We start from the raw sequence: 288358 nt of genomic DNA, 5'->3' as shown, positions 1-288358 counted from the left end.
CCTAGGCAGTAGGGAGCAAGCAGTTACAGTAGTGAAGTTTAGAAGGACGCAAAGAGAGGAGAAACCATCAGAGCTTCTGATGCTGTGGGCCACAAAATGTTCAGGGCTGAAGAGAATGAACAGTGAAGGAAAAGAAAAAGAGTGAGGAGAGATGAAAGGGAAAAGGAAAGGGAAAGGGAGAGGGAGAGAGGGAGGGAAAGGGAAGGGGAAAGGGAAGAACTCCAACTAGCTTCGTATCTATCTGATCCCAAATGAAGTGTTTGGTTACTTCTTGGGCCTCATTTTTCAAATAATAGCAATCAAAACTGTCTTTTTTCATTACCACCTTTCCTCCCACACATTCCCAGCTTCTTCTCTTGTGGTCACAATTGTTCATCCCACTGGGTGCAAATCATCCACTCTAAATTACATTTTTTCTTGTAAATGGTTTCACCAGAAAATATTCCAACTCTAGTGATTCTTATTCCACTCAGATATATGTATTTAGGTAACATTCTTTCCCACTTTACTCCCCATATAGAGTAAGCTCTATATTGCAACACACTTTAACTGCAGTTAAATTCATTGGTATCTTTATAAAAACTTCTATTTTTTAAGCCTCATTCTGATTTGGTGGAACCCAGCCGTGATTTTTAATCATACGTATTGACAGTATCGTCCAGAGGTTGGACTTTACAAAGCTGTCTTGAGAGAGCTGTCTGAGATTTGAAAGGAATTGAAAAAATGGGCTTTGACGCTGGCATCCTTTTGGGTTTGGAGCAGGTTCTGAGACTTATAGCCGAAAACCTCCAGCCTCAAAAGGAAATAGCACATGTTTTTTTCAGACAAACAATACAGACATTTCCCAGGTGCCTCCTAACACCCCATGGAATAAAAATAAAGTTGTCTGATGATGCATCACAGATATATCAGTATTTTCATTGTCAGAAAATACCTGTATTTATTTTTAAAGCATTACTAGCACCCTTACTTCTGAATTTGGGGTCTTACAGAGGCCTAAGACAATGTTATCTCAAGTAACAGCAAATCATATAACTTTATAAGAAGTTTTTAATCCTAGTAAAAATATAAGAGACTGTAAACCCACTTTTACCCTTCCTCCTTCACCTCTTGCCTGCTCAAAAGCAGGAGCAGTTTCTGGCCTCCAGATGTTAAACCCACAAGTTTTTCCCCTTTTGCTATTTTTGCCGTATGCTTTGATCTTTCGCAACTGCTGCCCAGGGAAGCAGGGGGGAGGCACAGGTTCATATGGTGGATGCCATGGGCTGCTTGGGTACAAAAGTTATCAGGGAAGAAAACTTTTGTTCCTTATATCCTATTGCTTTGAGCCTAAGTAGGCAGCAGCACAAAATGGCAAGTTCTCATCTTAAACCATACAGGTAGCTGGAAGTGCAGAAAAGAGAACTCCTTAGCCCCTCCCCAAAATACATATCTCCATCCCAAATAAATCAGTTCATCACCCCAGGTATTCCTCTTTCTCATGCATTGAGAGTTGAATGCCACAGCATTAAACATGTTATATATAGCTTGAGGTATAGATGTGACATATGAATCACTGGCTACCAGCAGGGTGTTTGACTTTCAGGCATCCCCAGCTGAGATGAGATTCCCTTTCAAAGGAAACAGACTCATATCCAGAGCAGTATGTCTATCATCATTCACTGCATGATCAATGAACTGTATCACTCCACAACACCTTAGGTTGACTAACAGCTCAAAATCCACTCTCTCTCTCAAGAAGCTTTTGCTTGTGATACTAGACTAGAAAAATAAAATTATAGTGTCAAAATAAAATTATAAGGCCAATGGGACAAAGGAAACAACAGCTGGAGAGCCAATACCCAGTTTGAGAGTTGTGAATGTGCATTTTCCTAAAGAGCAGCAAATAAATATAAGACCTGGCTGTGTCATCCCAACAAGGTCTTACTGACCTGAGTTTGAAGAGGCAACTTTGAAGTTCTATTTCAATTAAAATAAAGGCAGGAGATTGAACTTGGTTGCATGTTTTGTTCTGCTCTCCTTGAAAAGCAAGCCAAAGCCCAGCTATGACAGCTGAACCTGTGGTCTCGGTGTCTTGTAGTACAGATGCTGGCACAGGTCCTCAGCAGGTGGAACAGCTCCACCTCTGCCCCTCATTCTTCCACCAACATGCTTCCCAGCTCTCTGTCCATTCGCCTTCATTTCTCTTCTCAAGTGGGGTATGTTTTTCCCCATTGACCATGCTTGTTTCCTTGATGGATTATGGTGCTATTCCCATTGGCTACAAAAGAAGCTCAAAGACAACAACTGGTCAATGCCTCTCCAAAACCTAGCTCCATTGACTCTGTCTCACTCCCTGCCTCAGCTATCCCAACACAGTTTGATGAGTCCAGGGGTTACATGCTACTGACACTCCCCATATACCTGGTCCCTGCCGCAGATGGGAGCACATAGGTAGGAGAGCCTGACTCCGGGGTTCTCCTGAGGAAGCCACTAGTGGAGCAAGTCACATATTATTGATGCTTGATACCTTCTAGAGTAGGTATAAGCAGGCTCAGAAAGTGGGTGGTAAGGATATCAGAGACATAGCACAGCCCTTCAGAGAAACGGATGCCATCAGAGCCAGAGCAGCATGAGTAGAGTTATGAGTTGCTACACTGGAGGCAGAGAAGTCCAAAGTCCCCCCAAAAGCTCCAGGCCACCAGGCTCCCAACCAGAGCAGGGCTTTGGCCACAGAGAGCTAAGGTGATTTAGGAGGTAAAACACTTGCATTTGTGTCAAATTTCCCTCTCCTCTGTTCCCCAGGACCGAATCGGTTGCCTGTTCCCCTCCATCCCCCTCTCCTTGCTACTCGCAGCCCTCTCCCGGCGGCCGTCAGCTCGTTGCTCATAGTGGCACCCGCCGGGTGACGACAGGCTGACTTTGCGCGGCTCATGTCGGCAGCTGCGCAACGAGCGTTCGGCAGGTTAGAGCCCTCCTTGGCCACCTCCAGAGGAGCTAACCTTGATCCCCATCAGCTTCTGCTCCATCCAATCGCCACGCTGGCCGCAATGTGGAAACTCGCTCGAGCGACACATGCGCTTTGAAGCACACCAAGGCGCACAGTGCGTGCATTGTGTGCATGGCCACGGCGCTGGACGGGAGCCAGGATCCCCCTGCCCAGGCTGCAGGGACCACGCCGTGGGCAAGCTGCCCCTTCTGGAGGCTCCTGCTTCTCCCGGGCATTGCGTCGCTGCCACTGAAGTGCAAAAACTCACAGCAGTGTCAACATGGTGCAAACAGGTGTTTCCTATATGTAACTATATGTATGCATGTGAGTGCGTATATACACATACATATATCCCTGATATGGCACTGAAACTGCTTTCTATTTTCCATTGAAAACTTGCAGTTTTATCCTGAGGAACTAGTGAAAACAGGGCCATAATAGACATTACAGACAGACAGCACAGAAATCTCCTCTCCTCCAGCTGAAATGACTCCTTCCCTTGTAACATATCAAATAGAGATCAAAATTCTCTCCTTCCAAATGAATTCCTTTGTCCCCACTAGCTACATTTTTGTGGCTGTTAAGTATTCTCAATTTAGGCATTGGCAGAAACAAAGAATAAGTGAATATAAGAATACATATGCTGAGAAAAGTAGTGCTGAAGGGTATTCCACCCTTTATTTAAATAGTAGAACTAAAATATCTTTTGTTTGTGTATATACATATTCGTATATGTCATGGTACTTAAGCAAATGTTAGATGCACAGATCACTGAGCATTTGCTTCTCCTATGTCACATTTGGAAAAGTAAAAATACCTTATGGGAAATGAGGAAAAATGTAAATATTTTATTCCAAAGCAACATAGCTTACTGCTGTACTTTTCTGACTTACTCTTCTTTTGCAGTATATGCCAAGCAAATAATGTACCAAAAAACTCCCGTAATGTTGTACCAAATCTTAGTATGCCAAAAGCTTCTTACCGACTAATTCCACCCCTTTGAACCAGCATAACTGGGAGCAGGCTTTTTCCAGGTAGGTTTTTTTAACACCATGCAAATCAGCAATTCCTAATGCCTGGTGTCCTGGAAAAAAAAAAAAAAAAGAGTTGGTTGCTTAAGGAAAGCAATACCTTTAGTAGAGATTAAGCTTCCCATGCATACTCAAACTCCCATTACAAAGGAAAACCCTGGTATCAGTATAAGTTAGCGTAATGAGCCGTGGCTACAAAATATTTCCATTAAGTATCATTGCTCTCTCTCAGTGCTGGTCCCGCAGGTTGTCAGTTTAACAGATTCCTACTACATTGTGCTTTATGGGACTCTCCTGTATTATTGGATGCATTTTGGCTTGCTACAGAGAAAATGCTCTTGCCAAAGGGGTTGCTAATGCCTCCACAGCTATTCATTATAAGAGGGCACCACTGTGCAGCACCGTGCTCCGGCTGTGGAATTTTCCACTGATCCCCTGTCATAGTGAGGGAGCACAGCACTGAAATTATTGCACCGAAATTCCTCAGAGACAGTATCATATTCCTCAGTCATATCTTCACCTATCAATTTCGCTCTGTTTCTAGGGTGATTGTTTATATTACAGTTGTGCCCTAAGTGCTCAACCTCTTTGTGCCCAAAACTAGAAAAACAAAGCGATATCCCTCACTCCAAATGCCATGGGTGTAAATGGCTATACGGGGACAATAGCAGCAGCAAAGCAGCTTTGTTACTCCATTTCCCCTTTCTTTGTATGGAAAACTAAATTTAGTTAAGTGAGATATGGGAGGCTGCATGGGGAGGTGGTGGCAGTTGTGACAACAGGGCCTGCAATATCACTCTGAGGTTTAAAAGCCATGGATGTGCCACTTGAAACAGGCTCAGGGGAGGTGGGAAACATGGGTCTTTGCTGTGACAAATAGAGAAGTTCAATGCAAGCGTTTTGCGTTTTGCTCAGACCCACTTTCTCCTAGTGATTTCCATTGTCTCTAGCTGGAGACACCACCACACACTTGCCTGCTGCCTGCTTTGGAGTCAGCGTTGATGGGGAAGGGGTGGGTTTGGGTGGACAACCAGCAATCTCTGAGAATCAGTGACCTGCCCCGTGCTGTCAAGGGTTAAAATGCGTAAGGGAATATGTGCTCTGAGAATGAATTTATGAACCCTAATAAAAGTGGTGGGGGAGGAAAGATAATCAGGACAAACTGAAAAATATTTCAGCTTTTGCATTCTTCCACCTTCTGTCCTAGAGGCTGGGAGACGTTCTCCCTCATGTCCTGCCAAGAAAAGAAATGGCCATAAAACTGCTGATATCATTTTCAGTCCCTCCCCACCCCCTTTGAATCTGCAAACCTCATCCCTGCTTCCTCTCGGAGAGGAGGAAATGGTTGGGGTTAAATTAGCGTGGAAGCTAGAAAGCCTGGAATTGGAATCATTTCCCCATTGGCCTTCAATGGGCTCTAAAGGGAAAAGCCTCCAGGCAGAACTGGAGAATGAAATCTCTTGCCAGCCTCTCTCCCACTTACACGTCCCAGTGTTTTACCTTGCAGGTTCTGCTTTAACACTTAAGTGGTTTTATTGAGGTGGTGGTGGGAACTGTTTCTCTTTCCTTTGCCTTTCGCAGATGGACTGCCAGGGCAAACAAACAAAATAATTCACTGAGATAAATGCAAGAGCAAAAAAAAAAAAAAAAAAAAAAAAAAAAAAAAGAAACAAAGCTCCCTTGGCAGGTAGAAATCTTGGAAATTTCACTTTTCCCAGCGTTTTTTTTCCCCTTTTTCTAGGCACTCCTTCTTGACAGAAATACAGGCTCTGACCAGCTAGTTGGCACCCTGCAGGGTTATTGCTGAAGAGAGCAGCACTTCTTGCGCACAGCTTTAATGTTTGCATCTTTCAGGAACGGATACGCTTAAGAGTAGTCTGGGATCACCAGAGGACCAAAGAGTGCTGGGTAAAGTCATGCTTCAAAAAACAGGTGAAGGCTTCAACGAAGCAAGCACAGGGGGGATGGAGGGATGACATGAGTGGGGGGATGCTCTGGGAACTCATGTCTGAAAATTCAAGGCATTTACAGAAATGCTTGAAGGAAACTAGGTCTGTGCTATCTGTGTGAGATCAATTCCCCCAGTCACAGAGCAGCAGGAAATGGGCTGATTAAAACAGGGCAAAACAGAGCTTCATAGATGACAGGATTTTATAGGAAGGCCTGGAATAGAAAGCCACTGGAGGCTTCTGGCAGAGGTTTGCATGGCTTTTCCAGAGAAGTACCTTCATGAAGGAGCCCCCTCAAGCCTGGCGTGATAGAGATCTTTCGGCACTGAGACTCCAGCTGGGAGTTTCAGACTCAGGCTCCTCCATGCCAGGCCTTGCACAAATACACATCAAAAGCAGTCCCATGTCTGTCTCTAAATCTGTTATACATCCAGCATATCCGCCATCCACTCTCACATACTGGTATAGTTGGAAAAAAAACCCCTGTCCTGGCAGTCCCTGTAGGGTCCAGAGGAAATGATTTGTTGGGACTCTGGTGGATGCACAAAATAACTTCCACCTAAGGCAGGTGCTGTTTCAGCTTTTGCTGGCCTAAGACAGACCAAACACTTCCCAGCAATTCCCATTTTATCAGTCCTCAAGCTCAGCGGTTCCTAGCCAGATCCTTATCCTATGCTTTTGGGACATGGTTACATTCTATTTTCACGGATAATACTCCTAAAAACATCAACTATGAATGAGCAAAGGCCTGACATCAGGCATCAGGTTAGAATCCAGGATGCAGAAGCACCTCTTGAAGATGTGCAGAGGATTCGTGGCTGGACTTCTCAAGTAGCTTGACAGTCTTCCCAGCCTAGCACGGCTGCATTTGCAGACCGACAACTGGGATGTGGGCACTCTAGCTGCATTATCTGCCTAAATAAGCAACTGCACATGACCCTTAATCTCACAACTGTCTCATGACCCTTAATCTCTTGTTATGCAACATGCTTTAATGAGCCTCTGCAGATGGGCTACTCACTGATACTGGTTTCTGCCTCAGCCTAGAACAGTTGGGCTTTTGAAGAGACGAAGACATCACAGGGCTCCAGGAATGGCTGCAGAACTGGCCTCATCTCAAACTGAAGGAAAAGAGCAGATTAATCTTGGTAGCCAAAATCTTTGCACTTTGGCAAAGACCATGTACAGCCCAGAAAACAACAAAAGCACAAGGTAAATGAAAAACTCTCACCCAGACTAAGTAATGCTAATTTGCACCAGCTGACACTCTGCTAGTATTTTGATAAAGTCCTGCTTTCTCGTCAGAACAGAAACTTCACTTAGATTTTTTTGTGCTCTCCCATGCCTTCTTTTCCCTCGCCTAGTGCCATAATTCTGGCACAGTACCGCCCAGCTTCCTTCATTAAAGGGGAACATGTGAAGCAGATATAAATGCCAGATGAAAGAGGAGAAAAACAGAAGAAACTACTCAACTTCGGCAATGTATGAAAACTCAGATTGCATCCTACATCGTGCTCGCCTTCTCCCTCCATCTCCATTACGTGTGCACATTCTCACTCTCCTGCAGCCTCCCTCTGAAAACAGAAAGGGATGAAAAGCTGTACGAAAGCTTGAAGGTTCTCTGTCATGAAGCTGAGCTCATGCATTCAATTAAGAATTAAGGAACCAATTTAACTGTTCACTACATAATAGACTATGTTTATTTTTCTCCTCTCAATAGGTCATTTTCACATGATTCTCCACCTCCAGCTTCTATCTGCAAGCTGAAATGAATCCTGCATCCAGGAAGGCTATTTTCTGTAGCATTCATGTTCTGCCATGCTGTCTGAGCTCAGCCACTTTCACCCTTCCCAAATAATTTCACTGATGTTGTAATAAAATATTATCTACTGAAAGCTACACAGGAAAACTTGTTTCCAGCAAGTGACTAGAAAGCTTTAGAGAAGTTGTCAGTCTTGGTTGTCTCAAGGAACCTAATCAGCCTCCCAAGCAGACAAGACCATTTTGCCAAATCCCATGGAGGGAGGTTCCCAGGAGCATGTCAGTTGTAAGCTAATTGCACTTAGGGGAAAAGTAATAAAGAAATAATGCTGATCTCATCCAATCCTGAGCTTTTAAAAAAGTCTGCTGAAGTTTTCTCTCATATTTTCTACTTTTAAAATTGCACTTAAGACCTCAACATTGGAACTGAGAGATATTTTAGCCAAATAATGTGTGCTAAAGCAAGGCTCCAGGCACTACCCAACACTGCAGACTGTCAGAGCTCACAGAATGTGTCTGAAGATATATATGAGTCTTGGTGACAGCTATCTTCTGGAGAAGGTGGTGTCCATGTCCTTGATTGCCCTGGCAGAACATAGAATGGACTGTTGTATGTTTTCTCAGTGCTGAGTTCCATTAGCTGGTCATGGATGAAAGCTTCTGGAAGTCTACTTCTTGCATCCATTCCCATTTATCTACTTTCCTCCCACAGAGTCAGCAAGATTTGTTTCTTTTAACCTACTGTTGGAGAATAAGACAGATGTCCTCGCTGGGTCTCATTTTGAATGGATTTAAACTAGAAACAAATGTATTAGATGGGATAACAAATGCATGTTAGCATCCTGTTCCAGCATATCAGACTTATTCAGAAAGAGCAGCTGGCTCCCATTTTATTTTTGGAGGGAGCTACTTTCTAGATGGGGCAATGGAAGTACTTCAGCACAGGAGGTGATCCTCAGAGTGAAACATGACTTCTGTTGTGCTTTCATAAAGCAAACCAAAATGTAGGTGAGACAATACAGCAGAAAATATGAAAAATAAAATAAAAGTCGTGTTTCCTTGCTGTCTCTACCCTCTATCTAAGTCTCTTGAGGTGGGCTGAAGACTCTGAATAGAGTGAAAGCTTACCTCTGGAAGAGAGATACACCCTAAGATTCCTTTGAAAGACCCAGGCTGTACTTCTAATGTGAAGATCAGCACTTGAAAAAGAACAGAGATCAGAGCCACCTAGAAGGAAACAAGAAGAAGAAAACCAACAGGGTGAAGTGGAGCAGGGAAGAAAAGTAGGGCCAAGATCAAAAGAAAAGGGCAGTTCAATGAGCCATGCTACTGCCTACGATGCTTAAGAGCACGCCTGTTCTGTGGGGTTTCCTTCGCTGGTCTCTGCACACACCCTCAGCACATGTGCTGCTGTTTGGACAGCTGACCGCCACTGACCCTGCGTGGCCGGAGCGGTTGGTGGGCTCGGCCGTGCGGGTTGTTCCTGGGGGCTCTCAAGGGCAGCCCAAAGTGTGTGGTCAGGGCACCGCACTCTCTCCCCAAGCAAGGGATTACAAAGAGCACAGCTGAGAAACTGCAAATGCATCAGAAAGAAGCAAAATGGGAGCGGGGGAATTCGACATCGCAACCTCCTGGGACACCAGTATAAATCAAGAGGGTCTGTCTATTACTTTCTTTAAGCAGCCATTAGCAATGCATCTGTGTTTAATGCCTGTCCCAGAACCCTTAAAACACCCGGACCTCTTCTTGTCCAAATACACTTTCCCCAACCAAATTTCCCCAGCCCATTCTGGGCTATCAAAAGCAGGACAGAGGTAAGACAAAGGAATGAAACACTTGTCACCCTCTCTATCATCTAACGCATGGGACTCAGTGCTCTTAGACACTGACTTAGATAAATAAGACAGGATCAGGGTGGCTAGGGAGTGCTGAACCTGGGGAGCTGGGTGCACATTTTCACCCAGCTGCTGTGGGATGTGAGTGCGTCTCTTCCCACCTCTCTCCCCTGTTGGCTTTACGACTGGCTGGTCTTTTTGAATTTGTCTTCGTACCTGCTGCTTCCCATACTCAGAGGGAATACAGGCATTGCCAAAAATGGACCATAGGACTTTTACCCTTTTTCCAACAAATCAGTCAGTGCAAAGACAGAAGAAAGCTGGGCTGTAAAGAGCAATGTTAAAGTAGAAGGTTCACTGGATGGAAGATTCAGCAGAATCAAATTTTCTTCTGAAAAGACGAAAAGCAAATGAAGTGCAAGTGCAGCATCCTGTTGAGTCTTTTCCAGGGTAAGTCCTGTCTCCCTGATTGAATCCTGATGCCCTCACCTTACCCATTCTGCAGACAGGCTCCCAACTTTTGTTATCTGAAGGCTTTTTGTAGCAATGAAATTGCCACATGAGCTACTGCTGACATTAGAAGTGGGCAGAATTTAATGTTACATGCATTTTGCTGCTGTCAAATGCAGCTGATGCCGTGTCTCTTGTCACAGCAATGACTTGCTTAGTACATGGAACTGCCGTATCCATCTGGCTCTTGTGATTGCTTCCTTATCACAAACTTAAGGTGACACATTCAAAAGTACACAGCTGGCTCCTTTCCAAAGACAGCAGGCACCTCAGAGCTCAGGCACTGGTTTTAAGCCTCCTCTCTGCCTCACGCCTAGTGGGGATTTGGTGTCTAGTGATGCCTATTCCATCAAACTTTGGGCCAAAACTAAAAAATGACATGTGCCAGACATGTGCCTTTGGAGACAGACTCCCTGCAAGATGAAAGAATCCAGAACTTCCCTCACTAAGAAAACTCACTCCTCCAGAGCTGCTGGAAACATGCATCTTCAGTCAGCAATTGAATCCACCTCTTTCTGGAGCTGATTGCAATCACCTCTTGCTAGGGATTAACTTTGGTTTTGGTGTTTCTGGATAAGATTTCCAAAGCATAAGATTTCCATAATGGATATGGTGCCTGGGCAAAAGTTTTTTCAGACATGTATAATCATAAGGACTTGACACGGAAAAGGACCTTCAGTGATCGCTTGGTCATTCCTCATGTTCAGAGCATGACTAGCCCCAAAGTTAGATCAAATTACTCACTGCCTTGTCCAGTCTAATATAATTCAATACTTAGGCCATCATACAGTCAAGAGCCATCCGTTTACCAGGTCAATCAGTTATGGGCATCTTCTTTTCTCCAGCTATTGTAAAAATCTCAATCTCTTGAAGTTTACAGGTGCAAATCTCACTGTAAACTATTCATTCACTATTGCTTATTCTATTAGTAGAAACTGATGCAGCAAGCAGACAGGGCTGGAGGGCTCCAGACATTATCTGCTTGGAGGCTGGAGTTACGCTCTGACACTAATGAGTTTGAGATACAGCTGCACTCCTGGTGTCACAGTGTGACCCTGTTCAGTGACCCCAAACAAGGTCCATCCTGAAACTCCCCTCTCTCTATTTAATTTCCCTTGGAGAATTACACTGCCCTAAAAGATTTACTCCACTTGTTAAGTTTGGCATCTCTTTTGTACTGGTTTTAGCTCTTCACTTTCTTTTTGTAATTATTAATAATGCTTTTCTTTCCAGTCACTAGACTCATTCCCACATAGACTGCAATGCTTCAACACCACTCAGTCTTTAATTCATTCTTCCTCTCTTTCAGGAACATCTTCTCAGAACACTGCCCTAGTCAGTACTGCAGAGCTATCTAAAATAAAAGTCTGGAAGACTCAGGGGTTCTGACTAACTGCTTGTGAGGCACCTTAAATATATCCCCTTACATGCCTTGTGCCATAAATGCTTTCTTTACAGTGGCCTCCATCACAAGTATGTAGCTGGACAGGGTGTTTGGCATGGCCTTGGGTCTTGGCTGCCTATGCCAGATTTCCTGGTGGGCAAAAGAAAAACAAGAGAAATACCAGCATTTGGCCCTTCAGTTGTCCTAGTATCTTGTTCATTCTACATCACAGGAGAAACTCTGTGGAGCTGCATATGTGGATTTGAGGAAGATTTCAGAGCCCTCAAGACAGCCACTTGGGCTCATGCTGTCTCTCCCTTTTCCATAAAACAACAGATGTCCTGTACACATTTTTTTTTTCTGATAGGAGGATACCAGGAGAGCCTCCGAACCTCAGATGGTCTAAAAATATATTTTTTCTCCTCCGCAAGGTTAGGATTTGTGAGTCCATTGTGGTTGGGCATCACGGTTAGAGTACGAGAGATACATGCAGCTGTCCTAGTCTGCACAGGCCTCTCCTGATTTGGACAAGTCAACGATTCATCGGTCAAGCCCCAGGAATCAAGAGAAATCCCGAAATCCTAGTGGAGTAGGAGAAGAAGGGGACACGCCTACCAGAAGGCGAATAAAAGCTGGAAGAGGAAATAGTTTTTTCTGAACTTGACAAATATTCCAGATTTCTCTCCCTTGGTATTGAACAATGTTTAGTCTCCACTAAATGAAACTAAAAAAATGCTGCATGAGAAAATGTTTGTGTGGACTGCTGCATGCACACTAACTTCAGTGCAGCTCTGCCAGAAGATAACTTGGGTCAGAAACCAATATAGACGGAGTAGGGAGGACACTGCTGTCAGCCATGTATTGACAACAGGTAGGGTAGTGGAAAGACAGAAAATAAAGCTGTGCATCCAGCTGAGTAAACATTAAACTGCAGCTGTTCAAAAAACTGACACTGAGGCAGAAAGGACCTGGACAAAGGAAGGAAAGGAAAAAAGAGAGATCTCTAAAGTCAAATGCAATATTCATTTCAAAATAGCTACAAACAAATCTCTGGTTATGCTCTACCAAGACTGATCTCAGCAAGGAAATCCACAGCTAGAGAAGGTGAGAGTAAATTGTATGTGATGACAACCAAAACCATCTCTCAGTAAGTTGAAACATAAGCAGATCGGAGATATGTAAAACTATTGCAGATATAAAGGCAGGTCAGATGCCTGCAGTCAGTGCTCCAGCAGCTTTGTAACTGTTGGTGCCTCAAAAGAAATGCCTTGCAGAATTCCGACCTATAATTCCCTATCAAGAATCCAAACAAACAAAAAAGTGACAAAGTGCATGTATGCAAATAGCCACACTGTGGAGCAACGTAGCTGCCAAGATGCATATATGGTGCTGCATCAGCTAAAGGAAAGAATTGCTTTATAAATCAGACCTGTGTCTGATTCCTGTCCGTCTAGGTCTGGTCACTCATAGCTATCATAGGTCTTCTACTGCCCTTGGCCAGTTGTCTGGCTCAAGGCCTTTTCAGGAAACAGCAGGATTACGGCTTAGGTGAAAAAAAAAGGCTATCTGATAATGGCATTTGATATCCTTGTGCTACAGGATGAGGTTCATCTTACTCCCAGGCATTGCCCTTGCTTCATGGGACACCACTCTTACATGTTCTCATACTGCCCCAAGCCTAGGTGCCAAGCACCTCTCCCAGCTCCCAGGGAGAGGGGACTAGTCAGACCACCTGTGGCTTAAAACATCTTCCTGGAGATATCTCTAGATCCAGCCATGCAGGGGCACCTCTGAGCAGGATCCCTCCTAGTATGCCATACGGCTGTGGGATGAAAAATGGGGACCTCACCTTGTCTTGCAAGAAAGCAAAGGTCCCAGCTTGAGTCCTGGGGCACAGGGTGAGTGCCATGCCAATGTGGCAGAGCAGGGCGGATTTGGCATCATAAGTGGCTTCTACACTCATGCAGTACATCTGTCTCTCTAGTGAACAGAGGTCACTACCTTCTCTTCCTTCTGATGTACCTTGGGCCACTCTTCTGCAGTGGCTCAAACGGTGGCTTGTTGCTGTCCAGTATGCCATGATCCATGGAGGTCCAGCAATAAAAAGAAAGAACTGCCAGAAGTGTTAATACCATAGTATTTTAAGCACACACATATATTATATATAATGCATCTACATAAATTCCTGTCTGTATATATTTTTACACAGGAAACACCTTAAAAATGCTTTTTGAAAAAGAAAAGGAAAAAAAGGGAAACTAAGATACTTGGCAAATGGAAGAGAATCAGACAAGCAAAGTGATAAGCGTTATTCCCAACAGACATCTCTGGATGTCTTCTCTTGTCTGGAGAGAGAAGAGTGCTTAAGGGGAGGGGGAAAGGAAGGATACTATTAGAAAAGGTAGCTGACGCAGGCCCTTATAAAACCTTCCCAAGGAATCTGCCTTAGCAGCTTTTCCCACAGCATTACACAACACAGTACAATAAAAATGTCAGCAGTGAAATAACACAGCATGTCTTTGGACCCCACCTTTCCTGAATCAAGCAATATGATGATATGTTAAGGCACCGGTGAGTTTTCCAACAGTTAAACAAGGGAAACCTTCATTTTGGACACCTGGAGCCCAACAAAAATTTAGGTTGTGAGTGAAAGGAAAGTTCCTGCCTCCATATAAAGGCAGCTCTGTACAATTGGGTGAAAATTCATCCTTTTTGTGGCTACATTATGAACTTGATATTCCTGCCTGCTCTACCTAAAGGTTCCCCAGCCTTCCATAAACCTACATTGTGCAGCAAGTGAGCCCAGGTGATTTACTGCGTTGGGAGAAAATCAGTTGAAATTCAGTCATTTCCCATTTGAGCTTGAAACTAAGCAAACTTTGGCCGAGTTCTGCTTGGGATTTGCTTTGGGGTGAAGCTGAAGCACAAAGCAAAACTTGGGGGAAGAGGAAGGGGCAGACAGGGAAACCAGGTATGCTGAAACAAAAACAACTGTTTTCCTGAACTCGGGCGAACCCAAAACGCTGACCTTTACACACATCCAAGGCCCTCTCCACACCAGCCTGTAGCACATAAATCTAACACCAGGCGTGGAACTGAACTTCAACATGGTTTCAACCACACGCAATTAACCCAATTAAAGGTTTGGTTTGGGGGCCTGCTTAAGCTCTGCCCATGTTTTAAATTTTAACTGGGAAAAAAACCTGTGCTTGCAGCAGATGTTGCCATTTGTGCAGTGGGGTCTAGTTGGGGCCCACATGCTCATGAAAGTTGCGTGCTTGGGCTATTAGCAAAGGCAGGAGAAAGGTTTGTTGCAATGATAAAATGCACTAAAGAAGCTCACATGCTTTCTGATCATGCTGTGCCAGGCATAAGTAAATGTGACCAGCTGAAATTGCCTCCCAAAAATAAAAGCGGGCGGGGGTTGAGGGTAGAGGAAGACTGCTGGAACCCAGAAGTATTTCAAAAGAAAACAAAACTTGGAAACATTTGTGGAGGGGAACCAGACTTTGGTGATTATCTTGTAATTATTCATGGTTGAGGGGCCAGAAAAAACTCCAAAACTTAAATGAACTTATTTGTTTGTTTGTTTGTTTGAGTAAAATTGCTAACGGTGATGGTTAATGGAAAAAAAGGAAAAAAAATTATAACTGACATGCAACACCCCCACCTCTCCTAGATTCCAAGCCAAACAGCAAAATCCATAGGCTTATTGCTATGGTTCTTACATGAATTTTATCCATAAACTAATCTTTCAAATCCTGAGTAGCTGCCAGGAATGCATCTATTAAAAAGAAAGAGAAAAGATATCCTCAAGGACTGTGAAATGTATTTCCCTCTAAGCTATATTCCAACTTTGTTGCTGGCATGGAGGGCAAGAGAGGAGAGACAAGCACTCTTCTTTCTCATCTTTTAAATATGCACTTTTAAGAATGATGTGGGAGATGCTCTGATCTCATCTCAAGTCCTGCCTTCAATCTGAAAAGAGACCTCAGGAGTCCAAGTGTGTTTGTGAGCACAGACTTGCGTCTTGACAAACCCAAGGCAGGACACGATTTCCCTGGCTTCTCCTAGTGCTCCTTCTGCTTCCAAGGATAACTATTCTCCCAAGTCTCCACTGGGGAAAAGGTGTCACGCTGCCCTGCACATCTCTTCTGGTTGCCAGGAATAATTGCATGTGTAATTGAAATACTCTGTGAGCTCTTCCTGATTAGCAAGAATAACTCAGCTTCTTCCAAACACACAGGTCTTGAGTTTTTAGCCCAAGTATTGAGGACAAGCCAGCAGGGCTGCTTCCATAAAACATCTTCAACAATAAAATCAGTCAATAGTCCTGTTGGCCTGGGAGAAAACAGGTTTTCCTGATGTTCGTAAGTGATTTAGGAACATTAATTTCCCTGAAGAGGAAGTGATTAAAGCAGTTCCGAAGATGTCTACCTAAGCACAATTGCACAGTGCACTTGCAAGTCAAGGCCTGAGTTCCTCAGATAGTGGCCCGTGGCTGGAAGCAGATTAAGACCTTGCAAGGTTGTAGGTCTGACATCTCAGGCCTGCCCACTGCTGATGCTGCACTTCTTACCATCCATTTGGTCACTGGAAGAACATCTGCAGTCTGAATCTGTTCCTGGCAGCAAAGACAGTTCCTAACCTGGCTGGGTGACTCCTCATAAAATTACCCAGAAAGCCAGAAGTGAGAATCCTTAAGGTATAAGACCGTGTCAGAACCTCATAAATATCTTAAAATAAGATCTAAGGTATACTTCTCCATTTGCTCCTCCTCTTCTCCCTTCACTCCTAGACACCACATACCTTAATATAAGAGATTAGTTATTTAAAAAGCTATTCACCTGGCAAGACAAAGTTTCACCATCTTGGCCCTGCAGAGCAGACTGCGAGCTTCCATTTCCAGCATTCCTCAAAAGCAAAAGGCTCAGCTGCTTCCTCTCTAAAGATGGCTCAAGTCTTCCCATCAGCCTTTGCCTAGGAAGGAATGGTCAGGACAGGTTAGGGATGCCTTGGAGAAAGGAGAAATCCTGAAGGAGCCATTCCTGCTGCTACCTCACAGCGATGGCAAACACTGACCATGTCAGCCACAGCCACTTGCCCGCTATGCCCCAACTCCAGTGCAGTCGAGCGACTTAGAGCCAGCAACACATGGATCTCTCTACCCAGGGGAGTAATACTCGCCTGCAGAAAAGTCCTCAGGCCATCTGTGGCTGCTGCACCAAAGAGGCTCTGCCTGTCCAAAGATGTTCAGATCCATGTGGCAGATCTGAATGGTATGGTCAAAAACATCCCATCTGGGCAATAGCATTTCAACAACTACCTCCCTCTGACTGCCAACAGGTATTGACATTGAGCTTAAGTTTTATCTGTTGCCTGGTATTCTAATTTGTCGTTCATACAGCATAAAAACACAAGTTTTCCAGACAAAAGAAACAAAAAAAGTGATGATTGACTGTTACTGCTGCTTCTATTTTTCCACTAGACTTGTTTCTCGTGCAGTTATAACCAAATAGTAACCGAATAGACTAACAGCCAGTGGTGTTTATTCCAAAACAGTATGGGTTTCCCATTAATAATTCAAAAAACATAGGGTGTAACTTTCCTTGCTTGGCATGACGCATAGTTGCACTAGGATACAAGACCAGAGAGAATCCTGAGGAACACTGCTCTTGCCCAAAGAAAGATCAATGAGAAATAAGCTGCCTTTTGCTTTTGGTAAATGGCATATATTTTTAAAAGCATCTCCAGTCTAAGCTGCAAAATGCCTATTTGTTTCCTGAAGTATTTACTACATTCTTTACAGATAAATCCTTTTTTTATTCCCACCTTATATCAGTTTTTCTCACTGACTCCACACATATATCCCTCCATTTATACTTGAAATTAGTTTCTGAAACAAGTTCTTGTGAGCAGGAGACATGCAGGATGATGCTGATCTTTGCCTATGACACTATCTGCAAGTTGGGACTGACTCTCATCCTAGCTATGGGAAATAAAATGCAAAGCAGAAGAGAATAACTGTTTCCATCCACTGTGGAAATGAAAAGCTGCTGCTGGTGTAAGCTGCAAGAGACACCTGGGGAAACTTTCTGCTGAAAAATATCAAGCATGAGAACAAAATATAGAAGAGAGGGAGAACTTACTGCAGAGCAGGTTAAGTGCACATCCTCAAGAATTGCTTAGGTAGGGTTTGTTCTGTCTTGGAGCAAGGCCGTAGGGTTTTCTTCAAATTCTGTTCTCAGTGAACAATTTTGGGGCCTACAAAGGTCACTTCCATGTTGTATGAGAAGAAAGAGTAGCATTGCGACATGTACTGCTGACCAGGGAGTAAACCTGGGGATAGCGGAAGCATTTGGGAGTCAGGGTGGTGCAGAAGGAAAGACAAAGCCCCGCGTCTGTGCCAGGCAGAGCTCGCTGTGGGAACGCACGAGCTCGCAGAGGAACAGCGGGGTGGGATTAACTAGCAGAAGTACAGGAGCTGACGAAGAATCCACAGAAGATTTCTGCAAGAGGGAGCATACAGCGAGCCCGAGGGCAGTGCTAACACTTCCTTGAAGTCAAATCACCTTGTCGGGAATCTGAAAGATATTCCTATTGCCTGCAAAGTCACATGCCAAGTCTGGTGTTTGTTTGTGTCTGTGTTTATTTCTCGGAGAGTTTCTCTCTTCGTACCCCAGGGAACTGGCTGAACACAAGCTCCAACCTTCTCATGGAACAGTGATTAACTCCTGGATCCTGGCAGTACTGGGAACAGGCCAGCTCCTGCTGAATTTCAGTCTGACTAAAGGCCCATGAGCCAAGATGTCCAAATAGCAAATGTGTGCCTCACACCAGTCCAGAGACCCAGGTACCCTGGGTTTGTCCTCTGACTACTGACCTCTTGGTTTGATCACCTGCTGCATATTATCCAAACCCTAAATTGCAAGTTGCCTGGGCAATCTGATCTGTAGCGTTATGAAGCACAGTGTGGCTTTCAGCTTTGTTTGGGGCCCACTGTGCTCTCACTGTAGAAAAAGCCATCCAGATTACTGTGGACCTGTAAGGCCCATGATTCACAGCACTGTGCCGAATTTGAAGGTGAAGAGGAAGAGGGTGCGGGGTTCAAAAATAGAAGCAAAAGACACAGTACTGTCTCAGAAATCAAAATAAAATGGAATTTGTCTGAGCCCAGTTTTCCGGTGGGCTTTTAAATTCCTAAACTAATTGAAATCCGCTGGTACAGACTGGCTTCGCTTCTCTGACGGACCATGCTGGCTTGCACAAAACTCTGACCCGTGCTGTCCGGGGCTACCTCGGTTTTAAGAGAGCATGAGTAATGGCTGAAACACATGGCGGCTGGGGCGGCTGGGGTAGTTTCATAACAAATCCGTTCTCCTTAGCCCCGATGGGGATAAAGCAACGTCAATGCCTGGTGATTGCAGGGAAATGAATCGCCAGCCCCAGACTTCCTTCACCCCAACATCATGCGCTGTCATTCACATTCCTGCTAGCGATGAATCACAAGGCACGTACACCACACTTGCCCCCATCATTCCAGTTTGGACCTGAGAGCACTTGGACAAAGGAAAGTTGCAGGAAAAGCTTGAGTTACGGAGAAAATGAGTCCCGCATCTGGAGGTTTCCAGGCTAGTACCTACCTGCAGGACCATCATGCAGCTGAGCAGTGTGCATGTCTGAGTCACGTTAAGTCAGAGTTCATCATTCTCTTCCTTTTCCTGTTCCTGCCTTTAGAGAAGGCAAATGGACCTTTGATGTATAGCTGAAGACGAAATGCTCATGTACCAATACACAGCTAGAGCTGTCAGACAGAACATCACAAATGCCCTATTGGTCTAGGTCATGGTCTAGGAAGAAGTTGTAGTGAAGAGTGGGGCAGCTTAGGTTTGAAATGCCAACTGTTTGGTGGAGTAAGAGGAAGCAAGGAAGCCAGGGCAATTTAACCAGATCCATTTAGCAGTTTAAATCTCATTTGGAAGAGAGGTGGTCTGTGGCAGAGCACAAGATCCACTTGATTTGTAACCTAATCTTCTAATGACATTTGTGGCAAATAAACTTTTCCATGGAAACTTATCTGCAGGGTGATACGAATGCCAGATGCCTTGATTCAATTACCCCATATAATATGCTTAGCTATGTTCAAACATCTGACCCATGCTAACAAGACTGGGTACTTCAAAGCCGCGTGAATCATCCTTCATACCAAAGAAAAGGAACATCAGAAGAGCCAAACTCACAGCGGACACCCATTGATGTTCCATTTGCCAGCAAGCTTGCCATTTTCACAGACCTTGGAAATGCATCGCCACTGAAGTCATTTTTTCCAAATGGCAGGGTGGTGTTGTCCACATATTCCTGTTGGACCCAGAAGAGGGTCTATGGAGCCTCACATGCAAGAACTTCTAGCCAAGGCTGTGCAGCTAGTTTTGCGCTGGTTCAGAGTGGAATGATGCGTACTCGCAGTGTTTCTGTGACGTTTTAAATACTCTCTGCTAGGGATCAAACACAAATCCTCCAGGGTTTCAGACTGGCACAGAATTCCTTTCAGTGTTACAGAAGTCACAATGCACAAATATTCTCCAGCTACGCTGTATTTGCCTTTGGATCGTTGACGTTACAAGTGTAATGTTATAGGACTGAAATGCACCTGTCCCACCTCATTTCTTTGGGTCTCTCCTGGCACATTCATGCAAAGAGAAATGGGATTCATGTGCCAGCAATGGGAAGAGTAAAACTTCCTGGAATTGTTTGTATTGGCACAGCTGGTTTTGCTGACATCTTTGCAACATTCCCAGTCTACAATGCATGAAATATTTAGGGTCATCATGAAACAGGTTTATTAAACACAAAGCTCCCTGAACTCCCAGAAAAAAAAACAATTCTCAGCAAGATGTACCAGACTCGGCTTCAGGCTACCAAGTTAAAATAATTCTCAATTCATAAGTTTCATAAGTTTTTTTTTTTAGGCTAAAGTTCTGGTCTGCATGTTGCATGGTTTGGACAGCACGCTGTAGTATTATACCCATGAAAGCCAGGGCATTGCTGGAGCAGGTGGGGAAAGAGTAGCTGGCATGCGTGAACATGCAGGTGGCCTGACTTCAGACTGGTGGCAGTAGCTAGCTAAGGGAAAGGAGAACTTCGGCTTTGATGTTTTGCCTTTAAGGAAGTTGCAGTAATGGAGGCTGGTGATTATAGGAACTCGTATTAGGCATGGAGCTGGGATAATTGAAAACTTCTGCTTTGCTAGGTAGCATTTATAAGAAGCCTTATTTGGCTGCTTTGATGAAGGCAATGACTTGAACACCTTTACACAACGGAACGCCTTGCAGCATGTTAATGATAAAGCAAAATTCCTTTGCAGGTCAGAAAGGGGGGAGAAGTCTCTGGAACAGAGTGTCCAAATGCTAGACTGGGATGTGAGGAAGACTTCAGAACTGCATGAAATCAGAGAGCACCGTAGTCTGCTCTGTGTGAATCTTGAACTTTATCCTTCTTACTAGGACACTGATGAGCAGAGCAAGACAGCTCTCATTAAAGAAAAAGTAATAACATATTTATTTGGGCCCATATTGTACTTATTTCAGCAAAAAAGTAAAGAAGTTAGTAGCTATTATGTAGAATTGTCGGAGTTGAATTTGTTTTGTTTTGTTCTGTCTTTTCTATTGTGTTTCATCATATGGGTGGAATAATGTACTACTTGTCAAATCACTACAATTTCATTGGAGCACAAACAGAAGATTCAACAGAAAAATTGTATGTCCCAATCAAGATCAAATTGTGACTACCATTAATAATTTTAAAATAAAATAAATTAAAATAAAATAAAATAAAATAAAATAAAATAAAATAAAATAAAATAAAATAAAATAAAATAAAATAAAATATTTTTGGACCACCTAACAAAAAATTTACTAGAGACAATAAAATGTAACAGAAAAAGGTCAGAAACTGCTTTCACACTGAAAAGAAATGTTGAAATTCTGATTTTTTTCCAAAATTAAAATTTGTTGGTAAAAGCTTAGTTTTTTGGGAAATGAATGAACTATGAATCTATTATTACATTCCAGCTGCAAATAAAAACATTCTCAGAAATGTCAGAAACAATCCACCTCCCCGTGCCTCCTTAATCTTCCGTGCCTCCAAATGGTACCGCATATTGCAATGTCATAAATGATACTGGTAAATGGAGCTAACAGTACTTCATGCTTTTAAAGTGATTTCTTAATTTAACTTCCAATTTACAAAGGCATTTTACCATCCTTCAACTCTCATTTTCTCTGAGTAAATGCAGACCCTGCTTTGCAAAACATTAAATAAATGGGTGTCGCCAAATTATTCAAACTGAAGGCAAGTGCAGATTTGTCCAAGTGAGTCATGGCTGGAAACCAGCTTTCAGATCCCCTTAGCAGCTTTCAGATGATTGTGCAAAGATGCCACCAGAGAAAACACCGCACCTACAAGTGTCACCTCACCCTCTTATGTTTAGGAGGCTTGTAGAAAGCCTGTGCCATGGGGAGCAGACTGTGCACAAATCAAATACAAAAGGTGTCATGTGCAGAAAGGTATCATCCTGATACCTTTTGGTGCATGGCTGAAGCCATTAATCAAAGGATTTCCAAGAGTATCTTATCCATCATGGTCTTGATTTTCCCTCTAGACCTCCAAGTGGCAGAATTTCATCCAGTCTTGCAGTAATGGCTATTTCTTGAATGTTTCTGTGGTCCTCACCCCACACACTTAAAAAAACTTGTCCGGAAACATGCCTACCTTGGAGACACAACCTCCAGCTATCTCAGTTTGGTGGCCCTCAAAATGATAGTCATTTGTCACCTCACCACAATGAGTTGCTTCCATGTGAGGCATAAGGCTGGTTGTTAGCTTTTATTTTGGGAGCACAAATGTTTGCAGGTACTTCTAGGATCACAGGAAACTCTCTGCCTGCCACTGTTTCCTTTGGGCAGGGAGCTTTTAAACACAAGGTTACTTGGCCAGTGCAGTAATTTGCAGCCTTCACTAAACACACCTTGGAGGACAGCATGAATTTTCAGTATTTTAATGTAGCTTTTTCTCAACGTGAAACTTGTTTGGTTGCTGCATTCTAGGGTTTGGACACTGCAATACCTTTTTAGCACAAAGATCATGGCACATATGAACTCCTGGCACTGCAAACTCAAGCTGGCCTGATTTTCCATTGGAAAGGTTTGTTGTGAATTTTACAAACACCAGATGCTCAATGATGGGAAAATAAAGCATACTTTCCAGTAAACAAAAGCAGATTTCATTTGTCTCCAAAGCATAAACAAAAAAAGAAATGCAAAAAAGTGCAGAGTAGAATGGTACAAATCAGGCATGCACATGTGTGTTGCAGGGGAAAGTGCTGGAAGAAGTGGGAAATAAGCATACCTTGAGATGGATTAAAGAGCCCTGCAATGCAGTGATAGTCTCAAGGTCTGGAACTGCCTTTTTGAAAACTCTGCGCAGGGCCAGGAGCATCAGAGTGGTAAAAGCAAAAAGAACCACATTCTCGAAACATGCTGCCCCATTGGAGGTGAGCTGTAGTTCTCACCATGCAGGATTTTCAAATCAGAGGGCTAGCACAATCTCTTCTCTTCCTTACTGCTGCAGAAAAAGGAAGTCTGTGTTAGATCTTAAGATAAGATTGGTAAGTGTGAGTAATATGGAAAATGCTGTAATGCCATTATATAAACCAAGAGCAGACTCACAAATGATGTCTTCTTCCCAGTCATACAAGAAGTTCAATGACAGGTGGCCAGAAATCTCAGCCCGTTGGCTCCAGAAAGGACATGACCAAGAGGGAATAGTCTAATAACATGCAAAATAATGGCTAGAATCCAGCAGCTATTAAAACAATTCAATGTTTATTGTCCCAGCCTTTATGGGTTAAATATACAGGAGATCTCTCCCAGTTGACAGGAAATCTCTTGTTCTTTATAAGTTGTGGAATGGAGACCCATCCCCCCAACCAGAGTTATAGACACCAGGATCCCAACTTACCAGTGGGAATGAGGCCCAGCAGGAATAGGCTCTGAGCATTGCTCCATCCCACTTCTTTTTCCCTTCAGCAGTGGCTATTGCATTGGTCTCAATGGTATTTCTTGCACCGAGAGGCAAGAGCCATTTCTGTGCTAGATTATTGAGGTCAGGTATGTGTTAGCATTTCAAACTAAGGCTGCTTCATCTTTGATTTTAATCATTATAATTCAAACTGTATGATCATTTCTCTTCCAATGCAGGAGGAACTCTCTTTTTTTTTTGCCCTTAGAGGAAATTCTGGAATCAGATAGATCAGTCTGATTAACCAAGCTAAAACAACAGGGATCCTAACGCAGGGACTGGTGCCCCTGACTGAAGAGAGTACCAGGATTAAATCCTTTGGTCCCTCAAATGGTCTTCTCCTACCATGTATGCTAAGGAAGGTAATCCCCATAGCAAATTGTCTGGACAATTTGCACTACCTCTGGTAATTCCTAGGAAGAACAAAAGCAATGATCAGAAATAGTTTGGGAGGAGTTTTGCAAAGAAGTTGCTGGGAAGGGGTAAGTTATGACTCAAAATATTCTGAGGAATCCTATTAACCATCTTCAGAGCTGCTTTCGTGCCATGTTAAACTGTGAAAATGCATTTCCAGCTCTAGGAATTGCCACAGGAATGGATTAATAAGTGATTTTCAGGGCTGTCACTTGTTGGCAAGCCTTCTCTTGCAGGTAACTTCTCTGGACGTGGCATTGTTGGGTACATTAGTCACCCTCTGCCAGAGGATTGCACAATGGATGAAGAGCCACATTCAGATTATGGGTAAAGCAAATATGTTGGGCAGACCAGGATCCAGGCAGTGGTCCCTGGAGAAAGGGGATCTTCACTGTATCAAAGAAAACAAACTTCATATAAAGAAAGGGGGAATGAAAATAGGAGTCTAAAGATCCTTCTTCAGATTGCTTTGAGGAACCAGCTGGAAAGCCAGGACCATGAGGCAGCTTCAATCAACAGTAGCCGACAGCAGCCACCTTTTGCTGCCATAGGATGCCACGGCACCCTCAGCAAAGGCCAGCATTACTGGAAGGAGGTATGAACCCATGGAAGAACAGTTGAAATGTTTGTGGGGAAGAGGCTCCAGAGAGGGAGCTTCCGTGTCCTCCTCAGTGCAGCACCTCCTCCGTGGTTTGTATTTTGCGGCCACGTCCCTCCTGACGCCGTACAGGGCTGGTGGTGCAGAAGGTGGCCGTGGTGCAGGAAGCCAGGGCCCAGACTCTCCCTGCTTGCCTGCAAGGCGCTCGCAGGCAGCGTGGTTCTCCGGCCCCCTCCAGTGGCTGGAAAACAGGCTGAGAAGTCAGCTACAGCCGCGAAGCCAAAGCCCCGAGGCCAGCAGGATTCAGGCTTTTGCACATCCAGAAGTCCCCAGCCTGCCTTCTGCTGCGTAGAGCAGTATTTCCCCTTCCCGTGTTGAGGTAAATGATTAGATGGACAGGCAGGCTCTTGCACTAGAACATCTTTATTCAGCTACAAATAGACCCAAGTCTAGCACAGATACCTCCAGTCTGCTCTGAGGTTTAATCTTGCTGCTGTGCAAATTCACTCCACTCTGAGCAAAGACAACAAACCGCTGAACAGTAGCTCTGGAAACAGGTATCTTCTGCATGTCACCTCTACTGTGTCCTGGGTGGGTTCTTAGACTGGTTCCTTCACTGAAACGGGAAGGTCTAAAGAGCTGCTGCAACTCAAAGGCTGCTTTTGAGTGCAAAAGTACTTGAATTTGGGGGTGAAAAAGAAAAAAAACACTTCAGCCTCAAAAATACCATTCTTTGGCCTTTTGCAAAATTCACTCAAGTGGCAGGAAATGATAGTAGGGTATAACCAGCTATCAGCTTTTTGTGCTCTGGAAATCCCCTACAGCAACAAAAACAAGAAAGCACATGTGAAAAGACTGCTTTTGGACCTGCTTTGCTTAGGCCAAATCTATCTTGGTTCTCTAGGCGCTTTACAAATCTTGTCATCCACCATCCTGTTCCATCCACTTTTATAGCAAGGCCATTCAACATACACTTTCTGTACTATTCACACATATAATAGGGATTCTTCCTTATATGTGATGTATACTGTAGAACAGCTTAGTTTTCCAGCCATGATTTCACAATATTCATATGCTGTTCATGTTATCTGAACATATCTCATGCACAACAAGCCAGCAAAAATACATTTGCCACCTAGGAGGGACTGGTGAAATCTGAGTTAAGGCAAGAATAAATGCTGCTTATATAGCACAAAGCTATATAATACGCATATATTATTGCTCAGATATCACACTGGAAGACTATTCTTCCTCCAACTGATAAAGCAGGCAGAGGATGAAGTGCTGGTACCTACAGGACAGGATACCAAGGTCTATGAATACCATGAATTTATTTCAAGATTTAATATTTATTGTTCTGCAATGAAGATTCCAGATTTGTGTATTAAGAGTGTTTATCTGTATATTAGCAGTTAATCTGTATATTTGTCTCTGTATTAAACCACTTCACTTGGATAAGACCTACCAGTGGGACCTGCCCAGAAATTGTATCTGTACCAGCTATTGAGTCCATGCATGGATAAGAGGGAAGTCGCCTTCCCTGGCTTTTCACTGTACCTCATTCTGGGGCACTGCACCACAGAGCCAGCTCTCCCCGGAGAAGCCAACGGCCTCCATGTCCGTACGACCACCTCCTCCCAAAAGGCACTAACGCTTGATTGGTCTGCAAGATTATCTGATCAATGCAAAAACAGAGGGAAAAGGGTGGACTCAAGCTGTCGGCATGGCATCTTCTCAGGACAGTCATCTCCCTCATTTTCTGCCTCTCTATCCTGGAGCTTGAGAGCATGTTCAGCCTGTGCTCCTGCAAAACATTATGGTACTGCCAGCAAGGTGACAAGAGGCTTTACAACCTGTTTGCATCTTTTTGGCATGTTAACACTTCTATAAAGCAAGCACACAAGTCTCAGGCAACAAGCTCAGGGGCTGCCTTGGCCTCCAGCATGGTGAAAACCTAAACCATCTGCAAGCCTGAAAAGGAAAACAGTGCAATCCTGCTGCCTTGCCACCCTGAAAGAGTGCCCATAACTATGCATCCTTGCTGTTATATCCCATCTGTGGAGGATTTTGAAAGCATCTTTTGCATTGGTATCTGGGCACTGACTGTAACGAACACAGTTTAGCTTGTTCTCAACAGTGCAGTTTTCAACAGTGCAAATTTTATCACCTTAACTTAAAATCATTGTGCAGAGGCTAGCTGGACATTGGCTGCCATTCCAGCATCATGCTCCAGCCTTGCCACAGAATCAAAATAATAATTAAAATAATAATAATAATAATCAGAGACAACATTCTTCCTGTCCTTCCTCTTTCTCTGAAAGCATCTCTGAAATCTCTGCATCTTTGTTTGCAGTTGCAGCAATGCAGGCTGTCTAGAGAGAGTTTCTGATGTCTTTTTCCTTCATAATCACACAGTTTCTTTTTATAGATATTGGATCAACTAACATCCAGCACAGCAACACAAAAATTCAATCTAGTAACCCTTCTACTGTTTTTCCTGCAGAGTGAACAGGAGATGATTTTGGCTATCATTTTTCTCAAAGATACACCAGAAATCTTCCTGGTTCAATCATGGCTTCATTTGAGTACCACAGTCCTTATCCTGTCACTCAATACTCACACAGTAGCAATGGGTGACCCACAGGAACCATCACATCACCACAACGGGCTGTAGAGGCCATGTAACCATCAGCTTTCCCAGGTTAAACTACCTTTTCTTCTTCTCTCCATGTGTTTTTTCATTTGCGCTGAGGCAGTGGTTGTGAGACTCGGTCGGTTCAAGGAGGTCATGGAGAGAACTGGCCACCCCTTGCCTCATCCATCATAGTGCTGGAGGGAAAGCCAAGATGCGATGGCACATCTGGTGCTCTGTACACAGTGACTCAGACGGGATAGGATTGCATGTTCTGCTACTCTCCCATCTGCACGATGGGTTCCCTGCACGGAGAAAGCCAGGACAGCAGCTACATTGGAGCACGTAGAGACACAGACACAGTTCTCCAAGTAACACACAGCACTGGACAGGAAACTTGATGCATTTCACACCAGAAGAGGACAGAAGAAAATACACCCACTTTCACAGCAGCAATCACAGAATCCATGGGGAAGGGAAACGCTAGATATCGATGCCAAAAAGAGCACAGTGTTGTTGCAAACCTCTTACCAAGAAGAAGAGAGACTCCCTAGCACACTAGAGGAAAGTGAAAGCCCACAGCTTAAGTATGGATGCATTTCCCACACAGAAGTACCACTGAGGCCCAGGATTTTTTTTTATCATGGAGCAGCAACAGAGGTAGAGTCATAACAAACAGATAAATATTAATAGCTATAGGATATCTTGTATTTGCTCATGTAACTCACACACAGGTCTTAGTCTCATTGCCCAACCAATTGCAAAAAACAGTTACCAATTAGATAACCAATAGCTTAAGTATAGACACACACAATCACTGCACCCTAAATTCAAAGGGTGAACCCACAGGGGCAGGGAATTATGTGCGCCCCATGAGCAAGTACAATATTTGACCGTGCAGTCAGGATTGGCACCTGGTTTTGTCAGCCATTTACCAAATGAAACTGTCCTGGAAAGCAGTCGATTGCCCTTTAACTGTGTTCATGAAGTAGAAATTGTTTAATGGGGTCTGGGACTGGAAGGCTGTGGATCAGATCCAGACGACATTTGCCAAGTATTCTTCGTACAGCTATGCGGCAGAGAGACAACAGGCTCCGGGTGCGGCCTGCAAGGAAGAAAGCGGAGAGGAAATACTGAGGGATGGAGGGAGAAGGAGAGAGGCATAACAGCATGTAAATTGTGCTGCGCTCCGGACAGCACAAAGCCTCTGCTGACAGCGGAGGAGCCCGTTACCTCCTCCAAAAGCTGAGGTGATGCTCTGCACTGCAACAGAAAGGCAGTGCCGGAGAGCTGACCTTGCGCAAATCCTCCCTGCGAGGAGGCCACACTTTCTGGCAAAAAAAAATATTGGAGCAATCGCAAATGCCACACGGGCAACTAGGAAGGTCAAGGTGGAGACTGCAAGGGGTTGTTACTATACACCTGAGCCCTGCCAGCGTGGGTCCAAGACACCCCTGCCAAATCCACACCAGTGAAGTCTGAGAGAGGCTTTATGCTAATCAGATAATTTGGAAGTGATGCAGACTTTCCTTTTGTACTAAGCCATCCTCTGGGAAGCAACAGCTGTGGGGAGAAGTCTAAGCACTGGCAGCCAGCTCAGAGCTTATCCCAACTTTCCTACAAGGGCTTCTGTTGAATTCATGGAGAGCTCTGCCAACACAAGGAGAACAGTATGGTGGTATCCTTCTTGATTCAGGAATTGGACCTCCAAGACATTGCTCCATTTTCCTGACTGCTGTACCTAAGGAAAGCAAGCAGGGCTATCCCACTGCCTTCCTAAACGCAGGCTTAATGAAAACCACCTGCCCTCGTTTATTCCCATCTCTGCTTTGCAAAAGTCCAGGAGGGTTTGAAAAACAGGTATGTGCAAAGCTGATATACTTTCAGGTGGGGGATAGGCATTGCATCCCAAGTCCTGTATTCCTTTTAAATCTCTCTGGTCTGGAGTTTCAGAGGGAAACTCATCTTTTGACCCTGACGCAAAGCCCTCGCCATCAGTGCCTGAGCCTGGTGGTTTTATGAGGTGCTGCCCTTGCTGGAACAGGGGTGCACACTGAGCTGATGTTGCTTTCGCTAAAAAAGGAAAGAAATAGCAGGAGAACACAGGCGTGTTTGAGCTTGAGGCTTTGGCTTGCATCCTCTATAACTCATTTACTTCCCAGAGGATACTGAATTCAAAAAGCGAGCTTTTTTTCCCGCCATTTTACATCCCCAGATGAGCTCCCAAACCCTATTTCCCACCACTACTGTGACTGTCACTGCAGCAGCCTGCCCAAATACCACTTTACCACATTAGTCCCAAGGAATCCCTGGGAGCCACTGAGCACAGGGACACTCAAGAACAGTGAGGGCACATTTCCGTGGCTTCACCGAACTGGATCTGTGGGCTGGATGCACCACAAGTGGTGAATGAGCAAGAGAACAAAGACATAAGCGCTAGAGGCATGGAGCTCCACTGTATCCTCCCTTTGCAAGGGAGGACCAGGGAGCCACAGAGGTCAGCCCCATGTTCCTCTCCCTGACCAACACCTGCCTGGCCAGGAAAGGCTCTCTGGAGGTTTTATCAGGGCTGGTGAGCTTGGTGAGTTCAGAAACATCTCACCGAATAGCCTGTTAAGTCCTGACTATCTTTTGTGTATGTTATAATTGCTTTATACTGTTAAGTATGTCCTGCTTGCAGAATCTTTTTACACCTGGCCTGAACAAATGAACTTGAACAAAACCCACTCTTCCTAGCTGATGCTGCCTCCTCTTTTGAGGGAAGCCATTTGTGCAACATACCAATGAAGCCAACAGTGGAGAAAATAGCTGTGGTGATATTTAGGAAGAAATACTCACCAGGCATAAAACACACGGATACAAATTAATCCATGGACCCAGTACACCCTATCAAGCTAGCCACCCCTAGCTACCAAATAAAGAATCCTCCTAAATGCAGCCCAAGATAAAACCAGAGCCACTGTAGTAAGTCAAAGCTACTTACCTCTGGCTTCTTCAAACACCTGCAGAGCCTCTGGGTTGACTTTGACCCTTCCTGTGGATTCCCCTCCCAAGGCCTCTACCTTCACCAGATTCAAATTAGCTCCAAAGTCAATCAAAAGGTGGACAAATGCTGCTTCACAGCCATGCCGCAGGACAGCGTCCATCACACACACTGGCGAGCCCCGGGAAAAGCCTTGGATATTGATGGGCCCACAGCAGTTAAAATCTGGGTTGGCTCCTGCCTGGAGCAGCAACCTAAAGCACTGGAGGTTGTGGTAGGCAGCACTGATGTACAGTGGGCAGACCACGAGCGTGGTGAGGGGCCGCAAGGAAGGGCTGGGGAGCCGGGAGGCCAAGTGGTGATTCACGTCCACATCTGCACCGTACCTGGATGGGAGAGACAAGAGGCTGTTTGGAGGCTTCTCCCCTTTCATGCCCTCCTGAAGGATGTGCTGAGCATGGCCTTGGCATGAGGGACAGCTCAGCCTGAGCCAAGGGCACATAATGTTGGTCTCTAACTGGCTGGCTGGGGAATAGAGGGTGTTTCCAGGTGACTCAGTTGAAGAGAAGCAGTGGAATCAGTGAAATAACTTCCCCATCAGGATAACAAAAGGCCAAGAAGGTAGACAGGCAATGGATCTGACTATCACAAACAGCCGGAAAACGCAACAGAAATCTGCTCAAAATCTGTGTTCAACAGTGGAATATATATGACCAAATCCTGTTCCTGAAGGAGCTTGGATGGTTGAAATGCCATCAAACAGAAGCCTTTTTCCTAGTATACAGCTCAGCCACATGGATGCATTTACCAATTCTAGCCATTCCAGGAAACTGGAAAAATACTAAATAGTTGTGCTGAGCTTCCACTCTACCCATCCATTCTGCATAGCTTGGTTCACCAACTATATACTATAGTAGACACTGTACAAGAGATACTGTACAATACCTGAAGCAGAGACCTCCATGAGATGTTAGAGAAAACCTGTCAAGCCTTTCACAACCAGCTCTTGCTTCATGCTGCTCCATGGGGAGGTCAGTATCTCACATCCTGGCTACATGGTGCCACGCTGTCTGGACTACTCCAGAGTCCCCTGCGGCCACAGCAAAGGGGACTCTGCCACAGCAAGTCTCTGGCTTGTTGTGCCAGAGAGTAGGTGAGTGAGCAGGGCAGACCCCTCCTCAAATGGAAATCAGCAGAGTCACACAAGAGAAGTAGCATTCACAGCATCTAGGCTCAGTGGGATCTTTTAGGGAAGCACAGACGGCACCAAGTAGAGAATGAGGAAAAAGTAGGGTTCATTAGCTTTGGAGCTCTTGTTTTTTAAAACATTGGAGAAAGAGAAGAATGCAGCAAAGTAAATGGGTACAAAAAGACTAAGTGTCCCTTTCTGGAAAAGCATGGAATTTGAAAAATTGAAATGCTGCAGAATAAGTAACAACAGAAATAAGAATCTATCTGTGTTTGGCTTGAGGCTGGGTAACACCCAAGCAATGGTGACACTGCAGCTGCATCTATTTCACATGCAGCCTGCAGAGGAGCAAGAAGGGAGAGAACACAATCCCTGAGCGAGTAGTTGTTTTTAATTACAGAGTTACAGATCAATCAGAAGCCCTGTCCTTTCCCTGCACAGTAATAAAATGTCCCTTCACCCGCCAGTCCCTCTCTCAAACTGCAAAGCATGCATTCAGAAGACCAGGTTTCGCTGTCTTCCTAGATATCATAATATTCTTCTTTGCAGTTAATAAAACATATAAGGAAACCACCTGGGGATAAATTCTGCCTCAAGGCATGCATAGCTCTTTCTGAACCCAGTAGGGGTTGGTCCCAATCCAGCAAATACTTAACCACATGCTTTAACTCTGAGAACAGAAATAGGCTCATTTAAATTAAGCATGCACAGAACAAGGGTCAAGAAAACTTGTCTAAGAGCTGCAAACAGCACGCTATGTACACACGAGATTTCCCAAGCCAGGAACATCTATCTCAGTTAGGCTCCCAGGTGACCTATGGGGTGGAGAAATGACGCTGCAGAGTGAGAGCTGGTCTCTGCACCAGCCCACGGGGCCAACCTTCACTTCCCGGTCCAGACAGCCAGCCCACCACTGCACCCTAAGGGACATTCCCACCTTCTAGTGGCTTTCAGACTGCCTTGCTAAATGTGCTTGACTTCGCCTGCGTTGAAGCACAGAGGGCTAAATGAGATGTCTGTTCTCCATAGAAATCACAAGTTCTCTGAAGGTAAAAAAAAAGTTATCATAAAATTAGACTATCCAAACATATTGGATGGAGTCGCTTGTGTTGCTATAGGGTTTTTGTAGGGCCACTGTGACTCTATTGCCTACTGTGGCCATAGTTCTGACCAGACAGCCACATACTCTCACATTTCTATTCTTCCCTCTCCTTTTTTTCCCCTATTTTTTTACCCCATTATCATCAAAATTCCCATTGTGGATATTCCCATTTTACAGCAAAATATGAAATTCTCCTCTTTCCGTACAGTTAGTTACACATCTGAAGCACTGCTGTGATTTCTCAGCTCCCTTCTGCAGTGCTTGCAGTGAGGCAGGAGGGCTCGCTCATCCTTAGCTTGCTGGGTCACCCTCAGTTACGTTGCAAGCACAACACAGCAGTCCAGCTCACCGCAGCATGATCACATAACAAGCTGTTAGGAAAGTAATCTCTACCCTGGCAGTATAATTGTAAATATTTCCGCCAGTCTGCCTATAAAATGGATCACCATTCCGTGGCTGCGCGTGTATTTACTATTAACGGATACAGTTTCACTTATGGCTTGGTTAGCTGGTTCAGCAATTGTGAATCCTGATTGTGCAACCATATGATTAAAAAAAAAAAAAAATGAACCAGGTGATGTTTAGACACCTGCAGCAAAGTACCAGGGCAATGAATGTGCAAAGGAGGACAGCCTGACCAGGCAGACCTTTCTTCTCAGGACTCTGGAGCTATCTCAAGCTAAGTAATCCAAAATATGTCTTTATTTTTCAGTAAGAGGGGTCCTATTCATTGCATTCTCCTTGCCAAATCTTTTCGATCGACATTCTCTAAACCTTTGAGTGAGCTTTGCAACATACGGCTGCATTTTAAAGTACAAAACTCTGAATAGATCTATGAAATCTGTACTCCAAGATATTAGGAATTTTGGGCAATCTGACAATTTGGTATTAGCTTAGCAGCCTTGGGAGAGACATTGTCTAATAAAAAGATTTTGGACAACCTCCAGTTAATTTTTAATCCTGAAAGTTTTCCAAAATCTTGCTTTTAATATCGCTGGCAAGGTATCCCAAGGAGTAGACACATAAATCAATACATCAGCTCTCCGTGTGCTGAAATACCATTTGCTACATTTCATCCTGTGTTAGCGGATATATCAGGGGAGATTCTCAGGAATGCAGCTTATGAGCCTGAATCCTGTGCCAACAAGTACATGGTGATGGGGACATCCTTGTCTCCGCTTCCAGAAGAAGAAGGAGGGAAGGGGGGAACATTCTCCCCTTCTTTTTGCTTGCCAGCTTCCTTAAAGCTGCATTTCTGTGAAAAATAATTTCCCCATAAGCAAAAATGAAAGGAGAAAATCCCCAAGTATTGTGGAATTTTTGTATCTAAATCCTTTTCTGTTGTTATTTTCCAGCATTTGCAGTCACTGAGGGGATTCTTTAGAGAGTGTTTCTGTGGGAATCCAAATAAACTTTCTTTTACTATTTCTTTCTACAACCTATATTTGCCCCTTATAATCCCTTATTATTTGGCATCAACAGCCCATGTAGTTGCTCACTACAGTCCCTTATACAAAGAACTTCCAATTTAGAAGAAAGGAAATATCACAGCATGCCACAGAGGTGAAAATCCAAGTTCACAGACCATACTGCTAGTCCCCCTGTCTGCTGCTGGTGCTGCAGACAAAATTCCCTAAGGACAGAGGGTCTTTGTATTCCGGCAGCACTGCTGAACCCTGCTGCAGCTAGAGGCTGGATAAGGGATCAGATGCTCTGCAATATTTGCATGCTGGTCAACCCTGTCGCCCAGGAAAATGATTTTTGGACACTACTGCAGAATTAACCCAGTCTCTTATTGCTAGGCAAGTTGTTGGTCCACCTAGGTGGATAAAACATCCATAACTAGTGGTCCTCCAGGGACTGGCTCTGCGTTCCCAAGGATGAACTACTCTTTGGCTCAGCATCGTGCAAAAAGGAGGGCTGCTTGGATGCCCAAAAATTAGTGCTGAATACAAACAAGTGCAGCAGAGACAGTACCAGCCCTGGCCACCCGGAAAGGCTATTTTTCAGCTCCCTAAAACGATCTCTATCACTTTGCAACCAAGAGATGCCATCTCCTTCCACGGAGCTTTGGTTCAGGTCTCTGGCAAGAGAAGAAAATGAAAGGGATGCCCAGATGCTGTTCAAATGATGGGCAAATACCAGGCAGCCAAAAACAGGCGGTCCTGGTGATAGACATCTCTCTTCCCAAGGACAGAAAATGGTCATGGAGGCCAAACTCAGCAAAGATCTGTTTCTGATTTTCTGTTTTTTTTTTTTTTTTTCTTTTGACCAGCTGAGGGATCCACCTTGCTTGTAAACGCAGCCAGGTGGGACTGAACAGAGGGGTCTGGAGTCAGATGAAAGAGAGAGCCAGCAATGGGCTATTGAGATGGAGCAGGGCCATAGAGGAAAAGCAGTGGATGGTTTGCAATGCTTGGCTCTGATGGTGGGGTCAGAAATAACGTTTTTTCCTAGGAAATGAGGCATGGTGGTTTCACACATCAGTAGCATTTTTGGCCAGCTCCATCAGGTCTGTGGACTTAGCGGACACACCATGGAGAGAAGGGTAAGGTAGAGGAAGAAATGGATGCTATATGTCCCACAGGCCCCATGGGGGGAAAGAGCCTGAGGGAGGTGGAGAGACAGAGAGAAGCAGAGTCGTAACCCCTCCAGCCAGGGCCATCTGCAGCTTGGCTCTCACCTGATCAGCTCCTGAAGTATATCTGCCCGGCCCACACGTGCCGCATGGTAGACCGGGGTGCTGCGGTGGTGCCGGCTGCCGTTGGGGTCAGCCCCAGCTTCCAGGAGGATCTTGGCGCACTCGAGGTGCCCGTTGACCACAGCCACGTAGAGGGCAGTCTGTCCCTTCACGTCCACCAGGTCAATCTCAGCCCCTTTCTGGAGGAGGAAGTCGACGCAGGGGCCATGGCCGGCGGTGGCGGCGATGCGGAGGGGTGTGCAGGGCAGCCAGCCGCAGCACCACACCGACTTCTCGTTGATCCGGCTGGCACGTCACAAGAGAAGCACCGGGTCAGAGAGGGCCTCACACCACCTTGGGCCACCCTGCCTCCCCCAGCCCTGGAGAAAGATCCTGAGGAAGGTTGAATGTCCCCCTTGAAGCTTTTCCCCACTGTTTTAAGTACTTCAACCTCCTAAGAACTCTACAAATAAACTGGCACCGTTGAGCTAGGTGCTGCATGGAGCCAGACAGAGCTGGAGGCTAAAACACTGCTTTCAGTGGTTTACTCCAAGCTGCTCTGACAGGCACATAATGATGCCAAAGCAGAAGAGTAACAGAAAGAGCAGGAGGAGTGGAGGGACGCCTGGAAGTGCGAGCGTTCATCCATATCACACCACTGGCAATGTGCTCGCTTGGCCTGGCACCATAAGGATAAATGAATGCAAATCCTTCCCTAAAGCCCTGCCAGGAAGGAGGGTAGGCATGCTGCTTGGAACAACATAAACAGGTCTTTAGCATCCTTGGTAGACACCAGTACTGTCAGAAAGAACCTTGCTCAGTTTACAGAGGAGATGGCTCTGGTTTGTGGCTGCTCAGATGCCCCTCTGAAATCACCTGCGCTAATCCTCATGTTCATCCAAATCTCAGGTTAGTCCTAAAACTCTCATAAATGTCCAGCCCTTGATCACAAATTCTCTTCAAATCACTGCAGGTACCATTTCAGCAACAACATGCATAGAGGTGGGAATTTCTTTAAGGCCAAGGTAGGCAGGAGAATGTGCCCCTTTGCCAGTACAGTGGTCAATTTGCTCTTCTAGAGGCCTCCATGCAGGCCCACGTAATCTAAATAGGACAAAGCAACTTTTATATGCCATGTTTAAGGCCATTTTTCAGGAAAACAAAGCCTCCTTTTTTTTTTCTTCAACTAGGCTTTAGGAAGAAGACTAATATGAACCTCACATCAAGTCCTCAATTGTGCAGTCTTATGACTATCCTAGGAGGCTGGGGGATCTCCACTCCATACCTGCCCCCAAATTCAAAGAAGTCAGTTCTCCACTCGTTCTGATGAACCTACCTGTCCAGACCTTCTCCTACTGCCTAACTTGGCCTTTTCCCTGCAGCAAAGGATGCCTTTTCAGCTCACTCGGAGCCTTGAAGGGCCAACCGGCACTGATGCGATGTAGTTCCCACACATCATGGGACAGAAACTGGAAAAAATCTCAGGATGAGGGATTGAAGAGGCTCCACAGAGCCACCTTGGTGACCGAAGGAGAGGCTGGCTCATTCTCGTTACTGCTGAAAGGACTTTTTTTTTTTTTTTTTTTTTTTTTTAAGGCTGAGAGAGATATTTGCACTCTAAGCAGTTTTCTCCATGGCGCAGGAAAATTAATTAAGTGTCCCCCTGGTCACAGACTTAGCTATAGCCAGATTTTGTAACGGAGGGTGTTTCAAGCTTATATTTGATTTGTAATCCCTTTTATATGTTTTTTCCATCATATGTAGACTCCTCTTTTCACAGTATTATATTTCCAGCATGATCTGAGGAGCATTTACGTGTGGACACTGCCCATTTTATGAACCTCACAGGACTAGCTTGAGATTTGCCTCCTGGAGGACTAACAAGCATAATTTCAGGGGTAAGCAGAGCAATCTGCCACCAAACACATTTCCTGTAAAAGTGGAGAAAGGTATTTCTGCCAACAGGACGGGCTTCAGGAAGGAGCAGGCTACAGGGAGAAGGGGCTGAGACAGTTTGGGGCAGGAAGCCCAGAGGAAGAAAGAGTCATTAGCCAAAATTTTCAGAGCTGAGTTCAGTCAGACCTTGCATCTAATTCCTCCTTTGGTCCTGTAAGGGCCTCCAGAGCCAGTGTGAAGGTGCTAATGGAGGAAGGAGGTGCTGGCACCAGGTGGGAGACGTGGCCCTCACCTTTGGAAGCTCTCCTCTTGCAGCAGGCTCTTGAGCGTGGGTAAATCCCCCACGTAGGCCGCGTCGTGCAGCCGGGTGTCCTCACAGTGCTCGATGGGGTGGTCACAAAACTGCTCCCGCAGCCACTCCTTGAGATTACGACCTGCGCTGAAGAGAGGGGGAGCTGGGTTGAGTCCGAGCAACAGGCTGCTGGAGGAGGCGAGTGCTGAAGCGCCTTGGCACCGCTCCCAGGATCACCAGACAGAGCTAAAAATGGCATGAGGGAGACTCTGCCTTCCTGTGAGAAGACATCAGTGTAGCTACAGCTCATATTTCTCCATGTCTGAATCCAACAGACACTGACAGAAGGGAAAAGGCATGGAGCAAGGAATGGCCTACTGTCCAGTATGCAGGTGCTGGTAACGGGGCTGCTTGATGCCCCCACTGCTAAGCACAAGCAAAGACAAGATCAACAGGTATGTCCCCTCCACACCATGACTAGAGCAGATTGTGGATCGAAGTGAAAATGCCCCCTGCCTGAACTTCACAACAACTCTGCATTTCCTGGGTGCACTTGGGATGCACAGCATGCTCCCACAGGTCCAAATCTTTCCTTAGGAAACATACCAGACACTCTGGAAAAGTCTAAGGCATCTCAAGGGATCTTACTGAAATTTCCAAAGTGTGTTCAGTGCTAGCTACATCCAGGGAAAAAAAAAAAAAAAAAGGAGAAATGTGGTTGCAGCCTGAGGTCCCCGGCATGGGTATAATAATGCAAGTAAATCCTTCCTCTGCATGGGGTTCTATGTCCGTATCAGCACTTTGAGCAGACCAACGAGCACACATTGCAGTGGGGTGGCCAGAGCAGTGGGCAACTCGTGCTGCCCCACGTGCAATTCTAAATTCTAAAACACTATCTGAAACAAACCTCTTGCACTGAAAGTACTGCAAGTCGGGGAAACCAAGCAAGTGCGCACCAGGGCACTCAGCTCTGCCTGGCAAATCCCCTGTGGCTCTTTCGTGCCACCAACCTGGCGGAACATCCTTCCTTGGACACATCCAGGGAGCCCCTCGTACACCGACCCCAGCAGGCAGCGACTTCCCCTGCTTCACCTGCCCAGGTGAGGTGCAGGGATGGAGGTGGTGGAGGAGGGCTGGGCAGGTGCCTGGATCGATGGACAGCAACGAGCGCGGGAGTCCCGTTTTCACGGGCTGCACGGGAGCGTGCAGTGGCCCGGGGCTCTGCTCACGTTACCTGCGTGTCCCTCCGAGGCACCGGGGCCGATACCCAGGTTTCGGATGCTGGCGGTGTCCTGGCCATCCGGGGGCTCGGGCGGGAGGGCGCTGCCAGCCTGGCTGCCCTCGGCCATCTGCCACCGTCTTCGAGGGGACCCCCGTCCCCTCACATCGCCCCGGCCTCCCGCCCCCCTGTGCCTGGACCCCTAGCAGCACCCAGCGTCCCGGTCCGGCCTGGCGTCTCCCTGCTCCCCGCGGGCACCCGCCATCCTCGGCTGTCACCGCTGCCCGCACGGCCCTCCCTCCCGCAGCCGGGCCTGATTGGTGCCTGCCAGCGCCCAGGGCTTCCTGTTCCCATGTTAAGGTGGTTTATCCTCCCCAGCCTCCTGAGATGGCTTCTCCTTCCGCTTGGGCAGCCCGTGGAGCAGCGGCGCGATTCCTCCTTCAAAGCCGTCCGCTCCTCCCCTGCAACGCTTCCCTTCAGCGGGGAGGAGGGCCAAGGCTAGAAGCCAACAGCCCCCATGTCTCTCCTGCCTGTGTTTAAAAAAGAGACAGGGACATGTTGGAGGGAGAGGGAACAGCAGCTGTTTGCTCAGCCCTGTGCCGCTCCGCTGGAGCTTCTGGGCTCATGGAGAAAGCACAGCTCTCATAACCCCCTGCCCCTATGGTCCTCCCAGCCCCCTGGTGACCCCCTGAGTATCCTGGGACATCTCCTTGCCCATTGCAAAAGCCAGAAAGGGCATCTATGTGGACCCGTCATGCCTGGAGCTGAGAATTGCCCCCCAGTCTTGACCTATGGCCAAACCCCAGGACCCAACATATTTGCCAGCCCACCTGCCAAACAGGAGCATCTCCTGAGGGTTTGGTAGGTCATGGCCCAGGTGCACTTAGAAGCTCTCCCGTCCCAGGAAAGTCAATATGACACAGCATATCAGAGTTAATACCACACTGGTGCACAGGACCCAGAAGCTTCGTGAAACAGAGCTTGGTCTCTGAAGGGAACCCTATGGAGCTCTGATCAGGTAAAGCAATAAATTAGCAATAATCAGAGTAAGAGGTACGCAGGCTAAATACCTGATGCTCCAGAGGAAGAAGCAGCTGGAATAGTCCTCAGGAAGGCAATTCTTGTGAGGCAGGAAAGAGGCAAGATACTGTTTCTGCTAGCTCATCAGAACAGAAAACCTCAGCAGAAGACAGATTTACCTGGTCTGTTCCCCAGGAAGTTGTTGATTCAAGGTCTGGTGGCGCTAACAGTTTTCATCCTAGAAATGGGAGCAGTAAAAAAATGCAGAGCTCAGTCATTGGTAAACAGATCTGGGGGCTCTTTCCTTCAGCAATCAGCAGAGGAAAAGGTACCAAGAGAGATGCAGAAAACAATTCTTTGAAACAATCTTGCAGCCACCAGCTTCACCTCTGGGGAGATATGTCACATATGTGAAAGTTGTCTCATTACACCTGATAGATTTTTTTTTTCTAGAATTCTGTTTTTTAGTTAAAAAGACTACAGAAGTTTTTCCATAGGTAAAATGTGACAGTAAAGTTTTGTGTGCTTGCTTTTTCCTTTCCTGCCTTTTTCTTTTTCCTGTAGCATAACTCACAAGGTTTTGCAGACATAAACACCCCTGATTATCCATCAGTTTGATGCTTTGCCTAAAATGAGAAAGAAAGCAATTGTGCTTAGGATGGATAAAGCTGCAAAGACTAGGAGGGGAAAGGCAAACCAGTCATGAAAATAATGGCCAAAGAATCGAGAAAACCTGCAGGAATGGGACTGAGCAAAAAGACACTATACTGCAATAACATCACCAGGCTATTTCAAGTACAGCACCCTATGCGGCACCCTCAAAAATGAACAGAGCGCGTGTTAGGTGACCATGCAGGTACAGCACTTTGGAAATAAAAAACACAAATGGACAAGTAAGTGTGCAGGAAGATGCATGCATGCACAAAACGTCCTTGGGTCTGAGCAAGGGAAAAAGTATCACATCAAATACAACTTCTTCCCAGGGCAATTCTCACAGGCGAGCTGTCGTATCGGTTCCTTGTGCTGGCGTCCTGGCCCGGAGCCACCCTCCGAGTGTTTGAAACACACCCTCACTTCTGCATTCACGTCTGAATCCCCAGTGCCAAAGGGGAACGGTGGTAATCCATCCAGCTTTCCTGTAGCTCCGCTCCTGCTGTTCCATGGCAGGATATCAGTCCACAGACGCCTCACTCTGGCTGCAGATATGGTTTCCTATAATCGTTATTATTTGGGCTTGAGTGATTCGGAGGAAAGATGTGCAACTTGCATATCAGACCCTTTTGCCTTGCTCAGAAAAAGGTCAAGAGGGAAAGGAAATCAATAGGATTTTCAGAAGCTGTTAGCGCTGGTTAATGCTGCCCATCTTCCTCCAGTCCTTATACTGTTAGACAGGGCGGACCTGAGGCCAAGGAATATCTCCTGGAATGAATTGGCTGCCGATCTGGAAATCTGACTTAACGTCTCTTTGGCCATCCTTAGGTCAAAGGGACCAGATCTGGAAACCAGACAGCATGGCTAGATGGAGCTCCTCAGCTTTGACTGCCTGTGCTCCTCCACTTTTGTGGAAGACTCTGTAGAATCACGATGGGGTCAGGCAGGGCTTTTTGAAGCAGGCCTGCGCCAGGCCTATCCACACTTTGAGCGATGCCTTGGCTGAATTTGCACACAACCCTCATTCTCTGGGAGGATGGAGCAAACTCACAGTCCTCCAACATGAGTGAGCAGCGTGTTCCTCTCTGTATTTCTTCCCTCGATCTCTTCGCCCTCCAGCTACAGAAGCTCTGTGTGACGCAGTCTATACCTGCTGTCTTGTGGGGAAAGAAGCTCTGCTCTGGGCTTTATGGCAGTATCTGGAAGGCAGAACTACTGCCACAGTTCTGACTGGGGCTGGCAATGGACAGGTTCTGCTTGGTCTGTTTTGGTTCAAGAAAAACAGACAGGGGCTAAATCCATCTAGGATCTACATCCAGGTACCCTGCTGCCGTGCCAGACCAGAACTGCTCTCTCGCTATTGTATTGTGTGTGTCATTGCAGAGTTAATGGGACTAGATTTAATTAGCTCCTCCAACTGCAAAGCATCATGTTGGACTGCTGATTGGCAATGAAGTTTCAACCAGAAGAAAAGAGCAACTGACTCGAAAGCTGTCTTAGTGCACGGGCTCTTATACACATGGCACTGGACCAAAAGCGGTAACGTCTAGGGGCACAAGGGACAGGAATCTTTGCACTGTGGAGCCTTCCTAGTAAGAAGGCAACTAGTTTTCAAAGCTCTTAGCAACAGGCCACTCGTGCTCAGCACAACTTTGCTGTTTACTTACAGTGTTTGAATCAGCACCAACTCTTTGCTCTTCTCCCATGGGTAATGTGTAGACAGGAAAGAAAGGGGAGCAGAGGACACAGCAGCGCTTACTTGCAATATGTTGGTTGTCCCTGTGGACAAAGCAAAGCCCTAGAGAGGAACAAAGTGCCTGGTAAACAAGACAGATGAAGCTGGAACAAGCTGGATGAATGTCACTTGTGAAGCCAGGTTCATTTGTTTGTTCTTGCAATAAAGGCCTCTTGTTCAATCACTCTCTCCTTGTACACACACACAGATATATACATATACTTTTATATAATTACAGGCATGCTGCAATGAAATGCAGAAAGTTTTGAATGTATCAAATCACATTACACTCTGTAGTAAACATTTACATTTTGAACTAGGCTTTTTTTCTTTTCTTAAATGCATATGAAAAACAACCAATCTCAAACTGACATAACCATTTTTCATACAGATGTGGAAGAAAAGGAATAACTGATAGCTGTCCCAGCCTTGGAGATTATCAGCTTTTGGAAGTTATAGATAGATGTTCATGAAAAATTCCTGGGAGAAATACAAGATTATGTAAATTCATATTACTCTAAATGAGTGCAGTGGTAAAATGTGAGTTTTCAAACAGGTAGGTAGCTGACTTAGGAAATGCCTTTTCTGAGTTTTCAGAACTACTTTTCAGTCCAGTGTAACTCACCAACCGTATCATTTCTATCTGTTACAGGCTGAGTGCGTAGTCTGTGGGCAGCCCCGGATGCTGTTCCAGGCTACCAGAGCCAGAGGCGGGACAAGGTGACCTCCTGAGGTCCTCTGGAACCTGAAGTGCCTTATGATCCTAACAGCAATTCACCAACGCTTCCTGTAACAGTGCTGAAGTCAAGCAACATGATTAACCCAACCGTATAGCATGGACAGGCTTCCGTGCCCTCTCTTCCCTTGGCAGCCAGTAGTTTGCCATCTGTGGGTGGCCTTTTGCACTGCTGGACTGATCTCACCCCACCTGAAAACTGATCCACCCAGCAACCAGGGCCTGTAACTCTCAAGAATAGCTTCCAATATCTAAAAATATCCAGTAATCCAAAAGAACCAACATACCCTGACTTGCTTACTAGCCAGGACCTTTTTCTCCAGCTCCTAACACTTGAGGCAATGAAAAAGAAAAATGAAATATGTAAAGAGAACTGATTGAAAACAACAGTTTCCAGTTTTAGGGCTTTGAAATCCCCCTCATGGTCCATCTGCCCTGAATATGCCTAGATAAGAGGAGAAGAGAGGGTGCAGGAGTGAACTCCTATTATCCCTCTCTTTTAGTTCATGGAATTAAGCCAATGGTTGAATTTTCTGCCAGATGGCATCCTGCAAGAATCAGGAGATAAATGGACCTCCTTACTCTTATTTCTGGATTAACAAGAACCTCTTGAGAGTTTTGCAGCCAAACTGGGCACTCAGTTCTATGATTTAAAAGGACAATTATTTATACCTGGATCTAAAATGAGTGATTAGCCCCACCGTCACCACCTCTAATGCCCTTTCCAGAGGCACCACCTTTTAAATCCCTAAGGGTTCCTCCCAGACCTGCCAAGTAGCAGAAGAAAGCTGCTTTATGAAATACTCAGTAATTCTATCTGCTTCAGTGCCAGCCCAGCACAAGAGAAAGAACGGACTAATGAAAGCGAGAAAGAGAAAGAGAGAGAGAAAGAGAAAGAGAGAGAGAAGAGAAAGAGAGAAAGAAAGAGAGAAAGAGCGAAGGAGAGAAAGCGAGAGAAAGAGCGAAAGAGCGAGAGAGAGAGAGAAAGAGAGAGAGCAAAAGAGAGAAAGAACAAAAGAATGTCATAGCCATAACTGTTATTCACGCTTAGCTCAGTCTATAAAGCTTCTTTCTTCCTGGATCCAAGCCAAGAGTCTGAATTTTTAGTGAGCTCTGAAGTTAAGTTGCCCTGATGATAAATGCATCTTTGGGGAAAGTGGGAAAAAAAAAAAAAAAAAAAAAAACTCCCGCCCCCTCCATCTTTAGTACCAATCAGCAGCTTTCTGTAGAATTTATGTACTTTCTAAAGTAGACATGAAGATGTACATTATCAAGAAGCTCAAACAGAAAACAGGAAGGAGAGATGGGAGGAGGACTTAATCTAAGCATCTGTGATTGTCATTGGGATTCAGGCTATAAGCACAAAGAAGCCAACAATTAGGTTACTTTGAGCAAGTAAGCTCCTGGAATAAATTTATGGGAGTGTAGAAAGGCAGCAATGTTGCAAATAAGTCTTGACATGCCTTAATATGACTGTCTTCAGGGAAGAGAGGCAGGACTGATGCATCAGTTTTATTTTGATGTAGGTCTTTCCATCAGGCTCCCAGGATCCTGCTCCTTCCATCCTGAGCTTGAGAAAGCGGAGAGCACTGAGTGGTGGCTGCAGCGTAACGTCACGAAAGGCAGAGACTAGAGAAACACACTCCTCTGTCATCTTCTGCACAGCACAAAATGAGACACAGAAAGACGTGTATGGCAACTGCTGTATAGTGCTGCTCCCAGCCACCACTCCTGCAAGTGAAGAAACAGAGTTAAAAATTAAAAAGAGAAACACAGACAAAATCAGTAGTGCAGATGTGGATTACTGGCAGCTCATGAACCTCCCATCTACACAGGGGATCCCAGTCTCTGCTCAGTCCCAAATGACTGTTTCTACTGGCTTCATTATGCAGCTACATCATTAATGCAAAATGGCCAAAAAAGGGAGATGTTTCACATTGGTTTTGCCCAGAGAGTTGTGCATCAAAGGAGAAGCAGGCGCCTCCTTTACTTCAGTCAACCAACAAAGCAGCTCCTTGCAGGCAGGTTAGAAAATAACATAAAATCTGCCACCGACGAATTTCCATTGACAGTGAAGAGCTGCCCAGAAATGAGTCACGCAGAAACATATCAGTTAAACCTTTCCCACCCCCCGCAGGGGATTTTCAGACAAAAGGCACTCTTTTTTTATTTTTTCTCTCTAGTAAATATTCATATTTTGATGGGGAAATAAAATAGAAAAAAAAATCTTCTTTATTTCCCTTTGAACAGCTCCTTTTACCACTTGTGTGGAAAAGTCAGAAGAAATATCTCAAGGAAAAGCAAAAGCAAGAATAAGAAAGGGAGCTAGAGGAGCTGGAGAAGAAAACAGTCTGTTTCCAACATATACTGCACAAAATACCTCTTTGCAACCTTCCCTGTCCCCCTTCTTCTGACTCCAGACACTGGCCATTTCATATCTGTGCCAAGAAACACCCACCTTGAGCAAAGCCTTCTTCTTTGCATCCTTCTTTGGATGCAATGGGAAATACCCAGCAGCAGCATTATTGCTTCTGGGTATACAGCAATAAGCAGAGGAGATGTGGGGTGGGAAGTCTGGCTCTACCAAGTGCCTGATGTCCTGCCTCTGGTGTTTTTCCCTTGCTCTTTGGACCCACAGCTCTGATTTCTTTCATCAAGTATCCCTGTGTAAATCCCACAAACAAAATTCTTCCCTATTTCATATATCTCATTAGATAAACCAGACCAACTGGTTGCATTTCCAGGAACCTTTTTTAAAATAGGTATTTCATCTAGGCTTAGAGAAGATGCTGGTCACAGTGGGACCAAAATTAATCCCCAAATAGAGGGGGAAAAAAAAAAAAAAAAAAGGAGGAGAGAGACATGATGACACAATTTATTGGATAAAATGGGAATGCTTGTCCTTTGCTTTGTTAGTACCATTGCTGAAAGCATCGAAAATGCCTGTTAGTCCTTAGGGCAAAAAGTCACACGAAAGACATCTCCAGGGCTTTCAAATGAGCTTCCTTTCCTGGAGTGGCTTGTCTACGTCTACAGTATGAAACAATTGAAAGGAGAGCTACTTTGCTGGAAAAGGAACATACAGACACAACTGGAGAAAGAGCAAAAATTAGTGAATGGAGCAAGCTAGAAGATATGGGAAGCCATTCAAACACTGCTCCTAAGTGTCCTCATGGTGGGCAGAAGACCTGCACTCACCCTCCAGCAAACAGTAAGCACACCTTGTCCCAGCACGCCATGTCGCCTCCGAGACGGGCTCCTTCCAAGCAGAAATTAAGGCTAATTAAGGCTACAGGATGTCTCTCTAGCAAAGGAAAGGATAGTCACATATGTGGGTCACCAGGGGAATGCTAATGCAGAGACAAGTCTCACTTGAAAACTTCCCATTTTTAAAATGCAAAACAATGATAGGTTGAACCAGAAGCTTTGTTCCAAGTTTCAGTTAGTTATTTGATTTCATCCTCTCTTTTTCTGGGCCAGAATCTCCTGTAAACTGTGTTCTGCTCTTCATATTAGGTTACCCAACAGGTAATAGCTATTTATTGATTAATGAACATCCTTTCCAGCCTTTAGCATTACATCTCCATCATCAGCTGAATATTATAGAGGCAGCTGTCATGGAAATACTCAATTGGGTTTTGCAGATTGAAAAAGAAGGTAATCTAATCTGAAAGGAATAACATCCATTTAATTATAAACATCAAATGTTTCCACCAAAAAGCAGAAAACAGAATCAGAAAACTCAAAGCAGCAAGATCAGCTAGCCAAAAGCAAGGCTGTAGTTTAAGAATCTTTGGGCATCAAAAATACCAACAAAGTGCACTATCACTCATAGGATGCGTGTTCATACCCCAGCCTCTTGCCTCGCCACCTCTGGCAGACATGAAGCCTCCTCTCCAGACAGTGCCAGCTAGATCTGTCTTGCAAGGCCTTGAACATTTTGGAAAAATAGTCAACTTTCACGTATAGAAAATAGGGCCGTGCACACGCACCCCACCTCGGAAGTGAAAGAATCCCAGTGCTGAGTGAGGGCCGGCTGGCGCCGTGTCCCTGCAGCGATCACTGCAGCTCTTCACAGGGCGATCCTCTGGGCACGCGAGGCCTGGATCAGTCTGACCGAATCAGCAGAGAAAAATCAGCATCCTTCCCTTGGAAGCACCTAACACGATTTCATTAAGCCAGTCTGCAGCACAAAGGAGCCGGATGCGTGTTTATTGAATTGAGCCTGAAGAGAATGAAAGGGAAAAAGAAGCCCCCGGTGGTTCTGGCAAGAGGGCTTTAGGGAAACAAAGCAAAGCGTGAACTCCCCCCTCCTCCAAGCCTAAAAAAGAAACTACAAAGTCATTTTTAAACACAGTTTCCACAGAGGGCAATGCGAATGCATTGCGGTTTTAAAACAATTAAATGAAGAAAGGCGCATTTTGGAAGGAGCGGGGGTATAAGAATTATTAGCGTGCTTGCAAGCAGCAGTGCTCCCGCGTGTTTTACGGTGCGCTCTGGACACTGGCCTACCTCCAAGGTGGAGTGTGAACATAAAACATTTCCCCCGCTGTTTTTCCCGCTCGGAGGCAGCGATGCTGAACAGCTGCGGAGCGAGTGGCGGGCGGCCTTCCCTGGCCGGGCTTTGGCTCACGGTGCCAATGACAGGGCTTAGAGCTAATTAAGAACAAAAAATTGACTCTTCATTCCACTCTCTAACCACCTCTCCCTGGCCCTGGTCCCTCCCAGGGAAGGAATGCCAATTTTGAGGTATTTCCAAACAATGCCATATTCATTCTTCTGGGCTTCTTTTGTCTTCTCCCTAGTGGAATTTGCTCCAGCATAGCTGGTTAAATATTTCAATTCTGTAAATAAATAAATAAATAAATAAATTAAATAAATAAATAAATAAATGACTCTTCTGATAATGCTTTTTGCAATATCTCTAGTCTCGTAAGCGCTGAAGTGCTAACAGCGGCCCAACATTTCTTACCTTCTAAGGCCTTAACTGTTTCCTCCAAAAGAAGCTCTCAAGTAGAGAAGCATTAGAAACATCACCGTGCTCCCCTTGAGAGACAGAAAACATGTCTAGGAGTGATTGAAGGACATAGAAAAGCTTTACTGGTAATCAGGATACCAGTTTAACAATAGTCGTAACAGCCATAAGAAAAAAACCTTTTTGGATATTTTTAAACTGGAATATAGGCACAATTTTTGCTTTCAGCTTATATCTCCAATAAGAAACAACAAAAGGTAGAATAAACAATGAAAGGAAAAATAAAAGGTACCCAGTCAAGTACAACACAGTATAAAGCAAGAAAAAGACTATGTAAGAAGTACATAGGTGAGAAGAGGCGCGGACAGGGAAGTGCCTGTGCCTCAGTGCTCATCCCTCCTAGAAGCCCAGCAGATGCTTTCCTTAGGCTCTCAAGTCACTCCTCCACATAGCAGCAATTATCCCCTGCCTGGAGTTAATGTCACAAGAAGTCATAACATAAAAAGTATCTTGCCATGCCAGAGCTGCCAAACATTGTTGGCCCGGGGCGAGTGAAGGGTGGGTATCCAGTCTACCTATCTGAGCAGTTCCAGCAGTGCCCCATGCTCAGGATAGGGATAAAGCAGTAGAAACCTCTTCTGCTTTGCTCCTCTGCATGGAAGTTCAACTTGAACATGATGCAGTGGTTCCTTTCTTTAAACAAACCCTAAAACCAAAGAAAAGGGCAGGAAAAGCAGGAAAAAATATAGTCCGCAGCACCTGGTTATTAACACAATTCATGGGGTATGGAATCTGATACCTGCTGCCTTTATCAAGTCAGGGTTTGACAAGTAAAAGTAGTAGATTACGGTCAATTTTCAAAGCTCTTTTAACGTTGCAGACAACTGCAAAGCTGAATACTCCAGCCTCAGCCTTATTAAAGGCTATTTTTATAACCATAAACTAACAGAGCAATGTCTCATTTTATAATTAATACATATTGTTATTAATAGATTTAAACAAAGCTGGCTTTCATTCCTTTATTTAGTGGTGCATTTGGTGAAGCACTTAAAGGGGGCCATTCCAGTGTACACATATAACTGTTTTAATTACATCCTGTGAATTTATTTTTCCAGGGAGAAATATTTCTCAGGGAAAATGTCTATAAAAGTAACTTTAGAAGCAATGTAATTTTGTGTGTGTTTCCTATAGGAAATCTGTTTAGTTTAAGTCCCAGGTTCTAACACTCTCTTTTATGCAGCAGTGTGACCTGAAGAATGATGCTGACAGCTGTATTAAATCCCCATATCTCTTCTGCAATGAAATTGCTAATGGATTTGCGAGTCGTATCTTGACAGGACTCTCCTTCCTCCCTCTTGACTGATCTTGTCTACAGGATGACTCCTTCACAGTCCCTCAAAAGGAGGCACCTTACCCTAATGGAACGCTCCAGGCATCGATTTACATGCGCACATTGGTGCTGCATGCACAGGCTTGACTCCCAGATACAAGAGCAAAATTTTTTATTCATTTTACAGCCATCAAAGTGCTAGTTCCCCGGAAGTGTGTCCAGGGAGGGTTTGGTCAGACTCAAGAGTTTATTTTTTCCCCCAGGAAGTGATACATAGAGCTGGAAACTCCAGGCCACAGCCTCGTTTTTTTACCCTTATACGCCTCATTTCTGAGGCCTGCATATGTCATTTTATCTTGTACCCTCAAGTTCTTAACAATGTTGGTTGCTACTGTTACATATCAAAACTGTCCCCCTTCTCCTCTTCTCCATTTAACTAAGAGAAGTGCAGCCATGAAGACCCATCTTGATTTATTGTTCATTAACTTGATGTTCATTAACCTGAACATTTTCAATGTTCAGCTGAGATGGTGCATTATTGGTACCACAAATTAGTCTGTAAGGACCATTCTTTAACTCCAGGGACACGAATCTGTCAATACCATGAAACGTGGAGCGCACTTCACACTCTTAAATACACTTAGGAAACCTGCAAAATACCTTATCATGTTAGAAAGCAAGCATCCAACATGCGGAAAGACTAGTCACTATTAGCCACTATTAATTCCACTTTATTATTCTTACTAATCTCTATTTGCACTGTTGCCAGACCTAGCTCCATTGCATCACAGCCTGTACAAATGCGGTGCTGTATACTGTTACTCATTCGAACTGAAGTGATGGAAGAGAGATGTCCTGCCCCAGATGACAGATATGTTGCAGAACTGGAGAAGAATCCAATATTCCAGTGCAGTGAATGTAACTGTGTTCCCTTGGCATTATTCTTATTGCTTTAATCTGGAAGACTTTGGCAGTACCAAATGTCTGATGTAGATTTATCTGGATTTTGGACTAACCGGGATGGAACTGTGTAAATCAGCAACCAAACTGAGTGTCGTCATATAAAAAAGTCTCATCTGCTCCTACTTAGGTCTAAGAAAAAATGGATAGTGCACCTGAAGTCAACTTGTAGGTCTGTATCTTCACCCTAGGAGGTACTGAAGTTATGGCCATGACCAGAAAGTACTGACTTACCTAATTAACTCCCAGCAGTCAAAGAGAATGGAAGATACTGTGTCAAGCAGATGAAATGGAGGACAGCGAGGCTCACAGTTCCTAAACGCTTTCCAGTTGGACTGGTTTGAAGGAAAAAGCTGAACTTGGAGCCAAGGAATGAATAAATGGCCTGGAGTTCTCCAGAGTCCTGAGGGATGTAAGGGCCAAGGCTGAAATGGAAAGAGAGGGAATGGAACATCCCATCTCCCTGCAGCAGGTGACCTCAGAGGGATGCTACAGGCTCATGCTTTCTGGGAAAGCTTTTTTGGCAGGCTGAGGGGGCACAAGGAGAAATTCTGCTGGCCAGACAGTTACTTGTCCAATGAATGCTGTGCTACCTCTGCTTGGACCTGGAATGAGAACAGCCACTCTGGGTCAAAGGAGATGGAAAGCTTGGAAAGGCTGATGAGAAAACCTCAGCAACCCATCCTGCCTTGTGGGGATTTGAAATGGGTCTCTGTGACTTCCTAGGTTGAAATAGATTTCTTTACCTCATTAGCACATAGGAAAACAATCTGCTGCTTCAGATAGAAGGTAACCTTGCCTTTTTTTTTTTTCTTCTAGTAAAGACAAGGTTCCAGCTTTCACTTGCATACATGCTGTGCTCATTTATGAATTTGTTCATGCCTTGGCTACTGGAGTTCCAAAAGAACCCCTAAATCTCAAATTATTTTTCCACTGCTGCTTGCCAAAGCAAACTGTGGTCTACAACCCAGACACTTGGTTATATGCCTAGGGCCAGGACTTTGCTGTTCAGTGGAGGAATCCCCTGCAGAGCCCATGGTCTCCAAGACCAACAGTCTCAGTTACCATTCCTTCCAGAAAGTTGTGCCAGTGCGCTCCTCTACTGGAGCAGGGGATCCTGCTCCAGGGAACTGCACCCATGCTCCCAGAGCAAGATCTACAGATAGAGAAACACCTCTAACCAACTTCCTCTGCTGCTTGTTTATTGCCTGATGTGGAAAGGAAAAGGACAAAGCGGTACAGGTTGCAACTCTCACCTTGATTGAGGTCTTCTTTAGTGGTTTTCATGCATCAAATCATTCAGGCAACAGGCAAGTTCTCCAGGGCTGGTATGCTACTCCTGGCTCTTCTGACAAGGCAAGGGTACTCACCACCTCTGCTGCCTGGGACAGAGGAGAAGTTAGAAGTTTGATTTCCCATAAACCATGCTGATCTCTCCAGCTTCTGGCTACTTTTCTTTGTTCCTGTCCCTGGGCAATGACCATCTTGTCACAGTGCTGGGAATCAGGTCATTTCCTTCCCTGTGTCTCTGCAAGGGGTATTAATTAGCATTGCCATTGTGCTTCCAGTAGGCTTCCAGCCTAAGGCATTTTTTCTTGCTATGAGCCCTTTAAGACCCAGCTGTAAAACTCTACAGACCATATATCATAACACTTCATAATCACACTTGCATTTTAGTAACGCAACAGAAATCAGCTCATTCCTCGCGACCGAGATCCTGAAAGCAGTACCTGAGCATGCATTATAACAAAGCTGGGAGTGAGGTGTCGAGCTGGAGCCACTCTGCCTTCCTCAGCTAAACTCATAAGCCCTCTGGGAAGATCCCGGTAGGCTGAGGTCAAGGAGAACGGAGTCAGACATGCAGACGGGCAAACGACATCTCATTCCCTTGCAGGTCCTTGCCAAGCTACATCAGTTCCGCCCAGGGTTGGACACTCTTCAGTTGTGTGTTTTATTGGTGGGGCTCCATAGCTAACCCTTGGGATGTACTAGGTTCCCCAAGGCAAGCTGGTGGGGTCCTGCATTTCCATCAAGGACACATGAAGAAAGGATGAAACAACAGACTGTATACCAGTACAGAAAATGATGTTAAGTATTCTGGCCTCCTTTAAGTATTCTGGCCTCCTTTAGGGCATATACACACACATGGAGGCATGTTCATCCACGGAAAGGGGACTTTCACAAACTGAACATTTCACTAATTTAACAAATAAATGTATTTTCTTATTTATTTTTACTGAATCCTCCCAGAAGAGGTGTTCCTTGATTGCAGAGGCCCCCAACTCCAGTAGGAACTGAGTCACAGAACGAGAGAGACAGGAAGGGACCTTTAGAGATCATCTAGTCCCACCCTCTGCTTAAGCAGGTTCACCCAGAGCAGCCTGTCCAGGACTGCGTCCAGATGGTTTTGAATATCTCCAAGGATGTGACTCCACAAGTACTCTGGGCAACCTGCTCCAGTGCCCTCACAGTTAATAGCAAAGAGGACAACATGACTCTGGGACCTTATTCCTACCTTCAGCAGTACATCCACTAGTTTTCAAAGCAATCGACAACATAACTGAGGCTCTCACCTGGTGCCTGCAACACCCTGCAGCGCAACACTGGTGTGCTTTTCCTCCTGGCTGCTCGTTTAAGGCTCCCATCCAACGCTGGGAGAAGTCTGCAGAACACTTGCTGTTGACTGGAGCAGGTTTTGGATCAGGTGCTGCACGTAAACTTTGTCAGATACCAATCCTGGGGTAGTGTTGGAGTTTGAACACAGAAGCGCAGGCCTGGACTTGGCTCCCCTGATGACCTTTCAGAAAACCTCTTCTCATTTTGCTTGGCTTCTTTACAGGTTCTGGAGCTGCCTGTGGGTTTGGTAGTGGTTCGGGTTACTTGATGATGGCCTGTTCTTGTACCTGTGCCTTTCAAGAAGAGTTCACTCCAGGATTTATAACAGGCTTTTGGTAGCACCCTCTATACTTAAATCTGTAAAATCGTTTCAGTTTAACCACCTGTTTTCACACGTTCATAATTTCATAAAGCATCCACCTTTTGGGATAAAATTTTCCATGCTTCAGATCTTGCCCAAGGGCCTTTTTTTTTTTCTTTAAATAAATTGCCAAAATAGAAAAGAAAAAAAATGTTTAGTTCAAATCCATTCCACATTTCTCAGCTTGGCCTAGGGCAAGAGACTTTCCCCATTCAAAAGAATTCTAACCACACTTCTTGTGGTTGAGGAGAGGTCAAAACAAAAAAAGCTGGTGCCTTCGAGCTGCCACAAGCCCTGGAGAAGATGGCTGAATCCTGGTCTTGAGCTGAAAACCCTGATCCACCTCAGACTCTCAAAACTCCGGTGCTGCTCATTCCCTTGCTTTTTAGGCCATGGTATGTGCCAGAAGCAGCACCACGTAGCCCTGCTCGCTCACAAGGTCACCCGCAGCCATGGCAGGGAGGCCCAAGCAAGCACCTGGGGATGGTGGCGTCCTGCAGTCCCCGCCAGCAACACCGATGAGACCTTGCAGTCCCACCTGGTGCGAGGAAACAACTAAAGGCCCCTTTCCCAGCACCGCTGCCCCGGGGGGTTAGCTCCTTCGCCAGGAGAAGAAACAGCCTCACTGAGACCAAGACTCTCCAGGCCTGGTCCAACATCTCCTGGAGCTAGTGGGAGCTTTTCCACCGAAACGGTCTTTCAGGAAGACTCACCCCAGCGCTGTTACTTACGGCACAGATTCGAAGCCCCCTGAAGTCAGTAGGAGCCTTTCCAGTGACCTCAGCTCTCCGAACAGCTGCGGTTCAAAGGGTTGATGGGGTCTGGGGGAAAAGCCAGCACAGCTTGTAAAATACATGCCAAGTTTTATTTTATTTTTCAGTCCCTGCTCTTCAGGACGTCTTAGGAAATGAAATGCAAAGAAATAACACCAGGGCAATATTTGGGCTATAAGATCAAGCAGTCAAAGTAATCAGGAAATTGTTTAAAAAGAAAAAAAAAAGAAACCCTTCTGTTGCTCCAGAAATGTTGTCTCAGCTTCATCAAGCCATTTCTGTTTTCCCCTAGTGTTTAAGGTAACATATCGTTTGTCTTGTTTGAATCTGTCCTCATTTCTATTACCACGGTGCACTGGTCCCAAGACACCTCCAGGGCCCCAGGCATGGCAAACAGAACAGTCCCTACCCTGAAGTAGGCCTCTATCTGCCTCCAAAATCTTTATCTTTGCTACCCCTGCCCTGTACAGGCTGTCCTGAAGAGTTATCCTCCTTGTCAGGCCCACAAATGAACTTCTGGTGGCACAAGTCATTCTCTCATCCAAAGCCCTGCCTTGGAAAGCCAGCTCGCCGTTGCCAGAAGAAGGCGGCATGGGATAAAGGGAGCCTGTTATCAAGGTTGGAACGAAGAAGTGCTGAGGCACAAGAGCACTCACAAACTGCACGCTAAGGCCGGGGCAGAGCAAAGAACAGCCTGCGATGCTCCTATGTCCCAGCCAACCTGTCAGCCCATCCTGCCTCCAAACCTAAAGGCATAACACAGCAGAGCAAGGCCCACGGAGGCAGCCAGCCTCCCTGCAGTGTGCCCCCGCAACACATGTGGTCCCTGGCCCCTCCTAAAGCTGCTCTCAGAAATCAGGAGGCAGCTTAACGGAGATTGCAGCATAATACCAAGCAACATGGCCCTCTTTGATGCCTTGATGCCTTTTTTTGCCAGGAAAGGCACTGAGTTAATGATACATTCATTAAACAGTGCACCTCTCTAAGGATGGCTCAGGCACACTCCAGGATTTCTCCCTCATGGCTCTAGTAATAAGCTGCTCTTCCAAATCCTGAGATTTTGGCTGCCTGCCTTTGATCTCTGCGGAGATATCAGCCTTCCTGGCCCGATAAAGGCTAGTACTATGCCCAGTACCTCTTCTTTTCCTGTTACATCAAAAAAAAAAAAAAAGTCTCAAGACCTCTAAGACAACTACTTGCAAAGGAGTTCCAGATAATCACATAAAAACATAAGGGTGAATGTTGATTAATCATGGTTTTTTAAGTCTAGAAGCAGACTGTTTCCATCTCCTGAAACTTTGGAGAAGACACATCTCAGAGAAGGACAATTTATTAAACAACTCCAGCAGTCTGCTAGTGACCTTTGCTACCTACAGATGTCAGAGCAAGCAATAAGACTATCACCAAGTAGAGGCACCAGTGGTTGAACTTTTCCATCAAAAACTGCTTGACTCCCTGGCTTCCCCAATCAAGAAGCGTGTCTGCAGCCTTGCCAACAAGTCTCCCCAACCCTTTTCTGCGCAGAAATGCCAGCCGGTCACTGGGACCCTAGCCCCATGCGAGCACGAAACCCACACCGCTTGCACAAGCTCAAGCAGGACCCCGAGCACATCCTCTCCCCTGCATCACACGGTGCATTTCCCATTAAGCACAGCCACAGGCGGAGCCGGCCCAGACAGCAGCAGACACAGATGCTGGGGCCAGCACTGGAAGCTCCTTTTCTTGTGGGCCGGCTCCCCTCCGCAGCTCTACATTGGAACCACCTGGATGCCTTCGGGTGGTCCTGCGCTCCAGTCGCTCTCCACGGTCACATACTGAGAGCCCACAAGCCCCGTGCAAATACAGCCCATGATACTTGAGAAAGTGACACTTTAACATAATAACACATTTAATACACATTCCCACACGGCTTCTGATCACTCCTACCAGCAGATATAAAATCCAGCACAATAGAACAGTATTTAGCTGTGCGAGACCCTGGTCTCTCACCCTCCATTTTGGCTCCTAAAGACAAGTATCCTGTTAACGCAGGCTCTGAGTTTACAGCCCCTAGCCTAACAGAGTAAAACATAAAACCAGCCCTTTCTTGACACTTTGGGGAAATAGCAAAGGAAAACTGAGATCCAGAGAGCACTAAAACTGCAGGACACCTCTCCTTATCCCCAAATTACCTGATGGGTGCCAGGCTGCAAGGCAAGATACTAACTAGCCATCATGTAGGCAATTAATCCCTCCCAGCTCAACAGCTGGCCTTTGGGGCAAGCCAACCCTCAGCTGAGATAGCCCTGGAGACACCAGGACCCCATGGGATGGTGCTGAGGCCATTGAGGGGACATTTCTTTTGCTCCTCTGCCTTGTCCCACTCCTCTCAAGCATTGGAAACCACACCTCCATAGTACCGAAAACTTGTTACTATCAGAAAATCTCCTTCTCAATCTCCTACTCTTTCTCCATCCCAGCAACTGCCCCTCACCAAGGCCACTCAGAATCAGCCACTGTTGGGCGATGCTACTTCAAAGCTAAGTCTCTTGGTGCATCCCACTTTGCTCTCCTTTTGGGACATTGGACCCATAGTACACTGAAGGCTCAAAGTGTTGAGACAGAGAGGTACTTTTATTCAGCTTCTGCCTCGCCAGGAGCAACAAGAAGCATGAATAAAACTCTTAGTGTGACTTGAACAAATAAACCTTCCTGCTACATCAAGCTGCACGTCCCAGGGATGGGCTATGCATCTTTCGCCAACTTACATAATATCTATCCCTCCTTGCAGTCCTCTTCAGTGAAAAGTTACGCTTGGAAGGGGAGAAGACTGGCCTGCAAGAGGTGAGAATAACACAGTGAAATCTGCAGAAGATGCTAAATGGAGGACAGGAAGAAAATCCCTCTGGTGAGGACCGCAGAGGAAAACCAAACACAGTTGGTTTGTGCTGCATAAAACAACAGGCGAGAGACAACCAGAAAGAAAGATAGGCTCTGTTATCAGGTGCAGAAACATCTTACTGATAGGAGGCAGCAATTTTTTCCTCTCCTATCCTTTCTTCCCTCCTCCTGAATCTCTGGAGAGACAATGGACAAAGAGCCAGGTGTGAGTTTGCAGATCTGACAAGGGCCACAAGGATTTGGTACTGCAGGTGTGTGTGTTGCACTGGCAGTGAATCAGTCAGGATGAGGCCGTGGGTGACCGCAAACCAATGCGGCTATAAACCCAATGCAAGCAGGAAACGAGGTCTCAGCTTGTTCCAGTAGAAGCTGAACTCAGATACACTATGTTAGAGCTTGCGTATGTGAGTCTTGCATAGTTTCACATTTTTCAAAGTCAGAGCCACCACTTCGCACTACTCCTGGTACTTTGCAGATACAAGCATCAGTGGGGTGACTGCACTTTTAGCTATTTCTGTTAATGTTGAGGCAAAGATAAAAGTGCTTCATTCCAACATTGCAGTCTGAAATCCACATACATATTTACCACCACTTACCTTTACAAGCATTTTGTTCCTTTGCCCAAACTTACAGGCTTCATTATCAGTGCAAATGAAGGCCAAAAGAAAGGAGGCCAGCATGACCTTTTTATATTCACTCTTGTCAAGTAGTTTACTTACCCTTCTCCACAATGCAAGTTCAGGACATGCTTACGCATATGACCACATGTTTGAGTGCTTTGTTAACATCACCCATCAAGTGCACTTCATCAAGTGCACTCATCTCTAATGTCATTTATCCCATGCCCGGTCATCAGACTCACACAACATTTCAAGTTGCTGAAGTAATCACTTTGTCTCTGCATCCTCAGGCATTATAGTAGCTAGACACCACTGAAACATCTCCTATTTCTTTCCCAGCTGTCCTTAAAATGGAAACTACATCCTGGTATCTATGGTGGTCAATGAAAGCACTCATACAGTGTAAAGGGGACCCATCTTGGACTCCTCTTCCCACTGCCTCCTTTCCAGGAAAAAAAGAAAAAATACAGACCAAGCTTGCATTTCTTTAGGAGGGTGTGGTGAGACAGTGTCCAGCATTTCTTTGTTTAGGCTGCTAGCTCAAAGTCTTAGTGTCACTTCTGGTTCATACCTGTCTACTTCTGTGCGTTGATAATGACAAATTGCCTACCTCAAATGGATTCCATTTTCCAGCTTTGTAACGTGCACTGGAAGTACCTCCAAGATTATTTGAATTGGACAAGAAAGACTTCCTCTCTCTCCCTAGGTTAAAGCTGGATCAGCTTGAAGCCTCCTGTTCAGAGCAACTACTTCTTATCCAAACAACTTCTCTTTCCCTGACAGTTCTGCGATACACGGAGTAGCCCCAGCTCCTCCCAAGACAGCCGACAATCGGTCTCCTGCAACAGCAGACACCGTTCCAAAAAACAGAGAGACCTGAAAGCACAGAAGGAAGCGCCTTTTGTCACCACTTTAAGCCAATGTGAAGTTGTTAGCCAGAAAGCAGTCCCTGTAGCTAGGCCACAAGTCCAGGAATTGAGAGACACTGTGCAGCACCTTCGCTCTGCTTGCCTGCACCATTTCCCATCCATTTCCTTATAGACCAAGTCAAGGCTTCTGAAACAAAAACAGTTCTGTTAAAATATGCCTTTTCCATTAACCTTTCAGTTTATATCATGGTCATGTGGAACTGGGACCGGCTCTTCTGACTTTTTGAGGAGGGAGGAATTCAGATGCTTGCTTAGCCTTTCAAACAGGAGCAGTTATACCAGATGGAAACTAAGAGCAGAGCAATGGCACTCAAAGAAAATGAATTGCCTTGTGTTTCCTCTCAACTTGGGGGTTGTAGCAGTTGTTTTGTTTTTTATGCTGTTTCTATTGCATAGATTCCATTTTCTTTTCCTTTTCTTTTTTTTATGATTGTGATTAACCTTTAACAGATCCTGCAATAAAGACAAGCTTATGGATCTCCCAAGGTAGATTTGTTTTTTGTTTCTGTTGTCACCTACATGATACCTTATTGGAGCAAAGGGAGAGCAGGGAACCACCTCAACTGCATGTCATGCAGGGATACCAGCCTGTAGGATTGTATCTGTCCCCAGTTCTCAGAAAGGGGTTACCTAATGGGCCCCCTGCACACAGGCAGACAACATCCCCATCCCTTGTTCTGCCACCACACGATGCCCATCACCTACACAGTGAGGGACCCGCTGCCCTAACGCGGCTCAGCCTGCCCTGTCTGGTCCTGTCCCTCCACAGGGCCAGCACACACTGAGCAGCTTCTGCGAAGCAGAATCTTTTTCACATATGGGGGAAAAGAAAAAAAAAAAGATGAAAAAGATGTATAAAAGAGGGAGAAAAAAAGCCTTTCCACCAGGACATTTTCTTTGAAATATATTTCCACTTCTTCAAGAGTCTTAGTATTTCAACTGGAGGAAAAAAAAAAGATTGAAAATCCATCAGGAAGCAGATTTTTCTTAGGAATGAGACTTTCCACTGGGTGGGAACATTGGCTTTCCTCAGAGGAGGACACCCCTTTTTGGACATGGCTGTTTCCTCATGGCTTTAAGAAGGTTTTTGCTCTCTGTGTTCAGGCACTGCTTTCCACTGTGTGGAGATGGCTTTTCTACAACAATTTGCCCTTTCCAACTCATCCCATGCAGGGCAGCATGTGACTAAGCCACAGTGTCTGCAGTCCCTCTCTTTGAGGGCTGCATGTGCTTTCTCAAGTGCCATGTCTCCCACACAAAGACAACACATATTTGCTTTAAAAATCTATGTCTGGGAGAAGAAGGGTTGGACTAGGGGACTTCTAAGACATGTGGAGCATTTCCCTCACCAGAACTTGCCACCGAGCTAGCTTGAGCATGGCGGAGGGAAAAGCTCTATCGGATCAACAGCGTGGGCGACAGCCCTCACCTCATCTGTTTCCAATGGATGCTCCTCAATCACTGTCACAATCCTAACAAATGCCCCCAAGAAGAAACAGCCAGGGGCAGAAGCACCCCACCTTGCAGGGACAAACACGTGCTCCATGCGAAGCTTAACACAGTGCTTCACTATTTGTAACTACCAAAGCCATAGAGCCACAAAATAACACCTGAGCACACAAGCGACCTGTGAAAGCAGCTAACAAAATCAGTTTTCAGCCTACTCCCAAGCACACAACAAAGTTGAGTCTGTGGGACCAGCCCAGCATAAAATAATGCTAACCCATGCAACCTCTGCTTCACAAGTCATAAATCTGAAGTGGAATTTCTCTGTCTTTCCTCCTCGGTAAGCGTTTCCCTTCTGTGGTTGTCAGGTGTAATTCCAGGCCAGGCTGCCATCATTTCAGGTTGGAATTTGGGTATGGGGCAGAGGAGCTGATCCTTTTTTTCATCACATTAAATTAAACCATAAGCTATATATTTTAATTCTTTCTAATTAAATTTCTCACTGGAGAGAAAAAGAAAAAAAAGGGAAGAAAAATGCAGGAAGTATTATTCCTTAATATTTCTTGCAATACATAGCGGGATGCACTTGGGAACAGGTACGCCTCGGCCTCTCGGGGTATTGCAGTACAGGTCTGTCATTCCCTGGTAGCTGAAAACCCCTCCAGGCTGGCAGCTCCCCAGTCCATCACAGGCACTGGGCTCACCTCTGTCTGGGCGTTCTGCTTCTGGAAAGAAGGGGAGGGCTAATTCAACTGAGACAGGGTCCAGGTGAATCTTGCTGCTGTGATCGAAGATGTCAAAGGTCCCAGTGTTAGCCCAATCCCTCATAGTCTGCTAATGGAGAAGGATGGATGTCTAAAAGCACTGAAAATGCCCATGCAGCCCCGTGCTGTAGGAGGTAGCACAGCCCGATGGCCCAGTTTTGACCCGCTGCTTCTGCAGCCCTGGCACCAATGTCAAGGGTGGTGGTTGCCTCCTCAGTGGATGGGCACATGGTGCTTTGGTAAACAACTGGGCCCATTTAATTATTAAAGCAAAGCTGTTTGGGAGCCCAGTTTCGATTAGCTTTCCACAGACTGCATCCCCTAAATCACACAGGCATTGGCTGGCTTACAAATGCCAGGCTTTTCCTTACAGATGAAGAAATACTGCTACAGCTTCGCAATTATAAAGTATTTAAAAGTAATTGGCATTTCCCCCCTTACGTTCCAAGATGTGCTCAAGGGAAGTAACCCAATAGGCAAGAGAGTGTCCTTGAGGTCTCTAAGCTATTCTGGCTTCATAAAGGAAGAAATCCAATACAGCAAATTACACTGAGGAGTCAGCCGAAAGCAACGTCTGGCTAAGGAGGAAGCAACAGCGTGTCCCTCAGCCCTCCTGACTTAGCAAGCATAACTACGACTCTGTGCCAGAAGTTGTTTCCATCTGGTCCTCACATCCCCAGGAACAGCCCAGTAATCCAGCATCACCGAGCTGAATCAGGGTCAATATATAGCAAGGTCAGGCACCGGGTCAAAGGAATAAAGAAACACACAGGACAGACTTGATCCAGGGATCTGCACTCCGTGTTTGTGTTGGAGGTGGCATGTCCGGGCTTGCACACACGTCATCTTCAGAACTTTAGCTTTCCTTGCAAAAATAATGATGCTGGTATTCCCTGCTCCCAGGCTGGTGAGGATAGTGAAATGTGCAGCGTGGTAGCAGCAACTTCCCAAGTCAGCAGGCAGCCCAGAGCCACAGTCCAGAGAGAAACAAACCACACAGCAGTCACCTCCAAGGCCGAAACACAAGGGCTCAGGGCCAAGTCTAGCAGGAACTGCTAATTTGCAAAATGAACCAAGAAAAAAAGCATTAAGCATGCTTAGCCTTAGGTACCAGTGAAGTAAACAGCCTTATCTGAGATTTCTGCCCAAAGCCACTACTATAGACAACACAAATTACTATTTCTAGGGAGCAATTCATCCCATTTTTGACCTCAACCTGACAATGAGGTGTACGAAGAACATCCAAGAGTTCTGAATATAGAATAGGCCTGCACACCTAGTGTTTCTGGACATGGGACACCTGGCCCATGTGTCACTGGAGCTGAGAGGTGAGGTGAGCTGGGTTCCGTCTGGACCACAATTGGACCCTCTGACACCTAAACTCCAGCCAAGTCCCGCTTCACCCAAACCGTTCAGAGACGCACAGAACGAAACCTCTTCCATTCCCACCCAAGGGAACAGTCTGAACATCTGGAGAACTCACCGACATCCCCAGATGAAGTCCATCTAGTGCCTATATAAACTGAGAGGGGACAACTCACCTGAGCCAAGGTGCAGCCCCCCGATCTGAGCTCATCCCACTGCTTGTCCTCTCTCCCAGGCTCATGCTTGGACCTGAGTCTTTTTCATCTGGGAGGTCCCATCCCTGGTGCCCAGCCTGCCTCATTCACTGTCTAGCCACTGGGTTTCAGGATGCTGACAACTGCTGCACCTTTTTGGCCAAGAAATATTCCTCAGCCCTAAACCAGAGGGGCTGGCAGCCACCTCACAACCTGCACAAGAGAGAGAGGAATGTCAGGCACGTCGTGAAACATAAGTTCTGCCTCCCAAAACTGTCAGCTTCCATTAGCTCCAAAAGGGCCTGACAATGTAAGGGTTTTTAAACCCCAAACCACCACACTAGCAAGTTTCCCTCGCTAACGAACCACCCACAAGGTAAAAATGCAAGCTCAGTGCACAGGCAAGGCGCACACACACACAGACACTCTTCCCCTGCCACTTTCACAGAAGCTCCTGTCCCTTCTTGGAGTGCAGGTGCTTGTTTGCTTTTCTAGGTGCTGCCTCTTCAAACTGCTATTAAGTTAAAGCAGCCCGTGACTCCCAGGCAATATCTTCATTCCTTCAGTCTGCAAGGCAAAAAAAAAGACCCAGACAAAGAGCAAGCTAAGACTGCAGGAGATATTCCATGTCATTCATTAAACCCTAGCATCGATTGATTCTTGTTTTAAAGTGATATATGATGCAGAATGCACAGTTATCTAGGGAGTGCAGCCAACAAGTTATTATTATTCATTATCACTGCGAGCAGCAGCCCAGGGCTGGGATCCTTCCTAACAGCAGCCATGCAAGCTGGGACCAAAACAGTGTCTCTGTCCCAGTGTCTGCCCTTCTGCCCACCGAATGGTACATTTATAGCCCCGACTTGGGATATATCTGGCTCACAGAGACACAGAGCAGGACTTCCACCCCATTTCATTAAGAGAAATGGGTGCCTGAACATCCAGACTACGTCCCTGAGATCTCCCAGAAAGCCTGGCAAGCAGGGAACTGAAGCAGTGCCCCCGAGACCCAGTTTAATGATGAGCACTAGACTTTCTGCCTCTTTTCACAGGACAGTCACTTCTAACGCAACTCCCCAAAGCACAGACCTCAGAGCTGGTAGGCACAGGGAAGAGTTTCACCACTCCAGGAGGAAGTGGTTCTGGACACCCAAGTGCCAAGCACCAAGGCATGCTAAGCGGTGACAGTTCCAGTGTCTCCAACTCACCTGTTTCTTCCAAAGCTGAGGGCAGAGATTATGTGGAAATCGCATCATTTAGATGCCCACAGCTGATGAAGTAACTTGGCCCTGAAGAAAGAAGAAGAGTTCAAACTGCTCAGGAGTTACGTATCGGCCACCTGTTCTTTCTTCATCAGTTCTGTGGCTCTGGGGTTGCTGATGGACATCCTGAAGCCCTTTCCCTTCATATGCGTGATGAGACCTGGAGCGCAGTGCACGGGCTCCAACCTCGGGCGAGCAGGAAAGGGTCATAAAATAGGGCTGAGCTGCACTCTCACACTGGCAAGTGTCAAGTCTTTCCAGACACAGAGAACATGCTGCTTTTTGCTTCACATTTGAAGTTCAAATATTGAAATTAAAAAAAAACAATAAAACAACATTTCAAAAGCAAAGAGCATAATGTCATGTTAAGAATACAGTTTAGAATAGTTATTCCTTCATAAAGCCCCTACTTTCTCTCCACCCAGGCACCAAAATCCCATGCACCAAAGCATCTTGCCCTTACAGTACCTGGAGCTAGGACACAGCTCCTCCTGGAAGCAATAAACTGCTGATTGCTTTGGGCCCAGAAAATGAGTCATTTAAAGTTTCTGTCACAGTCCCAAGTCTTGGTGTGAACTACCTTCAGGCCTGACCCCAGCTCACTCCACAGCAGCCAAAATAAAAAGTAATCCTCCCCCATTTCCTCGTTCATTTAAACACGCACAGAACCCCTTGAATGTCCATACTTAGCATACTAAACACTACAGCTACTTTGTGATGATCTATTCGGTTGATTTTTTTTTTTGACACATGCTAGTCTCCCTTGCAATGGCTCAATAGTGTCAGGTCAGCTGAATTCTCACAGCGTTTCCCAGCACAAAGGTTGCCAGCAAAGTTAGAAAAAGCTTTCAAAATAAAGCTTTCCAAAGCTAATCCTCCACCCAAGTCTCCCACCGACGCTTTCAAAAGATGTCGCTGCTGTTCTGTATCCACCACTTTAAAATGTGAATTTTACGATGCAAACACATCACTTCCTAGAAAAATAGGTAATCATTTTAATGATTTTATATAAAAGAAAAATAAATGTTATGATACAATCTGATGCTCTGTACAGTTACACTCACATTACAGTGTACTTGTTATACATTTCTACAAAACCAGTCCTAGCCATATTTACATACGAAGCAAGAAATCTAAGCAAATGTGAAGAACTGCAGGGGACTTCAGTCATGAAATATATTGCAAGAGAATTATTCTCTGATACCCAACTGCCAAGCATCAAACAGGGTATTAGTCACAGAACAACTCAACACTTTATCTAAGATTTCTCTGCCTACTCTTGCGTTAAAATGACAGAGATCTTGGTAGTTCTCTTACTGGTTTTCAGGGAAAGCATTCAAATGAATGATTTTGCTTATATTACATGCGAAAAGCAAAACAAAGTGGTATTTGTAACAGTTATGATAAATGAATATTTGGTTCAAACAATTCAACTGTGTTTAAATATCACACCAGAACTCATCATAGTGAGGAATATATGAATCCAGAAGAGAGTGAACCAATAACTTAAAGCTAACAAGTGCATACCCACACATTTTTGTAGACAATTTAACTGCAGCTGTTTTCACTGGGCCCAGATTAGAGAAGCAACTGTTTTGAACTACTCCAAAGCCTTCAGCAAGTCCTTAAAAGTCTCCACCAGTAGCAATATGACAAGATGAAAAGGTGAGATTTACTCAAACCACTCTTGATATGCCTAAGTCATACTTGAGAGCCCTCATTAAAACTATTTAAAAAGGTCTGATGGAAGGACAAAAGAAAGTTTCCAATTAAATAAGGAAAAAAGCAGGACACGACCAGTTCCTACACAATCCAAACAACGTGGGAATAGAAGATGTCTTTGCATATTGTAAAAATCTTCAGAGAACAGCCTTGCAAGGGAGTAAAGCTCCCTGTGCTCAGTGCGGCACCATATAGCTGTGTCTATTCTAATACGCTTTTTAGATTTAGGAATAAGTGCACTGGACTTGAACGTGCCACACACTCAAGAGGTCAGTAAGCAGAAAGCAGCATAGACATCTGTAGTTAACTAAAAAAAAATCATTAAAATTATTCACATACAAAAAGTTATAGGAACATGCTTTGGGGAGGAAATGGGTGCTTAAATTAATCCTTTCCAAATGAACATAGGCAATAAAAATAGAATTAACACCTGCACAGATAAAATGCTTCTGCTCCCTTGCATGGCGATGCTAATATTGCGTTTTTAACAGTTCCTAATCAGATTCCTGATAGCTCTGAAAACATGACATCATTTTTGTAATGATGCAAAGAACTGCCTGCTACCCACAGCTTTACTTCTTGATCTGGAGGCATTCTTTTATAGCTTTGTTTACAAGACCGTTAAATAATGAACAGGATTATGCAACTTTCTCACCTGAGGGGATCTGAAACAATTTTTAAGGAGGAAAAAATTATCTAAAACCCTTTTTTCCTGGGAGTATGTTCAAAAGTGACCTCAGTAGGTATGAGGAGAGGAAAGGGATGCATAAGAAGGCTGGCTCAGAAACTGCCCTGAAGAGACCAGGGATGAAAAGGGGGCTGCAAAATCCTAATAAGCAAGCAACAACAGTTCACATCTAAAGAAACAACTTATTTTAATAGTTCTGTAACTTGTGCATTCAAATAAATATAATTTTATCCTGGGCAATACAAACCTCTAAAAAAGATTGTAATAATGGGATTTCATATTCTATTTAGGATTCTGGTCCTTAACTTTATATTTGAACAAGGCGTATGTTAATTCTTCCTCTGCTATTTTGCTTTTATTTTATAGAAATGCCAGTCCGTTCCAATGCTTTTTTGTTCTCTTCTTCACCTTTTTGAAGACAGGTTTATGCTAAGAATCATCTTCTGGATTTTGTCTTCGTTCTTTAAAATATTAGATTTTACAGCACATATCTTGTCTTGCTGGTCTTTAATCAACTGTTCCAGTTCAGCCAGTTCAGCTTTTAAGGGCTCTACAGCACTGTCTGTGATACTGAAAGAGACACAAAGAGCACAATGTTACAGGGAACTTTAAGCTGCTTTAGGTTACTTATTCCTTGAAGAAAGTATATTCAATACTTGGAAGCTTGCAAAGAATTTAAGCTGTGCCCACCCTTCCTGAAAAAGCTGAGAATAAGCACAAAGGCAAAGCTAACAACATGGACAGAGAAGAATATTGTTCAGCAGAGATCACCCACAATTCAACAGCAAACATTAAATTCTTGGCTAACCCTGCTTTCCCAGCAAGATCTCTTTGCTTTGCAGTTATTTCATCCTGCAGTGTGGATCTGTCAAGCGCTTCTTTTATTTTACCCAGCCAAGAGCTGCAACTGCCTGGCACGTAGAGTAGCTGGTGTTTGACTGCGGGGGACAAGAGGCCCACCAAGGAACCCACCTTCTCCTGGCACCCCTGGGGCCTTCCATCTCTCCCCAGAGCCTTCACCACAAGGGTTTTAAGGAGAGAAGCACACTGCTTAGATGAAGAAATATAAAGTAGAGAGAGTAGTAGTAGTGAGGAAAAGTGAGCTTCACAAAGTTCAACCACGGAACAGCAGAACGGATCCTGGCTCCCACTTAGGCATTTCCCCAAACCAGGGGGTTAACACTCCTTTTCCTGAGATGGCAGCAATCTCAACCGGCTCTTTCTTGGGACAGAAGGAAAACAGCAAACTGTTGCCAATCAGAAGATAAATGAGTTCTGGAGCTACATCTGCTTATTTATGTTGACCCTAAGGCTAACTAATGCCTGACCACCCACTCCCAGCCACCTATCTTGACAACTTCCACTCAGTTTTACTTCTCTGGGAAAGCAAGCTGCATCTGACCGCAAAATGGCAAAGAAATGGAAAGTGGAGCAAAAGCACTCAAAAAGACCTTGGAGAGGATGCAAATGTGCCTTATAAACCTGGGAAAGGAAAGTGCCCAAGACCAACTATTTCCTACATGACAGTAAGGCCGGCAGCTACTACAGGCAGAAGTCTGAGAAAGGGCAGATGTGAACTGACCCCTCATTAGCTGCTAACAAGAGCAGGCAATCCCGCACCAATAGAAAATGTAATAAAACTGAATCCTACGCTATTAAACCACAATAGCACTGAAGCATTTTAAACAAACTTCGGCTTTCAGAAAGGTGCCCCCTTCCCTAGCGCTTCGCAGATCTACAGTCACACCTAACAGCCAGGGAAGTGATGTGCTCAACTACCTGCACTGGCATTCTGAATTACCCCATCGCTTTGAGAACTCATTGGCCAAGGTCTGCATCTCAAAACCATTTAGCTTTCCCTTCCTTTCTACCACATTAGAATAAATCACAAAAAAAGTACCACTGGAAATTGCGCATTTCCCAACGGGATCCTTCAATTGTTTTTCAGAGGAGCAAAGAAAATAAAGACGTGCATCCAAATTCCACTACATATGGGAAGCGCTATCTTCTTCACATTTGAAACTGTGTAATTCTTTCCTGAAGGACCTGACATGCTGTAGTGTTACAATGATCTGATTAGGATTTCGTACTAAATTTTGTTCAGTGCTGGGATATGTTGCTGCAGTCTTAGCTTTTTAAAGGGAACTGAAGGGCCCTAACAAAGAGATGTTAGTCTCTCCGCAGCCTCTCATGAAACAGCTGTCCAAAGCTTGGTTTGACATAAATCCCCAAACAAAATCAGCTGGCCAGTTCCTTCCGCTCACTCCCTCTCTCCTCCTGAATGATATCAGCCTTGTCCAGGGTACATTTTGTCTGGGACATCAGGAGACACAAGAAGCCAGCTGAGCAGGAACAGTCACGGGGCAGGGAAATCAACCGATGGGGAAATGACTTGCCTGGCAAGTCCAAAGGAGACCCACCAAGTGAGCACACGACTTGGGAAGTCCTGAGCCGCGTTTTATTCTGCTAGGTGGTTGGGACTTCCTGCACAAAGGCAAATGAGTCAATGCCTCAGTTTCTCAAAACATAAAATAATGTCGGACAACTTTTCCTTTCTCTTTGGAGGGGTTTTGTGTTCTAAAGTCAGCTGGAATGTAAAAGTTTCCCAAAGTTTTGGGGTAGAAGTTGCTACGTGGTAAAGTTGCGACAAGGAATTAGCATCACTATAATTTATATGGGAACCAAAACTCCAATTCCCACTCCAGCCTGTAGACGAAGCCAGCAACAGTAAATTTCTAACATTTAACACATTACTGGCTATCAAGACAGGACTTAGCTAAAAATCCCACCCAGTGGCATAGTTTCATCTGTATAAACCAAGCATGTCATTTCAGAGAGAAGCAAAACTATCCACATCGATTATGAATACAAGAAGACAGACATCTAGCCCTTGTTTAAGATTGAAGGAAATAAAATTGGAGACAATTTCCATTTCCAAGGAGAATAATAAGGGACACTGGTGAGGGAAGCCAGATGTGTGATCTTCACTCTCTTGGCTTCCTGATATTGTGTTTTTCATCATTAACTGACAGCAATACATGCCATTAATACCATTACAAAATACAGAGAATTGTTATGGCACGTAGCAATCCACTACTAGTCCCTGTTCCAAAATGAGGTTTCCTTCTGAAGTGCTCCTCCTCATGACTCCTTATACATTTCTGAGAGAAACCAAACAAAACATCAAGTCCTTTTGTCTCATACAAACATGGTCACCTTGTCTCACTGTTGTGACATACAGTATGTGAAAGTGAGCTGAAAAATCCTTTAAAATGAACTTAAAAAAGACTTCAAAGAAACTCCCAGAAAGCAAATAAGCCAGATGACAAATTCACTTTAAAGGTGTCGAAGACTCTTCCTTCTCTCCCAAATAGGAACCCATCTCAAGAGAAAAAATAAAAACAATAAGTAAATAAAACATTCCCCGAACACACTCACCATTGCTCTTTCTGCAGGGCTTCTCCAAGCTGCCTGTTCTCGTGTCGCCACATCTGCAATTCGTTCTTCATAGCATCCATGTCCTCCTGGATGTAATCCATGATCTTGCCAAGAGGAAGGGAACTCCGGCACAGAGTCTGAATAGAGACCTGCAACCTCTCGATTTCTTTGGCTACTAAGTCTCTCTCTTTTTTCCTAGCTGCTTCTGACACAAAGGGCTTCTCCTAATGGGAAGGATGAATAAGAAGGAAATCATCAAAATCAGGAAAAGGATCTGTTAGTGTCTGCTTAGCACATACCTGTATAATAGTAGCAGCAGTATTAGACTGCCTTCCAGATCAGGAGTGCATAAAAGTACAATTAATAATTGATCCCTAAGTGACCTCACTCTGATGTTTTCAGCATGATCTTTCCCAAAGCAATAGGTGGTTTGAAGAAAACCTTCTGCTCATTCACAGTTTACTTCAGTGCATTTTTGTATTTTGAGGGGCAAGTTTTTGTGGCCTAATGTCACATCATTAAACAGAAGCACACATGCACCACCCAGCAATACTTCTCTTATCAAGCTGCTGCTCTGAGGCAAACCCATCTCTGCATGATCCTTATCATGGCTGAGCTTCCCAGGTGCCATGTGGCACTTCAATAAAACAGTTATAGAGCAAACACAAAACAAGTCTCCAGTAAAACACCTTATGCCAGTCACCAATGCCAGGTGTAATCATTGATGAAATCATTCAAACTGGTGGACAGCACAGAGAAAGAACTGCCTAAGGCTAAGTCACATAAAAGGGCCAGAGAAATGGAAGGGTTTGTGGAAAGCAAAGCTGCAAAGCAGAAGGCAAGGGACAAGCCACTGCACTAAGGAAAGCCAAGTAGGTAGAAGGAAACTCATCTCCTCCAGCCACCACTCACCAGAGCATCAAGAACGTGGATTCACCGTTCCCGCTGCGTGGCTGGGGGGTGAGCCACTGAAAGGAGCCAGCCCTGCTCGAAGCAGGAGGACCAGCTGTAGAATCAGAGCCAAGATATGTGGCCAGAGAAGCACCTAGCTGAGCTGGATGTTCTCCGTCTTGGGCTGACCAAGTGCAGCTGCATCCTTGTCATTGCATTACAACCTTAAAAAAGGCCATGCTAAGCTTGAGGAAGAGGATTATGATTTCTGAAAGGTGCTAATTTTGACGAGAGAGGCATCAGAGCTCATCGTGTTTGGCTCCCACATTAGGCACCACAAGCATTCATTGCACCCCCTTCCAAGTGTTCTCCTACCACTGCGGAGCAACATCAGAGACCCAAGGGCACAGCCTCCTTTCAGTGCATCACTCAAGTCATCTGAATTGTGCTCTTAATCTCTCCACTATCTGCACATGGAATTCCACCTCTTACTGCTGCTTCTAATAATAGCACTTCAAGTTGCATAACAAAAATAGAAAGTGGTTATTCCACTCCTCGTAGTTCTGTTGACAGTGGTTGAAAATCATGCCGGCTGCAGATGTGGCCTCAATAAACTGCACTATGCAAAAATAATTTGGTCTTGTGCGTGCTTCCCTCAAGTGCAGCCAGCAGAGCCTCTGTGGTCAGTCACTTGAAGACTCCAAGCTCGCTTGATGTTAAGTGCAGTGAAGTATTTGCTCAAGTTGCTAAACTGCTAAGAGCAAAATGATGCCATATCACTAACACTCAGTAATAATCTGATTCCAGAGAGCTCTTTAACAAAAACAACTTTTTCTTTCTTTCTTTCCTTCCTTCCAAGATCTGTACAGTTCTAATCCTCCAACTGAGCTTCCTTTCAGATGTGCCAGCCTTTCAGCAAAGTACACTTAGAAAGTCCTTTCAGTTATTTAACGTATGCCAGAAAAGTGGAAAGGTCCTTCTTTGCCACCTTGGCCGTGGGATCAAGCAATTACTAAACACAGTTCCTAACGACTACAAAACCACGGAGGTGGCAGTGAGCTTCTCGCACACTGGGACCCCCAAAATATCGACCACACTATCCCCTACTGCCCTCCTACTCAATTGGCCTGTCTTCCTGTGTAAGCTGTGGGCTGTTTGTTCAGCTGGCTTTGGAGGCAGCAGGGACTACTGCCAAACATATTTCAGCAGCCCTCGGCTTCCCGATGAACTCCAATACAGATTTTTTCAGAAAAATACTTCTAAAGATTGGAAGGCTGAGATTTACTTACTCCCGATGCTTTGCGTTTTACCACACACGTGCGCGCGCACCGCACATGAAAAGTGTGGGACTCCTCTGACTTTACTGTGATTTTATAAGCTTAAATGTTTAATTAGGAACAGGGCTGAAGTGATGAACGCTGCCGAACTTGTGACCTTGCTTCCTAAGTCAACTCCTGAGTGTTGGCTAAACTGTTAAAACTAACACTCATCTTAATTCCTTCTCGTGCAACCCGTACCTCTCTCCCAGAAGCAGGTGTTTCATTACCCTGCACTACATAAAGCGCGGTGTTTGGACGCTTCTTGGAGCCATCCACATCACCATGTGAAGGCAAAAGCACCACTTTTTGCCCCACCACTTCCTCCGCGAGCCAGAAGCGCCCCGCTCTGCAACGCAAGCCATGGAAACCTGCTCTCTCCTGCACCACTTATTTGGCCAACGGGTGGGCATCGTAATAACCCACAACACTACCTACAGCTTCACCGCTGTCCTTTCCGCTCGGTCTTGCAAGCCCCAAGGCACAGATCACAGGGTAAAACCAAGTTCTGGACACCAACATTGACTATGCTCACAGACATCTCCTGGGCTTCACAAGACTTTCCCTGATATGCTTTTTTTGCCTGTCTTGCTCTAACTGGTAATAACATAGCAAAAAAATTGCACTGTTCCAACAACTTAAGTCTTTCGAGCAGTGTCTCATCTCTAATTAAGTTTTCCTAGTAAAGTTCTCATATGTTGTGCTCCACCAACGCCTTATTAAAGTCTTAGTCCATGATATACATACTCCGTGCCACATGTACCTGAGAGTACATGTTAAAGTTATTTTCAGTTCATCAGCAGAGCAGGGTTATACCATATTTGGCTTCCCAGAAAATCTGACTGCCTTGTTTTTCCTCTCCTCGTAAATGCACCATCTTCTTACCATTTTCCTCACCCCACCCCTTACAAGAAGCCACAGGCAAGAGGTAAGGAATTTGTTGCAAATACAATCATCCCTGAAGCAAGAAAATCCAGCCAGTCAGTTATCATAGGGTGTAGCTATGTGTATGAAAACATGAAGAATACTTCACACTTATTTTACAAATGCTGACTTCACAGGTTTACGCTCTTCCAATGCTGAAATGACCTCCCCGATTCCTAGGTGGTCCAAGCAGTCACACTTCTCAAACCTCAGGAAATGTATTGTGAAAACAGGAGAAACAAAAATTCCATATTCCAATAAACAAGGGCAAAAGGATATTTTAAAACTGCAGATCCAGTTAACAACTTGAAACATACTATACTAAAACACACATCTGCTTGGAAAGCTAAAGCAGAAACAAAACACAATCAGATATTTACTATACATCAGAAAGGTGCATTTAAAGTGTATTAGTAAATACGTAAGAATAATTTTAGTGTTCCTGTAACTCCAGTATACTCCTTGTGAAGTTCAGTTCTTCAAAGCTGAAGTTAGAAAGGCAAGATATTATCACATCCAAAGTCATTTCAAGCACTGAAATACAAAACCACTAAAATCTATTAAATACTAGTTGAGCTTAAAATGGGTACATCAACAAGTTTGTTTAAAAAAGTCTTTGAAAGACATACTGTCTAACTCATGCAATAGTGCACAAGAGATTTTTTAAAGGCAGCTTTCTTTAAAACAGGAGCTTAGTTTTCAAGCTTCCAAGAAAAATCTCCCAACAAGAGCAGCCGTGATGGTTTAGCTGGAAGACTGTCGCTCCTCCTCACCTGAGAGGAAAAAAAAATAATCACAAACCTTTCTTTCATTTCCCCAACAATTCTACTCCAAGATGCCATGTTGCATTTCCCGCAGGCTACAGAAAGGTAAGCTCAGAGCAGAGAATAATCCCCAAGAAAGTCAAGCTTTGGCAGTTATTGCTGATTATAAGCACATAAGAAAAAAAAAATCACACTGCTGTTCTCAATTTCATAGTTGCAGTGATGGGTTAAATTTTACATTGGATACTTTTTTAAAATCACCAAGCATTATGGCAGATGGTTTGTTACAACAAGCAACGTGGGTGGTAAGAGGTCTGAATGCCACCTTTGCTCATTTTGCACAAACATGTAACAGGATATATTCAGTTTTAAGAAAAACGCCAGAATCAGAATTGTTCCAGGCTATTTCATTAGGTCACACACCTCAATGAACTCTCCTTTCACAAAGGCCCAAGAATTAATAAATTATCCCCATATAAAAGACCATATCACTTCTGTAGGCCCAACACGCTTCCTTTCCTTCATGTTTTTTGTAAGGCACCAAGATAAATGTTTATTTTGGATTCCTGGGGAAAAGTCTGCCTTTCCCATTACCTCAACCCGCACAGAACACAACACAGGCCTGGATGCAAGGATTGGAGAAAGAAAGCAGCAGAAACTTGCTTTTTAATCATTAAAGGAGAAATTATCATCAAGGTCCCCCAAACCACCAGGATTTACTTGTGTTTAATTTCCCCTTGCTAAAGAAATTAATATAAACATTACAGTGTGTATAGCTCTATAAAAAACATCATTCACAAGACATTCATTTCCAATATCCATGCTGTTGAATACATGTGAAATGCCTGACATCTACAAAGTTAAAGAGGTGATATGATTTTTTTTTAAAAAAAAAACTGTTCGAAAGCTTTATTTCCATAACCAATATTTGACTTTTTATAGTGTCTCCTTTATTTCCATCAATGGCACTTTTAAAAAAATTAACATTTTAAAATATGAACCAAATTAGAAGAAATATACATCAAGAAGTTAATAGTTTCCACAGTCCCTTTTAACTATTGTATTATGTCCTATTATGAAAACAGACCCAAGTAATCACAGTTTTATTGAGCTATACCATTTCCCCCCTACCCCTGCTATAAGCAAGGACAGGACAGAAACCTCATTTTGGACAAGTAATTTTGGTCCATTCAATGTAAAACCAACAACATCAGGTATTTTTTTTTTATTGTAGAAAATATCTTTTGATCATAAATGTGTGTTCTTTCCCTGTTGCTTTTTACAGAGCCTGTACTTAAGTAGATTGTAACTCTCCACTAGGGATTATCGAAAGAAACTCCTTCTCAGAAGCACAAGGAAAAAGTAAATGTTAAATCATTTCAAATGAACAGGATGCTTTTGCTCCTTATACCAGGTACTGAGTTCAGAAACAGGTCAAGGATCAGAGGTACAACGTTCTTTACCATTAAATTTACCAAAGTCTATTTGACCTACTAAAGTTGAAAGACACCAAAAAAGGAAAAATTGCTGGGTGGGAGGGCTAAAATGTTCCGTTCAAATTTCATACCTATGCAGAAGAAATTCCATAATTTACAGAGGTAGGTAAACATCTCCCCAACAACTTTGAGCCAGTCTGCTTAACTTCACATTCACTCTATTTTGCCAAGAAGTCAGTGTGTAAAACCTTGGCCATTTGGTGCAATTCTCAGCGTGTTTAGCAAAAGCTACGAGCCTGCCCACACGCGCGGCAGGAGCAGTCGCCACCCGGGTGGGTAAAACACAGCGGGTGGCATCACCTCAGACCTCCAGGGTGCCAGTCCTGCATAACCCTTTCCAACAAGGTCGCTCTGCGATTCTGCTCTCCCTTTGAGTTCACATTGCTGAAACTTTGGGCCCATGCCCTTCCGTCCTGGGAATAGCTGTCTTTTTGCCATTCAAACGCATATTCCTGGTGCTCACAAGCTGCTTCTGAGGCCTGTGCCCCAGAAGAACGCCTTGGGCAAAGTCATGGAGAAGCTTCTCCAAGTACTTACGGATCAGCTATACCATGTATCCTAAAACCTTATTGCTGCACAGCTGATACACCATGTCAGTATGGGAATAACAGCTGTCTTACTGCACTTCTCTATATTCTTTCTGTTTAACTTATCCATCTGCTGACTCATATTGCACATATACAATATCCACAGGAGAGAATGTTTTGTGGTTTTGTGCACACAGGCTACAGCAGTGGGACCCATGACGCCAGGAACATCACAGGAGTGTCAAAATCCCACTGGCCCAGCTTGTAACACAACTACGTGGTGACGACAGGGTGTTTGAGAGAGCTGCTGGCAGCAACGAGCGTGGAACAAGGACCTTCCAGCATAATTCATCCAACTGAAGCTCCACGATGCCTGAACAAAGCTTAGTGGCTACAACCAGACTGTTACGTAGGTGCAGGTCCTATTAGAGGAAGTGTGTGTTGCAATTTGTCATGGAAGCTTTAGTCAAAGCACTGCGTTGCCCGCACATCGTCACAAACAGCACTGTCACACAAGAAAGAAAGCATTTCTGCAGGTAATTCCTGCTAAATCCCACTGCAGGCATTTCTTCTGACATATAAATTGTGTGCTCTTAAATAGTGAGTCTCAATAAAATACCTGAATGATGGGACATACGAACGCACATGGGTAGCCTTACATATTCCTAACTGCACTGATCAGCAGGGGACACCCAGTGCTGTTCAGCTGATGGATTCATGTAAAATTTGTGACCTGAAGAACTTTAAATAAACAGAATCAGCAATGAGTATATTTGTTCTGGACTCAGAAATACCAACTTTATTTATAATATTTGTAATTAAAATTAATATTATCCAGGTGTTAAGCTCTTTAATATCACTTGCCCCTAGCACAGACCTCAAAACTGCCTCTTTTTTAAAGTCTGTGAACTGTATCGGGTAGCGCAAAGATGGGAATTTTGTGATCCCACTTGCTTAAACTATTTAATAACCTGCCTACATTTTCCGCATATCAATAAATGAAGTGGAATACAAAATGTAACATCTGTTTCCTCCTCTGTTTAACATAAGGAGGTCAGATTCTAAACAAATACATTGAGGAAGTCTTTTTAGGAATTTGTTAAGCTGAATTCAGCTAATCAAGACAGCAGAAATATTGTATATTTCCAGAATGACCTCTTTGTTTGACCTGAAAATTCTGTATATTGTTCTAAGCCCTGCACATGCAAAATCTACATGATGAAGCCCCAATCTTCTTGTCTTTCCTTTTATCTTTTTCTTCATAAAACTTTTAAAAAGCAGAAGTGTGTTTGTGAAACTCAGCACAAAAAGGGCTTCAGATGTATATTTGTAATGCGAACAAATGCTTCTTGGCAATCAAAAGTTAGAAGGTGTGAAACATCCTCAAGATTTCAGCAATGTTATGTTTTGAATAAATACTAATTTATCAGCTTAGCTGATTTCTAGTTTACTCATTCACAGTAATTCAAGTAAATACATTCAATCAGTTTATTACTGAACATTCAACTTGATAAAGACAGAAGATCCAGCGCTCAGACTACAAAGGTATCTTTTCCTCTCTTCATTTTCCCAAGTCACATCTTAACTGGCAGCAGAATTAGGCTTCAATGACCAATAAATAGGTTTCCTATTTCATTTTTTAGAACCATGGAACAATTTAACAAAAACAAGGAAAATATGCATTCGTATCAATAGGCACCAGGATAACCTGTATATCATCAGATATAATTCCTCAAATTATCTTATTCCAAAATACAGGAATATAATTTCAGTTTATTCCGCAAAAATTTTGGAATGCTGTTGCATATCGAGGTAGAAGATACTTCTTCTGGGGAGTTTGATGGAAAACAAATTAAATAAACAAATAAAAATTGTTGGAGAAATAGTCAATACTCAATCTGATATCCTTTCCAACAGACTGTAGAACTAGACCTGGCCCAAAACCCACGCCTGTTTGAACGTAACACACTGTCCAGAGTTCACCATCCTCTCAGACCCACCAACACAACAGGACATGGTGCCATCTGCCTGCTCAGAGCAGGAATAAGCCACTTTAAATTTGTCTTTTTAATTACTTTTGCTGCCTTTCTACAAAGAGCTTCCATAGAGCAGTAACACAAATATTCTTCCCTGATCTGGTCTGCAAACTCCCAAGAACGAATCTGGCTCTTCCCTTACTCACCATCTCTGTAATATCCCTCAGAGAGGAGACACGCTCATGACCCTAGGGCCGCATGAGTGTGCCAGACACCCACCTGCTACCCTCAGCATCTCTCGGTTCCCTGAAATATTCCCAGAAACAGCACCACACTGGAAACGTATTTTCTGCTTTTACCACCTCCTGCACCACAGTGTCTTTATCCTTCAAAATAAATTCCCAGAATTCAATAACCTTTCCAGCTTGTATTTTCTGACCTACATCTGTCAAGCTTCTGTCACCAACTCCAAAGCTTTTCAAATCATCTTTCCCGATGTTTTTTCCTCTGCTCTCAAGAAAACTAGGATTCTCGTCTTTGTATCACAATTATTTCTTCAACTTAATTTGAAACGCAGTTGCAGAACAGAGAACTAGCATGGAGGCAGCCAGCTGCTCGGATTTGAGGTCAGATGATATTCCAGCAGCTTAGAGTTACATGAATGTTCTCATGTGATGGACTAGGAAGTCAGCATGTTCTGTTTTTTTTCCAGAATTAGTTGTCTATTATCAGTGCTGCTAAAAGAGATCAGTGCTTCAAAAGATGCAACAAAAGCGAGAACTGAATGGATGTTTCAGAGACTGAAAATGTGCAGTGGCACTAAAGGGTGATTGTAAAGGGACACAATTGTCCATGGGCATTTGAATTATCCAAGAGATTAAAAGGGAAGAATTTTAATTAGTTTACATTTACTCAGAAAAATAAATAAATAAATAAAGTTTAGAACAAGCACCAAACAAAGTTTCCCAAGTTTTGTAAAACTTGGCCATTGCCCCTTTCTATGTCCAATGCTTAAGTTGACAGTGACAATATGGAAGTGTAACCTAAAGCACAACTAAGTACTAGGAGAAGAAATTATTAAATGAACAATCATGTCTCAAAAATCTAGCCTGAGGATTGATGATTAAACAGCACCACCTAGTTATAAAAACAAGAACAGCTCTTGCTCCTGCCAGCTCAACACACACCCAATTAATGGACCCTAGAACTACTGCCGAGGCAGAGTAGTATCACCTTCTAGCCCTTCCCTTCTCCAAATGGTTATATAAAGACAACACTTACTAAAGCAGGCAAATTTACACATCAGACTTCCTCATTAGAGAGAGCCAATAACAACAGAAACAGCTAATTCAAGCCGCACATTAGCAACGAACAGTGTGCAGTTCAGTGCTCTGGATGAAGCCGTGTCTATTCATAACCAGCTATCTGCAGGAAAACGAGGAGCATTTCCCAGTTTTAAGAGGCGCTTGTTTTGTTCAGGATCAGCTCTTGCCATATGCGAAAGGAATTCTTTGAGTCGAGCGGGCCTGATCTCAGACAGTTCCAACTCCAGATAGGAAGATACTCCCTCAAGGGCCTGCTCTGCCTTCCTGACTTTCTCAACTCGTCAGGGAAGGAATGAAAAGGCTGGTCTCCGTGACACCATAACCCTTTACCACTAGACAGGAAAGCATTTGGGAGTGTCTCCGTTTGAGGCAAGAGTCTGTTGATTTTACCCTCCCAAAATTCCAATCCTAGAAGTTAACAGCGTGTCACTTTTGCCACAGATTGTTACAGGCCATTATAAAATCATGCAAGCTTCAGATAAAATCTTTTTCTTTTTTTTTTTTTTAGACTGTCTACCATGATATTTTAGTCCCTCTGGGACATTTTTCCCCCCTTTCTCTGATCTTTCCTCCTAACCTTGTAATGTCATTATTCATTGCCAAATAACAGCACTGGGTAATGCAAAAAGAGTCAATTGAGTGGTCAAGGTTTCAAAATCAACTACTGATCTCAGACAACTATAAGAAAAAGCTTCATTCTCAGCACTTTGGAAGAAGCTCAACTCTTCAGATGAGCGTTTCAGTGGCTAAAAAAAAATGTTATATGCAAACCCATAGATCACTACTGAAAAAAGTGTAGCTAAATGAAAAAGAGATGAGATGGAGTATGAAGATTTAAGAGTTTGGGAAAGCATCTATTTTTCCAAAATTTTCTGAATTTCTCTATATTGCTCTGTACTACTATGTACTTCTTGCCATTCACAGGCTCTGTAGAAACTGTCTGAAAACCTCTCCAAGATCAAGAAATTCATAGTAAATTCAGGTAAAAGGTAACATAGAATCATAGTATCATAGAATTATTATGGTTGGAAAAGACCTGCAAGATCATCAAGTCCATGTGGTGAAATGAAGATATCCACTGTACTTTATACCTGGACCCAAGTTCCCACACAGTGACAACAACAACATCAATAGCATTTGCTGGGCAGTTAAGATATCACCTTTCAAATGCCTGGGACAGACTGCAACAATAATGTACAAATGTACTGCTTGTCCATCAGGATAAAAATCACACTTTGTTCCAGGAAACAAAAGAGTAGCCTAAAGGAAACTTACTGGAAAAGTGCTCTGAAATATTAAAATGAAGCAAAAGAGAGACATCAAAATCAAACCCTGCCAACACGAAAAACAAAATAAAACAAAAAGCAGAAAAAAAAAAACAGCACAGAAAACACCGTCCAACAGACGAACAACAAAAAAAAAACAGCGCAGCACATCAAGGAGTTTATTCAAAAATGGGAAAAAAAACATTAAGATGGAGAGAAAAGGTCACTATTAAAATATTTTAATATTCACAATTCTTGGAAGGTCATTAACGTCTTACCTTCTCTGCAGACTTCAGTGATTTTTGAGATGCCTCATAATCTTTCTTGGTTTCTAGAATTCTTTTTACAAGTCCACCTGATTAAAAAAAAAAAAAAAAAAACTTTTTCAGCATTGGCTGGCACTAAAATACTGTTCTAAACATTCAGACAATAAAACCAAAACCCAACCACTTAATTTTCTTTCAGTTTTTAGAGCAACATTTATTGCATTCTATTATGTATCTATACTATTGAGATACAAGGTGCTTGCTATATGGTCTATTTTCTCCAATCTCCTATAAATCAAATTGTTCCAAGCAATACAGTTTACTGAATGGTTTTTAGTATAGAGATAGACTTGGGAGCTATTGTAACACAATGCTTTTTCTTTTGTACTCCTCTTTTGGAAGAATTCCTTTGCTTCAAATTTTTGGCTGCAGGGATTTCTGAGAAATATTTCTGTCTAAATCACATCCAGTGTGACCATAACAGATTGAAGCCTTTGAATCCGAGATTGGAGGTCACAAGCGAGAATAAACATTGTTAAGGAGAGGTCCATTAGTTTTTCTGGAAGCTCTTCTGGAAGCTCTCAACTTGCCTTGACCGGCCAATTCCATCTCATATCTCAGAACTGACAAGCTGTACCTCACACAATAAGAAAAAATAATTTTGTGGTTTTATGCAGCATTTTAAATCCTGCTGACATTAGAAAATGTGCGCTCCACATCAGTTATTAATCCTGCTGTCCTGACAAGTAGACTACTCTGCTGAATAATTTCTAATTTGTTGTAAAAGTCCAGCATTAAGGTTGTATTTTGCCACTTCATTCAACATTTTTTCAATGTTCAACACTTGGTTGGGGATGTTTTTATATTAACAAACAAAACAAAACCAACAAACAACAACAAAAAAGCAAACATACCATGTTTTTCATCCTCAACCAGCTGCACTTCTGGCTCCTACACACATGAAGAGAGCTTTAGTTGCAAAAGGTTGGCATTGGTTTAACATACAAGTTCTCAGAAATTTTCAACTATAAACTAGCTAATTGAACAAGTAATTGACAACAAACTGTAGAAAAAAAGGTGCTACAACTTGCAAAATTAACAGACCGTTTCCATCTCTGGCATTTCTGGCAGCGGCAGTGCCGCCTCCACCACAAACTGGTCATCATCGTCATCAGAATTTTGATGGTCTGTGATCAAATTTGAGACTGTTTTACCACTACTATTCCTGAAAGATAAACAGTGAACATGAAATTCCATTTAGGATCTGTCCATATCTCCAAAACAGAAGAGACAGCAGTTCCCTCTCCCCTTTCCCAAAAATGTATCACCCAAGAGCAGACCAAACAGCCATTTCCAGTCACAGCTCAGCTCTGAAGAGAGTGATCCTTCTCCCACCACTGGAACTTATCAGAGATCACCCTTAAACCGTTTTGGCAGGATTTTTAAATGGCCATTTGAGCCTTTTTTGAAGCACATAACGTGTCTTGCATGTTTTATATGTTTTAAAAAATCTCTTTAACTTTTGTTGTTCAGGGTTCACAAGGCAGGAAAGTTGAACCTTATTTCTGAATTTCCAGAGGTGATGACCAACTGTAAGTTCTAGATAACATACTTGCAGAAACAATAAAACCAGTAAAGCAGTACTGAATTTTCCAGTCTGAATCAATAAGCAGTTCTATGATCTAGCCTAGCACTGTTCAGCAGCAGGTACCACAGAGAACACTGGAAAATGCCATGGCATAAGAGCTAGAATTATCTGCTCTATACCTCTCACACTTGCCCTTACCTTTCTGGAAATAAGGCCTCTGTGCTTTCTTGGCGTTTTATTCGCGGTGGTGCTGGTCTTGCACTGCCAGGCCGTGAAATTCGCCTGCAAAAAATGAAAAGACTTTCTCACAGATACTGTCAAATGAAGCCACACACGTTCCTCAGTGGAACAGATACACACCTATGAACTGAGCAACTGGGCCAGTGAATAAAAATAATACCACAAACTTCGCTGTGTATAATCTAACAGCAATAGTTGCTTTCATAGTAGAAGTATAAAAAAATCTAGAAAATGTCTCACTAAAAAACGTAACCTGGATACAGTACAATTATTTAGCACTAACAACAAGTTTAGCATTAACCGTACAGACTGCAACATGGAAAAAAAAATTTTGATGTTCATGATTCAATTACACAGCCCTTTGCTGGGCAAAGAAAAAGCAAATCTGAATTTGAAAGGCAAATTCCTTTTAACCATAACAGCATACTTCAGAAATGCATGGCAAGAACGAAGAACATTGGTTCATATATGTGAACTAAAATAATTTTTCATATCCTATGTGTCCTAATTATTTTAATAACATTGCATAATGCACTTTGTGGATTGCAAAAATAAGTCGGAAACATTTAGCAATTTTAAAGTTTTCTTTAAAAAAGGAAATGAAAGCAAATAAAATGAACCATACAAGGGGTAATATTTACTTTTCGGTATCATGAGCAGAAACATTCTACTCCAGCTTTGTCATTTGCGAATGAGCTGTTTTCTTCCTCAAGATTTGTCATTAATTTGATTCAGATGGAACAAAGAGCAGGAACAAACCTTTGGATAACCTGAGGTGGAAGATCATTAGGCGCTTTGTCATTTTCAGGTGCTGCAGGCTTTTCAGGAGCAGTGTTCTCTGCTTCTCCTTCTGTTGAAGGAAAGAAACATGCAATTTGGTTACAAAACCTGCACACAGCCTACCACGGAATAATAGAAAAATACCCAGATGTATTTCAAGAATAGTTGGCACTAGAAGGGATCATCTAGTCCAACTCCTCTGCTTAAGCAGGGTCACCTAAAGCAGCAGCTGTTTGAACAGGGTCCGGGGCAACCTGTATACATCCAAGGATGGACACCCCATAATCTCCATAGGCAGCCTGTTTCAGTGCAGACTTTTGTTCCCTAATAAAACATTTGGTTTTGTATAAAGACCCTGCTTGGTATCTACACAGGCAATCATAAAAGCCAAGACTGGTGACCCTGAAGATTGAGATTAAACAAAACTGAACAAAGAACTCTTCCCAGGAAAATATACCTGCAAGAATCACTATTTTTTACTTTCGAAAAAACTGCTACCACTAAGTAAGAAGAACAGACTGCTAAAAGAATTTGGCTTTTGAAGTTGAAAGAGCCATATTCAAGGTCTCAGCTGACTTCTTGCTCTCACAATGTCTCAGTGTGCATCACATTTTCACATAACAACAGCTCACAGGAGGGAAAGTCAGCAATTGCAAAGAGTCCTTCAAGCATTAAATCACTTTGCATTAAAAAATACTCTAAAATTTAACTTCCTTGGCTCACCTTAGCTCAGACAACCAACAGAGACAGCAGTGAATACCACAGCACAACGCTGTGACAACTTGCACAGAGCAAAGTGAGGGCATCATCACGGACCTAAGACACCTCAGAGTTCCAGATTCACTGTCTGTAACTGGTCTAATGACCCAGCTCATGCTATTTGGGGAAAGGTTTTGTGGATCAGTTTTAATATGAACAGAAGCGACTAATGCAACAAGTAATAGAAGGAAAGAAATAATATCTTGTACTGACATTAAGAAAATGGAAAAAGGAAGTTTTATTATACCAGCTATTGCAATAACTACCTGTAACATTTTGCAGGAAGCTCCCCAAGGGACCTGCTCATTTTCAAGTTAAAATCCATAAAACGCTCGTAAACTGTTTTTCTTTTTTTTTTTTTTTGGAAAAGCACTTAGCCCAAAGTACAAAGTATTTTCATAGATGGCTTTTTGGTATTCATTTAACCAAAAACTGCTTGTATAAAGTCCAACCAACAAATTACATTTTGCTACAGTTTATAAGTTCTTTTTAAGCTTAAATTAAAAAAGCGCTAAACTACAAAAGTAGTTTGTTTACTAAAAAGCACTATCTTTTCTTCAAGAAGTTTTCAGCTATCATTGATATGTGCTGAGCAGGTCTTTGTCACTATAAACTTCACCCGAATCACTTGTAGAGACACTTGGAAATAATAAATACATCGAATTTTCAGAGAAGCAGTTATATAAATTCTTATTAAAATAAAAGACTAAATTAGACATGAAGCCCAACAAGAATTATAGCTAACTTGTTACTTGGGAACTACTACTGGGAGTGGGAAAACAGGGACAAAGACATTAGGGAACCTTGCCAACAAACCTACAATTCAGTACTCAAGCCACTAAAATTCTAGCAATTAAGCAGAACACACGAATCACAAGTAAAGCATTTTAAAAAGGTGAAAAGACAGATGATCCATCAAGACGATTCTATCTTGATGATAGAATATCTGAGTAGAAAGAGACTTAATGAGATGTGTAAAAAACGTAAAGCAGATATTTTGAGAGAGGCAAAGCCATGATGTTCTACTTAGAACTACTAAAGCACAGGGATTGCTCTCTCCTCAAAGAGAAGTTACACAGCCCACTTGCAAATAAATGAGAACTCCAGAGGAAATCCAGAAGTTAAAAAAGAAAATTCCATTCTCTGTTTATCACCTCTTTTTTTCTGAGTAGTCACAAGTACCCCATAATCCCTTGATAGCACTGTAAAATAACTCAATTCAGTTCTTCTCTTACTAGCTTACTTCAAAAGCACAAGTTCTGTTGCAAGACACTACCTGCGATTTGCAAGAGGGTCCCAGGGCAACTTCAACATCCAGTTTTATTTCCCCTCTAGTTAGTTTGAATACAAACCTAATGCCAGACAAGACTTTATGTACGGGTCCAATTGCTAACGCCTACCATCCACATAAGGCAAAAACCACAGTACCTAAGTACCTGCAGTGACTGCCATTCTGGGATATTTCAAAGGAAATGGGCAAACTAAACAGAACCTCAGTAGTTTATTAAACAGTTCAGCTAGCATGAATGGCGCTGCCACCAAAAACGCAGTGTTGCCTTCTTGCTTGCCCTTCCCTCGTGCTAGAACCTGACCGAGAAGACTTGGTTTCAGGCACTCTTCTCCAAGTCTCTGTGCCAAATTGATAAAAAGAAAAAAAAAATACCCTTGCTTCATAGATCTGCTGACTGGTGCAGATGGGTGGTAAGTGGCTGTAAGAGCTTAACTGAATGCCTCCTTGGCACAGTGCAGCCATATAGAGAAAGGGAAACCTAAGGAACTCCGGGAGGATTTCAGCTAAGTCTTACAAGCAAAGACCTCAGGCTAAAATAGCCCCTCACTGGAAAGCTTTAAGCATACACTCATTCATAAATCTTTACAAGACACAAGAAGAAAGCTGCAGGAAGAGACAACAGCTCACTGAGTTATGCCGATTATTCCTAAATATGCATTTGACTCAGCTATCTGCAATGACTGCTACCAACTTTCTAGATTGATTTAACTGTTTTCACTGTGGGAATTTAAAAGCTATGAATGACAACTGCATCTGTGCCAGGGCTTACAGAAAATTAAGGATTACTTAATGCATTGGGTTGTTACATCACCTGAAAATCCAGTCCCAAATCAACGGCGAACTTCTGGATATTCTTTTTATGGGCACTCAGATTAGAAATAAAGGAATATAACATTGTATTCCATTACAGATACATTCCAGTAGGTAAAACAGCTCCAAAAGATTAAAATGAATTGGCCTGGAAGCCCTCCCAGCTATACGGAGTCACGCCTTGGCCAAGCAGCTATGTATCACTAGCCTGATACAGCTCTGGGGCTCTAAATACCACAGGTGGACTGGGAAGCCTTTAAGCTCCCAAACACCTGGTATCTACAGCAAATATCTGGATTTAGAGATTTTTTTTTAAAAAAAAGCTGCTTTTTGCATAAACATGAGTTGCTCTTTATTTTGGTTCTACTGCTCCATATATAATGTAGCTAGGTACAACTACTTCAATAACAATATATATCTTGGGAACCACAGTCAACTTCAAAAAAACTGAGAACCTCCATATTCTTATAAAATGAAATCACCAAGTGGGACTCACAAATATTTGCACAAAAAGGCAGCCTGCAACAATGCAGTTCATACACAGAACAAGCCATCATGAGATTCAGTTGCACCAGGCTTGCAATTTCCCTGGTACAGTGTAACCACTGGCCTCATTTTGACCAGGATTAGGAGAAAAGAACATAAGAGTAACCATTTTAATTAGGGAACAAACATTTTTCAAACCAGGACATTAACAGATAAAATACAGGGGAAAAAAACAGATTAAGTGTAAATTACCCTCTTTAAATCATTCAGCTACATGGATTCAAGTGCATGGCACTTCTTCTTACCTTTCTGTTTTACTGCAGCCGCTGGTTCCGCTTTCTCTTGTGGTTTAGCAGCATTGTCCTCTGAAATCTTATCTGCTAAGATATTAGCTTCCACTGTTCCTATAACAAAACAGCTTATAGTCAATGAAAACAAAGATACAGTAAAAACTGGAATAAAAAACATGCTGAACAAATGTAACTCTTACTACTTAAGGGATATTCTAGTTTCTTAAAATAACCTTGTCTGCAAATAACTAAGTCTCAAAGTTTGCAAAGATTTTTAACTTGAATACTAGGTCCTTAGGCTACTGAAGCAGCACAGCCCGTTTCTTCAGTTCAGAGCACTTTACAGATATCACTGATTAGCCTGACACATACTGAAACAACAGAGTATTTAGCTAATAAAGTCTAAGTAACTTTGTAACATTGTTTGCATACTACTTGTAATGCATAATGTATGAATTTGTTTCAAAGGCTTTCCCTTTCCTTGCATTTCATATTAATGCCATTACAAGCTTTCAAGCAAGTAAAGCTTGTTTCTAGGATCTGAACTCCATGACTGCTGTTCACTTTTGATGTTGACAGTTTTGTTTGTTTTTAAAGTAAAAATAAAAGACCAACCGTTTCAGACTCTTTCATGTCCTAATTATCTTTAACAGTCCAAGATGCAATAGGACAATGGTGACAGAAGCAAGGTAACATACGCTAGAAGGAGAAAACTTAAGTATTCAAGTATACAGATAATTTCTAAAAATACATTATTTGGGGAGGAAAAGAACTAAAATGATGCAGCATCATTCAGACACTATGTCTGTAAATACATCTGTGCATTGAATACACCCTGGGGAAAAACTCCAGACTGTTCACTCAGTTTGTTAGTATATATAAAGAATGGGAAGAATATTTATTTTTGGTCTTGCCATTATAGTAATCAAAACTATACCTTCACTTAGAGTAATACATTCAGTCCTCACACTCCTCAAAATATTGCAAAGTAGAGTAAATGTAGAAATAGCCGATAGAAGAAAAATGTTTACAGATACAGAAACAGCACACCTCTTTTTAAAGGGACACCTAGAGCACGTGGCACAGGGGACAGTTACTAAAGCCAAAACATTAGAGATTGATCACCAACCTAGACAACCATGCCTCAGACTACCTATAGAGTCTGACCACGGAATCAAGCACCTCACTCCATCAGAAACGAAGGTTTTCATTCAGAAACTAATTAAATAATACAATACATTAAAATATTACTGGGGGAGGCCTCCATTGGTCAATATACTGTGGCCACATTACACAACAGTTACTGGCAGTAACAGACTGGCTACCAGGGGCAGGGTACTGGCTAACAAGATAACCAAAAAGATTTCACATAGCAATCCATGCATTATCTTCTGGCAACATTCATACCCAAGCAACCAAGCTGGACTCAAACTTGATACGCTAAGAATTGCTTTCCTTACCTGGCTCCTGTACTGTGGAGGTTGACTCAGATCTCTCTCCCTGTAGGCTAACTGTTTGCTCAAGAGCACTACACTCACTTTTCTGAGCATCCGTGCTTCCTAACGTAAAATAATTTATAAGTGAGGCATGCATTACAGAGAGTAGAGGCATACAATAAAACATCTCAGAATGAGCCACAGCTCTCCAGCATACTTATAGGCTGCTCGCTTTGTAATAACACATTAGATTTCTAGGCAGCATTTCAGAGCAAAGGCTTAGTTTGCCTCCCTGTAGGGCAAGCAAGACAACATCATTAAGAAATCTGCATATAGGTTGTGGAGTGCAAACCAAGGGTGTTTCCTTAGCATTTGAAAGTTGAGCTATTATGAATTTTGCTGTTTTCCACCTTATCCTACTCTTTGACATTACCACTTTATAACTTTACCAAACTGGCTTTTGACATTCACAGGCAGGCATGCGTGTTTGTGGGCACTTTCCTTCCAACACACAGGCACAAAGTGGGCATTGCCACGGCAGAACTGTTTTAAGAGGCACAGTACTCACTGCCTAAGGGAAAGCTGTTTAGATATCAGTTAACTGTGTTAAAGAAAGAACAATAATAAAACAAAAAACACTGAATTTATAAATCAAGGTTTTGTTCCAGTAACACTGGAAATTTGTTAATGTACAGTGATGAACAAATGCTGGTTTATATATATATTTGCTCTACTAATCATTCTACACTTCAGTTTTGTATATACAAGAGCTGAATTGACATTCAAAGTCTTCGTCATGACACTAACCTCTTTCAGTTCTCCTGTTATGCACCTATTTATCTGAATTTAATATTAGAAACCATAAAAAGCTCTGCTCAACATCAGTAGTGCTTAGAGAGAACAAATGTGCAACAGATACCCGCATAGCTCCAAAACTTTTTAGTCTGGGCTATGTAGTAGAGCATGTATGAGCATTACTCATCTATCATAGCTCCTCTTCATTACAGCAAAAAGAGCACCAATGCTCCAAAGTATTTATCATTTAGGTAAATGGAAACTTGAGTGTGCTGCCCACTGCTTTGTGAAAAGAGGGGTATTTCAAAACATTTACCTTAAAGCCAAAACACAGGATAAATGCAAACCATATTTCACTGATCAGAACAACTGAATAGTGATTTTAAAGAAGGGATGGTCCTATAAAATGTGTCATGTCTGGTCACTTCAGTTCCACTTAAACCCATGAAACAAATATACAACTCTTGCAAAAAAAAAAAAAAAAAAAAAAGGCGGGGGGGGGGGCGTTCTGTGTAGTGCAAAAGACTATATATTTTTTACCAAGTACAAAATTATTACAATCGTACAGCACATAAGTATATTAGATGTGATGTAAAGTTTCCAATAAGCACCAACTTAAACTGTGCTCTTAAGTCAACAGGAGTTTGTATCCCAAGTGACAGATATTTTTTAAAAGGTATTTAAGGTGCATAAACATCTTCTAAAATTTTTCACGAATGCTTTTGAAAACAGGGCTGTTGCTTGCTATAAAAATGTTACCTGAGCTCTGATGCAACTTCAGCGTTTCACCAGGCATGAAAATAAAATACACAACCATGAAACAGAAAAAAAGATGGCAGACTAAGTGCATGAAGAACCTCACCATTCATTCGTCCAAGCAGTATCAGTCTTTAGCCTGAATTAGTAGTTTCAATAGGCATCAACTCACAGGTGTTACTGTATCTTTGTAACTGAAACGTTAAAGTAATTTATGTATAGAGACTTCTTCATTTGGGCTTAGAAGTTTTGTGCTCTCAAGCCACAAAATCACTGAAGGAAACCTTGAATCTTAATAAATAATCAGGTGGTGGAATTAAAAGCAGAAGGAAACGTGATACTTACTCAAATAGAGAAATTAGAGTTACAGTGCCATTATATGAGCTCTAGTTAGAAGCTGTTTTTATTCCTTACCTATGTGTTCATCTAGGCTTGCCTTCTTGCCTTTCTTATACAAAGGGCTAGGCTTCTTTTCAGGCGAATGGCTAGCTGTACTAAGCTTAGATTCCTTGCTTCCTAATATGAAAGTTGCAAGACAAATATTAGGGATATTCTAGAAAGAGCCTAGTTTCCAGTCAGTATGAAAATACAATACTTAATACACTTACAAAGAGAAGTCAGTTACTTAAATCAACCGCAATGAAGCGTCTTAAAAGATAAAATGACTTATGTATTTGCAAATCATGGTACAACTGTTTACTAGAACCAGCTAAGACTATCTCATGTCTATTACCTTCACTTAAATCTTGTCCAAAAAGATGAAGAGAAATGACTAATAAAGCTATACAGTAGATGAGAAGGGATATTACTGATGATTGCACCATATGTTAAATAGCTTCTTCTAAGTCTTTGTTGACTGCAGCTATCACTCAAAGGCTAGTAAACATCCCATAATCACCACAGCTACATTTATATCAATCCACCCTTACCTAGCGGGAAAGTAGAGACATCACAGGTATCACAACTGATGGTTTTGAGACACTTCACACAGAAGTGAAGACAAAATGATCACGGAGCTACCTCCGGTCTGGTGTATGGCATGATTCATGCAAGCAGGTTTCAGTCCAGAGACCTAGCACACTGGGATCAGGAGGGTGATCCAGCTGCTACCAGGAACTGCTCTCGAATAGCACAGAAAAAATGGCCTTTCACACTTTCTCATTTCCTTCTTGTACGTCCTAGATGACAAACATCTAGCATTTCTCCCCTGCTGATGGTCAGCAGTAACACCACAAGGTTGGTCCCCTACCACCTGGTCAAGCTCCTGTGGAAGGTGATGTGAGGTAAGAATTCAGTACCAATAATACTCAGCTCATCCTCTCTGTTTTAACACAAATCACAAGGTCCTAAGAGGCACTAACCCACATAAAATTACAGAGCAACAGGACAATTCTGGGAAAAACAAACATAGACTAACCAAAACATCATTCAGAGAGAACGCAATACTTAAGTGTCAAGAGCAAGAGTAACTTTGGAGTTGGAACTGTTCATGCAGAAAGTAAGCACACCAAAGAGAGTAACACCATCCACATAGCAAATCTATGCAGAAAACCTGGCTACTGGATTCATAAACACAGGCTGTGTGCATAGAATAAGCACAGAAAATAACAAACAAATATATTTAAGTATTTATGCTATTCTTATTCTATAAACCTCTGGCAAACTTAATATAAAGAACACTGTCCTTCTTGTTACCTTCTCCTCCAGGTTTGGTGCGCTGCCTTGATCCTTTGGTTAAAGGTTGCTTTGTTATTCCTGCAGGACTTTCATTCTTTAAAGAAAAAACAAAAACATCTCACATGCATAAATAAAAAATATATATAAATACATCCATTGTGTATATATACATATATGTGTGTGTGTGTGTGTGTGTGTGTGTGTGTGTGTGTGTGTGTACATACACATATGCATGCACTCATTTACAAAACTGCTACATACACATAGGAATAAAAAATATGTAAGGTCTATTTTCTCAGAAGAGTCAGCAGACTTTTAACCAAGATTAGCGAGTCACTCGAAGGACTAAAATGCCTAAGAATATCTTCACGTTTGTGCAAAACTGTGTATTTTTAGCAGATACATGCTTCCGCTTTGATCATCTAGGAAGTCTTTTTAAACTTCATTCCTAAATAGAAGTAAAGAGGTGATGGCTGATAAACTGCTCCACCAGACTGGCCTGATCTTCTACTCAAATGGCAACTTCCCTGGACAAAGCTCTGGTCAAACTAAGAAAACAGGTCCTGCCAGAAAGATCAGCAAACAAGCAATGGATCACCTGAAAGAGGACTTCATACCCTGATGAGAAAGTTCAGCTATTTTTCCAGAAAAAGGCAGTGCCTAAAAGGAGGGCAAAAAGAACACGAATGGTTTGAACATGGAAAAGATTGAACTGAAGACAGTTATGAAGACTCTGGCCTAAATCCAAAAGTGACTCAAAGAAGCCAGGAAATGAAGGCAAGCAAGCATTATTTTGTTTTTCCTGGATATACCTTGCATTGCCTGAAGTGAAGAATAGCTGCCTGGCAATATTCTCAGTAAAGGCTCTACATTAAATACTTCAGTGGTCACATGTTCTTGGACAGGAGCAGCTTACACCAGCAGATCCATTTGGCTGCAGGTTGGGAAAAAGATGGGCTTAAACAACGAAAAAGCAAGACAGGAGATCACAGCAGTGCCAGATGAGGTCATTTGGACTGCAAGGTCCACTGTGTGTGAAGGGATACCTGAGCCTTTGTCCAGGTAGTGATAAAGAAGCCTAAGATAGCTTCAGCATTTGCGCTATAAATACGCTCAGCAAACAGGACTCAAAACGTCCTGGTGAGAGCGAGCAGAGGCACAGGTCTGCCAGAGATGCCACTGCCACGGGTGGGATGTCGTACAGATTTACTACTCACTCTACTCGAGGAGAAGCTGGGGTCCAAAAGACTCCAAAGGAGGTGCCAGGTGTAAAGGAGGACTCCTGCCAGCCTGACAAAATACCTGGAGATATGGGATCGGGGTGGGAAGGAGGCCATCCATTATACTAAACTTGGTCAGAAGGATTTATTCTGCCACTTCTCCTGCTGACAAAATTGACATTTGTAGAGAAGATTTGTGCTTGCTTGTAGACTGAAGGATGCTGGTAGTCAATAAGGCAAAAGAAAAGCCTACATCCTATGCTGTGCAAAATCTAGCCAAATGAACACTGTGTAGTACTCAACAACATAACCAGTTTAGACATAAACTATACTTGGATTATTGCAATTTATATTTAAACTGTAACCAAAGCTCTCAATATTTTCATTTCACTCTCTTTAGGAAACACTGGCACTTACAAAGAAAAAAAGATAAAAGTCCAAAAAGATTAAGTAATATGCAAGTGCTTCATTTTAATTACTACCATCTTTCACAATTATAACACTACACAAGGAGCAAAAGTAAAGTCCACAAATTACCAGAGTCTCACTTTGAAAGTCTGCAGGCCACATCTGGTATACTCAATCATTTGCAGCTCTTTGGGCAATTTAACTATTAACACAGGTGCAGAAGGAGCTGAGAATAAGTACTGAGGTTTCTGGAGGAGGTGATCTAGTCATTTATGTTAGGTAGTGACTGTAAACACAGTTTAACATTTTTGTAGAGCCATATGTGAACATTGGCAAAAGATGCAAAGTAAAAACTAAAATGTAATGAGTAAGGCAGCATACAACAACATAAACCTCATAATACTTAGGATTTGAGTCTTTTTGAAGGGAGACAAAACAGTAATTTTTCTTGTACAGAAGTAGTGGCACCAGGACTTTGAAGAACAATCATGGAGCCAGTTAAAAAAAAAAAAAAATGTACTGCACTTCACCTCGCACCATCTAGAAAAGAAAACAAAAACAAAACAAAACATCCCAGTGGAATCCTAGATGTACATACACACACTTCCTAGTTTTGTGTAGTTACATTTCTATTTGGAAAGGTTACAGCAGTCTACCGTCTGTATCATCCAGTCTGCTGCTTTGTTCTCATTATTGATTTCCATGTTGAGAAAGGAAAATAATGATTTTTAATAATCGAGCAGATCAAGGAGAGCAATACACTGAAAAGACATTCTGCCAACCGGCTAAGTCCCCTCCCTTTCCACACAGACAGTAATCATAGCCTGCATTCATGGATGTCATGAACAGCTTCTACTGGTGACCTTTACACACTGCTCCTCAGGCTCCGCTCCGTCCCAATGATTACCAGGGAAGAATTCTGCTGATGGAGCTCAGGAAGATTTTGCTGATCTCGCAGAGATCAGCACATGCTAACACTCTTTATTTTTGTATATAGCATATTGGGCAACAAACTATTTCAAGAAACAAACAGCTCATTTCTAATGCTTTTACTGACAGTTTGAAGGAAAGAATAAAAAGTATTCCCAATATTTACTCCTGAAATGGTTATTATGTTATTAAGACACATAATTTACTAATGTGCAGCAGCCACAAGAGGTATAATTGCTAAGATCATTATGATTACTGTTATTATCAAGTTTATTAGAAAAACACTGATTAACTATCTTTTCCTGAAACAAAGGCCTGCAGGATGATGTTCTATTGGTGCTAACTTCTACTAACTAAAACCTTTCAAAATAAGAGAATTCTTAAACATTAAAAATTAGGATTTTTCTATCTTCTATTATTTGGACCACTTACGAATAGCTGATACCATGACAGAGAGATACTTATGAGACATGTTCAGGAGGTTTCCATGATATGATTATTTCTGCAGCTTGAAGGGTAATGTCTTTTTTGGATTTAGCAGTTGCTTCATTATATATTCTAGATCAGTTCCAAAAGAAATAGGAGAGTATTAGATGTGACTTAGAGGATCACATAAATGACCAACTCCAAAGCAGCATAGTTTGTGCTGCAAAAATGAAAGCCACTGAAGATGTGGCCAAAAGTGACAGGATATTACAAAAATCTTTAGCCAAAAGTTTCTGAAGCCATCTGTAAAATGGAAGAGACTTTTCCAAGGTGTTTTGCCTTAGGGGTAGCTGACCTACCTATTCTGCAGCCACTTTCATATGAACACCATATGCTCCAAAGGTCTGTCTGCAAGCCGAATCGTTTTTTTTTTTTTGGTCAAACTGCAAGAAGTTATCTTTATTATTGAGAAGGTGAATGAGTCATGCCACGAAGTGTTCCTTTTATACAAAGACACTTATTTGAGCTGGACTGAGAGCTAACAAGATACAATTCTACTTCCTTCGATCCAAGCATTACATACAACAACTAGCTCTGGAATCAAAAGCTACTCTTTACAGACACATCATAGCCTGTTTGCTATATTACCAGTCATCTGGTAATCAAAAGTTTCTTTTGGATTCCTATTTAAACTTGCTTTAATTTCAGAAAATTATGAATATTTGTGATGAATGTTTCCCTAGTACCAGAAGAATAGATTGTTTTAAAAAAGCAGGGAAGAGAGGATCAAGCTGTTGAAATTTATATGTCATTTTTAAGGCTGTGACAATCAGTATTAAGTAGTATTACTGCACATTTAAAATATTTAAAGTTTCTAAATAAATTTGTTCTCCAGAATAAATGTAGCATAGAAGCTGTTCAGCCTGACATTCTACGGACATCGCAAATGAAAGAACAGTTTCCATTTCCCCCAAAGTTTCCATGCCTTCATGCTGCTAAAACAAGCAACATCTCTGAAGAAAGGATTCCATTAATATGGAAGAGGCAAGATCCAAAGCAAGGGGAAGGCAAATAGTTCATTGTGAAATGAAGCTACTTGAGACTCAGAAAGAGGGAGAGAACCTGTGATCAGGAGTGCAAGAGCAAAGAGAGCAGGACGCTGAGCCTGGGAGGGGTAACTGAGCAGAGCAGGACAAGCCAGAAGAGAAGAAGGGGCCAATCTTAAGGGCAGAGGAAAGCAGGTGATGTACACGCTGCCTTACTAGTCACCAATTCTTTCACATACAGGGCATTGTATTTATAAAACGCTACAAAGAGATGCTGAAGGCTTATTAATTGTGCAGCAGAGACTGCAAAATAATACAATTCTATACTCTGCACTTGCAAAAACGCAGAAAAGATTTCCCTTCTGTTTAATGCACTTCACTGCGGTCTGACTTAAATGGAGTTAGGGTAGTTTAAAGCAGGGCAAAACCCTGGAAGTAAAGGCATGACCCTGCTGTGAAACTACTGTGATGACAGGAAGATCAACCCCAGCCCATTAAGATGCACTTCTCAATTATTTCATGCTGGATTTTCCTCTAAAACACTTTGGGTAGTTATCCTAGCCCTCCAGCTCTAGAGATTCATTGGGAACATTCTAATTTCGTTCTTCTTTTCCACAGCAGGGACCGTTTATCACGGGCTTGGTCTAAAGTGTGCGTTTTCATCACCTAAAGGCTAAGCAGCATCTACTGTTATGCAAGCAAGTAAAGGGAAAGCATGTCATGCAGATTTAAGGTAATAAACCAACATGCCTTGGATTCAATCCCAAAAGCACTTAAGACAGGAAATGGAACTCCACTGCACCAGCACATTACTGTGGTGCCCAAGAGCACTACGATCGTTTGGGATGGAGCTCAGAATTTCCATTAGAGACCCAATTGGCAGGAAGTTTGACTTGGCTACGAATATTTGCTTCAGGCTTAAAGCTATTTCATAAGCTCTCACTCCAAGTGCCAATACTTTAAAAAGTTTGGTTGGATTTCAGTCAAAGAATGGCAATAAAAAATTGTCATCCAATGTAGAAGACATGATGATGTCAGTAACCCACTGACTCCCTAGAGACTCCTGCTGGAGTTGGGGTGCTGCCTATATGTTCCTAGTCTGAGCTACTTTAGATTCATTTATTGAAGTATCCCTCTTTAAACATTTAGCCATATGGCTTTGTAATTCCCAAAATTGCCTCAGGCCATCAAGAAGCAACAGACGCAGACGGTATAACAAGCAACTGCTACTGTTCAGAGACAACCAGTGAGCCTATATCCTGTCCTACCGTCAGGCAGCTCCAAAACACATGCCCCAGGCACATCACTGGACTCATTTTCTTTCCAAAATGGTAACTTCTGTTAAAGTACATAAAAATCAAACAGATTCCAAGGAAAGATTCACAGGAATAAAATAGACGGTTCTGAACAAATAATTTCTTGGCATACCCAAAACATCAGCACATAGAACTAAATACCTGGAAAACGAAATTGATTGAGTAGACTTTGTTTGTTCAAGCTAAGAGGAATTTAAAAACAAACACACAATAGCTGAGGAAGTAAACCTGCAATATCTGCAGTGTAATAAATCTATTAACAAAAATCCTTGATTTAAGTTGGCAGAGCCAATATGAGAACTCTAAAGTTGGCATCTACTTATTTTTCAATCCTATCTACTTATGTGCAGATTCCCAAGCTATTCTGAAGTGCAACACTCTCAGCATTTCACCTTCCCAGATTTTCTATACTACTAACCTCATTATCTGGCTGGTACTTGCTGTCTTTAGACGGCCTCTCCGTTTTTCGAAGTGCAGGTTCCTCAGAATCTGTGGACTAAAAGAAATAACTGCTTTACACTCAAGTGCTCAACCATGAAGCCAGGTGTCTGCTGAGGAGCAAGCCACATACTCTGGTTGTAACCACTGCGTCGGTTACTGGGGAGACACAGGAGGACATAAGGACACGACGCCAGCAGGCTCTGCGACCTGTCACTGCCCAGCATAACCTGACGGCATCGGGAGAATCCAGACAGAGTGCAGAAAAGCAGCTGCTTATCACATGATCAGAAAACAAGGTCAAGGAGCCTAATAGCTCAAATGCAGATAAAACATGACAGAGACACATGCAGCCTCAGTCATAAGACTTGCTCTTATCAGAACAAGTCTGTACTGAAACTTCACTTAAGAACAATTGCTGTTTAAAAAGAACTGTTGTTGTTACATGAAGAGAAATACAAACACGCAAGCCCATTAGAAATTAAAATACCACCAAAAAAAACCCAAATCCTTCAAAATCCTTCCAAATCCTTCCTTTCACTGGAACAGGCTGCCCAGAGAGGTTGTGGAGTCTCCTTCTCTGGAGATCTTCAAAACCCGCTTGGACGCAGTCCTGTGCCACGTGCTCTAGGTGACCCTGCGTGTGCAGGGGGTTGGACTAGATGATCTCTAGAGGTCCCTTCCAACCCTAAGCATTCTATGATTCTATGAAAACCTACCATGTCAAAAGTTGTATTTTTTTCCCCAAGTATGGTTTCTCTTACCTTTTTCTCTGCTTTATCCTTTCCATGTTCTCTCGAGTGTTCCCCATCCTTTCCTCTTTCCCGTCGTCTATCCCTTTCTCGGTCTTTTCCCCTTTCCTTGTCTCTTTCTCTGGTCTTTTCTTTGTCTCTTTCTTTCACTTTGTCTTTTTCTCTTCCTCCTTCTTTTTTTTTCTCCCTTTCCTGTCTTTTACCGTGTTCAAAATCTTTTTCTCGTTCTACATCTCCCTTTTCTTTGTCTTCTTCTGTTTCTCTTCCTTCCTTAGTTGTTCTGCTTTTGTTTCTTTCCCTTTCCTGTTTTTCCCCTTCCTTAATGTTGCCTCTTTCAAGGTCTTTGTGCCTGTCCTCATTATGCTTATGTTTATCACTTTCCTTTTCTCTTTCTTTGCTCTCTTCTTTCAAATCTTCTTTGGGTTTTCTGTCTCTGCTCAAGCTTCTGTCTCTAATTTCAGAGTCCCCTTTTCCCTAAAAAATAAAGCAAATATTTAGCTCCAATATATGGCAACTCTATCGCACAGTTACTTCACAAAGAAAAAAAAGGGGGGAAAAATGTGGGAAAAGCAGGAAGGCTGCACATCCCTACCTCTTTGTCTCTATGGCTTTTTTGTTCTTCTGCTCTGGATGCTCTGTTTTCTTTATCTCGAGATTTAGACAAGGGAGGCTTTCCTTTAGCATCAGCTCTCTCCCCAGCCAAGATCTTTTTTACAGCATCATCGCTAGACAGCTGCAAGAAATAGAAAAATGTCACTGAAGTGTATATAAGTTACTTTAATAAATATCTTTCTTTTTACCTCTAAAATCACTTGGTTTTGTTCCTTTGGAAATGTTCTTACACTTGAATATCAGAGGTCTTTCGAGAAAAGAAAAAAAAAAAAAAAAAAACACCTCCTTGCAATCTCTGCAAAAACCTGACTATTTGCACTAGAATTATATCATTTTAAAATATATCTTGTGTTACAACATAACAGCAACTCTCATTGCAATGGCTTATTTTTTCAAAAGGTTAGTGTCAATTATTGCAGAGCTTCAAGTCGTGATGCCAGGTTGGTTAAACATTTTTTTAAGATAATATTATGATGTTGTATTGTTGTATTTGCAACACTGCAACTTTTTCTTACACTTAGTCATTCAGAAACAGTTGCTAAGAAAAGAAGGCAGAGAAACTTACCTTAAGAATGACTTTCAATAAGCTTCAGTTACAAAGTTGAAAATCCATTTATATCTAATTCAGTTCTACAATTTTTTAAACAAATATTTCTAATCAGATCCTTTGGAAAGTTAAGGACATTTCTCAATGTCCAACTGGCAAGGGTTAAGTATATTAAATATATATTACTATTAATAAATCACATTCTTTTCAGAATTGTCTTTCCAGAAACAACAATATCTTTTAGGTCATTCAAAATGATATCGCCCTGAGGCTTGGACTCCTGGTGCATAAATGCAAAACTGTATGTGTTTCTGTGGGTTTTGTGTTTGGATGCTCAGCTCTCTACAATAGAAACATTTCCCTGAACTATGCAACTCTAAGTAGTATACTCAGCTCAGCACCAGAAGGATGAACTTAGAATCTGTAGAAAATCTTTTCCACAATGCATATTTCACAATAACAAAGGGGCAATAATCTTAATCCACATGGGAAGACTCTATCTTCTGGATGCTACATCTCATCACAATATTCTACAATGCTGGTCCATCAAGTACGTATCAATTTCTCCTTTCTAAACTCAAGTAATTCATAAAAAAGAAGCCCATAACACTTGGCTTATTAAAACAAAATAATACCCTTTTACATTAGTAAATTTAATTTGACAATTATTTTAAGAACAAAATGCCTCTGAAGTTTTTAAAGAACAGATTATTAGATTCCCCTTTCCTTGCATTCCTTGTATCCAAAGAATTTTCATTAGAGAATTAAAGATCTGAGGAAAAAAAAGTAGCAGCCTCTTTTCATACAAGGATGCATAATTGTTTGCATTCAAAAGTTCAAAATTCTGAAAACTCATGTTCCACCTAAAACATAATAAATTGTATTATATGACCAATGAATTAAATAAAAAATAGAAAAACAGTATAAATTAAAAGCAATCACCTATCTAAGATAGATTTGTGCTATGGATCAGGCACTAAACATCTGTCAGGTGACCGAACAAAATGTATTACAACATAATGTTAACAAAAATGATGGATGAAGGACAAAACAGTTGTCACAAACAGAGCTCTAGTCATACATAGAACAGCTCAATAAAGACAGTACTGTAGCTAGGGAGAAACCTTAATAGCTACCTCATACCTTATTTAAGCAACACTTCCCAATTGCTTGAAGTAATTCATTGGTTTTTTCAGGTTCATGTCCAGCTACAACACGTGCTGGTTTTACTGACAGTGGCTCTCCTGTTACCAGTACAACAGCATCGATTGCCTTCTGAAGAAAGCTGATTTTGGCATCTTTATCCTGGCAAAACAGTAATTAGGAATTAATCCTGACACTTCAAAATAATTCCATCTATCACTGAGAGCCAGGAAACCTCTGCAGGGAGGAATGTTTGCAGAAAGTGTCTCCAATAGCCAAGCTGTGCCTTTCGGGCAGGTTTTGTGCAAGCTGAAGCCATTAGGAGCAGCTGTATCAGCATCCTTGGGTTGACTTGGGTTGCTGCAAGCCCAGCTCAAAGCTGGGCTTTGCTGCCCAAAGCAGAAGGAAGGGCCTCTTCCGAGACCAAATTCTGCACCTGGAAGGAAGGACTGAGCCCAGAATAAAGGGCAAGCTCTCTTCTTGAAATCTCTGCACCTCTTTTTGATCCTCCAAGTCACTTGGAGGCTGTCAAACATGTTAAGACACGTGGTTTGTAGGGTCAGGAAATCTGGCTACTACCCCTGCTTTAGAGTTAGTTTCCTATTTCTGATTAAGAAATGACAACTTTTATAATGGATGTATACTGAATTAGAATGGCCAAATTAAAAATGTAAATTCATCTTTTCAATATGCTTACTGTTTCAGTCCAGTACGTTAAGACTACTGTAAGATTTCTGGCACTATGTTTCCAAAAATGACAATCTAAAAGAAACTTTTGAACATTGTGAAATGTTTTGTTAAAATAAATATATAAATAATGCAAATATTTCCCAAAGAATCCTGAAAGTTGCAGCAGGATTGTTATCGCACAGTTCCTCAGCAATTCCTGCACAGGACACTCTTCAACGCAGATGTCCTAAAATTATAGGATTTATATGATGCTAAATTGTGGGACTTAGTGCTTATATTTGTACTTTGCAAACCAGACTTAACAGTGAGTAAGGAAGAGATATGAAGGACAGTAAGAAATGAGGAGAGGCAGATATTAACAGATGCATTTCATTTTAAAATTTGACTTTGCCAACAACTTTTATCAACCACACTCATAAAAAGATAATGGCTTTTAACGATTATGCAAAATCATAGGAAAGTGTGCATCTATGTATATACAAAAATATATAAAATATAATTCCCAGGTTGGTTTTAGCACTCAAGTGAAATATTATGGGGAAATTCCTTGCTCAGGGAATTAAATCACGATGTGAAGTCTCCGAATTGCAAAATACCTGGGCAAAGAAAGTTTTATTAATAAATTATCATAACATTTGTGAAATTTTTACCAGTTTCAGTATGAAAGTCTACTTACTCATCCCTTATGCTGATGAGTGAAGAAAAACAAGGTATTATACCAGCCTTTTAAACAGCAGACCCATCCAAGAAGAATTTTATATGTTTATTTTAGTAGGCATCTTTTCAAAGGAATATAAATCATGGCATACAAACTGATAACTGAAAAGCTGACCAGTGATATTTCAGTTACTCTAGAAAAATAAGCAGCCAGAATTATCCAATAGAACACCCAACTTCACGCTGCACTTACTGTCTGGGTATCAGGTGCCCACATCCAGAGTGAGCTGCATCTGTTTTAATAGAGGTACCAATACAAAGGGAAGTGAAAGAAGCAAGTATTATCTTAGCTGTGTGAGGTCAATACCCTTCAGAGGACATCTGGTAGCATTATCTAGCACTGGAGGGTAACAGAACGGCCCATGGGATATTTGAGGTCCCAAAGCTAAACCGTAAATAGGAGCTGGGTTCGACTGCATGTGAATGATCATTAAACAGGCGGGAAGACAGTTTCCAGAGCCAGGGCACTTCCCATCTTTGACTCCTTTGAACAGATTAAAACCAAACAACTATCACATAGTTGGGATTTTGAGATTGTCTCCACTAATATTGAGAGCCTTCATTAGTGTCTCCCTGCATTAACAATAGCGAAGGAAGGAAATACTACAACTGCCTACGGAAACAGTTCTTTAGCACAGGGCAGTTTGTTTGCATCCGTACGCCTAGCAACACCGCGGACACAATCTGCAGGTATCTCCTGATGCACAACACAAAGTAACAACTCTGCAACGCCTTCTCCTGTATGTTCACAGCATTAAACTAAAGACATTCCCTTGAAAGGGAACAGAGAAATGACATATGGAAAATACCATGGGGTAAGCATCAAAGCACACTTTAAATATGGAAAAAACAAACAAACAAACAAAAGGACGATTAACACGCACCTTAACGTTCTCTGATTTCAATTCAAAATCCGTATAAAGTCCTTTCATGAAACCCGTCACTCTAATTACCTTAGAAAAAGAGGGAAAGCATTGGGTTAAGAGCACGCGAGTAAAACACGAGCCAACAACTTTTCTGGACACAAAGAGAGGCCTCTGGGAACCCTGGCAACAGCAACAGGTCGCTCTTGCACCCCCCAGGCCGCGGCCAGGCCGCGTCCCTTAGCAACGGCGGGCGCAGCGGGCCGCGCCGGGCCGCACCTCGGTGATCACGTCGTGCAGGTATCGGAAGGGCGGCTTGCTGAGCAGGCGCTCCGTGAGCGGCGGCTTGCGGATCACCCGGCCCAGCGCCTCCTGCGTGCGCCGCACCACGGCCTCGTTCATCGCGGCGGCGGCCCCGCCGCGCGCCGCCTTCCCGGCCTGCCCCGCCGCACCGCGCACGCGCAGCGCCCCACGCGCCGTTGCTAGGCGCCGCGACGCACCGCGCACGCGCAGCGCCCCACGCGCCGTTGCTAGGCGCCGCGACGCACCGCGCAGGCGCCGTTGCTAGGCGCCGCGACGCACCGCGCAGGCGCCGTTGCTAGGCGCCGCGACGCACCGCGCAGGCGCCGTTGCTAGGCGCCGCGACGCACCGCGCAGGCGCCGTTGCTAGGCGCCGCGACGCACCGCGCAGGCGCCGTTGCTAGGCGCCGCGACGCACCGCGCAGGCGCCGTTGCTAGGCGCCGCGACGCACCGCGCAGGCGCCGTTGCTAGGCGCCGCGACGCACCGCGCAGGCGCCGTTGCTAGGCGCCGCGACGCACCGCGCAGGCGCAGTGCCCCACGCGCCGTGACGCACCGCGCAGGCGCAGTGCCCCACGCGCCGTTGCTAGGCTGCGCGGCGCGGCCCTAGCAACCGCCCCCTCCAACGCAGAAGCCCTGTTGGGCCCGGCCCGCCGCCATGCTGGTGCGGGCCGAGGTGGCCAGTCTGCACGTTTCCCTTTCAACGTGTGCTAGTTCAGAGTTGGCTGACGAAAACCTTTACCTTTTCTTTTAAAGCCACTGAAACTGGGAGCAATGAGGATCGTTGAACACCAGATCCCTGCTCCTTCAGGAGTTAGATGGTTCAACGAATAAGAGACCTGAAAAAAAAAGTGGGGGGGGAGAGGGAAGGAAAGGGAGGTTTGATGCCTAGGTCAGGCAAAATTCAGCTTTGTACTCAGGCCCTGTTTAGAAGATAAAAGTGCAGTGAAGAAATTGTAAGGTAGGGCAGCTTAGTGCATGAATAAATTTTAAGATCTGAGGGTGTCAGCCAGTAAGAAGAAAGTAAGAATAAGGCTGGGAAGAAGAAACGAACTTCCATTTTTTCTGGTCCCATTTCCCACTTCCTCCAACATCAGAACAAGCCAAGTGAAGGGGAAAAGCAGCAGAGGAGCAGGAGCACCATCCCTGTCACCTATGAGATGTGTCCTGGTCACAATTCCACCAGGCAGTAGTGACCAGGCAGCCCACAGAGCTGCCGGGGCTCCCAAGAGGAGGTATTTCAGGAAAAGAAAGTCGTCAGGAAACCATTTGTGTCTTCTCCCAGTCTGACACACTTGTAATCGATGAGGTTCCCAGACAGACTATTCCTTCAGGATCTGGTGAGCCTGGGAAGAGGAGGAGGTGTTGACAGCTTCTACATCCAAAGGCATCAAAAGGGGTCTCAGAGGAAGCAAGAAAACTGGGAAGAAGCTGCTCTGGGAAAGCAGGCTTGTTTATTTTGGAATCTGGAATTCTGCCACCAGCTCTGTGTAGAGTGTCTGTCAAGCCTGAGAAGAAACCTCTGGGGCTTTGCTAAATTTGACCCCTGCCATGCTAGTCTCACCAAATAGCTAGTACCCTGAGGAAGTACAGCCCAATTTAGCTGAAGAACCAAAAGTTAGCAACTCAAAAAACCTCCACGAGTCCCTGCAGACCTAAAGGGAGGCACGGGAACCAAAAGACTTATCCTAAAACCAGGGAACAGATTGCTAGTAGAGGTTGGGCAAGTTGACACCTTGTCACATGGGGTGAAAATATGGAGGGAATATCTAAGACATGGAAAACATGCCACAGTTAGGAAAGCATGCAAGTATAGAAGTGCTTGCACATCTTTAATAGTGCAATGAAAATCTCACACAATCCTCCTAAAATGCCATCAGGAAGTGCCGTTGACCACATAGCAGCCTACAGACTGGCTCATGTCAACATTCACAGATCTCTCAGCAAAATTCATCTTAGCATCAAGGTCACAGAGAAACTTGCTGTTTCAAGTAGACAAAGACTACTGGAAGCAGAAAAAAAAATGTAATGCACATTGCCTTTTCCTTCAAGTTTTACCTCCTCCCATAGCAAGGTACCCACCCTTTATAGACTTTTAATTTGACTTGATACCACAGAATTCTTTTGCTGAAGTAGTCTAGAAAGCAGCAAGATGGCACTACACTATATATTGCTGGCCAAGTACTCAAGACCTGACAATCCAGCAGCTGGAACAGAAACCTACATCGCTTTATTTTTCCTTACATATCACAAACAGTAGGATACCATCTCCACTCTTAAATGACTTTCTCAGTAGCATACATGTGCACACATGTATTTATATATACACACACATATATACATACACACACACGACAGACAGACATATCTGCACATCTCCCAGCCCACATCAACGAAACTACCACATGATCCTGAAAAATACAGATGCAGCCTGGCAGCAGAAAGTGTAACATCCTATCTCAAAGGCATTTCCAGTATAGACTAAATGAGGGGACACAGGTATCAGGACAGCAGTAACATGGAGGCACTTACAGCCTGCATGAACTTTGAACAACTGCAACATTTTCAGTGATGGCAAACAGCTGAGCAGGAGCTCGAATCTGTGTGTAGTCTACTGAAGAAAAAAAGAGGCATTTTATTGAAACATTAAAAATCCTCCTCCCGCATAATTCTGATTTTGCACTTCTTTTGGGATCCTACTTTTGACTGCAACCTTGTAAAAAGCTGGAAGAGGCACACCAGACTGACAGGCTGCAATAGTCTTGAGACATTGCAGTTTCCTAGCAATTAAACTTTGCTTTAGTTTTGTAGTTTAAACAGATACAGGCCCTCTGGTTATTTACCCTGAGCCAAAGTTGCTGTAGGAGGCAAAGCACCTGGTTGGTTCCCTGCCCTATAGAATACTCTTTCTGAAGCAACAATGAAATGTGAGGTGATTCACTCGATTTTTATTGCCATTCTCTGTACCCGTGATAAATTCTGCAGTTTCCCATGCTTCACTGTGTTTCTAAACTTTAAGACTTTCTTTTTTAAGATATAAAAAAGTCTGCAGTGTGTACATAATTCAAGAACTCAACAAGTTGGCATTTCTCCAAAGATCTCCAGAGTACGGGATTTAGGAAGTTTACATTAAAATCCATCCCCGAAGCAGAAATAAACAATCACGCAGTGTCCCTTATTTTACTATCACGAGCAGCAATCAGAGCGACTCCACTGCAAGAGCCCGAGACAGGGAAATGACTGCATAGGCCTGGGAAACGGGCTTCCTTTGAACATGCTCTCGTCCTCTCCCCTTCATCAAACAATGGTGCTTTTCATTTGTGTTTTAAATTACTACCCTCCTTTATAAGCTCCATTTTGCCTTTTCACATCTCATCTCAGGACATGCTTTATTCTGTGGCGGACCCCTATGCTCTTCCCACTAAGTCTGGACCAGACAGCAGCCCTGCCGTGCAGCATCTCCCCAGGAGAGGTGCTGGGGCTGAAGTTTCAGCACGACAAGCAGTGTGTGCTGCACTCCAAGACCTTTTACAAGAAGGCCTGTTTACAGGAACCCTTAGGATTTCGCGTAGATGATGAAGCTGGTCTTCTGAGGGCTGACAAAACAAGAGCCTGGCCCTACCTTCCTCAGTGGCTCTCGTGTAGCCCTATTCTCTAGGGTGCTTGTTTGCCCCCTCCTAGGAGCCCAGTCATGCCCAGCCCCAAGGTCCAGCTGGGGAACAATCTACAGCTGTTGCCCCTTGTGCATCAGGCATCAGAAGCAAGTTTAAGGTCCAAGCTCTGCTAGATTTTAGATACACTCACTTTCTTCCAAAGGCACCAAGGGAAGCCATTCACACATACTGGTATCAAAACAAGCTCTGGTTAAGTAACCAAGCATGGGAGAGACAGGAGACAAGGTTTCCAGCCTTTCTGAACCACTCAGACCCATGTGCTACCCAGCCAAAGCCCTTAGTATGGGACGTCACAGGGAGCCCCTTGCCAAAGACCCCACTCTTATTCACCACAACAGAGCACATGCAAACAGGGACCAAAATACACCTGTGTGCAGTCCTATAGATCAGGGCTAGTATTTCTTAACAAGTTGATGGCTGATTTCACATCAGAAAGGAAAGTATTTTTCATGGGAAACGATAAAATCCTTGCAAAGAGCTATCAGCCCTTTATGGAAAAGGATGATGCTTCACGTCCTTAAAATTTATGAAGATGTCCATCTCTTCAGGCAGTGATATACTAATACTTGCACAATGTTTTACTGTGCAGGTCTACCCATCTATCCATCTTCTCGGTATCTCCCACAGTTTGGTTCTGGGACATTTCATTGCACCCAGCAAACCAGATAATGTAAACAGCTAAACCTTCAACTACAACTGAATTTAAAGATGTATTAACACTGGAAAATGAAAATAAAGTGACGCCATTACTCCTTTCTCCTGCCTCTTTTAAGGCACCTCTGAGACATTTCGAATAACATACGCTACCTAGTTGAAGGGGCAGAAACGCTCCTAACCTTGCCTGTCTGAGAATTTAAGAAACAGCATAAGCTTTTCAAACTCCTTTAAGCTGAACTGAGGTCCTGGCAGAGCCACAGTCCACATCCAGGGACTTAGGTGTGTCTAAGCACCCTCTAAACACTGCAGGAATGCTTTCGTAAATCAATATATCCTGATTAAAAACACACGCTGGGCTGATTCCTTTTTTTTTTTTAAGCAACGCTTTTGTAAAAAGCTCATTCTGCACCTGGCCAGGAGCAGGATATCCTGGAATTCCAGCTGACGTCCCTCCTCAGCTATTGTGCAAATACAGGTGTATAAAGAGTCCTCACCTCGTTCTGGCCACGGCGGAGACCCTGCAACAAGGACGCGCTCACGTTGAAGCAGCAGCCTGGTGAGAGATCGGTTCCAGGTAAATGGCTCTTTATGCGACCGTCTGCTCTCTGGGGAGCACAGGGCTCCTCTTCTCTGCTAGGGTGCCTGTTCTCTGGGGCTGTTTTTTTTTTTTTTTTTTTTTTTTTTGCCAGGTGTTGCTGATGGTTATTACAGCCCTAAAGAGTAGCCAGTTCAGGCCTCTAGATGGAAATGGCCTGACTTGCATTGCTACTAGGTGATCAAATCCCGCCCCCCCCCATCAAAATTAACCAGATGGGCATGATCAATTCTTGACTGAAAATATAGGCCGCTTTGTAGTAAACTGAGCAGAGGTGCTGTTTTACTGTAAACAAATGCATCCTCTTTTCTTGAGGAGGTTCAAGCGGCTGGAAGAACACTCAGAATCACTACAGAGCCTTCCTATGTCTTTGCTGTGACACCTTGCAGCTTTAACAGGCAGATTAGTATTTCCTGGGCCTTTCTCCCCGAGCTTTGGGTTGTTAGTCGAGCTCTGCTTGCCTGAGCTGATCCTTCCTCTCACAGTTGTTGCCAGCCAGGAACATGCGCTCTTTTCTGATACTCGGCTCCTTCCTTCTCTGCAATGGCTTAATGGAGGCTGCACAGAGAAAGGTCCAGGAGCTCCCTGCTGAAGAGGAAGAGGAGGAAGGTCCTGCCCCAATACGGACCCCGCAGACTCTGTCTCGAGGTGAGTGAGGCTGTCCCAAGGAACCAGCATTTCCTGAGTATCATCCATGGCAGTGTTTAGTGGGTGCTTCCACCCCTATATCCAGGCAGGCAAATCTCCGAGTGCAGTGGCTGGAACATCTCCCTGGATTCCCATGCAGAAGGAAGTGCCACTGTGGCCAAGAGCACTGGTGCAGTCAGCAGAAGCCCTCACACCCTGTACTCGGGAGCAAGTGCAGGTGCTTTGCTCCAAACCTGTGCTGGGGACACAGCCAAGAGCCAGACTAGCCCCCTGGCTGCCCCTTCTGCTCTTCAGGAGCCAGCCAGGAGGCAGCCACAGCAGCGGCCTCTTCCCTGGCAGGGCACGCGGAGCAGGCAGGCAGCTGTAGACACAGAATCAGCTCCACTCCTCTGCTGCCCTCCTTGCTGCCAGCATGATGGGACAGGCACAGGCAGCAGGTGCGTCCTCCTCCTCCTCTATCCCTCCTGAAAAAGAAAACTAACTAAGGCCCCCTCTCAACAGGCTGGGGAGATGAAATCGAATGGGTGCAGACTTACGAAGAAGGTTTAGCAAGATCAAGACAAAGGTAAACCTCAGTTGCTGTTACGCTGGCTCATAGATTGAGGTGAGGACATTAGCTGTGTTCATCTCAGCTTTTTTAGCTCTGTGTATGATCATGTAAAGCAGAGAAGGTCCTGGCATGATGCTCGAGTTGTGGACTATGCTTTGTAAGCAGTGCTTATCAATACTGTACAGAAGCTGAACAATACTGCTTCAAAGATGCTCACTAGCATCTTTTAGGATTCTGTCATAGCTCTCCACATCCTTTCTTTCTTGGTGCCCAAGTTGATCTTTTAGCAGTGTTTTTAAGAGTCTTTAGAGCATCCTGGTGGCTTGATTCTTTGCAAGGGATGTCTGTAAAAGGTCTGACTTGCTTTCCCTCTTCTTTCCTGCAATGTTGTTTCAGCAAGAAGCCCCTGATGGTCATTCACCATCTGGAAGAGTGTCCTTACAGCCAAGGTGAGCAAAGCAAATCTTTCCAAACAATCCGGTCATCGAACCCTGTCACCACTCATTCCCTATGGAGCACTTGGTGTGAAACCTTCCCAGAACAGGCAGGGCCAGATGCTGCTCAATAAAGCCAAACCACGTGCATCCTCCACTGCAATGGAAATACCTCAGTACATCAGCATTTCAGCTTCTCTTTTGTGTTTTCCTTTACTAAAGCCAAGTCCTCCAACCTTTGTGTGACGTGTGCTTGTCAAAAAGTTTTGTTGGTGCATCCTGGTGGGTCTAGGATCCATAAAAGATGATGAAAAACCCTGAAAAGCAATGATGCAGGCTTCCCTACCCCCCTCCCACACCCCCAAAACATATTTATCTTTCTTTTAGCTTTAAAGGCAGCTTTTGCTTCTAGCAGAGAGATTCAGCAGATGGCTAAGGACGACTTTATCATGCTAAATCTGGTGGTAAGTTTGAATTTAAAATAATAATCTACATGTTTATTGTGGAGTGGGATAAACCATCTTAAAATCTCAAATGGAATCTCATACATATATATATATATATATATATATATATATATATATATATATACACACACACACACACTTTTTTAAACCCTCCTGGGGATACACAATATGATTTCAAAACATCAGCATGGTTACTCTTGGAGGGAGGCCAGAGACACTTCCATACATGCACACACGCATGCACATCAGTATGGGAATACAATTTTGTGCTCTCCAACCATAGGCAAAATTCTAATATGAGCAAAAAAAACCCAAGCAAACAAACAGTCATCAGGCTTTCCAAGTTACACACATGGGATATCTGTCCCCTGTCCCAGCTTCTTGCATGGGACCAAAATCTTTGGTTGGTGGCAGACAGTTCTGCAAGGCAAGGTAAGCTTGGCTACATACTAAGGCAAGTGCAGCTGATGGAGCCCCTTTCTAGCACCACACAGTGCTTTGAGAGGTGCCCCTCACCGTGAGCCTGTGCAACTCCAACAGCACTCCAGCAGCGACGACAACCTGGCACCCGACGGCCACTACGTCCCTCGCATCCTCTTTGTTGGTAAGTCCCTGCAGTTGGGACAACAGCCTGAACAAAACCGCCAGCTGGTGGCATTTTTTTTCCTGTATGGTCCCCATTGAATCCATGTTGCTCCAACTAATACTCTTTTGAACACCTTACACTGTAGGAATAATAATAAAGACCTTCAAAAAGGGAAATCTTAACTGGAGATAACTAAATTGGGCCTTGTACTCCGAGCACGTGCTCGAACAACTGATAAACACTTCACCCAACGACAGAAAAAAGGTTCCCTTATGAACCATAAGCAACAGCTATGGGCAAATCCTCCACCAAACTGTTGGGTAGGAACAGAACAAAGGCTCATTCTCCTGAGCCACCACACCAAGACCCTACATAGTCTTCTCATGGTGGGTTTCAGAAGTAGACTTCCTTCATTAAAAGAACAGCTACTGAGTCTCATGCTTCAAAAATGTATCTTTCCAGCCATAAAGAGACCAGCAAACACCATTTTCAAACCTCACTATTTTACTTCCCACAAAATTAACCACCTCTTTCCCACGCCACAAACTCTGTATCACTAATAACTCAAACTTTTTTTTTCCCCTTCCCTCAAGATCCTTCCATGACAGTGCGAGCTGATATAACTGGCAAATATGGGAACAGGATGTACACCTATGAACCACAAGATATTTCAACCTGTGAGTGAAATGGGTACTAAACTGATCTTTTTTTAGCCATCGCAAGTTTATAGAAAACAAATCTGGATAAAGGAACAGGGCACAGGAGAATCTTTAGAAATGTCACTGTCTGTTTCTGCCACAAAGCCTGCTCACAGCACTTAATTCACACAAATATGAATGAAGTTAGAATGCAAGTACCCTCTGGGGGAAAAAATAAAATAAATGCCAAATATTTCTGAAAAATGAGGCTGTGAACCATAGGAAATTATCCTCCGTGTCTGAACCCCTGAGGGCTGCCAGGAAGCTGGTGTTTCCAAATGTGGTGCAAGTTTGGCCCCCAAACCTCAAGCTGCTTCTGTTCAAAGTATTTTCAGACTCCAGCATACTGCTGTTGCCCTTCATAATCTGAAACAACTGAGCCACTGAGGTGGTTTCCAGTTGCAATACTTCTGGGCCTAGGGGTAAATATAAAGCTTAAATAAATAATCCATGAATACTGTAATTAGCTCCTAAGGGTTGGTGCCTCTGCTCTCCCCTCTCTTGTCTGCCCACTTCAGTAACAGAAATGGCAACTTTTGAGGCCTTGAGCCCCAGATCACAACAAAATGAAATGAGGCAGATTCAAAAGCTGTGGGGCAAAGAGGAGAGCAAACCCATTTCCATGGGCAAACCAGGTACAGCATTGCTATTCAGGTCACAGTCTTCCTCCTCTAGTTCTTGCACTCCAGACTTTTTTCTGATACCCTTTGAACCTCATGGTAACACTGGTGTTTTCTCTGCAGTGATTGAAAACATGAGGCAAGCAAAGGCCCTTCTCCACACAGAGCTCTGAGCAGCGGGCGCCTCCGATCCGCACCCGGGAATGCTGGAAAACCCAGTAATGGCCAAGCCAGGATGGGTGCTGCGTCTTTGTCCACTCCCTCAGAGGCCTCCTTAGAAAAAAAAAAAAAAAAACACCACTAGGAGAACTCTGTGCAGCCCATGATACAGGGACTGATGCACTGCTGCCTGGTCATTTTTCAAACCAGCAATTTATTTTAATGACTTTATGATTATTATTGATGCACAAGAACGTTCCTTGCTTGTGTTGACAAACTGTTCTTTACCGCAATTAGCATAATTTTGGAAAGGATCAAATACAGCAGCTTAATTGCAGGGCTCGATGCTTACATTATAAACACATTTTGTCTTGTGTGTGCCTAAACTAGATTGTACTTGTTGCAGTCAATTTTCTACATTTTTTCTTCCCCCAAGCCACAGATCTTTTAGTTATGTTTTCTGCTTCCCACAAGCAAGCAGAAGCAGCAAACACAACCCAGCAACTGAGTGCATCTCTCGATTGCTTTCAAATGGCATCCATGAAGAAACCAGGAGGATTATATTGGCTTCTTTGGGGGCATTTCATTATGAACCACAGCCTGGGATTATTCTAATTGGGCCTGCTTATTATATCCTTATTTTAACTTTTCTATCATCTAGTTTATACTTTTATTTTACTTTTTTAAATAGAAATCTAGATTAACTATACCTTCACTGTTTTTACATAGAATTTGTAGAGTAAGAAACAAAATCATGCAACCATAATATAAATTAAGGAACACGGATTTTATGTCCCAGCTTTTGTACCTTCATTGCTTTGTGAATTACCAGTTCACTAATATGTATTTCAGAAATGTCTTATTTTTATTAAAAGCTTTTGCTGTGTAATCCAGAACAACAGAAATAAAGCACTGATGTATTTCCTTTGCAATTAACTTGATTTCACGTTATTTTGTGTGCAACGCCCTGGTCAGCAAATTGACAATCTGCAAATCCTGTGTCTCACCATCAGCCTTTGAACAAATTTCATTCTGCTGCCAGCCATGCAAACTAAGTCTGATCTGAAAAGTCAAGGATTCATAAATCATTACTAAAAAAATGATTCCTTAGTCAGAATGTAAACGGTTCTTTTTACCAAAGACAGATTCTCTGGCTATAGTTTGTGGCTACAGGCATATTGTTTCTATGGCAGTATCGTTAAATTTTCTACTATAAGACATCCATTAAGGAGCCCAAAGAAGTATCAGTTGAGCAGCAACACTTTTGGCCATCCTGAGCCTGTCATGCAAAACCGAAACAGAACCTGTCCATGCGCTAAGCATCCACCAGAGACTAGGGGTGTAAGAAGGGTTCAGCTCCACTAAGCATTAAAAACACAGGTAGAATTCACAGAAGCCACCCAGGAGCTGTTTTATAACCACAAGCTGCTACATATAAGCGTGTCTGCTTCCTGAATTCCCTTCATTTTTTTTTTTCCTCTTTATTAAGGGCAGTAATAGTTAAAGTGCAGAAGGAAGCCGCGGGGGTGGCCAGCAGGAAGGGGAGTCGGATGAAGCACCAGAAGCCCACGGCCACCTCAGCAGCTCCTGTACTGCAGCACCAAGGACTGGGCGCATGCAGAAACACGCAGCACTACCCTGCGAGCGCCAGCAAAAAGGGAATTAAAGAGGAATTTGACTAACAGACCTGTGGCTGATGGGGCCCAAAACAGGGTAGTCCCTGGAGGTGGGGACGCCAGCGGGCTCGGCATGGGGACGACGCTGCCCGAGGGGGACAGGCGGCAGGAAGCCCCGCGCGCAGCCGGCAGCTGCGACGCACAGAACCAGCAGGACGCGCGAGCGCTCGCTCCTGTGAAACCTGTCAGCAAGGAAGCACGTAGCGGGGCCTAAGGCCAGTTTTGCCCTTTCCCCCCTTATTTAATTCTTCCCAATGATGAGAAAGGAAATTTTTAGCAAAGCAGGTGTTGGATCCTTACTGATCACAGTCCAAATACAGCCATTTCAATCCAATTCTACGGTTCACTCAAAGTTTAAGGAAGCTTTAAAAAAAGCAGTTTTTGAAACGCAAAACACTTGCTACCCCAGAAGCTGATACTGTGTCTTTCAGCAAGAAACCCACAATCTCGCACCCTATTTCCTATTTCCCCGAGATACTCGGAGAAACTTCTCCAAATGTAAAACTCCAAGCGTACTACTGAGCTTGAGCCCCATCCAGTGTTGGAAAATAATCTACCCCCTTCCCAACCAACATACATCAGTCAGCCATGTACAGACCAACCAAATAGACATATAAAATTGACTCTTTATTTTGTGAAGTACACTTGAAAAATAAAGATGAAAGCTTTTTCCTGGCCTTGGAATATAACCATAATAAACTGTGGAATCACAAAGACTCCTTTTTAAAAAGGTATTCCCTCTCCCCCCATTTTTAACACTTTCATTGTGGAGTGGTCCACAATAATTCTAAGAAAAAAATACGCATTTTGAGCCAACATTAGAAATAATTCAATATTGGTTCAGTGCAGGCACTGCTACATCACACTTCAACAAAGGCACATACTAAAATCCCTACTTCAGGGCTTGGAATCTGTATTTCGATTTCTCCAAACTTCATGTTTTCAGGAACAGATCAGAGCAGGTGAGGAAAGAAAAAGCATCAAGCTCAGTACAGCTGTCCAGAATGGGATCTGAGGAGTTAAAGTGACAGCAAAGTTCAGTACAGTAATTTGCAAACACAAAGAGTCCTTATTTACCTTGGTAATCAGCAGGTGTGATAACATCTGCGAGCTTCTTGGGCAGAACAACTCCTGGTAAAAGGGAAGAAGGCTGCGCAAAATAAGCCAGGGAGGGAGAAGAAATGGCTGCCCTCACCTCAGTCAAAGGAAAAAAAAATCCATCCATAGAACAACGTTTGTATTATTTAAGTAAAAACTAAGACCAAAAGAGTTAGGAAATGATATCCCCTTCCTGGCCGAATCAGTCTAGGAAATCACAAACCAACCTGCTAAATTTTAAAAATATGTGAAATAATTACTGTTCACAGGCTTCAATATAAGGAGGTGCTTAGATGCCTTTTTTTCCTCCTCTCTCTCTGTGCTATTTCTTTTAAAGCTGTCCAAAACAGCAGAATAATTTTAAACTGTAAAGTTACATCAGAGGATATCTGTAGTCTGCTGTATTGGCATTTTCTACAACTCCTACACATACATGAAGCCATTTACTATAGTCCTCCAAGGTTGTATGTATTTTGTTCACTCATTATTACAGTTTTAAAGGTATTCCAGCCTATGTTTCAAAAGTCGTATTTGAACATTGCCTTACCCATTTCAAAATAGGTTTGCAAGCCATTTGTGCAATCAACAAGGCTTTGTAGTGTATCTGATAACAAACTTCAGATGACTCAGGAATCAATTCCTGCAAGGTTCCAGAGGGAAAAGGCAAACACACTGCGTGTCACCAGCACTGTACTACTGCACTGAACATAGGAAAGGTAGAAGATAACACCTTAACGCTGTTTGAAGTCCAAATATAAGCAAAAAAAAAAAACATTAAGAGCTCTGCTTAATGCTATTTATACTCCAAGAAAATTATGAACCTGATAGGAAACTAAGTTATGGTTAATCATGTACAGTGGGGAATGCCATTTAACTGCTGTAAATATTTGAGATGTTTAAATAAAGGTGATAAAAACAGGTTTTAGTAAACCTGATTCCCATCCTCAGTAAAGAAAAAAATGGTCTCCGATACTTGCACATGTTCTCAATCTTGAGATCCAATTCTGCAACGATTTGGTCAACATTTTACTTAACAGACAAAAACCTTTAATACTCAGTTCAGCTGGCATTCAAGAACATACATCCCTTCTATTACAGAAGCTGCAAATCAACACCAAGATAAGCATTTTCTTGCTCTTTCTCAGATGTTTCAAAGGGTATTAAATCAGCTGAACAAATGAGAAGTGAAGGGAAATCCTCTGAATAGGAAGACTGAAAATAAATACAAGCCTTTTTTACCGAGTCAAACATAACCCACCTAAGGCTAGCCTTCAGATCTCCCATTTTTTTCTAATCTTGTTGTTTGTTAATAAAGGTTGTGGACAATCAAAAAGCACTAGTAACTTTGAAATCCAAGGCTACTGCACTTACGTTCCTTATCACAAAATCATAGGTTCTCAGGTAGATTTAGGTCCTATAGAACTTGACAAGTTTTGAACTCATTCCTCTGTGGAGTCAATTTAGCAATACTTTGTCCAGGGACCACCACATGCCTTTCAAGACTGAAATCTGATTCAAGCTTCTACTGACTTATATATCAGACAGGAAATCAAATTCTGGTATCCATAGTGATTTCAGTAATGAGAGATGGAACAGTAACTGCTGAAAAACAAAAAAGTTTATGACTATTAAAAAACGCTAGAAAACTCTGTAGTGATGGTGCATTTTTTTTCTGATTAAAAAAAAACGAGTGGTAACAAAACCGTCATTGAATATATTATTCAGTTTTCTCATGGATAAAGTGCATTTACCTAGCCTGAGAATAAGTACCACATGGATAAAGGGATGCTAAAGCACTTCATCAGAGAGATTAAATAAAAATCAGTCACCCTGAAAGCAAAATTCAGTCTGTCTCGGTGATTCTTGAGGCCACTTCAGGGAAGGCTATCCCTCTCGCCGGTCCATTTGAGGTACTCCATTCCAGCTGAGCCCATCGGCAGAACGCTCCGGCCAAGAAATGAGCTGCCTGCTGCTATCTGAAGACTCCAACATTGATTGAAAGAGCCACTTCTGGTTTACGAAGCTTAAGAGTCGCCTTTTCCTCAGATAAAATGTGGTTCTGTAAACGTTCGGCTTGTCGGCTATTAAAAAAGAAAGAAAGAAAGATGCCTAGTACTGGATTAAGCCCAAGCACTTGCAGCACGTGTCTGCTCGACTGAAACCTCATTTTCACCCAGGTGCAAGAACAACTTTGCAACCTCCCACTTGCATCCCATATAACACCCAGAGCGCCCATTTCTCATCTTGAGACAGTGTCAAACTGAGCATCGCAAGGTTAAAACAGAGGCTCAGCATAGGAACATGGCATGCACTTAAAAAAGGAAGTTTCTGAATTGCTTTTATCAGTGTGAATACTTCCTTTTGCACTACTGGGATTGTGTGCTCTAAGGGCATCCTGCTATCACTGTGCTAAAGAGTTATCCAGGTAACGAGTTACTGTGAAAAGCAGGGAAAAACAAAACAAAAACATACACAAACAAAAACAACCACCTTGAATATTTCAAAAGAAAAACACATGTAAGTATTCACTACCTTTTCTTCTTTTCTAATGCCAGTTGCCTTTGTTTCTCTTTTCCAACATCATCTCTCTCTGTGCTGAAGTCCTTTGTGTCATCAAGGAGAAGATTCTGTTGTCAAAAAGGATCAACTGCATTAGTGCATTTTCATACCTTGTTCTTGGATTTTATTCTCACTTGGAAAACACAGTTTATAACACAAGGACAAAAAAGAATCCAGTTTCATCTGGAGAGTGTTTGAGCACAGACTAAAAAATGACTTTGCACTGGCTAAGTGAGAGCTGCACAAGCACCTCTGAGTATTGCCCTCTAGTGCCTGCAGCAGGATCTAAGGGTGAAAGTATCACATTTCCACGAGGCTGGTTAAGATCAAGAGAAAACGGGCAAAAAGCAGCAGCAGCAATTAGATATGTAACAGGATGCAGAGAAACAAGAAAGAAATGAAGACAGTGTAGAAGGGGATGTGCCTAAACCTAATCCAAAGTTCATTTACCTTCACTCCAATGATGTCTCCATCCTTCAGGTAATAAGGTGCTGACTGTAAACTCTCCTGTTTTTTCTTCCGTTTCCTCTTGGAAATTTGTTGCATCTGAATAATATCAAAGCACAAGATTCGTACATAGCAGATTTCAGAAAGCTGCTTAAATAGATATTTGCTGACATTTCCTTCTAAATATGTAGTGTCCCCACTAGCTGTTCTTCCATAAACAGAGAGGCTTATTGTAGAGAAAACTAAATACCCATTTTTATCATCAGCAGCTTTTTTTGTCCTGCAGCTCACTTAAGTAAAGCAAAACAAACAAAACCAAAAAAACACCACCAAAAAACATCTATCTTTCCCTTCCAGGTCATTATATTAAGCATAGTAAAGGACACTTCATGACTAGGTAACAGTGACCCTAGGGCACCCTGTGCAGTAAAGAGAAATGCTTTCATTCTGATTTATCTCTGTTGATCTCCATCATTTCTTACCTAACTGCTATAGCTATAGGTTGAAAAATTCAATGAAATGTATACATTTGCATCACATCATATAGCAAATGATTCCATGCTTATGATCTGCAGGTAGCTTTTCAACCTGTAAAAGCCATTTCATTGTTATAAGAATGACGAGATGAGAAAGATGAAGGAGTGGTTTATTCCCTGCTAACCAAAATTGCTCTCTTCCCCAAAATTTTTACTTGGTTAACTTGGCAGAACTGCAAGTACTGCTACTTTAAGTGATCAAAAACCTGTTGCCTTCACTATGATTTTGAAAAGACCTGAGCAGACCCCTAAGGAGATGAAGGAACTTCCCCCACTTTCCAAAATTCACCTCGCAGCTTATGTTGCAGGAAAATAAGGCTGTGCACTCAAACACATATCCTTGAAAACTGCAGCACAAACCAGTACTTTTCTCAAAACAGCTGTTGGACTTGGTCATTCCAGATCTTACCCAGCTAGATATCAGCAGCCACTCAAATTTTTCAGGGAAGTATTTGGCTATTTCAATCTTATCTACAGGGAGACAATAGTGAGAAGCAACTCTTTGCCTCAGTGCCCAGGCTGTGCATTCTTTGGAGATATCCCAGACCAAATCTGTGGGGTGGTAGTAGTCCCTCTGTCCTGGTATGCCCATCTGTACTCGAAGCAACAGTTCATGGGGGCTGTCATGAAGAAGAAGATAGAAAATTTCTGTGAATCATCCTTTCAAAATCCCAAATTGCTACTCCTTTCCTCTCTCCCCCTATGAGCAGGGAATGAAAGCTCCCAAGTGTTCTTGCACAAAATGATATCTGTAATCCCAAGAGAAAGTATTTAAGTTAAAATATGCTAGTTTGAGTCTCATCTCAAACATACACAAATAGGCATTAAGTATCTTGAGCGCTTACCTCAAATTCTCTTCTTTTTGCAGAGGTTCTATGCAGATTTCCACTTTGGCTCCCAGCTTATATTCACTGATAACAAAGCAAAGATTATACACACATTTTTCAGTTATATAACCTTATTTCAATTATCTGCAAAACCAAAGCAAGGCGTTACTGGAACCAAAACCAAAACTGAGTAAGGTTCATAAACTGCACTCAAACCACTTAAAATAAATCTTAGCCAAATAAGCATGTAATTATGCTTCCACAGAACTTTAGTTGCAAGAGGTGCCCTACTACTGAAACATTAAGAGAGCTTTCTGTTGGTATTGACTCAACTGACTTTGTTTCTCCACCCATCTGTCTCACAGCCCAGTAAACCATCAGCCTGTCACTATATTACTTCACTGTTTAGTGAGGAACCTACTTGAGTTGCTGCTTGTTGCTCCGTAAGAGCTTGCCCAGGCGCTTACTTTCCACTGTCCAGGCTCTGAGAAATGCAGGTAGAGGAAAGATTTGCTCCTGGCAACACGGCAAAGTCATGGCCTGAAAAGAAAACAAGTATCTCTTCAATAATTTCAGCAGTCAGTCTGCTTGGAGAGATGAAGAAAATCACTTGACTGCTTCTCAGTGTAGTATTGAAACAATCAGAAATAGGGCAGGGTATTTAGACTTATTCTGTACCAGTGGTTGCTTGCAACTTACAGGTGGTGGCTATGATGAAGAAATTTTTTTCAACCTCAAAGCAAGTTGGATTTCACTCCCTCCCAATATTTCTCCATTTAACACAGCTCTCTGAAATATATATATCTTTTTTTTAAAATATATTTTTAAACTGGAAGAATGAGGCTAACAAAATAATAACCACAACCTCCAGGCAAGTGGTGAGCAAGCTCCTTCACTCCTTTAACCAAACTATATTATTTACACGCTAAGATAAATTTCTATATTTATAAGATGCAAATGGTCATATAGTACTTCACAGCAGCAGTTTGGCTGAGACTGAGAAACACAAGTCTCACCCAAAACAACAAGCGTTGATATGGATTAGAATCGGAAGAGATAATAATGCAGTTTAGACAGAACAACCAACTGGCTGAAGAGTAGAAGAGATCTGTAACAGTTGTTTGATGGTGGGTTGTTTTTGTTTGTTTGGACAAGTGCATTAAATCACATTTTTCTAATTAAATACATATATGAAGGCACCTTTTTGCATGTCTTAGTTTCTGGCCAAGGAAACTAAGACACACCTTCACAGATGACAAATATGACCTTCCCAGCATCTAAAGCAATTCCTCATTTGTTAGGTTTAACATATGAAAACACACAAAAATAACTAATACAGGAACGATGTGGAAATGGCAAGTGGCTTTTTAGGAAGTGCTTGTATAGGTGTGTTCCTCTAATCATTTTTATATTGTGAAATAAAAATACGTCTGTAAGCCAAAGTTTCAGATGAAGTGCAGCAAGGCTTTTGCAGCTGAGGACACGTGACAGGTAGAATGGCAACTGCAGGGAACATACTAAGGAAATATCTGAGCTACATGCTCAAATTGCCTCTTGGTACTTACCACTGAACATGGCATATAAGCAAATGCCATATCAGAACATACTGGAGACAAGGGAAAAGGAAATAAAAAATAGGTATTAATACAGCTCAATTAATCACAGTGTTGCTATACATTTAGAACACAGGAGAACATCTAACCTGAATCTTCAAATCTTCCAAAGAAGCTTCTCCTGGTATTTCTAGACTGCCAGCATAACACAGATCCGTGTGTGTTTGGACATATTCTGGGGGGAGATAGAGATCCAGCAAAAGAGAGAGAGAGAGAGAGGAGAGTCAATATGATTGAGTTTATTGTTCTAAGAAAAACATATGGTTCCTCCCATGAGCTGACTGAGCTCACCTGCTGCTGGAGACAACTGCAAAGCCTCCATCCGGCAGGTCACACCATTCACTTGGTCTTGTGCACTCCCTCCATGCTCCATACGACTTAAAGGCTTGTACCACCAGATGGGTATTTTCAGGAACCCCTGGAAAACAAACAAAAAGAACCTGGTAGCTATCACATTCAAGCCTCCAAAAAATGTTAATGCATTAAAGAACATAAACACCCATAATTTTACCTTTGGTGGGAGCTTTCCTTCAGTTACAACCAAAGTATCCCCTCTGCAGACATTAAGTTCCTTCAGAGTGGCATTCTAGAGAGAGAAAGCACCGTGTTTTACTTCCTGAAGGGGTTTTACTTCCATTTTACTTCCTGAAGGGTTTTTTTTTTTTTTTGTATACTTGGCATTAAAAAAAGATCAGTTTTCTGCTTTTTCACAGAAAGGCATATAAATATCCACCTACCAGCCAGCACCTGGAAACAACTTTGCAAGAGTGCATAAATAACCTATCCACGTAAGTCCACAGAATTCTTCTAGAACATCCCACTGACCCCATCCACTTCCTCTGCACGTCCATATTTTACCAATTAATACCTTGTGCTTGTTGTTATTGTTTATTGCTTAATAAAAGTCCCTGAGAGGAAGATGCTTAAGACTCACCTTCAACCCCTTCAACAATAGGTACAGCAATACCATCTTCATAAAGCCTTACAAAAACAGCATCACATGCCTAGCAATGTATCACCCACAGAAACACTCCACAGATTTTTTTTTTAAAGGAAAAGGCTCTGAAGAAAAATAGACTACATATTGTATGATTCAAGCCCAAAAGGTCCACTTACTTCCTGACTTAATGCTTCCCCTGCTTCATAGCACCAGTCAAGCCTTCTCAAATGCCAGTTGTCACCTATCAAAAATAAGGAAACAGAGGAAAAACTATCAGCCAACAAGATTGCTATCAATAACACATATAGTAAAAGTAAATAAATAAAAAAACCTGTGTGTTAACAGCCTGCCCATTTTTACAACTCTGACAAAACTAGATACTGAAAAGAATAAACAGGTTGCTTCAGCTCCCTTCTCCAGGCCCTAGAAACACATTTTTGCCTCCTGGAAGTGACCGTCTCTTGTTTTTATAAATGTCTGTCTTTATAAACTCTCTTGCTCAAGCTACATGATTTCTCTTGTTCAAGAAGAAACCAACAGAAGTTAAACGACAAAATGCAGCTAAAAACCGTGGAAGAAAGAAAATTAAAAAGTTGAGAAGAAGTTCCAGCTGTGGAAATGCTGAGCATGAATTGTCACTGGACTTCCCTCGTCACTACAACATACTCATGAAAAGGGCCTTAAAACAATACCGTAAGGATAACCAAAATACAATAATAGTTATTAATAAGGATAATATGGATAACAGTCAAAATATATTGTAAGGAAGAAACCCAACTCTCCCTCCCCTTCTGTCTACTTTCTCTATTTCTGGTAGACTTCATATTAGAGGAAAAGAGATGATACAGTTCAGAAACTACAATATTTTGCAATTAGCACCTATATGAAGCATTATGTAGAGAAGAAAAGAATTTAATTGTAACTTTTTTTCCTGGCCAATAGTGAGAGATGAAAATGCACTTAAAAATTCTCTCTAGAGTCCAAAATAACTAAAAGCTCAATCTTGTTGATGAATTCTAATGGGACAAGAGTAGCTGGCAGCTTTTTTAAGGCTACAACTTCAAAATCTACTGAACTATGACATTTCTTCAAATAAGAGCAGTAAGATCATGAATTTCTATGCAAGACCAAATTCAACTTCTCAAAAACAGTAATATAAAGTAAGCAATAAAACAGAACCATTATTTCTTGGCAGTGAACCTGTACCACAAGGAAATGAAAAGTTTCAATTTTCAAGGCATTATTAACTGCTCTACCCATATGTATATGCGCACAAGAGCACAATATTTCATTTTCACTTGGGCTACTCAATGTGTATTTTCATAGTAATATTTTTCATGTGAACTTTTATGTTTCCTAGAGTGCGGCCAACTTCGCGGCCTTCACCCCACAGTAACAGAGAATTCAATATTTACTAAAGGTTAGACCTAAAGCTTGAAAACACAGCGACACCAGGGTTTTCTCTCATCTCTTTCGTCTGCATAAGAAAGAGATGTTGAGCCAAGGAACTCGCATGCGACACTACTGCTATCCATGTATCTTCCTTAGCCCTCATTTTGAAGTTTAATAGCTAGAATGACTACCAGTCAGACTCCCAAATAATGGCCAAACTGAGCTCTCACATTAACTGGCTTCTACAAAATAACTTAAGATCACTCCAATTTTTTCAATTAACCTCACATAATGGTTCCCACTGCAACAGAAAAATCTTGTCCAAACAGCCAAACTACTCCATCGACACAGGCACTCAAACACCCTAGGAAGTGCGAATTTTGCCATACTTTATTTATAAAACCTGAAGCTGCTATTTTAAGAGCTACTACACAGCCAGCCCTGCACCAGGGGCTTTAAAAGTTTTTTTAAAACTCAAAACTTTTAAAAGTTTTGAGCTGGCAAGAGAGCTCTTAGAAAATTGGAAATCCCTTAGAGAGACTTCTTTAAATAATAACATAACACAACTAACCTGATAATCCAGATTTTTCCAGCATTAAATTTAAACACTGAAAAAAAAGAAATATATGGTGAGGCTTAACTTAATGCTTAGGTTGTTAAATTAAGATTTCAGCAAATCTGCACAAGATTTTTTTAGTGTATGGAAACTGAACAGCTGATTCATGGTGAATACCTAGAAACAATATAAACATATAGACACAGTATACATTCTTGAGATAGCAAATTTTCAAGAAGAAAATTTACTACTGCAGGTAGGAACTTCCACAAAATGTAAAACAAACACACACAAAAACTGTGCTCTGAGTGTGGTGTTTTACTCAAGCAAATTCTATTGAAACAGTTTGAAAATGTTAGTGACCTGCCCCCCTTCCTCCTCCCCCCCCCAAAAAAAACCCCACCAAGCTAGTGATTTCAAACAGAAGTAGAGAACAACTTTTTGTAAATACACCCCTAAAGACACCTCACTGCTTTAACATATTGCGTTCGGTCTTAACTTTGGCATGGCTGCTGCTGAAACTGGCTTAAGTGCTTTTCAAGCAATGCTGTCAGACCAACCCCAACTTGCAGCCCTGTTGAAACAGAGAGACTAACTGCACAGTAACTGATAGGCACACATATTCCCTCCCATATCACAAAACTCAACTGTGACAGGCTCTGATTGTACATCATTTTGAGGATTGTTTTTTTGGAAGGGAGCAGCAAGCCATATATGGAACACTCATACAAGGAATCAAAAGGTGAACTTGCTGAAAGATGAAAGCATTCTTCCCCACTAGTTTAGACTTGAAAAGCTTCTTTTCTTTCAGTGTTACCTGGTGATCTGAACAGCATATGGTACAAGGCAAAAGTTCTGGGCAGTTCTCCAGAACTGGCCTAGGGCACCAGGAAATGTTTGAAGAGCACCTACACCTACCTCTTTGACAGAGGCTGTCTCTTCCACAACTATCTCCATTTCAGGGCTTGTGTGTTGGTTGCTCCCAACAATAAAATACAAGAAGAGCTAAAAATGCAAGAATAGTTATCAGAATATATATTTAATGATGGAAATATTGCGAAATACATGCATGCATATAGCAGCTATTGCATGCCTGACATCAAACACCACTGATATTGCTTTTAGATAAATCAAATTACCTAGGCAGTAAAGACAGGACAAGCACATGTACTTGAATTATTGCTATCAATTGAAGTTCATTAACAACGTGTACATGTCCTTGACCTGGACAAATTAGAATGAAAATCTGCTAGCTTAAGTCATATTTTGTCATATCTCTACATTACCTTAACAGTGGGGGGGGAGAGGGGGAAAGCATCTGATCTTCAGAAACATACATCAGCTTTTTTCCCAGTTTCACAACTTGCAGATATCAAATGTAATATCTTCTTTTTATTACTTTATGTTCATTACTAAAATATAAGCGTATCAGAACACAGAAGATGGACAGCTGCAAACAGATGAATTACTGCAGCTTAATGATTTATCACTACCCAAATTAACTATAATAGTTAAGTATACGCTCCTAGCCTTCTGCAACTGAGATAAATGATATGAGCCTTAATGCCTATATATATTTGTCAATGTCAGTTATCAATAATTTTCCTCATTCCAGTTTATTACTGCAATCATTGCAAAAGAAAATAGAGGACTACCAGAAATTTTAAGAAATATAAACAGAGCATAAAAGCAGCACTAGGCTTTTTTCAGTCAGAGTACTATTTTACCTGAGTAGAAGTTGGAGATTTTCCATGGCACAGCCCTAACAAGCTTCCCATTTTCAGTTCTGCTTCCTTGACAGTATAATCCTCTGGCACTTTGGGGAGGAGAAAATATGGAGAACATCATAAAAAAGCTACTTCCTGAAAACAAAACCTCCATTCTATTAGGCTGCTCTTTAGAGTAATAAAAGTAGTCAGTGGCATTCAGAGAAATGCATTTCCACAGTGTTTTCCTTACATCAGCAAGTCTACAAGTGTTGCTTTGCTCTAGTTGTAGAATAAAGGCTTATTCCCTGCCTCTTACCTATGGAGTTGGAGAATAATTTTGGTTGGAAAAGATGCCTGTAGGTTACCTGGTCCAAACCATTACTCAAAGCAAGACCAGCTCAAGTCAGCTGAGGCTGTTCCAGGCTTTTTCCAGTCAAGTTCTGAACATCTCCATGGAGGGAATTTCCATGTGGGCCACTCCATGGGACCACGTTATAGTGATTGACCACTCCTCCTGTGAATTCCCCCATATGCAGTTGGGATTTCCCTCGCTGCAACTCTCATCTGTTGACTCTGCTCCTTTCAGTGTGCACCTCAAATATCTGGTTCCATCTTCTCTATAGGTAATGGTCAGGCAGCTGAACATTAGATATTCCTGAGCTTTCTCTTCTCTCACTGATCAAACCCACCTTCCCTCCTACTTAGTGTGTTCCAGATCCCCAAAAACACAAGTGCTATCCTTTGGACTAGCCCAATCTATAAGGGTTTTTTGTTTGTTCATTTGTTTCCCCTTCATAATGGGGAGCCCCAAAGTAGACACTCTAACCCAGCTGTAACTCGACAAGTACTGAATGGAAGGGAATTAATATCTGTCTTTAGGCTCCGGACTGCGTTCTTACTAACACAGCATGTTAGTAAAGTAGTAAAAAAAAAAAAAAAAAAAAAAAAAAACCACCACACAGAAAGCACTTTTCAGCAAACACAAATCTGATGCACCCAGTTTCTCCCTGAAGGCACAGCAGTGCCAAAAAGTTGGGGAGGCTTCTCTGCTAAACACTGGCCACCAGGAGAACTGTTATATAGAGAAGGGTGGTGCCACTCATTCATCTAAATCAAAGACCAGGCTATGGCATTAGCAAGGTCTTTCACAAAAGCAGATATCCATACTCCTGAAGCAGAAATACTAACTTTTGAAGAGAAAGGCACACATTGGTCTGGGTGCTTCATGTGCAGGAGACAAGATCCCTTCTCACCATGAACAGGAATGTAACGGTCCAGAGCTTTAGGATTTCACTGTCACCATATAATTCAAGTCTACTGTTCCCGCAGTACTAAAATCCAACCCTGTACATCAACATGCTTTAACAAATATCTTTAGCCCATTTTGCTTTAAAGAAAGAGAAATCAGAGATATGAAAGGAGGACTCTTTTTCCTGGAATATCTAAAAAGATGCCCCATTAATAATTAAAATATGATCCAAAATAGACAATTTACAGATTTTTCAGTTATAAAACAAGTATGGAGAACAGAACTTTCTATTAATTCCCAGAGTCAGTAAATAAATTCAAGCATGCTATTCACTCTTAGCCATTGGGGATGCAAGTGGGGAAAAAGCAAAAAGAGATGAATGTTAAGTTTAACTAGTGGCTTTGCATGGGTGCAGTTAGTAAACAGTAGTAAAACTGGAGGAAAAAAACCTCACATGACTACTTGAGTTAAGTAAGGGAATTAGAGCACATGTGTGTGTGTGTCTCCCAGGGCATGATGAAGAAAAGGTTAAAGTCTTCAAAGTTAATTTCTCATAGAGTGATACAAAAAAATAAATAAATAAATTTTACCTGGAGAGAGAAGCTTTCCATTTCCACTAACAGGTCTGAGACAGCTGTCATTTGCTGTAACAAGAGGAACAAGGGAAAGTAGCAGGGAAGAGTTAGATGCATTAACTACAATACAAGTCACAAGAAATTTGACTTAAAGGTTTAAAACAGATTACATATTTGAAATTAATGACAGCTGCGGGTTTATTTTAAAGGCTTCATTCTCAAAGTGTTACATAAGAAGCAAAGTTGGAAAGCGTTTTCTAGAAACCTGATGAACTGTCTTAATTTTGAAGCTTTTAAAAAAATTCTTTCCATGAAAAAATATTTTCTCTTTGAAGTCAGTCATTAGCCACAATTGATAAAACACTATAAAATTGGCCAAATGTCACCAGATGTGAAGGAATTAATACAAGCTTTAAAGAAAGAAAGCAGAATAACTCAAAAAGAATTAAGACAAAATTACTTCAGTTTACAGCGTAATATTACAATAAAATGAGGATTACTTCAGCTGATAAAACAGATTCTGAAGAACTAGTAGATAAAACCTAAAAAGCTTCATAAAAACACATATTTTAATCAGGGCTCCCAAACTTTAATTTTAAGCTAGAGAAAACATTCAGAATTAAATGAATTTTAAATCAGTCACACCCTGTCTTCCTCAACCAACAACTTCACAGCACTGAATTCTGTTTTGAATACTCTCATTAATCAGGAAGTCAGCTGACAATCAGGAAGTCAGTTGTAACAACATTATCATGTCTAAAAATAAAGCATCTGAACACTTACCTAGCTCCTCTTCCAGCTGAAGCTCCTGTATTGCTTTCATTTTTATATCTGACATCACCTAAAAGCAAGCAATATTAAAGTCTCTAATGAAAAATGCCAAGAACACAGCTGCTGTTCAAATTCCAACCAACCAAATTTCACTTGAATTTGTCTACTAATTATGTTCTTATTAATGCTAACAACTATACAGATATAAGCATTTCTTTAATATATCATATCACTATAGGATTGTTTAATACATCATATTAAATATGATACAACTTTTTTTTTTCTTAATGATATTTGAAGGAAAAGAAGCAATATTTAATTTGGGGATTTATCAGAAGATCAATATCTCACAACTACTCAACCTCAGGAGCAGTTCACATAACATGAAATTATTTAAAAAGTCAGAAAAGGTACCAGGAAAATCTCTTGGGAAATACTTATTCAGAAAATTAGGAAGGTGAGAATCAAATCTCAGGAAAAGGGAATTTTTGGTTTCTATATGAAGTAGGTAATCTGTTAAAACAACTTTAAACAGATTTAGTTGAGGAAAAATAAAATCACAATAAAACCAAAACAGAATAAACTAGTATGAACAAAGATGAACTACAGGAATTGTTACATACTATGACTTTGTAGAATATTTTGAAATTACAGTACAGTATTTTTTAAAAACAAGAAATACCACCTTCTTTTTATTTCAGATTTTGCTTACTGATAATCTCTACTGAAATACATTCACACGATGTCCAGAAGTGAAAAGTGTTTCAGACTAAAACACACTGATGTAGGCTGCCGTGTTTTATGTTACCAGCATTACATTCTTTTAATTGAGCAGTCAAAGTAATCCCCGTTTTAATTTCAGTCATAAAATCCTGTAATGTGTTCTGCTGACTGCCTACAGAAACTGTAACTTGGAGTTGCATGCTATCTTCTCAAAGAAGAACTTGCACCCTGAGGCTAAATCCAGTCCTTGAAAAAGCCAAAAGCAAAATTGCCCTTTTGCTTGTGTACAGACAAAATTATACTTTTAGTATTTAGCCAAATGCACTGGCCAAACAGTTTAGGGAAACACAAAACATGTGCTAGGTCTCTGAACAAGCAGATTTCTTACTGTTTCAATAGTGGCAGTAATTTTAACTTGTTTCTCTTCAGCATCCGTTCTGCAGAAGTTTTTAACTTGGAGCCAGCTGATGTCATATGTAAAAGCAGTTAAATTACCATTTGATATGTTCACCAAGCTGTAAGAAAAACCAGTGCAAAAACAGACATTAACCAATTTAATAAACACAGGAAAACTGTATGCACTACCAGGGCTAAGTTACTGAAGCTGTCATATAAGTCAGCCACATATAGGTGGTTAATAGTCACGCACGTAACAGAGTAACAGCTAGACACTCGGGAGAGAATCCAGGCCCCTTGGGACTAGTAACTAAGACAGCAACAACTATGTTTTGGTAACTGGTTTTCCACGTGACGAGCTTCTGAAGGCACTTTAGATTTTAAGTTACTTTCTGAGGTGGGATTTAAGGATTTTGGAAAAAAGTATTTAAAAAGCATACAAAGCCCTGACTAAAATTGAGACATTTTGTTTATCTGCAACCATACACAAACTCAAAAACAGTTCTTGCTGAAGAACCCATTGCTTCATTTATTTTTTTCATGACTATTTCAACTACGAAGGTCACATTTATGTAACAAACATATCCCCATGTCTCTACAAATGGGAGCTCAACTTCAATGCTACCCACTGAGAAGGGAAATGAGCCTAACCACCTGCTTAGTCTCCCTAGCAACTTGAGATTCAACTGGGAGATTTGACAGAGCTGCATGCTGTGATGCTGCTCAATTCTGTTGCTGTCTAGTCTCTTGAAGAGCCTCACAACTGTAATTCAAGTTACTCCAAAAACATGCAAGCCCACTGGCCACAAGTTGTCCTCACTAGATTTTTCCCATTACAGTGCAAGTCTTCAAGACTTCAAGAGCAAATAAACACGTAAGCACTTAATTCAAAAACTTAATTACTTACCTTGAGTGGAATGTTAATAACATCATATTTAGCTAAAAAATACGTCACTAGCATAATTTTATTTGACCAGACTTTGCCACAATTGCTTTTTTGCTTAATTACATTCATAATCAGAATGGTTACCTTTGGTCATGGCTGTCTAAAATTAGTATCGAGCATCCATCTGTGAGACCAACTCTTTTGACTGTCTCCTTCATATCTTCTTCAGGAAGCACTTCCCAGTTCTTGGCATCTTTACCAAATCCTGAACCGTTCTTTAAGATGATTCCTCCTGATGGCGCTAATGCTCTACGCAGAGCGCCCAGTTCTGTGCTGCATGGGATGATGTGCTGGGACTCTGTGAAGTGCTGGCCTTTCCCTCCTTCATTATACTCTGCTAAACGAAGGACGTTGACAATCACGGGTTCGTGATCCGGGCCGGTCAACACCTTTGTACCGCCAACCTGTAGCAAAGAACGTCGAGATTTATGCAGTGCTGATCAGTCACATACAGCTGTGTGTGAGAAAAGACAGCATTGAAATAAATGACAAGATTAAGATTACTGAGACAGAGACACGGTCTCTCTGAAATTTGACCTGGGCAAAGAATATAGTTTCTTGTTGAAGACAATTTGACCATGAAGGCAGCTGAAGTAGTCAAGACCATATCAAAAGTAAAACAAAGACAAGAAATAACTCTGTTACTGGATGCATTTTTCTTTTTCATATATTGCAGGAAAAGAAAAATATATACAACAAAAAGCTTTTTAAAGCAGTATTCTGCCCAACTACAGAGACTGAGGGCAATCTTCTGCAGCTGCAACATAACCACTAAGGCAGGTAGCTGAAGGTTAAACAGAAGCCTTGATATTAGAAGGAAGATGCAACAGTCTAAAAAGGGAGCACAGTATTTCAAGGAGACCATATATAAAAAGTCAGTGACAAATCTAGTTTTATGTGTGGAACAATTTACTACAGAACATAAGTTTTTGTTATTGCATTTCTATCACCTGTTCTCCTTCCAGGGGCATGAGATGTTTTGAAAAAAAATCTATCTCAATGAAACTGGCACCATATATCTATCGATCTGACCACACCACCACTTCCACATGGTATCATCCTATCTGTAATTTTATCAAGCAGCACACTGCACAGCACACACAAGACAGAGTGACAACATGCAAAAAGTACTCTAGAGACTGCTGAAGTTAGTATGTCAGTAGCACATCTCGAGAACAGATAACATTTCCCCCAAAAATGTGTCTGGTGAAGAGAGGATATTTGGTTCTGTTACCTCTTTCCCATTCCACACAAAGATGTCTGCTCCATCATCCAGTCCAATGCTCTCCAGGGTCAGTTCGTTTCCTAAAAAGAACAAATAATGAAGTTCTTCTCCCTCCAAAGTAAATAAGGAGGGTCAGAGTTAGTGAACTATAATACACTGGCACATTCTATTCTGGCTCCAAGTCCGTTAGTACAAACGTTGCCATGTCATCAGCATTCACAGAGGCTAAAGTTAGGGTTTACTCACAGAGCAAGACCAAAAAAAAGACAATTATGCCTTTAGCTGTCACCCTGGGTAAAGAGGCCCAGGGCATAGGACCACCTATTCAATTTCCCTAGCAAATGGAGGCCAAATATACCACTAGAAAAACCTGTTCGGTCAAAATTATCTAGATAACAGATAAACAGTGCTATCAGTATACTTAAAATTAAAATATTTAACAAACATACCATACTTTACAAGTCTACTTTTTGAAATATTAATGCCTACACTGATGTTTCTTTCACCTTCCTATAAGTCAGTTTTTTTTTTTTATCTTTTTTTATGTCAGTGTCATGAGTTATGTTCTGTTAGAATCCCAATTTGCTGAAATAGCCTAGACTGATTATAAAACTTAAAAGCTGCAGATAAAATTTAAGACTGTCAGCACCCAGAAGTGATGCTGACAACCATGAGTTCTGACTTTTAAAATATTAATTTTCATGCTAAAATTAATGTTGCTGTTATGCAAGTGTTTTCCTCTACGAATTCCTAATCAGGCCAGAACAGGACAAAAGCTATGCTTTTCTTTAACATCACCCCAGCTGCTCTTTATTATCTCTGTTCCCAATTAAGTAAACACTATGACAGCACACTTCTATAGCCATATCAAGTTCCAAATAAAAAGAAACAGACATCTTTTGTCAGCTTTCCATACTTTCCATTATTCTTACTGCATTTGAAACCAAAGACTATGTTAAAAATTTTAAAGATTCATTTCACTAGTAAAAGAGTGCCATAAATAGCTTAATGACATTGGACTTGCAAGGAAGCTTATTGAGGACCACAGACTGCTCAGTAACACCCTCCAAAATGCTTATATAGAAACATCCTCCATGTCTGTAATGTATACAGCACATAAATAGCATAGTCTCACCCTCAAGTGAGTGGTAAAGATGTAGTCCTGCTGGTAAAGGCTTAGCGATACTGAGAATCATGTCTCCTTCCCAGAATTCCAGCACCTAATTGGCAAGAATAGAAATAAAGTAAGAAATACGACACCAGCAAACAGTAACACATACTACTCAATTACAGCTTTACTGAAAGTTGTTACAGCCTAAAATATTTACATGTCACTATTTACTTCAACAAGGCTAGCATTTTGGGAGACATTAAATGAGCACTTAATTATCTAGAACTGAAGTGTTTTGAATAACATTTCCAGAGGACATTAACCAAAGGTTGTAAGGTATACAAAAAGCAAACAAAGTTTCCAAAAAACAGGTAAATTTTTGGTTCAGATGCCTATGAAAAAGCATTTCACAAATTCTGCATCTGTACTTAAACCAAAGGCCATCACTCCTTTTCTTTGTGACTTTCTTGTAGTTTACTAGAGAATAAATACAAGATACGACATTGAGTACTCGAACTATACGATTTTATTTATTTATTTAAAAAAAAAAAAACTTTTACACTAACTCCAAGAATTTCTGGTTGAAATCAGCGAGCTCCTTGAAAGGACAAAAGCAAATCTGTCAGACTCAAACGTTAATAAGTTGAGAACTTTGCAGAGTGGCAACCTTTGCCCAAGTACATGCATCCCAAATATAACTTGCTTAACACCAGCTTTAAAGTCTACAGAATTATAGCTTCAATTGTTTGTGGCTTCTTTCATCTTTCAAGAGCCAGCCTCAAGGTGGAGTTTCCCTCTGTGCAAATTCACATAAGTTGTCAGCCTCCTTAAGTTTCATTTCTGGTTCAACATTTTTCACTGAGATTAAAAATTGTGGCATAAGCATATTTATTAACGCTTTCACTTAAGCTGCAAAAGTGAAGTGTGCATATAACACTTCATACAGTAAATACCTGGAATACTGATTGTCGAAGCTCTCCTAGAGTTTTTCTTCTATCAATAGTCAGATCCACGATACTCTCTTTCCAAGTAAGTGAAGGATGCAAAGCCCCATTTTGAAATTTGTAACAAGAGCTCAAATGGAGATGTAAGTCAATGCCATGGTTGGCTGAGTCCCATTCAGCCCTTGAAAGAACAACACAATAATAAGCTGGTGTACTTAAGAGTGACAAACTGCTAACCTTTTTCAGGGAAGCTTCTGTGCAGCCATCCTAGAACTGATATCCCGTGATACTAATCTCATAGTAAAATTCACTGTCACATCCCTTCCTCCCTCAGTGGATATTCAAAGAAGCACTCAAAGATGTCAGTTATTTATAAAATTTACCGCATAGCACTAGCTAAGACAACCTTCATACACACACAACACGTATCCTTAAGCGCTTGCTTCTACAATATCTTTCTAAACAGGGCAATATAGTTCATCTTTGGAGTTTGTGGGATTTTTTTTCAGGCTATGTGCCAGGTCACTATTCCATAGAATGAAGGGACAATGTACACACAGAAGAAACTACATGGAAAGTGAGTCAGGAAAGAAATAGCCAGGCATTCTTTCTTTATACCTGCATCCAGTCTTATTTGCAAGACACTAAGCGTAACAGCATCAACAGAATAAAGGAGCAAAATTTGCACAGTAAACAGGTAGCACAGAAGATACCTATTTCTTTCATGTGTCTACCTTCTACATCTTAACTGGGAAACCTGCTCACCATGTCTGCATGGCTCTCATCACAAGAAAAGTTTCATACAGAGGAAAGAGCTAATGGGTATCTGGCAAAGGAGATGATTTACCTGTTGTTTCACAGCAGGTCAAATCCTTCCCCCTTCTGAACTCCCTCTATAAAGATTATTAAGATAACATTCTCCTTCCAGAACTGCACTCATTTTCATATTGGTACAAATTTGAAGTTGTAAGCAGGTTTGCTCATTTTTGGAAAATATGAGTCAAAGGTCCAGCAAGACAGTGTCTTGACATATAAATCTCTACAGCTGTGACACTGAGCTACTCATTTTAGTATCTGAACACTACACCTACTGAATGACTTTCTTCTATCTGAAATCTCTTTAAAGAACTGTAGATTAGTAAATGTTCAAGCTGTTAGCACAGCTAAATTAACATACCTCTTTTTTTGCAGCTCAGTATTAGCAGCAGTCATTTCATTCAAAAGGTGTTCAGGAATTCGGTACCTTGGATTTCCACGAGCTGCAGCAAGTAATATAGGTTAGTCTGAGCTGCATAAAACATGCTTTGGCAAAGAAGTGATCAAGATGACACATTCCAGTATGGTTATTTTGAAATTTTGTTTATGGAGATTCTGAGCAATAACATTACATCTTTTTGCAATACAGAGGATAAATTGCAAGATGATACAAAAACAAGTTCTTTAACCTCCTTTCATGATTCCATCAGCTTTTTCTTAAGGGAAAAGGAAACAGGAATGTTATCAGCAACAATTTTGATGTGCTAGCATTTGATAAGAGTATTGGAAAGACAGTCTGTGTCACCTATAGCCAGTTAACTGTGTGCTGCCTCTGTAGAGGTAGCCTTTTAATCTCTGGCTAAACCTTTTACCCTTTCTAGTCAACCCTTTTTTCACTGATGAAAAGACAGACAACTATCTTCCATACAAGGACACAAATGCCCAACTCGCTACATCCTCCAAAACAAGTGTCAATAAAGAAAAAAAATATAAAGATGAATATTTTGTACCTTCTGGCGGTCTTTTCAATTGAGATTTCCGATAAAACAGCATGTAGGCACTCTCTTTACCCTGAAATTGTTTCTCAATATCTTTCTCCTTAATTGGCTGGACTTTTGAATCATTCAGATCAAACCAGTGGCAACCAGCAGAAGTGTCCCTTCGCACTGTAGATGCTTTTTCTAAACTCCATTGGATGTTATTCTTCTGAGGAGGGCTTTGCAAATCTTGTCCTTGAGAATCTGACTTAAATGGAAGCTTATGATACTTCTCCTTAAGACCAACCTTATTTTCATCAGGACTGAATTGAAATATCTGGGGATGATTCTGCAAAAACTAAAAGGAAAGCAAGGACAAGGTGAAGAAACAGCTTTCTAGGACTGAAAACTATCCAGCATTAAACACAGCAGATTGCATCAGCTGCCTCACCAGATTTGTCCTCAAATTTATAACAAACCCCAGCCCTTCCAACATCTGTGTCTTTGGAAAACTTGCTTTTTATGATGCTTCCTTTTATATTTCCTCAATTTTACACAGAAAAAAACAACAACAAAAAAACTAACTCCTTCCTCCACCAACTTCTCTGCATGATATTTTTCAGTTTCAAGTTTTCCTTTGTGCATAACTGAAAACTAACATGCAAGAAACTGTTAATTTACTGGTTTTGGCCTACATGCATTACTAAGAAATCAGGCTACATTAAGGATATTGGCTCACTTGAAATACTGATTCCTTTTAAATACCTCTTAGAAGTGCACACTTTCTGATTCCTGAAAGGAAACCTAGGAAAGAAATGTTCTAAAGACAATAAAAAGCTTCTACTTTATTAGACACACAGGAGAGAACCAACCCCAACTAGCTTGGCCCTCCAATCCTCTGCTACCCCTCTCAACATTTAGCAAACAGGGATCTCAGGTTAACATCTGGTCTGCTGAGTTGTACCCCAAAAATACCTGGTCAGCTACATTAACACTACACATTGTTGCATCTGAAGAACTTAAAATCCTTTCAGCTTATCCACTCTGATCTCTACCTCTATTTTAGCAGCACAGACACTTCAAGCAGCACTGGTGCCCAACGAAACCCTGAATTCCAGTTTTAACCATAATCAAAAACTCATTTGATACAAACAACAAAAAAAACAGACAACCCAGCTGAATAGTCCTACTGCAATAAGTCAAACTCTGCACTGATCAATGTGCTTTTGATGCATCACAGAATGGCGGAGGCTGGAAGGAACCTTAGGAGATCATCTAGTCCAACTAGCACATAGCACAGGATCGTGCTAACATCCTTTTAACTAACTAGCATCCTTGTAATAAATTTAAGAGAAACAAACATGCAGGTACATTACCTTTCGAAACGCCCCGTGTTGTTTTCGGTATTTCTTGTTCCAGGATAACCCTTTTTTCTCCAATAATTTCTGCCCTAACTGATCGACAGGCATTTGTTTAGATTCTTCCTACAGAGACAGAGAAGTTAAAAACTAGGAAGATGAAAAGGATGGCTACAAATGTCAAGAGATCACCTGCAAATAACCCAACTCTGAAGAGCATAAATCATTCCTCTTTAGTAGGCCGATGTTACGTAACCTTTTGCAAAAGCTTAGCTAAGCTACTTAAAATTCAACTTACTCAAAAAATAGCCTTTTTTGATATGTGGCATTTTAAGTAGTAAAATCAACTTAAGATTTTTTACACTTCAAATAAGTTCAGAAGAGTTCTGTGCTCAACCTGCCCATTCCTACACACTTCAACCCCTTCTTTTGGGTTCACTAACATCAAAATCAAAGCAATGAACTCTTTACATACCATACCTCTGATAAAATCCCTTTCAACACTGCCAGTGGGTTTTCTACATCTTTATCATTTTCTTTATCTCTTAAAATTTTATCTTCAACCATATTATTTTCTTCCTGTATAAGAAAAAAAACAGTAGGATTCACCAATACTCTTGTTTCAAACACACCTAGCAGTTTTCTGATATAATCTGTGCTAACATTAGGTACAATTCACAAATGTGAAGAAATCCAAGCAGATGCTTCAGAGCAAGCTGTGTATATTTCATGCATGTGGTTCCTTACAGAGATGGCTTCTATACTACAGCTGTATGACAGAATATCCGCCCAACCTCTGTGCATGGCAGAAAGTTAGCTGTGGAAAGGCAGGATCTCCTTATAAGTTGCCTCTATCTCCTGCTACAGCCTGGATATTGTCATAAGAAAATACCTAGTATCAATTTCCTTTAGTGGAAAAGGCCTTTTTTTTTTGAACATATACAAACAGCTAACCTGTGTCCATCAAAATTAAGCTGTTAGCAAAGATATCATATTGAGAATGAGGAGAGTCCAACAATGTGAGCTAGTTTGGCAGTCTGACAAAATGGGCCACAAAATCTTAATGCTCTCCATTTTGAAAAATGAGGTCTATTAAGAAAAATAAACTTTTACGACTTACTTGCAATTGCCAATTCCCCAATTCATCCACATCTCTGATATAAACATGGTAGTGTCCTCCATAGCAGCCACCTTTGTGTATAATAACAGAGAAGAGCTCATACATATACTCTGAATCATCCAGTTCAGCCTTTAAAAAACAAGAGAAGGAGATTAGTATGAAAAAATATAAAGTCTGCAAGTCTTTCACACAAGGAGAGCTTTACACCAGCAGCATAGCTGCTGGTATTTCTCTGTGTGTGTTTACACATGCGGAGATTAAAGTACGAACACAGGCATAGACTAAAAGCAAAACGTGGATAAAGACGTTTTGGCTTTAAATAATAGGCTTACTAAGCAACTTTTTAAGCATGATTTTGATCAACACTAAAAATTCATGTATGTTTCAAAAAAGCCTAGATATTTATTAACATTATAACAGCCAGAAGAACCCAACATGTGGGTTCATAAGCTTATTTTTTTAAAATAGAGAAAACAAACAATGTATTTATTTACATAAACCCACTGGGAGAAGGCTTCCTCAAACACAAATATTGAGAAAATTACAAGTTTGCATTGGAAGATGTCAATAAGAAAAAATTCCCTTTTCAGTAACAGTGTGTCTATTAAGTATATTCCTTATTAACTTCAAGGATCAAAACCGGCATCAGGGAATAGTATAGTTCAGTTAATAATCGAATATATATATACATATAGAGACATGCATATACATATACATAGGAACAAAAAGATAAATGCCTAAAAAAGACACAATAGCCACAGGTATATACAATATACACAGCTAAAATGATACATGGTAATACCAGACATGGTTAATAAAAAATAAACTTCAATTTTCAGAGGATAAATCTTTCTTTCAAGCAGTTAAGTTTTAGGTCCTTATTGTCTCTCCACCTTGTATCGCTACAAGGTGCTTCCAACTTCGTTAAAAAGCAATCTTTTGGAAATGTTTTCGAAAAAACAGCACAGGAATTAAGGACAGAGGAGAACCCCAGATGTTTGTCCAATACCTTGTTTGGACACACTGCAAACTGAAAAATAGCTTGTCCTTGAGGCATCCTTCCTTGCCAAGTACACAGAAGCTTATACAAACATAACAGTACAAACCTGCTCACAAAAAGGTCTCAAATTTATCTGGTTAGGGAATGTATAGCAACTAGTTTCCTTGTATCTTTCACACTTCTCAAAGTCAAAGTTAAATCTCAGGAGAGAAATGGTGAGAAAGGGAGGCAACTTACGTAGCTTAGCTGACTGTAAAACAATAAAAAGGAAAAAAAAGTTGTAAGTACACAGTTATAAAGATTAGTGCTTCCATCACTCTATAGTCAAATAAAATACAGTATTTTTCTAGGAAAGCTTTGGTACAACCAGGGAGGCATGACTAAGAATGCCCCAAAAGTCCCATACTTCCTCCTCCTACAAGGAAGGAAAGACGGACACTGCTGAAATTTCAGGCAGTACTTGTTTCTTTGCCCCATTAATTCTTTGCAAGGGGGTTTTCTTGAATTTTCTATCAGGCAGCAATGCCTTCATACCACTGGGGTTACACTTTCCTGCAAAGCCAGGCTAGCATTTTCACAGCAACTTTGCTCTTGGCCCATTGCTCAGCCCCAGCCATCACCAGGCCTGCACCAATCCCAGCAATCCAGTATAGACTACACACATTCAACTCCTGGTGAATGGCACATAAGGATGACAGCAATGGTGGCTCTGACCTTCCCAGATAAACAGATGGGCACTCAAATCAGCCCCTGGGCTAGGGGCCCCCTGAAGAAACTTGAGTGTGGCTATGTATGAAGCTCAGCCCACCAGCCTTGCAGCCAAAGTGCTTGCTCCCAGCTGCAAGGAAACCACCATGTAAGACCATTTTCTCTATTGCTCCCCTCTTCCTGAAAGGGCACTGTACTCCACCTGAGGCCTGATCCAATGCCCCTTTAGGAGCCTTATGGTTCCTTGGGATTCTGACACCTGGAAGAGCCCTGATCTCCGCTTGCTGGCTCTGCAGTTTCAAATGCAGAAGCATGAAATGATCTTATCTGTGATATAACTACATCTGACACATCCATAATGTCCAGAAAGAAGGATCACTCCCACATTTATTTGTAGCCTGTTATACAGTGAAAGACTGTTGGGCTACTTCAGCATAAAACAGAAATGCTCTGAAGAACATCACCAGAAGCAAGAAGCCTCTGTGGTGTATTAAGAGCTTCATGGCTGCTCAAAGAAAAAGATCTTGACTCAAGTCTGTGGGCGATGATAAATGAATAATAAGTCACGCCTTGCTGGAAAGCATTGGTGTATCCCAGAAAAGCTCTAGACTAAGCAGAGAACACACAAGCAAGAATTTGAATCCATCCTCATTTATGGGAGATGACAACATTCAGGGAAGGGAAAGTGAGATGATCTTAATTCATTAAGGTGTGGAGTGCAAAGTGAAACCAGATATCCTCTGAATGCAAGGGCAGAATCGAGGACAGTGCTCTTGAGCCTTTCCAATGTCTCCAACAATTGTCCATTTTGAAGCCAAAGAGACACTACAGTTTAGAAACCTCCTAGAATTAAGTATCTCTTTTGTGCCTGCTGTAAAGACCTTAATGCTTAGTGGTACGAAGGACTTTGCATGCTCTTCCAATTTCAGAATCATGATCTTAAATATTTGATAAAGTTGACTTCAACTATTAGTTTCTTCAGCAGCCAAGACAAAAGAAGGGGGGAGGGGGGCGGAAAAAAAAGATGCCACGAGACATTCAAAGCTCCACAAAATACTAGAGGGAGCGAACGGCATGTACAGATGGGCCAGGCTGATCACAGAGCACCCTTCCCTTTGAAAGAAGCTAGGTGTGCCTAATTATTCACACCTTTACCCAAATCCCTTCCGAAAGCTGAGACAAACCTGCTAGCACCTCACTTGCTGTCAGTGCTGCCGCTCAGAGCGGTCATGCTGGGATCATGCACAGCGTGCCAGGGGGACCACGGAGCCCAGGGCAGCGGTTGTGCCATCCTCAACTGCCCTCTGTTGCTGCAGCCTTAAAGCAGAAGCCCCCTCACCCAAGGCTGTCCTTGCCTCACCCCGGCCTTCCCCAGCCACGTGGTTCCCACTGCTCTACTCTGCGGGTGACCAACTTGGAGAGGTAAGGGACTGTACTTTGCACACCACATCAAGTGTAAACAATAAATCATCAACTAGAAGATAATGAGAGAGTGGGTCAACTCAGCAGATTCACTGATAGGCTTTCTTCAAAAGCATCTTCTAGCTGCAGTCAGGAGAAGACTTTCACATTCAGTATTCTGACCACAAGGAAATGACTCTTCTGTCTGGATTTTCCTCCTCCTCATTCCTGCCCTTTCAGATAAAGGATAACTCCTGGCAGTGCCCATAGATGGGAGCTACTGGTTTAGCACACGACAAGTAGCAGAGACACTCATCCAGAGAGGATATGGCAAACAGCAATGACACAGGCATGCACCACAAGAACACACCCACAGCTGGAGGTATTAGAAAACTTGAGTGGTTCCTTACATAAATACACTCACCTGAAACATCTACCTTCCCATTAAATGCTCTAGCACTATATAACAGGTCTACAGCTATTTCTGTATGTTTTTTCTCACTGTAAGAGCCTGCTCAGCAATAGGGAAATGACACAGTACCCAAATCAACAGATCTCATTTCTGTGTGAAATGAGAGATGATAACTACTTTTCACTCTCATTCCTCTTCTTCGTGAGATGATTCTCATATGGTTTTACCTGCTGCATGAAGGCTTTCTTCGTGCCCTAGCTTATCTTTTAGCCTTAGGTCTGAAATGCCCCAAGCCAGGTACATCAAAGGTATGAGAAAGAGGCAGGAACTACATAGTAACTACATCTCATCTCTCTACCACTGACTAGATTAAAGACTACAATATCAAGTCAAGAAATGAGTCACTAACTTTTTTGACATGGCTACGGTGGATTAAAAAGGAGGACAGTTTTTGACACCCTCTTATACGCTGTCTGATTAAAGATAAAGCTTTTCTCATATTGTACGTATGGGGCAGACACACCAACATAAGCTAAGCTCCTACCTAACGCCAAACTGAGTACAGGGAATCACCAAACACACATTACCTTTGAGGCTTCAACAAGTTTATCACAGGCTCCACACCGATACAAGTTATCATTTTCAAAGTATTCTTCTTCCACATACATGTTCCACAGTGCCTCCTCCAAGCCAGCAACACCTTTCACGGCTACTGTTAAGTCTAAGAAATCTTCCTACAAAGAGACACAACAACAAGAATATTAAGTAATAAGCAATGCAAGTTAATGGTACATTAGAAAGACGCTCCTCAGATCTGCTGCACTTAATGAAATCATTCATTTTGCTTTCATTGTTAACAGGCCAAAACACATATCCACAGAATAGGAATTAAATCATTTTTATTTTCTAAGTAAGATTTTTTTCTTAATTAAAAAGAGCAAGAGGAAAAAAGGTGAAAAGATGTGTTTTACTCTTGTTACCGCACTGCTCACCTCTCTGCTAAATGCATCTACTAAAGGCAACACTTTGCAACTCAGAGGATGCAGTAATGCTTTTCCCACCTCTGCTCACCCATGAGTCACTTCACACATCCCAATGTAGGTGGTTTAGAAAAATGCCAGCCAAGACGTGCTTAAGTCATGCATAATTTTAAGTCTGCACTGCCCTACCCATATATCCAACCCTGCTTAAATTCTAGGTAGAACACTGACATGCAAAAATTTTTTGTTTGTTTGTTTTAAATAGCAGTTAACTAACAAAAAAACCCACATTTAAGCCAACAGAAATATCACAAACAGGCTGAATAAATTCTGATGAAAAAACAGAAAAGGCACTTTACCTGTCTCTCGCTGACATTTTTGCATTCTTTGCAGACAATCTGGTTGACAACAATCCCATGGTATAACCGGTTAATAATGTCATGACCTGAAGTCCCAACAAGGGAAGTTTCCAAAGCACTGAACAGAATTCTATTTAATTCCTGCACATCATGCTGCCTCATTTCCTGCATGAGGAAAAGAAAACTTGAAAAAAAAAAAGTGCCATCTGCTTTGCTCATTTTTCTGCCTGACCTCTTAAAAATAACATAAAGTGTGGCAAAGAGATGCCTCAATGGTAACCCAAGTAATAAGTGTCATTAGAGACAATTACTATTATTTGTCATTTTTAATTCAGTTATGTTTCTTCTGCTACAAATATATAAGATATAATTCACATGAGATATCTGGGTATACTGCCACTAAACCAAAGTTACAGAGGTCACTTTAAAATTAAAGGAACAACTTTTTTTTCTGTTGCTTACTGGAAACAATTGACATGTACTTCATGCAGAGGTGCAAACTAAACAGTAACAGTTGACTCAACTAAAAAGCTACCTCTACAACTGACACTATGGCAATTCTTTAAGTGATGAACTTTAAAAATACTCCCTCTGCCCAGGAAAAAAAATTTCAGTGATGGTGTCTGAGATGGGAAGTCGTACCTCATTGCTCTTCCACCCAAAGCTTTCAGTAAGGTCTGTTGTAGATGCTGCCTGCTGGTCTAAGAGCAGGAGCTGAGCAAATAACCGTTGAAGCTGTAATGGTATTATTCGAATCTAGGTGTAACAAAAAAAAAAAAAAAAAACAGATCAGAAAGGCATGTTAAATCAATCATTTAAATAAAGTGAAATATAATTTAGTGCAGAAATTATAAGAAACCCTAAACCCTAAGAATCCAAACATAAAACATTAAGACAGATAGACTTTTCAGGATTTATTGCTTTTTTGAGAAAGGATTGGGTGCTGTGGATGGGAGGAGATGGGAAGGAGAAGGGTTCATGTCAACAAGTTTGATCAGTAGTCTATTTTTATCTTTAAAAAAAAGATTTACAAAAGAAAAACAATTTTCCAAGCAGCTACTTTTGTGACTTTAACCTAAGAGATAAATAATTAAATTCTGTAGTCAACATGAATAAGCACTTTTTAAGCAAAGATCAAATTCCAATCCTGTGGTATCTTGCCCGTGGGTGGGTTGCTAACCCTTCAAAGAGCATCACTGCAGGCAACCAGGCTGCACACCCATGTTCAGTGCTTTTACTAATAACAAGTAAGTCATAGCACAGAGAAAAATAGATAAGCACTGGGCAGATAACGCCTTTGTTCCTACACCATGTGAAAGCAAAAGAACTTGGCTATCAAATTCAACAAGAACGAGCTCGATATCTTTTACAGTAAAAGTTACGGCACTGAAAGCTTACATCTACATGCAAAATTAAGCATCTGCCAACCAAATTTTCTTTCAGAATAAATATTAGATTTTTATTCTCATGAGAAGCTTCATGTGAAGCAAAACATTTTTTTTTGAATCAACAAACAGCAAATACTAAGTAAACAAAATTAACACCTTTGCATCTGGTTTACTGCTATCATCCAAAGTCCCAAGTTCTTCAGGTCCTAGAGAGAACAGTGCTTCTGCAATTAAAAAGAAAAAAAGAACGCCATAACACAGTATCAAAGTATTTTTTCTTTAAGGAATCTAAGCTAGTGGCAGTCGCACACACTTTTTAACAAACTAAAATTTTAAAAAAATGTTTCGAAACATCATTTAGGCCACACAGCTGCTTCAAGCTAAACAATGAAGTATAAGCAAGCAGAAAGGATTTAGGCAGAAAAGTACTTATATTTTCAGGCACTGCAATGATTGCATTTAAAAATGAATGACACATGATGGACAGCAATAACTTCTCTTATTTATGCAAGCGGTAGCCTGTCTACTTTTAAGAAAATTAAAGGCTTACAATACTCATACTTCAAACTGAAGTGACAAAACTAATTTTACAGACCAATAGCTCTGTGTAATCTACACTTACTTCAGATAAATTGAAACAGAACAGTCAGTAAAAAATTGTGTATTCATTATGTTTTCTAGTAAAGAGCTAGCAATACATGTCACTAGGCAAAATCAATTCCAAGATTACTTTAAAAAGTTTTTGAATATAGTACCTCTAAACTCTGGTGTGAATAGCAGAGTCTGTAAAAGGGAATTGAGGTAGCAGGTCCCACCCTGATTTTTGATTCCACTTAAGTTGGTGAACTCCCTGGGAGCTGGTGGCTCTGCATCTCTGTGCTTTGACTTCCCTTTTCCACATTGATTGTTGGAGATAAAGGAAAAATCTTCTTCAAATAAGTCCCCAAACATTGTGAAGACAAAACAGTCCTTCAAAAACATACAAAATAAGGTATTAATACAAAAAATGGAATCGGATTTTTCCTCAAAAAAAACGTCAAAGTAGTCTTTTTAGTCTTGAATGAAGGATTTCCTTATACTTGGTCTAATTCTGTTCTGCTCATTCAAATAACATAGCAAAAAAAAAGTGATTTTAAAACAATACGGTTTTAGAGCAACCTGGAAGACACACAACTACCATCATGTATGCCACATTTCAGTTGTGTGCAGCAGCAAAAACAAACACGAAAATAAACAGGTCCTTCTTCACTTCTAATTAACTAGTGCTTAGGTTGCCCGCTTCCATGTGGGGAAGGCATGTAAGAAAATCCCTAAAATTGACCAGAAAACCTGCACAGTGTCAGAACAAGTTAATGTGCCCCAAGAATATGTCTCTAGTACTGGCCAATTCAGAGAGGCAACACAGTGCTACTTTGTCAAAATACTCTTTTGCTTCCAAATATTTGAAAGGCAGAAACTTACTGGCCACAAACTGATTCTGCTACTGTGAGCAATGCAGCAATGTCCAATCTATCTGTTCCAGAGCTCTATTTCACCACTTCACATGAGGCTTATCCCTATAAATACCCCCCACAAAATAAGATTACATGGTTGGAATTCCTTCTTAATTAAGATAGAGGAAAAAAAAAAGGATAATTTGGGCCTCTTTGCATTATGTTTTTCTCCTCTGAATACAACTATTACATATAAATCTGCCAAAGTACCACTGAGACATAGCTGCTAGTTTTAACACTCTTTGTGACTTGTGCCTCAAACTTCATTTATTTTTCAGTTAGGCCTGTTTACACTTCAGCATTAGCTATACAGAGACCATCATCCATTCTCTGCTCCCCATCCTAAAGCACAACACCAGGATGCCCCTCTTACTCCTAACATGTTCCCTCACCAGAAGGAGCCATAACTGCCTCGCTGACAACCCACGGCACCATCCACCACTCCAGAGAGGTGCTTGAGCAGGGTACTCCCAAAGCCTCCCTCACTGCTCATTTCAGGATTCTCAAGGCATTTTTTTTTGCCTTCCATCAACATACATTACTATATATATAATAATATAGTAATTATTTTAAGTAATTCCAACTCCCTCTCAAACCAGGGTCGGTTCGGATCACACTGCTTAGGGCCTTGTCCAGTCAAAGCTGTAACAGCTCTAGGAAAGATTCCACAAACCTCTAACCTCTACCCCCGTGCTTGAGTACACTCCAAGTAAAACACGTCCCTTATCTCCCACGGGAGCTTCCACGTCACGATTCACACCTGACACCTCGCGACCCGTCCCCGTGCAGCGGCCAGGCCCGCCCATGCCCTTCCTGCAGGAGCTGCAGCAGCACCAGCGACTCCCGCGTCGCACGGGCAGAGCGAACCCGCCTCTCCCCACCCCCAGGAGGCCTCCAGGGCCCGAGCACGCCGCGGGCCTCCCGCGGAGCCCCGCCGCCCTGGCGAGCCCCACATTGGTCTCACCGAGGAAGGCGCAACAGGAGCAGCAGCCGCCGCCTGCGGCCCCCTCAGCGCCGGGACGCGCAGCCAGGGCGCCCCCCGCCGCAGCCGGAGCGCCGCGGCCCGGCCCCCGCCGCCATGTTTGTTTGGCCGAAGGCGCGCAAAGCCCGCTGGGACGTGGAGGACGCTCGCCGCCACTACCACGCCCACAATGCACCGGGCCGCACCCCGGGAGAAGATAGCAGGGCCCTCCCGGCCTCCTCCCGCCGTTCCCCGATCCCTAACGTTATCGGCGCCTTCGGGCAGCGCCAGGAAGGAAACGCTGCGCGCAGGGTGCGACGTAACCCGAGACAGCAGGCAAAAAAGAAAAGCCAGGCGCGCACTGCCTGCTGGGGGTTTATAGTGGGGCGGTGGCGTCACCGCGGCGACGCGCATGCGCGCATGCGCGCGGGAAAAGGCCCCCCCCTTCTCCCACGGCCTTCTGGGATTTGTAGTTCCCTACGGCCGCCGCGTGTCGGGGCCTTTCGAGAGGAGAGCGGCCAAGCTTTGCTATGGAGATGCGGCTACTGCCCCATGGCGGCCTGGGGTGTCGGATACGTCAGCGCTGAGCCTTTTGTTTGGGAAAAAAAAAAGGTGGAATAAGAGTAAGACCTATAAAATTGCATTTGGAAAGCAGGTGTCTGCTCAGTGGTCTGCTCAGCCCACAGCATCCTGGGCAACCAGTCACCACCAGGCCTGGAGGAGGTCCTTAGTGTTACCTCCATGACCAGGCAGAGGGGGCCTGAGGGACATTGTCAGTGTCATCCCCATAACCAGGTGGGGGACCTGGAGGATGCCCTCAGCACCACCCCCATAACGAGGGAGGAGTCCTGGGGACATCCTCAGTGTCACCCCTCATCATCACCCCCATAACCAGGGAGGGGTCCTGGAGACATCCTCAGTGTCACCCTTCACATCACCCCCCTGTGACCAGGCAGCAGGCCTGGAGAATATCCTACATGTCACCCCCATAACCAGGCGAGGGGCCAGGAGGACATCCTCTGCATCACCTATCAGCTGCAGCCACCCAGCCCACTGCACCTCACGTTGGCCCAGCTTTATGAGTAAATTGAGGCTCACCCAAGAGCATTCTGGAAGGCAGGGTGATGCAGGATGGTGTCAGCTCTGGGTATGGTCCCCACTTCGAGGTCACGAGGCCATTCCCAATGAAGCCAAACTAAAGCACACACTCTCAACTCCTGCCGAATGATGGACACATGGGAGGAGAACAACACAGCTACATGGTGACCCAAATCACTCTGGAAAGCACTGGGTATGTGGGGACACACTGAAGCAACACAAAAATTAGTAGCTGTAAGTGAAGCATAAGCTACAGCACTTGTGGCCCAAGGTATTTTATCTGTTTCAAGGAGACCTTCCTGAGGCTGGAGCTGATTGTCCACTAGCCGTTTGTGGTCATCCCCTCCAGGCATTGCACTGTCCTAAAACTGTTTGCTCCAAGGCCCCTCTAGGAGCCTTTCAGCTCTTTCTCTGGGATTGTATGACCCCACCAGACATAGCACAACTCTTGTACTAGCATTGCAATTTAAAATACCAGAAAAGCCTAACAACTAATCAGAGAAGATCAGATTTCTCTTTGGAGGAAGCTAGGTGTGCACAGATAATCCCAGTGTTGCACAACTTCCTTCCTAAAGCTGTAATCAACAAACCAACTTGCACATCACTTGCTAGTACTGCTGGCTCTCACAGCAATCATGCTGGGGTCATGCACATCGTGCTGGTGGGATCACAAAGCCAAGGGCAGTGTTCGCGCTATCCTCAATTTACTCCCTTCCAGAGCAGCCTTAAACTTGAGGGTGTCCTGTCCTTTTTCCTGTCTATGTGGCTTCTCATCTACATTGAAGGGTAATCAACTATTGTTTTGCACTCCCGTGAACCCAGCAAAGCTTAATTCATAAAAAAAAATGACTTTTGACAAATAACCAAGTCAAAGTGTGTTAAAACATGCCTCCTTTACCCTTTTCAGCAAATACATGGTTGTTATAAAAAAAAATAAAACATGTTTTAATGAAGAAGTGTTGCTTATTAAATTGATCAACTCTAGGTTAAATAAGTCAATTAATTTGCTTCAGTTTTATTTTTGTGACATATGGTCTCCTAACTGGCTTATTTTAAGATGTATAAAACCGTAGCAGTGAATAATTCTCTGTGGGTGGGTTCTCTTTGGTGGGTTCTGGTGGTCTTCTGAGACCCCTGGAGGCCGTCTTTCCATGTCCATTTCAGGATGTCTAGTAACTCATTTTCGTATATGGCCTCATTCTGGCCCAGAAGACCCTGTTTTGGTCCTACTGTGCAGTTTCAGACAGTTCCTTGAAGATACGGTGGTCCTTATCTTCGTGTTCAACCAGTGTTTGCTGTTTTGTCCATATTCTCTCACGATGGCCCAGTAACACCTGCTCTTTTGTCCGTATTCTCTCAGAATGTACCAGCAACAGCAGCAAAAACATCTCCTTGGGGGCATTCTCTTCTGGGGTTTCTCATACACTATCAGCGCTGCCCACACAGCAGTCATGCTGGGATCGTGCACATCGTGCCTGTGTGATCACAGAGCCAAAGGCAGTGGTCACGCTATCTTCAATTTACCTTCTGCTGCAGCCTTAAACTGGAGGTTGTCCTATCCTTTCCCTAGTCTTTCCTATCTATGTGGCTTCTTACCTACATTGAAAGGTAAGCAACTATTGTTTTGCACTCCCTTGAACCCAGCAAAGTTTAACTCATTAAAAATAACCTTTGCCAAATAACCAAGTCAACTGAGATGCTAGCAAGTGTTCACGAGTTCCTCCAAGGCACTGATATACTTGATGTGCCCTAAGCCTGACTTTGCACTCTCTCCTTATCACATGAAGAATGCGGTAACATTTGGACTACACCCATCCTGGTATAACAAGGCAATCATTCCTTGCACCTAAGAGCATGCAACACAACACTGTTGTGCACTGGGCGAAACATCTCATTACACAGTGTGTTAAAACCTGCCTCCTTTACCCTTTCCAGCAAATACATGGTACGGTTATAAAAGAAAAATAAAGCCTGTTTTAATGAAAAACTGTTGCTTATTAAATTGATCTTTTTTGTCCACTGATAGCTTTTCACCACCTTTCTCATTCTGGAAATAAGAAGATACTTTAATTGCTACTCTTTTTTCTCTCCTTACCATTATAACAACATTAATAATGCAGAGTTTGTTTTTTGGCTTTCACCTCAGAGCTCCCTGTCGCTACTTTGAAGCTCAAAGATTCTGTTTCTTGAAATAATCACATGCCAAAAAGAAAAGAGCAACTTCACTCTTTTGCCACTCACTCAGTAGTTACTCCACATATGAAGGAAATGGCAAATATTGCAAAAGTGTGCAAAAGAAAAAAAAATAACCACGGGGAAACATGCAAAAAATCGATCATAGTTAATTTTGTTGCACTAATAGTTGTATGGGATGGAAATGCCATGTCTCAGGCGTGCATCCATGGGACAGAGGCTGCAGGTCTGCAGCTTCACAGAGCTCTGCCTTACTGGCCAGGTCACTCTCCTCTTGGGGCTGTTGTACTCTACAGGGTTACTCTGAGCCCTGCTACCTCAGAAGACCCTTGGTCTACCTGCTCTTTCCCCTTCATCTGAGCTTCTCCTGTTCCATCTTCCGAGAAGTCATCTAAACATCCATGTCTCGGTGAAATCTACCAAGTCTGTTTTCATTTCTCACTGTGCTTCTGGGACAGCTCTCCCTAGACTTGCCTTCCTTGGCCCTGGACATTAGGGCAACACAAGACACATGAAGGATCAAACAAAAAGTCCTAGCAAATCTGACTAATGCGCTAGGGAAACAGGTCTCAATTGGAAACTGAAGAATTGCAATGATTCAGCAAAGGAGAAAGTTCTCATGTGGCCTTGCAGATTACGAAGAGAACAAATCCCTGCTGGCTGTCAGCCCTGACAAGCATAAATCAAAGCAGTAAATCATTAGCTAGGAGATAACGAGGAGGTGGCACAACTCAGCAGATTATCCAGTAGGTTTCCTTCAAAAGCACCTTCCAGCTTCAGTCACAATGAGGAATCATTTTCACACTCAGCATCCTCCCCTCAGGAAAATGACTTTTTGGCTTCGTTCTCAGCTCGCTGCCTGGATTTTTCTCCTCCTTGTTCCTGGCTTTTCAGATGGAGGGAAGCTACTGGTGGTGCCCATGGATGGAAGCCACTGGCTTAGCATGCGGAAAGTAGTGGAAAAGCTCTCAGAGAGAGGACACGAAGTGGTGGTGGTTATCCCAGAAGTAAGCTGGCGGATGGAAAAGACGCAGGCCTACACTGTGAAAACGTACTCAGTGTCTTACACGTTAGAAGAGCTAGATAATTCCTTTCGTGAGTACTTAATGACTCACTTCAAGGGTCTGCCTTTTCCACAGAATGCTGTAGCACTGTATAGAAGCGCTGTATCTTCTTTCAGCACTATTTTTTCTCACTGTAAGAGCCTGTTCGGCAACAAAGAAATGGTACAGTACTTGAATCAAAGCAACTTTGATGCTGTCCTGACAGATCCTATTTCTATGTGTGGAGCTATAGCAGGTAATTATTTTTCAATCCCTTACATCTTCTTCATGAGAGGACTTCCTTGTGGATTACACTACACAGCAAATCATTGCCCCAACCCTCTGTCGTATGTCCCAAGACTATTTACTTTCAACTCGGACCGCATGACTTTCTTTGAGAGAGTGGAAAACGCACTCATTTCAATCCTGGAGCTTGGCTACTGTGCCGGTTTCTATTCAGAGGCTCTGAAGTTTTCCTCTGAAGTTCTTCAAAGAGATGTGACCATGCTGGACCTTCTGAGCCCTGCTTCCATTTGGCTGCTGAGATTTGACTTTGTGTTTGAGTATGTCAGACCAGTGATGCCCAATATGATCTTTATTGGAGGTATAAACTGTGCTGAGAAGAAACCTCTGTCAAAGGTATGTTCTTCGCCTTTGGATTGTACCAGTGAAATGTGATTATATATTTTGTGGAGATTTTGTGCTGTTGGAAGCTTCTTTTTGGTGATTTAACGCAACTTTTTTTTGACAGATGGTTTCCACAGGTTGACACAGTATTATCTTGATAGATGCAGATTACTGTTACTTGGGTTAATGAGGATTTGCTGACAAGTCCAACAAAAATGCCATTTCATCTGCTAACTACAAATTACTATCCTCAATGAATGTATTTTATTCACTGACCAGATGTAGTTTTGATTTCATTTTCATGCATTCTGGCATACATTTCTCTCGACTAGAAACTGAAAGACCATGCGCTGAGAATTTTTTTTAAATATACTCTAGGTCAAATAAGTCAAATAATTTGCTTTGGTTTTATTTTTGTGACATATGGTTTCCTAAATGGCTTATTTTATGATGTATAAAACAGTAGCAGTGAGTAATTCTCTATGGGTGCAATGCAAGACACACATTTCCTTCTTGTGAAATGACTCACTTCCTTTTGAACTCTCATCACATGCATTGACTTGCACTATAACGTCCTTGGCGCTAAAGGTTTTTCCTCTCTTCTTTTGTGTTTCTTTTATACTCTTTGAGGGGCTCGTGCAGAGCCACTGGACTTCCCTCAGGTGCATAAAGAGAAAGTTGACTGCGGGCATTCCCTCACGGTAGAATAAGAGAAGGGCACTTTGTAGTTTGACATTCGAGAATTGTTGTAGCACATTCTTGCTGGTTACCTGAGAGAGTCTTTGCTTTTCTATCCTGAAGGTGTTAGAGTGGCATACACATGGAAGGTAATCCAGGAATCCAGAGGGAGGGCCGGAACAGTTACAGCTTCCACAGCACTACGTGCCATGTCTCTGAGGCCTTCTCGGGGCTTTTGGGCTTTCTGTAAATAACAGCTCGTTGACTGGGATAGCTCGTTGACTATAGACAGTTCAGAGCAATGTGCTAACATGTTGGTGTCTGTTTATTAGGGTCTTTTTATTATTATAATTATTTTTTCCCTGAGAACACTGAACACCTTTAAAACCAAAAATACTGTTTGTCGGCCTTATATTGCAATGGAAAAATACACATCAGGCACATAAGAGATGTGCTACTCTTAAAAAAAAAAAAAAAAGACCAACTGCCTGAGTTTTGCTTTCTGGTTAAGTTAATACACTAATTCCCCCATGATAGTAAAAGTCAAAGATTATGCATAAAGACCTGGGGAGGTTATGACTAATAAGTTTGCAGATATTGCAGATATCCAGCTCACTCTCCTACAAAAGTCACAAAATATTCCAATTAATGTTACCTGAGAAGTCTTCAATGTCAAATTTCTTTGTTAGGATACAGTCAATAGCTTCAGGATCACATACGATCATTTTCACATGAGGTCTATTTCTTGCTGTCCTAGAAATATCTGTGCCTTGTGACTTGCTCAGCGGCTGCTGCTTCCTGATGCAGAGACTTGCAGTAAGGTGACTTTGTAACCCACTTTCAATATATCCACTTTAAGTGAAATCATGCTAGCCAAACCATCTACTACCCCATTCTCTGCAGGCAAATGCCAGTATAGCTCCATGGGAGTTTCACCTATTCAAAACGTAACAGTAAAATCAGGCAGGTTCCTGCTCTTGCTAGTGTTACCAAAAACCAGGAATAAACCTCTTAAGACCAATGTAGCATTAAGAAGCAGACGTTCACTTTATTGCAGCGCTGGGGGTGCCGAGGATAGCTCCACCTGTCGTGCATGCCCTAAGGTGTGTTTGCTAAAACTTTTATTTCGCTATTACCTAGCCATGCATTAAACTCTAGGAATTATTCTACATATTCATTCTATTTTCCAGAACTAATTACAATATACCCCACCCTCACGCGTGTGCCCTCTGTCTCTTTGAGCGGCAGTTCTCGGGTGGTCTTTTGAGACCCCTGGGAGTCGTCTTTTCATGTGCATTTGATGACGTCTAGTAACTCCCATATATGGCCTCATTCTGCTCCGGAAGACCCTGTTTTGGTCCTACTGCCCAGTTTCAGACAGTTTCTTGAACATACGGTGGTCCTTATCTTCATCTTCAATCAGTGTTTGCTGTTTTGTCCAAATTCTCTCACGATGGCCCAGTAACACCTGCTCTTTCTTCCGTATTCTCTCAGAATGTACCAGCAACAGCAGCAAAAACATCTCCTTGGGGGCATTCCCTTCTGGGGTTTCTCATAACACTATTAGTGCTGCCCACACAGCAGTCATGCTGGGATTGTGCACATCGTGCCTGTGTGATCACAGAGCCAAAGGCAGTGGTCACGCTATCCTCAATTTACCTTCTGCTGCAGCCTTAAACCGAGGTTGTCCTATCCTTCGCTACTCTTTCCTATGTGGCTTCTTATCTACATTGAAAGGTAAGCAACTATTGTTTTACACTCCCTTGAACCCAGCAAAGTTTAACTCATTAAAAATAGCCTTTGCCAAATAACCAAGTCAACTGAGACACTAGCAGGTGTTCATGAGTTCCTCCAAGGCACTGATATACTTGATGTGCCCTGTGCCCGACTTTGCACTCTCTCCTCTTCACGTGAAGCATGCGGTAAGATCTGGACTACACCCATCCTGGTATAAAAAGGCAATAATTCCTTGCACCTAAGAGCATATAAGACAGTTTCTGACAGTTCCTTGGAGACACGGTGGTCCTTATCTTTGTCTTCAACCCGTGTTTGCCGTTTTGTCCATATTCTCTCATGGTGTCCCTGTAACGTCTGCTGTTTTGTCTCCTGAAAGCACTTTCTCACTTGCTTTTGCTAATGCTTCTACCTGGCTTGTAAGGTTTTCGAGTAGCAGTCTATTTTCTAAAGCCATAACCCAAGGCATTAAAAGACATTGTAGACCCCAGGCAATTTTAACAGAAGTAGTAGGGCCCTGCCAATCATCATCTTCATTCAGGGGCTCTTTTATTTTTTCCCTAATATTGGGGCTTAATAGATGTTCTTTTCCAAGTTTGGCATAATGCAAACAATCTCAAGTTACTGGGATAGTTACATGAGTATATGGCAGTCGTGTGGTCCACAGCCCACCTCCAAGGACTTTCACACTGTACCCAGGTGCTGGAATGCTGAATTTATCACATCGTTGAATTTCATTCTTACAAATGTGTCGTACTTTAAAAGCCTGTCTAATAGGTAAAGCCAGTTTCTCAGTTTCACACTGGGATCGGGTAATATTACATGTAACCTCTCTAGTGCAATTCCATCCCGACTTGGTATAATTATATCTATGTGTGTCTCCCCATCTAAAACACCAGTTAACTGGGGAGATACATCTCCAATTTCCTTGTAATCTCTTTGTCCAAGTTATGAGGCTTTCCTCAAAAAAAAAAAAAAAAGCCTTCTGGTAATCGTGACACACCGTGAGCAGTATGGTTGTGTGTGACACACAAAGTTAGAAGCTCCGCTGCTTCCTGTTCTCCTGCATGTTCAGCCGCCCATTCCAGAATAAGAGGTTTGAGCCTCTTGGGCAGGAAGAGCTCCATTGATGCCCCCAAGACAGTTCTGTCATCTCCTTTCCTCCATAGCATTGAATCCTGCAATACATCACTTCCTCTCTGCCTACATTTGTTCTCTGTATCCTGATAATAGGTTTTGCTTGCTCTTCTTATGGCTTCTGTTATGTTATCCAGTTTTAGGAGATCTATCATACTTATTGATATTATGGCCCAAGGCAGGGCATCTGCTGCTGAGTAAGGTATAGGGAGGCAGGCTGTAACACTTGAAAGCCTGCTCATTCTTCCAAATCCTTTCACTATGCTCATTGCCATATTATTCTCCTAATTTATGGTTTCTACTGTTTCCACTCCTCTCTTTTGTCTATGTAAGGGAGAGGAAGCCCTTTGAAGATGCCAGAGCGATATGTGTAATGCACATAATGCAGGGGATCTCCTGTATCATTCTGAATCCAATATATATATTTAGTGCAAGTAGCTTCAATTCTTGGATGCCTCACCTTAATAGATGCAACACTCCTTTGGAGATTGATGCTGAGCCATACACCATAATCCTCTTATCCCTCTAACGTGAATTTCTAAATGATAATTTTATCTCATAGCTTCCCTAGGTTTTCAGTTTTTTAATCCTTTGCAGTATCATATGCAAGGGGTCCCCAGTACGTTTGCCCTGGTATCCTGGGGCCACTGTTATCCTTGTGTAATGAACCCACGGTTCAATATCCTCTACCTTTACTGCAGTGTGGGCTGTCAAGAGCACTTGGAAAGGTCCTTTCCGCTTCTCCTGCAGTGGTTCTGAGCTCCAGGCTTTCACATAGACGAAATCTCCTGGTTGATAAGGATGCACCAGAGTATCAAGGGCGAGGGGTCCCGTCAGGGCGATGTGCCACCGAAGAGTTGCCAAAGTCTTTCCTAAAGATTACGTACAACTGCAAGTCTGTCATACCCTTTACATGCATTTCTCCAGGGAGTTCTGGTGCCTGAAAAGGCTTCTCATACAGTAACTCATATGGACTAATTCTCTTTCTTGCATTAGGTTGGACCTTGATTCTCAAGGGGGCTAATGGTAAAGCCTGTGGCTACTTCAGTGAAATTTCCTGACATATTTTACTAATTTGTAGTTTAAAAGTTTGATTCATCCTCTCCACCTTCCCACTTCACTGAGGTCTCCAAGGAATATGTAGATCCCATTTAATCCCGAGAACCTTCCCAAGTTGTTGTACTATAACAGCCACAAAATGAGGACCTCGGTCAGAGGATATCACTATTGGAACACCAAACCTGAATATGATTTCTTTCAATAACACCTTGATTATCTCTTGTTCCTTGTTGGTGCCGCAGGCAAAGGCTTCTGGCCATCCCAAAAAGGTATCAATTATCACCAAGAGATACCTATAACCACTTCGTCTTGGCAGCTCTAAGAAATCAATCTGCCAGTACTCCGCAGAGGAATTACCCTGTCAAATAATTTCCGGGGGAGGCCTCTTTGTATTCATTGAGCTATTTCTGAGGCATAGGGGGCACTTTGCAGTAACAGATTTTACAGTTCCTGTCATTCCCACACTGACAACTGAATTTACTAAACTAGAAATCTAAAGTAGAAGAACAATAATTTGTTTCATTGGGGTCACTAACTTCATTAATCAATGTTGCATTTAGTGTAGCTGCTAATTTCTTATCCAGCTCACTATATTTAGGCCTTACCTCTTGGAGCTCAATCCTTTCTACCGGTACTAGAGCCAGGATGCCTTGTTCAGCAGCCTCCTTTGCAGCTGTATCAGCCAACCTACTTCCCGTGTGCACTGCTGTCTGGCCAAATTGATGTGCTTTACAATGAATTATGGCCACCTCTCTTGGTCGTCTTATTTCCTGTAAAATCTGAAGGGTTTCTTCCTTATACTTGACAGTCTCCTTTCTTATCTGAGCTTTACTTCTCGATGTGCGATATCCTCCTTGTCCCAAGAAATTTAACAGGCTTATGGTCATTAGTGGACATTCTTCTGGAGTTTCAGCTGCTAACAAAATGGCACGCACATACTGCAATATTGTTCCTTCTGGGTTTTCCTTTTTCCACAACTCCAGCTCCTTTGCCATTGGATTGCCAAATATTGTTGGGCTGTTCTTAAACCCTTGAGGCAGCACTGTCCAAGCAAGTTGCATTTTATGTCTGCTAGTGGGGCTCACTCACTCAAAAGCAAATATTGCCTGACTGTTTCTATCAAGGGGTATGCAGAAGAAGGCATCCTTTAGATCAAGCACAGTGAACCATCCATGGTTCTCCTTTAAATTTGCTAATAAGGTATACGAGTTAGCCACTACTGAGTGGCTATCTTATACAGTCTGATTTATTGTCCTTAAATCTTGGACTAATCTATACTGCCCATGAGGTTTTCTCACTGGTAATATTGGTGTATTATATTCCGATTCACAATCTATTAATAATTCATACTTCAGAAACTTACTTACTGTACTTCCTAGGTCCTTCCTTGCTTCCAATTTGAGGGAATATTGTCTTAGTCTTACCGGTTCAGTCCCTGGTTTTAGTGTAACCTTGACTGGTTGGACCAACCGGGAATTTCTTCTGCCCATACCAGGGGGGTCACTGCATCCTGTACTTGGATCAGGATCTTTTCCTCCTGCTTGTCCTGTAACACAAAAGCACTCATCTCCACGGCTTTTGATTCAGTATCAATAACTGCAAATCCTCATCTTAAAGATTATTTTTGCCTCTAATTGCTTAATAAGTCCCTACTACTCAAAGGCTTACGACAGTTGGGTATATATAGAAATTGGTGGGTCATCCATTGTTTCCCTAACTTGAATTTTAGAGCTTTAAAAAATTTCCTTGTTCCCTGTGGCACCAACAATACTTTACAGTATCAGAGCTAAAATTTCCTTTACAAGTATTAAGTACAGAATAGGTAGCTCCTATATCTACCAAAAATTCTTCATTCCCCAGTCTTAATGTAACCAGAGGTTCAGCTGGGGTTGAATCCCCTGGTCCCTGTCAGTAATCTTCATCTAATGTCATCAATCTGACTGCATTTAGAACAGGGTCCAACTTTTCTGCTTGTGGACATTCACTTTTCCGGTGTCCCTTTTTCCTGCAGATTGTGCACTGGTCCACTGAGAGGCAAGGGCCTTTAAAAGCAGAGGCTGCTTTTCCCATCCTCTTCCTATTCCTGAATTACTTCTATTAACCGCCTGCCCCCACCTCTTCCTCTCAGAAAACTTCCTCCGGAGAGGGCTTTTGTGCATGAGCGAATGCAGCTGCCAAGATTGCAGCGTTATGCCTGTTCTCTGCTGCTTCTCTGTTATTTTATACCTTATATGCAATCCCTATGAACTGAGATATTGACATTCCAAGCATACCATCCACTTTCTGAAGTATTTCCTTATATCTGGTGCTGATTGTCCCACAAATAATGTAGTAAAAGTTATATTATTAGCTTCATCTTCAGGATCCAAGTCTGTTAATTTTCGAGCAGTCTCACAGAAACTGCTTATAAAAAGCAGAGGGATCCTCAGACTTGTCCTGTACAACTTGATATAGCTTTGCAACAGTTCTAGGCACTCCATGCTTTATTCCATGTAATATTAACTACTGATACTGCTTAACCATTAACCTACGCACCCCCCATATTTGATCCCAATCTGGTTCTTGTGCCAGCATAAAATGTTCCAGTCTGTCCCTAATATTTTACCCCTCCTTTTCTTCTTGAGCTTTATCCAATACCATTCGGTTTACCTGAGCGCAAGTAAAGTATTCGTAAGCACTTGTAAGCAGCTGACTTACAAGTCCAAGTCTTCCAATTCATTAAATCTGCAGCCGAAAAAGGAACCTTTACACGTACAGGCATTCCCTCTGCTCCCACTGCCTGATGCAGTTGGAATCACAGTGTTCTGCCATGCTCAAGTCCTGCCTGCAATTGGACTCGAGCCCTCACTTCCTTTATTATCAGGAAGTATCCTGATACTTCCCCCCTTTTCCGAGAGAACAATTGCACATCCTCTTCCTCATCATCCACTTGCAAAGTCTTTCAAACATTTTTCTCAGTACTGCAAGCCAAACAAATCTGAGACACCTTCTTTTTGTCCTCCAGCAACATAAACACATTCAAATCAGATACCAAAAATCACATTTCCTTCTAACATCTTCAAATCAGATATCAGCAATTTACATTTCTTTCTTCTTCATGATCATTTCTCAGAGAAAAAAAAAACAAATCTACATATGGGATTTCATCCGACTTATCCACTTATCCTGCCCCCTGCAAAACAATATTATAAAGTTGTGGTTTGTCTTAGATTTCCATTCTTGGGCCTCTTTTCTCGATCTTCCGGAGTGTATAGCGACCACCAATGATTACAATACTCCACAAGTTGTTTCAAGTAAGGGGATCTCCCCCTACTATTTCCCAGTGTTTTAAAATACATCCCAGAGGAGATCTTTTCAAGATCCATTCTTCTCCTTCTTCCGAGGAGCAAATATTACCCATTATGTTGACATGTTATCGGTCTGCCTCCCCGTTTTCTTATAACAGTCACCAAATGCAAAGTTCAGACACGGGCAACCAACGTGAGAATAGCCATGCCACTCTGAACTTTAAAAAACACAATTAACCAATCGTCTCGAGATCCAGACGAGGAAACCTGGTACTGTTCCAAGTTTCGACATCACAGTTATCCAGCAATCTTGGCCTGATTTAACCCTTTGGTGGAACTTTAACCCATAGGATCCTGATTTCAACCTTTAGCCTTTGTGTGGCAGCTACCCTGAAGCCCTCCCTGCGAAGCTCTCGCTTCCTCTCACGGGAGAGCTTTTTGGCCAAATCAAACCCTACCTTGTAGAGCTTTCATTTTGTCCAAGATGGGCACCTTTGGGGTGGGAATCTAATCTACCCCTCAACCAACCTGTCCCTTCCCTTTGGTATGTACCTTTGCCCGACCTTGCAAAGTTTTTGCCTTTTCTTATCGGCAGGCAGCCTTTTTTAAGGATCCTATCATAAAGAAAGGAATACCTTTACCTTCCCAAGGCTCTTCGATCCGGGGATTGGAGATTCTCCCCGAAAATCCCTCGGTGCCAGCTGGAGATTCAAAGATTCCGCAGATGCTTTGAGGTTCAGGGGCTGTGTCCCGCCTGGTTGCCAGAAATTGTCATCAAAAACCGGGAATAAACCTCTTAACACCAGTGTAGCATAAGAAGCAGACATTCACTTTATTGCAGCGCTGGGGGCACGGGGGATAGCTCCACCTGTCGTGCATGCCCTAAGGTGTGTTTGCTAATGCTTTTATTTCCCTATTATCTACCCAGGCATTAAACTCTAGGAATGATCTTACATATTCATTCTATTTTCAGGAACTAATTACAACACACCCACCTCTCACGCATGTGCCCTCTGCCCCTTTGGTGGGTTCTGGTAGTCTTTTGAGACCCCTGGAGGCCATCCTTTTGTGTCCACACAATGACGTCTAATAACTCCCTTCTACATATGGCCTCATTCTGGCCCAGAAGACCCTGTTTTGGTCCTACTGTGCAGTTTCAGACAGTTTCTTGAACATACGGTGGTCCTTATCTTCGTCTTCAACCAGTGTTTGCTGTTTTGTCCATATTCTCTCACGATGGCCCAGTAACACCTGCTCTTTTGTCCGTATTCTCTCAGGATGTACCAGCAACAGCAGCAAAAACATCTCCTTGGGGGCATTCCCTTCTGGGGTTTCTCATAACACTATTAGTGCTGCCCACACAGCAGTCATGCTGGGATCGTGCACATCGTGCCTGTGTGATCACAGAGCCAAAGGCAGTGGTCACGCTATCCTCAATTTACCTTCTGCTGCAGCCTTAAACTGGAGGTTGTCCTATCCTTTCCCTAGTCTTTCCTATCTATGTGGCTTCTTATCTAAGTTGAAAGGTAAGCAACTATTGTTTTGCACTCCCTTGAACCCAGCAAAGTTTAACTCATTAAAAATAACCTTTGCCAAATAATCAAGTCAACTGAGACACTAGCAAGTGTTCACGAGTTCCTGCAAGGCACTGATATACTTGATGTGCCCTGAGCCCGAGTTTGCACTCTCTCCTTTTCATGTGAAGCATGCGGTAAGATTTGGACTACACCCATCCTGATATAAAAAGGCAATCATTCCTTGCACCCAAGAGCATGCAAGATAACACTGTTGAGCACTGGGTGAAACATCTCTTTACACAGTGTGTTAAAACCTGCCTCCATTACTCTTTTCAGCAAATACATGGTACCGTTATAAAAAACAAAAAATAAAGCCTGTTTTAATGAAAAAGTGTTGCTTATTAAATTGATCTTTTTTGTCCACTGATAGTTTTTTCACCACCTTTTTCATTCTGGAGATAATAAAATAATGTAGTTGCTACTCCTTTTTCTCTCCTTACCATTATAACAACATAAATAATTCAGAGTTTGTTTTTTGGCTTTCACCTCAGAGCTCCCTGTCCCTACTTCGAAGCTCAAAGATTCTGTTTCTTGAAATAATCACATACCAAAAAGAAAAGAGCAACTTCACTCTTTTGCCACTCACTCAGTAGTTTCTCCACATATGAAGGAAATGGCAAATATTGCAAAATTGTGCAAAAGAAACAAAAAAATAACCACGGGGAAACATGCAAAAAATCGATCATAATCAATTTTGTTGCACTGATAATTGTATGGGACAGAAATGCCATGTCTCAGGTGTGCATCCATGGGACAGAGGCTGCAGGGCTGCAGCTTCACAGAGCTCTGCCTTACTGGCCAGGTCACTCTCCTCTTGGGGCTGTTGTACTCTACAGGGTTACTCTGAGCCCTGCTACCTCAGAAGACCCTTGCTCTACCTGCTCTTTCCCCTTCATCTGAGCTTCTCCTGTTCCATCTTCCAAGAAGTCATCTAAACATCCATGTCTCGGTGAAATCTACCAAGTCTATTCTCTTTTCTCACTGTGCTTCTGGGGCAGCTCTCCCTAGACTTGCCTTCCTTGGCCCTGGACATTAGGGCAACACAAGACACATGAAGGATCAAACAAAAAGTCCTAGCAAATCTGACTAATGCGCTAGGGAAACAGGTTTCAATTGAAAACTCAAGAATTGCAATGATTCAGCAAAGGAGAACGTCCTCATGTGGCCTTGCAGATTATGAAAAAACAAATCCCTGCTGTCACTCAGCCACAGCCAAGCATAAATCAAAGCAGTAAATCATTTGCTAGCAGATAACGAGGAGGTGGCACAACTCAGCAGATTATTCAGTAGGTTTCCTTCAAAAGCAACTTCCAGCTTCAGTCACGATGAGGAATCATTTTCACACTCAGCATCCTCCCCTCAGGAAAATGACTTTTTGGCTTCGTTCTCAGCTCGCTGCCTGGATTTTTCTCCTCCTTGTTCCTGGCTTTTCAGATGGAGGGAAGCTACTGGTGGTGCCCATGGATGGAAGCCACTGGCTTAGCATGCGGCCAGTAGTGGAAAAGCTCACAGAGAGAGGACACGAAGTGGTGGTGGTTATCCCAGAAGTAAGCTGGCGGTTGGGAAAGACGCAGGCCTACACTGTGAAAACGTACTCAGTGCCTTATACCTTAGAAGACCTAGATAATGCCTTTAATGTGTACTTTATGACCCACTTGAAGGGTCTGCCTTTCCCACAGAATGTTGTAGCACTGTATAGAAGCAGTACAGCTATTACCAGCGTTCTTTTTTCTCAGTGTAAGAGCCTGTTCGGCAACAAGGAAATGGTACAGTACTTGAATCAAAGCAACTTTGATGCTGTCCTGACAGATCCTATTACTATGTGTGGGGCGGTAGTAGGTAATTATCTTTCGGCTCCCTCCATCTTCTTCATGAGAGGATTTCCGTGTGGATTACACTACACAGCAAATCAGTGCCCCAACCCTTTGTCGTATGTCCCAAGACTATTTACTTTCAACTCGGACCGCATGACTTTCTTTGAGAGAGTGGAAAATGCACTGGTTGCTATCCTGGAGCTTGGCTACTGTGAACATTTATATTCAGAGGCTGTGAGGTTTTCCTCTGAACTTCTCCAAAGAGATGTGACCCTGCTGGAACTTCTGAGCAATGCTTCCATTTGGCTGCTGAGATTTGATTATGTGTTTGAGTATGTCAGACCAGTGATGCCCAATATGATCTTTATTGGAGGTATAAACTGTGCTGAGAAGAGACCCCTGCCAAAGGTATGTTCTTCTCCTTTGGATTATACCAGTGAAATGTGGTTACATGTTTTGGGGAGATTTTGTGCTGTTGGAAGCCTCTTTTTTATGATTTAATGCAACTTTCATTTGGCAGATGGTTTCCACAGGTTGACACTGTATTATCTTGATAGAGGCAGATGACTGTTACTTGGGTTAATGAGGATTTGCTGACAAGTCCAACAAAAATGCCATTTCATCTGCTAACTACAAATTACTATCCTCAATGAATGTATTTTATTCACTGACCAGATGTAGTTTTGATTTCATTTTCATGCATTCTGGCATACATTTCTCTTGACTAGAAATTGAAAGACCATGCGCTAATTTTTTTTTTTTATATATATACTCTAGGTTAAAAAGGACAATTATTTTGCTTTGGTTTTATTTTTGTGACATATGGTTTCCTAACTGGCTTATTTTAAGATATATAAAACCGTAGCAGTGAATAATTTTCTACGGGTGCAATGCAAGACACACATTTCCTTCTTGTGAAATGACTCACTCCCTTTTGAACTCTGATCACATGCATCGACTTGCACTATAACGTCTTTGGCGCTAAAGGTTTTTCCTCCCTTCTTTCGTGTTTCTTTTATACTCTTTGAGGGGCTCGTGGAGAGCCACTGGACTTCTCTCAGGTGCATAAAGAGAAAGTTGACTGCGGGCATTCCCTCACGGTAGAATAAGAGAAGGGCACGTTGTAGTTTGAGATTTAAGAATTGCTGTAGCACGTTCTTGCTGGTTACCTGAGAGTCTTAGCTTTTCTATCCTGAAGGTGTTAGAGTGGCATACACATGGAAGGTAATCCAGGAATCCAGAGGGAGGGCTGGAACAGTTACAGCTTCCACAGCACCACGTGCCGTGTCTCTGAGGCCTTCTCGGGGCTTTTGGGCTTTCTGTAAATAACAGCTCGTTGACTATAGACAGTTCAGAGCAATGTGCTAACATGTTGGTGTTTGTTTATTAGGGTCTTTTTATTATTTTTTTTTCCTGAGAACACTGAACACCTTTAAAACCAAAAATACTGTTAGTCGGCCTTATATTGCAATGGAAATATACACATCAGGCACATAAGAGATGTGCTATTCTTAAAAAAATAAAAAAATAAAAAAGACCAACTGCCTGAGTTTTGCTTTCCAAGGGAAGCTTGCTTTCTGGTTAAATTAATATACTAATTCCCCCATGATAGTAGAAGTCAAAGATTATGCATAAAGACCTGGGGAGGTTATGACTAATAAGTTTGCAGATATTGCAGATATCAAGCTCACTCTTCTACAAAAGTCAGGAAATATTCCAATTAATGTTACCTGAGAAGTCTTCAATGTCAAATTTCTTTGTTAGGATACAGTCAATAGCTTCAGGATCACATACGATCATTTTCACATGAGGTCTATTTCTTGCTGTCCTAGAAATATCTGTGCCTTGTGACTTGCTCAGCGGCTGCTGCTTCCTGATGCAGAGACTTACAGTAAGGTGACTTTATAACTCACTGTCTATATATCCATTTTAAGAGAAATCTTGCTAGCCAAACCATCTACTACCCCCTTCTCTGCAGGCAAATGCCAGTATAGCTCCATGGGAGTTTCACCTATGCAAAACATCAGAGTAAAATCAGGCAGGTTCCTGCTCTTGCTAGTGTTACCAAATACCAGGAATAAATCTCTTAAGACCAATGTAGCACTAAGAAGCAGACAATCACTTTACTGCAGCGCTGGGGGTGCCAAGGATAGCTCCACCTGTCGTGCATGCCCTAAGATGTGTTTGCTAAAACTTTTATTTCGCTATTACCTAGCCATGCATTAAACTCTAGGAATTATTCTACATATTGATTCTATTTTCCAGAACTAATTACAATATACCCCACCCTCACGTGTGTGCCTCTGTCTCTTTGAGCGGCAGTTCTCGGGTGGTCTTTTGGGACCCCTGGGAGTTGTCTTTTCATGTGCATACGATGACGTCTAGTAACTCCCATATATGGCCTCATTCTGGCCCAGAAGACCCTGTTTTGGTCCTACTGCCCAGTTTCTGACAGTTCCTTGGAGACACGGTGGTCCTTATCTTCGTCTTCAACCCGTGTTTGCCGTTTTGTCCATATTCTCTCATGGTGTCTCCTGTTTTGTCCATGAAAGCCCTTTCTCACTTGCTTTTGCTAATGCTTCCACCTGGCTTGTAAGGTTTTCGAATAGAAGTCTATTTTCTAAAGCCATAACCCAAGGCATTAAAAGACTTTGTAGACCCCAGCCAATTTTAACAGAAGTAGTAGGGCCCTGCCAATCATCATCTTCATTCAGGGGCTCTTTTATTTTTTCCCTAATATTGGGGCTTAATAGATGTTCTTTTCCAAGTTTGACATAATGCAAACAATCTCAAGTTACTGGGATAGTTACATGAGTATATGGCAGTCGTGTGGTCCACAGCCCACCTCCAAGGACTTTCACACTGTACCCAGGTGCTGGAATGCTGAATTTATCACATCGTTGAATTTCATTCTTACAAATGTGTTGTACTTTAAAAGCCTGTCTAATAGGTAAAGGTAGGCTCTCATTTTCACACTGGGATCGGGTAATATTACATGTAACCTCTCTAGTGCAATTCCATCCCGACTTGGTATAATTATATCTATGTGTGTCTCCCCATCTAAAACACCAGTTAACTGGGGAGATACATCTCCAATTTCCTTGTAATCTCTTTGTCCAAGTTATGAGGCTTTCCTCAAAAAAAAAAAAAAAGCCTTCTGGTAATCGTGACACACCGTGAGCAGTATGGTTGTGTGTGACACACAAAGTTAGAAGCTCCGCTGCTTCCTGTTCTCCTGCATGTTCAGCCGCCCATTCCAGAATAAGAGGTTTGAGCCTCTTGGGCAGGAAGAGCTCCATTGATGCCCCCAAGACAGTTCTGTCATCTCCTTTCCTCCATAGCATTGAATCCTGCAATACATCACTTCCTCTCTGCCTACATTTGTTCTCTGTATCCTGATAATAGGTTTTGCTTGCTCTTCTTATGGCTTCTGTTATGTTATCCAGTTTTAGGAGATCTATCATACTTATTGATATTATGGCCCAAGGCAGGGCATCTGCTGCTGAGTAAGGTATAGGGAGGCAGGCTGTAACACTTGAAAGCCTGCTCATTCTTCCAAATCCTTTCACTATGCTCATTGCCATATTATTCTCCTAATTTATGGTTTCTACTGTTTCCACTCCTCTCTTTTGTCTATGTAAGGGAGAGGAAGCACTTTGAAGATGCCAGAGCGATATGTGTAATGCACATAATGCAGGGGATCTCCTGTATCATTCTGAATCCAATATATATATTTAGTGCAAGTAGCTTCAATTCTTGGATGCCTCACCTTAATAGATGCAACACTCCTTTGGAGATTGATGCTGAGCCATACACCATAATCCTCTTATCCCTCTAACGTGAATTTCTAAATGATAATTTTATCTCATAGCTTCCCTAGGTTTTCAGTTTTTTAATCCTTTGCAGTATCATATGCAAGGGGTCCTCAGTACGTTTGCCCTGGTATCCTGGGGCCACTGTTATCCTTGTGTAATGAACCCACGGTTCAATATCCTCTACCTTTACTGCAGTGTGGGCTGTCAAGAGCACTTGGAAAGGTCCTTTCCGCTTCTCCTGCAGTGGTTCTGAGCTCCAGGCTTTCACATAGACGAAATCTCCTGGTTGATAAGGATGCACCAGAGTATCAAGGGCGAGGGGTCCCATCAGGGCGATGTGCCACCGAAGAGTTGCCAAAGTCTTTCCTAAAGATTACGTACAACTGCAAGTCTGTCATACCCTTTACATGCATTTCTCCAGGGAGTTCTGGTGCCTGAAAAGGCTTCTCATACAGTAACTCATATGGACTAATTCTCTTTCTTGCATTAGGTTGGACCTTGATTCTCAAGGGGGCTAATGGTAAAGCCTGTGGCTACTTCAATGAAATTTCCTGACATATTTTACTAATTTGTAGTTTAAAAGTTTGATTCATCCTCTCCACCTTCCCACTTCACTGAGGTCTCCAAGGAGTATGTAGATCCCATTTAATCCCGAGAACCTTCCCAAGTTGTTGTACTATAACAGCCACAAAATGAGGACCTCGGTCAGACGATATCACTATTGGAACACCAAACCTGAATATGATTTCTTTCAATAACACCTTGATTATCTCTTGTTCCTTGTTGGTGCCGCAGGCAAAGGCTTCTGGCCATCCCAAAAAGGTATCAATTATCACCAAGAGATACCTATAACCACTTCGTCTTGGCAGCTCTAAGAAATCAATCTGCCAGTACTCCGCAGAGGAATTACCCTGTCAAATAATTTCCGGGGGAGGCCTCTTTGTATTCATTGAGCTATTTCTGAGGCATAGGGGGCACTTTGCAGTAACAGATTTTACAGTTCCTGTCATTCCCACACTGACAACTGAATTTACTAAACTAGAAATCTAAAGTAGAAGAACAATAATTTGTTTCATTGGGGTCACTAACTTCATTAATCAATGTTGCATTTAGTGTAGCTGCTAATTTCTTATCCAGCTCACTATATTTAGGCCTTACCTCTTGGAGCTCAATCCTTTCTACCGGTACTAGAGCCAGGATGCCTTGTTCAGCAGCCTCCTTTGCAGCTGTATCAGCCAACCTACTTCCCGTGTGCACTGCTGTCTGGCCAAATTGATGTGCTTTACAATGAATTATGGCCACCTCTCTTGGTCGTCTTATTTCCTGTAAAATCTGAAGGGTTTCTTCCTTATACTTGACAGTCTCCTTTCTTATCTGAGCTTTACTTCTCGATGTGCGATATCCTCCTTGTCCCAAGAAATTTAACAGGCTTATGGTCATTAGTGGACATTCTTCTGGAGTTTCAGCTGCTAACAAAATGTCACGCACATACTGCAATATTGTTCCTTCTGGGTTTTCCTTTTTCCACAACTCCAGCTCCTTTGCCATTGGATTGCCAAATATTGTTGGGCTGTTCTTAAACCCTTGAGGCAGCACTGTCCAAGCAAGTTGCATTTTATGTCTGCTAGTGGGGCTCACTCACTCAAAAGCAAATATTGCCTGACTGTTTCTATCAAGGGGTATGCAGAAGAAGGCATCCTTTAGATCAAGCACAGTGAACCATCCATGGTTCTCCTTTAAATTTGCTAATAAGGTATACGAGTTAGCCACTACTGAGTGGCTATCTTATACAGTCTGATTTATTGTCCTTAAATCTTGGACTAATCTATACTGCCCATGAGGTTTTCTCACTGGTAATATTGGTGTATTATATTCCGATTCACAATCTATTAATAATTCATACTTCAGAAACTTACTTACTGTACTTCCTAGGTCCTTCCTTGCTTCCAATTTGAGGGAATATTGTCTTAGTCTTACCGGTTCAGTCCCTGGTTTTAGTGTAACCTTGACTGGTTGGACCGACCGGGAATTTCTTCTGCCCATACCAGGGGGGTCACTGCATCCTGTACTTGGATCAGGATCTTTTCCTCCTGCTTGTCCTGTAACACAAAAGCACTCATCTCCACGGCTTTTGATTCAGTATCAATAACTGCAAATCCTCATCTTAAAGATTATTTTTGCCTCTAATTGCTTAATAAGTCCCTACTACTCAAAGGCTTACGACAGTTGGGTATATATAGAAATTGGTGGGTCATCCATTGTTTCCCTAACTTGAATTTTAGAGCTTTAAAAATTTCCTTGTTCCCTGTGGCACCAACAATACTTTACAGTATCAGAGCTAAAATTTCCTTTACAAGTATTAAGTACAGAATAGGTAGCTCCTATATCTACCAAAAATTCTTCATTCCCCAGTCTTAATGTAACCAGAGGTTCAGCTGGGGTTGAATCCCCTGGTCCCTGTCAGTAATCTTCATCTAATGTCATCAATCTGACTGCATTTAGAACAGGGTCCAACTTTTCTGCTTGTGGACATTCACTTTTCCGGTGTCCCTTTTTCCTGCAGATTGTGCACTGGTCCACTGAGAGGCAAGGGCCTTTAAAAGCAGAGGCTGCTTTTCCCATCCTCTTCCTATTCCTGAATTACTTCTATTAACCGCCTGCCCCCACCTCTTCCTCTCAGAAAACTTCCTCCGGAGAGGGCTTTTGTGCATGAGCGAATGCAGCTGCCAAGATTGCAGCGTTATGCCTGTTCTCTGCTGCTTCTCTGTTATTTTATACCTTATATGCAATCCCTATGAACTGAGATATTGACATTCCAAGCATACCATCCACTTTCTGAAGTATTTCCTTATATCTGGTGCTGATTGTCCCACAAATAATGTAGTAAAAGTTATATTATTAGCTTCATCTTCAGGATCCAAGTCTGTTAATTTTCGAGCAGTCTCACAGAAACTGCTTATAAAAAGCAGAGGGATCCTCAGACTTGTCCTGTACAACTTGATATAGCTTTGCAACAGTTCTAGGCACTCCATGCTTTATTCCATGTAATATTAACTACTGATACTGCTTAACCATTAACCTACGCACCCCCCATATTTGATCCCAATCTGGTTCTTGTGCCAGCATAAAATGTTCCAGTCTGTCCCTAATATTTTACCCCTCCTTTTCTTCTTGAGCTTTATCCAATACCATTCGGTTTACCTGAGCGCAAGTAAAGTATTCGTAAGCACTTGTAAGCAGCTGACTTACAAGTCCAAGTCTTCCAATTCATTAAATCTGCAGCCGAAAAAGGAACCTTTACACGTACAGGCATTCCCTCTGCTCCCACTGCCTGATGCAGTTGGAATCACAGTGTTCTGCCATGCTCAAGTCCTGCCTGCAATTGGACTCGAGCCCTCACTTCCTTTATTATCAGGAAGTATCCTGATACTTCCCCCCTTTTCCGAGAGAACAATTGCACATCCTCTTCCTCATCATCCACTTGCAAAGTCTTTCAAACATTTTTCTCAGTACTGCAAGCCAAACAAATCTGAGACACCTTCTTTTTGTCCTCCAGCAACATAAACACATTCAAATCAGATACCAAAAATCACATTTCCTTCTAACATCTTCAAATCAGATATCAGCAATTTACATTTCTTTCTTCTTCATGATCATTTCTCAGAGAAAAAAAAAACAAATCTACATATGGGATTTCATCCGACTTATCCACTTATCCTGCCCCCTGCAAAACAATATTATAAAGTTGTGGTTTGTCTTAGATTTCCATTCTTGGGCCTCTTTTCTCGATCTTCCGGAGTGTATAGCGACCACCAATGATTACAATACTCCACAAGTTGTTTCAAGTAAGGGGATCTCCCCCTACTATTTCCCAGTGTTTTAAAATACATCCCAGAGGAGATCTTTTCAAGATCCATTCTTCTCCTTCTTCCGAGGAGCAAATATTACCCATTATGTTGACATGTTATCGGTCTGCCTCCCCGTTTTCTTATAACAGTCACCAAATGCAAAGTTCAGACACGGGCAACCAACGTGAGAATAGCCATGCCACTCTGAACTTTAAAAAACACAATTAACCAATCGTCTCGAGATCCAGACGAGGAAACCTGGTACTGTTCCAAGTTTCGACATCACAGTTATCCAGCAATCTTGGCCTGATTTAACCCTTTGGTGGAACTTTAACCCATAGGATCCTGATTTCAACCTTTAGCCTTTGTGTGGCAGCTACCCTGAAGCCCTCCCTGCGAAGCTCTCGCTTCCTCTCACGGGAGAGCTTTTTGGCCAAATCAAACCCTACCTTGTAGAGCTTTCATTTTGTCCAAGATGGGCACCTTTGGGGTGGGAATCTAATCTACCCCTCAACCAACCTGTCCCTTCCCTTTGGTATGTACCTTTGCCCGACCTTGCAAAGTTTTTGCCTTTTCTTATCGGCAGGCAGCCTTTTTTAAGGATCCTATCATAAAGAAAGGAATACCTTTACCTTCCCAAGGCTCTTCGATCCGGGGATTGGAGATTCTCCCCGAAAATCCCTCGGTGCCAGCTGGAGATTCAAAGATTCCGCAGATGCTTTGAGGTTCAGGGGCTGTGTCCCGCCTGGTTGCCAGAAATTGTCATCAAAAACCGGGAATAAACCTCTTAACACCAGTGTAGCATAAGAAGCAGACATTCACTTTATTGCAGCGCTGGGGGCACGGGGGATAGCTCCACCTGTCGTGCATGCCCTAAGGTGTGTTTGCTAATGCTTTTATTTCCCTATTATCTACCCAGGCATTAAACTCTAGGAATGATCTTACATATTCATTCTATTTTCAGGAACTAATTACAACACACCCACCTCTCACGCATGTGCCCTCTGCCCCTTTGGTGGGTTCTGGTAGTCTTTTGAGACCCCTGGAGGCCATCCTTTTGTGTCCACACAATGACGTCTAATAACTCCCTTCTACATATGGCCTCATTCTGGCCCAGAAGACCCTGTTTTGGTCCTACTGTGCAGTTTCAGACAGTTTCTTGAACATACGGTGGTCCTTATCTTCGTGTTCAACCAGTGTTTGCTGTTTTGTCCATATTCTCTCACGATGGCCCAGTAACACCTGCTCTTTTGTCCGTATTCTCTCAGAATGTACCAGCAACAGCAGCAAAAACATCTCCTTGGGGGCATTCCCTTCTGGGGTTTCTCATAACACTATTAGTGCTGCCCACACAGCAGTCATGCTGGGATCGTGCACATCGTGCCTGTGTGATCACAGAGCCAAAGGCAGTGGTCACGCTATCCTCAATTTACCTTCTGCTGCAGCCTTAAACTGGAGGTTGTCCTATCCTTTCCCTAGTCTTTCCTATCTATGTGGCTTCTTATCTACGTTGAAAGGTAAGCAACTATTGTTTTGCACTCCCTTGAACCCAGCAAAGTTTAACTCATTAAAAATAACCTTTGCCAAATAACCAAGTCAACTGAGACACTAGCAAGTGTTCACGAGTTCCTGCAAGGCACTGATATACTTGATGTGCCCTGAGCCCGAGTTTGCACTCTCTCCTTTTCATGTGAAGCATGCGGTAAGATTTGGACTACACCCATTCTGGTATAAAAAGGCAATCATTCCTTGCACCTAAGAGCATGCAAGATAACACTGTTGTGCACTGGGTGAAACATCTCTTTACACAGTGTGTTAAAACCTGCCTCCATTACTCTTTTCAGCAAATACATGGTACCGTTATAAAAAACAAAAAATAAAGCCTGTTTTAATGAAAAAGTGTTGCTTATTAAATTGATCTTTTTTGTCCACTGATAGTTTTTTCACCACCTTTTTCATTCTGGAGATAATAAAATAATGTAGTTGCTACTCCTTTTTCTCTCCTTACCATTATAACAACATAAATAATTCAGAGTTTGTTTTTTGGCTTTCACCTCAGAGCTCCCTGTCCCTACTTCGAAGCTCAAAGATTCTGTTTCTTGAAATAATCACATACCAAAAAGAAAAGAGCAACTTCACTCTTTTGCCACTCACTCAGTAGTTTCTCCACATATGAAGGAAATGGCAAATATTGCAAAATTGTGCAAAAGAAACAAAAAAATAACCACGGGGAAACATGCAAAAAATCGATCATAATCAATTTTGTTGCACTGATAATTGTATGGTACAGAAATGCCATGTCTCAGGTGTGCATCCATGGGACAGAGGCTGCAGGGCTGCAGCTTCACAGAGCTCTGCCTTACTGGCCAGGTCACTCTCCTCTTGGGGCTGTTGTACTCTACAGGGTTACTCTGAGCCCTGCTACCTCAGAAGACCCTTGCTCTACCTGCTCTTTCCCCTTCATCTGAGCTTCTCCTGTTCCATCTTCCAAGAAGTCATCTGAACATCCATGTCTCGGTGAAATCTACCAAGTCTATTCTCTTTTCTCACTGTGCTTCTGGGGCAGCTCTCCCTAGACTTGCCTTCCTTGGCCCTGGACATTAGGGCAAGACAAGACACATGAAGGATCAAACAAAAAAAAAGTCCTAACAAATCTTATGCACTAGGGAAACAGGTCTCAATTGAAAACTCAAGAATTGCAATGATTCAGCAAAGGAGAACGTCCTCATGTGGCCTTGCAGATTATGAAAAAACAAATCCCTGCTGTCACTCGGCCACAGCCAAGCATAAATCAAAGCAGTAAATCATTTGCTAGCAGATAACGAGGAGGTGGCACAACTCAGCAGATTATTCAGTAGGTTTCCTTCAAAAGCAACTTCCAGCTTCAGTCATGATGAGGAATCATTTTCACACTCAGCATCCTCCCCTCAGGAAAATGACTTTTTGGCTTCGTTCTCAGCTGGCTGCCTGGATTTTTCTCCTCCTTGTTCCTGGCTTTTCAGATGGAGGGAAGCTACTGGTGGTGCCCATGGATGGAAGCCACTGGCTTAGCATGCGGCCAGTAGTGGAAAAGCTCACAGAGAGAGGACACGAAGTGGTGGTGGTTATCCCAGAAGTAAGCTGGCGGTTGGGAAAGACGCAGGCCTACACTGTGAAAACGTACTCAGTGCCTTATACCTTAGAAGACCTAGATAATGCCTTTAATGTGTACTTTATGACCCACTTGAAGGGTCTGCCTTTCCCACAGAATGTTGTAGCACTGTATAGAAGCAGTACAGCTATTACCAGCGTTCTTTTTTCTCAGTGTAAGAGCCTGTTCGGCAACAAGGAAATGGTACAGTACTTGAATCAAAGCAACTTTGATGCTGTCCTGACAGATCCTATTACTATGTGTGGGGCGGTAGTAGGTAATTATCTTTCGGCTCCCTCCATCTTCTTCATGAGAGGATTTCCGTGTGGATTACACTACACAGCAAATCAGTGCCCCAACCCTTTGTCGTATGTCCCAAGACTATTTACTTTCAACTCGGACCGCATGACTTTCTTTGAGAGAGTGGAAAACGCACTGGTTGCTATCCTGGAGCTTGGCTACTGTGAACATTTATATTCAGAGGCTGTGAGGTTTTCCTCTGAACTTCTCCAAAGAGATGTGACCCTGCTGGAACTTCTGAGCCCTGCTTCCATTTGGCTGCTGAGATTTGATTATGTGTTTGAGTATGTCAGACCAGTGATGCCCAATATGATCTTTATTGGAGGTATAAACTGTGCTGAGAAGAGACCCCTGCCAAAGGTATGTTCTTCTCCTTTGGATTATACCAGTGAAATGTGGTTACATGTTTTGGGGAGATTTTGTGCTGTTGGAAGCCTCTTTTTTATGATTTAATGCAACTTTCATTTGGCAGATGGTTTCCACAGGTTGACACTGTATTATCTTGATAGAGGCAGATGACTGTTACTTGGGTTAATGAGGATTTGCTGACAAGTCCAACAAAAATGCCATTTCATCTGCTAACTACAAATTACTATCCTCAATGAATGTATTTTATTCACTGACCAGATGTAGTTTTGATTTCATTTTCATGCATTCTGGCATACATTTCTCTTGACTAGAAATTGAAAGACCATGCGCTTTTTTTTTTTTTTATATATACTCTAGGTTAAAAAGGACAATTATTTTGCTTTGGTTTTATTTTTGTGACATATGGTTTCCTAACTGGCTTATTTTAAGATATATAAAACCGTAGCAGTGAATAATTTTCTACGGGTGCAATGCAAGACACACATTTCCTTCTTGTGAAATGACTCACTCCCTTTTGAACTCTGATCACATGTATCGACTTGCACTATAACATCTTTGGCGCTAAAGGTTTTTCCTCCCTTCTTTCGTGTTTCTTTTATACTCTTTGAGGGGCTCGTGGAGAGCCACTGGACTTCTCTCAGGTGAATAAAGAGCAAGTTGACTGCGGGCATTCCCTCACGGTAGAATAAGAGAAGGGCACGTTGTAGTTTGAGATTTAAGAATTGCTGTAGCACGTTCTTGCTGGTTACCTGAGAGTCTTAGCTTTTCTATCCTGAAGGTGTTAGAGTGGCATACACATGGAAGGTAATCCAGGAATCCAGAGGGAGGGCTGGAACAGTTACAGCTTCCACAGCACCACGTGCCATGTCTCTGAGGCCTTCTCGGGGCTTTTGGGCTTTCTGTAAATAACAGCTCGTTGACTATAGACAGTTCAGAGCAATGTGCTAACATGTTGGTGTTTGTTTATTAGGGTCTTTTTATTATTATTTTTTTTTCCTGAGAACACTGAACACCTTTAAAACCAAAAATACTGTTAGTCGGCCTTATATTGCAATGGAAATATACACATCAGGCACATAAGAGATGTGCTATTCTTAAAAAAATAAAAAAATAGAAAAGACCAACTGCCTGAGTTTTGCTTTCCAAGGGAAGCTTGCTTTCTGGTTAAATTAATATACTAATTCCCCCATGATAGTAGAAGTCAAAGATTATGCATAAAGACCTGGGGAGGTTATGACTAATAAGTTTGCAGATATTGCAGATATCAAGCTCACTCTTCTACAAAAGTCAGGAAATATTCCAATTAATGTTACCTGAGAAGTCTTCAATGTCAAATTTCTTTGTTAGGATACAGTCAATAGCTTCAGGATCACATACGATCATTTTCACATGAGGTCTATTTCTTGCTGTCCTAGAAATATCTGTGCCTTGTGACTTGCTCAGCGGCTGCTGCTTCCTGATGCAGAGACTTACAGTAAGGTGACTTTCTAACTCACTGTCTATATATCCATTTTAAGAGAAATCTTGCTAGCCAAACCATCTACTACCCCCTTCTCTGCAGGCAAATGCCAGTATAGCTCCATGGGAGTTTCACCTATGCAAAACATCAGAGTAAAATCAGGCAGGTTCCTGCTCTTGCTAGTGTTACCAAATACCAGGAATAAATCTCTTAAGACCAATGTAGCACTAAGAAGCAGACAATCACTTTACTGCAGCGCTGGGGGTGCCAAGGATAGCTCCACCTGTCGTGCATGCCCTAAGATGTGTTTGCTAAAACTTTTATTTCGCTATTACCTAGCCATGCATTAAACTCTAGGAATTATTCTACATATTGATTCTATTTTCCAGAACTAATTACAATATACCCCACCCTCACGTGTGTGCCTCTGTCTCTTTGAGCGGCAGTTCTCGGGTGGTCTTTTGGGACCCCTGGGAGTTGTCTTTTCATGTGCATACGATGACGTCTAGTAACTCCCATATATGGCCTCATTCTGGCCCAGAAGACCCTGTTTTGGTCCTACTGCCCAGTTTCTGACAGTTCCTTGGAGACACGGTGGTCCTTATCTTCGTCTTCAACCCGTGTTTGCCGTTTTGTCCATATTCTCTCATGGTGTCTGCTGTTTTGTCCATGAAAGCCCTTTCTCACTTGCTTTTGCTAATGCTTCCACCTGGCTTGTAAGGTTTTCGAATAGAAGTCTATTTTCTAAAGCCATAACCCAAGGCATTAAAAGACTTTGTAGACCCCAGCCAATTTTAACAGAAGTAGTAGGGCCCTGCCAATCATCATCTTCATTCAGGGGCTCTTTTATTTTTTCCCTAATATTGGGGCTTAATAGATGTTCTTTTCCAAGTTTGGCATAATGCAAACAATCTCAAGTTACTGGGATAGTTACATGAGTATATGGCAGTCGTGTGGTCCACAGCCCACCTCCAAGGACTTTCACACTGTACCCAGGTGCTGGAATGCTGAATTTATCACATCGTTGAATTTCATTCTTACAAATGTGTCGTACTTTAAAAGCCTGTCTAATAGGTAAAGGTAGGCTCTCATTTTCACACTGGGATCGGGTAATATTACATGTAACCTCTCTAGTGCAATTCCATCCCGACTTGGTATAATTATATCTATGTGTGTCTCCCCATCTAAAACACCAGTTAACTGGGGAGATACATCTCCAATTTCCTTGTAATCTCTTTGTCCAAGTTATGAGGCTTTCCTCAAAAAAAAAAAAAAAAGCCTTCTGGTAATCGTGACATACCGTGAGCAGTATGGTTGTGTGTGACACACAAAGTTAGAAGCTCCGCTGCTTCCTGTTCTCCTGCATGTTCAGCCGCCCATTCCAGAATAAGAGGTTTGAACCTCTTGGGCAGGAAGAGCTCCATTGATGCCCCCAAGACAGTTCTGTCATCTCCTTTCCTCCATAGCATTGAATCCTGCAATACATCACTTCCTCTCTGCCTACATTTGTTCTCTGTATCCTGATAATAGGTTTTGCTTGCTCTTCTTATGGCTTCTGTTATGTTATCCAGTTTTAGGAGATCTATCATACTTATTGATATTATGGCCCAAGGCAGGGCATCTGCTGCTGAGTAAGGTATAGGGAGGCAGGCTGTAACACTTGAAAGCCTGCTCATTCTTCCAAATCCTTTCACTATGCTCATTGCCATATTATTCTCCTAATTTATGGTTTCTACTGTTTCCACTCCTCTCTTTTGTCTATGTAAGGGAGAGGAAGCACTTTGAAGATGCCAGAGCGATATGTGTAATGCACATAATGCAGGGGATCTCCTGTATCATTCTGAATCCAATATATATATTTAGTGCAAGTAGCTTCAATTCTTGGATGCCTCACCTTAATAGATGCAACACTCCTTTGGAGATTGATGCTGAGCCATACACCATAATCCTCTTATCCCTCTAACATGAATTTCTAAATGATAATTTTATCTCATAACTTCCCTAGGTTTTCAGTTTTTTAATCCTTTGCAGTATCATATGCAAGGGGTCCTCAGTACGTTTGCCCTGGTATCCTGGGGCCACTGTTATCCTTGTGTAATGAACCCACGGTTCAATATCCTCTACCTTTACTGCAGTGTGGGCTGTCAAGAGCACTTGGAAAGGTCCTTTCCGCTTCTCCTGCAGTGGTTCTGAGCTCCAGGCTTTCACATAAACGAAATCTCCTGGTTGATAAGGATGCACCAGAGTATCAAGGGCGAGGGGTCCCGTCAGGGCGATGTGCCACCGAAGAGTTGCCAAAGTCTTTCCTAAAGATTACGTACAACTGCAAGTCTGTCCTACCCTTTACATGCATTTCTCCAGGGAGTTCTGGTGCCTGAAAAGGCTTCTCATACAGTAACTCATATGGACTAATTCTCTTTCTTGCATTAGGTTGGACCTTGATTCTCAAGGGGGCTAATGGTAAAGCCTGTGGCTACTTCAATGAAATTTCCTGACATATTTTACTAATTTGTAGTTTAAAAGTTTGATTCATCCTCTCCACCTTCCCACTTCACTGAGGTCTCCAAGGAATATGTAGATCCCATTTAATCCCGAGAACCTTCCCAAGTTGTTGTACTATAACAGCCACAAAATGAGGACCTCGGTCAGAGGATATCACTATTGGAACACCAAACCTGAATATGATTTCTTTCAATAACACCTTGATTATCTCTTGTTCCTTGTTGGTGCCGCAGGCAAAGGCTTCTGGCCATCCCAAAAAGGTATCAATTATCACCAAGAGATACCTATAACCACTTCGTCTTGGCAGCTCTAAGAAATCAATCTGCCAGTACTCCGCAGAGGAATTACCCTGTCAAATAATTTCCGGGGGAGGCCTCTTTGTATTCATTGAGCTATTTCTGAGGCATAGGGGGCACTTTGCAGTAACAGATTTTACAGTTCCTGTCATTCCCACACTGACAACTGAATTTACTAAACTAGAAATCTAAAGTAGAAGAACAATAATTTGTTTCATTGGGGTCACTAACTTCATTAATCAATGTTGCATTTAGTGTAGCTGCTAATTTCTTATCCAGCTCACTATATTTAGGCCTTACCTCTTGGAGCTCAATCCTTTCTACCGGTACTAGAGCCAGGATGCCTTGTTCAGCAGCCTCCTTTGCAGCTGTATCAGCCAACCTACTTCCCGTGTGCACTGCTGTCTGGCCAAATTGATGTGCTTTACAATGAATTATGGCCACCTCTCTTGGTCGTCTTATTTCCTGTAAAATCTGAAGGGTTTCTTCCTTATACTTGACAGTCTCCTTTCTTATCTGAGCTTTACTTCTCGATGTGCGATATCCTCCTTGTCCCAAGAAATTTAACAGGCTTATGGTCATTAGTGGACATTCTTCTGGAGTTTCAGCTGCTAACAAAATGTCACGCACATACTGCAATATTGTTCCTTCTGGGTTTTCCTTTTTCCACAACTCCAGCTCCTTTGCCATTGGATTGCCAAATATTGTTGGGCTGTTCTTAAACCCTTGAGGCAGCACTGTCCAAGCAAGTTGCATTTTATGTCTGCTAGTGGGGCTCACTCACTCAAAAGCAAATATTGCCTGACTGTTTCTATCAAGGGGTATGCAGAAGAAGGCATCCTTTAGATCAAGCACAGTGAACCATCCATGGTTCTCCTTTAAATTTGCTAATAAGGTATACGAGTTAGCCACTACTGAGTGGCTATCTTATACAGTCTGATTTATTGTCCTTAAATCTTGGACTAATCTATACTGCCCATGAGGTTTTCTCACTGGTAATATTGGTGTATTATATTCCGATTCACAATCTATTAATAATTCATACTTCAGAAACTTACTTACTGTACTTCCTAGGTCCTTCCTTGCTTCCAATTTGAGGGAATATTGTCTTAGTCTTACCGGTTCAGTCCCTGGTTTTAGTGTAACCTTGACTGGTTGGACCGACCGGGAATTTCTTCTGCCCATACCAGGGGGGTCACTGCATCCTGTACTTGGATCAGGATCTTTTCCTCCTGCTTGTCCTGTAACACAAAAGCACTCATCTCCACGGCTTTTGATTCAGTATCAATAACTGCAAATCCTCATCTTAAAGATTATTTTTGCCTCTAATTGCTTAATAAGTCCCTACTACTCAAAGGCTTACGACAGTTGGGTATATATAGAAATTGGTGGGTCATCCATTGTTTCCCTAACTTGAATTTTAGAGCTTTAAAAAATTTCCTTGTTCCCTGTGGCACCAACAATACTTTACAGTATCAGAGCTAAAATTTCCTTTACAAGTATTAAGTACAGAATAGGTAGCTCCTATATCTACCAAAAATTCTTCATTCCCCAGTCTTAATGTAACCAGAGGTTCAGCTGGGGTTGAATCCCCTGGTCCCTGTCAGTAATCTTCATCTAATGTCATCAATCTGACTGCATTTAGAACAGGGTCCAACTTTTCTGCTTGTGGACATTCACTTTTCCGGTGTCCCTTTTTCCTGCAGATTGTGCACTGGTCCACTGAGAGGCAAGGGCCTTTAAAAGCAGAGGCTGCTTTTCCCATCCTCTTCCTATTCCTGAATTACTTCTATTAACCGCCTGCCCCCACCTCTTCCTCTCAGAAAACTTCCTCCGGAGAGGGCTTTTGTGCATGAGCGAATGCAGCTGCCAAGATTGCAGCGTTATGCTTGTTCTCTGCTGCTTCTCTGTTATTTTATACCTTATATGCAATCCCTATGAACTGAGATATTGACATTCCAAGCATACCATCCACTTTCTGAAGTATTTCCTTATATCTGGTGCTGATTGTCCCACAAATAATGTAGTAAAAGTTATATTATTAGCTTCATCTTCAGGATCCAAGTCTGTTAATTTTCGAGCAGTCTCACAGAAACTGCTTATAAAAAGCAGAGGGATCCTCAGACTTGTCCTGTACAACTTGATATAGCTTTGCAACAGTTCTAGGCACTCCATGCTTTATTCCATGTAATATTAACTACTGATACTGCTTAACCATTAACCTACGCACCCCCCATATTTGATCCCAATCTGGTTCTTGTGCCAGCATAAAATGTTCCAGTCTGTCCCTAATATTTTACCCCTCCTTTTCTTCTTGAGCTTTATCCAATACCATTCGGTTTACCTGAGCGCAAGTAAAGTATTCGTAAGCACTTGTAAGCAGCTGACTTACAAGTCCAAGTCTTCCAATTCATTAAATCTGCAGCCGAAAAAGGAACCTTTACACATACAGGCATTCCCTCTGCTCCCACTGCCTGATGCAGTTGGAATCACAGTGTTCTGCCATGCTCAAGTCCTGCCTGCAATTGGACTCGAGCCCTCACTTCCTTTATTATCAGGAAGTATCCTGATACTTCCCCCCTTTTCCGAGAGAACAATTGCACATCCTCTTCCTCATCATCCACTTGCAAAGTCTTTCAAACATTTTTCTCAGTACTGCAAGCCAAACAAATCTGAGACACCTTCTTTTTGTCCTCCAGCAACACAAACACATTCAAATCAGATACCAAAAATCACATTTCCTTCTAACATCTTCAAATCAGATATCAGCAATTTACATTTCTTTCTTCTTCATGATCATTTCTCAGAGAAAAAAAAAACAAACCTACATATGGGATTTCATCCGACTTATCCACTTATCCTGCCCCCTGCAAAACAATATTATAAAATTGTGGTTTGTCTTAGATTTCCATTCTTGGGCCTCTTTTCTCGATCTTCCGGAGTGTATAGCAACCACCAATGATTACAATACTCCAAAAGTTGTTTCAAGTAAGGGGATCTCCCCCTACTATTTCCCAGTGTTTTAAAATACCACCCAGAGGAGATCTTTTCAAGATCCATTCTTCTCCTTCTTCCGAGGAGCAAATATTACCCATTATGTTGACACGTTATGGGTCTGCCTCCCCGTTTTCTTATAACAGTCACCAAATGCAAAGTTCAGACACGGGCAACCAACATGAGAATAGCCATGCCACTCTGAACTTTAAAAAACACAATTAACCAATCGTCTCGAGATCCAGACGAGGAAACCTGGTACTGTTCCAAGTTTCAACATCACAGTTATCCAGCAATCTTGGCCTGATTTAACCCTTTGGTGGAACTTTAACCCATAGGATCCTGATTTCAACCTTTAGCCTTTGTGTGGCAGCTACCCTGAAGCCCTCCCTGCGAAGCTTTTGCTTCCTCTGATGGGAGAGCTTTTTGGCCAAATCAAACCCTACCTTGTAGAGCTTTCATTTTGTCCAAGATGGGCACCTTTGGGGTGGGAATCTAATCTACCCCTCAACCAACCTGTCCCTTCCCTTTGGTATGTACCTTTGCCCGACCTTGCAAAGTTTTTGCCTTTTCTTATCGGCAGGCAGCCTTTTTTAAGGATCCTATCATAAAGAAAGGAATGCCTTTACCTTCCCAAGGCTCTTCGATCCGGGAATTGGAGATTCTCCCCGAAAATCCCTCGGTGCCAGCTGGAGATTCAAAGATTCCGCAGATGCTTTGAGGTTCAGGGGCTGTGTCCCGCCTGGTTGCCAGAAATTGTCATCAAAAACCGGGAATAAACCTCTTAACACAAGTGTAGCATAAGAAGCAGACATTCACTTTATTGCAGCGCTGGTGGCACGGGGGATAGCTCCACCTGTCGTGCATGCCCTAAGGTGTGTTTGCTAATGCTTTTATTTCCCTATTATCTACCCAGGCATTAAACTCTAGGAATGATCCTACATATTCATTCTATTTCCTAGAATTAATTACAACACACCCACCTCTCACGCATGTGCCCTCTGCCCCTTTGGTGGGTTCTGGTAGTCTTTTGAGACCCCTGGAGGCCATCTTTTCGTGTCCACACAATGACGTCTAATAACTCCCTTCTACATATGGCCTCATTCTGGCCCAGAAGACCCTGTTTTGCTCCTACTGTGCAGTTTCAGACAGTTCCTTGAAGATACGGTGGTCCTTATCTTCGTGTTCAACCAGTGTTTGCTGTTTTGTCCATATTCTCTCACGATGGCCCAGTAACACCTGCTCTTTTGTCCATATTCTCTCAGGATGTACCAGCAACAGCAGCAAAAACATCTCCTTGGGGGCATTCTCTTCTGGGGTTTCTCATAACACTATCAGTGCTGCCCACACAGCAGTCATGCTGGGATCGTGCACATCGTGCCTGTGTGATCACAGAGCCAAAGGCAGTGGTCACGCTATCCTCAATTTACCTTCTGCTGCAGCCTTAAACTGGAGGTTGTCCTATCCTTTCCCTAGTCTTTCCTATCTATGTGGCTTCTTATCTACATTGAAAGGTAAGCAACTATTGTTTTGCACTCCCTTGAACCCAGCAAAGTTTAACTCATTAAAAATAACCTTTGCCAAATAACCAAGTCAACTGAGACACTAGCAAGTGTTCATGAAAAAGTGTTGTTTATTAAATTGATCTTTTTTGTCCACTGATATTTTTCCACCACCTTTTTCATTCTGGAAATAATAAAATAATGTAGTTGCTACTCCTTTTTCTCTCCTTACCATTATAACAACATAAATAATTCAGAGTTTGGTTTTTGGCTTTCACCTCAGAGCTCCCTGTCCCTACTTTGAAGCTCAAAGATTCTGTTTCTTGAAATAATCACGTGCCAAAAAGAAAAGAGCTACTTCACTCTTCTGCCACTCGCTCAGTAGTTTCTCTACATATGAAGGAAATGGCAAATATTGCAAAAGTGTGCAAAAGAAACAAAAAAATAACCACGGGGAAACATGCAAAAAATCGATCATAATTAATTTTGTTGCACTGATAGTTGTATGGGACAGAAATGCCATGTCTCAGGTGTGCATCCATGGGACAGAGGCTGCAGGGCTGCAGCTTCACAGAGCTCTGCCTTACTAGCCAGGTCACTCTCCTCTTGGGGCTGTTGTACTCTACAGGGTTACTCTGAGCTCTGCTACCTCAGAAGACCCTTGGTCTACCTGCTCTTTCCCCTTCATCTGAGCTTCTCCTGTTCCATCTTCAAAGAAGTCATCTAAGCATCCATGTCTCAGTGAAATCTGCCAAGTCTATCTTCATTTCTCACTGTGCTTCTGGGGCAGCCCTCTCTAGACTTGCCTTCCTTGGCCCTGGACATTAGGGCAAGACAAGACACATGAAAGATCAAACAAAAAGTCCTAACAAATCTGACTAATGCGCTAGGGAAACAGGTTTCAATTGGAAACTCAAGAATTGCAATGATTCAGCAAAGGAGAAGGTTCTCATGTGGCCTTGCAGGTTATGAAGAGAACAAATCCCTGCTGGCTCTCAGCCCCGACAAGCATAAATCAAAGCAGTAAATCATTAGCTAGGAGATAATGAGGAGGTGGCACAACTCAGCAGATTATTCAGTAGGTTTCCTTCAAAAGCAACTTCCAGCTTCAGTCACAATGAGGAATCATTTTCACACTCAGCATCCTCCCCTCAGGAAAATGACATTTTGGCTTCGTTCTCAGCTCGCTGCCTGGATTTTTCTCCTCCTTGTTCCTGGCTTTTCAGATGGAGGGAAGCTACTGGTGGTGCCCATGGATGGAAGCCACTGGCTTAGCATGCGGCCAGTAGTGGAAAAGCTCTCAGAGAGAGGACATGAAGTGGTGGTGGTTATCCCAGAAGTAAGTTGGCGGATGGGAAAGAGACCAACCTACACTGTGAAAACGTACTCAGTGCCTTACACATTAGAAGACCTAGACAATGCCTTTAATGTGTACTTTATGAGTCACTTAGAGGCTCTGCCTTTCCCGCAGAATGTTGTAGCACAATATAGAGGCACTAGAGCTCTCACCCGCACTCTTTTTTCTCAGTGTAAGAGCCTGTTCGGCAACAAGGAAATGGTACAGTACTTGAATCAAAGCAACTTTGATGCTGTCCTGACAGATCCTATTACTATGTGTGGAGCTATAGCAGCTAATTATCTTTCGGCTCCCTCCATCTTCTTCATGAGAGGATTTCCGTGTGGATTACACTACACAGCAAATCAGTGCCCCAACCCTCTGTCGTATGTCCCAAGGGTATTGACTTTCAACTCGGACCGCATGACTTTCTTTGAGAGAGTGGAAAATGCACTGGTTGCAATCCTGGAGCTTGGCTACTGTGACGATTTATATTCAGAGGCTCTGAAGTTTTCCTCTGAACTTCTTCAAAGAGATGTGACCGTGCTGGAACTTCTGAGCAATGCTTCCATTTGGCTGCTGAGATTTGACTATGTGTTTGAATATGTCAGACCAGTGATGCCCAATATGATCTTTATTGGAGGTATAAACTGTGCTGAGAAGAAACCCCTGTCAAAGGTATGTTCTTCTCCTTTGGATTATACCAGTGAAATGTGATTATATATTTTGTGGAGATTTTGTGCTGTTGGAAGCTTCTTTTTGATGATTTAACGCAACTTTTGTTTGGCAGATGGTTTCCACAGGTTGACACTGTATTATCTTGACAGAGGCAGATGACTGTTACTTGGGTTAATGAGGATTTGCTGACAAGTCCAACAAAAATGCCATTTTATCTGCTAACTACAAATTACTATCCACAATGAATGTATTTTATTCACTGACCAGATGTAGTTTTGATTTCATTTTCATGCATTCTGGCATACATTTCTCTTGACTAGAAATTGAAAGACCATGCGCTAATTTTTTTTTTTATATATATACTCTAGGTTAAAAAGGACAATTATTTTGCTTTGGTTTTATTTTTGTGACATATGGTTTCCTAACTGGCTTATTTTAAGATATATAAAACCGTAGCAGTGAATAATTCTCTATGGGTGCAATGCAAGACACACATTTCCTTCTTGTGAAATGACTCACTCCCTTTTGAACTCTGATCACATGCATCGACTTGCACTAGAACGTCTTTGGCGCTAAAGATTTTTCCTCCCTTCTTTCGTGTTTCTTTTATACTCTTTGAGGGGCTCGTGCAGAGCCACTGGACTTCTCTCAGGTGAATAAAGAGCAAGTTGACTGCGGGCATTCCCTCACGGTAGAATAAGAGAAGGGCACGTTGTAGTTTGAGATTTAAGAATTGCTGTAGCACGTTCTTGCTGGTTACCTGAGAGTCTTAGCTTTTCTATCCTGAAGGTGTTAGAGTGGCATACACATGGAAGGTAATCCAGGAATCCAGAGGGAGGGCCGGAACAGTTACAGCTTCCACAGCACCACGTGCCATGTCTCTGAGGCCTTCTCGGGGCTTTTGGGCTTTCTGTAAATAACAGCTCATTGACTATAGACAGTTCAGAGCAAGGTGCTAACATGTTGGTGTCTGTTTATTTGGGTCTTTTTATTATTATTTTTTTTTCCTGAGAACACTGAACACCTTTAAAACCAATAATACTGTTTGTCAGCCTTATATTGGAAAGGAAAAATACACATCAGGCACATAAGAGATGTGCTATTCTTAAAAAAAAAAAAAAAAAAAAAGACCAACTGCCTGAGTTTTGCTTTCTGGTTAAGTTAATACACTAATTCCCCCATGATAGTAAAAGTCAAAGATTATGCATAAAGACCTGGGGAGGTTATGACTAATAAGTTTGCAGGTATTGCAGATATCAAGCTCACTCTCCTACAAAAGTCAGGAAATATTCCAATTAATGTTACCTGAGAAGTCTTCAATGTCAAATATCTTTGTTAGGATAGAGTCAATAGCTTCAGGATCACATACGATCATTTTCACATGAGGTCTATTTCTTGCTGTCCTAGAAATATCTGTGCCTTGTGACTTGCTTAGCGGCTGCTGCTTCCTGATGCAGAGACTTACAGTAAGGTGACTTTCTAACTCACCATCAATATATCCACTTTAAGTGAAATCATGCTAGCCAAACCATCTACTACCCCCTTCTCTGCAGGCAAATGCCAGTATAGCTCCATGGGAGTTTCACCTATTCAAAACGTAAGAGTAAAATCAGGCAGGTTCCTGCTCTTGTTAGTGTTACCAAAAACCAGGAATAAACCTCTTAAGACCAATGTAGCACTAAGAAGCAGACATTCACTTAATTGCAGCGCTGGTGGCACGGGGGATAGCTCCACCTGTCGTGCATGCCCTAAGGTGTGTTTGCTAATGCTTTTATTTCCCTATTATCTACCCAGGCATTAAACTCTAGGAATGATCCTACATATTCATTCTATTTCCTAGAACTAATTACAACACACCCACCTCTCACGCATGTGCCCTCTGCCCGTTTGGTGAGTTCTGGTGGTCTTCTGAGACCCTTGGGGTCATCTTTCCATGTCCATTTCAGGATGTCTAGTAACTCATTTCCATATATGGCCTCATTCTGGCCCAGAAGACCCTGTTTTGGTCCTACTGTGCAGTTTCAGACAGTTCCTTGAAGATACGGTGGTCCTTATCTTCGTCTTCAACCAGTGTTTGCTGTTTTGTCCATATTCTCTCATGATGGCCCAGTAACACCTGCTCTTTTGTCTGTTTTCTCGCAAAATATACCAGCAACAGCAGCAAAAACATCTCCTTGGGGGCATTCTCTTCTGGGGTTTCTCATAACACTATCAGTGCTGCCCACACAGCAGTCATGCTGGGATCGTGCACATCGTGCCTGTGTGATCACAGAGCCAAAGGCAGTGGTCACGCTATCCTCAATTTACCTTCTGCTGCAGCCTTAAACTGGAGGTTGTCCTATCCTTTCACTACTGTTTCCTATCTATGTGGCTTCTTACCTACATTGAAAAGTAAGCAACTATTGTTTTACACTCCCTTGAATCCAGCAAAGTTTAACTCATTAAAAATAACCTTTGCCAAATAACCAAGTCAACTGAGACGCTAGCAAGTGTTCACGAGTTCCTGCAAGGCACTGATATACTTGATGTGCCCTGTGCCTGACTTTGCACTCCCTCCTTATCACATGAAGAATGCGGTAAGATCTGGACTACACCCATCCTGGTATAAAAAGGCAATCATTCCTTGCACCCAAGAGCATGCAAGACAACACTGTTGAGCACTGGGTGAAACACCTGTTTACACAGTGTGTTAAAACCTGCCTCCTTTACCCTTTTCAACAAATACATGGTACGGTTATAAAAGAAAAATAAAGCCTGTTTTAATGAGAAAGTATTGCATATTAAATTGATCTTTTTTGTCCACTGATATATTTTTAACCACCTTTCTCATTCTGGAAATATTAAAATAATGCAATTGCTACTCTTTTTTTTTTTCTCTGCTTACACATGATATCAACACAGATAATTCAGAGAGCGGGTATTTTAGCTTTCACCTCAGAGCTCCCTGTCCCTACTTTGAAGCTCAAAGATTCTGTTTCTTGAAATAATCACGTGCCAAAAAGAAAGGAGCAACTCACCCTTCGGCCACTCAGTAGTTTCTCTGCATATGAAGGAAATGGCAAATATTGCAAAAGTGCGCAAAACTAATATAAAAATAACTACGAGGAAACATGCAAAAAAATGATCATAATTAATTTTGTTAATTTTTGTTAAATTTATTTTGATAGCTGTATGGTACAGAAATGCCATGTCTCAGGTGTGCATCCATGGGACAGGGGCTGCAGCTTCACAGAGCTCTGCCTTACTGGCCAGGTCACTCTCCTCTTGGGGCTGTTGTACTCTACAGGGTTACTCTGAGCCCTGCTACCTCAGAAGACCCTTGCTCTACCTGCTCTTTCCCCTTGATGTGAGCTTCTCCTGTTCCATCTTCAAAGAAGTCATCTAAGCATCCATGTCTCAGTGAAATCTGCCAAGTCTATCTTCACTGTGCTTCTAGGGCAGCCCTCTCTAGACCTACCTTCCTTGGCCCTGGACATTAGGGCAAGACAAGACACACGAAGGATCAAACAAAAAGTCCTAACAAATCTAATGTGCTAGGGAAACAAGTCTCAATTGAAAACTGAATAATTGCAATGACTCAGCAAAGGAGAAGGTCGTCAAGTGACCTTCCAAGTAAATAAGAAAACAAAGCCTTGCTGGCTCTCAACCAAGCATAAATCAAAGCAGTAAATCATTAACTATCAGATAACGAGGAGGTGGCACAACTCAGCAGATTATTCAGTAGGTTTCCTTCAAAAGCAACTTCCAGCTTCAGTCACAATGAGGAATAATTTTCACACTCAGCATCCTCCCCTCAGGAAAATGACTTTGTGGCTTCGTTCTCAGCTCGCTGCCTGGATTTTTCTCCTCCTTGTTCCTGGCTTTTCAGATGGAGGGAAGCTACTGGTGGTGCCCATGGATGGAAGCCACTGGCTTAGCATGCGGCCAGTAGTGGAAAAGCTCACGGAGAGAGGACATGAAGTGGTGGTGATTATCCCAGAAGTAAGTTGGCAGATGGGAAAGAGACCGACCTACACTGTGAAAACGTACTCAGTGCCTTACACATTAGAAGACCTAGATAATGTCTTTCATAAGTACTTAATGAATCACTTGAGGGGTCTTCCTTTCCCACAGAATGCTCTAACACTGTATAGGAGCTCAATTGCTGTTTTTGACACATTCTTTTCTCAGTGTAAGGGCCTGTTTGGCAACAAGGAAATGGTACAGTACTTGAATCAAAGCAACTTTGATGCTGTCCTGACAGATCCTATTTCTATGTGTGGGGCCCTAGTGGGTAATTATTTTTCGATTCCTTCCATCTTCTTCATGAGAGGATTTCCTTGTGGATTACACTACACAGCAAATCAGTGCCCCAACCCTCTGTCGTATGTCCCAAGGCTATTTACTTTCAACTCGGACCGCATGACTTTCTTCGAGAGAGTGGAAAACGCACTGGTTGCAATCCTGGAGCTTGGCTACTGTGACGGTTTCTATTCAGAGGCTGTGAAGTTTTCCTCTGAACTTCTTCAAAGAGATGTGACCGTGCTGGACCTTCTTAGCTCTGCTTCCATTTGGCTGCTGAGATTTGACTATGTGTTTGAGTATGTCAGACCAGTGATGCCCAATATGATCTTTATTGGAGGTATAAACTGTGCTGAGAAGAAACCCCTGCCAAAGGTATGTTCTTCTCCTTTGGATTATACCAGAGAAATGTGATTATATGTTTTGTGGAGATTTTGTGCTGTTGGAAGCCTCTTTTTTATGATTTAATGCAACTTTCATTTGGCAGATGGTTTCCACAGGTTGACACAGTATTATCTTGACAGAGGCAGATGACTGTTACTTGAGTTACTGAGAATTTGCTGACAAGTCCAACAAAATTGCTATTTCACCTGCTAACTACAAATTACTATCCACAATGAATGTACTTTATTCACTGACCAGATGTAGTTTTGATTTCATTTTCATGCATTCTGGCATACATTTCTCTCGGCTAAAAAGTGAAAGACCATGCAGTGAGGGTTTTTATTTTATCCTCTAGGTTTTACAAGTCAATTTGCTTAGGTTGTGTTTCTGTGACATCTACTTTCCTACCTGGCTAGCTGTGTGATTTTATTGTTGTTTGTAGGTTATGGTGAAAGCTAAATTTCCACATGAAATGGAAAGAATTGAACCAGAATAGTATCTTTCGAGACAGTTACATATAGGCAAAACTCAGATATGAGTTCATTTCTATTTCTTGACAGGTACTCTTAACACAATTTAAATCATGGATTTAAAATAAATATAGAATTTAGATTTTGATACTTACTGTAAAATGTATAAAAGAGTAGCAGTGAATAAATCTCTATGGGTGCAATGCAAGACACACATTTCCTTCTTGTGAAATGACTCACTCCCTTTTGAACTCTGATCACATGCATCGACTTGCACTATAACGTCTTTGGCGGTAAAGGTTTTTCCTCCCTTCTTTCGTGTTTCTTTTATACTCTTTGAGGGGCTCGTGCAGAGTCCACTGGACTTCTCTCAGGTGAATAAAGAGCAAGTTGACTGCGGGCATTCCCTCACGGTAGAATAAGAGAAGGGCACGTTGTAGTTTGAGATTTAAGAATTGCTGTAGCACGTTCTTGCTGGTTACCTGAGAGTCTTAGCTTTTCTATCCTGAAGGTGTTAGAGTGGCATACACATGGAAGGTAATCCAGGAATCCAGAGGGAGGGCCGGAACAGTTACAGCTTCCACAGCACTACGTGCCATGTCTCTGAGGCCTTCTCGGGGCTTTTGGGCTTTCTGTAAATAACAGCTCGTTGACTATAGACAGTTCAGAGCAAGGTGCTAACATGTTGGTGTCTGTTTATTTGGGTCTTTTTATTATTTTTTTTTCCTGAGAACACTGAACACCTTTAAAACCAAAAATACTGTTTGTCGGCCTTATATTGCAATGGAAAAATACCTGTAGCACGTTCTTGCTGGTTGCCTGACAGAGTCTTAGCTTTTATATTCTGAACGTGTTACAGTGGCACACACTTTCTGTCTTGCTACTTACCAAAAGGGCAGAAGCATCCTGCAGCCATTTGATTCCTGATTTCTACCATCTTCACACTGTCCATATGATGGAAATCTCACATTATAAATGCTGTAAAACCTAGTGCAGCTCCTCTTCAGTCTGGCTTTCCCTGTTTAGATCTTTCTCGTGACTAGAATTTCTGCAGAGAGAATTTCTTCTGTTTCACTCTGAACAGAGTCCAGCACCAAGGTAATATCCTAGTAACTATAGTTTAATGTAAACAAATGCAGAGTGAGTCACATGAGGGAAAATATTTACCTATGCATAAACACTTGTAAGCTCACAGTTGATCACTACCATGCAGGAATACAATCTTGTGATAAGGACAGACAGTTCTTTGAAACTCAGTAGCCCATTGCTCAAGAGACAAAGGAAAACAAGAAGCTGAGATGGGGAGGAAGGCGGAAAAAAACAAAACAGAAAAGGTCTTTAAGTCACTAACTTAGTCCGTGGTAGGTCTTCATGCAGACTATTATCTGATCCGTTATCCCAGGAACAATATGGTAGAAGGAAAAATTAGAGAGGAAGGTGCATTACAGGTAGCTATTACAAATGCAAAGAAATTAGAGGAGCTCAAAAAGTGGACAGAGCAATGAAGAATGCATCAAGGCGTTTGATTCACAAGCTCCCTGAGCCACTTATTGCTGGAGGCTGGGTGGGTAGTTTGGTTGCATATAAGTAACACTGCTTTCTTATGCACTTCCTCAGCGTTCCTCTAACATCCAGTGTCAAGATTGCTAGGTAACACAGGCACATGGTCTGATTCAGTGTGGCTATTTTTAATAATAAAACTGTTGGGGAGGCAAGAGCCCTCAGTTCATCCAGGGCTTGCACGGAAGGGGAGCGACAGAGGCACTGCAATTCAAAGCAAAGGCATCAGGACAAGGCAAACGAAGTATCTACCTTGTTCCCTCAGAGGGGACTGTAGCACATGCTACCTACCTAATTTATCACTTACTGGAGAGGACTCAGAAATGGGAAATTCATTTTGGGTACCAAACTGAAATCCAATATATGCTTTGGATTCATTTACCTCATAAAGCAATAATCATGCCCCAGTATCCAAACCTCTTCTGATAACTACTAACTATAAAGAAAACAATATTGTAAATTATTAACTGTTTTACACCAAAACGACCTGCTCCTAAGCTTCCTTCCTTGGAGAGTTTTCTTCAGGATTTTCTTAGGGGATCCCTGCAGTCCTAGGAGAAAATGGCCGACTTCCTCATTAGCTCACTACACAGATGCTTCCCATGATGTTTAAGATGGTGGGAAACTTCTGTTATTACCTAAGCACTTACAGAAGAGTGGCACGGTGACTGTCACTGTCACAAGGCTGCCTGGAAGTGGTGCAGGAAGCACTTCCTGACTAGGAAGCTCCATGTTCTGCAGTGATTCCAGGGGTGAGCAAGCAGGAATCCTCAGGATTACGATACTCCCAAGTTTATTACATCAGCAGTGCCTAGACATGTGTTATGGAAGGTAATCCAGGAATGCAGAGGGAGGGCAGGAACAGTCACAGCTTCCGCAGCACCACGTGCCGTCTCTCTGGCCTGCTCAGGGCTTTTGAGCTCTCTGTGAATAACAGCCCATTGACTGGCATAGGGGCACAGACCTATTTCCCTGGCAATTCCTCTGATAACTGCCATCCTCATCCTCTTGACTCTAGGACTGGCATGCTGTCATGTCCACGTGCACTATCATTTGGTTAACAGGGTAGTTATTATAAGTGCATCTACGGGAGAACTCTCTATTTTCAGCGTTAAAGTAATAGTCATTGATCTCTTCATAACCCAAATATTAGGCAGTTTGTGGTGAAATATTCAAGGTGTTGACTATTGACAATTCAGAGCAATGTGCTTACATGTTGGTGTCTGTTTATTAGGGTCGTTTTTTCCTGAGACCACTGAAAACCTTTAAATCAAAAATATTGTTTGTTGGCCTTATATTGCAATGGAAAAATGCACATCAGACACATAAGGGATTTACTACTCTTATTAAAGAGGACCTACTGCCTGAATTTTTCTTTCCAAGGGAAGCTTGCTATTTGGTTAAATGCACTAGTTCTCAGATGATAGTAAAAGTCAAAGATTATGCATAAAGACCTGGGGAGGTTATGAGCAATAACTTTGCAGATATCAAGCTACAAAAGTCAGGAAATATTCCAATTAATGATACCTGAGAAGTCCTCAATGAAATATGTCTCTGTTAGGATGCAGTCAATAGCTTCAGGATCACATATGATCTTTTTCACATGAGGTCTATTTCTTCCTAGAAATACCTGTGCCTTGTGACTTGCTTAGCTGCTGCTGTTTCCTGATGTGGAGACTTAGAGTAAAGTGACTTTCTAACTCACCATCAATATATCAATTTTAAGTGAAATCTTGCTAGCCAAACCATCTACTACCCCATTCTGTGCAGGCAAATGCCACTATAGCTCCATGGGAGTTTCACCTATGCAAAACGTAAGAGTAAAATCAGGCAGGTTCCTGCTCTTGCTAGTGTCACCAAAAACCGGGAATAAACTTCTTAACACCAATGTAGCATAAGAAGCAGACATTCACTTTATTACAGCGCTGGTGGCATGGGGGGATAGCTCCACCTGTCGTGCATGCCCTAAGGTGTGTTTGCTTATGCTTTTCTTTCCCTATTATCTACCCAGGCATTAAACTCTAGGAATGATCCTACATATTCATTCTATTTCCTAGAACTAATTACAACACACCCTCCTCTCACGCATTTGCCCTCTGCCCCTTTGGTGAGTTCTGGTGGTCTTCTGAGACCCTTGGGAGTCATCTTTCCATGTCCATTTCAGGATGTCTAGTAACTCATTTCCATATATGGCCTCATTCTGGCCCAGAAGACCCTGTTTTGGTCCTACTGTGCAGTTTCAGACAGTTTCTTGAACATACGGTGGTCCTTATCTTCGTCTTCAACCAGTGTTTGCTGTTTTGTCCATATTCTCTCATGATGGCCCAGTAACACCTGCTCTTTCTTCCGTATTCTCTCAGAATGTACCAGCAACAGCAGCAAAAACATCTCCTTGGGGGCATTCTCTTCTGGGGTTTCTCATAACACTATCAGTGCTGCCCACACAGCAGTCATGCTGGGATCGTGCACATCGTGCCTGTGTGATCACAGAGCCAAAGGCAGTGGTCATGCTATCTTCAACTTACCTTCTGCTGCAGCCTTAAACTGGAGGTTGTCCTATCCTTTCGCTACTGTTTCCTATCTATGTGGCTTCTTATCTAAGTTGAAAGGTAAGCAACTATTGTTTTGCACTGCCTTGAACCCAGCAAGCTTTAACTCATTAAAAATAACCTTTGCCAAATAAGCAAGTCAACTGAGACACTAGCAGGTGTTCACGAGTTCCTGCAAGGCACTGATATATTTGATGTGCCCTGAGCCTGACTTTGCACTCTCTCCTTATCACACGAAGCATGCGGTAAGATCTGGACTACACGGCCCTGGTATAAAAAGGCAATCATTTCTTGCACCCAAGAGCATGCAAGACAACACTGTTGTGCACTGGGTGAAAGACCTCTTTACACAGTGTGTTAAAACTTGCCTCCTTTACCCTTTTCAGCAAATACATGGTACGGTTATAAAAAAAAAATAAAGCCTGTTTGAATGAAAATGTGTTGTTTATTAAATTGATCTTTTTTTGTCCACTGATATATTTTCATCACCTTTCTCATTTTGGAAATATTAAAATAATGCAGTTGCTACTCTTTTTTTTTTTTCTCCGCTTACACATGATAACAACACAAATAATTCAGAGAGCGGGTATTTTAGCTTTCACCTCAGAGCCCCCTGTCCCTACTTTCAAGCTCAAAGATTCTGTTTCTTGAAATAATCACGTGCCAAAAAGAAAACAGCTACTTCACCCTTCTGCCCCTCACTCAGTAGTTTCTCTACATATGAAGGAAATCACAAACATTGCAAAAGAGTGCAATAAATAATAACCACGGGGAAACATGCAAAAAAAATGATCATAATTAATTTTGTTGCACTGATAGTTGTATGGGACAGAAATGCCATGTCTCAGGTGTGCATGCATGGGACAGAGGCTGCAACTCTGCAGCTTCACAGAGCTCTGCCTTAATGGCCAGGTCACTCTCCTCTTGGGGCTGTTGTACTCTACAGGGTTACTCTGAGCCCTGCTACCTCAGAAGACCCTTGGTCTACCTGCTCTTTCACCTTGATCTGAGCTTCTCCTGTTCCATCTTCAAAGAAGTCATCTAAACATCCATGTCTCAGTGAAATCTGCCAAGTCTATTCTCATTTCTCACTGTGCTTCTGGGGCAGCTCTCCCTAGACTTGCCTTCCTTGGTCCTGGACATTAGGGCAAGACAAGACACATGAAGGATCAAACAAAAAGTCGTAGCAAATCTGACTAATGCGCTAGGGAAACAGGTTTCAATTGGAAACTGAAGAATTGCAATGATTCAGCAAAGGAGAAAGTTCTCATGTGGCCTTGCAGGTTATGAAGAGAACAAATCCCTGCTGGCTCTCAGCCCCAACAAGCCTAAATCAAAGCAGTAAATCATTAGCTAAGAAATAATGAGGAGGTGGCACAACTCAGCAGATTGTTCAGTAGGTTTCCTTCAAAAGCAACTTCCAGCTTCAGTCACAATGAGGAATCATTTTCACACTCAGCATCCTTAGCTCAGGAAAATGACTTTTTGGCTTCGTTCTCAGCTCGCTGCCTGGATTTTTCTCCTCCTTGTTCCTGGCTTTTCAGATGGAGGGAAGCTACTGGTGGTGCCCGTGGATGGAAGCCACTGGCTTAGCATGCAGAAAGTAGTGGAAAAGCTCACAGAGAGAGGACACGAAGTGGTGGTGGTTATCCCAGAAGTAAGTTGGCGGATGGGAAAGCGACAGACCTACACTGTGAAAACATACTCAGTGCCTTACACATTAGAAGAGCTAAATAATGCCTTAAATGAATCCCTTATGAGTCAGATAGAGGGTCTGCCTTTCCCGCAGAATGTTGTGGCACAGTATAGAAGCAGTAAAGCTATGACCAGGATTCTTATGTCTCGGTGTAAGAGCCTGTTCGGCAACAAGGAAATGGTACAGTACTTGAATCAAAGCAACTTTGATGCTGTCCTGACAGATCCTATTTCTGTGTTTGGAGCTATAGTAGGTAATTATTTTTCAATCCCTTCCATCTTCTTCATGAGAGGATTTCCTTGTGGATTACACTACACAGCAAATCAGTGCCCCAACCCTCCGTCGTATGTCCCGAGGCTTTTTACGTTGAACTCGGACCGCATGACTTTCTTTGAGAGAGTTGAAAACGCACTGGTTGCAATCCTGGAGCTTGGCTACTGTGACTATTTCTATTCAGAGGTTGTGAAGTTTTCCTCTGAACTTCTTCAAAGAGATGTGACCCTGATGGAACTTCTGAGCTCTGCTGCCATTTGGCTGCTGAGATTTGACTATGTGTTTGAGTATGTCAGACCAGTGATGCCCAATATGATCTTTATTGGAGGTATAAACTGTGCTGAGAGGAAACCCCTGTCAAAGGTAAGTTCTCTTTTTCTGGATTATACCAATGAAATGCATGGTTTGTGGTTACATGTTTTGGGGAGATTTTGTGCTGTTGGAAGCTTCTTTTTGATGTTTTTGTTTGGGAGATGGTTTCCACAGCTGACACAGTATTATCTTGATAGATGCAGATGACTGTTACTTGGGTTAATGAGGATTTGCTGACAAGTCCAAAAAAATGCTATTTCATCTGCTAACTACAAATTACTCTCCTCAATGAATGTATTTTATTCACTGACCAGATGTAGTTTTGATTTCATTTTCATGCATTCTGGCATACATTTCTCTCGGCTAAAAAGTGAAAGACCATGCAGTGAGGGTTTTTATTTTATCCTCTAGTTTATACAAGTCACTTTGCTTTGGTTGTGATTTTGTGACATAAAGATTCCTACCTGGCTAGCTTTGTGATTTTATTGCTGTTTGTAGGTTATGGTGAAACCTAAATTTCCACAAGAAATGGAAAGAATTGAACCAGAATAGCATCGTTTGAGACAGATACATATAGGCAAAACTCAGATATGAGTTCATTTCTATTTCATGACAGGTAGTCTTAACACAATTTAAATCATGGATTTAAAATAAATATAGAATTTATATTTTGATAATTATTGTAAAATGTATAAAACAGTAGCAGTGAATAATTCTCTATGGGTGCAATGCAAGACACACATTTCCTTCTTGTGAAATGACTCACTCCCTTTTGAACTCTGATCACATGCATCGACTTGCACTATAACGTCTTTGGCGCTAAAGGTTTTTCCTCCCTTCTTTTGTGTTTCTTTTATACTCTTTGAGGGGCTCGCGCAGAGCCACTGGACTTCTCTCAGGTGAATAAAGAGCAAGTTGACTGCGGGCATTCCCTCACGGTAGAATAAGAGAAGGGCACTTTGTGGTTTGAGATTCAAGAATTGCTGTAGCACGTTCTTGCTGGTTGCCTGACAGAGTCTTAGCTTTTATATTCTGAAGGTGTTACAGTGGCATACACTTTCTGTCTTGCTACTTACCAAAAGGGCAGAAGCATCCTGCAGTCATTTGATTCCTGATTTCTCCCATGTTCACACTGTCCCTATGATGGAAATGTCACATTATAAATCCTGTAAAACCTAGTGCAGCTCCTCTTCAGTCTGGCTTTCCGTGTTTAGATCTTTCTTGTGACTAGAATTTCTGCAGAGAGAATTTCTTCTATTTCACTCTGAACAGAGTCCAGCAATAAGGTAATATCCTAGTAACTATCGTTCAATGTAAACAAATACAGACTGAGTCACATTTATCTATGCATACACACTTGGAAGCTCACAGTTGTTCACTACCATGCAGGAATACAATCTTGTGATAAGAATAGACAGTTCTTTGAAACTCGGTAGCCCATTGCTCAAGAGACAAAGGAAAACAAGAAGCTGAGATGGGGAGGAAGGCGGAAAAAAACAAAACAGAAAAGGTCTTTAAGTCACTAACTTAGTCCGTGGTAGGTCTTCCTGCAGACTATTATCTGATCCCTTATCTCAGGAACAATATGGTAGAAGTAAAAATTAGAGAGGAATGTGCATTACAGGTAGCTATTACAAATGCAAAGAAATTAGAGGAGCTCAGAAAGTGGACAGAGCAATGAAGAATGCATCAAGGCGTTTGATTCACAAGCTCCCTGAGCCACTTATTGCTGGAGGCTGGGTGGGTAGTTTGGTTGCATATAAGTAACACTGCTTTCTCATGCACTTCCTCAGCGTTCCTCTAACATCCAGTGTCAAGATTGCTAGGTAACACGGGCACATGGTCTGATTCAGTGTGGCTATTTTTAATAATAAAACTGTTGGGGAGGCAGGAGCCCTCAGTTCATCCAGGGCTTGCACGGAAGGGGAGCGACAGAGGCACTGCAATTCAAAGCAAAGTCATCAGGACAAGGCAAACGAAGTATCTACCTTGTTCCCTCAGAGGGAACTGTAGCACATGCTACCTACCTAATTTATCACTTACTGGAGAGGACTCAGAAATGGGAAATTCATTTTGGGTACCAAACTGAAATCCAATATATGCTTTGGATTCATTTACCTCATAAAGCAATAATCATGCCCCAGTATCCAAACCTCTTCTGATAACTACTAACTATAAAGAAAACAATATTGTAAATTATTAACTGTTTTACACCAAAACGACCTGCTCCTAAGCTTCCTTCCTTGGAGAGTTTTCTTCAGGATTTTCTTAGGAGATCCCTGCAGTCCTAGGAGAAAATGGCCGACTTCCTCATTAGCTCACTACACAGATGCTTTCCATGATGTTTAAGATGGTGGGAAACTTCTGTTATTACCTAAGGACTTACAGAAGAGTGGCACGGTGACTGTCACTGTCACAAGGCTGCCTGGAAGTGGTGCAGGAAGCACTTCCTGACTAGGAAGCTCCATGTTTTGCAGTGATCTGGGGGTTGAGCAAGCAGGAATCCTCAGGATTACGATACTCCCAAGTTTATTACATCAGCAGTGCCTAGACATGTGTTATGGAAGGTAATCCAGGAATGCAGAGGGAGGGCAGGAACAGTCACAGCTTCCGCAGCACCACGTGCCGTCTCTCTGGCCTGCTCAGGGCTTTTGGGCTCTCTGTGAATAACAGCCCATTGACTGGCATCGGGCCGCGGACCTATTTCCCTGGCTGTTGCCGGCCGCTGTCTCCGGTCTCAGCTCGGGGCTGTATCCGGGCTCCGGTCAACGTGGAGTGTATTCCGCCTGCTGCCAGTCGCTGCTTCCGGTCTCGGCTCGATGGCCGTCTCCGGGCCCGGCAAGGAAACATGTACACCTGGAGGTCGGTCCTCCGGGGACGTCCCCAACCCGCGAGGGGACAAACCACGTAACACCAATATGGTTGAAGTGGAATGCCGTTTATTGCTTGTTGCTTGCTACAGTTATACCCTTTTCAAATGCAGAAGCTGACTTAGTAAGTGCTTGATATGGAATGCAATTGCAGCCATTCTATTTATGGTTAAAATTGGCCTTGTCATTACTTCCCCCTAGACTTTCCGTCACATCGCGAAATCTTCCGACCACCAGACCCTTCCTCTTAGCCTAAGTCTGGTCAAGCCAGCCCGCTGTCTTGACTCTTTCCTTAAGCCGTGAGGCCAGCCTAAGCCTGATTTGGCTTCTCAAACCGGTCTCATCCACATCTCCCCCTCCCCATGCTAAGGGTTCATCCTGTGGAGCTCGGAACATTCCAAGCCCTAGCTCGGGGTTCTGAATGACCTTCTTATAGGTCCTAGTGGGCCTAGAGACAGACCTTTGGGCTTTATCAGGGGGCAAAGAGGACGGTGGGGCCGTTTCCCTTACAGGAGCGCCCCGGAGGCCGCTGGACGATGGGGTCCAGCAGCTATCAAAGCCGATTTTGCACAATGGGCAGAGAGCCTCCAGCATGGACTCTAGTTTTTCTTTCTCCCTCCGGAGCCTAGCAACCTCTTTTCATAGGCGTAACTTTGTCCCTTGCAGCAGCCCAGCTTCCACAGCAAGTATCGCCTCTCGTTCTTGGTGCCTCCTCCGACACCTAGCCTGTGCTAGCCTGTTCTGTTCTCTCTTTTTACCTTGCTCCTTCTCTTCATCAGGCGGCCGTCGGTGGCTGTAGGGATATGAGCGAGGGTACGGGCTCAACATGGAGGTGGCAACCGTGGACTGGGCCATCCATTGCAGGTCTTGTCTGGTCGCGATGGCGTTGAAGGTCGGGGTAAAGGCGTCACCTACTTTCTCATAATCCTCTGTCGTCAGACAACAGAAGGTGAGGTTAGTAAAGCCCAGGTATTTACATCCTCCCTACATGACAGCATCCATAATGACCAATATGGCTTCGTGGAGGGCTCTTAGGACAATCTCTGTCTAGAGACAAGGTGTCGACTTTCCTTGTCCCCTAATTATAATACTTTCCGTCCCACACCAACCCCTTTTCCTCAAGGGAACAGGGAGATGTCTCTCCCAATTCCCAGCCGACTCTCCTTCGGTGCGTCCACCTGGATTATTGTCGGCAACCCCGAGGCCTCTCCCAATTTATTACCTTGGGCCTTACCGGTCTCCTTTATCCGCTTCGGATCCCGGACTGCCTTAAGCACCTTGTTGGCCAATAAGAGTTCCGGGTCTTGACAGTCTTTCTTGGAGTATTTATCTATACTATTTATCCATACTATTTATCTATACTGTAATATAGGGTATATGCAAAATATAACTAAGCCTCCGCAAAGCTAGACTACTGGCGGCTTAAAGCAGAATAGGCATCCTTATTGCAAGTAGCATTATCGCAAGCGTAATTTTGGTTGCGCTGTTCGGCCTTATCGCATTACCGCAAGCGTAAGCAATACAATACTGTCTGCGGGTGTGCGTCCGTCGCACACGCACCCCGTGCCGTTCCTCTTCCTCACACAGTCTTTCATATTTTTCTTCATACTTCTCCAGTTGCAGGAGCGACGCCTGCTCCTCCTTCTTCTTCTTCTTCCCGATCATCCAATCCTGTAGGTGAAGAGGCATCTCGGCTCTTGGTTAGCTTTGGTCTAATAAACCTCGCTGGAACCCATTCCACCCGTTCACCCATCTGCACCGCAGCATGCCCACGACTCTGGGCATTTGCCCTGCTCCTTGCTTTCCTCTTTCGAAGTGAGCTCGGATGGGGCTTCCGACCCTTCCCCTCAGCTATAATGGTTTAGAACGTACAGCGCGCGGCTTAAAATTCTCTGCTGTTCTTTCTGGGGTACTTCTCCTGTATAACCCTCCCCCTCCCCAAGGCGGGTTATTTGTTGCTTGAGGGTGCGGTGGGCTCTTTCTACAACGGCCTGTCCTTGGCTGTTGTAAGGAATGCCGTGCTTTAGCCGAATGCCTCATTTCTTTTTAGGTTACAATCCCTAATCTAGTCTATTATTGGTATACACACATAGCGAAGCTATCTACTAACTCTCACTTGCACAAGCTTAACCCGTCATGTACATCTTTGCATCTGCATCCTGTTGGTCTGTGGGTTCTTTTGCATCTGCATCCTGTTGGTCTGTGGGTTCTCATATCTATCTTCTCATCTCCGTGTCTCCCACTTAGCTATGTTAGAGAGTTCCCTTTCTAATCCCGATCTGTACCGATCCCGCTCTTTTCCTTTATAAACTACAACATACGGTCCCTTGATCTCACTAGGTTTACCCAAATTCTTCCCAATATTAATAAGATATATGGAGGGAAGTGTTCCGAATATTATCTCAAATGGAATAAACTCCAAAACATAAGGGGATCTAAAGACCATACACACACACAAACAGCACAAACACAGTTTCTATCCAGTGGCACGACCTCACGTAGCCGTGCACTCCACTAGTGAGTTCGACTGTCTCAATTGCAAAGCCCATCCTCGTCGCCAATTAGGTACGAACGGGCTTGGGATTTGGCAATAATCACACAGAGAAGGTGGCTACAGAGAGCCTCTATTCAGGTAAAAGCACATTAAGGAAGCGAAGTATGAATAATTACTCTTGAGGTACCATTTGCCGGCAGGATACTGAGACTGAACATTCGAGTCAGCAGATTAGAGGGTTGCTGACAGGCTCCCAGCTTAGCGGGCGCGCGTCCCCGCAGAGACAACGTAGGTCTCGGTGTTAGGAGTCTCGCCCCCCCCCCGCCCCGCACTGTCTGTTTATGCCCGGTGCATCCTGCCACGTAGGGCCAGTACGTGCCAGCAGGCAAACCGGGGGGCGGACAAACTCCACCTTCAGTCACGTAACCTTCCCTCCTGGGTGCGCAGGTGCCCGTACCAGTAAGTGGTCCCAGCCGTCAGTCTGAGGGTCCTGCCTTCCTCATCTTCCTCCCTTTCGGGTGCTTGATCTGCAAACTAGTTTAGAGGAAGTTCGCCATTAAGTTCGCTGCAAGCCCGATCGAGCAGCCACCTTCAACTGCGTTTTGGAGGAGGTCGGCTGTGAGCCTGGCTGATCAACTGCCCCCGTGCTTCTTATTGTGCAGCCCAGGCAGACAAACATCTTCTTTCTATGATTCTACAGATCATCCAAATTTCCACCTTTCAACCATACCTCACGTCAGCATTATTATACAAAGGATACAACACATAATACAGACGAACACAGCAAACAGAGATAATAGTCCTAATAACGGTTTCTGCCCTCACTTAAGGTATTACAATTCTCCAACCTCCACTTTAAAGGGCAGATCAAATCCCTCTATGTCCCTTACGGTAGGGAAGGCAGTTATCGTCTCCCTGTACCCGGGAGCCGCCCTTGCCCCCTCCTCCTGCTCCAGTGTTTGCATTTGGCCCTCCTGGGTCCCAAAAGACTCTTGCTGCACACCACCCTTCACAATCCTCCCTTGCTAACTCCAAAATAAATATCACAAGCTCCTCTGCCTTTCCGGCCATCGCTCGTCGGGAGCCTGTCACTCCCCGCCTGACCAGTTTATGCAGGCACCCCCTGATGGCTGCCGACTTGATACAAGTCCTAAATTCTTTGCCCAGGGTCTTCATCACCTTGACCGCGGTATCCATGCCTCCTGCGCCGTCCTCTGCCTGCGGCGCCGTCCTCCGCCTCCAGGATCACGTCGGGGTCACCACCTGTTGCCGGCCGCTGTCTCCGGTCTCAGCGCGGGGCTCTATCCGGGCTCCGGTCAATGTGGAGTGTATTCCGCCTGCTGCCAGTCACTGCTTCCGGTCTCGGCTCGATGGCCGTCTCTGGGCCCGGCAACGAAACATGTGCACCTGGAGGTCGGTCCTCCGGGGACGTCCCCAACCCGCGAGGGGACAAACCACGTAACACCAATATGGTTGAAGTGGAATGCCATTTATTGCTTGTTGCTTACTACAGTTATACCCTTTTCAAATGCAGAAGCTGACTTAGTAAGTGCTTGATATGGAATGCAATTGCAGCCGTTCCATTTATGGTTAAAATTGGCCTTCTCATTACTTCCCCCTAGACTTTCCGTCACATCGCGAAATCTTCCGACCATCAGACCCTTCCTCTTAGCCTAAGTCTGGTCAAGCCAGCCTGCTGTCTTGACTCTTTCCTTAAGCCGTGAGGCCAGCCTAAGTCTGATTTGGCTTCTCAAACCGGTCTCATCCACACCTGGCAATTCCTCTGATAACTGCCATCCTCATCCTCTTGACTCTAGGACTGGCATGCTGTCATGTCCACGTGCACTATCATTTGGTTAACAGGCTAGTTATTATAAGTGCATCTATGGGAGAACTCTCTATTTTCATTGTTAAAGTAATACTCAGTGATCTCTTCATAACCCAAATATTAGGCAGTTTGTGGTGCAATATTCAAGGTGTTGACTATTGACAATTCAGAGCAATGTGCTAATATGTTGGTGTCTGTTTATTAGGGTCGTTTTTTCCTGAGACCACTGAAAACCTTTAAATCAAGAATATTGTTTGTCGGCCTTATATTGCAATGGAAAAAGGAACATCAGACACATAAGGGATTTACTACTCTTATCAAAGAGGACCTACTGCCTGAATTTTTCTTTCCAAGGGAAGCTTGCTTTTTGGTTAAATGCACTAGTTCTCAGATGATAGTAAAAGTCAAAGATTATGCAAAAAAGCTGGGGAGTTTATGAGGAATAAGTTTGCAGATATCAAGCTCACTCTCCTACAAAAGTCAGGAAATATTCCAATTAATGTTACCTGAGAAATCCTCCATGTCATATGTCTCTGTTAGGATGCAGTCATTAGCTTCAGGATCACATACGATCTTTTTCACATGAGGTCTGTTTCTTCCTAGAAATATCTGTGCCTTGTGACTTGCTTAGCTGCTGCTGCTTCCTGATGCAGAGACTTACAGTAAGGTGACTTTCTAACTCACCATCAATATATCCATTTTAAGTGAAATCATGCTAGCCAAACCATCTACTACCCCATTCTGTGCTGGCAAATGCTAGTATAGCTCCATGGGAGTTTAACCTATGCAAAACGTCAGAGTAAAATCAGGCAGGTTCCTGCTCTTGCTAGTGTCACCAAAAACCGGGATAAACCTCTTAACACCAGTGTAGCATAAGAAGCAGACATTCACTTAATTGCAGAGCTGGTGGCACGGGGGGATAGCTCCACCTGTCGTGCATGCCCTAAGGTGTGTTTGCTAGTGCTTTTATTTCCCTATTATCACCCAGGCATTAAACTCTAGGAATGATCCTACATATTCATTCTATTTTCCGGAACTAATTACAACACACCCTCCTCTCACGCATGTGCCCTCTGCCCCTTTGGTGGGTTCTGGTGGTCTTCTGAGATCCTTGGGGGTCATCTTTCCATGTCCATTTCAGGATGTCTAGTAACTCACTTCTACATATGGCCTCATTCTGGCCCAGAAGACCCTGTTTTGGTCCTACTGTGCAGTTTCAGACAGTTCCTTGAAGATACGGTGGTCCTTATCTTCGTCTTCAACCAGTGTTTGCTGTTTTGTCCATATTCTCTCATAATGTCCAAGTAACACCTGCTCTTTTGTCTGTATTCTATCAGAATGTGGCAGCAACAGCAGCAAAAACATCTCCTTGGGGGCATTCTCTTCTGGGGTTTCTCATAACACTATCAGTGCTGCCCACACAGCAGTCATGCTGGGATCGTGCACATCGTGCCTGTGTGATCACAGAGCCAAAGGCAGTGGTCACGCTATCTTCAACTTACCTTCTGCTGCAGCCTTAAACTGGAGGTTGTCCTATCCTTTCCCTAGTCTTTCCTATCTATATGGCTTCTTACCTACATTGAAAGGTAAGCAACTATTGTTTTGCACTCCCTTGAACCCAGCAAAGTTTAACTCATTAAAAATAACCTTTGCCAAATAACCAAGTCAACTGAGACACTAGCAAGTGTTCACGAGTTCCTCCAAGGCACTGATATACTTGATGTGCCCTGAGCCTGACTTTGAACTCTCTCACTATCACATGAAGAATGTGGTAAGATTTGGACTACACCCATCCTGGTATAAAAAGGCAATCATTCCTTGCACCTAAGAGCATGCAAGACAACACTGTTGTGCACTGGGTGAAACACCTGTTTACACAGTGTGTTAAAACCTGCCTCCTTTACCCTTTTCAGCAAATACATGGTACGGTTATAAAAAAAAAAATAAAGCCTGTTTTACTGAAAAAGTGTTGTTTATTAAATTGATCTTTTTTTGTCCACTGATATATTTTTAACCACCTTTCGCATTCTGGAAATATTAAAATAATGTAGTTGCTACTCTTTTTCTTTTTTTCTCTGCTTACACATGATAACAACACAAATAATTCAGAGAGCTGCTATTTTAGCTTTCACCTCAGAGCTCCGTGTCCCTACTTTGAAGCTCAAAGATTCTGTTTCTTGAAATAATCACGTGCCAAAAAGAAAACAGCTACTTCACCCTTCTGCCTCTCACTGAGTAGTTTCTCTACATATGAAGGAAATTACAAACATTGCAAAAGTGTGCAATATATATAAAAAAAAACACGAGGAAATATGCAAAAAATTGATCATAATTAATTTTGTTGCGCTGATAGTTATATGGACAGAAATGCCATGTCTCAGGTGTGCATCCATGGGACAGAGGCTGCAGGGCTGCAGCTTCACAGAGCTCTGCCTTACTGGCCAGGTCACTCTCCTCTTGGGGCTGTTGTACTCTACAGGGTTACTCTGAGCCCTGCTACCTCAGAAGACCCTTGGTCTACCTGCTCTTTCCCCTTGATCTGAGCTTCTCCTGTTCCATCTTCAAAGAAGTCATCTAAACATCCATGTCTCAGTGAAAACTGGCCAGTCTATTCTCATTTCTCACTGTGCTTCTGGGGCAGCTCTCCCTAGCCTTGCCTTCCTTGGCCCTGGACATTAGGGCAAGAAAAGACACATGATGGATTAAACAAAAAGTCCTAGCAAATCTGACTAATGCGCTAGGGAAACAGGTCTCAATTGGAAACTGAAGAATTGCAATGATTCAGCAAAGGAGAAAGTCCTCATGTGGCCTTGCAGATTATGAAGAGAACAAATCCCTGCTGGCTGTCAGCCCCGACAAGCATAAATCAAAGCAGTAAATCATTAACGAGGAGGTGGCACAACTCAGCAGATTATCCAGTAGGTTTCCTTCAAAAGCACCTTCCAGCTTCAGTCACAATGAGGAATCATTTTCACACTCAGCATCCTTTCCTCAGGAAAATGACATTTTGGCTTCATTCGCAGCTCGCTGCATGGATTTTTCTCCTCCTTGTTCCTGGCTTTTCAGATGGAGGGAAGCTACTGGTGGTGCCCGTGGATGGAAGCCACTGGCTTAGCATGCGGAAAGTAGTGGAAAAGCTCACAGAGAGAGGACACGAAGTGGTGGTGGTTATCCCAGAAGTAAGTTGGCAGATGGGAAAGAGACCGACCTACACTGTGAAAACGTACTCAGTGCCTTACACCTTAGAAGACCTAGATAATGCCTTTCATGACTCCCTTATGACCCACTTGAAGGGTCTGCCTTTCCCACAGAATGTTGTAACACAATATAGAAGCATTAGAACTCTCATGGGCACTTTTTTTTCTCAGTGTAAGAGCCTGTTCGGCAACAAGGAAATGGTACAGTACTTGAATCAAAGCAAATTTGATGCTGTCCTGACAGATGCTGTTGCTGTGTGTGGAGCTATAGTAGGTAATTATTTTTCAATCCCTTCCATCTTCTTCATGAGAGGATTTCCTTGTGGATTACACTACACAGCAAGTCAGTGCCCCAACCCTCTGTCGTATGTCCCAAGGCTATTTACTTTCAACTCGGACCGCATGACTTTCTTTGAGAGAGTGGAAAACGCACTTTTTGCAATCCTGGAGCTTGGCTACTGTGAACATTTATATTCAGAGACTGTGAGGTTTGCCTCTGAACTTCTTCAAAGAGATGTGACCCTGCTGGAACTTCTGAGCCCTGCTGCCATTTGGCTGCTGAGATTTGACTATGTGTTTGAGTATGTCAGACCAGTGATGCCCAATATGATCTTTATTGGAGGTATAAACTGTGCTGAGAGGAAACCCCTGTCAAAGGTAAGTTCTCTTTTTCTGGTTTATACCAATGAAATGCATGGTTTGTGGTTACATGTTTTGGGGAGATTTTGTGCTGTTGGAAGCTTCTTTTTGATGTTTTTGTTTGGGAGATGGTTTCCACAGCTGACACAGTATTATCTTGATAGATGCAGATGACTGTTATTTGGGTTAATGAGGATTTCCTGACAAGTCCAACAAAAATGCTATTTCATCTGCTAACTACAAATTACTATCCACAATGAATGTATTTTATTCACTGACCAGATGTAGTTTTGATTTCATTTTCATGCATTCTGGCATACATTTCTCTCGGCTAAAAAGTGAAAGACCATGCAGTGAGGGTTTTTATTTTATCCTCTAGGTTATACAAGTCAATTTGCTTTGGTTGTGATTTTGTGACATAAAGATTCCTACCTGGCTAGCTGTGTGATTTTATTGCTGTTTGTAGGTTATGGTGAAACCTAAATTTCCACAAGAAATGGAAAGAATTGAACCAGAATAGCATCGTTTGAGACAGATACATATAGGCAAAACTCAGATATGAGTTCATTTCTATTTCATGACAGGTAGTCTTAACACAATTTAAATCATGGATTTAAAATAAATATAGAATTTATATTTTGATACTTATTGTAAAATGTATAAAAGAGTAGCAGTGAATAATTCTGTATGGGTGCAATGCAAGACACACATTTCCTTCTTGTGAAATGACTCACTCCCTTTTGAACTCTGATCACATGCATCGACTTGCACTATAACGTCTTTGGCGCTAAAGGTTTTTCCTCCCTTCTTTCGTGTTTCTTTTATACTCTTTGAGGGGCTCGTGCAGAGCCACTGGACTTCTCTCAGGTGAATAAAGAGCAAGTTGACTGCGGGCATTCCCTCACGGTAGAATAAGAGAAGGGCACTTTGTGGTTTGAGATTCAAGAATTGCTGTAGCACGTTCTTGCTGGTTGCCTGACAGAGTCTTAGCTTTTATATTCTGAAGGTGTTACAGTGGCATACACTTTCTGTCTTGCTACTTACCAAAAGGGCAGAAGCATCCTGCAGCCATTTGATTCCTGATTTCTCCCATCTTCACACTGTCCATATGATGGGAATGTCACATTATAAATCCTGTAAAACCTAGTGCAGCTCCTCTTCAGTCTGGCTTTCCCTGTTTAGATCTTTCTCATGACCAGAATTTCTGCAGAGAGAATTTCTTCTGTTTCACGCTAAACAGAGTCCAGCAACAAGGTAATATCCTAGTAACTATAGTTCAATTTAAACAAATGCAGACTGAGTCACATTAGGGAAAATATTTACCTATGCATAAACACTTGGAAGCTCACAGTTGATCACTACCATGCAGGAATACAATCTTGTGATAAGAATAGACAGTTCTTTGAAACTGAGTAGCCCATTGCTCAAGAGACAAAGGAAAACAAGAAGCTGAGATGGGGAGGAAGGCGGAAAAAAACAAAACAGAAAAGGTCTTTAAGTCACTAACTTAGTCCGTGGTAGGTCTTCCTGCAGACTATTATCTGATCCCTTATCTCAGGAACAATATGGTAGAAGGAAAAATTAGAGAGGAAGGCGCATTACAGGTAGCTATTACAAATGTAAAGAAATTAGAGGAGCTCAAAAAGTGGACAGAGCAATGAAGAATGTATCAAGGCGTTTGATTCACAAGCTCCCTGAGCCACTTATTGCAGGAGGCTGGGCGGGTAGTTTGGTTGCATATCAGTAACACTGCTTTCTTATGCACTTCCTCAGCGTTCCTCTAACATCCAGTGTCAAGATTGCTAGGTAACACGGGCACGTGGTCTGATTCAGTGTGGCTATTTTTAATAATAAAACTGTTGGGGAGGCAGGAGCCCTCAGTTCATCTAGGGCTTGCACAGAACGGGGGCGACAGAGGCACTGCAATTCAAAGCAAAGGCATCAGGACAAGGCAAACAAAGTATCTACCTTGTTCCCTCAGAGGGGACTGTAGCAAATGCTACCTACCTAATTTATCACTTACTGGAGAGGACTCAGAAATGGGAAATTCATTTTGGGTACCAAACTGAAATCCAATATATGCTTTGGATTCATTTACCTGATAAAGCAAGAAGTATGCCTCAGAATCCAAACCTCTTCTGATTACTACTAATTATAAAGAAAACAATATTGTAAATGATTAACTGTTTTACACCAAAACGACCTGCTCCTAAGCTTCCTTCCTTGGAGAGTTTTCTTCAGGATTTTCTTAGGGGATCCCTGGAGTCCTAGGAGAAAATGGCCGACTTCCTCATTAGCTCACTACACAGATGCTTTCCATGATGTTTAAGATGGTGGGAAGCTTCTGTTATTACCTAAGCACTTACAGAAGAGTGGCACGGTGACTGTCACTGTCACAAGGCTGCCTGGAAATGGCGCAGGAAGCACTTCCTGACTAGGAAGCTCCATGTTTTGCAGTGACTCGGGGGGTGAGCAAGCAGGAATCCTCAGGATTACGATACTCCCAAGTTTATTACATCAGCAGTGCCTAGACATGTGTTATGGAAGGTAATCCAGGAATGCAGAGGGAGGGCAGGAACAGTCACAGCTTCCGCAGCACCACGTGCCGTCTCTCTGGCCTGCTCAGGGCTTTTGGGCTCTCTGTGAATAACAGCCCATTGACTGGCATAGGGGCACAGACCTATTTCCCTGGCAATTCCTCTGATAACTGCCATCCTCATCCTCTTGACTCTAGGACTGGCATGCTGTCATGTCCACGTGCACTATCATTTGGTTAACAGGGTAGTTACTATGAGTGCATCTACGGGAGAACTCTCTATTTTCAGCGTTAAAGTAATAGTGATCTCTTCATAACCCAAATATTAGGTAGTTTGTGGTGCAATGTTCAAGGTGTTGACTATTGACAATTCAGAGCAATGTGCTAACATGTTGGTGTCTGTTTATTAGGGTCTTTTTTTTCTTGAGACCACTGAAAACCTTTAAATCAAAAATATTGTTTGTTGGCCTTATATTGCAATGGAAAAATGCACATCAGACACATAAGGGATTTACTACTCTTATTAAAGAGGACCTACTGCCTGAGCTTTTCTTTCCAAGGGAAGCTTCCTTTTTGGTTAAATTAATACACTAGTTCTCAGATGATAGTAAAAGTCAAAGATTATGCATAAAGACCTGGGGAGGTTATGAGGAATAAGTTTGCAGATATCAAGCTACAAAAGTCAGGAAATATTTCAATTAATGATACCTGAGAAGTCCGCAATGACATGTGTCTATGTTAGGATGCAGTCAATAGCTTCAGGATCACATACGATCTTTTTCACATGAGGTCTATTTCTTCCTAGAAATACCTGTGCCTTGTGACTTGCTTAGCTGCTGCTGCTTCCTGATGCAGAGACTTACAGTAAGGTGACTTTCTAACTCACCATCAATATATCCACTTTAAGTGAAATCATGCTAGCCAAACCATCTACAACCCCATTCTCTGCAGGCAAATGCTAGTATAGCTCCATGGGAGTTTCACCTATGCAAAACGTAAGAGTAAAATCAGGCAGGTTCCTGCTCTTGCTAGTGTCACCAAAAACCGGGAATAAACCTCTTTACACCAATGTAGCATTAAGAAGCAGACATTCACTTTATTGCAGAGCTGGTGGCACGGGGGGATAGCTCCACCTGTCGTGCATGCCCTAAGGTGTGTTTGCTAATGCTTTTATTTCCCTATTATCACCCAGGCATTAAACTCTAGCAATGATCCTACATATTCATTCTATTTCCTAGAACTAATTACAATATACCCCACCCTTACGCATGCGCCCTCTGCCCCTTTTGTGGGCTCTTGTAGTCTTTTGAGACCCTTGGAGGTCATCTTTTCATGTCCATACGATGATGTCTAATAACTCACTTCCATATATGGCCTCATTCTGGCCCAGGAGACCCTGTTTTGGTCCTACTGTGCAGTTTCAGACAGTTCCTTGAAGATACGGTGGTCCTTATCTTCGTCTTCAACCAGTGTTTGCTGTTTTGTCCATATTCTCTCACGATGGCCCAGTAACACCTGCTCTTTCTTCCGTATTCTCTCAGAATGTACCAGCAACAGCAGCAAAAACATCTCCTTGGGGGCATTCTCTTCTGGGGTTTCTCATAACACTATCAGCGCTGCCCACACAGCAGTCATGCTGGGATCGTGCACATTGTGCCTGTGTGATCACAGAGCCAAAGGCAGTGGTCATGCTATCTTCAATTTACCTTCTGCTGCAGCCTTAAACTGGAGGTTGTCCTATCCTTTCCCTAGTCTTTCCTATCTATGTGGCTTCTTACCTACATTGAAAGGTAAGCAACTATTGTTTTGCACTCCCTTGAACGCAGCAAAGTTTAACTCATTAAAAATAACCTTTGCCAAATAACCAAGTCAACTGAGACACTAGCAGGTGTTCACGAGTTCCTCCAAGGCACTGATATACTTGATGTGCCCTGTGCCTGACTTTGTACTCTCTCCTTTTCACGTGAAGGATGCGGTAAGATTTGGACTACACCCATTCTGGTATAAAAAGGCAATCATTTCTTGCACCTAAGAGCATGCAAGACAACACTGTTGTGCACTGGGTAAAAGACCTCTTTACACAGTGTGTTAAAACCTGCCTCCTTTACCCTTTTCAGCAAATACATGGTACGGTTATAAAAAAAAAAATAAAGCCTGTTTTAATGAAAAAGTGTTGTTTATTAAATTGATCTTTTTTTGTCCACTGATATTTTTTCACCACCTTTCTCATTCTGGAAATAATAAAATAATGCAGTTGCTACTCTTTTTTTTTTTTTTCTCTGCTTACACATGATAACAACACAAATAATTAGAGAGCGGGTATTTTAGCTTTCACCTCAGAGCTCCGTGTCCCTACTTTGAAGCTCAAAGATTCTGTTTCTTGAAATAATCACATGCCAAAAAGAATACAGCTTCTTCACCCTTCTGCCCCTCACTCAGTAGTTTCTCCACATATGATGGAAATTGCAAATATTGCAAAAGTGTGCAATATAAAAAAAACACGAGGAAATATGCAAAAAATTGATCATAATTAATTTTGTTGCACTGATAGCTGTATGAGACAGAAATGCCATGTCTCAGGTGTGCATCCATGGGACAGAGGCTGCAGGTCTGCAGCTTCACAGAGCTCTGCCTTATTGGCCAGGTCACTCTCCTCTTGGGGCTGTTGTACTCTACAGGGTTACTCTGAGCCCTGCTACCTCAGAAGACCCTTGGTCTACCTGCTCTTTCCCCTTGATCTGAGCTTCTCCTGTTCCATCTTCAAAGAAGTCATCTAAACATCCATGTCTCGGTGAAAACTGGCCAGTCTATTCTCATTTCTCACTGTGCTTCTGGGGCAGCTCTCCCTAGCCTTGCCTTCCTTGGCCCTGGACATTAGGGCAAGACAAGACACATGAAGATTCAAACAAAAAGTCCTAGCAAATCTGACTAATGCGCTAGAGAAACAGGTCTCAATTGGAAACTGAAGAATTGCAATGATTCAGCAAAGGAGAAAGTCCTCATGTGGCCTTGCAGATTATGAAGAGAACAAATCCCTGCTGGCTGTCAGCCCTGACAAGCATGAATCAAAGCAGTAAATAATTAGCTAGGAGATAATGAGGAGGTGGCACAACTCAGCAGATTATTCAGTAGGTTTCCTTCAAAAGCACCTTCCAGCTTCAGTCACAATGAGGAATCATTTTCACCCTCAGCATCCTTACCTCAGGAAAATGACTTTTTGGCTTCATTCTCAGCTCGCTGCCTGGATTTTTCTCCTCCTTGTTCCTGGCTTTTCAGATGGAGGGAAGCTACTGGTGGTGCCCATGGATGGAAGCCACTGGCTTAGCATGCGGCAAGTAGTGGAAAAGCTCACAGAGAGAGGACACGAAGTGGTGGTGGTTATCCCAGAAGTAAGTTGGCGGTTGGGAAAGACGCAGGCCTACACTGTGAAAACGTACTCAGTGCCTTACACGTTAGAAGAGCTAGATAATGCCTTTCATGAGTACTTTATGACCCACTTAGAGGGCCTGCCTTTCCCACAGAATGTTGTAGCACTGTATAGAAGCAGTACAGCTTTTACCAGGATTCTTTCGTCTCAGTGTACGAGCCTGTTCGGCAACAAGGAAATGGTACAGTACTTGAATCAAAGCAATTTTGATGCTGTCCTGACAGATCCTATTTCTGTGTGTGGAGCTATAGTAAGTAATTATTTTTCAATCCCTTCCATCTTCTTCATGAGAGGATTTGCTTGTGGATTACACTACACAGCAAATCAGTGCCCCAACCCTCTGTCGTATGTCCCGAGGCTTTTTACATTGAACTCGGACCGCATGACTTTCTTTGAGAGAGTGGAAAACGCACTGGTTGCAATCCTGGAGCTTGGCTACTGTGACCATTTCTATTCAGAGGCTGTGAGGTTTTCCTCTGAACTTCTTCAAAGAGATGTGACCCTGCTGGACCTTCTGAGCCCTGCTTCCATTTGGCTGCTAAGATTTGACTTTGTGTTTGAATATGTCAGACCAGTGATGCCCAATATGATCTTTATTGGAGGTATAAACTGTGCTGAGAAGAAACCCCTGCCAAAGGTATGTTCATCTCCTTTGGATTATACCAATGAAATGTGATTACATTTTTTGTGGAGATTTTGTGCTGTTGGAAGCCTCTTTTTTATGATTTAATGCAACTTTCATTTGGCAGATGGTTTCCACAGGTTGACACAGTATTATCGTGATAGATGCAGATGACTGTTACTTGGGTTAATGAGAATTTGCTGACAAGTCCAACAAAAATGCTATTTCATCTGCTAACTACAAATTACTCTCCTCAATGAATGTATTTTATTCACTGACCAGATGTAGTTTTGATTTCATTTTCATGCATTTTGGCATACATTTCTCTTGGCTAAAAAGTGAAAGACCACGCAGTGAGGGTTTTTATTTTATCCTCTAGGTTATACAAGTCAATTTGCTTTGGTCGTGTTTCGTGACATATGGTTTCCTACCTGGCTAGCTGTGTGATTTTATTGCTGTTTGTAGGTTATGGTGAAAACTAAATTTCCACAAGAAATGGAAAGAATTGAACCAGAATAGTATCGTTTGAGACAGATACATATAGGCAAAACTCAGATATGAGTTCATTTCTATTTCTTGACAGGTACTCTTAACACAATTTAAATCATGGATTTAAAGTAAATATAGAATTTATATTTTGATACTTATTGTAAAATGTATAAAAGAGTAGCAGTGAATAATTCTCTATGGGTGCAATGCAAGACACACATTTCCTTCTTGTGAAATGACTCACTCCCTTTTGAACTCTGATCACATGCATCGACTTGCACTATAATGTCTTTGGAGCTAAAGGTTTTTCCTCCCTTCTTTCTTTTATACTCTTTGAGGGGCTCGTGCAGAGCCACTGGACTTCTCTCAGGTGAATAAAGAGCAAGTTGACTGCGGGCATTCCCTCACGGTAGGATTAGAGAAGGGCACGTTGTGGTTTGAGATTCAAGAATTGCTGTAGCACGTTCTTGCTGGTTGCCTGACAGAGTCTTAGCTTTTATATTCTGAAGGTGTTACAGTGGCATACACTTTCTGTCTTGCTACTTAGCAAAAGGGCAGAAGCATCCTGCAGCCATTTGATTCCTGATTTCTCCCATCTTCACACTGTCCATATGATGGAAATCTCACATTATAAATCCTGTAAAACCTAGTGCAGCTCCTCTTCAGTCTGGCTTTCCCTGTTTAGATCTTTCTTGTGACTAGAATTTCTGCAGAGAGAATTTCTTCTATTTCACCCTGAACAGAGTCCAGCAATAAGGTAATATCCTAGTAACTATCATTCAATGTAAACAAATGCAGACCGAGTCACATGAGGGAAAATATTTACCTATGCATAAACACTTGGAAGCTCACAATTGATCACTACCATGCAGGAATACAATCTTGTGATAAGCATAGACAATTCTTTGAAACTGAGTAGCCCATTGCTCAAGAGACAAAGGAAAACAAGAAGCTGAGATGGGGAGGAAGGCGGAAAAAAACAAAACAGAAAAGGTCTTTAAGCCACTAAATTAGTTCGTCTTAGGTCTTCATGCAGACTATTATCTGATCCGTTATCCCAGGAACAATATGGTAGAAGTAAAAATTAGAGAGGAAAGTGTATTGCAAGTAGCTATTACAAATGCAAAGAAATTAGAGGAGCTCAGAAAGTGGACAGAGCAATGAAGAATGCATCAAGGCGTTTGATTCACAAGCTCCCTGAGCCACTTATTGCTGGAGGCTGGGCGGGTAGTTTGGTTGCATATAAGTAACACTGCTTTCTTATGCACTTCCTCAGCGTTCCTCTAACATCCAGTGTCAAGATTGCTAGGTAACACGGGCACGCGGTCTGATTCAGTGTGACTATTTTTAATAATAAAACTGTTGGGGAGGCAGGAGCCCTCAGTTCATCTAGGGCTTGCACAGAACGGGGGCGACAGAGGCACTGCAATTCAAAGCAAAGGCATCAGGACAAGGCAAACAAAGTATCTACCTTGTTCCCTCAGAGGGGACTGTAGCACATGCTACCTACCTAATTTATCACTTACTGGAGAGGACTCAGAAATGGGAAATTCATTTTGGGTACCAAACTGAAATCCAATATATGCTTTGGATTCATTTACCTGATAAAGCAAGAAGCATGCCTCAGTATCCAAACCTCTCCTAAAACTACTAATTATAAAGAAAAAAATATTGTAAATGATCAACTGTTTTACACCAAAACGTCCTGCTCCTAAGCTTCCTTCCTTGGAGTGTTTTCTTCAGGATTTTCTTAGGGGATCCCTGCAGTCCTAGGAGAAAATGGCCGACTTCCTCATTAGCTCACTACACAGATGCTTTCCATGATGTTTAAGATGGTGGGAAACTTCTGTTATTACCTAAGGACTTACAGAAGGTGGCACGGTGACTGTCACTGTCACAAGGCTGCCTGGAAGTGGTGCAGGAAGCACTTCCTGACTAGGAAGCTCCATGTTTTGCAGTGACTCGTGGGGTGAGCAAGCAGGAATCCTCAGGATTACGATACTCCCAAGTTTATTACATCAGCAGTGCCTAGACATGTGTTATGGAAGGTAATCCAGGAATGCAGAGAGAGGGCAGGAACAGTCACAGCTTCCGCAGCACCACGTGCCGTCTCTCTGGCCTGCTCAGGGCTTTTGGGCTCTCTGTGAATAACAGCCCATTGACTGGCATAGGGGCACAGACCTATTTCCCTGGCAATTCCTCTGATAACTGCCATCCTCATCCTCTTGACTCTAGGACTGGCATGCTGTCATGTCCACGTGCACTATCATTTGGTTAACAGGGTAGTTATTATGAGTGCATCTACAGGAGAACTCTCTATTTTCAGCGTTAAAGTAATAGTCAGTGATCTCTTCATAACCCAAATATTAGGCTGTTTGTGGTGCAATATTCAAGGTGTTGAGTATTGACAATTCAGAGCAATGTACTAACATGTTGGTGTCTGTTTATTAGGGTCGTTTTTTTCCTGAGACCACTGAACACCTTTAAATCAAAAATATTGTTTGCCGGCCTTATATTGCAATGGAAAAATGCACATCAGACACATAAGGGATTTACTACTCTTATTAAACAGCATCTACTGCCCGAGCTTTTCTTTCCAAGGGAAGCTTGCTTTTTGGTTAAATGCACTAGTTCTCAGATGATAGTAAAAGTCAAAGATTATGCAAAAAACCTGGGGAGGTTATGAGTAATAAGTTTGCAGATATCCAGATCACTCTCCTGTAAAAGTCAGGAAATATTCCAATTAATGTTATCTGAGAAATACTCAATGTCATATGTCTCTGTTAGGATGGAGTCAATAGCTTCAGGATCACATACGATCTTTTTCACGAGGCCTGTTTCTTCCTAGAAATATCTGTGCCTTGTGACTTGCTTAGCTGCTGCTGTTTCCTGATGTGGAGACTTACAGTAAGGTGACTTTCTAACTCGCCATCAATATATCCATTTTAAGTGAAATCATGCTAGCCAAACCATCTACTACCCCATTCTCTGTGAGCAAATGCCAGCATAGCCCCATGGGAGTTTCACCTATGCAAAACGTCAGAGTAAAATCAGGCAGGTTCCTGCTCTTGCTAGTGTCACCAAAAACCGGGAATAAACCTCTTAACACCAATGTAGCACTAAGAAGCAGACATTCACTTTATTGCAGAGCTGGTGGCATGGGGGGATAGCTCCACCTGTCGTGCATGCCCTAAGGTGTGTTTGCTTATGCTTTTATTTCCCTATTATCACCCAGGCATTAAACTCTAGGAATGATCCTACATATTCATTCTATTTCCTAGAACTAATTACAATATACCCCACCCTTACGCATGCGCCCTCTGCCCCTTTTGTGGGCTCTTGTAGTCTTTTGAGATCCCTGGAGGTCATCTTTTCATGTCCATACGATGACGTCTAATAACTCCCTTCTACGTATGGCCTCATTCTGGCCCAGAAGACCCTGTTTTCGTCCTACTGTGCAGTTTCAGACAGTTTCTTGAACATACGGTGGTCCTTATCTTCGTCTTCAACCAGTGTTTGCTGTTTTGTCCATATTCTCCCATGATGGTCCAGTAACACCTGCTCTTTTGTCCGTATTCTCTCAGGATGTATCAGCAACAGCAGCAAAAACATCTCCTTGGGGGCATTCTCTTCTGGGGTTTCTCATAATACTATCAGTGCTGCCCACACAGCAGTCATGCTGGGATCGTGCACATCGTGCCTGTGTGATCACAGAGCCAAAGGCAGTGGTCACGCTATCTTCAACTTACCTTCTGCTGCAGCCTTAAACTGGAGGTAGTCCTATTCTTTCCCTAGTCTTTCCTATCTATATGGCTTCTTATCTACGTTGAAAGGTAAGCAACTATTGTTTTGCACTCCCTTGAACCCAGTAAAGTTTAACTCATTAAAAATAACTTTTGCCAAATAACCAACGGAGATGCTAGGAAGTGTTCACGAGTTCCTCCAAGGCACTGATATACTTGATGTGCCCTGTGCCCGACTTTGCACTCCCTCTTTATCACATGAAGAATGCGGTAAGATTTGGACTACACCCATCCTGGTATAAAAAGGCAATCATTCCTTGCACCTAAGAGCATGCAAGACAACACTGTTGTGCACTGGGTAAAACACCTCATTACACAGTGTGTTAAAACCTGCCTCCTTTACTCTTTTCAGCAAATACATGGTACGGTTATAAAAAAAAAAATAAAGCCTGTTTTAATGAAAAAGTGTTGTTTATTAAATTGATCTTTTTTTGTCCACTGATATTTTTTCACCACCCTTCTCATTCTGGAAATAATAAAATAATGCAGTTGCTACTCTTTTTTTTTTTTTTTTCTCTGCTTACACATGATAACAACACAAATAATTCAGAGAGCTGGTATTTTAGCTTTCACCTCAGAGCTCCCTGTTCCTACTTTGAAGCTCAAAGATTCTGTTTCTTGAAATAATCACATGTCAAAAAGAAAACTGCTACTTCACCCTTCTGCCCTTCACTCAGTAGTTTCTCTACATATGAAGAAAGTTACAAACATTGCAAAAGTGTGCAATAAAAAAAAACCACGGGGAAACATGCAAAAAAAATGATCATAATTAATTTTGTTGCACTGATAGTTGTATGGGACAGAAATGCCATGTCTCAGGTGTGCATCCGTGGGACAGAGGCTGCAGGTCTGCAGCTTCACAGAGCTCTGCCTTATTGGCCAGGTCACTCTCCTCTTGGGGCTGTTGTACTCTACAGGGTTACTCTGAGCCCTGCTACCTCAGAAGACCCTTGGTGTACCTGCTCTTTCACCTTGATCTGAGCTTCTCCTGTTCCATCTTCCAAGAAGTCATCTAAACATCCATGTCTCGGTGAAATCTGCCAAGTCTATCTTCATTTCTCACTGTGCTTCTGGGGCAGCTCTCCCTAGCCTTGCCTTCCTTGGCCCTGGACATTAGGGCAAGACAAGACACATGAAGGATCAAACAAAAAGTCCTAGCAAATCTGACTAATGCGCTAGGGAAACAGGTCTCAATTGAAAACTCAAGAATTGCAATGATTCAGCAAAGGAGAAAGTTCTCATGTGGCCTTGCAGATTATGAAGAGAACAAATCCCTGCTGGCTCTCAGCCCCGACAAGCCTAAATCAAAGCAGTAAATCATTAGCTAGGAGATAACAAGGAGGTGGCAAAACTTAGCAGATTGTTCAGTAGGTTTCCTTCAAAAGCACCTTCCAGCTTCAGTCACGATGAGGAATCATTTTCACACTCAGCATCCTTACCTCAGGAAAATGACTTTTTGGCTTCATTCTCAGCTCGCTGCCTGGATTTTTCTCCTCCTTGTTCCTGGCTTTTCAGATGGAGGGAAGCTACTGGTGGTGCCCGTGGATGGTAGCCACTGGCTTAGCATGCGGCCAGTAGTGGAAAAGCTCACAGAGAGAGGACACGAAGTGGTGGTGGTTATCCAAGAAGTAAGTTGGCGGTTGGGAAAGACTCAGGGGTACACTGTGAAAACGTACTCAGTGCCTTACACATTAGAAGAGCTAAATAATGCCTTACATGAGTCCCTTATGAGTCAGATAGGGGGTCTGCCTTTCCCACAGAATGTTGTGGCACAGTATAGAAGCAGTAAAACTATGACCAGGATTCTTATGTCTCAGTGTACGAGCCTGTTTGACAACAAGGAAATGGTACAGTACTTGAATCAAAGCAACTTTGATGCTGTCCTGACAGATCCTGTTTCTGTGTGTGGAGCTATAGTAGGCAATTATTTTTCAATCCCTTCCATCTTCTTCATGAGAGGATTTCCTTGTGGATTACACTACACAGCAAATCAGTGCCCCAACCCCTTGTCGTATGTCCCAAGACTATTTACTTTCAACTCGGACCGCATGACTTTCTTTGAGAGAGTGGAAAACGCACTGGTCGCATTCCTGGAGCTTGGCTACTGTGACTATTTCTATTCGGAGGTTGTGAAGTTTTCCTCTGAACTTCTTCAAAGAGATGTGACCCTGCTGGACCTTCTCAGCTCTGCTTCCATTTGGCTGCTGAGATTTGACTTTGTGTTTGAATATGTCAGACCAGTGATGCCCAATATGATCTTTATTGGAGGTGTAAACTGTGCTGAGAGGAAACCCCTGTCAAACGTAAGTTCTCTTTTTAAGGTTTATAACAATGAAATGTGGTTACATTTTTTGTGTAGATTTTGTATTGTTGGAAGCCTCTTTTTGATGATTTAATGCAACTTTCATTTGGCAGATGGTTTTCACAGGTTGACACAGTATTATCTTGATAGAGGCAGATGACTGTTACTTGAGTTACTGAGAATTTGCTGACAAGTCCAACAAAAATGCTATTTCATCTGCTAAGTACAAATTACTATCCTCAGTGAATGTATGTATTTTATTCACTGACCAGATGTGGTTTTGATTTCATGTTCATGCATTCTGGCATACATTTCTCTCGGCTAAAAAGTGAAAGACCATGCAGTGGGGGTTTTTATTTTATCCTCTAGGTTATACAACACAATTTGCTTTGGTTGTTTTTTTGTACCATCTGCTTTCCTACCTGGCTAGCTGTGTGATTTTATTGCTGTTTGTAGGTTATGGTGAAACCTAAATTTCCACAAGAAATGGAAAGAATTGAACCAGAATAGTATCTTATACTGCCTATACATATAGGCAAAACTCAGATATGAGTTCATTTCTATTTCTTGACAGGTACTCTTAACACAATTTAAATCATGGATTTAAAATAAATATAGAATTTATATTTTGATAATTACTGTAAAATGTATAAAACAGTAGCAGTGAATAATTCTCTATGGGTGCAATGCAAGACACACATTTCCTTCTTGTGAAATGACTCACTCCCTTTTGAACTCTGATCACATGCATCGACTTGCACTATAACGTCTTTGGCACTAAAGGTTTTTCCTCCCTTCTTTCGTGTTTCTTTTATACTCTTTGAGGGGCTCGTGCAGAGCCACTGGACTTCTCTCAGGTGAATAAAGAGCAAGTTGACTGCGGGCATTCCCTCACGGTAGAATAAGAGAAGGGCACTTTGTGGTTTGAGATTCAAGAATTGCTGTAGCACGTTCTTGCTGGTTGCCTGACAGAGTCTTAGCTTTTATATTCTGAAGGTGTTACAGTGGCATACACTTTCTGTCTTGCTACTTACCAAAAGGGCAGAAGCATCCTGCAGCCATTTGATTCCTGATTTCTCCCATCTTCCCACTGTCCATATGATGGGAATGTCACATTATAAATCCTGTAAAACCTAGTGCAGCTCCTCTTCAGTCTGTCTTTCCCTGTTTAGATCTTTCTCATGACTAGAATTTCTGCAGAGAGAATTTCTTCTGTTTCACTCTGAACAGAGTCCAGCAACAAGGTAATATCCTAGTAACTATCATTCAATGTAAACAAATGCAGACTGAGTCACATGAGGGAAAATATTTACCTATGCATACACACTTGTAAGCTCACAGTTGATCACTACCATGCAGGAATACAATCTTGTGATAAGCATAGACAATTCTTTGAAACTGAGTAGCCCATTGCTCAAGAGACAAAGGAAAACAAGAAGCTGAGATGGGGAGGAAGGCGGAAAAAAACAAAACAGAAAAGGTCTTTAAGTCACTAACTTAGTCCGTGGTAGGTCTTCATGCAGACTATTATCTGATCCCTTATCTCAGGAACAATATGGTAGAAGTAAAAATTAGAGAGGAAGGCGCATTGCAAGTAGCTATTACAAATGCAAAGAAATTAGAGGAGCTCAAAAAGTGGACAGAGCAATGAATAATGCATCAAGGCGTTTGATTCACAAGCTCCCTGAGCCACTTATTGCTGGAGGCTGGGCGGGTAGTTTGGTTGCATATAAGTAACACTGCTTTCTTATGCACTTCCTCAGCGTTCCTCTAACATCCAGTGTCAAGATTGCTAGGTAACACGGGCACGCAGTCTGATTCAGTGTGACTATTTTTAATAATAAAACTGTTGGGGAGGCAGGAGCCCTTAGTTCATCTAGGGCTTGCACGGAAGGGGAGCGACAGAGGCACTGCAATTCAAAGCAAAGGCATCAGGACAAGGCAAACAAAGTATCTACCTTGTTCCCTCAGAGGGGACTGTAGCACATGCTACCTACCTAATTTATCACTTACTGGAGAGGACTCAGAAATGGGAAATTCATTTTGGGTTCCAAACTGAAATCCAATATATGCTTTGGATTCATTTACCTGATAAAGCAAGAAGCTTGGCTCGGTATCCAAACCTCTTCTGATAACTACTAACTATAAAGAAAACAATATTGTAAATGATTAACTGTTTTACACCAAAACGTCCTGCTCCTAAGCTTCCTTCCTTGGAGAGTTTTCTTCAGGATTTTCTTAGGAGATCCCTGCAGTCCTAGGAGAAAATGGCCGACTTCCTCATTAGCTCACTACACAGATGCTTTCCATGATGTTTAAGATGGTGGGAAACTTCTGTTATTACCTAAGCACTTACAGAAGAGTGGCACGGTGACTGTCACTGTCACAAGGCTGCCTGGAAGTGGTGCAGGAAGCACTTCCTGACTAGGAAGCTCCATGTTTTGCAGTGATTCGGGGGTTGAGCAAGCAGGAATCCTCAGGATTACGATACTCCCAAGTTTATTACATCAGCAGTGCCTAGACATGTGTTATGGAAGGTAATCCAGGAATGCAGAGGGAGGGCAGGAACAGTCACAGCTTCCGCAGCACCACGTGCCGTCTCTCTGGCCTGCTCAGGGCTTTTGGGCTCTCTGTGAATAACAGCCCATTGACTGGCATAGGGGCACAGACCTATTTCCCTGGCAATTCCTCTGATAACTGCCATCCTCATCCTCTTGACTCTAGGACTGGCATGCTGTCATGTCCACGTGCACTATCATTTGGTTAACAGGGTAGTTATTATGAGTGCATCTACGGGAGAACTCTCTATTTTCAGCGTTAAAGTAATAGTCATTGATCTCTTCATAACCCAAATATTAGGCAGTTTGTGGTGCAATATTCAAGGTGTTGACTATTGACAATTCAGAGCAATGTGCTAACATGTTGGTGTCTGTTTATTAGGATCTTTTTTTTTCCTGAGACCACTGAAAACCTTTAAATCAAAAATATTGTTTGTCGGCCGTATATTGCAATGGAAAAATGCACATCAGACACATAAGGGATTTACTACTCTTACTAAAGAGGACCTACTGCCTGAGCTTTTCTTTCCAAGGGAAGCTTGCTTTTTTGGTTAAATTAATGCACTAGTTCTCAGATGATAGTAAAAGTCAAAGATTATGCCTGAAAACCTGGGGACGTTATGAGGAATAAGTTTGCAGATATCAAGCTACAAAGGTCAGGAAATATTCCAATTAATGATACCTGAGAAGTCCTCAATGACATATGTCTATGTTAGGATGCAGTCAATAGCTTCAGGATCACATACGATCTTTTTCACATGAGGTCTATTTCTTCCTAGAAATATCTGTGCCTTGTGACTTGCTTAGCAGCTGCTGCTTCCTGATGCAGAGACTTACAGTAAGGTGACTTTCTAACTCACCATCAATATATCCACTTTAAGTGAAATCTTACTAGCCAAACCATCTACTACCCCATTCTCTGCAGGCAAATGCCAGCATAGCTCCATGGGAGTTTCACCTATGCAAAACGTCAGAGTAAAATCAGGCAGGTTCCCGCTCTTGCTAGTGTCACCAAAAACCAGGAATAAACTTCTTAACACCAATGTAGCATTAAGAAGCAGACATTCACTTAATTGTAGCGTAGGTGGCATGGGGGGATAGCTCCACCTGTCGTGCATGCCCTAAGGTGTGTTTGCTAGTGCTTTTATTTCCCTATTATGTACCCAGGCATTAAACTCTAGGAATGATCCTACATATTCATTCTATTTCCTAGAACTAATTACAATATACCCCACCCTTACGCATGCGCCCTCTGCCCCTTTGGTGGGCTCTTGTAGTCTTTTGAGACCCTTGGAGGTCATCTTTTCATGTCCGTACGATGACGTCTAATAACTCCCTTCTACGTATGGCCTCATTCTGGCCCAGGAGACCCTGTTTTGGTCCTACTGTGCAGTTTCAGACAGTTCCTTGAAGATACGGTGGTCCTTATCTTCGTCTTCAACCAGTGTTTGCTGTTTTGTCCATATTCTCTCATAATGTCCAAGTAACACCTGCTCTTTTGTCCATATTCTCTCAGAATGTACCAGCAACAGCAGCAAAAACATCTCCTTGGGGGCATTCTCTTCTGGGGTTTCTCATACAACTATTAGTGCTACCCACACAGCAGTCATGCTGGGATCGTGCACATCGTGCCTGTGTGATCACAGAGCCAAAGGCAGTGGTCATGCTATCTTCAACATACCTTCTGCTGCAGCCTTAAACAGAAGGTGCCCCATCCTTTCCCTAGTCTTTCCTATCTATATGGCTTCTTACCTACATTGAAAGGTAAGCAACTATTGTTTTGCACTCCCTTGAACCCAGCAAAGTTTAACTCATTAAAAATAACCTTTGCCAAATAACCAAGTCAACTGAGATGCTAGGAAGTGTTCACGAGTTCCTCCAAGGCACTGATATACTTGATGTGCCCTGTGCCCGACTTTGCACTCCCTCTTTATCACATGAAGAATGCGGTAAGATTTGGACTACACCCATCCTGGTATAAAAAGGCAATCATTCCTTGCACCTAAGAGCATGCAAGACAACACTGTTGTGCACTGGGTGAAAGATCTCTTTACCTCCTTTACCCTTTTCAGCAAATATATGGTACGGTTATAAAAAAAAAAAAATAACGCCTGTTTTAATGAAAAAGTGTTGTTTATTAAATTGATCTTTTTTTGTCCACTGATATTTTTTCATCACCTTTCTCATTCTGGAAATAATAAAATAATGCAGCTGCTACTCTTTTTTTTTTTTCTCTGCTTACACATGATAACAACACAAATAATTCAGAGAGCTGATATTTTAGCTTCCACCTCAGAGCTCCGTGTCCCTACTTTGAAGCTCAAAGATTCTGTTTCTTGAAATAATCATGTGCCAAAAAGAAAACAGCTACTTCACCCTTCTGCCACTCACTCAGTAGTTTCTCTACATATGAAGGAAATTATAAATATTGCAAAAGTGTGCAATATAAAAAAAAAACACGAGGAAATATGCAAAAATTCAATCACAGTTAATTCTGTGGCACTGATAGTTGTATGGGACAGAAATGCCATGTCTCAGGTGTGCATCCATGGGACAGAGGCTGCAGGGCTGCAGCTTCACAGAGCTCTGCCTTACTGGCCAGGTCACTCTCCTCTTGGGGCTGTTGTACTCTACAGGGTTACTCTGAGCCCTGCTACCTCAGAAGACCCTTGGTCTACCTGCTCTTTCCCCTTGATCTGAGCTTCTCCTGTTCCATCTTCAAAGAAGTCATATAAACATCCATGTCTCGGTGAAAACTGGCCAGTCTATTCTCATTTCTCACTGTGCTTCTGGGGCAGCTCTCCCTAGCCTTGCCTTCCTTGGGCCTGGACATTAGAGAAAGACAAGACACATGAAGGATCAAACAAAAAGTCCTAACAAATCTAATGCACTAGGGAAACAGGTCCCAATTGAAAACTGAAGAATTGCAATGATTAAGCAAAGGAGGAAGTCCTCATGTGGCCTTGCAGATAATGAAGAGAACAAATCCCTGCTGGCTGTGAGCCCCAACAAGCCTAAATAAAGCAGTAAATCATTAACTATCAGATAACGAGGAGGTGGCACAACTCAGCAGATTATTCAGTAGGTTTCCTTCAAAAGCACCTTCGAGCTTCAGTCACGATGAGGAATCATTTTCACCCTCAGCATCCTCCCCTCAGGAAAATGACTTTTTGGCTTCATTCTCAGCTCACTGCCTGGATTTTTCTCCTCCTTGTTCCTGGCTTTTCAGATGGAGGGAAGCTACTGGTGGTGCCCATGGATGGAAGCCACTGGCTTAGCATGCAGAAAGTAGTGGAAAAGCTCTCTGAGAGAGGACACGAAGTGGTGGTGATTTTCCCCGAAGCAAGTTGGCAGATGGGAAAGCAACAGACCTACACTGTGAAAACGTACTCAGTGCCTTACACATTAGAAGAGCTAATTAAAACCTTTCGTGAGTACTTAATGACTCACTTGGAGGGTCTGCCTTTCCCACAGAATGTTGTAGCACAATATAGAAGCACTAGAACTCTCATCGCCAGGACTGTTTTTTCTCAGTGTAAGAGCCTGTTTGACAACAAAGAAATGGTACAGTACTTGAATCAAAGCAACTTTGATGCTGTCCTGACAGATCCTATTTCTATGTGTGGGGCTGTAGTGGGTAATTATTTTTCAATCCCTTCCATCTTCTTCATGAGAGGATTTCCGTGTGGATTACACTACACAGCAAATCAGTGCCCCAACCCCCTGTCGTATGTCCCAAGGCTAATGACTTTCAACTCGGACCGCATGACTTTCTTTGAGAGAGTGGAAAACGCACTGGTTGCAATCCTGGAGCTTGGCTACTGTGACGATTTCTATTCAGAGGCTCTGAAGTTTTCCTCTGAACTTCTTCAAAGAGATGTGACCCTGCTGGACCTTCTGAGCTCTGCTTCCATTTGGCTGCTAAGATTTGACTTTGTGTTTGAATATGTCAGACCAGTGATGCCCAATATGATCTTTATTGGAGGTGTAAACTGTGCTGAGAAGAAACCCCTGTCAAACGTAAGTTCTCTTTTTCTGGTTTATAACAATGAAATGCATGGTTTGTGATTACATGTTTTGTGGAGATTTTGTGCTGTTGGAAGATTCCTTTTGATGATTTTGTTTGGGAGATGGTTTCCACAGGTTGACACAGTATTATCGTGATAGAGGCAGGTGACTGTTACTTGGGTTAATGAGGATTTTCTGACAAGTCCAACAAAAATGCTATTTCATCTGCTAACTACAAATTACTCTCCTCAATGAATGTATTTTATTCACTGACCAGATGTAGTTTTCATTTCATGTTCATGCATTCTGGCATACATTTCTCTCGGCTAAAAAGTGAAAGACCATGCAGTGAGGGTTTTTATTTTATCCTCTAGGTTATACAAGTCAATTTGCTTTGGTCGTGTTTTCGTGACATATGGTTTCCTACCTGGCTAGCTGTGTGATTTTATTGCTGTTTGTAGGTTATGGTAAAAACTAAATTTCCACAAGAAATGGAAAGAATTGAACCAGAATAGTATCTTTTGCGACAGATACATATAGGCAAAACTCAGATATGATTTCATTTCTATTTCTTGACAGGTACTCTTAACACAATTTAAATCATGGATTTAAAATAAATATAGAATTTATATTTTGATACTTATTGTAAAATGTATAAAAGAGTAGCAGTGAATAATTCTCTATGGGTGCAATGCAAGACACACATTTCCTTCTTGTGAAATGACTCACTCCCTTTTGAACTCTGATCACATGCATCGACTTGCACTATAACGTCTTTGGAGCTAAGACTTTTTCCTCCCTTCTTTCGTGTTTCTTTTATACTCTTTGAGGGGCTCGTGCAGAGCCACTGGACTTCTCTCAGGTGAATAAAGAGCAAGTTGACTGCGGGCATTCCCTCACGGTAGAATAAGAGAAGGTCACTTTGTGGTTTGAGATTCAAGAATTGCTGTAGCACGTTCTTGCTGGTTACCTGAGAGAGTCTTAGCTTTTATATTCTGAAGGTGTTACAGTGGCATACACTTTCTGTCTTGCTACTTAGCAAAAGGGCAGAAGCATCCTGCAGCCATTTGATTCCTGATTTCTCCCATCTTCACACTGTCCCTATGATGGAAATGTCACATTATAAATCCTGTAAAACCTAGTGTAGCTCCTCTTCAGTCTGGCTTTCCCTGTTTAGATCTTTCTTGTGACTAGAATTTCTGCAGAGAGAATTTCTTCTATTTCACCCTGAACGGAGTCCAGCAACAAGGTAATATCCTAGTAACTATAGTTCAATGTAAACAAATGCAGACCGAGTCATATGAGGGAAAATATTTACCTATGCATACACACTTGTAAGCTCACAGTTGATCACTAGCGTGCAGGAATACAATCTTGTGATAAGCATAGACAATTCTTTGAAACTGAGTAGCCCATTGCTCAAGAGACAAAGGAAAACAAGAAGCTGAGATGGGGAGGAAGGGAGAAAAAAACAAAACAGAAAAGGTCTTTAAGTCACTAACTTAGTCCGTGGTAGGTCTTCATGCAGACTATTATCTGATCCCTTATCTCAGGAACAATATGGTAGAAGTAAAAATTAGAGAGGAAGGCGCATTGCAAGTAGCTATTACAAATGCAAAGAAATTAGAGGAGCTCAAAAAGTGGACAGAGCAATGAAGAATGTATCAAGGCGTTTGATTCACAAGCTCCCTGAGCCACTTATTGCTGGAGGCTGGGCGGGTAGTTTGGTTGCATATAAGTAACACTGCTTTCTTATGCACTTCCTCAGCGTTCCTCTAACATCCAGTGTCAAGATTGCTAGGTAACACGGGCACGCGGTCTGATTCAGTGTGACTATTTTTAATAATAAAACTGTTGGGGAGGCAGGAGCCCTCAGTTCATCCAGGGCTTGCACGGAAGGGGAGCGACAGAGGCACTGCAATTCAAAGCAAAGGCATCAGGACAAGGCAAACAAAGTATCTACCTTGTTCCCTCAGAGGGGACTGTAGCAAATGCTACCTACCTAATTTATCACTTACTGGAGAGGACTCAGAAATGGGAAATTCATTTTGGGTACCAAACTGAAATCCAATATATGCTTTGGATTCATTTACCTGATAAAGCAAGAAGCTTGGCTCGGTATCCAAACCTCTTCTGATAACTACTAATTATAAAGAAAACAATATTGTAAATTATTAACTGTTTTACACCAAAACGACCTGCTCCTAAGCTTCCTTCCTGGGAGTGTTTTCTTCAGGATTTTCTTAGGAGATCCCTGGAGTCCTAGGAGAAAATGGCCGACTTCCTCATTAGCTCACTACACAGATGCTTTCCATGATGTTTATGATAGTGGGAAACTTCTGTTATTACCTAAGCACTTACAGAAGAGTGGCACGGTGACTGTCACTGTCACAAGGCTGCCTGGAAGTGGTGCAGGAAGCACTTCCTGACTAGGAAGCTCCATGTTCTGCAGTGACTCGGGGGGTGAGCAAGCAGGAATCCTCAGGATTACGATACTCCCAAGTTTATTACATCAGCAGTGCCTAGACATGTGTTATGGAAGGTAATCCAGGAATGCAGAGGGAGGGCAGGAACAGTCACAGCTTCCGCAGCACCACGTGCCGTCTCTCTGGCCTGCTCAGGGCTTTTGGGCTCTCTGTGAATAACAGCCCATTGACTGGCATAGGGGCACAGACCTATTTCCCTGGCAATTCCTCTGATAACTGCCATCCTCATCCTCTTGACTCTAGGACTGGCATGCTGTCATGTCCACGTGCACTATCATTTGGTTAACAGGGTAGTTATTAAGAGTGCATCTACGGGAGAACTCTCTATTTTCAGCGTTAAAGTAATAGTCAGTGATCTCTTCATAACCCAAATATTAGGCATTTTGTGTTGCAATATTCAAGGTGTTGACTATTGGCAATTCAGAGCAATGTGCTAACATGTTGGTGTCTGTTTATTAGGGTCTTTTTCTTCTTGAGACCACTGAACACCTTTAAATCAAAAATATTGTTTGTCAGCCTTATATTGCAATGGAAAAATGCACATCAGATACATAAGGGATTTACTACTCTTATTAAAGAGGACCTACTGCCTGAGCTTTTCTTTCCAAGGGAAGCTTGCTTTTTGGTTAAATTAATGCACTAGTTCCCAGATGATAGTAAAAGTCAAAAATTATGCATAAAGACCTGGGGAGGTTATGAGGAATAAGTTTGCAGATATTGCAGATATCAAGCTCACTGCCTACAAAAGTCAGGAAATATTCCAATTAATGATACCTGAGAAGTCCTTAATGTCATATGTCTCTGTTAGGATGCAGTCAATAGCTTCAGGATCACATACGATCTTTTTCACATGAGGTCTATTTCTTCCTAGAGATATCTGTGCCTTGTGACTTGCTTAACGGCTGCTGCTTCCTGATGCAGAGACTGACAGTAAGGTGACTTTTTAACTCACCGGCAACATATCCATTTTAAGTGAAATCATTCTAGCCAAACCATCTACTACCCCATTCTCTGTCGGCAAATGCCAGCATAGCTCCATGGGAGTTTCACCTATTCAAAACGTAAGAGTAAAATCAGGCAGGTTCCTGCTCTTGCTAGTGTCACCAAAAACCAGGAACAAACCTTTTAACACCAATGTAGCACTAAGAAGCAGACATTCACTTAATTGTAGCGCTGGTGGCACGGGGGATAGCTCCACCTGTCGTGCATGCCCTAAGGTGTGTTTGCTAATGCTTTTATTTCCCTATTATCTACCCAGGCATTAAACTCTAGGAACGATCCTACATATTCATTCTATTTTCCGGAACTAATTACAACACACCCCACCCTTATGCGTGTGCCCTCTGCCCCTTTGGTGGGTTCTGGTGGTCTTCTAAGATCCTTGGGGGTCATCTTTCCATGTCCATTTCAGGATGTCTAGTAACTCACTTCTACATATGGCCTCATTCTGGCCCAGAAGACCCTGTTTTGGTCCTACTGTGCAGTTTCAGACAGTTCTTTGAAGATACGGTGGTCCTTATCTTTGTCTTAAACCCGTGTTTGCTGTTTTGTCCATATTCTCCCATGATGGTCCAGTAACACCTGCTCTTTTGTCCGTATTCTCTCAGGATGTATCAGCAACAGCAGCAAAAACATCTCCTTGGGGGCATTCTCTTCTGGGGTTTCTCATAACACTATCAGTGCTGCCCACACAGCAGTCATGCTGGGATCATGCACATTGTGCTTGTGTGATCACAGAGCCAAAGGCAGTGGTCACGCTATCTTCAATTTACCTTCTGCTGCAGCCTTAAACTGGAGGTTGTCCTATCCTTTCCCTAGTCTTTCCTATCTATATGGCTTCTTACCTACATTGAAAGGTAAGCAACTATTGTTTTGCACTCCCTTGAACCGAGCAAAATTTAACCATTAAAAATAACCTTTGCCAAATAACCAAGTCAACTGAGATGCTAGCAAGTGTTCACGAGTTCCTCCAAGGCACTGATATACTTGATGTGCCCTGTGCCTGACTTTGCACTCTCTCCTTATCACATGAAGCATGCGGTAATATCTGAACTACACCCATCCTGGTATAACAAGGCAATCATTCCTTGCACCCAAGAGCATGCAAGATAACACTGTTGTGCACTGGGTGAAACACCTGTTTACACAGTGTGTTAAAACCTGCCTCCTTTACCCTTTTCAGCAAATACATGGTACGGTTATAAAAAAAAAAATGAAGCCTGTTTTAATGAAAAGTGTTGTTTATTAAATTGATCTTTTTTTGTCCACTGCTATTTTTTCACCACCCTTCTCATTCAGGAAATAATAAAATAATGCAGTTGCTACTCTTTTTTTTTTTCTCCTCTGCTTACACATGATAACAACACAAATAATTCAGAGAGCTGCTATTTTAGCTTTCACCTCAGAGCTCCGTGTCCCTACTTTGAAGCTCAAAGATTCTGTTTCTTGAAATAATCACATGTCAAAAAGAAAACAGCTACTTCACCCTTCTGCCCCTCACTCAGTAGTTTCTCTACATATGAAGAAAGTTACAAACATTGCAAAAGTGTGCAATAAAAAAATAACCACGGGGAAACATGCAAAAAAAAATGATCATAATTAATTTTGTTGCACTGATAGTTGTATGGACAGAAATGCCATGTCTCAGGTGTGCATCCATGGGACAGAGGCTGCAGGTCTGCAGCTTCACAGAGCTCTGCCTTACTGGCCGAGGAGGTCACTCTCCTCGTGGGGCTGTTGTACTCTACAGGGTTACTCTGAGCCCTGCTACCTCAGAAGACCCTTGGTCTACCTGCTCTTTCCCCTTGATGTGAGCTTCTCCTGTTCCATCTTCAAAGAAGTCATCTAAACATCCATGTCTCGGTGAAAACTGGCCAGTCTATTCTCATTTCTCACTGTGCTTCTGGGGCAGCTCTCCTTAGCCTTGCCTTCCTTGGGCCTGGACATTAGAGAAAGACAAGACACATGAAGGATCAAACAAAAAGTCCTAGCAAATCTGACTAATGCACTAGGGAAACAGGTATCAATTGAAAACTGAAGAATTGCAATGATTCAGCAAAGGAGAAAGTCCTCATGTGGCCTTGCAGATTATGAAGAGAACAAATCCCTGCTGGCTCTCAGCCCCGACAAGCCTAAATCAAAGCAGTAAATCATTAGCTAGGAGATAACAAAGAGGTGGCACAACTCAGCAGATTATCCAGTAGGTTTCCTTCAAAAGCACCTTCCAGCTTCAGTCACGATGAGGAATCATTTTCACACTCAGCATCCTTTCCTCAGGAAAATGACTTTTTGGCTTCATTCTCAGCTCGCTGCCTGGATTTTTCTCCTCCTTGTTCCTGACTTTTCAGATGGAGGGAAGCTACTGGTGGTGCCCGTGGATGGAAGCCACTGGCTTAGCATGCGGAAAGTAGTGGAAAAGCTCTCAGAGAGAGGACACGAAGTGGTGGTGGTTATCCCAGAAGTAAGTTGGCGGTTGGGAAAGACGCAGGCCTACACTGTGAAAACGTACTCAGTGCCTTACACATTAGAAGAGCTAAATAATGCCTTACATGAGTCCCTTATGAGTCAGATAGGGGGTCTGCCTTTCCCACAGAATGTTGTGGCACAGTATAGAAGCAGTAAAACTATGACCAGGACTCTTTTGTCTCAGTGTATGAGCCTGTTCGGCAACAAGGAAATGGTACAGTACTTGAATCAAAGCAACTTTGATGCTGTCCTGACAGATGCTATTTATGTGTGTGGGGCTGTAGTGGGTAATTATTTTTCAATCCCTTCCATCTTCTTCATGAGAGGATTTCCTTGTGGATTACACTACACAGCAAATCAGTGCCCCAACCCTCCGTCGTATGTCCCGAGGCTTTTTACGTTGAACTCGGACCGCATGACTTTCTTTGAGAGAGTGGAAAATGCACTGGTTGCATTCCTGGAGCTTGGCTACTGTGACTATTTCTATTCAGAGTTTGTGAAGTTTTCCTCTGAACTTCTTCAAAGAGATGTGACCGTGCTGGACCTTCTGAGCCCTGCTTCCATTTGGCTGCTGAGATTTGACTTTGTGTTTGAATATGTCAGACCAGTGATGCCCAATATGATCTTTATTGGAGGTATAAACTGTGCTGAGAGGAAACCCCTGTCAAAGGTAAGTTCTCTTATTCTGGTTCATAACAATGAAATGTGGTTACATTTTTTGTGTAGATTTTGTGCTGTTGGAAGCCTCTTTTTGATGATTTAATGCAACTTTTGTTTGGCATATGGTTTCCACAGGTTGACACAGTATTATCTTGATAGAGGCAGGTGACTGTTACTTGGGTTAATGAGGATTTTCTGACAAGTCCAACAAAAATGCTATTTCATCTGCTAACTACAAATTACTCTCCTCAATGAATGTATTTTATTCACTGACCAGATGTAGTTTTGATTTCATTTTCATGCATTCTGGCATACATTTCTCTCGGCTAAAAAGTGAAAGACCATGCAGTGAGGGTTTTTATTTTATCCTCTAGGTTATACAAGTCAATTTGCTTTGGTCGTGTTTTCGTGACATATGGTTTCCTACCTGGCTAGCTGTGTGATTTTATTGCTGTTTGTAGGTTATGGTGAAAACTAAATTTCCACAAGAAATGGAAAGAATTGAACCAGAATAGTATCTTTTGCGACAGATACATACAGGCAAAACTCAGATATGATTTCATTTCTATTTCTTGACAGGTACTCTTAACACAATTTAAATCATGGATTTAAAATAAATATAGAATTTATATTTTGATACTTATTGTAAAATGTATAAAACAGTAGCAGTGAATAATTCTGTATGGGTGCAATGCAAGACACACATTTCCTTCTTGTGAAATGACTCACTCCCTTTTGAACTCTGATCACATGCATCGACTTGCACTATAACGTCTTTGGCGCTAAAGGTTTTTCCTCCCTTCTTTCGTGTTTCTTTTATACTCTTTGAGGGGCTCGTGCAGAGCCACTGGACTTCTCTCAGGTGAATAAAGAGCAAGTTGACTGCGGGCATTCCCTCATGGTAGGATAAGAGAAGGTCACTTTGTGGTTTGAGATTCAAGAATTGCTGTAGCACGTTCTTGCTGGTTACCTGAGAGAGTCTTAGCTTTTATATTCTGAAGGTGTTACAGTGGCATACACTTTCTGTCTTGCTACTTACCAAAAGGGCAGAAGCATCCTGCAGCCATTTGATTCCTGATTTCTCCCATCTTCCCACTGTCCATATGATGGAAATCTCACATTATAAATCCTGTAAAACCTAGTGCAGCTCCTCTTCAGTCTGGCTTTCCCTGTTTAGATCTTTCTTGTGACTAGAATTTCTGCAGAGAGAATTTCTTCTATTTCACCCTGAACAGAGTCCAGCAACAAGGTAATATCCTAGTAACTATCATTCAATGTAAACAAATGCAGACCGAGTCACATGAGGGAAAATATTTACCTATGCATAAACACTTGTAAGCTCACAGTTGATCACTACCATGCAGGAATACAATCTTGTGATAAGCATAGACAATTCTTTGAAACTGAGTAGCCCATTGCTCAAGAGACAAAGGAAAACAAGAAGCTGAGATGGGGAGGAAGGCGGAAAAAAACAAAACAGAAAAGGTCTTTAAGTCACTAACTTAGTCCGTGGTAGGTCTTCCTGCAGACTATTATCTGATCCCTTATCTCAGGAACAATATGGTAGAAGTAAAAATTAGAGAGGAAGGCGCATTACAGGTAGCTATTACAAATGCAAAGAAATTAGAGGAGCTCAGAAAGTGGAGAGAGCAATGAATAATGCATCAAGGCGTTTGATTCACAAGCTCCCTGAGCCACTTATTGCTGGAGGCTGGGCGGGTAGTTTGGTTGCATATAAGTAACACTGCTTTCTTATGCACTTCCTCAGCGTTCCTCTAACATCCAGTGTCAAGATTGCTAGGTAACACGGGCACGCGGTCTGATTCAGTGTGGCTATTTTTAATAATAAAACTGTTGGGAAGGCAGGAGCCCTCAGTTCATCTAGGGCTTGCACGGAAGGGGAGCGACAGAGGCACTGCAATTCAAAGCAAAGGCATCAGGACAAGGCAAACAACATACCTACCTTGTTCCCTCAGAGGGGACTGTAGCAAATGCTACCTACCTAATTTATCACTTACTGGAGAGGACTCAGAAATGGGAAATTCATTTTGGGTACCAAACTGAAATCCAATATATGCTTTGGATTCATTTACCTGATAAAGCAAGAAGCTTGGCTCAGTATCCAAACCTCTCCTGATAACTACTAATTATAAAGAAAACAATGTTATAAATGATTAACTGTTTTACACCAAAACATCCTGCTCCTAAGCTTCCTTCCTTGGAGAGTTTTCTTCAGGATTTTCTTAGGGGATCCCTGCAGTCCTAGGAGAAAATGGCCGACTTCCTCATTAGCTCACTACACAGATGCTTTCCATGATGTTTAAGATGGTGGGAAACTTCTGTTATTACCTAAGCACTTACAGAAGAGTGGCACGGTGACTGTCACTGTCACAAGGCTGCCTGGAAGTGGTGCAGGAAGCACTTCCTGACTAGGAAGCTCCATGTTCTCCAGTGATTCCAGGGGTGAGCAAGCAGGAATCCTCAGGATTACGATACTCCCAAGTTTATTACATCAGCAGTGCCTAGACATGTGTTATGGAAGGTAATCCAGGAATGCAGAGGGAGGGCAGGAACAGTCACAGCTTCCGCAGCACCACGTGCCGTCTCTCTGGCCTGCTCAGGGCTTTTGGGCTCTCTGTGAATAACAGCCCATTGACTGGCATAGGGGCACAGACCTATTTCCCTGGCAATTCCTCTGATAACTGCCATCCTCATCCTCTTGACTCTAGGACTGGCATGCTGTCATGTCCACGTGCACTATCATTTGGTTAACAGGGTAGTTATTATAAGTGCATCTATGGGAGAACTCTCTATTTTCAGCGTTAAAGTAATAGTCAGTGATCTCTTCATAACCCAAATATTAGGCAGTTTGTGGTGCAATATTCAAGGTGTTGACTATTGACAATTCAGAGCAATGTGCTAACATGTTGGTGTCTGTTTATTAGGGTCTTTTTTTTCCTGAGAACACTGAACACCTTTAAATCAAAAATATTGTTTGCCAGCCTTATATTGCAATGGAAAAATGCACATCAGATACATAAGGGATTTACTGCTCTAATTAAAGAGGACCTACTGCCTGAGCTTTTCTTTCCAAGAGAAGCTTGCTTTTTGGTTAAATTAACACACTAGTTCTCAGATGATAGTAAAAGTCAAAGATTATGCATAAAGACCTGGGGAGGTTATGAGGAATAAGTTTGCAGATATCCAGCTCACTCTCCTACAAAAGTCAGGAAATATTCCAATTAATGTTACCTGAGAAATCCTCAATGTCATATGTCTCTGTTAGGATGCAGTCATCAGGTTCAGGATCACATACGATCTTTTTCACGAGGCCTGTTTCTTCCTAGAAATATCTGTGCCTTGTGACTTGCTTAGCTGCTGCTGTTTCCTGATGTGGAAACTTACAGTAAGGTGACTTTCTAACTCACCATCAATATATCCACTTTAAAGGAAATCATTCTAGCCAAAACATCTACTACCCCATTCTCTGCAGGCAAATGCCAGTTTAGCTCCATGGGAGTTTCACCTATGCAAAACGTAAGAGTAAAATCAGGCAGGTTCCTGCTCTTGCTAGTGTCACCAAAAACCGGGAATAAACTTCTTAACACCAATGTAGCATAAGAAGCAGACATTCACTTTATTGCAGAGCTGGTGGCACGGGGGGATAGCTCCACCTGTCGTGCATGCCCTAAGGTGTGTTTGCTAATGCTTTTATTTCCCTATTATATACCCAGGCATTAAACTCTAGAAATGATCCTACATATTCATTCTATTTTCAGGAACTAATTACAACACACCCCACCCCTATGCGTGTGCCTTCTGCCCCTTTGGTGGGTTCTGGTGGTCTTCTGAGACCCCTGGAGGTCATCTTTCCATGTCCATTTCAGGATGTCTAGTAACTCATTTCCATATATGGCCTCATTCTGGCCCAGGGGACCCTGTTTTGGTCCTACTGTGCAGTTTCAGACAGTTTCTTGAACATACGGTGGTCCTTATCTTCGTCTTCAACCAGTGTTTGCTGTTTTGTCCATATTCTCTCATAATGTCCAAGTAACACCTGCTCTTTTGTCCATATTCTCTCAGAATGTACCAGCAACAGCAGCAAAAACATCTCCTTGGGGGCATTCTCTTCTGGGGTTTCTCATAACACTATTAGTGCTGCCCACACAGCAGTCATGCTGGGATCGTGCACATCGTGCCTGTGTGATCACAGAGCCAAAGGCAGTGGTCATGCTATCTTCAACTTACCTTCTGCTGCAGCCTTAAACAGAAGGTTGCTCTATCCTTTCCCTAGTCTTTCCTATCTATGTGGCTTCTTACCTACATTGAAAGGTAAGCAACTATTGTTTTGCACTCCCTTGAACCCAGCAAAGTTTAACTCATTAAAAATAACCTTTGCCAAATAACCAAGTCAACTGAGACACTAGCAAGTGTTCACGAGTTCCTGCAAGGCACTGATATACTTGATGTGCCCTAAGCCTGACTTTGAACTCTCTCACTATCACATGAAGAATGCGGTAAGATTTGGACTACACCCATCCTGGTATAAAAAGGCAATCATTCCTTGCACCCAAGAGCATGAAAGATAACACTGTTGTGCACTGGGTGAAACATCTCATTAGACAGTGTGTTAAAACCTGCCTCCTTTACCCTTTTCAGCAAATACATGGTACGGTTATAAAAAAAAAAATGAAGCCTGTTTTAATGAAAAGTGTTGTTTATTAAATTGATCTTTTTTGGACCACTGCTATTTTTTCACCACCCTTCTCATTCTGGAAATAATAAAATAATGCAGTTGCTACTCTTTTTTTTTTTTCTCTCCTCTGCTTACACATGATAACAACACAAATAATTCAGAGAGCTGCTATTTTAGCTTTCACCTCAGAGCTCCCTGTCCCTACTTTGAAGCTCAAAGATTATGTTTCTTGAAATAATCATGTGCCAAAAACAAAACAGCTACTTCATCCTTCTGCCACTCACTCAGTAGTTTCTCTACATATGAAGAAAGTTACAAACATTGCAAAAGTGTGCAAAAGAAATTAAAAAAAATACACGGGGAAACATGCAGAAAATCGATCATAATTAATTTTGTTGCACTGATAGCTGTATGAGACTGAAATGCCATGTCTCAGGTGTGCATCCATGGGACAGAGGCTGCAGGTCTGCAGCTTCACAGAGCTCTGCCTTACTGGCCAGGTCACTCTCCTCTTGGGGCTGTTGTACTCTACAGGGTTACTCTGAGCCCTGCTACCTCAGAAGACCCTTGGTCTACCTGCTCTTTCCCCTTGATCTGAGCTTCTCCTGTTCCATCTTCAAAGAAGTCATCTAAACATCCATGTCTCGGTGAAATCTGCCAAGTCTATCTTCATTTCTCACTGTGCTTCTGGGGCACCCCTCCCTAGACTTGCCTTCCTTGGCCCTGGACATTAGGGCAAGAAAAGACACATGAAGGATCAAACAAAAAGTCCTAGCAAATCTGACTAATGTACTAGGGGAAACAGGTCTCAATTGGAAACTGAAGAATTGCAGTGATTAAGCAAAGGAGGAAGTCCTCATGTGGCCTTGCAGATTATGAAGAGAACAAATTCCTGCTGGCTCTCAGCCCTGACAAGCATAAATCAAAGCAGTAAATCATTAGCTAGGAGATAAGAGGAGGTGGCACAACTCAGCAGATTATTCAGTAGGTTTCCTTCAAAAGCACCTTCCAGCTTCAGTCACGATGAGGAATCATTTTCACACTCAGCATCCTTACCTCAGGAAAATGACTTTTTGGCTTCATTCTCAGCTCGCTGCCTGGATTTTTCTCCTCCTTGTTCCTGGCTTTTCAGATGGAGGGAAGCTACTGGTGGTGCCCATGGATGGAAGCCACTGGCTTAGCATGCGGCCAGTAGTGGAAAAGCTCACAGAGAGAGGACATGAAGTGGTGGTGGTTATCCCAGAAGTAAGCTGGCGGATGGGAAAGAGACCAACCTACACTGTGAAAACGTACTCAGTATCTTACACGCTAGAAGAGCTAAATAATGCCTTTCATGAGTACTTTATGACCCACTTGGAGGGTCTGCCTTTCCCACAGAATGTTGTAGCACAATATAGAAGCACTAGAGCTATCACCAGCACTCTTTTTTCTCAGTGTAAAAGCCTGTTCGGCAACACGGAAATGGTACAGTACTTGAATCAAAGCAACTTTGATGCTGTCCTGACAGATCCTGTTACTATGTGTGGAGCTATAGTAAGTAATTATTTTTCGATTCCTTCCATCTTCTTCATGAGAGGATTTCCGTGTGGATTACACTACACAGCAAATCAGTGCCCCAACCCCCTGTCGTATGTCCCAAGGGTATTTACTTTCAACTCGGACCGCATGACTTTCTTTGAGAGAGTGGAAAACGCACTGGTTGCAATCCTGGAGCTTGGCTACTGTGACCATTTCTATTCAGAGGCTGTGAGGTTTTCCTCTGAACTTCTTCAGAGAGATGTGACCCTGCTGGAACTTCTGAGCCCTGCTTCCATTTGGCTGCTAAGATTTGACTATGTGTTTGAGTATGTCAGACCAGTGATGCCCAATATGATCTTTATTGGAGGTATAAACTGTGCTGAGAGGAAACCCCTGTCAAAGGCAAGTTCTCTTTTTCTGGATTATACCAATGAAATGCATGGTTTGTGGTTACATGTTTTGTGGAGATTTTGTGCTGTTGGAAGCTTCTTTTTGATGTTTTTGTTTGGGAGATGGTTACCACAGGTTGACACAGTATTATCTTGATAGAGGCAGATGTCTGTTACTTAGGTTAATGAGGATTTTCTGACAAGTCCAACAAAAATGCTATTTCATCTGCTAACTACAAATTACTATCCTCAATGTATGTATTTTATTCACTGACCAGATGGTTTCATTTTCATGCATTCTGGCATACATTTCTCTCAGCTAAAAATTGAAAGAACATGCACTGAGAATTTTTTTTTAAATTTTCTAAGTTCAACAAAGTCAGTTAATTTGCCTTGGTTTTATTTTTGTGACGTATGGTTTCCTAACTGGCTATCTATGATTTTATTGCTTTTTGTAGGTTATGGCGAAACCTACATTTCCAGATGGAATGAAAATAAATAGTATATTTTGAACTGAAATAGTATCTTTTGAGACAAATACATATAGACAAAACTCAGATATGATTTCATTTCTATTTCTTAACAGGTACTCTTAACACAATTTCAATCATGCATTTAAAAATATAGATATTCTCTTTTAACACTTATTGTAAAGTATCCTTTACTTATTGTAAAGGTTCCTGCTGTTGCTAGCCCTGTGCATTTTCCTGTAATCCTTTTGCCTGTCATTGTGTAGCATCAAAATGGACTGAGTTCAGTTACACAACAATTCCTGCTGACAAATGCGTGGCCTAATCCATCAGTGAAGATTTGGGATATAGTCTACACGAGTATGCATGTGAATAGCATTTTACTACTTGTAAGCTATCAGTCTCAGAGCATAAGGAGATGGACAATATAATGTAACTATAGGAAAGCAAAAGCAATAGGTAAAACTAGCACTTCTGGATTAGGCTCAAGAAATAGACCCGAGTCCAATTCTACTCACGGAGCAAGCAGCTCTTGAGGAGTCCATTTGCTTCTCTTCCCTTAGTGGCACTTTAGTGGCAATTGCTACCCTTCTTAGAAGGAATCCGCATTTCACAGCGAGCCCATTTCCAAGACATGTATTTTCAGAGCAGGTAAAGCAATCCTAGGGCAAGGGCACCTGCCTCCAGATCCCTCAGCATGATCATGGATCGTGGAAAGTCAGTCCAAGCAAGCTCAACTTCTCCACGTGGCTACCATGCCCACGCAGCACTGCTTTCATTGCTGTAGAGCTCAGCATTTGTCCAAGGGGACATCCTAGAACAACCCAGCTTTTTGTCTGCCATGCACACAAAGCATATTGCAAGAGCCATTCCATGATGGAGCACAATTCTGACCATAGCTGGGGTGACCCAAATGTAAGCCTTGATTAATGGATATATTCTGTCCTTCAATAGCCAGCAGGGAAGGATAAAACCTTGTTTCTGAATCAGATGCCATTCAACAGAGCTGCCACGCAAAGGAGGCCAAGCCCATGCCAACCTTTCCACAGTCATCAAGAGCTGACACCCTGGTCTCCTTCTTTAAGTGCTCTGCTCATGTGGTCCTTCAAGCTTCTCAGAAATAACAAGCAGTCATTAGCAATGAGCACCAGACACTTTACACCTGCAAGGGCCCAGGTGCCCTCTGCTACTGCATAAGGAACAACAAATACCTGTGAACTTACCCCCTCCCCTTTTTAAATTCTTTTTTTTTTTAATGAACCTGATTTTTACCTGATTGTTTCTTTTCTGAAGTACTCAGCTTAGATCTGGCCTTATTTTATTCTGCATTAATCAGAAAGCATTAGTGTGCTGTTTTCTGTGTCCTGTTAAAAGGGTTTGTCCCTCATTTCTCTCCTGTCCTTTTTGCTATCCTTCCTTCCTCTTGTTCCTTACCACAGTTTTAGATCTGATTGTCTGGTACGAAGAGCAGGGAGTCCACCCTGCTGTCACCAGGCTCTCACTTTACTGATGTACTGGATGCACAGGGTATAGCTCCACCTGTTGTGCATGCCCTATGGTGTGTTTGCTAAATCTTTTATTTCTCTATTATCTACATATGCATTAACTCTAGGAATGATCCTACATATTCATTCTATTTCCCGGAACTAATTACAACATACCGCACTCTTGCCGCGTGTGTCCTCTGTCCCTTTGGTGGGCTCTGGTGGTCTTTTGAGACCCCTGGGGGGTCATCTTTCCATGTCCATTCGATGACATCCCAGAACTCACTTCCATATATGACCTCATTTTGGCCCAGAAGACTCTGTTTTGGTCCCACTGCCCAGTTTCAGACAGTTCCCTGAAGATACATTGGTTCTCACCTTCATCTTTGACCAGTGTTTGCTGTTTTGTCTGTATTCTCTCATAATGTACCAGCAACAACAGCGAAAACATGACCTTTCATGCTTTCTCTTCTGGGGTTTCTCACAACACTACTGCAGCGAAAATCATATCCAAATGTGCAGGAATTTGGTCATTTCCTTTCACAACTCTTCTAATAAGCTCAGAGATTTAAGTCTTGATTTTCTGGAAGGTGTTGGTGCAATTTGCATGTACAAGCCCCTTTGCCTGCTGGCAAGGGTCTGATGCTCCACACTAAAGATGTTGGGATTTCGACCACTGCTTATAAAGGAAATGGTGTAGGAAAAAAAAAAAAAAAAAACTTCTTAATGCTGCTGATAGTTTACAATCAGATCTTTTGTTCAGGGGGATCTCTTCCTTAGCACCTGCCAAAAGACTTTGTCATTGCTCTTACTTGCATAAAGACAAAACATTCCTCCAACACAGCCCTGAGGGCCTCAGTTCACTGCAGGTTCCCAGAGCAAGGCAGTGAATGCCAGCAAACTAGGGCCCTGCACCACCCCAGTCATAGCTCTGTTTGGAAACCCACACAGGGATGTTTCCACCAAATTCTTCCATAATGACCATAATATAATCAGATCCTCCTCAGGCAACATGAACTCTAGGGACAACTCATGCCTCCCTCAAGGCATAATTCAAACCTACAGCTCCAGGTATTATGTTCAGGCTAATTTAATCAGGGGAAGATCTCTCCTCCCGAGAAAGATGGTCCATTGTGCAAAAGAGAATGTGGAAGAGGAGGGACGAGTTTGCAGTTTAGTTATGGTTAGGAGCTGGTTATGGTTGTCCACTTTAACCCATGTATCCATCTGTGAAAGGAAGAGAGCTCAGATGTTTTTCGTGTTTGTTGAGTGTAGGGTGTGTTGCATGTGCAAGCACATGTGTGATATCAATGATTTTAGTAAAAGTTATCATATCTTAACCCAGACTTTGTCTTGCTTGCAGTACATAAACAGGGTTCTCAGGGAAGTAATCCAAGACCAAGACTCTCCCTTCCTGTGCTAAGCAATCCTGGCCGTAGGGAGTCTATCCTGGCCTCCTTTGTTTTCATCTGTTCCAAACTCATCATCTACCTTACTTTTTGCCTAGTGACGTGGAGGGAAAAGTCAGGGCAGGTTGTTCTTTTCTTCCCCGCTCCTCCACAGACCTGGGATTGCCTAAGCCTGGTAGCTATGATACATGCAGATGAGGTGGGAATTTAACATCAGCCTTCTACATACACGTTAAGCATTACACTTATTTGACTGGCCTGTAAAAGAAATGGTCATTTAGTCTGCTGGACTTAGTTTAAAGGTTGTCTTCAAAGTAAACAGGTCTGTTTTCTGACTTGATAATTATCAACTCAGTGATATTAACCTTAAGTATATTAAGAGATGACAACTCTGATCTTTCTAGTAACCTTAAAAAAGGAATATGATGACCTACTTCTAAGTTTAAAAATTAACTGAAAGTACAAATGGGGGCATGTAATCTCTTCTCTGTTATATGAGCAATTATGGTTAAATGTTGAAGGATAACCAGGATAATACTGTGAAAGTTAAACATTTACCTGTGCAATCAGTTAAGTTTCCTGCAGAGAGCTAAAGCTTACAAGACCTTCATATAAAAGTCTGTGTTGGATGTCTCTAGAGGAGAATATTCCCGTTTCCTTCCATCAAAATGGCTGTTGCATTTACACAATTTTATCAGTGTACTGTGATATTTCTTCTTCTGACATCGTCTTTAACATTTACTGAAGGCGGAAAGATTCTGGTGATACCTCAGGATGGAAGTCACTGGCTCAGCATGCGCTCGTTAGTGGAGAAACTTCAGCAAAAGGGACATGAAGCTGTTGTGCTAGTACCATCAACAAGTTTGTTTATGAAGCCAAAGGAGCATCAGAACTATACATTGAAAGTATATCCAATACCTTTTGCGGATGAACACTTAGCTCTTACACTGAATTCATTTATTAATGTTCATTTCATCAAACAATCTGTTTTGAATATTATTCTTACAATGTATCAAAGCGTATTAGATATTTCCAAGTTCTATTTTGCCATTTGTGAGAGCCTTCTGCACAATGAAGGCTTGATGCAGGAGCTGAAGGAGACCAAATTTGATGTGATTCTTACAGATCCAATTCTGATGTGTGGACCGGTAATTGCTGAGTATCTTTCCATTCCTTCTGTCTATTTCTTGAGGGGATTTCCGTGTGGTTTGGATTTTGAAGCTACCCAGTGTCCACATCCTCCTTCCTATGTCCCCAGATTATTCCTGAATAATTCAGATCACATGACATTTTCTCAGCGTGTGAAGAACTCGCTGGTCAGTATGCTGGAGCTTTTTTACTGTCAGCCAATTTTCAGTCCCATTGAAGAACTTGCACGTGAAATTCTTCAGAAGAAAGTGACTGCTACAGAGCTTCTAAGACATGGATCTGTTTGGCTAATGAGGTACGATTTTGTGTTTGAGTTCCCGAGGCCAGTGATGCCAAACATGGTTTTTATTGGAGGCATAAACTGTGAAAAGAAGGAAAAGCTGTCTCAGGTATGGAATTTTATGTTTATTGAAAGGGCAAGAACTGAAATATGTAGAAATTTTACACTGAAAATGAACAACAGCTTAGTATTTAAAGATAGAAATATAATGATGAATACTACCTGATGTTATCTCCTAGGAGAAATGTTATCTCCTACTATCTAGTAGTAACATTAAATCTTATTAAATCTTATTTAAATTCCCTGGCAATCTAAAACCGTGTCAGGCATGAAAATTTAAGTGTCATGCAAATTTTGTAGAAACAACAAGCTGTTTTGCTCAGTGATGCTAGTCTGAATTTTGGCAAACTTTAATCCTGAATACGAGCCAGACTTGATAGTTTCTGTTTCATCTAAGATGCTTTTTCCATGTCCATCTCAATAAAAACCATTCCCACAAGGACAACCTGGCTATATTACTGCGAAGGAACAGCCTGAGGAATGTCCATAAGCAAAACCTGCCCTTTGTCTGTTCCATGTTGTCCTCCCTTCCCAGCTATCTCATGCACAGTCCATCCAGATGCCTCAGGCACATCCTGGCCTGCCAGGAGCAACTGAGGCTTTGTGGGCAGTGGGAGCTGAGTGCTCTTGGTGTTACTCAGTTCTGGTGATGGTCACATAAGAAGCTGGTGGGATGGAAGGCACCCAGGTCTGGTGTTGAAGGCAGTCTTGGCATTGGGACTGTTGGCAGGGGTACAAATGTATCTGGGGATACTTCCATGTATCCAGTCTCCTTTTACATACATTGAAGGTTCTTGGACTAATATTTCAGCTAAAAGTTAATTCTTCTTCTGTCACATCTGTTTGCCATATAGGTTTATTTCTATCTTTTCCATCTTTTCCATTATGTCAAGGCATCTATATCAAATGAGAAAAAGTAGAGAGAAAAATAGATGAGGATTAAAATGCACATGTGGAGAGAGATGCAAATAGTGTCAGCTGCAGCGAGACTGCTAACATTTTAAAACCTATCCTCCTAGAAACCAAAGCCTATCACTCAAAAAAAGAAATTACATTTTAAGTTCTTCAGGTCATGGATCTTGTATAAATTCATAGTCTTATCTTTGGGTACCAAACAAGCATCTGAATAGAGTGCAGTATATTCTGTAGCAGGTATAAAGCAAGAAAGGTATATTCAAGCATTGGACATTGTAGAAAAGAAGTATTCATTTGGCAGCCTTTTCAGTGGATGTGAACAGTAGCTCTGTTGCAAGAGTTGTTCAGAAATTCCCATTAAGTAACTCCTGAGTCATAAGCTGCTGATGGTGGGACGGTGCCAGCAATAGAGCTAGCAGCTCTTTTTGAACATAGGGTCACAATAAGGTTGAAACTTCCACACAAGACTTGGAAATAACTATGCAGAAACTGCATGTGAAAGAAAGGCTCACCACAGAGATAAAGCCTTGAATGGCCTGGAGGAGATGATCATTCCCCAAAGCACTTTTATTTTTTTCTTGGTTGGGGAGTGCTTCTCTCCAGGCACCTATGTATAAACTTTCACTGTAAGCAGTTATTGTCATTGCAAAATCACATTTAAAACCCCTACAATTTATGACTGAGAAGGAGTCATGAACTACTGCAGAATTCAAGATTTTTTTTAGTCATGAACTAAACTGACATGAGTCATGAACTCATGACTTCATGAACTAGAAATCTTTTCTTGGCATGTGTTATCTGAGATCCACTGGTGAAATTTTGTTTTATTGTTTGGCTTTACAACTAAAGGGATAAGTGGTTGGATGGAAGTTACATGTAGAAATGGAGAATTTCTTTCAATTGGCTACTTACCTTTAAAAATGGAAGTTTGAATCAATGGAAGAAAAAAGCCTTTTTTTCTCAATTGTAGCAATTCGTTTGGGTTCTTAAAATGGTCAAAAACAGGTATGTCAAGATTGTTTTTCCATATGTACCTTTACTATAAGATATGTTTCACCGTACAGTTGGCCTCAGTTTCACTAGAAAAGAAAATGATCATAAAAATACCAAATTCCTACAGTCTGTAACAACTGTGACAGCCCTCAGTACAACAGAGAACTCCCACACCATCTGGAAAAGAGTAATTTTGGTGCACTCTCTATAGTTCAAATAATACTATATGCAGTAGTCCTGGTAACGTTTCTGTCTGCCCATTCTGTGCATGTTAGAAAATGTCCAAATACTGTTTCATATGTCCCAAGGTCCACAAAGCCTGTGGAAAACTCCCTATGAGGCTGAACTCACTTGTCAGCATGTTAGAGAGACTGCGCTCTAGGGACTTCCACAACAGATTCCAGGACACTGGATACATCTCCAGAGAGATTTGCATCCAGCAAGAGTTTGTTGAAGGTCTCTGAATAATGAGGTGCCATTCATATGAGTCCCCAGAGCCTCTTCATTGGAGGCATCAGCTTCAAGAAGGGGAGAAGCCTATCTAAGTTACATGAATTTCAAAGAGGAATTTTGTACTTGGTGTGAGGAGCAGGCTATGTAAATAGCTGTAAGCTCGTGTGACTTCTGCTCATGCTAACAGCTATTAGTTAGTACTACCTGGTAGCATGCAAGGGCAATTAAGCGAAAAGGTAAGACTGATCGTGCACTAGCAGCTTTCAATAAACATCTACCATATGCCTCAGGTCTCCTCAGGCCAGTAGTTGTTTGAACTCCATGTAGTTCCTGCAATCAGCCAGCACAGAACTGTGCTGATTTATCCAGCAGCCCCCTCTATCCCGGTGTGCTGTGCTCAAATACAAGAAAGGTGAAGAGGCTAGATCAGGGTAGCTGTGGTTTGGGCAACCAATGGGAGATGAGTTGGGGTCCAAGCTGTTGGGTTACCAACGCTAAGAAGGACCACGAGGCTCAGGTTCAAATATTGCCAGAAGAGAAAGGGCGTGAGAAATGGTGAGCTGTATTCACAACTTCTGTGAGTGGAGCATGTGGTAGGAGTTACACCTCTTCCTCACACAAAACTGATTTCAAAGCGCAACACCCATTTCTAACTTTTATAATCATTAATCTTCTGCTGTGAATGCCATTGCGTGCAAAGTTCTAAATGCCTAGAACATGACGCCAGTTGAAGGGCGGAGGTACAGAAAGAGAACTTGAGCAAGAGGCGTGTTTGCGTAGGCGGAGCGTATCTACAAAAGCTGGCCCTGGCCTCCCTGCGCGCAGACTCACAACATGTCGTTGGCTGCAGCACTGCTCCCCTTGCTGTGCTGCCTCGGCTCCGCTGCCGCGGGGAAGCTGCTGGTCATACCGATGGAGGGCAGTCACTGGCTGAGCATGAAGATGGTGCTGGGTGAGCTGAGCAAGAGAGGGCATGAAATAATTGTCATGGCACCAGAAAGCAGTATGCTCATAGATTCTTCCACGACATACACTCTGAAGACATACCCTACACCTTTTAACAAGGAAGAGTTTGACAAATTTGTGCACTTCTTTGGTCAGCAAGCTTTTAGTGTAAAGCCATTTCTGGCCAGATTTTATAACATGTGGGAGACTTTTAAAAAGACCTCTAACATATTTAAAGACTCCTGTGAATCTTTGCTGTACAACAAAGAGCTGATGAAATATATCGAAGAAAGTAAGTTTGATGCTATCTTTACAGATCCCTTGTCACTCTGCGGACCAATCATTGCTTTACACTTTTCTATCCCTAGCATTTATTTTTTGCGGAGTATCCCTTGTGCTATAGACAACCATGCTGCTCAGAGTCCAGACCCACCATCCTACGTCCCACGGATGTTCTCACTCAATACAGATCGTATGACATTTTCTCAGAGAGTGAAGAACTTGCTGATCAGCCTTGCAGAGCCTTTCCTTTGCAATTCTGTCTTTTCATCCTTTGAAAGTCTAGCTTCGGATTTCCTCCAAAAGCCAGTGACAATTACGGAGCTTGTAAGTCACGGATCCATTTGGCTGAAGAGGTTGGATTTTGTCTTTGAGTATCCCACGCCTGTGATGCCCAATATGGTTCACATTGGAGGCATAAACTGTGGACAGAAGAAACCCTTATCGCAGGTCAGTGACGGTACGGTGAAGGTGTAACAAGGAAAAATGCAGGCAGGCAAATGTCTGTGTGATCTGGATGATAAGTAATCTCATATTTCCTGTGGGCCTTATTTACCTAGAGAATCTCTTTTTATTAATTGCTGCTGTGGATTGTGTCATTCAAATATCAAATCTTTTTTTTTTTAAGTACTCAGCTTGGCAGCAGATTGAACTAATTTGGCATAAGGCGCTCAGTATATTTATGAACCACTTCACAGGAAGTTAACATGAGTCGCCACTTCACATTACATTCACCCCATGCTTTACAAATCAAATCAACTAGCCCTACTAGGAAAAGGTACGCTAATAAGCTCATGAAGAACAGAGTGGTGTGACTGACCAGCAGGACAAGATGCAATTCCACCTCCTCTTCTTGGGTTGGCCTGACACAGTGATTTTGTTCACTGCCTGAAACATGAAGGGGAGGGCATCACACGCGGCCCTCCATTTGATTCCAGCAGAGGTGAGGGTGCCCAATCATCATTTGCTCACATAATGCGAAAAAGTGGATTATAACAGTTTAAAAAAAAAAAAACCTATCCAACAAAGAAACAATTGTTTCAAGAACATAAGATGCTCATTCATTCAAAAAAGTAACTCCTTGGATTATGTGCAATAATATAGTATTTTGTCTTCTATAACAGCAGTTATAATTGTATATGAGTTGTAGGCTAATGTGTATGAGTTGAAGGCTAATACTTTGTGGTGAAATAGTTTTGGGCGGCTTCCACCACAAGAACTAGACACCTCCAAATTGATGTCTTTTTGGAGATGTCCAGTTCAGGTAAGGAAATGTTGATGGGTGGCTTCTTGCGTGTGTGGTCTAAGGAGGCATTTGCTTGTGCCCATACTTTTACATAGACAGCAGGAAAGGATTAGAAAAGAGGAGGTAGCTGTTAGCAGCAGCAGCTGAATTGGTGGTTGGAGTGATCCAGCTGTTTCAGAATAAAGCAGTACATCACACTTAGGATAAAATGCTACCCTTGGTGAATGCTGCTTAAAACCAGGCAGGCTCTTCTCTATTCCTTTTCACTCGACAGCTTTCTCTGAGTCCTAGGAAATGGCCTCTTCCTATGTCCTGCAGTCTGTCACCATCTCTACGTGTGCTCCCTTTTTGAACAGAAGTGAATGAGGCCTCAGGACAAGACAAACTGGCATTTTCCTGTGGTGTCATCTTCCCTAGAGCTCTCCTTAACTGCTCTCCTTAACTCCTCCCAGTCTCCCCCTCAGTGGCAATGATACCCACTGAAAGTCCTGAATATTTCTGTGGGGCTGCTAGTGTTCAGATCTTGTTTTACTCACAAAAATCTCTCTCAAATTGCTTTTAATCTGCCTGTTTTTTAGCAGGGAAGTATCTTTTCCTGTCTATTCTATCTATCAGAGACTCTTAATGGGCTTAAGGGACAAACTGAGGCAATTCTGCTGGAAAAGCAGTGAAGTCAATTCTAGCAAGTCAAAATCAGACCCCCCTCCAACGACAAAGCTCATTATCATTATAATATTGCTCAGGAGCTAGAGATCATAGTCCAGCAGCAGTAAATATTACAGCATTAGCAATTCTTATCACAACCTTGGGCAGCACTTTCAGTCCCAACTTGTTTGTTCTCCTCCTCCTGTGCCTGTGCATCGCCGACCTACATCTAGTGGCCAGATACGGTTCTGTGGTTTGCCCTGTGTCCATCACAAACACTGGCTAAAAGCTGAGTCATGGCATCTTTTAGCTCTTCATCCGAAACAAAAACACCACTGCTTACCATGTAAAATCACCTCCTGTGCAGAAACAGCTGGACTGTTGCTGGCTACTTCTGCGCAGTCTTTCTTGTAGGTAGTGAGGCGCTAGGGGAATGGAATGGCTTCTCCTTCCTGTTTCTCCTCTTGCTCCTGGACGGATGTAATGCTCTAGGAAAGCACAGAGAGATAAGCTGAGAATGAAGCAGTATCAGGCATGATAGCAGTGGTTTTCCTTCACTCATGCAAGCCTCTGCAGCTGTGGTGCTTCTTGGAACACACTAGCAGTTTGGGTTGCATCTGGAGCGTGTGCCAGAATGGATGCACAGAGTCTCCTCCTTAGGATTTGAATTAATGTGCGACAGACACTGTGTGGCCTGGTGGCATTTTTATCATTTGATTTCAGCATGAGCCTGCTGAGCATTTCAGAACAGCGACAAAACTTTTTTCTCAGAACGTTTCTACAATAGTAGTGCTAGTCAAGGAAGGAAGGAAGGAAGGAAGGAAAGAGAGACAGAAAGAAAGAGAAAAGGAAAGAAATAAAAAAGGGAGAAAACAACTTTTTACCCTTCATTAATAAGCCAGGAAATGCTGTATTTCATATTGCAAGACCCATCTTATGATGAATCCAAATATAACAACACTATTTCATTTCAGCTCGATGACTACCATGCTAAAATGTTAATACCACTAGTATTTTCAAGAATAGTGCACCCTCAGGTATAGTACCTGGCCAAATCGCAATCCAGCAAATCATAATATCCTCTTTACTGGCTGGAGAGTTTAACCCAATGCCTTACATGTTGCTTATGTTAAAACACATTAGAAACAGCATGTGTTAGAGCACAATAAGCTCTTTTAATATACGTTTTCAATGAGCCTGGTTGCTTCCAAGTGCCAGCACATTTAGAAGTCTTAGGATTTTGTTTTTAATAAAATCTAGTTTTATTTTCAAATTGACATCTGGCATCCTTTTAAAATCAGCAGCGTGAAACAGTAAAGACAACCAACCCTGAGGGAGTACCAGACACTAAGGGCAGTTCTGCTCCACCCCATTTCATTCATCACCTTAAGTTCCTTAAGTTTTCATCAGTGACTTGAATGGTTGCTAGCAACTGGTTTTACTGGAAAAGCTGGATTGTTAAGCAGGAACGTGAGACCATGGCTGGGGACTGTGTGGTTACATAAAATCTGTCAGCTCAGGGCACAGGACCAGACTTGGGATCTCTAGGAACATGGCTCTTGTGAGTAAACACAGTTGTTTAGTTTCTGCAGGGGTCTTTGCTTTCCTGTCTCTCTTTTGCTGGAGCGATGGTGGGAAGCTCTTGGTGGTGCCCATGGACGGGAGTCACTGGCTCAGCATGCAGTCGGTGCTGGAGGCCCTCAGCCAGAAGGAGCACAAAATTGTTGTTGTTGCACCAGAAGTAAATCTGAATGTGAAGCCTTCTGACCATTACACGCTCAAGACGTATCCCGTGCCTTTAACCAGGGAAGAGCTGGGAGCAAGCATGCGTTCATTTGCCAGTGATCTTTTTGAGAGAAGACCTTTTCTCCAGAGAATCGTTAAACTATATGAAAAAGCTCAAGTCATCTCTGATCTCTACTTCTCCTCCTGTAGCAATTTACTGCACAATAAGGATACGATGCAGTATCTTGAAGGGAGCAAGTTCGATGCTGTTCTCACTGATCCTGTTGTACCATGTGGACAAATAATGGCTCTGCATCTCTCCATCCCATCTATTTTCTTCTTGCGAGGGCTTCCTTGCAGTTTCGATTTGCAGGCTGCTCAGTGTCCAGACCCTCCTTCTTATGTGCCAAGAACATTCACAGGCAACTCAGACCACATGACGTTTATTCAGCGAGTGGAAAACTTACTTCTCAAGTCATCAGAATCCTTTCTTTGCAACTTTGCTTATTTGCCATTTGAGCATCTGGCCTCAGATTTTCTCCACAGGCCAGTAACAACAAAGGAGCTTCTAAGTCATGGATCTATTTGGCTGAAAAGAATGGATTTTGTTTTCGAGTATCCCATGCCAGTGATGCCCAACATAGTTTTTATTGGTGGTATAAACTGTGGACAGAGAAATCCATTATCTCAGGTCAGTGACTTCCTTAATAAAATATATTTAAGTATGGAGGGAAAAAAAAAAGTGAGCTGTTTGCAGTGACTTTGCTATATGTTCTGCGTGTATATAATCATTCACATTGGTTACAGGTGCTTTAAGGTGTACTTTAAAGAGGAAAAAAAAATAATGACTTGATTTCAATTCTCTCCCATTATTGCAGAGAATCTTCTACAGCATTAGCAGCATCAAAGCATTTTTGCTTGGAAAATCTGGGGTGGGATTGGATAGAAATGGTTGTCATTTATCACAACACTGACTAACAAGGCACAAAGCCACCAGGGAAGCATGTCCATGTGCTACTAGCAGGGGGCTGACCTTACTGTCGCAGTCAGATTTTAGAAACAACCATCGCTCCATGGTAAATTCCTCTGTTGTCAAGGATACTTATGGGCATTCATTTTTATAACCTATTTTTATGTTTTCTATAATATTTAAAGATAGTCTGCAAAGCCTGGCCTATGCATTAGTGTTCTTTGCTTTCATGCCTTGGGGGCATGTTCTTCCAAAGGTATTCCAGAAAGGTTTTTATGAGTTGTTAACCCTATTTTGAAAAGATCTGGCTCACAACATGCTCTTCTCCTTCCCTCTTCGAGCCTCTATCTCCTCTTCCCCTCAGAAAGATCCTTTAGCAAAAAAAATTTTAGCCAATTTTACATTTTCATTGCAGGGTCAAAATGTGAAAAAATAAAACTAAAGACACCAGCCCATTTCCCATTAAAAAAAATATTTTTCTAGTGCTTTAAAAACAAAATAACTTACAATGGCAGGAGGGTAGGAATTTTTTGTTGGCTGAAAAATCTTAGCTGGGAAAAGAGTGATTTGTTAATCAGCATGTTTTAGGGGAGCCACTTGATGAAGGAACCCGTAATTTCATAAAACACTAGCATTTATCCAAAAGAAAAAAAAATGGAAGATTTCCAATATAGTGGCTACTGTAATGAAAGCCATGGCAGGTTTGCTGAACTTTAATACCTCTTACTGTCTTTCGCAACATCAGAGATTATATGTTTACTACCCAGGAAATTAGTCCAAAGATCAATAGTTAGACACGCAACACAGATAGGTTAAAAGCGTGGAGCTCTGGTGCTCTTTCTGTGCAGTTTTCTGCAGCGATGGCTCTGCGGCAAAGCCCTCACCTACAAGTCGTGGGGCTTCTGCTCCTCTCCAGCCTCCCTTTGGCTGCTGGTGGGAAGTTGCTCGTGGTGCCCGTAGACGGCAGTCATTGGCTCAGCATGCGGGAAGTGTTGGAGGTTCTGGGGCAGAAAGGACACGAAATAGTTGTCGTGGCACCTGAAGTGAACCTTCATATCAAGCCAGTGGAGTATTTTAATATGACAACATACCCTGTACCTTTCACAAAGGAAGATCTGGATGGACATTTCTTTTCGTTTTCACAGCAAGTATTTGAAGAAGGATCTCTGCTGGAAAGATTCATTAAAATATACAAAGCCTTGAAAAGAAGCTCTGCCCTGTTCCTGTCTACTTGTACACATTTACTGTTCAACAAAGAGCTTGTCAGATATCTTGAGGAAAGCCAATTTGATGCTGTCTTTACAGATCCCTTTCTACCCTGTGGGCAGATCTTGGCAGAACATCTGTCGGTCCCTTCTGTGTTCTTCTTGCGGGGAATACCATGTGGTTTAGAGTTTGAAGCTACTCAGTGTCCCAATCCGCCTTCTTACATTCCCAGGAATTTTATGGGCACAACAGGCCATATGACCTTTCTTCAGCGTGTGAAGAATCTCCTGTTTGACTTGGCTAATATCTTTCTCTGTGATTTTGTTTATGATCCGTATGAAAGTCTGGCTTCCGAGTTCCTTGAGCGGGATATATCTCTGCCGGAGCTCTTAAGCCATGCATCCATTTGGCTCATGAGGTTAGATTTTGCATTTGAATATCCGAGACCGCTGATGCCCAACATGATTGCAATTGGAGGAGTAAACTGTGCTTCTAAGAAGCTATCTCAGGTGGGTCATGTTCTGTTTTTTCCTGTGTTGACTTCTACATGCTACAAGACTTCTACCTTTCCAAGAATGCAACTTTGATTTGGAGATAGGAATTAAGCCTTTGTATTTAGGATGATTTAACTAAAAACTTAAAAAGAAAAGTGATTTTTCCTCACTTACTTCCTTATTTATTTTCCTTCTCTTTTATTTTGTGTGGACACACGCATCCTTTCACTTGAATGTCATGCTTCTTTGAGTGAGAGTTAAGATCTTTTCCTACAGTAGGAAATCATTTTTCCCTTTGGCTAAAGAAATGTAACCTCATTTTTGTGCGTCCCAGGGCTCTGATGCTCCTCACTGAGATTTTCAACTCGGGTTGGGAAGCCAATGTAGGTTAGGGCACTTCATCTGTAAAAATGACCATTGCATTTACTGGAGTGCTTCCACTGTGAACAGTGGAAGCCCTTATATCAGATTAGTGATTTCCTTAAAACAATATATGAAAGCTAGAAGAAAAACAAAAGAAAGGACTGTTGACAATCATCTTGGTATGTGGTCTGTGTACATATAATGATATACTTTCATCAGTGGCTACTTTAAAGAGGAAGAAAAAAGATGAAACAGTGACTCGATTTCAACTCTGTCCCGCTGTTGCGGAGCCTCTTGTATAGTGTTAGCAGGATTGAAACATTTTACTTGGGCAATTCCTTCTTTGGGCCAGGGAAAAATTGACATTTGTCACAAGACACTCACTAACAAGGCACAAAACCACCAGGGAGGGTGGTCCCTGTGCTACTAGCAGGGTGCTCTGACCATCATTATCTCAAGCTATTTGTGTGTTCTGGTCAAAACTATTTCAAGAAACAGCCAGTTTCTTTCACTTATCAGAAGCATCCTTGCAGAATTTAGACAGAAAGTGTCACAACGTGCCAAATTGAAGGGCAAAGTTTTCATTGCTCAGCCAGTTCAGGCTTAATATCCTAAAGCCCTGGCATTCATCCTAAAGAAACGGTTGGGAGTTGCGCAGTCCAACCACTGCTATAATTACAGCCACGTGAGATTTGCTGAACTTGAGCGGCTCATATTCTATCTTTTCCTACATCAGAGATTATATGTTTACAGCAGGCATGAGTCATACACGCAGAAAATTAGTCCAAAGATCAATAGTTAATCACGCAACCAATATCAATAGTTAAACATGTACCACAGATAGGTTAAAAGTGTGGAGCTCTGGTGCTCTTTCTGTGCAGTTTTCTGCAGCGATGGCTCTGCGGCAAAGCTCTCACCTACAACTCGTGGGGCTTCTGCTCCTCTCCAGCCTCCCTTTGGCTGCTGGTGGGAAGTTGCTCGTGGTGCCCGTAGACGGCAGTCATTGGCTCAGCATGCGGGAAGTGTTGGAGGTTCTGGGGCAGAAAGGACACGAAATAGTCGTCGTGGCACCTGAAGTGAACCTTCATATCAAGCCAGTGGAGTATTTTAATATGACAACATACCCTGTACCTTTCACAAAGCAAGATATGGATGGACAATTCTCTTCACTTTCACAGCAAGTATTTGAAGAAGGATCTCTGCTGGAAAGATTCATTAAAACGTACAAAGCCATGAAAAGAAGCTCTGCCCTGTTCCTGTCTACTTGTACACATTTACTGTTCAACAAAGAGCTTGTCAGATATCTTGAGGAAAGCCAATTTGATGCTGTCTTTACAGATCCCTTTCTACCCTGTGGGCAGATCCTGGCAGAACATCTGTCGGTCCCGTCTGTGTTCTTCTTGCGGGGAATACCATGTGGTTTAGAGTTTGAAGCTACTCAGTGTCCCAATCCACCTTCTTACATTCCCAGGAATTTTATGGGCACAACAGGCCATATGACCTTTCTTCAGCGTGTGAAGAATCTCCTGTTTGACTTTGCTAATATCTTTCTCTGTGATTTTGTTTACGATCCGTATGAAAGTCTGGCTTCTGAGTTCCTTGAGCGGGATATATCTCTGCCGGAGCTCTTAAGCCATGCATCCATTTGGCTCATGAGGTTAGATTTTGCATTTGAATATCCGAGACCGCTGATGCCCAACATGATTGCAATTGGAGGAGTAAACTGTGCTTCTAAGAAGCTATCTCAGGTGGGTCATGTTCTGTTTTTTCCTATGTTGACTTCTGCAAGCTACAAGACTTGTACCTTTCCAAGAATACAACTTTGATTTGGAGATAGGAATTAAGCCTTTGTATTTAGGATGATTTAACTAAAAACTTAAAAAGAAAAGTGATTTTTCCTCACTTACTTCCTTATTTATTTTCCTTCTCTTTTATTTTGTGTGGACACACGCATCCTTTCACTTGAATGTCATGCTTCTTTGAGTGAGAGTTAAGATCTTTTCCTACAGTAGGAAATCGTTTTTCCCTTTGGCTAAAGAAATGTAACCTCATTTTTGTGCGTCCCAGGGCTCTGATGCTCCTCACTGAGATTTTCAACTCGGGTTGGGAAGCCAATGTAGGTTAGGGCACTTCATCTGTAAAAATGACCATTGCATTTACTGGAGTGCTTCTACTGTGGACAGTGGAAGCCCTTATATCAGATTAGTGATTTCCTTAATACAATATATGAAAGCTAGAAGGAAAACAAAAGAAAGGACTGTTGAAAATCATCTTGGTATGTGGTCTCTGTACATATAATGATATACTTTCTTCAGTGGCTACTTTAAAGAGGAAGAAAAAAGATGAAACAGTGACTCGATTTCAACTCTGTCCCGCTGTTGCGGAGCCTCTTCTATAGTGTTAGCAGGATTGAAACATGTTACTGGGGCAATTCTTTCTTTGGGCCACGGAAAAATTGACATTTGTCACAAGACACTCACTAACAAGGCACAAAACCACCAGGGAGGGTGGTCCCTGTGCTACTAGCAGGGTGCTCTGACCATCATTATCTCAAGCTATTTGTGTGTTCTGGTCACAACTATTTTAAGAAACAGCCAGTTTCTTTCACTTATCAGAAGCATCCTTGCAGAATTTAGACAGAAAGTGTCATAACATGCCAAATTGAAGGGCAAAGTTTTCATTGCTCAGCCAGTTCAGGCTTAATATCCTAAAGCCCTGGCATTCATCCTAAAGAAACGGTTGGGAGTTGCACAGTCCAACCGCTGCTATAATTACAGCCACGTGAGATTTGCTGAACTTGAGCGGCTCATATTCTATCTTTTCCTACATCAGAGATTATATGTTTACAGCAGGCATGAGTCTTACACGCAGAAAATTAGTCCAAAGATCAATAGTTAATCACGCAACCAATATCAATAGTTAAACATGTACCACAGATAGGTTAAAAGCGTGGAGCTTTGGTGCTCTTTCTGTGCAGTTTTCTGCAGCGATGGCTCTGCGGCAAAGCTCTCACCTACAACTTGTGGGGCTTCTGCTCCTCTCCAGCCTCCCTTTGGCTGCTGGTGGGAAGTTGCTCGTGGTGCCCGTAGACGGCAGTCATTGGCTCAGCATGCGGGAAGTGTTGGAGGTTCTGGGGCAGAAAGGACACGAAATAGTCGTCGTGGCACCTGAAGTGAGCCTTCATATAAAGCCAGTGGAGTATTTTAACATGAAAATGTACCCCGTACCTTTCACAAAGGAAGATCTGGATGGACAATTCCTTTCGTTTTCACAGCAATTATTTGAAGAAGGATCTCTGCTGGGAAGATTAATTAAACGGTACAAAGCCTTGAAAAGAACCTCTGCCCTGTTCCTGTCTACCTGTAAACATTTACTGTTCAACAAAGAGCTTGTCAGATATCTTGAGGAAAGCCAATTTGATGCTGTCTTTACAGATCCCTTTCTACCCTGTGGGCAGATCCTGGCAGAACATCTGTCGGTCCCTTCTGTGTTTTTCTTGCGGGGAATGCCATGTGGTTTGGAGTTTGAAGCCACTCAGTGTCCCAATCCGCCTTCTTACATTCCCAGGAATTTTATGGGCACAACAGACCGTATGACCTTTCTTCAGCGCGTGAAGAATCTCCTGTTTGACTTTGCTAATATCTTTCAATGTGATCATCTTTATGATCCATATACAAATCTGGCTTCTGAGTTCCTTGAGCGGGATACATCTGTGCCAGAGCTCTTAAGCCATGCATCCATTTGGCTCATGGAGGTAGATTTTGCATTTGAATATCCGAGACCGCTGATGCCCAACATGATTGCAATTGGAGGAGTAAACTGTGCTTCTCAGAAGCTATCTCAGGTGGGTCATGTTCTGTTTTTTCTTTCCTTGATTTCTGCATGCTACAAGACTTCTACCTTTCCAAGAATGCAACTTTGATTTGGAGATAGGAATTAAGCCTTTGTATTTAGGATGATTTAACTAAAAACTTAAAAAGTGATTGTTCTTCACTTGCTTCCTTATTTTCCTTCTCTTTTATTTTGTGTGGACACATGCATCCTTTCACTTGAATATCATGCTTCTTTGAGTGAGAGTAAGATCTTTTCCTACAGTAGGAAATCGTTTTTCCCTTTGGCTAAGGAAATGTAACCTCATTTTTGTGCGTCCCAGGGCTCTGATGCTCCTCACTGAGATTTTCAACTTGGGTTGGGAAGCCAATGTAGGTTAGGGCACTTCATCTGTAAAAATGACTCTTGCATTTACGGGAGTGCTTCCACTGTGGACAGTGGAAGCCCTTATATCAGATTAGTGATTTCCTTAATACAATATATGAAAGCTAGAAGGAAAACAAAAAAAGGACTGTTGACCATCATCTTGCTATGTGTTCTGTGTACATATAATGATATACTTTCTTCAGTGGCTGCTTTAAAGAGGAAGAAAAAAGATGAAACAGTGACTTGATTTCAACTCTGTCCCGCTGTTGCGGAGCCTCTTCTATAGTGTTAGCAGGATTGAAACATGTTACTGGGGCAATTCTTTCTTTGGGCCACGGAAAAATTGGCATTTGTCACAAGACACACACTAACAAGGCACAAAACCACCAGGGAGGGGGGTCCCTGTGCTACTAGCAGGGTGCTCTGACCATCATTATCTCAAGCTATTTGTGTGTTCTGGTCAAAAACTATTTTAAGAAACAGCCAGTTTCTTTCACTTATCAGAAGCATCCTTGCAGAATTTAGACAGAAAGTGTCATAACGTGCCAAATTGAAGGGCAAAGCTTTCACTGCTCAGCCAGTTCAGGCTTAATATCCTAAAGCCCTGGCATTCATCCTAAAGAAACGGTTGGGAGTTGCGCAGTCCAACCGCTGCTATAATTACAGCCACGCAAGATTTGCTGAACTTGAGTAGCTCATACTCTTATCTTTTCCTACATCAGAGATTATACGTTTACAACAGGCATGAGTCGTACATGCAGCAAATCAGTCCAAAGATCAATAATTAAACACACAACAAATATCAATAGTTAAACACGTACCACAGATAGGTTAAAAGCATGGAGCTCTGGTGCTCTTTCTGTGCAGTTTTCTGCAGCGATGGCTCTGCGGCAAAGCTCTCACCTACAACTCGTGGGGCTTCTGCTCCTCTCCAGCCTCCCTTTGGCTGCTGGTGGGAAGTTGCTCGTGGTGCCCGTAGACGGCAGTCATTGGCTCAGCATGCGGGAAGTGTTGGAGGTTCTGGGGCAAAAAGGACACGAAATAGTCGTCGTGGCACCTGAAGTGAGCCTTCATATAAAGCCAGTAGAGCATTTTAATATGAAAATGTACCCCGTACCTTTCACAAAGGAAGATCTGGATGGACAATTCTCTTCGCTTTCACAGCAATTATTTGAAGAAGGATCTCTGCTGGAAAGATTCATTAAAATGTATGAAGCCATGAAAAGAAACTCTGCCCTGTTCCTGTCTATCTGTACACATTTACTGTTCAACAAAGAGCTTGTCAGATATCTTGAGGAAAGCCAATTTGATGCTGTCTTTACAGATCCCTTTCTACCCTGTGGGCAGATCCTGGCAGAACATCTGTCGGTCCCGTCTGTGTTCTTCTTGCGGCGAACACCATGTGGTTTAGAGTTTGAAACCACTCAGTGTCCCAATCCACCTTCTTACATTCCCAGGAATTTTATGGGCACAACAGGCCATATGACCTTTCTTCAGCGTGTGAAGAATCTCCTGTTTGACTTGGCTAATATCTTTCTCTGTGATTTTGTTTATGATCCGTATGAAAGTCTGGCTTCTGAGTTCCTTGAGCGGGATATATCTCTGCCGGAGCTCTTAAGCCATGCATCCATTTGGCTCATGAGGTTAGATTTTGCATTTGAATATCCGAGACCGCTGATGCCCAACATGATTGCAATTGGAGGAGTAAACTGTGCTTCTAAGAAGCTATCTCAGGTGGGTCATGTTCTATTTTTTCTTTCCTTCAATTCTACATGCTACAAGACTTGCACGTTTCCAAGAATGCAACTTTGATTTGGAGATAGGAATTAAGCCTTTGTATTTAGGATGATTTAACTAAAAACTTAAAAAGTGATTGTTCCTCACTTGCTTCCTTATTTTCCTTCTCTTTTATTTTGTGTTGACACACGCATCCTTTCATTTGAATATCATGCTTCTTTGAGTGACAGTAACATCTTTTCCTACAGTAGGAAATGGTTTTTTCCTTTGGCTAAAGAAATGTAACCTCATTTTTGTGCGTCCCAGGGCTCTGATGCTCCTCACTGAGATTTTCAACTCGGGTTGGGAAGCCAATGTAGGTTAGGGAACTTCATCTGTAAAAATGACCATTGCATTTACTGGAGTGCTTCTACTGCGGACAGTGGAAGCCCTTATATCAGATTAGTGATTTCCTTAATACGATATATGAAAGCTAGAAGGAAAACAAAAAAAAAGGACTGTTGACCATCATCTTGCTATGTGCTCTGTGTACATATAATGATATACTTTTTTCAGTGGCTGCTTTAAATAGGAATAAAAAAGATGAAACAGTGACTCGATTTCAACTCTGTCCCGCTGTTGCGGAGCCTCTTCTATAGTGTTAGCAGGATTGAAACATTTTACTCGGGCAATTCTTTCTTTGGGCCACGGAAAAATTGACCTTTGTCACAAGACACTCACTAACAAGGCACAAAACCACCAGGGAGGGTGGTCCCTGTGCTACTAGCAGGGTGCTCTGACCATCATTATCTCAAGCTATTTGTGTGTTCTGGTCACAACTATTTTAAGAAACAGCCAGTTTCTTTCACTTATCAGAAGCATCCTTGCAGAATTTAGACAGAAAGTGTCATAACGTGCCAAATTGAAGGGCAAAGTTTTCATTGCTCAGCCAGTTCAGGCTTAATATCCTAAAGCCCTGGCATTCATCCTAAAGAAACGGTTGGGAGTTGCGCAGTCCAACCACTGCTATAATTACAGCCACGTGAGATTTGCTGAACTTGAGTAGCTCATACTCTTATCTTTTCCTACATCAGAGATTATATGTTTACAACAGGCATGTAGTACATGCAGCAAATCAGTCCAAAGATCAATAATTAAACACACAACAAATATCAATAGTTAAACACGTACCACAGATAGGTTAAAAGCGTGGAGCTCTGGTGCTCTTTCTGTGCAGTTTTCTGCAGCGATGGCTCTGCGGCAAAGCTCTTACCTACAAGTCGTGGGGCTTCTGCTCCTCTCCAGCCTCCCTTTGGCTGCTGGTGGGAAGTTGCTCGTGGTGCCCGTAGACGGCAGTCATTGGCTCAGCATGCGGGAAGTGTTGGAGGTTCTGGGGCAGAAAGGACACGAAATAGTTGTCGTGGCACCTGAAGTGAACCATCATATCAAGCCATTGGAGTATTTTAACATGAAAATGTACCCCGTACCTTTCACAAAGAAAGATCTGGATGAACAATTATCTTTTTTTTCAGAGCAATTATTTGAAGAAGGATCTCTGCTGGAAAGATTCATTAAAACGTACACAGCCATTAAAAGAAGCTCTGCCCTGTTGCTGTCTACTTGTACACATTTACTGTTCAACAAAGAGCTTGTCAGATATCTTGAGGAAAGCCAATTTGATGCTGTCTTTACAGATCCCTTTCTACCCTGTGGGCAGATCCTGGCAGAACATCTGTCGGTCCCGTCTGTGTTCTTCTTGCGGGGAATGCTATGTGGTTTAGAGTTTGAAGCTACTCAGTGTCCCAATCCGCCTTCTTACATTCCCAGGAATTTTATGGGCACAACAGACCGTATGACCTTTCTTCAACGTGTGAAGAATCTCCTGTTTGACTTTGCTAATATCTTTCTCTGTGATTTTGGTTACGATCCATATACAAATCTGGCTTCCGAGTTCCTTGAGCGGGATACATCTGTGCCAGAGCTCTTAAGCCATGCATCCATTTGGCTCATGGAGGTAGATTTTGCATTTGAATATCCGAGACCGCTGATGCCCAACATGATTGCAATTGGAGGAGTAAACTGTGCTTCTCAGAAGCTATCTCAGGTGGGTCATGTTCTGTTTTTTCTTACCTTGACTTCTACATGCTACAAGACTTCTACCTTTCCAAGAATGCAACTTTGATATGGAGATAGGAATTAAGCCTTTGTATTTAGGATGATTTAACTAAAAACTTAAAAAGTGATTTTTCCTCACTTGCTTCCTTATTTTCCTTCTCTTTTATTTTGTGTGGGCACATGCATCCTTTCACTTGAATATCATGCTTCTTTGAGTGAGAGTAACATCTTTTCCTACAGTAGGAAATCATTTTTCCCTTTGGCTGAGGAAAGGTGATTTTCTTTTTGAGTGCTAGGGCAATTATTCTTCTTGTTGGAATTTTCAGCTAGGCTTAGGAATCCAATATAGCTTCAGTAACTTTAGCTGTCAAAATGAATGTTGCATTTATTGAAATGTATTTAGTAGTGTGTTATAACGTTGTACTCTCTTAGCTCTCTCAGAGGCTGATTAAAGAGCAGTAGGTGATTTACCCTCATTTTCTTACCAAGGTTGCAAAGAACCTTGAAAAGAAATCCTCATCCTTATATAAAAGCTGTAGAATTCTGGAGCAGAAGGACAGTGAGGTGGATCTGGACAGCAGAGCTCAGAGTGTTGTGATTATTCTAGCTGGGGGCTTGTAGTTAGCAGGGTCCCCCAGGGGTCAATACTGGGTCCAGTATTGTTTAATTTTTTCATTAATGCCCTGGGTGAAGGACCAAAGCAGCATCTTATCACAGACCTTTTCTACTAACCAGTGTAGCAGAAGCAGCTATTTCAAGGTTGCGTGTCCTCCAGGTCAAGTCAGTGCATGAATTAATTGCATGAATTGGAGATCTCGTAACAGCGAAAAGGTAAACTGCAGTGGCACAAACTCCCGTGTCCTGGGTTGAAGGCAATTCACATAGCCCTAATAGGCCCCATAAACAAAAACCGATTAGATGGCACATCAGAAGCTCTCACGAATCACCAGATAAGGCTGATAAAGCTTATTGCTGTGCCGCTGTAATAGAAGTGCTTTTATCATTTGGACCCTGGCAAGTGGCAAGAGTTTATCTGTGCCCTGCTCAGCACGTTGTTCCTGTGAGGCTGCTGCTTTCCTACTCGCTCTCAAATCACTCCAGGCCTGACTCTCACGAGCCCTTCGCCACAAACCAGCAGCTGCTGATGGTGCTGCTCTGCGGCAGTCGGAGCAAAACAGTTGGCCCTGCAGCCGCACAGTCACTGGGGCATCACCAATGTCTAAGAGAAGAGCCTGCCTTATGCACTGGCCACGTTGACCGCCGCGCATTCTAGTCCAGGTCTTCGACAGTCACAGGTCCCGTGGAGGCATCTAAATTATCCATCAATTGCGCTTTTACAGGATCTGCTACTCCTCCCCTGATACTGGATACATCATTTTTATCATGCCTAATTATTCATTAATCTTGTCACTCTAGGCACCATTCTAGGAAAACTTCTTTCACATGTGGCTTTGGCCAAGGGTTTCACAGAGATTAGTGCACTCTCCCCCCTTCCAGTAAGTACACTTCTGCCTGGTCTTGAAGCTCCCTTGCTTGAGAGCTTCTTTTCCTACCCTTTTCTCTCCCCATACACACACTCTATCATCAAGGCCTTCAGGAAGGCGGGGAGGCTTTCCTGATACCAGAAATCAAACACCACAAGCTGAATAGCAGTGTGGATTTGACACTGCTCCGGCCCACGCAAAAGCTTCAGCCTGCCCAAAGCTATCATAGAATCATATAATGGTTAAGATTGGAAGGGACCTACAGAGGTCCCTTCCACACGCAGGGTCACCCAGAGCACATGGCACAGGACTGCGTCCAAGCGGGTTTTGAAGATCTCCAGAGAAGGAGACTCCACAACCTCTCTGGGCAGCCTGTTCCAGTGCTCTGTCACCCTCACTGTTAAGAATTTTTTCCTTAAGTTCCTGTGGAACTTTGGGTGTTTCAGTTTCCGGCCATTTCTTCTAGTTCTGTCGGTGGCCACCAGTGAAAAGAGGCCAGCACCATCCTCATCACTGCCTCCCTTGAGGTACTTATAGACACTGATCAGGTCCCCTCTCAGCCTTCTCTTCTCCAGGCTGAACAGGGCCAGATCTCTCAGTCTTTTCTCACAGGGCAGATGTTCCAGGCCTCTAATCATCCTTGTAGCCCTATGCTAGACTCTCTCCAGCAGCTCCACATCCCTCTTGTACTGTGGGGCCCAGAACTGGACACAATACTCCAGATGTGGCCTCACCAGGGCTGAGTAGAGGGGCAGGATCACCTCCCTCGACCTGCTGGAGACGCTCTTCTTAACGCACCCCGGGATCCCATTGGTCTTCTTGGCCACAAGGGCACACTGCTGCCTCATGGTCAACTTGTCGTCCACCATGACGCCCAGGTCCCTCTCTGCAGAACTGCTCTCCAGAAGGTCAGTCCCCAGCCTGTACTGGTGTCTGGGGTTATTTCTCCCCAGAAATGGAGTCCCATCCAGAGCCACACTTGCCTCTTTGGTGGACCACTCTTGACTGATCATCCAATAGAAACAGATAGGAGGTATCTGGTGCATCCAAAACTCAATCTTCAGAATCATGGTACAGCACATACAAAAATAGCTTAGAAAGTCAGTCTTCCCCATCTTCTGGTAACCATAGGGCAGCAGAAGTATGGAGGTCCTATTGGCTGATACCACAGGCAAGCATTAGTAGCTTCTTTTTAAAAGTAGCTTTTTTAAAGGACTTTTTAAAAGTAGTTTGGCCCAGAACCACCACCTACCCAGCTATGAACTCTTTTAGCCTCTCTTGAGCAAGGACTGCAAGTTCTGCTGCATCATCAACTAGGTAGAAAGGTGTTTGGTTAATATGTAATCCAAACTCTAGTGACCCCCACTGTTTTGAATGCTTGATCCTCACATTTTCCAACACACTGTATGACCTTCAGGAACCCTTCTTAGCAAAGGCTTCAGAAAGAAAGTTGTGGAATTCGGTCTTTCATGTCAACAGCACAACAGCAGTTTTCCTGAGGGTTACACTTCTTAAAATAAATTCTCTGGAGAAGCTTAGTGTCAGTGAAAGTTGGGCACTCCTGACTTGAAGCTGACACAGTACAACCAAGTTCACAACAACTCACTTCAAATCACCCTGACCCAGAAAAATCCCTTTACACACAGCTCCTGCCTCTAATCTAAGAGTCTGCTAATTATGCTGCACCGCAGAAGATAGAATGAAATAGTTGGTTCTGGAACTCCCTTGATAGCCTTCTTATCAAGGCTTTTAGCCTAGTTTAAAATGTGATCTCTGAACTGCAATAAGCTGTCTTATCAAATATTCTGTAGAGGTAAAGGTTAAAGAATGTGAAGCTATAAATGGGGAACTACTTGTTGCTTTCGTATACTGCTTGGAAAAGCTAGGAAGGAGCAGTTTGTTTTTTCCCTTCTTCCGTTCCTTTCTTGTCAACAGCTTCATGAGAGTTATGTGGAGGTACCAGATAAGTGCTGGCTTTGTTCTTCTTCTGTCTTTCTGGAGTCTGGCTGAAGCTGGGAAGCTCTTGGTTGTGCCTCAGGATGGAAGTCACTGGCTGAGCATGCGTGTGGTCGCGGAGAAACTCTGGGAAAGGGGACATGATATCGTTGCAGTAATTCCAGAAGCCTCTTTGCTCATGAAAAGCTCAGAAAATTTCACCATCAAAACATACTCTGTTCCTTACACGCAGGAATCTTTGGATAGACATTACAATTCCATTGGTAAAGACTCCTTTCTTAACCTTCCCCTTCTAGGAAAACTTACAATTTTATTCAAAAATATGTCGAAAGTGACGACCATGTTCTCTTCTACCTGTCGGCATCTTTTTCATGATGAAGAGCTAATGAAATACCTCCGGGATAGCAACTTTGATGCTATTTTGATGGATCCTGTGTTGCCCTGTGGACCAATCGTTGCTGAATTTCTCTCTCTCCCTTCAGTGTACTTCATGCGTGGTCTTCCCTGTGGCTTAGACTACAGCGCTGCCCAGTGTCCCAATCCTCCTTCGTACGTGCCGAAATTTTTCTCACACAGTTCAGACCATATGACATTTAGAGAGCGTGTGAATAACTTCCTGATTGGTTTTCTGGAGATTGTACCTTGCTATCTGCTCTATTACAAATACGAGAACTTGGCACGTGAGCTTCTTCAGAGAGACGTAACACTGTTGGAACTGTTTAGCAAAGCATCCATTTGGCTCATGAGATATGACTTTATTTTTGAGTATCCACGCCCAATAATGCCAAATATGTTCTATATTGGAGGCATCAACTGTATGCAGAAGAAACAATTATCAAAGGTTAGTCATTTTTTAGGCTGAGAATTATTAGAGATTAAGAACTTTGCTTTTTTTAAAAAAAAAATAATAATAATTCCTGTAGTAGTGTGTATGCTTGAGACAACATGCCATGACTTCAAAGTGGGAATCTCAGGCTCTAGCTGATTTTAAAAAAAGAAGAAGAAGAAAAAAAAAAAAGGCAAATTTGTTGCATTGGAAGGAGCTGAAAGGTTTCTGCCAAGGAGAGATTAGGTGACGTCAAGTTGCTGCCCATGCCTAGGTACAGCCTGACTATGCATGAAAATATTGGATACTAATGCCATATGTGCCATAACTATATAAATGAACCAAAAAATGAAGCTGTTAGATTTAACATCCCAAATGGCTGTGAAACATAGGATAATTTTTGGGGACTTAATTGGACAACTAAGTCTATGCATATACATAGAGTGCCTTCGAGACTGAGGATGCAAATGAATACCCCAGAACTTAGCAAGGTACATAATCAAACACAGTAAAAGGGAGTTGTTTTGCCTCTCAGTCCGTGCAAGTAGCGTTGAAAGATAATTTAATGATCGGAAAAAGAAGCCTTTGGGATTTTATTTACGCCCACTGTTTGACTTAGATCTCCTCAGTGGTCTCTTTCAATAGTGCAGGTGTAAGACACAAACACCACTTTCCAGCAAAAAGCCTTGGTGGTCTGCTTTCCAGGCCACAGTGGGATTGCAACAGCAGAAATTATTGTTAAGATAGCATTAACTGCCGAACTTTGGGCTTTCTCTCTGATAGCTGGTGTAATATAGAAACAAAGCTGAAGATAAACCGTAACAACTCACAGATTATCTAGCTTCTTCACTTATCACTACTGATTCTGTCAATTGTTACCTCTTACTTAAGATAATGGCACAAAATAATCCAAAGTTCAGATTTCTGCCTGCTTTCTATCCAACAAACTGACTCAAGTCAGTAAGTTCATGATTAACTAGATATTAATACGCTCATTTTCTCCTAGTAAGATGCAACCTTCCATTCATGGTTCTGTTCAGCAGTTGAACACCCTAGCATTAATTTGGACATGCAACTTTATTCTGCATTGCCCAGCTGCTTAGACCATCACTGTGCATGCAAAGGAGTAGTTCAACTTTTATTTAAACAGAAGTTAAATATTACCCTTATATCCTCTCACCAACATTCACTAAAAATTAAACATTTCCCTTTGTTAAGATCAGAGTGCAAAGTAACACACTAATTCTTTGTCCCCGCAGTAGTTTTGCAGTCACTTAAAAACTTTGCTGGCATTCTGCTGCATGAGGAAAATGGTTGCTTTGATCACAGGATTTAAATCTGTTATTGCCCGGGCTGTGTTTTTCCTGCTTTTGTGGACCTTTTCTGAAGGGGGAAAGCTCTTGGTTGTTCCTATCGATGGCAGTCACTGGCTCAGCATGCGCCCGGTCGTGGAGCGGCTCACGCAGAGAGGACATGAACTGGTGGTTCTTGCGCCAGAGATAAGTTTGCGAATAACTTCTTCGGCCCTTTACACCACAAAAACATACTCCGTGTCCTACAGCAGGGACTATGTGGAGGCAGAATTTAAAAAGATGGGCTATAAGGTTTTCACACCTCAAGCCTTCTTGGAAAAATTGCCCAGAATGACAAATATTACAGCAATGTTTTATGATTCTTGCAAACGCCTTCTGGCTGACAAACAGCTGATCAAGTACCTTGAAGAAAGCAAATTCGATGCCATCTTTATGGATCCTTTTTTCCCGTGTGGCCAGATAGTGGCCGAATATCTCTCTGTACCTTCTGTGTACCTCCTGCGGGGACTTCCATGCAGCTTAGACTTCCATGCTACGCTCTGTCCAAATCCTCCTTCTTACGTTCCCCAGTTCTTCACCCGCTACACAGATCGCATGACGTTTCCCCAGCGCGTGCACAACTTGGTATTTAGCTTGAGCAGCTCTCTGGTTTGCTTTCTTCTTTACTCACCATACGATCGTTTGATCAAAGAGTTCCTCCAACGAGAGGTAACATTGCTTGAGCTTTTAAGCCATGCAGCCATTTGGCTCATGAAATTTGATTTTGTGTTCGAGTACCCCAGGCCTGTAATGCCCAACATGGTTTTTATTGGAGGCATAAGCTGCACTCAGGAAAGAGCATTGTCACAGGTTAGTATTTTTTTTTCCTCTCTTAATTGAGATAAGACTGCACTGTTGGCTTCTGCCATTAGATGGAGCCCAAATCAGTAACAAGTTATAGGTGAAAGAGCCGAGTGGAAATAATTAAGAAAGCATTTTGCATCCCTTGTGCAATAAGGAGAATGTTACTTCATGGGAGAGCCTCAGATTTTCACACAACACCCACAGAAAGGTGTCTGTTTTATGCTTTCAGTAATCTCATTTTGTATATCTGTTTACAAGACTTGTTAGGACTGTTCAGCCTGAGAAAGAGAAGGGCAAGGTGCTCAAGATAGACCCAATAAATGCAGATACTAACATGTAAAGCTATCAACTCTCAGGATACCTTCCTCCCCCCCCCTTCATTTTGTCTTGCCACTTCATGTTCAGAAAAGACAAATGTCATCTCTAAATCCAGATCATCTGACACGCAACAGATTTCAAAAATCAAACATGGTGTATTTACTGAGGGGCTGGTTTCTAGGCAAAATAGAAGGATGAATCTGGTCTTTAAGTGGTCTTTTTCAGTTCAACTTTAATTTCTCTTTTTCTTTTGCACAGGAAATGAAGACTTCGAACAAGCAGGACTTGCTACATAACTGTTTCTACATAATTGTTTCTAAGAAACCTTTTCCTCATGTCCATACCAAATGTTGCCTCGGCCCCCAAATCTGCAGACATTCACCATCTCAAAATGACTCATCCACTTCTCCTAATTGCTTCTCTAGGACTTATTTACATATAGATAAATAGTTATCCTGAACAGAATGTTAGTTATGCTGCCTGTCCATGGTGTTTCTTTTTTGTTGTTGTTTCTGTTTGTCGTTTATTTTTGCCCCCTTTCCAGATAGCTTGGTGGATGCACAACAGAAATTCTGACTTATGACACAGGAAGGATTTTAACTGAGGATGCTCTTTGTGTTTGCAGGAATTCGAAGCCATCGTGAACGCCTCTGGAGAGCACGGCATTGTGGTCTTCTCTCTGGGCTCCATGGTCTCCGAGATCCCAGTGCAGAGAGCCATAGAAATCACAAAAGCCTTGGGGACAGTCCCTCAGACGGTACAGTTCTACTACACCCCTTCAGCACAGCAATTCAACATTGAATTCAAATACAGTATTTCTGGCTTCTAGCATATCCAGTCTTCCTTCTTTTCTCCTACTCCCTCTGGCAAAACAAAATGTCATCCCTGCTACAGTTGTTAGTGAAACAGGCTTTATGCATCACTGACATTTCAGTTGTTTTTTACAAGACTTGCAGAAGAGCAGAAAGAGGTTGCTTGCTGAGAATTAACTTTATGTTTTTTGTCTCCTGCAAGGTCCTCTGGCGATACACAGGAGAGGTGCCCCCCAACCTGCCAAAGAACGTAAAACTAGTCAAATGGCTGCCACAGAATGATCTTCTAGGTAGGTGTGAGATGCCTTGGGTGACCTGTACCTAAATCAACATGTTTCTGTGATAAGATGGTTGTACGGCAACATTATTTGCACTGACTCCTTGCATCACAGGGGCTCCCCGAACTTCCATAGTCATTGCTGTTGAACCAGAGCTGGTCTCTCAAACTCATCTGGTTCCAATTCCAAAATTGCTAAATTACAGAAGAAAACTGGAAAAGTGTTCCCACAACTTGATTACGTTCACTGTCAAAGTCGGTCTTCATTTCTATCTAGCCTCAACGCCCAACCATGTGTTGCTGTTGTGTTGTTCTCTACTGGACTAAAGAGGGAATTTAAGTTCCCTGAGTGAGCGTTTCCTGGTAGATCCTTGTGTTTATAAAGTGGTGGTGGGTGCAATATTGCCAGGAGCGCACATACTGGTTAGAAAAGAGAGAGAAAGCGATGGGGTTTGCCTGTGGGAGAGCTGCAATACCAGTGAATGGAAAGACATGATAAAACAACAACAAGCAAGAACAGTGGTAACAACCTCTTTGACTTTGCTTGAGCTGTGGTTTTGGCCTAAAACATGAGAAACTTTAGAGGATTATCCAAGGGTTTCCAAAACCATGATGCAACTCTACAATTTATGGATCATTCAGTCCTCCCCTAACAACCTGTTCTCATCAGCCCTAAGCCTGTCCAGAATTGATGACCCACCACACGCCAAAGCTCTGAATTCATACACACACCAGAGCTGTTTTTCTGCAACTTTCTCCTCGAGGATACGAAACCATGTTTAGCCATTTGGTTTGTTAAGTCAAATCTTTTTCTCCCTCCACAGCTCACCCCAAGACTCGTGCCTTCATTACCCATGGAGGCTCACACGGCATTTACGAGGGCATATGCAATGCAGTGCCAATGGTACTGATGCCTTTATTTGGAGACCAGATGGACAACGCCAAAAGAATTGAGTCACGGGGAGCAGGAGTGACATTGAATATACTTGAAATGACTTCGAAGGACATCTCCGATGCCCTGCATGCAGTCATTAATGATAAAAAGTCAGTAATAGAAGCACAACCTTTTCTTTCTAGTGTGGATTATGCTGTCAGCACTTTAACTTCCAGTTAAACAGAACACTAATAATCTCCCTTCTCATATCAAAGATGTTACAGCACAGAGGCCAGTATTTGCCCTGGGTTAGCCTCATCCAGTCATTATAACAGCACTGTCCTCACTGCCTGCTATTATTAACTTAACTAACTTTACTTCAGTGCCCCAGCCACATCATCCTCCTGAGACTCCTTCTAACCACTTCCCCGTCCCAGCTGCCTCTCTTCCGAATATCCTGAAGGTCTGCACTGTGGGCCAGCCTCAGGACCAGGACTGCCTGCCCTGCTATCTCAGTCCTCCTAGCTGGATAATGTACTGAGAGGCATGACCAGAGCAGCTTTCTGCACAGCAGCAGGAGGGACGGACAAGTAGCAAGGCCCCAGGATAGTCCAGAGGCTGCTATTGCTTCTCAAGGCATTGCCTTTCAGTTGGATACTAAACATAGCCATTATCAGGAATTAATTCTACAGACTTTTCTCTATCATTTCTTTTCCTCTAGTGCTTATAAGGAGCAGTATTTTTCATAATATGGTTCTTGGCTCAGTAAGGCTAGACAAATTCAGGACAAAGCAGAAGAATCTCCTTTATCCCAGAGATTTTGCTGACAGCTCAGACTAAGCTTCACTCCTTCTTTCTATGCCTTTTCTACTTTGTTTACTGTTGAAAACAGCACTTTTGCAGGCCCCTAGCCTTGCCATTACCTCTCTCTCCACTGGAATCACTTGACTTCTTTTCTGGGCAGGTACAAAGAGAACATCAAGCGTCTCTCAGACCTTCACCTCGACAGACCCATGCACCCTCTGGATCTGGCCGTGTACTGGGTGGAGTTTGTGATGAGGCACAAAGGGGCGCCGCATTTGAGACCTGCAGCTCACGAGCTCAACTGGATCCAGTATCATTCCCTGGATGTCATTGCCTTCCTCCTGGGCGTGGTGCTTCTCTCCCTGTTCATTTCTTTCAAGTGCTGCGTCTACTGCTTCCGGAGGTGCTTCCCTAAGAAAGGAAAGACCAGCAGACCAACCAAATCCAAAACCCACTAGCAGGTGAAACTAGTGATAGGAGTAAGGCCTCTGCTCCAATATGCAAGGACCACAGAACACCCCAAATCTCACTAACCTAATTGCTGTGTTTCAATCAAGAAATTATAGCGTTTCCATTAAACTAGTGCCATGGGGCAGGTTATTTCTCTTTTTATAATCTTTTAACAACTGATTCTTAATTAAAGGTAAAGTAATTTGTGTAGTGATGCTTCAGTCACTTGGGAAGGTATCAGTGTGAAGACCAGGACTCCTAACTTCCACTTCTTGGTGTCCTGAGGACTCGAAATGTCATATTTCTTTTTTTATACCTCCTACATGCAGGAGAGAGAAACAGGGATTTTGTAAGACGTTGCTCCAGTGGCTGTTTAGAAACATTTGCTCTAGCACAAGAGCATTGAGTTTACCAAGCACTTTCCAAACTTTACAGAGCAGCTGTTATAAAAGAGGCAAGTGTTATAAACTGACAGTATGTGTCACATAAGACAAGCTAGACACATACCTTAAAGTGATTTTGTGCATGTTTACAATACCCTGAACTCAGTCTTAAGTTTTCAGTGCAGAAGTTGTTGTAAAGATCCTGCTGTTTTCACTCAGGTTCCCCACCAGGCAGAGGCCTGTACCTGGAGCCAATCTGTTAGGTGATGGTGATCTTCATAAGAAATGTTTTGAAAATCCTACTGATTTACTCTTTGTACACAATGTTCTGTTAAAGAACCCAAGCACCAGCCCCATAAATAAATAACCCAAAACTAACAATAATGACTTTTGTGTTTTCTGACTTGGGAGGTATGGGGCTGGATATATGGCTGTGATGAAGACAGAGCTGGGGAAGGAGAAGACTCGATGCAGCAATGCATGACATCCTCAGCGAAAGCCATCTTGATGCAGAAAAGCTATTTCTCAACACTAAGGAACACAGCAAAATGCTTCAAACCAAAAGCAGGAACACAGGAAAGAACAGGGTTCTCCAAATGAAAATAAATTTGGGGGTATTGTAAGGAACACAATTGTCAGCTCACTATTTCAACCCCCTTAGCCTATAGATGAGCAAATAAAACAAACCAAAAAAAAAAGAAACAAACCATGAACTCCATGTGTCTTCTGAGAATACCAACCAAATAAACCTCTTAGCCTGCAAATAATTGACATTAAATGGATTGAAAGGTAAGCACAAAGGTGACAACGACTCTCTTTGGAGTATAGCGCTCTCAGTTCAGCCTCTCACTTGCCAGGTCTCACCCACCTGCTAGAGGACACCAATCCCTCTATCTTCCCCTCATATCATCATTTTAGCACTTAGCCAGCATCCTCAGACTGTCCTTGAGGATGTTACTTGTAGAAAAGTACATCCAGGTCAGATCCGTGCTTCAGAAAAGACCGTAAGTGGCGGCTAACATTCAGGACTCAAAATGGTTTAGAGCAATGGCATGTATCACAGCAGCCCTACTTCCAAACAGCATTCCTTTTAAGTATCTTGTGCTTTTACTTTCTATCTGCATTTGAAAGTGTAGGTAACTTAGAGAAAGCCATAAAGCTGAAGAACACTCTCCTCCTCTCACATGCACCAGCCATGCTCAGTGTGAGAGCTCTCACTCCGTGAGGGAGGTCCTGGCAATTTTAAGGTCTCTGCAGAAGCAAGGAGAGGGCAAAGGCAGTAGATGGAGCCCATCTCATCTTTCCCCACAGCAGTGCTGGGTCCTCTTGGGCATTTGTGCCACGAGCCATTTGCTAAGGACCACAAGCAATGTGTATATCCTGCTTCAATCATATTCCAGATCAATCTAGTGACTCTCTGAGCAGATAAGTGAAATCATCGTAATTCCAGATCTGGAAAAAGCTGGCTTGTAGATGTTTGTGGTCTCTTTATAAAAACACCAAAGTGGAGAAAAAGCAAGGATGATGCCAATGCCCATGGTTTACATTACACGATTACATTTCAGAAAGCTCTCTAATGAAGCAAAGCACCAGCAGAAATGAGCTATCCTCTGCTTTTCCCCTGCCTCTAAGGGAGAGAAGCAAAAAGAAAAAAAAAAAAAAGAAGGGGGGGGGGAATCTGAAATTTTAAAAATACAAAGTCTAACAAAAAACATTCAGTTTTAGATAAGATTTGCTATTTTTAATACTCTCAACAACTTGCTAAAAGCACCATGCACATGCCCAAGCTGAAGCAACACTCCAGCTCTGCTGCTGGAATTAGTCAGGAGAGTTTTTTTTTTTTTTTAAAAAAAAGCCTATCTCCAGCTTTCAGAAAAGCCAAAGAAAAGCAGAAATAAAAATGTCTGCAGTTCTCTGTGTGGGGCTCCACATGCAACCAAGTGGAGGATGTGAGGCTGGAAAGGATTTATGCAGGAGCAAGAGAAATGCGGTGTCTGTGTCCCATTTCAGCCATGCCCAGCAGAGGACACTATTATATTGCCAATCTACCTCATCCACCCGGGAAAGAGGAAGGAAAGAGCCATCCTTCCTTACCAGGCAAGCACAGGCAGGCAATTTCCCCAATTAGACTGAGGCAGCAGTGGGAGTGATAAGTCAACCCTTCTCCAGATCCAAAGCAACCCTCCATTTCTGCTGCAACGGCAAGGAGCTTTGCTCACCGCACCAGAGCCTTCCCGGTGCTTCTGCTTTGCTCATGCTGCTGTTCCCAGCGTCTCTGGAAGTTAGTGCAACTTGCTGTTTATCCACCCAGCAAATACGGACACCAGTAAGCCCTTCATACCAAGGTCCCAACTGAGTAATAGCGAGGAAAGAAAAAGAAAATACACTCCAGCACTGCAAACCCTAGTGCAGCTCAGGGCTGCCGGCTGAGCTGCCCCCGCAACCTCTCTGAGCCCCTGCTTTTCAACCCAGAGGTGTTCGCACGCACCTTAGCTGCATCCTCAGCAGGCAAAAATGCCTTTGCTACCCATGCTTCCTGGTAGATGACAGCCTTTGCTTCCTGCTGTGTCACTAACACTGCTTTATTTTGCATTTTATATGCCTATTTCTAAACACACGGGCTTGCAACAATCACGTCAAAATGAACGAGTAAGAAACACGCAGACCTGGCAAGAACTAAAAAGCTGGGACACGGCCTCAGAGGGAGGACACACCATCCGCCTTTCTCTCGCCTCTTCCCCTCAACCAGACCGCAGGAAATGGCAGGAATTGCTGACATTTTTCTGCAGCAGCCACACTGGTGACGGGGCCAGTTCTCCTTCCTGCTCGCCTCTGGGATCCGGTCCCCAAGGGAAGGAGCGAGGCATCTCCCAGCACTGCTGAGGGTGGCTCTCAGGCTCTTTCCTGGCTCCGTCCAGGCCCTGGTGGCCCACATGGAGCAGAGCTCAGGGAATTCACCATGTGTACATTCCCGATTCCCACGACCAGATCGAAGCCTCAGCTCAGAAGCAGCCCCCAGCCCAGCTCCTGTCACTAGAACAGAAGTCACTCCACAGTCACCCAGCCTGCAACCCACCATGCTCCATTTGCTGCCAAAAATGGAGATTTGGGAAGTTCAGGCACTTGAGGAGGGAGAACCCATGGCTGAAAACCCATTTCTACTTCAAAACGTTAATTGCTTTTGCTGCAAGGTGGATTCCTCGGGCCAGAGACCTGTGAACAAGCTTCCAGCACAAACAGCTTCATCCTGGTGTTCCTCTCAGATGCTCACACTTACTAATATTTATTAATTATTAATGCTTTGCTATATTTAACTTGTTTTCTAAAATCTACAGTTTTGGGTGACTTCCTTGAGAAAAAAAAAAAAAAGAAAAGAAAAAAGAAACAAACAAACAAAACCAAAAAGAAACATCCACTTCTGCTAGAAACCAGGGCTGAGAGTCTGCAACTCCACGTCCGGGAGCTTTGCATGAGCTCCCAGACCCTCCGCCAATCTTGCTTTACATGGCAGGACTCCTCACCCGCCCTGTCCCAGCTCCACTTTAGACTGTGCTTGCTGCCTGATTCCAGGATACAGCACCTTGGGATACAGCTTTGGACACCAAACCTCCCAGCCAGCCCAGGGGATCAGAGTCCCATTGCTGTGATGGGCAACATGGTGGTGCTAGTCCCAGCCACAATGCTGGAGAGCTCTCAAATCAGACAATTTCAGCTGGAGTGGCCATGCAAATCTCCAATTAATTATCACCCACAGACATGTTTTTAGGAGTTATTTATAGGCAAGTGATTGCACAAAGTGAACCAGTCACAAAATTAAGATCATCATCTTCCTCTGAGGGGGAGGAATTCACCCTACCAAATCCAACTCCAAGGAAGTTTAGGCCTGATCTTCATGCCTCAGTTTACCCATCTTAGAATTGCAAGGGTAGCAAAGATGTGCTTGGCAATAAACAGATTGAAGAGAGCCATACATAAATGGGGAGCTGCCACTGCCTGTCTGGCACCATTCAGCTGTGCTAGTGTGGGCTGCACGCACCCAAACAGGCTTACAGAGGGAAGAGAAGATCAAATCTCCATCTAGGGATTTTTTTTTCCAATTATTGTTTGAGCCAGTTTAGGACATGGGTATTTCTGAGAGAGGAGATGCCAACTCAGGGCTCATCTTTCACACACTAGATGCCTGCTGCCAGGCCTAAGGCAGCTGCACAGGGATCAAACACAGCTTACATCAAGCAGACAGAGAAAAGGTTGCCATTGCATTATTTTCTTTTGGTAGGTATTAGCAAGTGCTCCCCGTACCAATTCCCTTTCTATTAAGGAAAGGAGGAAAGTCTCATATGTAGAATCTGATCATTCAGGCTGATAAAAACAAGTCATCAGCCTGGCCCATTCAGACACTATCAAATCCTAACCCCCTCCAGCTAGATATTGGCTGGCTTATCTATCACCTTAACCCTCCTCAAAAACTAGCTGAAGCAAACAGAGCTGGCAGATTTCTTCCCTTAAAGGCAGCAAACCTAGGTAATTTGAGGACACACAGACTGTGGAGTGCAGGTTCTTCCCACCTGCCTTCTCCAGCCCATCAACACACCTCATCTCCTTGCAAAGTTGAGCAGAGCATCATTTTCCTGCTGTGGCACCTGGGATTTCATCCTGGTGGAGGCAAGACTGGTGCCAGATGGCCCCGGCAGCCACCGAGCAGAAAGGGCCTCTCCCCAGCCATACAACACGAGCCTGGAACTGCTGCAGAGAAGAAAAAGGCCAGAAAGGTCCTCCTAGCAACCCCTCAGCAAAGCCACTTGAATTACCAGACACCGAGAGCCACCACAACTAAAAACAAGGGCCTGGTGACAGGCACAGATTAAAACAAGCTACATCTGTTACTAAGCAACCTTCTTCGGCTCATTTATTTCTCCCAGCGAGGGACCAGATCGCACCCCAGTGACTTGGTTTGCACCAGACAAGACTTCACAAAGCCATTGCTGGAAGCTTTAATTAACGTTCAGCAGGGGGTAATCAAAGCAGGGCACAAACCCAAGGTTAATTATCCTCTGGAGGCTGCTGAGGAGATGGCAGGGCTGTTCTTTGAGTTTTGGCCGCCAGCATTCAGTCTCTGCTCCCTAGAGGGATCAGTCTCCAGCAATCTCATTATGAGAGGAGGGATGCTGTAGATAACCTGGGACAGGATGCATTAGGTGAGGGGAAAACCAACAACTAACAATGCTCCTGAGATCAAGCACCTCCGTTAAATGCCAAATTAACACATTCCCCTCCTCAGCCAGAGGTTTCTTCCTTTTCACACAGGACATGACTGTCCCCCAATCACCATGGCCTTATCATAGAACTGACAACCCTACAAATGAAGCTTGCCCCTATTTTGGCCAATCTCACTTGCAAACAGCCTTTGGGCAAACATTCTTTTTATATTCTGCTTTTTTTTTTTTTTTTAATTATTATTGCTATTCAGAAGAGTTCCAGCGTGTCACTCGTTGCCTTGAGCTCCTTGATCCTGTGGCTGAATTTCACAGATGGATTGAATCTGGCTGAGCTGTGAAAGAAACAAACCCTAAGGAAATCTTTATGTTAAGCCTGTTAACAAATAGAGGACTTTCATGACAGGAGATATGAACCGGTCACACCACCAATGCGCAGCAGGAAGTAGAGTTTCAAAGGACAATGACTGTCTTGGTTAATTTACAGTCATCTGAAACCATGTTTTAGGGAGGATCAGGCCTGATCAAGTTGATCCTGGTTGTAAAGGTTATGAGGGCCCAGAAGACAGGGAAACACCAAACCCAAAACAGGACTCCAGAGCCAGATACACCCTGGGAAGTTGGCAAAGCCAAAGGCCAGACGGTCTCCTTGTGGAACTGCAGATGACCCTAATAGAAACACTACAAGAAATAGGGTTGCTTTAGTGGGTTAACTGGCTTTTTTTTTTGGCACAGTTTTGCCTAACACCAGCATTTGTAACTCCACGAGACAGAAGGTGGTTCTGTCACAGCAGGAGAGCAGATGCACAGGACAGCACTGGGAACAACCATTTTCTGGAGGCAAAAGAAACCAACCACCAACAAGAATACGTAGAAGGTGTCCTATAACCAGTTTCTGTCCTCTAAGCACTTGTGACAGCTCATCATATTGCAAGACGTACGTGTCTTGACTGCAGATAATTCACAACAAGCACTGAACCAAGAAAAAGGAAGGAAGGAAAGCAATTCATTTTCAGCAGGGATGTCTAGGGATGGAAACACATGTCCAGAGACCTCCAGAGTCTTTAATAAACAGCACTGGGCATCTAGACACTGAGGGCTGAGGAAGACAAAGGAGAAATCACAGATACAGCAGCTTTTCTGTAGAGACACTGATAACCTAAAGGGAACCAATTTCTTTCCCTTTTGACACATCATCTTCAGTTATTAACTGACACAAGCTAGGCTATTAAAACTGTGATCATTTGGTTTTGATGGCTTAGATAGAGCAGAAGAGGGTGCAAATGCATTTCCAAGGTGACATGTCCTAAAGCAGGCCTGTCCTTCAATTGACTCCAGGGAAGAAAAAAAGAATCAACTCATTCACTTTGAAGGAGTAGAGTAGTTATCAGAGACACAGCTAATGGTGAACTACTCAAATTAGACAGCTAGTACCCTTTCTGCCTAGGCTACCTAAGAGCAATCCACAGATGAGGGCTGAAATACATAACCAGACCAATTTCAAGGAACATGGAAAAATACAGGCTGCAGAATGCAGTCCTTCACAGTGAGAAACCAAACAACAGAGTAAAGCACTGAACTGAGGATTAACCGGCAGTGCCACTGAGTGACCTACTTCTCCAGTGGTGGAGGTGGTGGTTGGCAGTCCCTACACGCTCATCCTTGGGTGAATCTGCACCTCCTTTGCAGCTGAGCACAAGCCAGGGCTGCCTTAATTTCTACAGCTCCCTTCCTCCAGGACAGCAAAGACATCTCCCCCTCCAAATATCCTCATGCCTGCACACTTGGAAAGAGAACAATAATCCCCTTAAAGAAGAACCAGGTCTAGGAGGGCCCAGCACAAACAGCCTGGGGAAAATGAGCCTAGGGCCTGGGAACAGGCTGGTAATGGGGAAAACCTGGAGATTAATTGTCTGCAGGTGGAAAATATTTACAGGGTACCTGTGGAGGGGAAACACTCACATGAGAGCATCTGGAAGGGGCACAGGGCTCACTGGGCTGGGGAATGCATTTTCATGCATACCTACATGGTGAAGCCCCAGTATCCATTACAAGTCCCAGATTACTGGCACCACCTCTTTTCACTAAGGAAAGGAAACAAGTGAGGAAGGGCAGCTGGGTCCAGAGACCTTGTTATCAGCATAGCATTGCTAGCCATTAAAAGTGAGGGAAAAGAAAGGAAAGCAATGGGATAGGCAGCTAGCAGCAGCTCCCAAGGAAGCAGGCCAGTGTACCATTACTGGAATAACAGATCCCTTGATGTAATCTAATCTGGGATCATTATTCCACTGCTTTTCGTCTTGGTTCATGTACCAGTCAAAGCATCTGCGCAAAGCAAGTAACAAGCAGTTCTGGGAAAGCAGCTGGAAAAAAACATCAGACAGTTGAGAATAAAAAGCAACCGGTAAAATCATAGATAGCTGTGAAGTCCCCTGACTAAAGCAAACACCCAGTTGTGCAGGATGCATAATTTTAAAGCCCAGACACTCTCAAATACCCGAGGCTGAGCCTTAGGGCTGGAGCAGTACTTGCGCTTGAGTTGCCAGTGATCCTCTCTCCTAAGGATTACCTCTTTAGCGAGCGTTTCAGCTTACCTGGGCACATTCCTAAGAGCGTCCACCACGAGTAGTTCCTCTGTACAGCAGCAGAGCCCACGGATGCAGCCATGAACCTGGGACTGCACGAGTCCACCTACGAACTACTGGGCCAACTACCCTCAGAAGGCAGGAAAAGGCATCCATGGATCAAAGCACACGAACAGGGCAGATGCAGCACCGTAATGTGCGGGGTACGCAGCAGGCCTTCCTTCGCCCATCCAGATGCGCAGGAAGCAAGGCCTAAGCACATGCCTCTGCGGGATCCATCTTCCTTGTCATCCGCAAGGAGCAGCGGCCCTGGCTCAGCAAAGCGGCTGCGATCTCTGTGCCAAACCGCAAGTTGTGCTTGCCAAAGATTAAATCAAACCATCATGTCTATCCTTCACCCTTGGCAAAAGGAAGCCACCATCAGAGCCAGATAGCTAGATACGTCTGTTCTGAGTCCTGAAATCTGAATTCAGCTCACCCTGAGGGCACTGAGACCACCAGCCTGAGGTAGGAGTCCAAGTCCATGCGGGTATCAACCATCAACCTGTTGGAACTGTTAAAAACAACCTGGCAGCAGAGATTTGGGAATATGAACATTATGCAATTGGAAATTCTTTGCCTTGATGTCTTCAATACAACTCTCTAACATGGCAAAGTCTATTTTTACACATCTACTCACCTTGTGCAACTGTCTTAATAGCCTTCAGCTGAGTATAAAATAAACATTTTCTCCATTCAGAAAACACATATTGGAAAATATTGCACCACAACAAATGTGGCAAAGGGGCAACCAAATCTATTCCCATTTTTAAAAATTTCTTGTCTTTCTTAGTGCCTGGACACAAACAACAGCTTGGGAGCTAGAATAAATACATATCTAGGAGCAGTAAATCTATATTTGGCTTTTCTCTCCTAAGACCACCAAGTTGCAGTGTGATTGTTTTCAGTGAACTACCTCTGGAAAGGTCAAGACATAAACACAACCTCAATTGAGATGTGATTGAGATTACGAAGTAGGGCTTAAGACCCAAAGAACCCATGGCTCTAGGTGCAGAAAGCTGCTCCAAGAAATATGTTCATGTGTTGAAAACCTATTAAATTAAGCTCATGCATCAAAACCAAAGTTGCCCTGTGACCATGAAACAACAGTAGATTAAGTCCACTCAGTAGCACTGGAATAATAACAGCTTTAATCATAATATTTTTTTCCAAAAAGTTTGTTCTTAAAAAAAGAGAAAAAAAGAATTAAATTTTAAGTACAATAACCAGTTACTGCAGAAACTGTAGTAATGCAAAGCCCAGATCGAAGTTTTGGAGGACTTGACATCTAATGGGCAAAAGACGTTTGAAAAATGTACCCCCAGTCCCAGCACAGGAGGAGAGACTGGATTTCTGACCATGGATGGGGACAAATTAATGCAGTGGTTATTCCATCGATCCCGAAACGTGACGGCTGTGCTCATGTGGTTCTCAGGAAGGGTGAGGGCGGATGCCTACAGCAGAAGATCTGAGTATGGCATATTTTAGGCTGCTGCTGAAATGTTAAACCAAGTATACAGAGTATCTGAGGTAGATAGAAAACACAACAGGGGAAAAAACAAAATGTTGGAATTATTCGGGGATGTCCCTAACGTGTCAGCACTGCAGGAGGACAAAACTTCTGCCCTGGGGGCTCAGGAGACAAGTGAGGGCCTTGCTCCTATCTCTTTCCTCTTTTGCCTCCTGGAACAACCTGGCTCAAGCCCTGCAAGAGCCTCTACCAAGGCTCAGCTGCTCTGCAGAACTCTGGGCCAGCACAGCTCTGCTCGCAGGACCGAGGCCTCATTCCGCACATATCTCTTGACCAGCAAAAAACAATATTTGGGTAAAGCAGATAGGAAAAGACTGCGTGGCATGCCCATGAGTTGGCCCAGGAGCGGATCTGCCCGTCAGATCAACCTCTCTCCTCACTGCAGCAGAGATTTTTGCTTGGTGCATGGAAACAATGCTCTGATGGTGGCCTGTTCTTGTAAATAAAAAGCAGATACAAGGTGGGCTCAGGTGGGTCTGACAGACTCTATTTCTGTGCTATGGTAGGTTGCATAGGAAACTCCTTAAAGCCCCTGAGGAGAAATTAAGGTGCTATTTACTTTTCTTGTTGGGTCCACTGGAAGCAAATGTTTCCAGGGATCTGCTTTTGGGAAGAGGACATGAGAGCAGACAGGAATGGATAGTCCTTGTAAGAGGAGACTGCTCTGCTAGCATGATCCACCGGTGCACCAAGAGTCCATCAAACGCCCACATCCTGCGTAGATCGGGCAGATCACATCACGCTGCCCCTATCTTAGATCACAGGGAGAAGAAAAGATAGACAACATGAACCAGCCAAATTGTCCCAAGCTCAGCTGTGGCCAGAAAGCTAATGTCACCTGCAACTTCCCAAGGTTTGCAGTGGAGAAATATTACCATCGCCTGCAACTGAATGATAATTCCCCATCCTGCTTGGCAGCAAGGCTGCAGTAACCTGTTTCTTGTGTGCTGCTGTCAGCGTGAAGTTCTGGGATTTAAATGATGCATCTTTTCCATGGTGGGTTTTTTGTTTCATTTTGGATCGACATGAAATGAAAGCGTCATTAACAACTAACCTTTCTGTGTAGCAGCGTTTTACTATAAAGGAACGTTGCACTTAAAATAAAATCATCTTTCTGTGCAAAAATATTTTCCTCCCATGTAAAATATTTCAAAGCTGGGGAGCAGGAGGAAGGAGGAGGTTGTTCAAAAGAGTCAGCTATAAAAAGAAGGGGGAAAAGTATGGGCACGTAGTGCCACATAGCACTATTTAGCTCCATGGCACCATTTTTATAGCAAAGAATATTTACAAGTTAAATTGGAATTCAGGAACCTTTAACAGCTCAATTCAAAGCTCACTGAAATCAATGGCAATGAGCATTAAGTCGTGTAACAAATCTCCAGTGAGTAACAAGTCTTCAGTGAGCTTTGGATTGGATTTCAAGTTAGGTGAGACGTTTTCTCTCTCTCTCTTTTTTTTTTTTTTTTTTTTTTTTTTTTTTAAAGGGGGGATGTAGATTGCAACAATTCCTCTGCTTTCTGGCCAGTTTCCCAGGCCATAAACTCCAGGGAAGAAGCATCCAAGCACATTTCCCTGCAACGGCTGGGCTAACCATTCCCAGCATCTTACCAGCCGCTTCCACAGGGCAGCAAGGAGTGGGTCTCTGTCCAACTACAACTCTCTCCAGCTTCTTCCAGAAAAAAACAGCTGGGATGCCCAGGAGGAGACCAGCTGGCATGAACCATCCCCTCAGCCAGGTGTGGGGGGCACTGCCAGTTCTCCTGGCTAAGAGTGGTACCTGTGCATTTGAAAATAGGCAATGAGCATCTCTCCATCCACAAAAGAGAAAATGCATACTTGCAAGTACATAGTAAAAAGCAACCAAAAGCAACAGGTCATGGGGCTTGTGAACCAGGAGAAAAAAAAAAAAAAAAAAAAGGCTTATTTCAGTCTAAGAGGCTTGCTGGGTTGAAGACATCCCAAGTCAATCCGGTGTTTTACGAAGTGTCACGCTGGGTGGCCAGCCAAAGCCTGGCAGCAGAGGTGGGGAGAGGGCGTTCACTGTGCTTTGTCTTAAATACGTATTTACATGATTCATGTTCATCTCAAAGATGATAATTTAAAAGCAGTTCCTACAACATAAAAAAAAACTTCCCCCTAAAGTGGTTACAACCTTCACTGCTCATTAAAAAATTAGATTTTTAATTGCCTAAAAAAATGTGTTCGCTTTTTTGCGATCTTTCCCTCCCACTCCCCTCTCCATCCTTTGACAGCTTTAGACTTTTTAATAGAAATAGTTTAACTGGCATCAATTCTCCACAGCATAGAACAAAAACATCTGCTCTGGATGCCCTCCCACTAAGAGGAGAGATGTCTCCTGCTGATTTCCAGTCCTGGTGAAAACTTGCAAACTTTGGCCTCCTAAAACCCAGGGAGAGCAATCTCCACTTATTTTTAAAAATCAGCTACTAAAAAAAGGGAAAAAACCCACAGAAAATAAAGACACCAGTAACAAATGAGACGCGGAAGAACGTCTTGCTCCAGGAAACCCGACTTAGATAGCAAAATCTTCGTGGTCTTGTGGGCTGAAGGCTGCTGCCCGAAGCATGTCCAAGGAGTTGACGAGGATCAGCGTGCCTGTGAGATGCTTCCAGCGCTTGGTGATGGGGTTCTTCATTTTGTCCAGCCCTGTATGCAGCTCCTGAATCACATCGCGGTAGCTGTCCCCGATCTGGCTGCTCCAGGTGAGGAGGAAGTCATACGCTGGCTTCCACATGGCCTGCGTCACACGGGAGAGAGGGAAGGAGAAGAACAGAGATGATCCAAGAGCTGTGGCTCTCAACAGTTTGCCGCAGTGGCCTTCCCCGGTGCTTGAGGCAGAACAGCCAGCAAGCGAGTAACGCTATCCCCAACATGCAGTGATACCTGAGCAAATTTATTTCAGATATAAACACCCCAGAATGTCCTCATCATATTTAAATCCCATTTATTCCCTAAGGGCACATCAGAAGAAGACATTGTAGACATCTGGAGCACTGGCCACAAGCGAAAACAGTCTCAGGAAACCCATGAAACCCTCCAACGTGGAGGGCTCTCACCTCGCTGTCCACTACCCCCGTTTTGTCCCGGTGCGGGGCCTCGTAGGCATCCATCTGCTGCTTGGAGACCTTGACTAGCTTCTCAGCAAGCTCCCTCCAGCGCTGGGCCACCTCCACGGCCGTGGTCAGCAGCACAAAGTCCTGAATGAGCCTCACGACAAGCCCCTGGCAGTCCAATTTCAGCAAGGCCTATGCGACAACCAGGAAAAACCAAGCAGAGAATCAGGGAGGGTGACAAAAAAAAAGAAAAAAAAGGCAGGTTACTCAGGGATTACTCAAGGGAGTCTCTCAGGATGTTACTCCCAAATCCTCTCACCTCCTTTCTGGCAACAGCTGGTGAAATTAGGCCAACAGGCTCAACAGAATAGTAATCCCAATAATTGAATGAAGTCCCCTACCCTGGTTTGATGTGGTTTGTAGCCTGGGCTGGCCGGCAAAACCTTATTTTCTAGGCAATCACTCAAGATATTCACTCAGCACCTAAGCAGTTTAAAGCATCTCAGAGCTGAGAAAAACAGATGCTTTTAATCAAGATAATTAATTGAACATGGTGAAGGCAGCTTGCATCCCTAGGTCCAGAGAACCATCCCTTCAGTACAGACAGCAAGAGGGCCCAAGAGTTTCCCTCAAGCAGTTATGGACTAAACAGAACATTCTGGGACAAGCCCTGGCGAGCAGACCTGGGAGAAGACAAACTGGAGTAAGACCCAGGTGAATGCTCACTTTAGAGCATTATAGGATGCGACCACAGCATCGAGAAGCTCTTGTTCCTTTCATTGCCATTGACCCTTTCCTAGTCAGCTCAGAATCATGTCCTGAAATCATTTATTAAGTGCAAATGGCTGCAAAGAGCAGAAAAGAGGAGAAAATGCTTAGCCAGGGAGACCCACAGTTTCCCACAGAGCAGTGACTTTAGCTAGGAAAAAAGGGACATTGTGGGTTTGGAAATGAGAAATGGGCTGCAAGAGCAGAAACTTGCAATACAGGCCAGGAACTGAAGGGTTTAAAGCAAAGTATCAGGCCACAAGACCTGACCAGCAGAATCAGTATCTAGCTCTCCAAGACTGGCCTGAGTTAAATGCAGGGAGCATATCCTGTCCACAGACCAAATCACCTCCTAAACCTCAAGTGACCATTTCTGACTGTTTTAAATTGCCAAAAAAAAAAAAAAAAAGTTATTAAAACATCAAAACAAGATAGGCAAACCAGAGACTCTCCCTTGGGGGACAGTTCACCACCCAGAAACATTTAATCATTCTTCACCTCCCTCTATGCTTCCATGCCCTGGGCCAGCTTGCAGCAGTCACTCTGCACATGAATTGCAGGATATAAAAAAGAGCTCTTCAACCCATTTTCTGTTTGCTCCCTCTCTGCTTTGCTGAGTACCCTCTTGTTTTTATATTGCTAAGTGCTGGAGCCATGCAGAGAGCAGAATTAGCACTGTGGGTCCAGGATGTCAGAGCACCAAGGCTGTTGGGCAGCATTTTAACAGGGGGACCATACCCAGGCGAACCCAGTTGATCTCACTGCAAAGCAGAGCAGGGGTTAAATCCTCCCATACGCCAACTCTCAGGGACAGGAACAAAGAGGCAGAAGAAAAGGGTAACATCTGAAACCACTCCAGCAATTTGCAAAGCAAATGCACGCCGATTCCCTTATCTGTTTCTAGCTTACGCAGAGTAAAGCAGGGCTCGAATCTAATTACGGCTGCGGACTGGCGTTCGCTTTTCAAGCAAAGTGCTTATACAGCCTTCCTGTAGTAGCGAGAGGAGTAATAAACCCTCTTGTTAAGCAAGGAAATAAACATTTGAAGAGTGTTTTTTTTTTTTCTTATGGGCATTAAAAATGCATGTAGATCTCACATCTGCGTCGTACTCATCACCGCCTCTGCAAAGGACTCCATGTCCAGCTCTCCAGCAACATTAACTTATTGAGCAGCCAACAGATTTGCTGCCTTCTCACCTGGACCAGGAGGACTCAGAGGGTACCATGCCCTCTTCCTGCTCTTCTGGCTGCCTGTGCCGGAGCTCACCCCAGCTGCACTTGCTTGTGCAATCAGCTGGCCCTCATCCATGTTGGACACCACTTGCTTCTCCAGGGGTTCTCCTCTGAAAATGGTGGGGGTCTTTCCTTTGCTTGGAAAGAGGCCAAAAGGAGTGATGGTGGGGAGGAAAAGGAGGGAGAAGAAACCCATCTTCCTGGAAAACCACCATCTCCAAGCAACTTGGGCCATGGCACATGAACTTGACGTTCATGCCCAGGCTGAGATAGGGAATGAGACACCTCTCAGTGCACCCGATATGACCAAGTCCTCTTGTTCTGTGAGGTCTCAGTGAGCAACACAAGGGCCAGGAGCTTGTTATGACACTTGGTGGTGGATGATCCCTGAACTGCAGATCTAGCAGGTAAGGGTGAAATTTTTTTCATTTGCACACAAACAAATGGCCACAAAAGGTCATAGTGTGGCCACGTCTTTTAGGGACAGCAAGAAACAGCTTCATTCCTCAAAGGCAACTGTGACAGACAAGCTGGCCAGTTCACAACCCCTTCCATTTCACCGCAGAAATGCACAAATTACCAGCAGGCTTGGGGCTCTTCTGAAAGTCCAGCCGGGATCAGCAGCGTTCACAAGAGACTTTAATCCTCCAGCAGGCGCTTTTGGGATTACACTCCAATTTTGTTTCCCATCCTCCTCCTCCACTCTACGCCAAGCTCCCAAGCGGAATTGCATGTGCGCACCCAGCTCCTACGGTCGCTCCCTTCCCATTACCCCTGGTCCCTAATGATGGTCACCACCAAAGCCTACCCTGTGTATCGGCCATAGAGGCCTCTGAGCTTGCTCCACCAGCTGGGCATGCACTGGAGTAGAGGCAACGCTCTGCTGCTTGGGTTGCACTTCAAAGCGGCGCAGGAGGACCCATCCCTGCTACGCACCCAGGGAGGCAGCATTTGCATTTCGCCTCTGGAATGCAGAATCCCACTTCCAACGCTCTCGTCGGGGAAAACAGCATCTGAGCGAGCGCAGCACCGACAGCCCCGAGGGGAGCTTGGGCACGACGCCAAGGAAGGAGCCGATGAACACGGCTGCTCCACACAGCTTGGGTTGATGATGCACCCTGCCATTTC

The 288358-nt window shown here is 42.8% G+C and overlaps 10 protein-coding genes and 7 pseudogenes across 19 annotated transcripts in view; 13 read left to right on the top strand and 4 right to left on the bottom strand.

Moving 5' to 3' along the window:
- Positions 1 to 27934: 27934 nt before the first annotated feature.
- Positions 27935 to 38689, bottom strand: ASB1 (ankyrin repeat and SOCS box containing 1). Its single transcript, XM_088526962.1, has 5 exons — positions 38537 to 38689; positions 37303 to 37444; positions 35118 to 35420; positions 30144 to 30529; positions 27935 to 28265 (listed from the first exon to the last, which is right to left on the bottom strand). Exons 1-5 carry the CDS (start codon positions 38649 to 38651, stop codon positions 28132 to 28134), a joined length of 1080 nt encoding a protein of 359 aa, XP_088383088.1. The 5' UTR covers positions 38652 to 38689; the 3' UTR covers positions 27935 to 28131.
- A 25420-nt stretch (positions 38690 to 64109) lies between these two features.
- IFT54 (intraflagellar transport 54) lies at positions 64110 to 102190 on the bottom strand. 2 transcript variants are annotated; one of them, XM_088526960.1, is made up of 16 exons: positions 102032 to 102190; positions 101774 to 101842; positions 99483 to 99644; positions 97773 to 97913; positions 97193 to 97654; positions 96409 to 96486; positions 90663 to 90738; positions 89382 to 89483; positions 85996 to 86094; positions 82324 to 82414; positions 81523 to 81606; positions 80841 to 80961; positions 80651 to 80687; positions 79749 to 79825; positions 68987 to 69210; positions 64110 to 66118 (listed from the first exon to the last, which is right to left on the bottom strand). In XM_088526960.1, the coding sequence occupies exons 1-16, from the start codon at positions 102152 to 102154 to the stop codon at positions 65953 to 65955; spliced, it is 2112 nt and encodes a 703-aa protein (XP_088383086.1). In that variant the 5' UTR covers positions 102155 to 102190; the 3' UTR covers positions 64110 to 65952. The 2 variants fall into 2 exon arrangements, with proteins under 2 accessions (XP_088383086.1, XP_088383087.1); XM_088526961.1 differs by lacking the exon at positions 89382 to 89483.
- Positions 102191 to 107480: 5290 nt separating this feature from the next.
- LOC104566170 (anterior gradient protein 3-like) lies at positions 107481 to 111161 on the top strand. Its single transcript, XM_010212925.2, has 7 exons — positions 107481 to 107625; positions 108127 to 108190; positions 108572 to 108624; positions 108997 to 109073; positions 109617 to 109680; positions 110256 to 110339; positions 111104 to 111161. The coding sequence occupies exons 1-7, from the start codon at positions 107481 to 107483 to the stop codon at positions 111151 to 111153; spliced, it is 537 nt and encodes a 178-aa protein (XP_010211227.2). The 3' UTR covers positions 111154 to 111161.
- Positions 111162 to 115671: 4510 nt separating this feature from the next.
- USP40 (ubiquitin specific peptidase 40) lies at positions 115672 to 143892 on the bottom strand. Of its 2 annotated transcripts, XM_088526967.1 has the most exons (31): positions 143647 to 143892; positions 143048 to 143115; positions 142146 to 142259; positions 141504 to 141668; positions 140752 to 140898; positions 137750 to 137893; positions 136637 to 136772; positions 136004 to 136098; positions 135542 to 135649; positions 134199 to 134523; positions 133610 to 133691; positions 132442 to 132613; positions 131513 to 131597; positions 130387 to 130457; positions 129237 to 129556; positions 128199 to 128325; positions 127100 to 127157; positions 126332 to 126385; positions 124511 to 124599; positions 123702 to 123788; positions 122799 to 122835; positions 121012 to 121076; positions 120407 to 120481; positions 120187 to 120313; positions 119985 to 120070; positions 118704 to 118822; positions 118301 to 118366; positions 117865 to 118075; positions 116923 to 117018; positions 116446 to 116540; positions 115672 to 115994 (listed from the first exon to the last, which is right to left on the bottom strand). In XM_088526967.1, exons 1-31 carry the CDS (start codon positions 143870 to 143872, stop codon positions 115886 to 115888), a joined length of 3759 nt encoding a protein of 1252 aa, XP_088383093.1. In that variant the 5' UTR covers positions 143873 to 143892; the 3' UTR covers positions 115672 to 115885. The 2 variants fall into 2 exon arrangements, with proteins under 2 accessions (XP_088383093.1, XP_088383094.1); XM_088526968.1 differs by lacking the exons at positions 120187 to 120313; positions 120407 to 120481; positions 121012 to 121076; ... (19 more) ...; positions 143048 to 143115; positions 143647 to 143892 and adding an exon at positions 119848 to 119888 and having other exon boundaries at positions 119985 to 119999.
- A 5649-nt stretch (positions 143893 to 149541) lies between these two features.
- On the top strand, positions 149542 to 272546 carry LOC104573235 (UDP-glucuronosyltransferase 1A1). 8 transcript variants are annotated; one of them, XM_088526959.1, is made up of 6 exons: positions 255310 to 256167; positions 260207 to 260350; positions 269813 to 269944; positions 270202 to 270289; positions 271101 to 271320; positions 272115 to 272546. In XM_088526959.1, exons 1-6 carry the CDS (start codon positions 255313 to 255315, stop codon positions 272410 to 272412), a joined length of 1737 nt encoding a protein of 578 aa, XP_088383085.1. In that variant the 5' UTR covers positions 255310 to 255312; the 3' UTR covers positions 272413 to 272546. The 8 variants fall into 8 exon arrangements, with proteins under 8 accessions (XP_088383083.1, XP_088383084.1, XP_088383080.1 ...); XM_088526957.1 differs by lacking the exons at positions 255310 to 256167; positions 260207 to 260350 and adding an exon at positions 149542 to 150318; XM_088526958.1 differs by lacking the exons at positions 255310 to 256167; positions 260207 to 260350 and adding an exon at positions 182982 to 183821.
- LOC148594303 (UDP-glucuronosyltransferase 1A9-like) lies at positions 161125 to 163402 on the top strand. The gene is made up of 2 exons (XM_088526946.1): positions 161125 to 162000; positions 163271 to 163402. Exons 1-2 carry the CDS (start codon positions 161146 to 161148, stop codon positions 163400 to 163402), a joined length of 987 nt encoding a protein of 328 aa, XP_088383072.1. The 5' UTR covers positions 161125 to 161145.
- On the top strand, positions 172191 to 173138 carry LOC148594302 (UDP-glucuronosyltransferase 1A9 pseudogene; annotated as a pseudogene).
- Positions 187623 to 188565, top strand: LOC148594301 (UDP-glucuronosyltransferase 1A9 pseudogene; annotated as a pseudogene).
- Positions 194543 to 195898, top strand: LOC148594300 (UDP-glucuronosyltransferase 1A9-like). Its single transcript, XM_088526945.1, has 2 exons — positions 194543 to 195397; positions 195845 to 195898. The coding sequence occupies exons 1-2, from the start codon at positions 194543 to 194545 to the stop codon at positions 195896 to 195898; spliced, it is 909 nt and encodes a 302-aa protein (XP_088383071.1).
- On the top strand, positions 205496 to 206894 carry LOC148594299 (UDP-glucuronosyltransferase 1A9-like). The gene is made up of 2 exons (XM_088526944.1): positions 205496 to 206392; positions 206841 to 206894. Exons 1-2 carry the CDS (start codon positions 205496 to 205498, stop codon positions 206892 to 206894), a joined length of 951 nt encoding a protein of 316 aa, XP_088383070.1.
- On the top strand, positions 212078 to 213013 carry LOC148594298 (UDP-glucuronosyltransferase 1A9 pseudogene; annotated as a pseudogene).
- LOC148594297 (UDP-glucuronosyltransferase 1A9 pseudogene) lies at positions 218658 to 220063 on the top strand (annotated as a pseudogene).
- Positions 236538 to 239845, top strand: LOC148594296 (UDP-glucuronosyltransferase 1A9 pseudogene; annotated as a pseudogene).
- LOC104575491 (UDP-glucuronosyltransferase 1A1-like) lies at positions 251208 to 252202 on the top strand. Its single transcript, XM_088526943.1, has 2 exons — positions 251208 to 252077; positions 252194 to 252202. The coding sequence occupies exons 1-2, from the start codon at positions 251214 to 251216 to the stop codon at positions 252200 to 252202; spliced, it is 873 nt and encodes a 290-aa protein (XP_088383069.1). The 5' UTR covers positions 251208 to 251213.
- LOC148594295 (UDP-glucuronosyltransferase 1A1 pseudogene) lies at positions 253217 to 254149 on the top strand (annotated as a pseudogene).
- LOC148594294 (UDP-glucuronosyltransferase 1A1 pseudogene) lies at positions 257406 to 258341 on the top strand (annotated as a pseudogene).
- Positions 272547 to 284067: 11521 nt separating the features above from the next.
- The window catches only part of SH3BP4 (SH3 domain binding protein 4), a 15052-nt gene continuing 10761 nt past the window's right edge, over positions 284068 to 288358 (bottom strand). The window contains exons 3-4 of the mRNA XM_010220424.2: positions 285233 to 285421; positions 284068 to 284913 (exon numbers count right to left, since the gene is read on the bottom strand). Coding sequence (XP_010218726.2) covers positions 284689 to 284913; positions 285233 to 285421 — 414 coding nt within the window. The 3' untranslated portion in view covers positions 284068 to 284688. The remainder of the gene's footprint in view (positions 284914 to 285232; positions 285422 to 288358) is intronic.

Source organism: Tinamus guttatus, unplaced genomic scaffold (genome assembly GCF_059628265.1).
Source record: "Tinamus guttatus ecotype Peru unplaced genomic scaffold, ASM5962826v1 Tinamus_guttatus_pri_ptg000260l, whole genome shotgun sequence".
NCBI classification, from domain to species: Eukaryota; Metazoa; Chordata; class Aves; order Tinamiformes; family Tinamidae; genus Tinamus; species Tinamus guttatus.
Note: the sequence above shows the minus strand (reverse complement) of the source record. Positions and strands in the feature narration are given on the sequence as shown.

What these genes read in the sequence shown, in the direction of transcription:
- ASB1 (XM_088526962.1), bottom strand. Translation starts at nt 38,651, where the DNA reads ATGGCCGAGGGCAGCCAGGCTGGCAGCGCCCTCCCGCCCGAGCCCCCG. An exon ending in TGCCTCGGAGGGACACGCAG is followed by an intron (nt 37,445 to 38,536) that starts GTAACGTGAGCA and finishes TCTTCAGCGCAG; the next exon opens with GTCGTAATCTCAAGGAGTGG. An exon ending in GGTGTTTGAAGAAGCCAGAG is followed by an intron (nt 28,266 to 30,143) that starts GTAAGTAGCTTT and finishes TCTTCCTTGCAG; the next exon opens with GCCGCACCCGGAGCCTGTTG.
- IFT54 (XM_088526960.1), bottom strand. Translation starts at nt 102,154, where the DNA reads ATGAACGAGGCCGTGGTGCGGCGCACGCAGGAGGCGCTGGGCCGGGTG. An exon ending in AAGCCTAGATGAACACATAG is followed by an intron (nt 86,095 to 89,381) that starts GTAAGGAATAAA and finishes GTTTTGTTATAG; the next exon opens with GAACAGTGGAAGCTAATATC. An exon ending in GAGGCCTTATTTCCAGAAAG is followed by an intron (nt 80,962 to 81,522) that starts GTAAGGGCAAGT and finishes TTTATCTTTCAG; the next exon opens with GAATAGTAGTGGTAAAACAG.
- LOC104566170 (XM_010212925.2), top strand. Translation starts at nt 107,481, where the DNA reads ATGCGCTCTTTTCTGATACTCGGCTCCTTCCTTCTCTGCAATGGCTTA. An exon ending in CCCGCAGACTCTGTCTCGAG is followed by an intron (nt 107,626 to 108,126) that starts GTGAGTGAGGCT and finishes CCCTCTCAACAG; the next exon opens with GCTGGGGAGATGAAATCGAA. An exon ending in TTATCATGCTAAATCTGGTG is followed by an intron (nt 109,074 to 109,616) that starts GTAAGTTTGAAT and finishes CAACTCCAACAG; the next exon opens with CACTCCAGCAGCGACGACAA.
- USP40 (XM_088526967.1), bottom strand. Translation starts at nt 143,872, where the DNA reads ATGTTTTTGAAGGACTGTTTTGTCTTCACAATGTTTGGGGACTTATTT. An exon ending in TCTTTACCACTCACTTGAGG is followed by an intron (nt 130,458 to 131,512) that starts GTGAGACTATGC and finishes TGTTCTTTTTAG; the next exon opens with GAAACGAACTGACCCTGGAG. An exon ending in GGAAAAATCTGGATTATCAG is followed by an intron (nt 121,077 to 122,798) that starts GTTAGTTGTGTT and finishes TATTTTTGATAG; the next exon opens with GTGACAACTGGCATTTGAGA.
- LOC148594303 (XM_088526946.1), top strand. Translation starts at nt 161,146, where the DNA reads ATGACTTTTTGGCTTCGTTCTCAGCTCGCTGCCTGGATTTTTCTCCTC. An exon ending in AGAAGAGACCCCTGCCAAAG is followed by an intron (nt 162,001 to 163,270) that starts GTATGTTCTTCT and finishes CAGATATTGCAG; the next exon opens with ATATCAAGCTCACTCTTCTA.
- LOC148594300 (XM_088526945.1), top strand. Translation starts at nt 194,543, where the DNA reads ATGACTTTTTGGCTTCGTTCTCAGCTCGCTGCCTGGATTTTTCTCCTC. An exon ending in AGAGGAAACCCCTGTCAAAG is followed by an intron (nt 195,398 to 195,844) that starts GTAAGTTCTCTT and finishes TGCTGTTTGTAG; the next exon opens with GTTATGGTGAAACCTAAATT.
- LOC148594299 (XM_088526944.1), top strand. Translation starts at nt 205,496, where the DNA reads ATGAGGAATCATTTTCACACTCAGCATCCTTTCCTCAGGAAAATGACA. An exon ending in AGAGGAAACCCCTGTCAAAG is followed by an intron (nt 206,393 to 206,840) that starts GTAAGTTCTCTT and finishes TGCTGTTTGTAG; the next exon opens with GTTATGGTGAAACCTAAATT.
- LOC104575491 (XM_088526943.1), top strand. Translation starts at nt 251,214, where the DNA reads ATGGCTCTTGTGAGTAAACACAGTTGTTTAGTTTCTGCAGGGGTCTTT.
- LOC104573235 (XM_088526959.1), top strand. Translation starts at nt 255,313, where the DNA reads ATGGCTCTGCGGCAAAGCTCTCACCTACAACTCGTGGGGCTTCTGCTC. An exon ending in CTTCTAAGAAGCTATCTCAG is followed by an intron (nt 256,168 to 260,206) that starts GTGGGTCATGTT and finishes GAGTTCCTTGAG; the next exon opens with CGGGATATATCTCTGCCGGA. An exon ending in GCAGTCATTAATGATAAAAA is followed by an intron (nt 271,321 to 272,114) that starts GTCAGTAATAGA and finishes TTTTCTGGGCAG; the next exon opens with GTACAAAGAGAACATCAAGC.